We start from the raw sequence: 262,681 nt of genomic DNA on the forward strand, positions 1-262,681 counted from the left end.
ATTTGATACCAGCAAAGAAAGCAGTGCATTATTGTGGGCAACAATACACGTAGACAAAGTGATTGCCATGACCAAGCTACCAAAAAATCTAAAACAAAAAAGCATAAACCACAAAAAAGGATATTAGATAAAACAATAGCTAATGCTTGATCAGAAATATATCTCCACAGCCAAAATCTCATATTTTCTGGTGAAGAATTTGCAAGCCCCTCTGAAGAACTGAACAGAGTTGGCAACACATCCCCGCCAAAATTTTGGCATAGTTTATCAAATATCTGTCACAGTTTGAAGGATCAGTTAAAATAGATTTTCAATCCAAGCATTATAACGTTCAATTTCAATAAGCAAGCAATGTGCATCCAAATTGACATAATCACTTCATCTTCTGGCTGACCTCTAATACATTGTACACCACATAGAGCTTGGTTGTTCCTTGACCACGGATATTGTGATATATTTGGCTGATATCTGATAGAAGAAAATAAATATTGTAAAGAGAGTCTTCTTGTTCAAGTTACTCAATATAGAAACTCTCATGCTTCAAAGTTCCAGGCCAATGACCAACTGAATCATCATCATCATCCAAGGCACTGGTGGAACCGATAATGCCAGCCATAATGCTTCAAAGTTCCAGGTCAGTAATGCCAGCCATAATGCTGCAAATACACCATAGTCACAGCAAAAGGCACTGGTGGAACCGATAATGTTAAATGGCAGCGCCCTTAGTCCCTACAAGGAGTTAGTACTAAAGCAGACCTAGAGGGTTCATTACAGATATATCCATCTACATGTGAACTCAAAAAAAAAAAAAAAAAAAGTTAGGTTTCATTGCATGGAGTTGAGAAGAAATTTGGTTAGGTTTCAATTGGCAAAGTTGAGTGGGGAGGCCAACCACGGGATGAGAAGGAGCAAATAAAGATGGACAAGGGCCCATCACCATGGCTCCCCTGCCCCCCCCCCCATCTCCGTAGGACATGGTGATAAGGAGACAAATTTAAAATTGATATTTTTCTTTGAGTTGCTAAAGTTCTGATTTTATTGCTACAAACTTTTAGATTTCTTGATGTTTGTTTAAATATCAATATCTTATTGACATCCTAGGAAAAGGTAGACCTAAGACTGCACATTTAAGGAACATATTATTTTTCAGATAGGGGTATGAAGAATAAAGGAAGTGAGCTTGATCAAAACAGTCAGGATGGTGTTTTCATACACCCCTTTAGCATTTATATGTTTCTCATAAAAAGTTATAAAGAAAAATATACCCCTGCTGCTTAACAAGAGATAATAACAGTAAATAAAAAGCATAAAGAACATGAATATAAGATTGGAACCACACAAAAATAACTACTGTACTATGTTCATACAGAAACACTTACATGTTCAGATAAAGAAAAAAACAATGTTTGACACTGAATAAGAGGCTATGGGAATATCATATGTACATGCATATGAGCTCTGGCTTCATAATTCTATACCCTTAAAGATACAAACTTGTGGTATATTGATCAAATTGTTGGTTTGTATACCAAACAGAATAACTGATTTAGGATAGTATGTTCTTATATTGACAGATATAGGACAACCTACTTTGTGTCTCTGACACTACTATTTTAGAATCTGTGACTCTAGATCTGTTTTAGTCCTTTGATTTTTTTTTTTTTATAGTAGTCCTTTGAGAAGTGACTTACCTAGTAAATAACTTAAAGTTGTTGAAGGCTGTAATGGTGTAGAACCAATAGCTTTAAATTGGTCAATTTTGCTAAATACCCAACAGTCCTGTATTACCATGATGAAGATTGTATTCACAAGGTTTTGGAAGAAAACAAACAAGGGTAACAAAATCATTGGAAGCTCAAAAGTCCAATGTGGAAAACTTGAAAGTAACAATCTTCATCATATCCTCTTCCCAACAAAAGGGAGATAACATAATTCCTTAAATGGAACATAGATCACACCTTACTGCCTGTGGGTGCACTCTTTTTTGGGCGAAATGTCTTTTGGTTTCTGTTTACAAATCAATCAATTATTAAGGGTATCTAAAAAAGTTATGCAATATAAAGTTCATTATTTTTATTACTTTTTTTATCACTACAGGCATGGGGGGTATTATTAAGGCCACAGTCGCAGCCCAGGCCCATTTAAGTAGGCTTCCCTCCAAGACATTTTGGTTCCTGCACATCAGCAAGTTCTACAACCAGGAACCAAGATGCCAAGTGGCATATGGCAAGCGATTAGTTAAAATTACTGGGAGAGTGTCATTCACCTTGATGTATGCCTATATAAGGCAAGGGCACTTTAACTTAGGGTGAAGTAAGTTACCAATTTCTTCCCTCTCCTTTCTTCTTTTTTATCTTTCTATTTTGTGGAGGTTTGGAACCCTTGAAGTTCCCCCGAGGGTGAGCAGATCATTAAACTAATGTAGTGATGGAAGGTCACTCAAAGGTGACAATGAAAGGGTTAAGGAGCAACTGTCAAGGATTTGGCAATATCGATACGTTATGAGAAAATAAGAAGCTTGACAGGAGAACTGGATACATTCTCCAAGGTTCAAAAATCTGCAAACATTTTGGCTGATGGATTGGTCAAAGAGAGGGTGGATAGGAATTGTTTTGGGCTCAATTATGATGTAAATAGAAAATATGGTTTAGGTGGTTGTGTACCAGCCTAAACTTGGGTGCAGTTTATGTGCCTGTCTGTATGGTGATCTGTTCTGAACCAAGAGAAATAGTACTCATATTGGGTGACCATTCAGCCTGGCACATGCTATCTTACCAATGTACAGCAGTTTCACTCATAAGTAATAACAAACTGGCCAATCTAAAGCCCTCAACTAAAGAAACAAAGTGGTGCATTACAAAACACTGATTTTAGATAATATCTACAAAAAGAAAAGAAAATCACATTTCTGTAAGTATATATAGTGTCTGCACTCAACAGATACAGGTATAGCTGAAGAAAAATCATTTTTCATCTTTCTCAGCTACCTGTTGAAAGATGGATATAGAAATTAGATTCAGGATGCAAATAGCATGAATCTGACTGGTTTTTCCCTTGCTTCCGTAACTATTTTACATCTCGAAGGAAGCAAAATTTTAGAAGGTATGCTTCTCATATGGATAATCCAGTTAATTATTCAACCATATTTTGTATGCAGATTTTAAGAAAAAACAGAGCAGACTTGGTATTGCCAATGGATCAGGTTTGCTTCCGGTCTGCCGAACATGGTGCAGGTCAAGTTAGCTTGACCTGACCCAACCTGACACCTTATTGAGGCTGACTGAACCCCAGATCCAATAGGGTTAAGGCTGGTTTACCATTTAACCCAACCCATAGATAACCATATAGATTGTTTCAAAAATACTTTTGCCCAACTTGAAACAGTATAACTTACCAGCCAACCAGATTCATTCAATGAAGAGGGAGATGAATAGAAAGAAAAAAAAAAAAAAAAACATGCATCTATTTGAAGTTGGACATTCTGCACAGATATCTGCAAGCCAATATTGGGCTTATAGCCTAGTGAAGTCACTACCATAAGGAAAATTATTTAAAAACTACCCGTGTTTTATAGCAAAAATACTCAAACCTCCCCTGTATTTTCACCTCCACAAAAACCTACCTTTACAAGCATACCCCTTATATGAATTGTCTAGACAACACTGTTACAATTTAGAAATTCCATTTTTGTGCATGAAAAACTGTCTTGGGATGAGGTATGTTGGACAAAGAAAGCTGGAAGCTTGTGTGTGAGAAAGTTGAAGGAAGTAAATGTAGCATCAATGGGAAAGTGGTCTGGGAGATTCGGAAAGCAGAATGGGGAGCAGGGGAAGAAAGTAATTCAAGCCAAATACAGTATGAGGATATCAGGATGTGAGCCAGGTAAAGCCAAACACACTTTTGGATGTTCTATTTGGAAGGAGATTGAGAACAGCCACAGAGAGATCAGTAGAGGGGTAATGTATGCAGTAGGGAATGGACAAAGAGTAATTCTTTAGGACTGCTAGTGTGGTAACTGACATTTGAAATATGACTTCCCATCCTTGTATGGTCTAGCAACAAATATTGAGGCATAGGTAGTTGGGCACCTATCAGAAAACAATGGAGTCATGACATGGACACCACAGTTCAGGAGGTAATTAAATGATTGGGAAGTTGAACCTCTGATGGGCCTAATGCATTTGCTGTACAATGTCCAGATGGACATGGGTAGAGAAGATAGGAGGGTGGGGACCAGGGAGAATTCTGGTCAATTTTCGGTGAAGTGCTTTTATAATCATTTAATATCACAAGAGGATAATGGCTTTCCATCTCATGCTGTGTGGATCATGTGTGCCCTCAAAGGTGTCTTTGTGTGTTTGGACAGCTTATATGAATATGATTTAACAAGGGACAATCTGTTGAGGAGAGGAATGGTGGTGGACAGAGAAACTTGTTAGTTGTGCGAAGAGTATGATGAGTCGGTTAGGCACATGTTCATTCACTGCAGTTTTTCCAACAAAATTTGGTCCAAAGTGATGAAATTATTTGCCGTCAAGGGATGTTATCCTGCTTCAGTTAAGTATCTTTTGAAGGGATGGAGATTGGAAGGATTAGGCAAAAGAGAACACTGTCCCAACAGCAGCTTTATTGATGATCTGGGAAGAAAGAAACAACAGAGTTTTAGGGAAGAGGGTCTCTGCTGAGTCTATCTGTTTATAGAGTTTAGGAAAATTACACTTTTGGGTAGTAGTTCACAAAGAGTTTATAAGAATATACTGATAAAAAAAACAGAGTTTATAAGAATAGACCATAAATCATTTTTTCGTTTTGATATTCTCTTTTGTTAATAGTAAAGGAGTGGTGGTATAGAGATCAGAAGTGTATATAATGGAAACATTAAGATATACATGGATATGCCAAGGAAACTCAAATAAATCCCAGAGGTAAATCAGTACAATTAAATCTAGGTCTTGACTGCAAGTAATGTGCTTTCACATATAAAAATATATTTTATTAGTTTATGTAAAGTGTGAACTACCAAACTAGTTTATGAAAAGTCAATAAAAATAGCTTTTAGAGGAATCTCTCTTTTATTTGGGTTGTTTTTAGCAGCATTAGTTAATGGGACAATTCATATTGGAAATATTTGTAATGGTTGAGTACGGGTTTGTAACAGTTTGTACTAGCTAGGCATCAGTTTGTGAAGGTTAGTAATGGGATTGTAACAGTTGAATATGATTTATAATGGTTAAAGTACAGGTTTGTGACAGTTTTTATATGTTGAGTATTGGTTGTAATAATAAAGTATGGCTGTGTAATAGTTTGTACGAATTGTGTTATCAGTTTGTAATGTTTGAGTATACACTTGTAACAATCAAGTATGCTTTGTAACAGTCTGTATCAATTGAATATTATAAATGGTTGAGTATGGTTTGTAATAGTTAGGTATAGATTTTTAACAATTAAGTATCAATTTATAATGATATATTTAATAAAATTAAACAGTTAGCAATCATAGAAAAACAAAAGAAAATATCTTTTTTGTGCTCTTGATAGAAGAGTAATTGATATAAAAACTGATTTGATTTGGAATAGATTTCCATTATATTATTAAGACCATTTTAATATTAAGGAATTCATGTGGTTTATTTTCCGTGACAAGGTCCATATTGTTAATCAATTAAATGTCTTGGGATAGGTATTTGTTTTGAATTATTTTCTACTTTTGGAGGTTTGCAAGTAAGATGGCAGTTGGTTCTACTTTACTTTTTTTTGCTCCACTAATTTGTTCATTATTGTTACTACTTTATTGACCAGTGATTCTCTTATTCGTCTCAATTTATTACTGATTGGGAGTATGACAATGCGGGTATCACAGGTTCCCCGTCTTGTGTAGCCCCTTCGAATATTATAAAAAAAAAAATGTTTGTGTTTCATTGGAGGTTGCAAACAAGGTTCAAAGTATCTTTTACACTTGATTAGCCTAACACATGGCAATTATCTTTCACAGTTGGCCAAAAAGACTGAATGCTCAGTAATCTTTCATATCAAAAGTTGATCTAGGACCTCAAAATGGCCCCATTCATTTGAATTTCATTTTAGCTCTTTCCTCCAAAGGAGTGTGGCATACACTCAAACATATGGATTATGTCACTTAATTGTTTAGCTATTGTTATAACTTAGGAGATTTTTCATAATTTTTTCCTACATTGATGGGTTAATTAAAATCGAGACCCAAAACCCTTGCTAGCTGGTGATTAGAATAAAGGCCCTTTGGGGGAAAGGTTTGGTATTAAAATATTAAAACATGTAGACTGTTTTTGTTTTTGTTCGAGAGAAAAATAAGAGAGAAACAGAAAGAGATGGGAAATTTCTCAAGAAATTTCACAAAGTTTCTTGAGAACTTTGCCTCATTTATCTGTTACTCTCTTATTTTTTATCAAAGCCAAACATAGTCTTAGCATACAACTGGTGCAGTGGAAGGCTGATATAAGTTGTTGGGTTGAATGGCCACATTATGCTTCCATGTGTAGCAGAGATGAATTTCCCTTTTTGACCCAAACAGGGAGCCTCTTTTCTTGATTTTACTCAAAATCTCATCATCTAGGAAATTACCAATAGCCAAATGACTTAATTCTCTATGCAATGTCACTGTCTAGTTGAATTCTTATGAATCAACTTCTTGATATCCTTCTATTCAACAGCATTTTTTAGAAACAAATAAATCAATTGAGTTTAGAAGAACAGTGGGCTTTAGAATGCAAAGGCTGAGGTGGCTGAATTGAATAACTTATTGTGGGGGGTGTTAGCCAATGTGGTGTTCTTTTCTTTGTTGCAAGTTTCAAATATTATCATATATAGCAATCAACCCAATTTCAGATTCATAAAGAAGGAGCTCACAACCTACTTAATAACTTGTTCATTAAAAAAGCAACTACCCAGAGCTATATTTAGATAATCGGGATCAACATCAAATGGGTGTAATTTAACCTAAAACCACAAAGAAACAGAAATGTTGTTTTTTCCCTTTTACTTTTCAGTTTGAAGATCTACGAGGATCATCAATAGTCCCATGATTGTTCTTGAATCATGAGTTTGTTTTGAGATGCAAAAATAAGTTTGTTTTATTTCAAAAAAGAACTCATTTGTATTTTCTTGAAACCATCCAAATGATGGTTTTTAAAACAAAAACAAATTTTTGAGTACAGATATTGTATGATTTAGGAAAGATGATGAACTCATGAAAGATCATTAGATGAAAACGTGATTCTTAAACCAGAAATTCTTTAACACATTTTTATCTCTGTTTTGGTAACAAATATGTAAACTAGCAATACCATGTTTTCCGTGTTTTTTATTTTACAAACCAATTTGTCATGAAAATAGATGGTTTAATTTGTATTTGTAACTCACAACAAGAATAACAATTCACATGGAAGAACTCCCAGTGTCAATCTGTGCCTTGAAAATGATGTATCTTTAATTATTATTTATTTTCTAAAACGCAATGTGCTTGATAAACAAGATTTGAGTTGGATAAATCAGGCCAATTGGCCAACAAGGAGAAATCATTCTTCACTGTTCATAGTAAAATAACCACCACCAAATGCCTTTCACAACATATTGGCCACCGAGTCCGTGTCTAATTTTGTTTTCAAACTTGAAATTAATGTTATTGGAAATTTGTATCGATACTTCTTTTCTTGATGTTATTCAAGTTTTATTCAAGGTGATATTGAGATGCATCCTGAGCTTCTTTTAGTTGTGATTCAAACAAACTTTAATGGCATAACTAAATTGTTGGATGTTATGACTATTGGAGATTTGGAGCCTACGGATGATCTGTTTGTTGACATTGTTAATTCCGGGAAAGTTGCAAGTAAAACTCATACTGTCTTGATAGCACGACATTGAGGAAAGCCAAATTAGTCCACCTAAAAAAAGGGAAAAAAAAAGAAGATTCCAGTGCCTGGGGATAAAATAGTCTAGGAATGACATCATTTTGCAGATCTGTCTTGATAGCACGACTTCTTGGAGTCCATGTAGACCCATGGATATTGCTGTGTATTCTCTCTCTCTAATTTTTTTCCCAAGGAATGTGTTAGCATCTTCTTTGCTTTCTGGATGCAACATCTTGTGCATTTTGTTGTAGCTCTCTCTCTTTCTCTCTCTCTTTTCTTACCAAATCTGGTTAACAACAAACAAAAGAAGAAAAAATTACCTAAATAGAAATTTGAAAAGCATCATCATGGCGAGCATCTTTATCTCAAAGGAAAGAATGTAAGCATGAGCATGTACCTAATTACAACTTACAAGGAACAGGCAAAAGGCAGTGGCTCAGGCAGTGGGTGCAATGGTCAGGTAGGAGGAAATATTTGAGTGGGAGGTTTAGAGGCAGTGGCTCAGGCAGAGAGTGGGGAGTCTGAAGTTGTTGCTTTGATGAAGGGGATTCTTGTTTTCTTTTTGCTAGCTATGAAGGTGTGAGAGAGGTGGAGAGCCTGTTTCTTTGGAAGAGGTGTAATGGTCAGTGAGTGTTTGCTTTCTTGATTGGTGTTGTGTTTGAGTGAAGGTGTTGTCTTTGCACATTATAAGTGATAAAGATTTTTCTTTTGCTATCAAAACAAAAAAAATCATGGTAGGTGGCAACTTTAAGTTTCTATAATTGCAACCAACTTAGCATTTCATGGTCCAAATCAGTCCTTACTGGAAATCCCTACACCTTTTCTCTTAAGACCTTGAGAACACCGGTGCTATTCTGGAGACAAGTAGGCTCTATACAAGAACTTCTACTTCAGTTTTAAGTTTCAGAGAGAATGGTGCTAGTCTCATCTTCATCATCTAAGCCTTGTCCCAACTATATGGGTTCAGATACCTGAATCCTGTTTTGCCATTCTGTTCTGTTCAGTGCCATATCCATCATTCAATTGTGGAGAGAATGACACTTGACTATGACCAGCAATCAACATTGGGGCATTGCTCTGTCATGTTCCAATCCTACATACAAGCTGGAAAAGTTTATAGAATTAAAAAGGAAATATGGAAAGTTTTGGAAAGATAACAGATAGACCAAGACTGCCCTTTCAAGATAAATCAGAAGAACTATCAATTGGCTCCATGGCATGCAATTATAGCAGGACCCAGGACCATTTAGGATATTCATAGTTATTAACAAGTCTGAGCATCAGAAACACAGATCACATTCAATGGGTGGAAAGGCAGACAGTGGTAGTGGATCACCAATCCACCAAACAAGAACAAAGGTAGAACAAAAACTCACCATGGTACACCACACAGTGAATGTTGTCCTTGCTAAAGCGTTTAAACACATTGCTCTTAATCTCTGCAAAAGTATTTGATACCAGCAAAGAAAGCAGTGCATTATTGTGGGCAACAATACACGTAGACAAAGTGATTGCCATGACCAAGCAACCAAAAAATCTAAAACGAAAAAGCATAAACCACAAAAAAGGATATTAGATAACACAATAGCTAATGCTTAATCGGAAATATATCTCCACAGCCAAAATCTCATATTTTCTGGTGAAGAATTTGCAAGCCCCTCTGAAGAACTGAACAGAGTTGGCAACACATCCCCGCCAAAATTTTGGCATAGTTTATCAAATATCTGTCACAGTTTGAAGGATCAGTTAAAATAGATTTTCAATCCAAGCATTATAACGTTCAATTTCAATAAGCAAGCAATGTGCATCCAAATTGACATAATCACTTGATCTGCTGGTTGACCTCTAATACATTGTACACCACATAGAGCTTGATTGTTCCTTAACCACGGATCATGTGATATATTAGGCTGATATCTGATAGAAGAAAATAAATATTGTAAAGAGAGTCTTCTTGTTCAAGTTACTCAATATAGAAACTCTCATGCTTCAAAGTTCCAGGCCAATGACCAACTGAATAAAGAAGGAAATTGTAGGATTTTTTTTTTCCTCAAGGAACATTGGAGGGATATTATTAATGTGATCCAGAAGTTCCATTTACTCCACCTGTTTCTTGAAGAAGAATGACTCCAAGGGCCAACACAATTAAACATCCAAAATCAGATAGCTTTGCTGCATGTGGTCTCTTGAACTGCCTGCCCCAAGCATCGTTAGGTTATCTTATAAAGAATAACAATAGGATCCTGTGGAGCTCACTTGCTTGGAAAGGTACAACTGCTAGAACACCTTTCTGATCAAATCTAAACTCTCGTTCCGCTTCTTCCAGACGCTTAAAGAATTCAGGATTGTCAAGATAGTTCAATGCAATAAGGAACTCCTTTGGCTCGGCATCACCTGTTGTGAACACTGCAAAATGCCCCTCCTTCACATCTCCAATCTTGTCTTCCCGTCTGGATAGGGAAAGGACACCTCTCTGCAGCTTCTTCACTACGTGCTTGAGAAAATCAAATCTATCTATTGAACAAACAAACTAAATTGAGAAAATATAAAATCCATTGCAACTTGTCTTGGAAAATATGAAAAGCATGTAAAGCAAAATTAAACAAAAACTATATAAATAAGAAATTAAAAAAACTTTTTTCATCATTTAAATCCTCAACGTTGTACTAGTTTAAACTACAAACAAAAACATTTAACCGGTTAAAATAAATATCCTAACTATAACATAAAAACTCATTGAAAAAGCTATACTCAAATTTCTTTATCTTACATATTGAGATAGCCAAGGAATATTCGCCCCAACAGCTGTTCCAACTATTCTAACAGAGCCATATGGATGAACAAGTAGCTGTTCTGGCAATATTGGGACAATAACCATAACCTCATGCCATCCTTGACCAAGCATTTGGGGCCCTACAACTTTTGATGGATCTGAGCTAATGACTATTCCTTTTGCCACAAGAATTTTCTGGTTTTCAGTGAGGCTTAGTAAATCAACTTCAGAACCTTCCTGGAGTAGATCCAGTGCTGAAGCTGAATATCGTGCTATGGCCCATGTAGTAGCTGAAGGTATGTGAATAAAGAATCTGTTGAGTGAGTTGGGTTTCCCAATGGACAAACCTATGACTCTATTCTGTGATAACAAAGCAGCTATAAGCATTGCTGCCAATCCAGTGCCACATGATAGAACAAAACAAATCGAAGTTGACAAGCATTTTATTAGAGATAAAGTCATCACAGGCAAAGTATGTACTCCCTATGTCAGCTCTGATAACCAACTTGCAGACATCTTTACAAAATGGCTAAACCATTCTAGACATCCTGATCTCTGTGACAAGTTGGGCATGATTGATATCTATGCTCCAACTTGAGGGGGAGTGTTGACAGATATTGTTGTACACGGGTTTAGTACCACAAGGGTACTATTGTGATTTCCCCATATTTTAGGTTGTACGACCAGACTAGCATAAATAATAACTACTACACACGCCTGCAGTACTTTTTTGGGGCTTTCAGTCCTCTCGCCTATCCTCTCTTCTCTTCCTCTCTTCCTCCTCTCTTCTCTTGCTCTTGCTCAACACCATTCATCTAATTCCAAACATTGTTTTAGTCTATCACACAATCATAGTCAATTAGCTTGTCAAACCATACTTGCTACTTTTACAGAAAACATGAGACCTAGAATGCCATCCTCTCTGAGTAAAAGTCATTAACCAACTCATAAATACCTTTTGATAGGTGGGTGAATCTTGGATAATGTTCCCCTGAAAATAAGTTTCACTTGTTGGTCTAACCTTTGAATTTATAACCAAAACATGGATGACCAAAGAATGCAGCATTAACGGCAAGATAGAAGTTTCGGATACTGGAACTCTTTGACATGGTCAGACATTTTGAAGAGGTGGTTCATGATAATTTGGCTCACATGTGTACCACAAGAGAAAATTTTGCATAAAAGAGAAATTTTACCATTTGACCATATCCACCCATTTTCTGATATGCATGTATATGTTCACACATGTATAATATATCATGTCTGAATCATATTTGTGCAAGGCAAGGCCATATGCAATCTTCAGCTTTAGAACAGCTCCAATTATTATTATATAAATTGAATATAATTCCTTTTCTTTTCATTCATTACATTTGACCTCTCCAATTTTTTAGTTTTCATCTTTTTTTTTTTTTTACATTTTCGGGACTCATTTTGTATTGAATTTGAGTGTCTCACAACCTGAAGGAATTTGTGGGAGGGGTCATTACCATGTTTTCATAATCTATTTCCTCTCATTCCTTCAAGCAACACCTTTTATCCTTCACTTAATGAAAGAAGTTAGAAGGTGTCGAGTTGCCTGTGAGGTGCCGAGCTGACCAGGTGCCAACCTGTCTGTGAGGTGTCGGGCTGATCAGGTGCCGAGCTGGATTGATGAGCTTCGTTGCTCTTTAAAGACCTGCAAGGAATTAAATGTCAGAGGAACCGGGGTGGCTAACCCGGTGAGGTCGCTTCGAGACTTAAATCAGTACTCTCATAGTAGACTGCGAGCTAAAAATCACACAGTATGAGAGCTAGAATTTTCTTACTTGCTTATAGGGTTGGTGCCTTTATACAGGCATTGTTTGGCGTGGGCTTCACGCACCATATCCAAGATCTCTACGAGGTCGTCTAAGTGGTTTGAGATTCTTGGAGGTAACTGCCATGCATGTTGACCACCCTCCAGATCGCTCGACACGTAGGCCAACTTCCAAGGATCGTGGGAGTGTTTGGATATGCATGTCGAATTCGTTGGCGAGCGCGTCTTGCAAGTCGCCAATCGGCGCATGTGCCAAGTTGCCAGGTCACGCCTGTGCCAGGTTGCCAGGTCGCGCCTGGGCCAGGTTGCTAGGTCGGTACCTGTACCAGGCTGCGCGTAGGTCGCCGGGTGGGCGCCTTAGAGCTATGATTGCATTGCATCAGCCTCGTGGTGTCGGTCACCCACTCGCACGGGAGCCTTGGAAGGCTCGACCAGCAAGGGTGCCCATGTAGTCTGTTGGCCGCCAACTTCTGCGGAAGCCATGAAGAGCTCATCTTTGTAGAGAGGACCTCGCGAAGAGGACTGATGAGGTTTTATTTTCTGAGAGAAGAGGACTTAGCTTTTTGTAGGATGAGAACTTAGCTTTTGTAGAATGAGAACTTAGCTTTTGTAGAATGAGAACTTAGCTTTTTGTAGCGTATTCCCATAGACAACGCCAATTGATGTAACCATTTTCGGTCACGTATCATTTTTTTTGGGCTAAGTACCTCGTCATCCCGTCTGCTCCCAGGTGGCCGATGACTCAGAGGCTGAAGCGGAGCTCCCTGGTGTAGTGCAACCCGGTTGCTCCCTGTAAGAGATGATCTGCTCATCTTTGTAGACGGCGGGAACTGGTTGCTTGTAATAACTGAATCAGAGAACCCGGGGTGGCTTACCTGGCGGGGACACTCCGATGATTAAGTCAACACTTAATAGTGAGCTGAGAATGATATTAGAGAATGAGAGAGCTAGAGAGTAGGGGTTACCATTCTTTTTCCTCTCTTTTCCCCCCTTTTTTCCTCGGGGGGTGAGGTCTTTATATACTGGAGTCCTTGTGGGTTTGGTGGAGCAGTTCCTGGATTCCCGCTGTGATGGGACCTATTTTCGTGTTAGGTGGGGATAAAGCCACCAACTGGTAAAGTGGCCCATTTCCGCCTAAATCGGGGAGTGGGTGAGCTAATATACCCGTTACAAGTCACAATCCCGTAAAATGCGGGGTACGGTGTTGAGATCCTTGGAATTATCATGCGGTGGTCGGTTTGCCTGTGAAGTGCCGTGCTGTTTGGGTGGCGAGTTGCTTGTGGCGAGTTGCTTGTGACGAGCTGCCTTTAAGTGGCGAGCTGACGAACTGCCTGGTGTAGTTAGCACTTAGTTGGCATGAGGTGCCAGGTGTCATAATGTCATTGGAGGGCCAAATCCGCCCTCATCATCTACCACTTTGTCACAAATTGATTTCATCTACTGCACCATCAACATGCCAACTAAGTATTAATTTATATGTTTTGGACATTATATACATTTTGTATGTGGGGAAATGCTAATAACATTATTGTAATTAATTATATTATTTTTCAATATTTTGATATCTTTATATTAAATCTCCAAAAAGTTTAACATTTGCTTGAAAGGGAGGTGAATTATTAAAATATAACAATTATATTATTTTTCAATATTGTGATATAAAGTATATTTTACTGTTTTGTGTGCCATTTTATTGCCTTTATTTGTGTTGTTGGCTTGTTTTATAAGTTTACTCGTCCACTCAGGTGTCACATAAGGCATTCACTCTCTCTAATATCCTATGACCAAGATCGGCTTCTATCAAGGCAAATCTGTGCCCACGCCATTTTAACAGCATTTTTCAACCTTGCATCGGAAATATCTTACCATTAAATAAAACATACAAGTATGGTGATATTCTCAATGCAAGGCAATAAAAACTGCTCGTATGGGCTTTGCCTTGACTGAAGACGAACTCCCTATGACCACATCCCGCCACACTTTCACGTCTCACCTGTTTGGGGGGAGTTTGAGGCACCACCCAATTATTAAGATTTTTACTATAATATTAAGACTTACACTTCTTCCTCCCACCCCATGTTGTTGTAAACTTTAGGAATGTTTTTATAAATGTATTAAATATAGATAAACGTTTGTGTAGAGGTGGAGAGGGAAAAATAAATAAATGAATTAAAAATTTTGATGGGTGTCTAGATATGACGTGAAGGCAAGGTATTGGCATTATATAATAAAGATCAAAAGCTTCTTAGACATGTATTTAATTTAACTCAACCTCATTAAACCCATGGTATATTCATCGAATGTCCAAATCGATAATAAGGTACCGTATGACTCCAAACTGGGGTCATACAGTCTGGCAATACATTGTGACAAACAATAATCAATTATAGTAACACAATTATTTGTTATGTTTAGAGTTAACATGGGTTACTATTTACTAATTCAAACCCACCCCCTAAGAGGATAAATAATTAACCAAGCTGCACTCATATCTAGTGGTATGGAAACAACTCTCAATTTTGCTTTCTTTCACCAAAAATTTCATTTTGGCCCATAATCTAATTTCATCTCTCTCTCTCAGTCTCTCATTTGTTTCAAAATTTCAAACCTTTACAAGCATGGGTTGTACCAATAAGGACGGCAACGATGATGACAATTACTATGACAACGATTATGACACTTAAGTAGATTAATTAATTAATTTATAAATAATAATAATTTTATTTATATCATTTGCATCATATTATATTAATTTAAAATGGAGGAATAGGTGACATGGGTCTGGGTGTTAAGTGATTAGTAGTTAAGAGCAAAATTGGCTCACTCTTTGCTCCCATTTGGTGGCGGCCTACAACATGGTAAGGCCCATGGGGGTTCTCTTATGGGCCAAGCAAGCGTCTGGCAGCTCAACTTGTCCCTATTATAGGACTTTTAAGCAATTTGTTGCTTCGAAGCTTTTTCAGTGCAGGCAACTAGGCGCAAGGCACCCCCCCATAACTGTTAACAGCTCTCAAACAATAAAAAGTCTGGGACGCCTGGCACAGTATGGACATGACTCATATTTGGGCTTATTGCCCATTTTTTTTTGCACAAGGCATCATATATTAATCCGTCTGAGGTTAGAAGATCTCAATCCAAGGGTTGTAAAGGACCGCTTCACGGTCAATCAAGTGGGTGGATGAACATTTATAGACCGTCGATTTCGTTCATTAACTGTCTACTTGTGCTTGGAGGTTGCAAGCTAGAGAGAGAGAGAGAATACAGTAGAGAGTCTAGAGACAACAGGTCATCAGGGCACTAGAGAGGCTCGGGCACGAGGACGGTGCCGGGTGTCCGTTTCCTCGCAACGGTTTCCGGAAGCCGTAAAGTGGATGAATGCCAGTAAACAACGTGTGTGTATGCAACTCTTGCATTTCCTCGCCCTAAGATAAAGGCTGGTGGGACCCATTCACACATTTCCATTATCCAATTTTCATAGCTCCAACCATGTCTGTAGGGCGAAGATTACAAGAGTTGCATGCATTCGTTGCGAATTATAATTCCTCGAACGAGAGAGAGACAGGACCGATGACGGTTAGTTAACCTCAACCGTGGTTACTTTCACATATTTCTCTCTCGTTGAGACTCTCTTCTCTCTCTCTCTCTCTTTCTATTTGTGAAACGAGCAGCCGATCCCGACACTCTTCTTTCCACGCGGTCACTCTTAACCTGCGTATCCTGCGCACCCGCTGTTCTCGTTCCTGGGACTCTGCAATGAGGAGTTCTTCTGAGGTTCTTTTCTTGTTCATCGTATCTGTTCTCGTCTGCTTCGTGTATCTTCCTTCTCTATCGTTCTCTCTCCTCGAGACCAAGTCGGATCTCTCTGTAGAGATCAATGCCACTGAATCCAATGGTTCACGCCCGAGATCGAGAGAGGACAGCTTCGCTGATATTATCGATCGGGCTCTAGAGAAGGAATTCACGGAAAATGAACAGACCGAAGGTGTGTGGATCTGAGCTCTCTGTTCCTTCTTTTACATACTTAATTTTTTATTCGTTAAGCGTGGAGGATGAGCTAGGGTTTTGGTTAGAGATTTCCTTTATTCCAAATCAGTGTCGAATTTGGTGTTGTCAACTTGGTACGAATAGCAGATATTTTGAAGTTCGTATTTGCCGATCAGTTGGGTGTGGCCTGAGGACAAATGTGAGCGTGATCCAATAATGTGTTTTTTCATTTTTCTTTTTAGCTTTGCTCTTCAGTTTTATTTAGTTCATTTTCAGGAAAAGTGGTTCCTACTTCCTACCATTTTTGCTTTTTAATGTGCTCGGCTTAGAATCGAATTTCTATTATCGTTAGCATAATAGTGTTTTGCTCCTTGTATCTTTTTATTTATTTATTTATTTATTTTATCTCCTTTACCGTGTTTTAAATTGATGTATATATGAAAATCGTGTGTCCCCTGTGTGAGTTGAAATATTGCTCATCGTTTCCTGAAAGTAGTTCGTTTCTCTTCCTTCTGACCGAATTAATACGGGAGACGGATCAGTAAGCAAGTATCTTAATGAGGATGGAGATTTTCCAGTTTACCATAATAATGTGTTTGACATTTTCGTTTGGAGTAACTATAATGTTTCCGGCTTGAGTCATAATGTTCTGCTGGTAAATAACATAGCTACTACTTGATTTGGATTGACTTTAGTTTAATAGAGGCAGCACATAAATACTGTTAAAGAAAGTATGATATATGGATCTTCACGAATTGAACGCCCCTAGTAATAGTACACCACAGAGATTGAAGCCCTTAATTAAATAATTCTTATTTTTTATTTTCTTTTTTCCTCTATTCTTAAAGAATGTGGTACTCAAGTCTTGAGTTACCCTGGCTTTATGATTTATTTTTGCAGAAGCTGATGCTGGTAGCTTCAACAACAGTGTTGCTGGACAACAGGTTGGTAATTGTGTTCATCATAAATCATTCTTGACTCTTAAAGGATGATATGGGGTTATCTTGATGAACTAATGTGATCTTATGAATTCATAGACGCAGTACAAGCTTTTAAAGCTTCATTCGATTGTTGACCATCTTCTGTGTTGCATCCTTGCATGAATTGTAATCAAATTATGTTAGGTAAATGTAGTTCTAGTGACATTTAATTTCAGTTCAAGCAGTCAACAAATAATCACCTGATACTATTCTGTGCAAAAACTGTTTGACATGCTGTACTTCATGTATTCATTTTGTAATGCTTTCGTCTTGTGCAACAACTGGTTGGTTGGAATTCTTTCCCAACCAAGTCCAATCTGAGGTCTTAAGATGCCACACCAAACTGGTCTGTAGTTTGGAGTTTGGATTGGTACCCATGTTGCATACCCAATCAACATTCTCAAGCCAAACAACAAGAGCTTAATGGTCATTTTTTTTGTCAACCACATGTCTACAGATCAATGAACTTAGAAAATAGTCTGAGTGCAATGAGCATAGTTTTCTTATAAACTAGGTCAGATTGAGGTGGGATATGACCAAGTTATTTTCTTATAATTTGTTTCTATAATCTAAGTTGTTTTATGACTTTGAGAATTGAGATTGAATATTTATTTATCTGTATGTAAAGAGGCTCCTAATTGGGTGTAGATTTGATAGGATTGGATCATGAATCATATTGTAAGTCTTGACAATAATTCCAGTTTTGAGAAAGTTGTTGAAAAACTAAGCTATATATGAATATATGATATAATCAATATCAATTAATCCACATATAATGGCCACATCACCCAAGTTTAATAGGAAATAAAGCAAAAAAGGTTCCTATACAGATTTTGAATGACCTAAATACGTCTTTAGTCTAGTCAATGTTCTAAAACAAAATCCTTTTAAGGATTAATAAAGAAAAGGAAATGACATGGTATGGAATTGGGTCCTAGTCAATTTAATTTGAGTTTCACAAATATGTTAAGTCATAAAATTTATTAATTAGATCACATTATAATATTGGGTTAACATTCTGAAAATAGAATAGAGTGGTGAGATTTGATAGGAATCCTTTTGATTCACAATTGAATCATGAATCATATCATAAATAATCAGATATTGACCACTTAATGGTAAAAAAAGGAAATTCAAGAAGAAAAAAGATGAGGGAAAGATGCAAAAACAAGAATTAAATGCATTGGTGAGTGCATCTCTTTTTACTATTTAACACCCCCTAATACCCGACATTCTGTCTTTTGTTAATTCAGTGGAGGTCATTGATAGAATATAGATATAGTGTCAAAAAGGAAAAAAAATGTGTGGTGTGATCTTCTCACATGCTACTTATGTTGAATTGTTATAATGTGGAGTGGTGTTGGTAGTGGAGGGTCTAGAAAGATTAATAAGAATAATAGTAATAAGAAAATCATGACATTCTTTTCAACCACAAAAATCCACTCTAAAGATGCATTTATAACATTACACTGTGGTAATAGAACCCGGTGACCTTCATGACATCTGATGTAACCGGTTCTGGTCACGTAACAATTTTTTTATTTTTTGGCTAAGTACCTCGTCATTTGACCTGCTCCTAGGTGTCCTGTGACTTAGAGGATGGTGGCGCTCCCTGGTGGCGAACTGCCTGGGGGAGAGCTATGCTGAGCTCCCTGATGGCGAACTGCTTGGGGGAGAGCTATGCCGAGCTCCCTGATGGTGAACTGCCTGGGGGAGAGCTATGCCGAGCTCTCTGGTGGCGAACTACCTGGGGGACAGCTATGCCGAGCTCCCTGATGGCGAACTGCCTGGGGGATAGCTATGCCGAGCTCCCTGATGGCGAACTTCTTGGGGGAGAGCTATGCCGAGCTCCCTGATGGCGAACTGCCTTGGTGGACTCGTCACTTGACCTGCTCCTAGGCGGCTTGCGACTCAGAGGATGGTGGAGCTCCCTGGTGTAGCGCAACCCGTCTGCCCTCTGCATGAGGTGATCTTCCCTCCTTTGTAGGCGGCGGGAGCTGAGGGACCTGCGAGAACTTCATCTCTTCCTCCTCTTTGCAGGCGGCGGGAGCCGAGGGACCTGCGAGAACTCCATCTCTTCCTCCTCTTTGCAGGCGGCGGGAACTGAGGGACTTGCGAGAACTGAATCAGGGGACCCGGGGGTATTTGCCCGGCGGGGACTCTCCGATGCTTAAGTTAGCACTCTGATTGTAGAGAGCTTGAAGATGATATTAGAGAAATGAGAGAGCTAGAGAGCAGGGATTACCTCCATTTTCCTTCATTTTGTTGTCTTTGCTGGTCGGAGTCCTTATATAGTGGTGTCCTGTCAAATCAGGCGTAACAACTTCTGTCAAGTCAAGCATAACCACCTCTGTCTCTCTGTTGTAGCTGTTACTGCCAGAGCTGAGGTGGCGGGTGGAGGCAACTGTTGCAGAGTACGGCTCTGCCAGGCAAGGGACAACTCTCAGGGCTGGCAGGCACGACGCCGCCTGACAAGAGACGTGGGCACAGGTCTCCGGATCTGTTAGGTACGGTTGTCAGGCAGGAGATCTTCCTGCGATATGCCGAACTGCTCTTCTATACCGAGCTACCCTACAAGTGGCGAGCTGCCTGGGGGGGGAGCTATGCCGAGCTGCTTGTGACGAGCTCTGCCGAGCTGCCTCTGGCGAGCTCTGCCGAGCTTCCTGTGGCGAGCTATGCCGAGCTGCCCAGTTGTCAAGAGGCTGTACTTGGTTTGCATGAGGTGCTAGGTGTCACAATTTCACTGGAGGGCCAAATCCGCCCTCATCAACATCTAACCTACCATCACAAGGGTATCTGCTAGTGTTGTACTTTATTTTATTTTTTTTAATCAATACTAGGATGTATACCTATGCATTTACATGTTTAAATAATCACACCATGCCTGCCACTGGGATGGCTCCATATTTTTAATTGTTGCTGATGCCATCCCTTTTGGTTGGGTGGAATCTGGTCTTGGTTCTATTGTAGATTGTAATTCCTAGTAAATATGTTTGTTGGAGTTTTGCAATTCTGGCTCTAGTTTTGGTTGATTGCCCTATATTCATTCTCAGATTAAATCAAGTTACTTGTTTACTTCTTGGTCTTTCCTTTTCTTTTAATTGGTCAAGGCAAATTTGTTCAGAAACTATGTATGCATTGTATATGCTTGTTTATCTGAAATTGAAGTTTTTTGCATAAACTTGAAAATTGCAATTCATATGCTTATCAAGAAAGTTCATCATACTGTGGTAGAGGTTAATGCTATGTTAAATCTTGGTCTTATTTTACTTTTCTTACTTGGTTCTTTAGGATAATGGAACTTGGAATACTTTTTTGCTGAATATTTCTCTGTGTTTTTGTTTCCCAGGCGGTTCTGGAAACTGTAGCTAGAGTTAAGCCCAAGAAAAATGACACCAAGGAGGAGAAGTATATACTTCTATCATGTGAATAAATAAATGATTTTCATAATTTGTGGTCCATTAGGAAGTTTTCTTTATCAGTACAAGGAGAATATACACTCCATTAAACTTCTACCTTGCTATCTTAATTTCAATTTCTGCTCACCTTTTTGAATCTCTTGTTTTAGGTCATTTCAACTTCATGATGTATTCAATTTAGATAATGAGAATCGAGCTGAAGATACACCAACATTAATAGATCGACGGGTACATTTTGTATAAATAGAAAAATTTTCCAGGTTGGAACTTCTGTAGTCTGGGCGACATTGTTGGTCAACATATCCTGATATAATAATTGGAACTTTCAGGACAACGTCTTCATTATATCAAATCCCAAATCAAAATATCCTGTTCTACAATTGGACTTAAGGTGGGCTAACTTGTTTCTTTCCTGCCATGAAATCATGACTAAAGTTAGCCTGTACACTTTACCAAACTTTTGGATTTACCTTATTTGCAGGTTAATATCAGATTTGGTAGTTGTCATTGTATCTGCTACTTGTGGTGGAATTGCCTTTGCATGTGCTGGACAACCGGTCTGAAAACTATCTTTGCTCTAAGCTTTGTTTATAATTAACTGCAATTCTTGGTAAATTGTATGTTGTTGCACTTATGGCTTTGACACAATTTCTCTGGAATTTACTTCCAAAATCTCTATAATATCCTCTAAAGGTGTGCATTTTATCCACTTTGAATTTCTTGCAGGTTATTACTGGATATTTACTGGCTGGATCTGTTATTGGACCTGGAGGCTTCAGCTTCGTTAGTGAATTGGTGCAAGTATGTTGTTGTTATTTATTTTTTTTCAGTTATATCCCCTTTAATGTTGACTAGCGTTTTTAACTGTTGGTGAGACTAATGTTTTATATCACTATATGTTGATTTAAGATACGACAAATTTTGCTGCAATCTGTAATTTTGAATAAGGGAGAATCTCCATCCTATGCCATGGAACACTTCAGATTTGGGTTTCATGTCTCAGGCAGATGCGTGGTTTATTTGTCTTCAGTTTATTTTCATATCACTATTCATTTTCTGACCAATATTTCCATGTGTAGGTTGAGACAGTAGCACAGTTTGGTGTAATTTTCCTGCTTTTTGCTTTGGGCCTGGAATTCTCAGTAACAAAGGTTGGCTCACGTAAACCTTAATGCATGCTCTTTTCTCCTCTGGTTCTGATTCAGATCTCTTCTTTCATTCCTTCCTTACCATTGTTGTCTTTCCCTAACAATTTGCAGCTCCGTGTTGTTCGAGCAGTTGCTGTTCTAGGTGGTCTGCTCCAGATTTTCCTATTTATGTGCTTGTGTGGCATAACTGCCTCAGTATGTCTAATTGTTCTCTTGACTATTTTAAGGAACAATATTTAGTAATTTTGGACCATATTTCCTGCCATGGGTGTAGCTTTACAAAAGCCAAGATACCAGTAACCTGCAAGTGCTTTTCTAGGCATCAGCCCAACTAAAAATATGGCATATTGTCTTTTTCTGTAAACTTGCAGAACATTTTCACAATTTTAAACAAGAACTTTTTTTTTTTGATTGGTGAAACCAGAATTGATTTTGCCAGTTGACAGATGACAATCTGACAATTAAGTTCCTTGTGAGATTGCTCTAGCGCTCATTGAAATTGAAATCATGCTGTAAATTGTATAGATGGTTGAGTAAAATCAAGTTATGAATATATGTTTATTCTAAAGATTAAATAAATAACAAAATTATTTTTATTGCATTTTCTATTCACCTCCAGTGTATAAGTAATTATACAATAAATGTAAGATCATAAACACAAGTTTGACTATAATGAAACATAAACCGAAAAGGGTTCTTACATAACTCAAATATGCTAGTGTGTGGCCATTTATTGGGATGTTTGGTTGGAGGAATTGAGTTGCCAATTCAGATATTTTTTTTTTGAGAAGTAAACGTGGTTTTTTGTGTACTAGTGTATTCTTGAGGATACACAAGGGGGTAGCCCATCCCCATACCCTTAACTCCCCCAAACCCTGATGGCAATGGGATAGCGAATTCCGATTTTTAAATTTGCCACAGCAGCTGATTCCTCAAATCAGTGTGAAAAACTCATTTGGTAAGACTGATTCCTTAAAATCATTTAAGAAATTGGTTAGACCTGATTTCCATGATTTTGTGTGATGCTCTAATCTTTGGGGGTGATTTTTTCCATGACAGTGACATGTCTGTGCCAACAATGTGCAAAAACAATAATTTTGACCTAAACATGTCTTATTTTTGTAAGGGTTTTAACAAAAAGGCCAATTGGCAAAAGCTAAAAAGGCAAAAAAGTGACTGACCCAATGTTGGTCTCATCGACCTTGGATAAGTTTGGCTGTTTGGAAAAAACAGCCTGGGCTGTCTTGAAGCTTCATGTGCATGACATGTTAGCATGGGTGTCTGGTAAAAGAGTAACTGCAATCAATTTTTAATTAAAAAGACAAATAAAAGAGTAATTTCAATCAATTTTGTTTCAATCAATTTGGAAAAAACAGCCTGGGCTGTCTTGGGATTCATGATTTGAATTATGAATTTGTATTTCCCCATGATATGCGGTCCCATCTTATTTGGCTACAGTTTGTCCGTGCTGCATATAACCTGTTTTCATATTTCTATTGTTTGTTTCCCAAGAATGAAAACTTCATTTGAGAATCGCATTATTCAACTATTTCCATGTCCTGTTGTTCCACAGGGCATGCCCCAAATTTGGTTCAGTAGTCTAAAGGCTGTGATCCTGTATCTTTATCTCAGTCCTTATTTCATAAAATATTAAAATTTCCTCCTGCTTAATATATGAACATGATGCTGAACTTTGGCTTGCAGAAGAGTTTTTAGAAAATATAAACATCTGTATTGCACTATCTTCTTCTTCTCTCTTTCCTACAGTTCTGATATATGCAACTGCATGTTTCTACAGTTATGTGGCGGTAAAGCTTCAGAGGGGATCTTTGTGGGTGCATTCTTGTCAATGTCTTCAACAGCAGTGGTAACTCTCTGATACATGTTTTGTTTTACAGTGGAAATTTTGTGTACTATAATTGAATGGATTTACTTGTATATTGTGTTGCCTGTGGTTAATTACCTATTATCTTTCTTATGTATATTTTAAAGTCTTGCAGGCACTAGGCAGATATGTCTCCTAGTGCAAGATCAAATGGAGTTCTTTCTTTAATATACTGCTATTCTTGATTAGATCTACCTTTTCTTTCTTTATCTGATCTATGGTGGTGTGCGTTCTTAACTTCTTATGTGTTGTATTATCAATTTAAAAAGAAACTAAACAGAGGAGAACCAGAATATATCTGGTTTCAGGGGTAACCAGTATGATGTTCTTCTTTCCACTTCTTCTTGGACTCAAAAGTGTTACAGCTGCATTGCCCTCATATTTTAGGGCAATAAGATTTTGAAGCAGTCTCAGACACCTCTAATGGGTTTCGACACTAAATGGTGGCACATGGAGTACAAGTATTTATTTCCTCCATTAAAAGGGTCATTGTTTTTGAAGCAAGACACAAATAAAAAAAGGCTAAAAAATAAAAAAAATGTCAGAAAATTCAAAAAAAAAACGCCAAAAAATTAAACATAATATTAATAAAAAATATAAACTTAAATTTTAAAAGAAATGTTTTAAAAAAGTAAAAGCTCTATTATCTAAAATTAAAATACATAAACATAACATGTAAAGCATATTCAAATGAGAATTTAAAAATAAAATCAAACATATAAAACATTTTCAAGCATGTAAAACCCACAATCTCTTTTTTTCCTCAATTGCATTACTTCAAGTAGCTAATGTGATGTAAAACATATTACATTCCTGATTCTACGAGCCGCATTTGTGCCACGCCCCTGGCCTAGCTGCTAGGTTCAAAAAAAGCAAAAAAAGGTCAAATTTTCAAAAGGTGCATGCCTGGGCTGAGGCGCAAGGCGCATCAGATGCACCAGGTATGCGCCTTTTGAAAGGGCTGCGCCTATGACCTAGGCGAGGCGTGTACCTTAAAATGCGCCTCGTCTGTGCAGGCACGCCTTTAAATCACTGGTGATGCTTGGACTACATTAAAATCACAGGTGTATGACTCTTTCAAGATTAAAGATTAATGATCACCTACAACACCAGTAAAAAGATGTTGACTTGCAAGTTGAAGAGTTAAATGCTGGTTAAAGCAAAATGAAAAGACTCCCTGGCTCCATAGAAATGAAATTAAGAAGTTTAAATGCTTTTCCAAGGACATGCAGTTAATACAGTGGACTCCAAGAGCGGCAAATGGCTTTGCAGATCAGCTAGCAAAACAAGGGGTTAACAGGGAACATTGTTTCTGGGCTCAGTTGTAAGTCTGGATAATTAAAAGTCGATAGTTGGCAAACTCTAAATTCTAGTGGGGTAGCCGAGGCTACTCATTTCTGTAATCTTTCTAAATTTATAATGAAATTTCTCTTGCTGATAAAAAAAAAAGTTGAAGAGTTAGGGGCAGGGCAAAAAGAGCATGGATTGAAACAGCCTAGGAAATTTACTGGTTATTTTTTCAGGGTCTATTGGTTTCAATAACTCTTCAAGGTAGAACTGATGGCCATATTGGAGGGTTTGAGAAAATCCAAAAGTTTTGATTACAGAGATCTGGTGGTGGAAGTGGACTCAATGTACTTGTGGGATGTTAGCAATAACAACAATGGTTCTTGAAGATATGGGCTTACAGTAAGAGAAACTCTAAAGTTGGTTTGGGAATTGCAGGCAACATCCAAAGGTCAGGTAACAGCTTAACAGATGCATTAACTATGCAAGGGGTCAGCGGGTTTCTACTGGGGGGGGGGTGAGTGGGTGGGGGTTCATCCCCCATGAAAGTTATATGTAAGTTGAATGTATGAAATTGGGGTTAGGTTGCTGGGTGTATCCTATCTTCCAAGTAACTAGATGGCTGTTTGTATCTCAATAAAAATGGGAGGTTCCTTAAAATATATTTTGGCACTGCTGGAGGGTTGTTCTTAGAGCCTAGAGGTGTGGAGGTTTTACTATTTGATCTACGGAGGGTTGTTCTAAGAATCTAGAGGTATGAAGGTTTTACTAACTGATCTATTAGCCACAGGCAGGTTGGGAGACCAGAGATCGTGTGGGGGGCACCAACCTCAGGGGTGCAGCAGCTTTTGTTAATCCCCTATCGTGTTCTCTTTTTATTTGGGTTGGGATCCATATGGGACCTCCCTCCTGTAAAGAAAGGAAGAATAGGGGATGGATCACCCAGTCAACCCACTTAATTTTTTGGTTTATTGGCTGATTCAAGCAAGGGGTCCTACACTACATGACCACATAAACATGCATGAAAGAAGGGGTGATTAATTAACTTTTTAGATGTATCTTTCTCTTTGATGCCTAGACAGGCTCAGAATGGGTGCTAAGGTTCCATGCCTTAGTGAATTTTCTCTTAATCACATTATGTAGTCTATTCTTTTCCTATTCTCTTTGTAGTGTTTTTATCTTGTTGTTGGAATCCCTTTTACCAATATAAAAAAGGAAAGAAAATAAAAAGATATTGATACGTGTTTCAACTTGTCTGCACCCTAGGTTTTGAAGTTTTTGATGGAAAGAAATAGTATAAATGCTCTACATGGCCAGGTCACAATTGGGACCCTTATTCTCCAGGTATGGAACATCTTCTTATATTCCATTTATGAATGCCATTTTAATTAACTTTTAATACATATCATGAGCTGACTACTTACTGGGAATTCAACCACCGAACAAAAATATTTTTTTATTGCCACATTAGTCAATTTGAACATTTGTGTATTTTTTGAGAAAAAGTATTGTATTACTTTTTTAGAAGCTGTTACCATCTAAAGTGAGAAACTATACAAAAAATGTAGGTAGGCTCAAAACTTTCTAGCAAGTATCACAAAAAGAAAGTAGCAGACTCAAAAAAAAAAAATTGGTGGGAGATGTGCTTAAATAAATCTGTCACAGCTACCCATTAATGTACAGACCCAATTGTTCTCCTAGTGATTTCTTCCACAGAACTGCTTTTTTCTTTAAATATTCTCTGATTTCTTCATATAAGCAGACTCGTGGTTGAACTCTAAGTTTTCTTCATGTACCAGGATTGTGCTGTGGGTTTACTGTTTGCACTGCTTCCCGTTCTAGGTGGTACTTCTGGTGTTCTTCAAGGAGTAATATCCATGACTAAGTCGTAAGTAAAGAGCCTGCAAATTCCCTTCCCCTTTTTAGTGGTTCCTGTTCCTTTTACTTTTGATGAAATTATTAACTAGTATTGCAGATGGATAGAAATTCATTTCTATGTATGAAGTGATTGGATGGAAATAAAATGTATTGAAAGGAAAAACAAGAAAATGGGGGAATGGCCTTTACGTGATTCTTAATTTTTTCAAATAAAAATTGGTAACAGATCAAGCAGGCTTAATACTTCAAAAGTTAAGAGAAAGAATGTATAATACAATGGGAGAGAAAAAGTAGAAAAGCAAAGGGCATCATCCCTAGTCTGTTTCACACAGTGTTTCCATACTTACCTTCAGAGAATCATTTCCTTCTGATCAGCTATAGCAGCCTAATGCAACTCATTTTTTCTTATCCTTCTTCTTGCACTGCCCTCTGGTTGTCAGTATTTGGATGCACTTTTTTCAGCTATTTTGTAGAGTTTGAGTGATCCCCAGGAGTTTAGCAAAGCTAATCTCAGTTTGGTCTACCTTGGAGCTAATCAGGAAGGGTAACATCCTCTGGAAATTGTATCCTTTTTGTTGGTCTATTTGGGTGGAGAGGTAATGGCAGAATATTTGATAGGGAAATAAATCCAAGAGACAAAATCATAGCCAATGCTGAGAGACTCCTTATTCAATGGCCTTCTATTCTAAAAGGAATTGAGAGGCACATCCTACATTCAAGCTACAGACAATTGGGTGCAAATTGTATCCAACCTAAGCTATGTCAGTTGACTGTCTTATCCCTTTGTATTTATCTCTCTATAGAATATAGCTCCTTGTACAGTTTTGAGGAAACTTCTTCCTCTTTTATTTTATATAAATTCAAATACCATTTACCATTTATAAAAAAGGGGGTCATTACCTGATGTTCTTTGGGGAAAGAGGCAGGATTTCCTCAATAGCTTTCCATGGGTCCATCAATGTTACATTTGAAGCAAATCCCCAATTCCAACTCCCCAACATATGTACTGATATTTCTTTTTTTTTTAATGAATTGTATCCATAAGCTATGCTAGTTGACTGTCTTATCCCTTTTTATTTATCTCTCTATAGAATATAGTTCCTTGTACAGTTTTGAGGAAACCTCTTCCTCCTTAATTTTATATAAATTCCAATACCATTTACCATTTATAAAAAAGGGGGTCATTACCTGATGTTCTTTAGGGAAAGAGGCAGGATTTCCTCAATAGCTTTCCATGGGTACATCAATGTTAAATTTGAAGCAAATCCCCAATTCCAACTCCCCAACATATGTACTGATATTTCTTTTTTTTTTATGAATTGAATTAATAATTTGAATATATTATCTTTGTTCCAAGGTGATTATGAACTTCACTCTTGAGATATTCTTAATTGTGTTATTTTGTGTCGAACAATGGCTATTTGTTGATACTGAACTTTCCCTCTATCAGGTTGGTTCTGTTGATTTCATTTTTGGCAATTTTGTCAATACTGTCTCGTGCGTGTGTACCTTGGTTCCTTAAGCTGATGATAAGTCTATCATCGCAGGTGTGGCTTCTATTAAATGACAGAGCTACTAGAAAATGATTTCAGTCTTATATTCTATTATGCTGAAGTGCTTACATCTTATCATGATTTTGACTGGTCTTATCCGTGCAGACAAATGAACTTTATCAGCTGGCTTCAGTTGCGTTTTGTTTACTTGTTGCTTGGGTTTGTCTCTCTTCTCAGGACTTGGACTTGTTTGCATTTCTTGTGTTAGCTTTGATGTGTTTGTTTTATCTTCACTTTGTGATCATATTTTCTTTTTATTTGATTGGTAATAGATAACTGTAACTTTATTAATGAAAGGAAATTGTAGAAAACTACAATGAACCAATCAAAATAACCTATGATAAGTAGTGGTGGAAAAATACAAAGAACCACTTTGTAATCATAATTGTTGCAATAACCTCCATGGCTCCATAGCAGTTAAGACCTTAGAAAGTAGAAATTATTTGTACCCTCCACAGTCTTAAATCTTTAAAGATAACCTTAAGTCTTCATTTGGTAATTGTGCAGACAGTCTGTTACCATAAAATACATATGGTGCTTATTAGTGCATGGCCTTGGTTGCTCAGCCAGCCACAGTCTTAGGCCAGTTGGAGTTCTCAAACTCTCTCAAGAGCTTCCTCCTTTGCCAGTTTGCTGTTGTCCCATATGATCCATTTCCATTGATTAGAGAAGTGATAAACCCATTTGAAGGCTAAGAGGAGATACGGGTATTTATGTCCCTTGGGATCACCCAATACTTTCCAAGTAACTGTAAAAGTGTGTCCAACTGCTACAAGTAAACTGCAGTGAGCCAACATATGTGATACAGATACCTCCTCTTGACTACAAAGACAGCAAGGATGGAAATTCTTTGTTCTTTTCTTTTCCTTTGGAGCTTTTGAACTCACTGTGTTAGTTTTCTTCCTTCAAAATTGGTGTAGCTTTTTTACTTTCATTCTATTAATAGAAATGATAGATATACTATTAAAGGGTGATCACATTGTAGTAATTAGGGCACATTGTTAGCCTCTTGTAACATGGTTCTCACATTGGTCTTTGTCCCCTTTCTTTCTCTATGGTACCTGTACAACTTTGTTACTAGAATGCTTATATTTCATCTTCATGTTTTCTAACTCTCTTTTTTGTTCTTTTTTAATTTTACCATTTCAGTGTAGTGATAAGCTTGGTCTAAGCCTTGAATTAGGTTCCTTTGCTGCGGGTGTGATGATATCAACCACTGATCTTGCACAACATACACTTGAACAGGCAAGTCTGTTTTTTATTTTGTTCTCTCATTAGAGGTGCTTGAATTTAATGATTGATTTTCTGCCTGTAATTTTCAGCATTTTGAGTGGGGGCTTCTTGTATTCTTTAGATGATTTTATTTGTTTATTTTCTTATTTCATGAATGATAAGAAGTTTAATGTGACACTATACTATTTTCTTTCTTACAAACTAAGGAAGCGATTTGTGTTATATGCCTCAAACAAATGGAGCAAAATCTTCTGATAGGGATGACTAAAATGTAATTCACAACCAGGCAGTAGCTTGTAGATTTCTTAGCACGACTGCAGGTTTCAAGAGAATTTCTTTTATGGGGATCACCTAGGCAGGGGGGAACCTTGTAAAAGTATAACTAGGAAACTGGTATTGGTCTGCAATACACTGTTCCTGTACATTGCATTTCAAATTTCTGAATAACAGGAATCATTGAACTTTTCTTTATAATTACAAGTGAGTTGTGAACAATTGAAACATAATTTATGTAGAGGCAAGACATTTTCTTGACATTTTAATTATCAGGTTTTGGCATCTGTTCCAGGATTGTACTTATTTTCTTTACCTATTTTAGTTAGTTAAGTGGTTTCCTGGGATGGGCTAACCATTTTTCTGATGCTGTGGGTAAATTTATATGAATTTAATGGAGTTTGAATAAATTCTTAAGCATCAGGCCATATATAGTTGTATCAACACTTGGTGGCTTTAGCAGTTAAAGTGACTTGATGCATGGACTAATTCTTGGTTTGTTCTGTTTTGCCAGATATATAGTTGTATCAACACTTAGTGGCTTTAGCAGTTAAAGTGACTTGATGCATGGACTAATTCTTGGTTTGTTCTGTTTTGCAGGTTGAACCCATTCGCAACTTCTTTGCTGCTCTTTTTCTTGCCAGCATTGGAATGCTTATCCATGTCCATTTCCTTTGGAACCATGTTGATATTTTACTTGCAGCTGTTATTTTGGTGATCATTATAAAAACATTTGTGATAGCTACAGTCGTTAAGGGATTTGGCTACAACAACAAGACTTCAATTCTTGTAAGATTTTATTTGGCTTACATGGATATTTTGTGCCTTCTGAAATCAGATATTTTGTACCATTGAACCATGTATATTGCATTTGATGATGAAACTTGGGTTCTTTATTCGTAGGTTGGGATGTCTTTGGCACAAATTGGGGAATTTGCTTTTGTTCTCCTCAGTCGTGCATCAAATCTTCATTTGGTTGAGGTTGGTATTTTCCCTTTTTTTCATTACTTCTTTTCAGAGTGGTCTTATATCAGATTAATATCCCTTTGCTCGAGTTTAACAAGTGCACAATAAGAGTATTAAGCCTCCTCTTGCCAATTACTCCAAGTTTATTCATCTTTACAGGGAAAACTGTACCTGCTGCTTCTTGGCACAACAGCTCTTAGTCTGGTATGTGGTGTGGCTTTGGAATCATGTTGCAACTAATATTTGCATTTCAGTTCTTGGGAATCGAAGCACATGGGGATATACATTTTACATATAACCTAAACTAATCCAATTTAGAGACGAGTATTTGGATGACAAAGAAGGCACAGTAGTATGGCAAGGATCATCCAATCGGTTTTCTACATGATCTCTGCCATGAGCCAATTGAATGGCATGCCAGGATCATTGATTTTTCATATTGGCTTGATCTGTTTAATTGATTAGGAAATTACTGCAAAAGGTTCACAAGTTCTTTGTTCTGCATCATTGGTGGAACCATCACCTCAGAAGTCTCTTTGAGGGAGACTTAACCTCCTGAAAAAGAGAGAAATGGAGAGAGAGAGAGAGAGAGAGAGAGAGAGAGAGAGAGAGAGAGAGAGAGAGAGAGAGAGAGAGAGAGAGAGATTAGGAAGATAAGAGAAGGTAACAATCATTCATATTAATACGCTACCACTGAAACAGTTGCCAAGCAATTCTGGAATTAGAAAGGTAGCGGCAGTAAAACATATCACATCCACTATGGGGTAGGAATATGGTCATGGGATCACACATGCAGATTTTAATAAATCATATTTTTGCTAATGAGGTTGCTCTGCCAGATTAGAGTCACTAGACAATTTGGTGTAGGTTAGGTATGGGTTGAACGGACTTAGAATCCATGAAGCAATATATTTGCTTGGGCATGGTTTTTGTCTTTGCAAGAGCAATTTCTTCCTATAGTTAGTTTATTCTGACTTTAAGAGTTTGTGTGGATCACTTAGACTTCAGTAATGCAGGTGACCACTCCATTGCTTTTCAAGTTGATACCTGCCGTTGTACATCTTGGAGTGCTATTGCGGTGGTTCTCCCCCGATAGTGGTCAAAGTGAGGTAATTTTTCTGCCATGACATCTGTCACCTCTCATGGTTTGGTTGCAGTTTGGTGGTCTTATCCTTGTCATAGTATGTGATTTAAGATATGTATATATTTTTTTGATGAATAATGTGGTTTAAGATATTTTGAATATGATTTGGACGTCCAGATTGGGTTTAAAGCAGATGGACATCGTTCAGACAGTAGTAAACGTATTGCTCTGATGGTCCAAGGCTCCCGAAATTCATGATTTTAGAAAGAAAAGCAGAAATGAAATTTCATGTCTTACCTGGTTGGACTTGATGCTCTGGAGGACAGAGTGCAAATGGAGGTAGAGTGACCGAGTGAGTCACAAATTACTGTCTTATAAAAAGCTCTTCTTGATGTTCTCTATCACGTATCTGACCAAGTGAATCAAACCGAATCGGAGAAGTGGGAATATTAACAGGAAGTCCCAATGCCAAGTAACTTGGAGAGCGTCCAAACCTGGGACCTTGGTTCATTCGAGTCGTCGTCACACAGCCATTCCATGTGATCAATTTTGTGTAAAATATTTTCCACTGGTGTAATGTAATTCAATTGATTTTGTATTTCTTTTCCTAATTTGATGGGCTTGTTCAATATTGAAAAATGCCATCATCATTGAAAATGTGGAATGTAACAGTTGATGTTTTGGTTCCTTTGATAATAGGAAGTGCCGAAGTGGGTACTACCAATTGGTTAAGGGAACTGAAATGTTGAAAATGCCATCATCGTTGAAAATGTTGAATTCAAGTTCTTGTTTTGGTTTCTTTGGTACGTTGATGGGACACGGCGACAACTTCCAATTTCAACTCAAGACCTAATACAATGTTTTGGTGAGGGAACCGAGAATTTGTCAATATAGCTAAAGTGCTCAAGAGTTGACAGTTGACAGATATCAGCTCGACTTTGCCAGTAGTTCTTCAAAAAGGAAATGGGCTACAAAGATATGGTATAATAAACATATTCTTTCCATCAAAGTTCAAAATGTAACCACATATTGGTGCTTTTCGAGTGATATGTATCGTTTTGTGAATCCACCGAAACGTCAAATATTAGGGCTTACTGGTTACAAGGGAATGCCATTTTCAATTCCTAGAGATGGCCTGGTTCAAATCTCAAAACCTGAAACAATTTGTAACCATCAGTATTGTTTGAATTGATCGATATGCCGTGTATTTAATTATTTATGTATCCTGCGTGTTCATATTTTGAACCATGCTTTCTATTACTTGCAACTTATGAGTTATGACTTATGAAGCCTTGCCTTGCTGAAAATGGAACCTAAGGGGTTACTTGGTATGTGGTTCATTTGAAAATATTGTGCCTTAGTTCATTTCGATTCATGTCACAATGTAAAAAAAGCAATTGTTTAAGATGTAGTTCAGTTTGGATTAAATTGGGTCATCTTACAATTTATCCTCTACGTGGACCAATTTGCACCATAGTAGATGCAATTATTTTTCTAAGGTCTTGCAATAAATACCAATATATCTTATAAAAAAATATTTGTTTGACAAAAACATCGTTACTATCCACAGAACAAAATGTATTCAGAGGGTGTGGTATAATTGCTACGATGTGGATTCAAACACTCCACATTTCATTGAGCCACAGTACCAAACAAACCCTTTGAAGGCCCAAGTGTAGAAAACTTCTGACCTACTTCGCTTGGTGGGGCTGCAACAACTTCCGACCTACTTCGCTTCCTCCATCCACCTCAGGCGAAAGAGTCAAATATATACAACATGATTTTCTGTGCACATAAACGACAGAAATAAAAAAAAAAGAAAATGTTTTCAACCAAGGAATCTACAAGAATCTTGAATTCAACTACTCGAAACAATTCAATTAGCAAGAGAAGTTACAAAGAAACATTAAGAAATCATTCAATGAGGTTCTCCTGACGTGCTACTGCTACCTATGCTATACACATTCTGGGTAACGGGTAGTCCAAGTAAATTGGGTTTGGGGATTCCGAGGACATATTCAAATCGACAAAATTGGGAGACCGGATCTGCTCCTCACACATGGCTTCTCACACTGACCTCACAGGCACATCCTACCATGCCAAAATTGGGTCCCTCACATGTTAATTATAGATTAATGAATTCTTTCTCTCTTCTTCTTCTCTTTTTTTATTAGTTCGTGTTTGAATTTTCAAATGTGAACACCAGACCTTTATGGCTTTATCTCTGGGAAAGATACAAAACAGTGTTAAATGAGAACCGTCTCAGACAGAGACCAGGCAGTAAGTAAGTCGATGGTTTTTGAGTCAATGATGATAATAATATGGTCACTTGATCCTTTTATCTCTGTTCATACGACTACGGGGTCCATGTTTCCTAATATTTGTCTTTTACTAGACAAATTAATGGTGAGATTTGAAAATTTCCTTCTAAACCCTCCTTACCAGTTACCAGAAATAAATAAAATAAAGAACAAAACTCATAATTATTTCTCGATTTGCTCAACTTACAAATTAGAAAATGAGGAAGAAATGAAGTGATAGAAGAGACATTTTGTTTAAATGTTACAGCCATCCACATTTAGATCTGACTTCTGATCCTACCCTTAGCCAATTAAACGAGTATCTATTTTTTAGCCCAAAATTTATTCCAGGAAGAGGGGGTGACACCTTAAAATTTTATTAATCTATGTCAACAATAAGATTGAAATTTACAAACCCATTGAACAAAAGTCTCTCCCTGAATCTCTCTAACCTTTCACTTATCAAAAACATAAAATAAAGAGGAGTTAATTTACCCATTTTGCTCGATCCATGGCACTCTCATTTTGTCTTCTATGATGCACTTATAAATCTATGATGCACTTATAAATTCAGGGCAAATCCATGCTCACACCATCCTAACAGCCTCTTGTAACCTTAAATAAATAATATCTCTCAATGAAATAAAGCACATAAGTAGGGAAACATTCCCAATTCAAGGCTGTTGGGACGGGTGTTGCCTGAAGAACTCCAGCAAATGACCATCACTATCATCTCTAATGATGCCATGGTGATACCTCCCCCACCTACACTCCTGAAGAGTCACGTCCAAACTCCGAACACAAACTACATGTCCCACAAGGTGCTAATACATATCCATATAGGTCATATCAGGTGTAAATGTGAAATTTGGTATCTAACCATTTTCACGTATGTTAAAATAGGTAAATATTACTTGGTAGATGTTGGGTTTGCTCTAAAGTCTGGCTTCTTAACACCGTATCGGAGCACAAGATACCATTTGAGCGAATTTTTGGGGTGCACATCAACCTGAGAACCCTAAAGAGTTATTCAACCTCCGTCATGCTTCACTGCGAAATGCATTTGAGCGAATTTTTGGGGTTCTCAAGAAGTAGTTTTCACTATTGGTTTCTGATGTAACCGTTTTTGGTCACGTACCATTTTTTGTGATGTATAAATTTTTTGGCTAAGTACCTCGTTATTTGACCCGGTGGTGACGTGCCTTGGTGATGAGCTACTTGGTGGCGAACTCCCTGGGGGAGAACTACTTGGTGACGAACTGCTTGGTTGCGAACTGCCCGGTGGCGAGCTCCCTGGTGGAGAGCTACTTGGCGAACTGCCTGGTGGCGAACTACCTGGGGGCGAACTGCCTGGTGGCGAACTCCCTGGTGGCGAACTGCCTGGTGGCGAACTACCTGGGGGCGAACTGCCTGGTGGCGAACTCCCTGGTGGCGAACTACCTGGTGGCGAGCGGCCTGGTGGCGAGCTGCCTGGTGGCGAACTGCTTGGTGGCGAACTGCCTGGTGGTGAACTGCCTGGTGGCGAGCTGCCTGGTGGCGGGCTGCTTGGTGGCAAACTGCCTGGTGGCGAACTGCCTGGTGGCAAGCTCCCTGATGGCGAATTGCTTGGTGGCGAGCTGCCTGGTGGCGAACTGCCTGGTGGCGAGCTGCCTGGTGGCGAGCTGCCTGGTGGCGAACTGCCTGGTGGCGAGCTGCCTGGTGGAAAACTGCCTGGTGGCGATCTGCCTGGTGGCGAACTGCCTGGTGGCAAACTGCCTGGTGGCGAACTGCCTGGTGGCGAACTGCCTGGTGGCGAGCTCCCTGATGGCGAACTGCTAACTTGGACTCGTCACTTGACTTGCTCCTAGGTGGCCTGCAACTCAGAGGATGGTGGAGCTCCCTGGTGCAGCGCAACCCGACTACCCTCCGCGTGAGGTGACTTTCTCTCCTTTGTAGGCGGCGGGAGCTGAGGGACCTGTGAGAACTGAATCAAAGGACCCGGGGGTATTTTCCCGGCGGGGACTCTCCGATGCCTAAGTTAGCATTCTGATTACAGAGGGCTTGAAGAGAAATGAGAGAGCTAGAGAGCGGGGGTTACCATCCTTTTTTTCTCCCCTTTGGCTTTGGGGGTTGGAGTCCTTATATAGTGGTGCCCTCGCGGGTTAGGTGGGAGAAAAGCCTTCAAACGGTAAGACGTCATATCCCGTCAGAACCGGGGTACAGTGATGAACTCCTCGAGGTTGTCAGGCTGGCGCTTGTGTTAGTCGGCGGGTCGGTGTCCGGGCCAGCTTGCCAGGTCGGCGCCTGTGTCCGGGCCAGGTTGTCAGGTCGACGCCTGTGTCAGTCTGCGGGTCGGTGTCCGGGCCAGGTTGCCAGGTCGGCGCCTGTGGCAGGCTGATCCGGACAGGTCGCGCCAGGCCGCGTGTAGGCTGCCCGCAGGCCGCGTGCAGGCCGCCCGTAGGCCGCGTGCAAGTCGCGCCAGGCCAGCCAGACCGGTGCCCGGGGGGGGACACCAAGTTGGTAAGTTGTTGCCTGGGTGTTTGCCTAGTTGTCACGAGGTGCCACATGTCGCAATTTCACTGGAGGGCCAAATCTGCCCTTATCAATTCCCCCCCACTCCCGAGCTGAGAGTAACTCAGCGAAGGGAGTAGATTTCTTTTGGCCCGTAAGTCGACGAGCTAGTAAGTGTTGATCCAATTCCTTAGGCTTTGGGAGCTGCCTGTATGTGGCGAGTTGCCAGTAAGACGAGGGGGTCTCCGCCAGTTCAGTAGTGTAGCCCTTAGTCTCTGGGGCAACTTATAGTTCTCTTTTGTTGATTTTGTTCCTGCTGAGGAAGCGACTGGATATTTAGCAATAGTGTGGCCCGCAGGCTTTGGGAGTGACTCGTAGTCTACTCTTCTTTGACTTTTGCTCGTGCCGGAGAGGCGACCGGGCCTTAAGCAGTAATGTGGCCCGTAGGCTTTGGGAGTGACTCGTACTATACTCTTTTTTGACTTTCCCGTGCCAGAGAGGCGACCGGGTCTTAAGCAGTAATGTGGCCCGTAGGCTTTTGGGAGTGACTCGTAATCTACTCTTTTTTGACTTTGCCCGTGCCGGAGAGGCGACCGGGTCTTAAGTAGTAATGTGGCCCGTAGGCTTTTGGGAGTGACTCGTAGTCTACTCTTTTTTGACTTTGCCCGTGCCGGAGAGGCGACCGGGTCTTAAGCAGTAATGTGGCTCGTAGGCTTTTTGGGAGTGACTCGTAGTCTACTCTTTTTTGACTTTGCCCGTGCCGGAGAGGCGACCGGGTCTTAAGCAGTAATGTGGCCCGTAGGCTTTGCCTGTGAGGTGTCGAGCTATGATTGTGCTACATCAGCTTCGTAATGCCGGTCACCCACTCCTACAAGAAGCTACTAGGAGCTCGACCTTCGGGGGCAACACTACTAACTTTAGGTTGCCAGCTCACACGGGAGCCATGGAAGGCTCGACAGGTAAGGGCGCCTATGTAGTCTGTTGGCCATCAACTCCCGCGGAAGCCACAAAGAGCTCATCTTTGTAGGGGGGACCTTGCGGAGAGGACTGATGAGGCATTATCTAAATTGAAAGTAAGGTTGGTAGAGCTACTTAGTCTGTTAGCTCCCTGCATAGTTTTTGAGTTCATAAAAAATGTAAACTATAAAGTGATAGCTTCAAAAAAGTGAGGACTTAACTTTGGTAAGATGAGAAATTAGCTTTTGTAGGATGAGAACTTAGCTTTTCGTAGCGCGTTCCCATAGACGGCGCCAATTGATGTAACCGTTTTTGGTCACGTACCATTTTTTGTGATGTATAAATTTTTTGGCTAAGTACCTCGTTATTTGATCCGGTGGTGACGTGCCTTGGTGATGAGCTACTTGGTGGCGAACTCCCTGGGGGAGAACTGCTTGGTGACGAACTGCTTGGTTGCGAACTGCCCGGTGGCGAGCTCCCTGGTGGAGAGCTACTTGGTGACGAACTGCCTGATGGTGAACTGCCTGATGGCGAACTAACTGGTGGTGAACTGCCTGGTGGCGAACTGCCTGGGGGCGAACTGCCTGGTGGCGAACTCCCTAGTGGCGAACTGCCTGGTGGCGAGCTGCCTGGTGGCGAACTGCCTGGTGGCAAACTGCCTGGTGGCGAATTGCTTGGTGGCGAGCTGCCTGGTGGTGAACTGCCTGGTGGCGAACTGCCTGGTGGCGAGCTGCTTGGTGGCGAACTGCCTGGTGGCGAGCTGCTTGGTGGCGAACTGCCTGGTGGTGAACTGCCTGGTGGCAAGCTCCCTGATGGCGAACTGCTTGGTGGCGAGTTGCCTGGTGGCGAACTGCCTGGTGGCGGACTGCTTGGTGGCGAACTGCCTGGTGGTGAACTGCCTGGTGTCGAGCTGCCTGGTGGCGAACTGCTTGGTGGCGAGCTGCTTGGTGGCGAACTGCCTGGTGGCGAACTGCCTGGTGGCGAACTGCTTGGTGGCGAGCTCCCTGATGGCGAACTGCTAACTTGGACTCGTCACTTGACTTGCTCCTAGGCGCCCTGCAACTTAGAGGATGGTGGAGCTCCCTGGTGCAGCGCAACCCGACTTCCCTCCGCATGAGGTGACTTTCTCTCCTTTGTAGGCGGCGGGAGCTGAGGGACCTGCGAGAACTGAATTAGAGGACCCAGGGGTATTTTCCCGGCGGGGACTTTCCGATGCCTAAGTTAGCATTCTGATTACAGAGGGCTTGGAGAGAAATGAGAGAGCTAGAGAGCGGGGGTTACCATCCTTTTTTTCTCCCCTTTGGCTTTGGGGGTCGGAGTCCTTATATAGTGGTGCCCTCGCAGGTTAGGTGGGAGAAAGCCTTCAAACGGTAAGACGTCATATCCCGTCAGAACTGGGGTACGGTGATGAACTCCTCGAGGTTGTCAGGCTGGTGCTTGTGTTAGTCGGCGAGTCGGTGTCCGGGCCAGGTTGCCAGGTCGGCGCTTGTGTCTGCGCCAGGTTGCCAGGTCGGCGCTTGTGTCCGCGCCAGGTTGTCAGGTCGGCGCCTGTGTCAGTCGGCGGGTCGGTGTCCGGGCCAGGTTGCCAGGTCGGCGCCTGTGGCAGGCTGATCCGGACAGGTCGCGCAGGCCGTGCGCAGGTCGCGCATAGGCCGCACCAGGCCACGCGCAGTTCGCGCGTAGGCCGCGCACAGGTCGCGTGCAGGCTGCGCCAGGCCGCCCGTAGGCCGCGTGCTGGTCGCGCCAGGCCAGCCAGACCGGTGCTCGGGGGGGACACCAACTTGGTAAGTTGTTGCCTGGGTGTTTGCCTAGTTGTCACGAGGTGCCACGTGTCACAATTTCACTGGAGGGCCAAATCTGCCCACATCAGTTTCTGAGCAGCATTACCCATTCAAAACACAAATCAAGATTGTCTCTGCATGTTGCATACTACATAATCATGTCATGGGTGTGGATCTGTATGACTGAATCATGTCTGAATACGACCACGATGTTGCTGAAGGTGCAGAGATTGATGTAGATGATGGGGAAGTGGTAGATGATGTGGTTGATGATACTCAAGTATCTCAACCATCTCAACACATTAGTAGAAATGAGTCTGTCAGAGAAGGACACCGTCTTAAAAGGAGATAGCAGATCAAATGTGGGAGACTATCAGTTGGCTCGGTTCAAGCATCAACGTTAAATTTCTTTGATTAATCTTCACATGTATTTCTATGTTTGACTTCACAATGTACATGTACTCCTTATTTAACTATTAGCATTTTTTATTATCTTTCCTTTGACTGGTTTATGTTAAGAACACAACTATCTTGTGTTGGACATTATTGTTTTTAGTTGTACCATATGTGTGTGTGTGTTTTATTATTATGGATGATTGGAATGATGAAACTTGGTGTAAATTTGGTTGATACTGGTTGAAATACTGATATGAACTAGTTGGGGTGGCATGCTAGATGTATGAATTTTATTATGTTCACTGTGTAACTTGACTTATTGTTGCTTGGTTAGAGTTAGACATGGATACTCAGTCCAACGAAACCGATAGTAGATCTAATAAGGTGAACATGAGCTGGACAAGTGAGATGGATAACACACTGATTGAAACTCTGGTGGAGCAAGTCACCCTTGGACACAAGGTTGACAAGAGCTTTAAGGCTCTGGCATATATTGTAGTTGCAAGAGCCATAAGTCTGAAATATGAAGTGGAGTGCACACAGAACCACATTAGGAATCGAATGAAGACAATAAAGAAGAATTTCTCCACGATAACGAACATCATCAATTCTTGTGGTTTTTCCTGGAATGACATGACTAAAACCATCGATGCAGAGCCCCATATGTGGAATGAATACATCCAGGTAAACATCAATATGATATTCATCCTAAATATTACAATACACAAGTAAGATATGAACTTGTAGCAATTGATCCATTACAACTGAACAAGGACACCCAAAAGCAAAGCAAATTAGGGGAAAATCCATCCACAACTATGACCAACTGGCTATAGTATGTGGAAATGATCAAGTAACTAGCACTGGTGCATTCACTGCTGGGGAACTAAACAGGCGTGAGGCAGCATCAGTGAATGAAACCACTAGCATGCCGACAATGCAGGAGCCTGTATTTTATGAGGTTGAAGGAGACAATGTTGGTGACTCAACTCTTCAGGCTAGGCCACCTGAGGAGGGTAGCTCAACTGAGTGAAGGGGTCTTGGGAAGAGAAAGTCGTATGCAGCTGTAGTTGCTGAACAAGTACATGAGATCGCATCTAGCATTAAGTCATTGGCTTATGCAGTTGAGAAGGGAATCAGGTTGCTAAAGAAGGAAAATATTTATGATGATGTGCTGAGCTTAGGGGATCACAACCCCTCCTTCCTCATAAGGGCCATCGATTATCTGACTGAGTCTGAAAATTGGGCAATAGCATTTTATGCCTTGGCTCCGGAATTGAGGAAGGCATGGTTAGATTTGAAGTTGGACCCACTTAACTGAAGTTACTTTGGTAACACCCCTTTTTTGGAGACACTAATGAATATGGTTTACTAACACCCCACTTTTTTTGTTATGCTTTATGGGTTGTTTCTTGGCTACATATTTATGTTTTGGAAAACTTGAACATTACTTAGATTGACATATGACTCAAACATGTCTTGACTGGCTTTGTCTTGACCAGTCGATAGAAACAATCCTTTTTTGCGGAAGACTTGAACATTACCCAAGTGGATGATTAAATGAAGATACTAATGGTTGAATATTTAGTTTGAACATGTGTTAATCTATTTGTTAAATACAAGTCTTCACTCAATATATGGGATTCACAAGTTCCCATGGGAATGTTGATTTGGCATAATTGGGTTGATGAATTTATATAGGGTTTTCCAACTTAAGATGAATGTATATTCTGACTCTTTGATTGATAGGTTTTAACTCAATATATGGGATTTAGAGGTTCCCATGTAGATAATTGATTTCGTTGAATTGATGACATTAAAGAGGTTTATTACTTGAGTTTATGAACTTAAATAGGTTGCTCAACTATTTGATTGAATGATTACTCAAATAGGTTTTCTTCATTGAAATTAGTATGGATGGATCTCTTGAAATTAGTACAGATGGAACTTAAATATGTTTGATTTCATATTGGATTTGGTGGTTGATTTATTTGTAAGTTCAATTATAGGTTAATAATATAGGGTTTGATGGAATATGTGCTTACGTGGTTATAGGTCTAAAATGGAAAAATCATATGTTGTGTTCAAAGGGCGCCAACCAGGAATTTATTTCACATGGGCAGAGTGCAATGCCCAAGTACACAAATTTAGCGGAGCAATTTTTTGTTTGTATATCACATATGAAGAGGTCGTATATCAATTGCAGCGATACCAAAGTAATATGCATCCACCACCCAAACAACCTACAATTGGTAACACCTCTAGGACCTACGTAGAGGATACTGGCATGGAGGTGTTGGCATTGAAAGAACCCCATTCACAATCAATAGTCACTTTTGTTTTGATAACAAGTTTGGTGGTTATGACAGTTTTATATTTACTTAAATGATGCCATAGGTATTTGCTTGCTTTGAAATGATCTTGGGAGTTACTTTTGATAGTACGGGTATGCTATATTAAAAATACACATGTTTTTAATATATCCATGTCAACTTTCCACGTGGCAAGACACAAACAATATTAGGCCATGTCATCCCGTAAATAGGAAAGGACTGTGTTGTGAAATTGGATATCATTTTTGCTTAAATCAAACATCCTGCAAAATTTTTACATCAACCAAACACTGAAAAGCAAATTCTATGGGATAATAGGTCTCGGCAAACAAACACAGACACCCTAATTGAGAAAATCAAATTTTCTTTTCTCATCCCATCCCTTCTCGGCAACTAAACGAGTCATAAATAAAAAAAAGAAAAGAAAAAACCACTTGGATATGTCAAAAGCACTGAAGCAGAGATGACTTCCGAACAAATCCGAGGGGTCACCCTTTCTTTCGGTTAAATTCATTGGCTCCAACTTGTACAATGTAGCAGTAGAACCAACCAAGGCCGCCCCATCTTGTCTGGTTGTGGATGTGATCCTCCTTCCATGGTTGGTTTCAAAATTTAATCCTAATGAAACATGTGAATATGAAAATTTGGAATAATGGGAGGATTCGATAAGAAAGGATAATGGGATATGTGAAATTTGACACCTCAGTGACAGCCGACAGGTACGGGTAATAAAGAAGACATGCTTGGTAGTTCACACGTCGCTATTTTTTAAAAGTGATAATTGAATGTGACAAATTGGTGCCCATGAACCCATCAACCCATGAGAGAGAGAGAGAAACAAGTTATTTTTTCGTCTGTGAGTTACTTTGGAATTTTGATGCTTTATTTGTTTTTGTTTTTAGTCTTGCATAAAGAAGGATCTTTAATTAATCACTTCAAACCTGCACAAAGATGCTTCTTACCCTTCATTGGTTGTTAAAGTTAGTTACAAATTAAACCCAATAGTCAAAAATCAAAATCAAGTGGAAGAGGAAAAAGGGTATGTGCACTTTATGATTCCCCATCACCAAAAAAACAAAAAAGTTTTGTGCCCACCAAGAAATCCAATTAATAAGAGGTCCCCCCTCCTGAACTTCAATGGTTTCCTAAGCAAGTAAGAGAAAAAAGGAACAGAGTGACAATACTGGGCAGAAAAGGGCCCAAAATGTTATGGTGTATTCTCTTTGACAACTTGTGGACATAATTTCTTCTTTCCCTCTCCTTATCCACATGATATTTGTCACAAATGTTGGATCAGAGTGATGTGTGAGTGTCTTTCTCTCACTTTTCATTTTCATTTTATCATTTAAATTCATATAGAGAGTAGACTCCATTAGGTCTTCCTATTAAAGGCCAATGAAACATTGTTTTTGCCTTGTAATGACACATTGAATATTTGGTTATTAATTGTTCACTTATTTATTTATTTTTTGCTTCTGCAATTAAACCCAAAAGTAATTAGAAGGGAAAAAAAAGGTTCTAAGCCACTTTTACAAGCTTATGAGCTTTCCCATTTCCCCAATTTTCGCATGTCCTAGGTATATGTTCTATAAATGTTTTACTCTGAGGTTGAGGTTGGTTTCATGCCTCAAATGGGCTCCACCCGTGGTTCAATCTGTTAGCATGGTACATACACAGCCATGTTATCACTTGAACCAAGTTGGCAAGTTGTAGTTTGTTGTATTAAATATTAAAAAAAAAGGAACATAGAATCATTCAAAATTGAGGTAGACGTGCATTTATCAATATATACTTCTCTTTTCAGGTTCCTTTCCGTGAGTTGGGTGGTTTGGTCAAGTCCACGGGTATTGTTAAGCCAAGATGGAGCATTTCTTGAGCTTAATTTGTTGGGTTACCTCCTTCTCACCCAAATAATCAAGAGACGACTCTGCAAGTAGATTGAGAAATGGGCCCAATTACAGTTTGTAACCAACCCTTTTGCCATCCATGTACGTCTCTTCTGCTGCTGGTTTCATTAATTTGTAGCGGAAGGATGCCACCTTTCATAAGTAACAAATGCTAAATTGGACCCAGAAAATGCAGAAAAACCCAATCTTAATGGCTAGAAGGAAAATGGCCAGAAGAAAGGGCATACTCGTAGGAGGGTACAGAGTGCCGATGAAGATAGCAAGAAAAAGAGAGGATCAGAGGATCACCTCCGGAAGAATAAATGACATGCATATGGCTTCAAGCAACTACGATCGATCAAAACAAGCTCATTATTGAGACATGGCCAACCTCATACTGATCGGGGGTGTATTCTTTCTGGGGCAGGAAAACTTATTAGGTCAGAAGGTGAAGGATACTGTAGCAATAACCAAGGTGGCATCTTCAACTCTCAAAGGCCAGAACCATAAGGTGAATGAGATAGAAATCATTATTAATCCTGGTTCTTATGGTATGCAAACAAGATTATACCATACCCATATTTGTTTGATAAGATAAAAGCTACCTCCATTAATGGTGTCATAGACATTTCTGTTCATTCAGACAAGAAAACTATTTTCTTTTGGAGCATTCTCATAGTACAAACAGTTACGTCTTCTCACTTCTGAGTGCAATGACACTAAAATGTGTTAGGACCCAGTTGATCATCATCTCTTCCAGTCTTCCTCCGTCTGAATTCAGAAAAAAAAAGGGGGGTTAACAGTGGCAGTGACGATATATGGCTCCACTCTGGGTAGGGTAGTCGCTAGACCACACTAATGGGTCCAATTAGGATTGGAGCTGGAGATGATTTACTTTGATCCATTGGACTTTGGACAGCAAGTGTGAGCTCTAGATCGGGTGAAGCATTTTGAACACCGGCGTTCGTTACAGTGGCAGCTCTAGGCTCGGAATCAAGCGATTCATTTGGACCAACTGGCGTTAGATGAAAGCATGAAGGTAACTTGAAGAAATTGGTGTCTTCACCACCGACTTCTGTACGTTGTTCTAACGCATTAAGGTCTAACAGAGGCAGCGTGGCGTCCTGGTGATGAACTTCACTGTAAGAAGCAGTTGCAATGTTCAGAGCTGGTGATAGAACGGGCAACAGTCCACATGCAACCGATGGATCCCTGGACTTAAAACTGGTAGAGTTAACGTGTTGATCCGTTACGTTGCTGCTTCCGACCTGCCAAAGGAAGAAGCGGAAGAGAGACAGAGCAATTAAGCTGTCTGTTTCATCATTAATTTATGACAGAGGATTGGATTGAATGGTAAGAATGAAGAGGAGTGGGGGAATGGTGGATATATAGACCATGTCAAAAAGGCTGGAACGACGCTTCTTCTTATTGAGGTTTGCCTGCCGGAGGAAGTACTTCTGGGCGTGGCTGGCCACCTGGGTTGGAGTTCTTGTAGTCACGAAGTTCCTAGAGATTCCTCTCCAGTCACCCTTTCCAAGCTTCTCGAGCCCAGCTAGAAATGTCCTGTGCTCTTCCTCTGTCCATGGGACTCCTAACCATCCGCATACAGCTATAAACACTCACATCACATCTCATCTCACCCAAAATAACAAACAACTAAGGGAAAAAAATCGATAATTTAAAGACAACTCTGATTACTAATGTTAGCAGAAGCTAGCTAATTAAATTCGAACAATACGTCATAAAGATGAGAGATTCTGAGTAAGAACTTAAATACAATGAGAAAAGCCTGTAAAAATAAAAAAGGGAATTCTCAACTATTACTGAGGATCCATGAGCAATAATTATAGTTCTTGACGAATTCTAAAAACTTGTCTAAGAAACCATCATCACACCAGCAACACCATCACCAAAAGGCTGTTATGAGAGAAAAACTGAAAAGCAGGAAAACTGAATAGCGAGAAAAATTCACCAGTCCCATTTACAATTTACAGGAAATCCTGTGGGAAAAGACGAATGAAGCCCAAAATCAAAGCATGACCAGGAAAAAAACAGAAAAAAACTTGGAGGGAAAAATTTCAGGCAGGAAAATCAATTCATAATTGGGGGATGAAAAGCAAAAATATAGAGAAGAAACAGTAAAGGATCCTCCTACCAGAACCAAAACTACTTTAACTGAACAAAAATGTGAAACAGCGCCTAGATAGAATTATATAATAATGACAGATCGATATTAAAGGAACGAAGGAGAAAAGAAGAACAAAAATGTGCTCACCCTTCTTTCTCTCTTGGGTTCTACCAATGAGACCATCAGACAGATACCCATTGGAGATTTTATCTGAATTCTCATCTGCGACAACCCGAGACGAAGACGACAAGGAAGAAGAAGAAGAAGATGATGCTGATGAAGTCGATGGCAAGCAATCCATGCTAAAACTTTTCTTCAAGGCAAGAGAAGAAGATGAAGACAAGTCAAGTTGCACACCGAAGAGTTTCAGACCACCACCAACGGCACTTGCTCTGTAATTGGTGCAAGTTCTTGAATTGTGACCCATGTTTCCGCAATGTGAGCATTTTCTGCCCATTTCCGCTCAGACAGAATTCAACTTCAAAGACCAACCACCGACACACACACCCTCAAAACGCAAACTCCAAACACATACACGCATACATATATACAGTAGAGAGAAAGAGAGGTCTGCATTAATAATTAGTCAGTTACTGATGATATATATGATGGTGTGTGGGGTGGAGAACCAAGGAAGCAGTTTATTGGATGGACATAGTTTCTGTTGGATATTTTCCCATCTTGGCTTTTTGTAACTAAACGAATTACAACCTACCGTACTCTCTCTCTCTCTCTCTCTCTCTCTCTCTGTGTGTGTATGTGTATCAGTAGTTTATCCTATACGGGTTATCATAGATGGCTACTAAATGTTGCAGGTGGGGACCTTGTGAAGTTGTGATTTATGTTCATTGGTGAATCATGAGTATCAGACTATGTGCTTTGAGTGCTTTCCTTATTTAGATTTGGGAGTTATCTTTTAATCAAACAAGAGATGACCAATCAAATAGTTGGGTTTCCTAATTGATGAGCATTTCAAAGGTTTTATACCCTGAACAGAGAGAGGGAGAGAGAGTTGTTGGAGGAGAAGATCCACCAATAGCTTGGAAGTGAGAGAGTTGTTGGAAGAAGAGAAGATCCACCAATAGATTGGAAGTGGGTAGCTGAATGGCTTAGAAAGGGGGGAAAAGAAAACACATCTGGGATCTAGAAAGTTGACGCTGATCAACCAACACCACTTTAATAGGAAATGTTGTAATAATACGTCAATATTTGCAGGGCTGACATAAGAAAATTGTTAAAACAGTCCGACTAACTTATTAGTAATTTTGAATCGTCTAGTTGTCCAAGTTTGTAGATCATTATGCGACAAAGTCGTAAGCAAGTGATGAATTCTCATCTATGATTCTATTAACTTATTGAAGTTTCACAAAATTCCTATCGTCTCTTTCTTTCTTTAATCCAAACTGTCATAAGCCACCAACTACTACTATTACTACTTGCATGTACGATCCCAATATCCAAACCAATTAATTTAAGGTGAAAGTACTTATTGGTGCATCAATCACACTGCGCAACAAATTAAAAATGTAAACTTAGTGATGAAACGATAAATCACAGCCAAACATCTTTAATGTTGTTAAAGTCTTTGATGTCAAATATAATATACCTTGTGAAATGTGAAATCTAAACAATGATATTAGTGAATGCACAGTCGTTGGACCTTGGGGTGAAAACCGTGAAATGCTTGATTTTGACCAGTAGTTAGAGAAATCCCCAGTCTCCTTTTTGTTTGAAAGCTCTTAGGCTAAAATGGTCTAGCTTAGCTATGGAATCTCGATTTTTGAAAATTTTCATTGAAATATTGGTGCAGCTTGGGATCTAGCTAGGGCCCACCCGTGAATTGAGCATTCTAAAATGGTGGCATAATGGCTCATGGCTGACTATAACATCTACTAATTAATAAAGTAGGCTAATTAAAGCCTCATCACCTTATCCATCCTCCCCTCCATTTTTAATCTTGTGAAATGAGTGTGAGAAATAAGTTACATTTTGACGTTTCTTTTATTTCTCTTTATGTAAGCCAATGACCTTGGCTTACTTCCATGATCATTAATTAATACTGAGATAGAATAATTAGGGAGCATGAAAGGATATTGTCTTCCCATCAAAATAAGCTTTTATAATATAAACCAACAGACAGATGGTGATTGAAATACCCCAATACAATATAATATATATATATATATATATATATATATATATATATATATAACCCATCCAAGGAGGGCAGAAGATCTGTCTGAGACTTCTTTCCTTAGTCCTTCTGATTATTAAAAAAATTATATATTTATATAATAATATTTTTATAAATAAAAATTCCTTTTCAGATAGGTGTATCTTAATTTCCCTACTTGCTTTGGATTACTTAATGGTATCATTATACCTGCTGTCTCCACCTTGTTAAGTAATGTTAGTTTGTGATTTCCTAATTCAATGCATTTGAAAGACAAGTTGGGAATATTTTATCAACTGCCACTCACTATTTGTATTATAAAAAATAATATGAAAACACTGTTTGCCTACTGCATCATATACCTATTTGGTAATTTTATGGAGTGGAATCTGTCCTAAACAAAGAAAAAAAAGAAGGGATCATGGTATCTGAAGAGATCTTCTACACTTGTTTGACTTGATTTTTAATTACTTCATATGTAAGTGCCTTCTGCTACTTAAACAAGTTTTTTTTTGGTAGCAACCATTAACACAAGTTGGGGTTTCCCTTTTCAAGCCATGCAATCCTCTATCTTCAGGAACAAAATCAGAGAAAATATGGATTCTACCTAAATGGCCGTTTACTCTTCATGTTCATTATATTGAAGAGAATTATTTAAGAGATTATCCAATGACCCTTCACAGAATTAACTCAACAAAAGGCTTTTCTAAAGTTAATGAAACTTTTCCCATTTCCTACCCTCTGATTTGGGGCTTCAACTTTGATGGAAAAGCAAGGACCACTAGGGATTTTTCTTTTTCTTCCATTACATCAGTGCTCTTACAAGGAGGAAACTAATACTTTGAGGGATCCGGTTGATCCGAGGTCTCGTTCTAAGTTTTTTGAAGTACAACAACGACTTTGTACTAGTAAAGTATTGAGTAAAAGCATCTGCTATGCACATGTGCAATTTATTATTAGACACATATAACATGGTATTTGGATTTAACTTTTATTACAGGGATAGGGATAGAAATCAAGGCAAATATCCATCCACTTTATATAAGCCTCCATAAGGGGGTAATGGGACTGGAATCCCCATCTTTGGGGGAACAGGAATATATCAGCCGAGCTACCCCTTAATATCCACTTTATATAGTACTAGCGTAAATACATCTATGAAAAGTAAAAATGAAGGTTCTATGATACTAACTATGTGATTTAACACAATCAAAGCAAATATCCACTGGTATTTTGTATGGATGGAAGAAAATATTAACCATATATGAACCCATTATAGTTAGATGTTTCTGTTGCATAAAAGAGTTCTTTTATGGTGAATATCTCGAATCCTCTACAGTTCTACTCGTTATACAGGGGCATGGTGTATCATTACTGTTGGGTGCAGCATCCCTGTATACCCATGGTGTTGGCACTGCTTGTGAGTTGGGTAGGCCTAACCAGGCCAGGCTGCTGGGGCTTGGTGGCTTGCAGTTTTGCATACCAATTAAACAATCTGAACCCAGATGAGAGATGAAAGCATGCATCCATTCATTATTCACAAACATTTGGACAATCCAACTCAACACTCCATATGCCACGTGTAAAGCGTATACGTCACCAATAAATACTACTCTACCTAAACATTTTGATGGATCATCCATTCATCCTTCTAGCTAAAACCGACAATCTTACCAGGTACGTGCCTTAAACTGTTGAAAACCACCAATTCGTAGGCCAGGTGGAACCCACTATACAAAGCGTCCAAGTCTTCCATGGATTACACACACAAAGAGAGAGAGAGAATTACCAAATATTCACAATTACTTACACCAATATATAAGCCCATTTGATAGAGAGTTGGAACTGTGAAGGACAAGAGATTTTTTTTTTCTATGTATATATTAATATATAATATTGTCCTGTCCTCCACACAATAAATAATTAGTTTAATAATATTGAGGCAATGCAGCAAGAAATGATTCTGCAAACGCCAATAACATTCTCTTTCTTTCTGTTTTCTTGATTAAAAAAAAAAAAGAACGAAGGTGCTCCCCTCCAGAGTCCAGACAGTAGTACGTACTGAGACCCGTGAAAAGAAAGCATAGGACAAGGTTTTTTCAGGAGTCCCACCATGTCTGTGGAGCGAAGGAAACCCAAGAGTTGCATAAACTTTACCTAATTCCCCTCCCACCCGGCCGTTTAAGTGTGTTGTTTTTAATTTGCCAATTTCAAAGCCTGAATGCATCCACAGAAAAAGGCAGAAGATTGCAATCAGTATTAGCTAGTGAATTCCAAGTGTTTGTTGATCTCGTTTTCTTTATTCTATATATGAAGATGCCATTAATCATTAAAAAGTAGGGCTGAAGTCTGGACATGGTAGCAGAAACCCAATAGAAGTTTTGAGACTAAAGTAAAGTTGAGAATTGGCAGACAATTAAGTTCATACTTGCAAAGCCACAACCACAACCTCAACCACTAGTAAATTTGCACATTATTATGTCACCAGAGCTGAGTCAAAGCACACAAGTAGAGTTACATCATAACCTATTTTGTTACTTTGGTGGTAGAAGAATGTTGCAGATCATCTATTAAGGTATATGAAAATTGTTTTTTGTCTTTTATTTTAATGTTTTATTTATCTCTTTAATTTTGCCTCTCCTTTTGTGCAGCAGACAAGCAAAAGAGACCATAGTTTCTGTTTAACTTAGTTAAGACTGACTCACTCTCTCTCTCTCTCTCTCTCTCTCTCTCTCTTTATAGTATAGCCCCCATAGTGTCAACTCTATCAAGTATAGTCTATAGAACACTTCTCTTACTACAATTCTCTCAATGTAGTAAAACAAAGGGCCAAAACAGCTGAGGGGGAGAATGTAGATTGATTCCCTAATACTAAAAAATGTTGACTTGGAGACTTTGAGCTGTGGAATTTTCATGGGTACATCGAACTTCACAGTTAGAATATATAAATAAAGCCAATCTGTATCCGAATCATCTTGTCCACAGGAGTAGCTACAATATTATTGCTCTAGAGCTTCCTCAGTCCATCTTATCAAATCCTCATGATTATCAAGAGATTTCAATCCAAGGGTTTTAGAATAAGAGCCAGTATTTTGCTCCTAAGCTAGTGAATGAGACAATTTATGATTCTAACAAATAGGGAGGTGCATCCATCTTCTTGAGAAAGATGAAAAGCTGAATCTCATCCCACTACACAATTTGCAATAGTGTATTGCAGATACTGTGTTGTCAGCTTTAAGTCCCTTAATCACAAGGCACCCAATAACAGACAATAACAAAAGAAAGATAATTGGATGATTGTTGGATCGTTCTTCCAGAAGAAAAAACTAATAAAGATAATGGCTTCTTTATATGAAGCCATAAAAAAAGTATTTTTTTGTTGTCTGTTCCAATCAGAAGTTGCTAACACAATCAGCTAGTTCTGGTCAAATATGGTGACTCTTCTTAGAGCTTAGAAAATAGAGAGATTGCACTACTTCAGTAGTGGTTACAAAACAGATTTAAAAGATATAAATGAAGAGATATCCTAACCATATCTGATCAAGATAAGATCCCAATCTAAACTACTAATATAAATCCTAATCTAGTTGAGATAATATAATGCACCCAAGTACACTTTATTGAATTGATATCCTAACAACTCTAATATGCATCTATTGGGCAAGTAAAGGAATGTAGGTTATGAATGGAGTTTTCTGGGTTTGATGGGGTCAATCAAAACTTAGACAAATTCAGAAACAAAAGCTGGGAAGCTGTTTCCAGAGAAATTTTACTTAGCGATAAGAAGCTATACAGACCTAGTATTCACCCACATCCTATAGGGTGTGGGGGTAATAGGTCCAAAACCAACACCACTATTAATCAGTTCCAACTCGATAGGACCTCTGTTTGGATGAAATTTTCCTTTTGAGCTTTGGGCTGTGGAAAATTAAAAACGAACCAAAAGTGTTTTGACTTTTGAGTGTTTTGTAAGAATTTCTTTTAAAAACATAACAATTTAAAGTCAAAATATTTTTAAGCCCCCAAAACCTAAAATTGGGGCTTTAAAAAATAAAAAAGTACAAATCCTGAAATCCTAAAGCTAATCCAAATACAACCTAATATGATGAATTTCATACTAGTGAATGTTGAATGTTATATAAAACCCAATATATTATCCAAATTCTAGTTCGGGATGGGTTTGGTACTGACGCAATCGTTATTGGGTATCATAAATGGGACCCAGATTCAACCATCTGATTTAGAATCGCAGATCTGGGCTTATAATTCAAGGCGTAGGTCTTTATCAGGGCAGCCAGCCCACACCCCTGTACTAGGCCCACACATACGATGGAGGGTCCAAATCTGGGCTTCAAAATCTCAAGGCCTAGTAGACCAAGCCTGGTATGTATACATATGCAATATATTATATTATATTATACTAAAATATGTAACGTTAGATCTTAGGCTGCATTTGGCATTCCTTACTTTAAGGACTTGTCTCCTTTTTACTCTTAAAAGTTAAAATGCCCCTTTGAATACCAATGTCCCTATGATGGGCCAGCCCGGTTCATTGACTGGTGAACCTATGAAGATACTCAGGACATTGCCATTATACCGCATTCAAACACAGCCCGGCCCATGATGATCCCCGCATGTGATCCTATTCAACTGGGCCTGTGCATTCAACCTGTACTCTTGAGTGGATTTTAGATTGGGCGATTTCTTATAAGGGTTTTCTAAGGTCTCTCTCTCTCTCTCTCCAGTCTTACAGCAGTGTCCAGACTCCAGATCACTTGAAGTTGTATGGAACTAGAGATTGGTGAGCCACTCACCCAGATTCAGAAAACTTGGATGTGGTCATACAAGATCATTTCATGCTCCTAAGTCCTATCTCTGGAAGATCTGGGACAGTTTCCCATGTTGGGTTGGGAATATAAATTGTTCTAAGCACTTGATCAACTTAAGGCTCAGTTTGGAAGGAGTACAAATGCAAATATGTAGAATGCAAAACCTTATATTTTGTATTATTTCGTATGCATTTATACTCTTTCCAAAATGAGCCTAAATGGCTGTTAAGATTTTGGGGGTGGTCGACAACATGGTTGGTTTTGTTTTTGAAAACAAAAACAGCTGCTACATCGGCAAAATTATATTGTTTTTGTTGATATGGCAGTTGTTTTTTACTTTTTGTTTTTCAAAAATAAAACCATTCCACGTAGGTTCCCCACATCTTAATGGAAATATTTTTATTTCTACTCAGATACGTTGCTGTATCTTCTCTCTAGGACTCTGGGTGTTCTGTTCCTCGTTATCAGATCATCTCTCATCACACATCAATACTTTGGATACTTGTTATAATCATCCTGATGTCAACTAAAACGACCTTTTGAGGGGGTATTTGCCAACTGGAAATAAAAGGTCAGCAGAAAAAGAGTGATAATGGCATCCAGAGTGAATTTGATTTGCCAATTCCAAAAGGGGCAGAATATTCGCAATTTGGAGAAAGGATTTTTTGCTGATTTTGAATAATTCTGATCTTAGAAATCACTGAGATCCATGGTTGTTCATGTGGCGAACAGCCCCTAAAACTAAAAGACTGTTGCATTTTTATCTAGTTAATACCTTCACAAAGATTTAATGTAGTCTTTCAAAAAAAAAAAAAAACAAAAAAACAAAGATTTAATGTAGTTAAAATTTTCTTTTGATTTACAGGGAATATGAAACTATTGTAGAATGATTCCGTATCTCCTATTGTAGAAAGACGCCAACTAACCATCTGAAACTCCCCATCTCCTACCCACATGGTTTTATCACATTCCTACCCCCATGAATGAAACGAATTGTTCCCAATGCACGCTGTATTGTCTTGTAGGTAGGGATTTGGGAACAGTTGCTTGAAGCCCATCTGATCAATTCTTTATGCAGTACAGATATTGGGATCTTACGGTTGAGTTTGGTTTGTGAAATAATTCTTAATTGCCAGCATCATTAGTCAGAGCCCATTAGTCATGACTCATGACTCATGCTCAACTCAAATGGTTACTAAGAAAATTTTACATGTAACCTAAAGAATCCATCTATCCTTCGGAGATTTGTTCATCCAATCTACCTAATTGCTGGTCCTTGTGAAGATGAAGCCATGAAGAGATAAAAGAGATCAAGTGGCGCCTTTGTATGAACATGGGGCTCATTTGGTTCTCTTCCCCAGACTCCCAGTTTGTCTTATGTCGGTCCCCTATTCTAGCACAAAAAAAAAAAAAAAAAAAAAAAACTATCAGAACCCAGTCTCGACCATCTTTAATCGTTGATCTTGTACATTTTAGTTTTGGTTCAGCATCAGCAAAGGTTCAGATTCCTGTTTTGTTTATCTTTCCCCTCCCGGACTTTTATAAAAGAAAACGGAACTAGAATCTACTGGTAATATTGGGGGGATAAGATCGGCAACATCCCTCTAAAAACTGGCTCTTGATTCATTACATGACATCAACCTTAACCAACATTGGTTAAGATCGGAACTAGAATCTACTTGTGACAGTTCCCTTGATACCTCAAATGAATTACAAACTACAATTTCCCTACTACTATACAGGCATTGGATAAGGTAAAAAGCAGTAAGACCCAAAAAAAGGAAGATGAAAAACCAAAATACAAGCATTGTGCCTTATAGATCATCCTCGCATGAGGTTCTTGTCTTGTCCCTCTCCCAGTAAGCAGACCTTAGTGCATCGTAGGAGAATTTACCTGACACTTCTGATACATCATTCGACATTGGACCACTATAAGATTGGTGGAGTTGCTGCTGCTCCGTCCAAATTCTTCCACTCCGGCTTCCCACATCATACCCAGGTGTAGACATGTAATTGGAGTCCATGACCATGTCACCCTCCAAGATGCGAAGGACCTTTTTGAAGGACACACAAGAAAAATATAAGCTTTGGCTAAATTGCAGTTAATAGCAATATAAGAAATGGCATTAAGGCAGGTATGAGGATCTAGTATATCCATTGCAAATATCCCAAGGAAAAACCGCAAAATTGTTGGCTGCAACCTTTCTCCATGTGAAAATACATTCATTTTCGGAGGACGAGGTTTAATCTTTTCAACTTTAATAAACTAGCCAAGTTGGATGAGGTCTGGTTAATTAATATGGAGCAGAATGGGCATAATTATTGATGACACTGTTCTATGAAATTTGCAGCAAATACCAACTCATTGAAGGATGACATGACAGCCAGTTGCTCTTTTTTTACCTGAGACATACGGGGCCTTGAATGGGGATCCCGTCGGATGCACAAGGATGCGGCATGCAGCATGCACAAGACCTCCTGTTCTGAATAGCGGTTTCCCAAGCGTGGGTCCACCAACTCATCAATTGCATATTCTTCCAGTAAAGGTCGTGCCTGCTCCAAATTTTTAACATGAGCAGCAATAAAAAATCATCATTTGTATCAAGGGACAAGATGAAATGGGAGTTTTCTCTTATGTGAATTTTACTTGAGGCCATCCTAATTCTTAGTCCATCAATGTGCATGTTAAACTAGATGTATCTGCATCGTACCCATTCAGTAAGGCACTGCTGGCCCTTAGGCCGGTTGATATCAACTGCTTTCCGTCCTGTGACAAGCTCTATCAATACTACTCCAAAGGAATATACGTCAGCTTTTTCTGTAATTTGACCACTTTGAGCATATTCTGGAGCCAAATACCTAGACAGGCAAAATAGGTGACTCAGTTTCTCCATATGTCAACAGCAAAATTTAGAACTTGATCCCTCTTAAGTTACCCGAATGTTCCAATTACTCTTGTTTCCACACCCATGTCTCCATCAGGCTGCCATCTAGCCAGGCCAAAATCTCCAACCTGAACAAACAAAAGATTGTGTCACATCAAATCCTACTGTTACAGGTGTACAAGAAAAAACACCTCATGAACCAGCAAACATAGAAAAGAAAAACAATGTGTTCTAACATATGTAAATGTGGGAAAACATTGAGAATAAAATGTGCTTTGATATACCTCTATATGCTTTCATTCCCCTGCAAGTATTTATATTCAATGCTTCTGATATTTAGATCTTATTAACCAATCAAGTTGATCACCAAGAGAAATGGATCAAGTGCTATTTGGATGATTTTTCATTTACAATTTACCATCCAAGAGCATCCTACAAACTCATGTACCTCCAATTGATTAAGAGGATGAAACCTTGATCTTAGTCAATGGAGTATTAATGTGACTGTAAATAATTTATTGATAGATTGGGTTTAAGGGCATTTGTGGACCTTTTTGTACATTTCTATACACAACACAAGTTTATGCATTAGTAACTTATTCTGATTACTTCTCAAAAAAGTGAAGTGAGATCCATCCAATGATGGGTCCAGATTCTCTGAGTAAAGGCTTGTGGAAAGTTATGAGCAAGGATCAAAATATCAAAACACCTGATACCCAAAGTTGGGCATCGGTGTGTACAGATATGAATGAAACTCTCCATTTTTGTTACTGTTTTTTATTTTATAACAATTAGAGGGATGCCTTATATCATCCCAAGGTTTTAAAAGTTTTAAAATATGTTTGTACTGGTGTATCCATGTGTATCTGGGTGCACTGATACACACATTATACACCCGATACTTTGACAAATAATCAGAAAAAGCTACTAATGCTTGGGCTTATCATATTGATATGTTGATCCTTGGTTATGAAGGAGCAAATTAAGAAAGAGAGGGCGTCTTGCCCTCCTTTTGATCTGTGGGTAGTTTCAGGCTCTTTTTGTACATGAGTTCAGGGCGCCTTGCCCTCCTTTCGATCATTAATACAATACTTTTCACACTGCTTATCAAAAAAAGAAAGAAAGAAAGAAAGAAAGAAAAAGAAAGAGAGGGATGGGAATTTACAATGAAATACAATGAACTAGTCATTGAGTCCAGACCCTGCCAGCTTCTTGTCAAATAAGCTTCTTAAAGGAGGTGAGAAGGGGGAACCAATAAAAAAGAGTGGAGAGAAGGGTTTAGAAAGACTTATTTTCCACTTGATATCTTTCTGTTCCAAACTAGAAAAGTATGTCCTATACAGTCTAACATCCAGGGTAGTCTTCTAAAATTACAATAGCAAGTACATTTTTCAAAAGACAATGTGTTGGTTTAGAATGGGTGATAAAAGAATTGCAAGGAACACTCAAGCATTGAAATAAGTCAATGAAGAAGTTGTGTCATACCAGTGGCTCAAAATCATGGGTGATTAGGATATTGTTTGGCCGCATATCACGATGGACAATACAACCTACTCTACATTCTTCATGAAGGTATCGCAATCCTCTTGCAGCTCCCACAGCAATTTTTTGTCGTGCAGACCATTCTAATGGATCTCGATTACGTCCTGCAAATTTGCAAAAACTCTTGTTGATGACTTTCTAGAATACAGTAAAAAGCACAGCTTTTTAAATGCAAAAATATCCTTAATACATAAACATACTTACCAGGTTCTATGGGAAAGAGATTTGTAATTTTATATGTTTCAATTTTAAAGTTAAAGGATAGCAGAGAGGTTTGATCATCAAAATGGCAGCGCAGAATAGGACCAGCACTACATATACCACTACCTACATGGTTCAGATAGGGGCTGGATAATGATGTCAATGCCATAAATAACAACTTGAAGGAAGATGAAAGTAACAGAAGTCATTTTTGTTAATTCCCTGAATATTAAATATAGGAGACACTTTTTCTGGTAAGCAAATTAGGGGTCATTGTTTGCTGCGGTGATTAAACCTTGGGCTGTCAAGAATGAGAACATGGGTTTGAGTCTGAGAATACCCACTTTGTGCCAAAATGCCAAAGCTTAGGTTATGATAATGTTTTAAATATATCAAACTTCATATAAGAATGAAAATCTAAAGCACCTTGTCATCATCTGCTTTCTACCAAAGGAGTTAATTCTGCCAATTATGATATTTGTAGTTCCCCTAGATAATGGGCTCTGTTTGGAAGTAGAAGAAGAGGAAGCAAAATAGGTCCAATAGGAGTGTAAATAGATCAAATTCAAATCAAATCAAGCAATATTTGAATTCAAATTCAACTAAACATTCAAATAGTCAATTCGATTAGGTTATGTTGAATCTCAAATTCAAAGACCCATTGCAGATGTGCCTTAGTTTTAAAATATTTTAGAATGAAACACATGGGAATAATTACCATAAAGATGAGAATCCAAAGACCCATTGCAGATGTATTCATAGACCAGCAACCTTCTTCTGTCCTCAACACAGAACCCAATTAACATCACAACATTACGATGCTGTGCACAGCTAAGAACCTCTACTTCTGAGCAAAATTCAAGATCCCCCTGAGAACTAGCAAGTTTGTGTTGTTTGACTGCCACTGCCTGGCCATCTGGTAGAACCCCCCTGTGAACCGATCCAAACCCACCTTCAGCCAAGAAATTTGCCTGTGAAAATCCACCTGTAGCAAGTTCCAGCTCAGCATAGCTGAACCACCTCGGAGGTTTTCCAAATACTGGTGCTTTGTGCTGACATATTGAACACAATGGAGGTGGACCTGGAGGTGCGCTTCTGGGTAATGAAATGGCCTCTCTAACATTTCCACTGAAGTCCAATTCATGCCTATAATTCAGCATTCCAATTCCAGCTTCTCGATCAAGTTTAGAGAATTTCTCCAATAAGGCTTTGGATGTAGAAGACTGAGCTTTATCATTCAATCTTTGTGAGTTTTCCTCGCTATGTTTTGAGGACTGGCGCCCAGAAGTAAGAAGTACATCCATCCATGGATGGAAGCCTAAACTTGTTGAAGGAGAGCTTGGGTTTTCATTGTCTGTGTCAGAATTAGAGTCTTCTGGATTTCGGTGCTCCTTTGTAATTAAGGATTCTTCTTTTTTCAAATCACCATTTATTCCAGATATGAAAAATGGAGAAGTTCCTGGGTCTGAGCTTGACACAGAAGATGTTCCGGCTTCAGTTGCAGTAAATGGTGTCCCTAGCTCTGGACTACTAGTTGGAGTCACAACTGGGCCTCGGATGGAACTCAAAGGATCACTGTTGTTTTTTGGATGTTTTTTGGATGCCTCTTCTAACCCAGGGGGTAGCGTGGATGGCGCTTCAGTTTCTTTCTTAGGTGAGCCAACCAAATTCAATCGAAGAACTTTTGGCTGGGATCGTTTCATGACCACAATATTGCATTGCAGCTCTTCCATGCAGCGTTTCTCCTCAAGTTTCAGCTGTCTGCACATGGAAAGGTTGAATAAGAGGCAATAAAACCACATCATATCACATCATAAACCAATGTACCCAAACAAATAACACCGTTTTGTACTATGTTATTATTTATTACTTGTCCAGTACAACCCAGTTTGCTTGAACTCTCTTTGCTTCAGCAGCCACTGCCCCACATGGCGATCCAGAAACGATCTTTATCTTTACATTGATCTGGCAGAGGAAAGAAGGATAGAATCAAATCAACAGTCAAGAGAGAAGATGGAAAGCATAGAATGTAGGAGAACAAAGTTGGGTACTCACGTTGTTTGGATCATAAACATCGTGGAGCTGAAGCATCATTTGGGAGCAGGAATCAGTAATATCAGACTTCTGCTCTGAACTTGTCCCTGAGTGAGATTTCCGGTGACCATTGGCACAATCTCCAGAAAATCTTGGAAAACCCCATAGTCTTCTACCTGAAAAACAGAATATAAGCATACTATTGCCCATCCGTTTCATTTTCTGGAATATTAATAAAGTTGGGCACATAGAAGAAAAAGAAAGATAAAAATTTTAATAGAAAATCAGATATTGGCAAAAAAAAAGGCCCTCCTGAACAACTGATCTTTTTGAGTTCCATGATCCATTACGAGAAAGTCAGGATCTTGGACTTGGCACTCAAAATTCGGCCAGACGTGGTTGAGTTACCTTCTTGGCCGAGCCCAAGATTTCAAAATTACCCAAGACGACATCGTCATGCCTACACAGATGTGGCGTAGTATCAAGTGTTTGACATTCCCATAGTAAAGTCAATTTCAAAGTTGACCAAAAGAACTAAACTCCGAATCGCCAAGGCAGAAACAGAGCACAAACTCTGGAAATTTCTGTCATTACAGTTGTAAGTCCGTGGCTATTGATAAGAACAAAAGATGTTAATAAAACAACTCGTGGCAGATCAGCCAGTTCAAATACCCATTTTAGCAACGAGCCTTTACTTAACAAAATTGCTCAGTAGATGAATCCGGAGGAGAGATTGCGGGATGAAAGAACGATTCGAGAAAGAAGAAGAAAAAAACAAGAGATAAGGAATGGTACCCGAGCTATGACCAGGGCCGACCACCAGTAGCGTTATACAGTCTCCAGGTTGAACAACATGAGTCAAGGCCCAAACGAGCGCACCCCTTGGGATTTCCTTGGATGCCTTGACGGCAACGACAACCTTCTCAGCAACATCCGATCCCTTGTCTTGCTTCCCATGTTTCTGTTGTATACTCATCCTAAGTTGCAATTTCAATCCTTGTGTTCAGCAGATGCACTCCATCAGACCAATCTACAATGTCTTTTCCAATAATACCAATCACGGGTGACTAGAGGCTTTGAACTTAAGCAGATAAAATGGCAAGAAAAGCAACGACGAACGGCCCCTCAAGATGCTTTTACAGAAACGAGCTCTAAATTGAAAGACCTCCACCCTAGTCTTCCCTTTGATAACCCCTTTTGTGAAACCCTAAAAAGGTCAGCAGATTGAACTCTTTAAAGTTTAAACTTTAAATCAATCTTTATTTTCTTCTCTTCCCTTTCCCTTATTGATCCTCAGAAAATCTTGCATGCATATTCCAGATATGGAAACAACGATCTTAAGTGGATCTTCCCTTGAGGACCTTATAAAACCAAAGATTTTGAACAGAAAAACAAGAGAGTTGCAGCTAAACCACCCCTGCTCAACTTCAATGGAGTAAATAGCTCAGAAGCTCTACATGAAAAGACGTCAGAAGTAGAACAACTGTTTCTCATAAAATGTACCGTGTACTGGACGTGGAAACGACACCAGCTAAAGCAGATCTCACTGTCTACCACAGTAGCTACGTCTCATTCGAACCTTCAAATCACAGAGTCAACCCGTGAAACAAACAGAGCTTCAATAGCGTGGTAGAAGAAAAGAGCTGGTTTCCGATAGAAAAGAAAAATAAGGAAACGACGATCACAGTATTCATCTACAGGATTTCAACTTGGCATCATCATGTCTAATCAAGACGATAAAACCATCGAAACGACGCGGTAAATACTTTGCTCAACATGCTTACTTGTAAGCCGCGATTCTAATCGACAAAACCGCTCTGCACGCCTAACGTCTGAAGTGTCACGATTCACGACCAATTAACTATAAAACTAAACAACTCGTTTCAGTCCGAGAACCTTAAACAGATTCACTCGAGAACCTCCAAATTGAACATCACCATCTGGACAGAGCAAGAAGCTTGAACTGAGAATCTTATTTAGTTTACCATTCGAATCAGAACCACGAAAGACCTTCCAATTGGCAGAATGGAGAAATTTCCAACAGTGAAAGGACCCTGAAATCTCCGAATCTGAAACTCTAACAGCGCAGGAGCTCGATTCTCGCAATGAAAGCACCGCACCACGTCAGTTAAATCTATCCGCTACAACCATCGGAAAAATCAGATTAGTCGGAAGTAGACCACATTTCTCTGCAAGCATCTGAACTAGAAGCCTTGGATTTCAAGGCCTTGGAAGACAAGCGAAATTGATCCAAAAAAGAAATCAAAAGCCAGCTCAGTCCAGACTTGTTATGATCGAAATTTCTTCCTCGCTCCTTTCACATCAAACAGCACAAATACGCCAACAGATACGGAGATAAATGGAGGGAAAAAACGCGAGAGAGAGAGAGAGAGAGAGAGAGAGAGAGTTCAACTACCTCACCTATTGGTAAACTACTGGTAAATAGTAATACAACGAAATAATGAAAACAAAAATCAAAGAAAAGATTAAAACAAGTAAAAATCTCTTCCCTCCTCCACACTCAAAAAGGACTCTGCAACTGCGAAACTCATCTCAGTCATCTGCGTGCCTCAGCCTGAAACTTGAAGGATTTACTGCAAACAGGAAACAGCCATCGCGAGTATTCAAAACAACCTCACGTGTGGTTGATTCTGGTGAGTAGATACAGTCAGGTTGGAATTATTAAAGTGTGAGTAGATTCCAATCCAGTGGGTCTGGTTTCATATTATGGTATCTAGATTCCAGATGAGATGGAGGTCAGCATCGTAAATAAGAAGTAAATCCGAGGGCTAATATTCCCGTGGGTTCTGGCTCCCTGTTCGATTTTTGAACTGCCAGCCATAAAAATCGTGACATTAACCACCTGCTCAGGTTACCAGGGCCATTCAATTCAAAGTCCCCCCCCCAAGCCATGGACCGCAGTTACTGCTATCATCTCTCTCTCTCTTTCTCTCTCGTATTCCGCTATAGCCCCAGGGCCCAGGGCGGGGCCCTCTCGCCGTTATCGATCTCCGTCGAGTTAGCTGACCGGCTGACAACCACGGAAAGCAGCAGCCAGTGCCTAAGACGTAAGCGTAAGGGCCAAAGCTATCAGATATTCAGAGCCAGACGACAACGGACGTCTTCGGACAGTTCACTAACGGCGACGTCACCCTGAGACGGGCCTGAGCTGAGCAACTCCCTCCATGTGTAAAGTTACGTAAACATAATTAATTCACCTGATCCGAGCTGCGTGGGTCTGCCTCGGCGACGGTGACTCAACGGCGAAGCTTTGACGGCTGAGGTTTCCACTGTCCGGTTTTTGGCGCCATCCGCGGATCGTGTCCCCACTCCCAAAGAGTTCGAAGCTCCGAAAGAATTGATTATGTGTCTCGAGGCGCAATAAGATAGCGTGAGACACATTGTTTGTCTCTCTTTGAATTTACGTTAACGAGAAATCAAGACTATCAAGTCATCATCGATGACCTACTATCACGTATTAATTAATTAATTAATTAGTATGCAATATATGCACGCGGAAAAGGCTGTTTTGTCTGTTTCTTTGAATAAGTAATAGATTAATAATCCAACGACCCGGAATTTTATGGGTTAATTAATCAACATTAATGGTATGGACTATTGAATGAGGGTGGGCCCGATCGTTGAAGGGAGTGGCTGGGATTGCATTGCATGTGCAAACTCACTGGATGATGTTGATTGCATTTGCATGTGTAGGTAGTAGTATGTTGTGGGATGGATTTGATGAGTATGATGTGGAATTGGGAGTTTAGTGTTAATTTGGTTGTAGGAGTAATGATGGACCGGTCCAAAAGCATCTATGCATGTGGGTAACAGTAGGAACCGGCCAAAAGCATGATTATGTTGCAGAACCGGCCGAGAATTGTCCTTGTTCTTTACCCAAATTTCTCAGCGTAGGAAACTTTTTTTGTTCGAAGAGTAGCCATCAAAACAACTTGTTTGATAAAGGGTGGATGGAGATAAATCCAGAAGGATAATGATGACGATGATGATGTACCAAATCACATCAGAACGTCAAGCAAAGAAAGGGGAGAGGGGAGGAAAATTAACCCCAATTGATCCTAACTGCAGCACTGCATGGTATTAGCTAACTTTACTGAATTCTGATACCGTCCGACTGTCCGAGCCCTGCTCTAACTAGATCCTGCGTCGTGTGGCGCAGGCGCAGGCGCAGCAGCTCAGTCTCAGAACTCAGAACTCAGAGGCAACCTGATGTCATTCAGCAATAAAAAGACAATTTCCTAGGCCCTCCTCAAATTCCGTTGACATAAGTTGATCTTCAATTTAATGAAAAGAAAATCTCTCCCGGTCAATTTTTAATATAGAGAGATATTCTTTATGTATGGCTGCACGATGTGTTTTCAATATGTTTGCACACTACTGCTTTGTTTTTACTGTATGGCTCAGTTTGGAAAAAGTACAGATATGCAGAGTGTAAAACCTAACATTTTGTATTATTTTGGATATATTTGTATTTATATTTCTTTTAAATTAAGTATAAGGCTTAGTTTGAAGAAAGTACAAATTAAATGTAAATATAAATATATATATATATATATATAATATAAAGTTTTGCATTCTACATATTTACATTTACACTCCTTCCAAATGGAGCCTAAAACACATTGTTATAGTACTGTGTTAAAACAACAAAATCAAAGTTTTCTATATTGTTATGGCCCTACCTTTCAATTAAAAGTAATGTATTGGTGGGGTTATAGCAATATATCTAAGGTTATGATTCTCGGTTTTAGGCTTTTAGCCCTGTCCTAAGATATGTGTGAGAGCAAAAGTGAACTCTTGGCCAAGGGGTCCATTGCATGGCAAGAGAGCATCTCCTGGCAAAAGTGAGCAGTCCATCACGAGGGTGGAGGACACATGGATGGAAGGAATTGGGATCTCTTCCATCAAACATACCTCACAAGCATGTTTCAGTCACACATTGAGACTGTCTTTTATATTTATATATTATTATTCATGGAAGATGTTTTCAATACATGGTGGGGTGTAGCTGTGAAGTCCATGTAAAGAATACTCTGTGAGAGGCAGATAGGAGCAAATTAGGACTCAGATGGAAGATGGGCATTTATAACACTGTCTCCTTTTTTCTACAAACATCACGTCAGTGGAGAGTTTTGGTTAATTCTACCTACAAAGTCGCTTATTTGGAGCATAAGAAAAATCACGAGATAAAAGATCAAATCCAATATACCAAGTTAATGGGTCGAAGAAATACACTTTTTAGATGTTTTAGTATTAATAGATAAGCTTATTCTTATATTTACTATTTTAATTGGTAAATAGAAATGTAAAATCTTCGTGAAAAGGCACATATAATGTATTATTTTCATATTATATAATTAAATTTAACTTTTATAACCTAGGCATTATGGTTGTACATTAGCAATACAGAGTCTAAATTCTTGGTCTAATCTATTATTATCCATAAAAAAAAAAACTCTTGGTCTAATCTATATAGAGTGAAAGATGCTAGAAAATATTTTCCCTGACTGGCTATAGAATTTGGATCTGGTCTCAATACACGTTCCCAACAGCCAGTCATACATTCGCAACATCTCCCTTGTTCTTGATGGAGAGATATTTCTTATAGCTTCCGTTGTTGTTGGAACCTTGTTTTGGGACCAGATCTGGACTCTGGCCATAGGACTGCTATAGGCTAGTATTTGTCTATTTGGTATTTGGTATGTATATAAACCAAAATATTCTATTCTTACAACTGCTGCTTTAAAGCTTGTTTGAATCATACCAACCCACATTTAAATGTGTTTGAGCCGAAATTATAAGTATAAAAAATAAAGGAGGAAGGGCAAGCTAACATCCTTCTAAACCACTAGAGGATATATGGTTTTAGAAATTCAAGACTGGGTGGGGCCTTTCAAGCAATTAGGAATTAGACCTTTATACATGAATGCCTATACTTGTTAAATGAATGCAGTGGTCATAACAATATATACCCTTAAATTAGACCTTTATACATAATCTGTTAGGAATTTCTCAGGCTTTCTCATTTCACTGATCAACCTAAAAGCTTAAGTTGTTAGATAAGGTCCTTGAATAGATTGATATTCTATTACACACCTTTTCACACAAAAAATCCATTGGGTTTGAAGTGTGAGTAAACACAAGCTCACCCATACCTTGTGCTGAATAATTTAATAGGGTAATGAGGATTGAACTCTAGACCACTTGGTCAAAGTGGCTCTGATACCATCTCAAAGAACCATTCAACCTAAAAGTTTAAGCCATTAGATGAGGTTTTTGAATAGGTTGATATTCTCTGACATAGCCTAAAAGAGGGAATGGTCATTCCCCCCTCTCCTTCAAGAATGAAATCCCATTCTATCTGATTCTAATTCCCATTTGGATTCCTGTCTAAATCAAACAGACTATAAGAATATACCATTGTGATTCTTATTTCAAAAGATTTTGATTCCAATTCCGATTCCTCTCGCTCTAAATCAAACAGTTTTAACTTTTAAGTCTTATAAACTCGATAACTGACCTATAGGGAAAGAGCAAATCCTGGACACTGTCACAATCCATGTAGCATAATTTTGATTTTTGAAAGCCATCCTTTCATAAATAGGATACTTTGAATCATTGAAAGAGTCCGCTTTAAACTCTAAAGTAGAGAGAATATAACTAGTGAAAGTAAATAAAGCAAGGGCATTGCAAGTCTTGGAGTTCACATTCACAGACCGTCTCTGTAGTTTGTACACACAAATTAGAGGATGAGGACCCACCATTTCATAGAATCATCACAACCAAAACCCAACCAACTAGTTTGATCTTTATCACTTTTGGGGCTGTAAATGAAAGTCCAGTTCATGTGTTAAAGAAAGTCCCAGAACCAACTCACCATCATCTTCTTCTGATTGATAAATGCTTGTTTTGTGGGTCTCCATCAACCCCAATGGAACCCATTCTACAAATAGCACAGATTGTTCTCTCCAGGACATGTGTCTGCACAATTTTCTCATGTTGCCCTTTTTGGTAGAACTCAAATCAAAGTGAAGGCTGCCTGAGTGAGGAAGGTTTAGCTGAAAGATAAAATTTTATGTCAGTATTAAATATATGGGGTTTCTATCTTTTACAGTGGGGCTCGTAAATTAATAATACTGGTGTAAAACCTCGTCATTGTTCCACAGCTAAAGCATTAATCCTAATTCGATACAGAGGGCTGTAATTAGGGTGATGAATTTGATGGTGTCTGGATCTCCTATACATTGATCCCTGTGTAAATCAAATAAAAGGATGCCATGTCGGGACTGTAACATGGACGAACTTTGTATATGCGAGGTTCCAAACGTCCTCCCATTCCATTTTTTTTCTTACTAAAATTTACATTAAAATTTTCTCTTCCTCTTTTGCTGAAAGCTTTTTTCTCAACGAATGGACATGAGACAAATCAATGGAAAACAGCATGCCTGAACATCGCACACCATTGATCTAGAATGGAATGTTTGAGATATATGAAATATACACCAATAAACTTCTTTCATTCGAAGCTTTCTGTAAGGAACTTCCTTGAACATATCTGGAGCGAACCAATGGAAAAACTACATACTTGAGCATTGCGTACCACCGATGGAAGCGTGAAGAAAAAAATGCTGCGCTTAATATTTGTTCAAATGGTGAGACCCGTTATGGATACCATAGATAGAACCTCGTATGTCAATGTATCTTCAAAATCAATGGCCCCTTCAAAAACCCTAGCTGTGTGTGCCTGCAATCCAACCTCCCTTGTCTTCTATTGAATACATACGCTGATGTTGTTGAAATTTAGCAGCAACTCTTTAATTAAATGGACTTATAGAGAGAAACTAAATATACAATTCCGAATGTGTACATGATAAAGCTTAGGCTTCTTGTCCTTCCTCAACAAGTCCTTGTTCTTGTAAGACAAGTTTTTTTTGAGGAATTCAAGGGCCCTGCTCCGCTCCTCAAGTTCATGTTACCAAGATTTTCATCATTTTTCTTTCCAGATTTAACTTTTGACATTATAAACAATTTTCAAACCTTGAACAATAATCAAAATAGAAAAGTGTTCAACAATAATTGATTTATACTCGTTGGAACTCCCAATTTTTTGAGATATTACAAAACCTAAATTACTCCCCTTCATAACTTCCACATCCTGAATAGGAATAAAGGGAGTAGAATAAACTCAGTCTAAAGTCAAAGCCTTACAGTAATATTTTTGGTGTGATTTAGTTGGTCTTTCCCCGTTGACGGTGTTAAATATTCTCAAGAAGAAAAAAGCCTTTAAACCTTTATCTCCTGTTTTTATTTAATTTAAAATTTAATGTAAATTTTAATATATTAAAAATAGGATGAAAAGACTTTTTGAAACATCCATTACTGTTACTTCTGCATGCAAGTTTTGCCCATATTGAGGTGTTGATATGGCACTCTCCCATTTGATGTACAGGAAGATCTACAAGGTCAATGTGCAGGAGATCCGGATTCAACTTGATGAACAAGATTTGGCTGAACGCAATGGCTGTTCAGCATCCATGTATTTAAATATTGAAATTAAACCTCATCTTTAATTCCACAACCTAACCTGCTGAGCTGAATAGCCATCGACGTTGAGCTAATCTGAATTCTAATTTGATAACTGCCAAAAGTCTAAGCATGGATTCGCTGAACTTAATATCCCGATGGGATAGCCTTGGACTAAAACCTAAAATCATGACCTTTGGATGTATTTTGGGAATCCACTTTCGTCTTGATCCAATTCAAGGTAGGATCAAAGGGCTATGATTAACAGTTTTATCCCAAGGCTACGCCAACGGGCATAGCAGATATTTCTGGCTGTCAGCCATGTAGAGGGAGGGCAGGTGTGGGGCATAATCATTGATTACACAGCAGCCCCAGGCATAAGTTCAACTAATCCCGGCTCATGAGGAGAGACATAGTGTAAGAATTAGGAATTATGATGCTTTACAGCTTAAGTGGGTATGAGAAAACAGAAAAGAAGTTGAATTCAAGAAACTGGTAGTGATGGAGATGTAAAATATTGAATTGTTGGCAACAAAGTCATCCATTGTTGGCCGGAATCCAATGCCATGTTCTCTGATCGGGGGACACTACTTATTTTTGTTAAGTGTGTCAACTGTGAAGAGATTTCGCTACTAACTTAACATGGAAATTGGGATGCATTCCTGTAATGACTTCAATATAATCAATGGCACGGTGTGGACTACATGGAGCATTATTGCTGAATGGTGCACCCCACAAAGTCATGACTCATGAATCACCCAGCAAAGACTTTGTATGTTGGTACTAGCTGGGCCTTCTGGGCGAGGGCGACTGGGTGGTCTTCGTCTTCCCAAGGCTTAAAAAGAATCTCATAAAAGTGCGTGGTCTTTGTATTTTTATAGTTTGGGATGCAATCTAAATTCTAAAGTTTCAGTGCCCGGAATAGTGCCAATAAGACAATTTTGATATGATATGCTTGACAAAAGTTAGGATACAATGGAAAAGTTAAAACACCTGTGGATATCAGCAGGTGTAGGGATGGCAATGGCCGGATTTGGGAGGGTTTTCCAACTTTTAGACCCTATTCGTCTTTTTACAACTCTCAACCCTATCCTCCTCGGATTGGATTATACCCTCATGCATGAACTCCCTGCATTTTAGGTTGGCAGGTTGGGTATAGAACCTGCATTTCATTTTCTACTATTTCTTGGTTTATAAGGAAAATAACATGAATTAATATCATAATTTCGGATTAAAATATGTAGAAAACACATTCATATAAAATTTAAAATATTATTAAATTTAACATGCCTTCAAATAATATGCGGGTCAGGAGGGTCGGGTTTAGCCTAATAACTCTACCTGTACCTGTACGGTTGTAAAATCCCAAAACTCATACCTGCTGCCCCAAGATCTATTTTTTCAAGCAGGAAAAAAAAAAAAAAAACCTGCCCTGTTGTGGCTGGTATAGGGCTGGGTAGGATTGAAATCAATGTTTTCTAGTCACTGTTGACCCGGACGGCAGACCATTCGGACCAAAAACCGTCCGAGAAACCAATTCTGTTTTACCCCAAACCCAGTTATCGGCCAAAAACCGTTGAATTGATCAATGACCCATTGATCTGAGCAGTCAAACCTTCGACTCATTCAATAGTTTTTGTCTATTTTTTTATTTTATTTTAATTTTTTATTAAAATGGGTCATCCATTCAAACTGGACAATCAAACCGTCAATTCAAAAACTGGTGGCTAAAACGGTTTCTAGTCAATGTCAATTTTTAAAACATTGATTAAAATTCTCATCCCTATTATATAGTCTAGGTATCAGTTGACACTCCTCTCATTGAATATACATGTATTCAAAGCTCTAAGGGTCGATGATTCAATATACAGTTCTCCCATGGTATGGTCCGTGGGCCTCATGTGCACCCTGTAAATCCGTATTATTAATTTATCAGTCCAGAAAAGAAAAGGGAAATCATGTGAATTTTACTAATACAAGGTCAATTTTACACATTTTTGCAAGTATTGACATATAACTTTTATATCATATTCTAATATTTAAAATTTGAGATGATGTTTATTTTTAAATACATATTTACCATATCGGTCTGTATTCAATATGAAAGAAAATTGTAAAATGGGCCTAATGTTTTAAGAATCCAGTGGATCTACCGTGCCCCTCACTCCTCAGCCCAAAAGAGGGATTTTGAACGTTAGGTAAAACTGAAGGGAAAAAGAGAAACATGACTACGGTCCACGGACATCCAGGGTTGCACTTTAGGAGTGTCGTTTGGCTTATTTAGATGTAATAAGTAGATGGATTAAAAGGAAAAAGTTGACAGTTTCATCCCTTATATACAAAAGGATAAAAAAAACGAAAAAAGCAAAAAAGAAAGAGTTCACGAGGACCCAAACAACAGGCGCACATGGAGAAGGATTATTATTTAATGGATGACAATTATTGACCAGGCCCACCTCTTCCAGCCTGGTTCTCCAAGGTTAGGTTTTGATTTGTTGAAGCCTGATTTAACAAATAGTGTCAGGCAGTCAGGGCCCAGAGGGTTTGGACTTGGACAGACATGCTTTAACGTGGAACCCATCTGATCCATGACCATGAGATCCAACTTCACTGGTTTTCTAATTCCCTCTATTCCAGCCCACTTATTTACCAGGGTTGACCCTGAATCAGGGTAATGCCGTAATAGGAATTTCGTTCCATCTCAGTAAGTGCATTTATTTGGGTAGTAATTTTTTTAAAAAAATGAACGAATATAAATGCTATATCTGATTTACGGGGGAAGATTAAACTTATGTTGACTCCCATTCAGTATTCAAGTTGGGCTCAAGACAGAAAACTTTAGCTGGATTAGGGTCCACCCTGATCCAAAGTTGAACCCAACAATGAATAAGATCATGGAAGACTCTACTGAGACGTATCCTCCTTATAGGGGCAAGATGGCATTTAAGTTGGATTCGTTATAAAGGAACCCAACTATTCATGATAAAGACAAGCCCAGGTGCTTTGACTTTGCAATGAAATAAGGCCAAACAATTTCCCCCCCTAAAAGCTAAAATAAGGCCAAATAATAGAGACGCGAATCTGTGTTATGAGGTATGAGAGTAAATGAAGATGTTTTTTTATGGTCCGTTTGGTTTGCAGTTAAAATCTAAATTGGAATCACCTATTTATCTATTCCCCTTGTTTGGTTCAGAGTAAAATTGAAATCTGATTTCATAAAATATGCACGACTCCCAAGCAGGGTTGACATTAAATAAAGAGAAATATGGTTTAGGGGTTTTTTAGTCACTTGTTGTTGTAAGAGATTCTCATTCTAACTTTCTAAGGAAGAGGCTAGAATGCCATTCTGCCCTACCAAATGACTTGAATCAGAATGGGCCATTTCAATTCCAAATCCACACTTCTATTTGTACAAACCAAACGGGTCATTTCTTAAAAGTAGGGGTGGATTTGAGTTGAGCAGAGTCGAATAGCTATTTGAGCTCGGCTTGTCAAGGTAGTACAAGGTTTGAGCTAGAACCTTGAGCTCGTGTTCAGTTCGAGTCAAAAAGCTTGTAAGCTTGAGCTTGGCTTGGCTTGAGTTCGACTTAAGAAAAATGTTTTATAAAAAAAAAATTATATATAAAAAATATTTTTGATTTGATATTTAAAAGGTTAAGAATTTATAATAATTAGTTATTTATTATATATAAAAATATATAATATTTTTATTATATATATTATTTTCTATTATTTATTCATGTATGTAGTTATTTGAACTAGCTCGCGAGCCTCACGAGCCAAACTTTATTAAGCTCATGCTTGGCTTAAAGCTTAGTTAAAACCGAACCGAATCGAGCTTTTCACAAGCCGAGCTCAATTAGCTTATGAAGAACTTGGCTCATGGCCACCTCCGCTTAAAAAGAATCACCCAAACCCCAACTAGCTTGTATCTTGAAATTGTTTGGTGAGGTCCCACCTAACAGTAATAAGTATCAAAAGGGTTTAAGAAAAAGGGGTGGAAGAGGGTAGAGGGTGTTTTTTTTTAAAAAAAAAAAAAGAAAAAAATCATCAGTGATGACTACACGTTTTCTATTTGTTAAAAGTTAGCCCAACGAGAGAGCCCATATGTTTAATGTTTCTGATAAAGCGAACCCAATAAGGAACAGCCCAAATTGGCAACAAAAGGACTAGAATCCAGAATAGTGGAAGGGGGAGTTCACTTTTGATGCAACAACCAACAATCAGGGCCGTTGATATATAGGTGTGGCCCCACCATAACGTCACTTCATCTCAAAAGCAAGGAACTCTATTGACATGTTCATTAGGCTTAGTTTAGGAAGAGTACAAATATAAATATATACTGTGTAAATGCAAGATTTAGAAATACAATATACAATGGGGTTGTATTTGTATTTATAATATCATAGTTATAATATATATGATATAAAAGAAATTTATAAGCTATACTGCTATAGCCCTTATAACAAGTGAAAGCTTGGTCTGGGCCTGAACGGATTCTACCATATTTAGACCTCAACACAAGGGCCCATAAAGAATGTCGTTCCTATGATAAGAATTGTCACTTGTCAGGCCAATTTACAAAAGCATGATTAACCAACTTAGCTCTCTTAAAACCCTTCATAGGTTTGAGTTCGTCTTTGTCAAACCAGGTGGGAGTTTCATCTTCCAATAGAAATAGAAACCGATGTCGGTGACTGACCTGAGTCGTTGAAACTCGGCCAATTTTCAGACCAAACCTTTGTTAGTGATGGTCAAGCTCAAACCTGACCGACGTGCAATCAAACTGTGCAATACCCCCACACCCTGAATTATTATCAAATAATGGTGGTTCAGTTGTTAATTGGGCCTCTGGCTTGTTCTAGCAGAGACTTGGGATCTAATCTCGCTGCCACCAGGGTTGAGGGAGTTATGGATATGAGGGATGGGCTTTGTCCCATTGTGTAGCCCCATAAACCCAATAAACACGAAAAAAAAAGAAAAAAAAAACTGAAGTACTGTTTGTGTCATTTCTGACATTACAAATCTGTGTCCAAAAATTTTTGAAGGCACGTTCATGACTTTATATACATGTGCTCTTGTGAGAGTGGCAGCCATCTATATAAACATAAGCATCCTCCGTCCAATACAACATTGTCCCCACTGATGTAATCGTTTTTGGTTACGTACCTTTTTTTTGTGATGTATAAATTTTTTTGGCTAAGTACCTCGTTATTTGACCCGGTGGAGACGTGCTTTGGTGATGAGCTACTTAGTGGCGAACTCCCTGGTGGAGAATTGCCTAGTGGCGAGCTCCCTGGTGGAGAGTTACTTGGTGACGAACTGCTTGGTGGCGAACTCCATGGTGGAGAACTGCCTGGTGGCGAGCTCCCTGGTGGCGAACTGCTTAGTGGTGAACTCCCTGGTGGTGAACTGCCTGGTGGCGAGCTCCCTGGTAGAGAGCTACTTGGTGGTGAACTGCCTGGTGGCGAACTGCTTGGTGGCGAGCTCCCTGGTGGCGAACTGCCTGGTGGACTCGTCATTTGACCTGCTCCTAGGCGGCCTACAACTCAGAGGATGGTGGAGCTCCCTGGTGCAGCGCAATCCGACTACCCTCTGCATGAAGTGATTTCCTCTCCTTTGTAGGCGGCGGGAGCTGAGGGACATGCGAGAACTAAATCAGAGGACCTGGGGGTATTTTCCCGGCGGGGACTCTACGATGCCTAAGTTAGCATTCTGATTACAGAGAGCTTGGAGGGAAATGAGAGAGCTAGAGAGTAGGGGTTACCATCCTTTTTTCCCTCCTCTTGGCTTTGGGGGTCGGAGTCCTTATATAGTGGTGTCCTCGCGGGTTAGGTTGGTGAAAAGCCTTCAAACAGTAAGACTCGTCATATCCCGTCAGAACCGGGATACGGTGGTGAACTCCTCAAGGTTGTCAGGCTGGCGCTTGTGTCAGGCGGCCAGGTTGGCGCCTGGGCCAAGTTGTCAGGTCGGCAGGTCGGCGCTTGTGTCAGTCGGTGGGTCGGTGTCTGGGCCAGGTTGTCAGGCAGGAGATCTTCCTACGATACGCCAAACTACTCTTCTGTACCGAGCTACCCTACAAATGGCGAGCTGCCCGGGGGAGCTATGCTGAGCTGCTTGTGGCGAGCTTTGCCGAGCTGCCTGGCTCCTTGGTGGCGAGCTCCTTGGAGAGCTGCCTAGCTCCTTGTCGAGCTCTTTGGTGAGCTACCAAGCTCCTTGGCGAGTTCCTTGCTGAGCTACCGAGCTTGCGGGGTATGCCATTATGGTTCATCGGTGGGCGTCTTATGGGTTGTCAGGTCAGCCAGGTCGGATCATGTGCCAGGCTGATCCAGGTCGGCCAGGTCGCGCAGGCCGCGCCAAGCCGGCCAAATCGGCCAGGTCGATGCCCTAGTGGGACACCGACTTGGTAAGTTGTTGCCTGGGTATCGCCTAATTGTCACAAGGTGCCACGTGTCACAATTTCATTAAAGGGTCAAATCTGCTCTCATCACCCACCATTCAAAAATGAAAATAAAAGAATGAAATTGAGGAGAAAAGAGTAGAGTTGGAGAAAAGGACAAATATTGAATTAGCCTTTGGAAGATGGGGGCAAATCTCTCTCTCTCTCTTGTCATGAGCTAGAGGACATTTTTCCCTGATTCTTAGGAGGAATATTTGGAAGAGACTTTGAAGTTTGGACCTTTCTTTTGTATAGATTTTCATTACTACAATGGCATTACAAGGGCATTTCCAAATGAAGCTAGGGATCAACAGGAATGGACCAAGGGAATTCTCCAATATTAACTAGGGACAATAGCTCTCTATCCAGTATCCACTGCCCTTCCGAAAGCCAGTACCATGGATTTGGCAAATGTCGATTTTACATTCAGAGAAGAATCCCTTGGGAATTAGGATATCCAAACAAGAATATCATATCCTAGCTAGCTGTTTTTGGCAAGAGATCATCAATCATGGCTGAATTTCATCTTCATCTTCTGACTTGATTTGCCACCTCCTTAACCCATTTAGGCTCATGAGGGGGATGTGGGCTTGGGTCCATAACCTGGAACCCATCATGGATTCTTGCATCCATCCAAATGTCCACTTTGTCCCAACTGTCCACCCCAAGATTCATGTAGCCCACAGGTACCAATAATTTAGCTATGGTTATAGCACTAAATATAGAAGAATGGCGAAACATGATTCATGTAGCCCAGCGCATATAGTGGGGGATAAGGCTTATTACATGATGATGACTTTGGGTCATAGGTATTTTTATTGAATATAAACTGTCAAAGCTAACTAGGCCAAGTAGGGCACTATTGAAAGCATGTGTCTTTAAAACCCAAACCCCACCAAAACTGGTGTTGTAATTTTTTGCCAGCTCTTCATTTTGTTTGAGGTTCTGTCCAGAAAAAAGACTCAACATCGAGATCAGCTTCAGTCAGGGAAAGCCCGTATTCATACCGTCTCAACAGTCTCTTGCAATTTTATATCAAGAATATTTTCCCATAAAATAAAGTACATAAATATGGAAATATTCTTAATGTAAGACTGTAAAGACTGCTCGAATGAATGTTACCCTGACGGAAGCCGAACTCCTCAATATCCCCCATTTTCTAAGGTAGGCCCAAATAGACTGATGGAGAACTCACATGGTACAATTATTGATCTTTTTTAAAGCAATGGTGCACATTGGAAACAAAGCTTTTGACTGTTTTCGATCATGAGGTTGGAACCAAAGCTTTTAGGGTTATACTAGTATGTCGGAGCACTGTTCATCTCTCTCTCATTTCATAGGAGCTGCAATTACAAAATGAGACTTGGAGCTACAATTACAAAATGAGACTTGGAGTCATAGTTCATTCTCATATCATATAAGATGAAATTACTCCCACATGCTAGCATTTTCCTTTCATTTTTGAAAACAAATACAAATATGACATCATGCTACATCAGTAAAGATAATAGGCGTTAGGCGAAACCCCCCCGTAAGGAGAAAAAAATATGGCTATCTACATTCAACAGCTTGGGCTGTCAATATGATCCTTCCCTCCCACATGATATGTTGTATATTAGTTCACACAACTCTTTTTAACAGTATCGGACCTACCGGTGTTGGATGCAGGGAGGAGCCCTATTGACACTCCATGCTGTCCAATGTGGACAGCCAAAATATTTTCCATAATGGGTTGAGCCTCATATGATAATCTTCCCAAAATTGTGAAAGTATTCTTGCATTGGGTTTTATTAGGGTTTAAAACACCTCAAAGTTGTAAGAAAAAAAAACTGTATTTTCACCATCATTATTAGAAAGGGTTTCGACTATGACATCATAAAGATATGATATATGAAAAATCTCTAATCAATCAATTAATATCATAAATATGATAATTAATCATATATTATTTATCAAAATTTATGAATGAGTTTTAAGCTTTTGATTAATCAAAACCCATCTAATACCATGTCTTTCCCGCATCATAGATTTTTCTCATTGGAAAACTGTCTGATTTATGGTGAATGTTATAACCACCTCATCAAAACTTACAAAACTTTTTTCAGAAGGAAAGAGGCATGGCACATAATTAGCTACTACATTCCTCCGCATGTCAGGTCTGTCGGGTCGGACCCAACCCATTGAGCCCTACTTTCCATGTTATGGCCATTGAGCCTTAGTGCACCCTACTCTGTAATGTGCAATGTGTAGTACATAGTTTCATCCAAGCATTTTTCAAACTCAAATATAATAAATTTCAGTTTTACTTTCATTATACAAAATTAATTAACATTTTCACAGTCATAAAAATTTCAAAAAAAAAAAAAAAGAAAGGGAAAAAAACTGACATGGGCAGTGAAAGGATAGGTGGGGGTGAAGGCTGCCCCTTTTATAAACGTTTTTCCCTTCTTGAATCATCATCATCATTGTTTGAGTCCCTACCAAAATAATTTATCATCATTAGGGATGAACGAATGGGTTAATTCTACCCAAAATCGAATGGAACTATGTTGGTTCAAGGGCCTAGGTATAGGTGGTCTTGCCACTTGCCATCCGATAGGTATTCTGTACTTTTAGGCCGAATGTCAATTTAGTACCTAAACTTTAAAATGCATAATCTAGTATCCAAATTTTTATTTTGTGACAATCTAGTATCTGGTGTATTAAGTGTTATGGGAAAAGACACAAATGCCCCTTAATTTTCATCTAATTTTCTTTATCAAATGAATCCAAAACTTGGTGCTTCCAAAATGAGCGATCAATGTACTATATCAAAATCGATGGCCGGCTATAAGACTGCCTTTGCAAAGCTTGGCAGTTTTTCCTGCGGCCAGGAATGGATCAGGTGATCAACTGCTTGCTGGGCTTAAAGAACCCCATCGATGTTAACTACTTGAAAGAACAAGTCAAGAGCTCCATCATGATTCATGATACAACACCCAAGATTTTGCAGTTTGTTGGTGAGGGACAACCAGGGGAGGGAGCACTGGAGAAGAACCAAGGTGGAGATTGATAGGCACGTACTTGTTCCGTAACTCGGTGGCGAATTCGACGCTGGGGGTATTCCTGACTGAAGACGATGAGGAGATGGTGAACAGTTCCAGTCAATACGTCAAGGCTCCCCATCTTGATCATGGCGTTTCCAAAATCGGAAAAGAAAGCTGCAGACTTGGTGTTGTAAGCTCTAACTTGAGCGTCAGTCGAGCCACCACTGAAGAGCTCTTGGTCTGAGTGCAGCAGACCCTTGTTGTTCAACAAGTTGGTGAAATAAGCATTATCGAACGTTGTATCAGTTGTGTTGTCAAGATTTATGGAAGAAGTCAGCACCTTCCTTATCACAGGTGGATTTTAGGAATCCATAAAATGTGGAGTCTATATTGGCGTCGTTGTCAATACGACTTCTTAAGGTGGAGCACTTGGCCAGACCAACTGAATGAGCTCCTTCAAAAACAAAAAGAAGACAACAGTTAATCAGATCATCAAACATGTAGTTAGAAACAACGCCATTAATTCTGGTTCTGGAGCTCTAGCTACCTGATAGAGACACGAATTCAGTTTCAGTAAACCCCTTGTCTGTAAAGTTTTTTATGAGGGTACTGAGATCCGAGTCAAAAAACGGGAGGCCACCATTGTCAGCCAGAGCAAAATTTGCACTTGTGGAATCTCTTCTCCCTAACTGCACTGTCCATGAAGTGCCACCCAACTGGGATAATTACGTTGCAAAGAAAACAAAGTGTCAGAATCTATACTAAAGAAAACCGCCAAACATTGCTATAAATTAAAAGATATTCGAAGAATTTCTATGGTGAAATGAAGTTTTAATTGCAGCTTTTGCTTACAGCAACGACGGCGTCGCGAGCAGCTACTGCTAGAATGTCTGCACAAGAAACAACTCCCGGGCACTCAGTAGTTTCCAGTTTAGTTTTAATGGCGTCGATCACTTCAAATCCTCTCACAGAGTTATTGTTGGGAACAACGGTCTTCTCCCTTGGAAGCCAATAGTGGAATTGTCATCCAAAAGAAGAGATGCATCACAGCCCTGTTCAATACATAGAGTATTGTTTGTCAATTGTCATCATCAATGTTATATAATATATATTCTTCAAAGATGACAAGATCATTATTAAACACATGAAAAAAAAAACAGGTCTAAATATATAAATTGAAATGAAAGCTACATGCAAACTCTAGCTATGGCCAACTTCGTCTCATCTGTCAGCAAGCAATACAGAATTAGGCAAGCTAGCTTGGTGAATAGGAGTGATTACTTGCCGTAACAAAGCAGTCATGAAAAATGGAGACGGAGCAATGAGGCCCCCATCCGACGACGATAGCTGCCAGAGGCCATGCCCAGTGTAAGGACGAGCACATCCTTCGTGTCTGGAAAAATGGTGTAATTAAAGAGCTTGGCTTGCGCTCTGTTTCATTTTTTTGAGAAAGAAAGATGAACATTAACGGTAATTTTGGCTTGGTTTCATTTTTAAGGGTAATTTTGGCATTTTCAAAAGTCTTAAATCACACATGAGGTCACGTGATATACATAACTGACGGCCCATTGATGATAGGTACTAGATTGTCGCATTCTGAAAGTTTGGGTAATAGATTGTCGCATTTTAAAGTTCAAGTACTAAATTGGCAGTCGACCTAAAGTATAGGGTACCTATCAGGAATTTTCCCTTCATTTTATTATTGCATATATAAACAATTGTATACTTTCGAAATTCATATAAAATAAAATTTAAATATCTTTTCTAATTTTTATTTTTTTAATTTATGTTAAAAATTTCATTATTTTTTCAAAATTTTTAAAAAATATGGCTTGGCTCGATCCCCGATACAACACGGGCTTGGGCTATGGGCTGTGTCGGGCCAAGCCCCCAAAGTATCCCAAGGGAGGGAAGGACGGCCCGGTTCAGCCCGTGAGCCAGCACGACACAACCCGCACACGAGCCATACCGTGTCGGCCCAATACAACTCGATTTACACCTCTAGGCCTAGGGTATGTTGGAGAATTGGCCTTTGTTGACCTTGGTGGAACTAGACTTGCCTTAAAATAAAGGGAAAAGTATGGACAGGCCCATTGCAGAAACCTAAATCCTAGGCCAGCCCATACCTATAATAACAATCAAATTCAACTTTTGAAATTATAAGACAGATTCCCACGCCAACTCAGCATCATGTTTTTCCCTATCCTTTTCCTGTGATGTGGCAATCTAGCTTGGGTTCCATGTCATAATAACATTTATTTAATTTCAAAAGTTGAATTTGAATTTGATTGTTATTATAAACAGTAAAGTTTATAAAATTAAATTATAATAATAAGTTTTGAACTATTATAATTATTATTATTATTGAAAACGAAGTTTAAACAATTTATGGTTGTGATTTTTAATCAATCATGTATATTGATAGTGACATTATCAATGATATAATATACAATAACATTATTATAAATGTGAGGGGTGTCAATTGGACTGGATTTGGTCCAATCCGATCCAGTCCAATGTGAGTCCATTATAAATGGACCAGGTCCAATCCAATCCAGTGAATGTTTTGAATCAATTTGGACCGGTTCAATTCAATGTCTGGACCGTTCGATCTGTTCAAATTCATTTTGATTTAGATTGGTTTCAACTCAAACCTGATCCATTAACACATATATTCTTATCTTATATCAATGGATTAGATATTGGCTTAATCCAACCCAATCCAATATAAATTTGTTATGGACAGACCAGGTCCAATTCAATCTAATAAATATTTTGGACTGGATTGATCCAATCCAATATGTCTTGCTGGTCCATCCAACCCGTCCAAATTGATTTTGGACTGGACGGGGTCCAATCCAAACAAGAAAAAAGTAAAATGGGCTTATAACAATTTTAAATGCCATCTTCTCAAATTACTTCATTAGTGAATTGCAAGTTGGAAGAGATTCAGATTACAGAAAATGAAAAAAAAAAGGCTGCTTGATGGAGCCTCTGGCTTCTTAAATGGATCTACATCTATCACTTGAAATCACCAACATCCCAGAACTAATAAGGTTTAACTTCAGTATGTGTAGGGGTAGCCTATTCCAAAAGGAAAGATAGGAGACTTGAGACCTGTTATTTGGTTTCTACCTTTTCTATTAGTATTTTCTTCTAATATTTCCCCTCTTATTTTTAAAAATTTTGGAAGCTATTGGCCATTTCTGCCGTTTCCATCCCCTGTTTCCACTTTTGTTTTCAATATTACGTTTCATTAATGCTAAAATTTCCCAAATCCAATTCCCGTTCTGCTGAAAGTAATAATCCTACAGCTCATACTCTAGTAACAAGTGGGAAAACGGAACTACTATAAGTTTTAGACTTCAGAAGTCCTGTTCATACTAATGCCATTAGCTGCTTTGGGTGAAGGAAAACCAATAACAGATGGATTAAGTTCAAAATTTCAATGGTTCTGCTGATACTAATGTATGCTAGTTCAGACTTCAGATCAAAAGAAACCAGTATTCAATCAAGGATGGTTCCATTGGAGAGATTTCAAGGTGCAAATTTGTTTCTCTTTTGATATTGAAATTCATTATTATCTATTCTCTCCTTCTGAATTGCTAATGTACTGTATTCCATAATCAGGCAACAATAAAGGAGGGATGAGATCGAGAATTAGACGAGAACTCTCTGATGCTTAGGTCAATAAATGAGCAAAAGATCGTCGACCAAGCAGAAGAGGCTAACCGGCGAGGAAAGCAAAAGAAATGAGGTGGAGGGTGGAGGAGGGCTATATTATGCATACCTTTTCTTGGGAATGTTTCACTTAATGATTGATAAAGGAGGCGTTATGCTCGCCAAGGAATTCTCTACTTCTACTAGGAGATGGCTGTCAGGTTTGGTCCAACTGTTTTGTGGTTGTCATTAGCAAGGTCTAAGTGTGTTGAAGGTGTCCAGGTAAAATTGGTTGGACGGGTCAGTTGTCTAGGTTGGTCAAGGTCATTGGCAAGTTCCATGAGCGTTCCATACAGGAACACATGGCACCACGTGGATGAGCCTCATCAACAAGGATACCATGTAGTCAATTTTCCTTGTTTTCCTTATTTCTTAAGAAAAGGAGGTGACATTTGATATAACTAATCTTTAATATTTGAAAAGTTATTTTTATAAAATAGAAAATATGCTTTTTCTGTTTTTTAGAGCTTTTGTAATTTTAAAAGAAAGGAAGACATTTTAGTTAAAGTGCATACTAACGTATTCCATATAGAGGTCACCTCTTACGAAATCAAACTATATATGTACATACAGATTCGAAATTCATTTTCTAGCATCCAATCTGATTATTGGGAACCCACATCCAAATCCGATTTGAAATCTATCGGATTTAAAGACTCAAATTTGAATTCGGATTCTAATATACTCAGATCGGATTTGGATTTAATCCGATTCCATTTTAAAATTTCTAAAATACTAAGAAAATTAAAAATGCATTTTTTTTAATTTATATATAATAAATTAATATAAATATAACATACTAAATTTATTATATATATATTCATATATAATATAATATATAGAATACATTTTTATAATTTTAAATATATTATTATATAAAATTTATATATTAAAATTAATAAATATTACAATATAATCAGATTCAGATTCTAAGTGGATCAAATCCGAATCTGATCTGATTATTAATCAGATGTAGACTATAACACCCAAATCCAATCCAATTACGTAATTACATCATTTGAATCTAAGATAATTAAATTGGATGTTAGATCGGGCCTTGGATTTCAGGTATCATTGACAGACATATGTGGGATATGGTTAAGTTTAATGTCAACAGATAGGGGGTTGTATGTTGGACGCAATGGGCCTAGTGTCAAGAGAGAGATAGGGGGTTGTTTGTTGGATGCAATGGGCCTAGTGTCAAGGGAGAGATAGGGGGTTGAGTGGGGCATGGCAAGGCCCAATGTTAAGAGAGAGAGAGAGAGATAGAGAGGGTTGTATGGGACCCAATCTCATAAATGGGGTGGAAGAGAGGAGCCAGATTTCCTGCTAACTTTTCTTACCCACTCTCTACCCGCTATGAATTGCAGCCGCACATCTCTCAATTCATAATAGAGGTGTGTGGCTCCAATTCATCGTGGGTAGAGAGTAGGAAAAGTGAGTGGGAAGAGAGAGGGGGGTAGAGAGTGTGGGGAGAGAGGAACTGCCACTGCTATCTTGGCGATAACAGAAGTGGATGGAACCAAAGAAGAAGAAGAAGAAGAAGAAGAAGAAGAGTGGCAGAATAGGGAAGGAAAGAAGGGGAATGAGGGAGGGAGGGAGGGAGGGAGAGAGAGAGGGAAGAGTGTCAAGGAGTTGAAAAATATAATTGCCACCCTGAGTCCCGAACTAGACTCGACCCATCGAAGAAGATGAGAGCAAGAAAGAGTATTAGATTAAGCAGGGCGAAGAAGATGGGAGCAGGAACGAGGAAGAAGGCCCAAAGGAAGTTCAAGATTAGAAGCTATACCCTACAAATCGATGCCCTGGAAGAGATTCTCTTTTTCTTGAGCCATTTAGAAGATGCTGAAGACGAAGCCATCAACCTCCTCATCGATGAAATCAACAAATCTCACAAGTCACACTTACCCTCTTCCTCAAAACCTTTAATCTCTTCATTTTCTCTTCCTTTAAATGGTTTTCACTTGATTTCTTGAGTCTTGACCTTCGATATTTTATTGTTGTGAAAAATTTTAGTAGTTCAATCATCCATTCTAGACAAGGAGCCCATACAACGGGTTGTAAAAACCTTTTATTGCAAGTCGAACCCACATTAGAGAACCCCAGTTCTAGTAGTCTATCAGTACTTCGCATAATAGATGCTTTAGTTGTCTCCAAGTTTTTCTATGATCCCATCAAAAAGGTTTTCTATAAGTCCCTTAATTCAATGTATTTTAGCAGTAGAGTTGGCCAAAAATATGAATGTAGTGCTCAAGGAAACAAAAATGAGATAAAAATACAAACATGTTTTAGAATATTGTTACCAAAAGCTCATATGGGTTTTGGTTTTTAGTTATAAGGGCAACATTGCTCACACTGTTCGAACAACCTCTTCCAACCTTACATTGGGAATTTCTTCCCATGAAACAAAGCACATAATTATGGAGATTTTCCCAATGCAAGGCTATAAATATTGTTCAAATGGGCTTTAATTGCACTGACCGAAGCCAAACTCACATTTAAGTAATGAACTCATAAAATTACTAGAGAAGTACGGATATGCCCATTGTAGAAATCTGATTTCCACTGCACATCTATAACATTTCAAAAAGTCAATTACCCCCACCCTATGTACCAATGCCCGCCCATGAGTAAATTGGCATCAATTCTAAGCTTACACCTACCCCAACTGTACTTTGTGCCTATGAATTCTGACCCTCGGCTGAACCATCATTCTCCCTAAAATTATTTATTTGAGTTCTACTTTATCTTCTCATACCCTTGCCACACAGGGGCCTCGACTAGTATTAATGACATCATATGGTCTCTTTATTTTTCATTATTTCATGTTTCATATACTTACCAACATTCACCTCTAAAGTTATCATTGCCTCATTGGTCTACTTTTTTTTGTTGAACTTAAATCTGTTGACCATAAAGCATTGTATATGCACATCTGCAGCCACATATCCGAAATACCTCTTGTACTATTCAACATGATTCATGGGGATGATGTTCCCAATTCGTGGTTGTGGTGTTATGTGCAAATGAATGTGATTGTTGGAATGTTAACTTTATTTATTATGTTTGTATTCTGTTGAGTTAGGGTATGTTTGGACAAATTAAAGCAGTTTTTTATTTTGTTTTTTATGCTATAACTTAAGTAGGGGCATAAGGGTCCTTTCTCTTCTAAATATGGTCGCCCTATATATATTAATATAATCTGGCACCGCCAACACTGTAGCAGCACTGTAGCAAACTCCAAATCTCTCTCTTATCTTATCTTCTCTCCTCTCTTCTCTCTTCTCTCCTCTCTTCCTCTTCTCCTCTGTCTGGCTGTTAATATGGTATTAGAGCGGTTCTGCTAGGCCTATGAGCAGATCGAACAAGCTTTAACCTGCTGTCTTCTTCAACTGAGATAAAAAAAGTGCGGACCTACGATTGGTACAGATTTTTTTTAGTGTTTTTTCCCTTTTCCTTGGTCGTGTACCAAGAAGAAACTATATGACTCCAGATTGTTGAATGTTTTCTAAGAAGTTGTAAGGTTCGAACCTCTTTTTTTTATGGATCATGTGATCCCATGTTTGAGAATTAAGATCTGTAGGTCGTGGATGACTTGATCTTTTAACCCTTGTGGTGAAACCATACTGGTTTATGACCCCTCCTAGCAGTTGATGTGTTTGGGGTGTCTGGAAGTTGGCGGAGTGTGATTGCTAGGTCAAATCAGCTTTGAGATCACCCTAAAATCTTGCCTTTTTTGGACAATGTAGGCTGGTTTGTGGTTAGATTGTGTCCAAATTGTAATGTGTGCATGTGGGTTTCATCCTTAGTGTTTCTAGGACTGTTTGTTTGGTGATAGGAGGGATCATAAGGTGTGTGTAAGGTTTGAAAGGTGTTTGAATCATGTCCTCTGAGAATTCTACAAGTTCAGGAATTTCAAGAGGTCAAAATGGAATGAGTGGAGGGATGGATATGAGTTTCCCTACAGCTGTAATCCCCTTTGATGGACTAAACTATCTTGAATAGTCTAGAGGAATTAAACTTCATATTACTGCTAGAGGAAAAATTGGGTATATTAATGGTAAAATCAAGGAACCAAAAATTGGTAGTACTGAACATGATAGATGGGACCAAAAAAATAGCATGGTGATGTTATGGCTCTTGGTTTCCATGCTGCCGCAAGTACGGAAGACCTTTATGTGGGCTGAAACAGCTTGTGAAATATGGGATCAAGCAAAATCTACCTATTCAGAACAAAAACACTATGCAAAGATATATCAATTAAAAGCATAATCCTCCACTTGCAAGCAAGGGGAGAGGAGTCTCACGGTGTACTATTCAGACTTGACATCAATTTGGAAGGAACTAGATCATTATCAAAATGTGAATTAGAAGTGCGATGAGGATGCAAAGGCCTACAAATCACTTGTTTTCCAGCAACGGGTATTTGTCTTTCTTTTGGGGTTGAATCCTACATATGAATCCATGAGGGTACAAATCTTAGGAAGTAAGGACCTACCTTCAATAGAAGAAGTTTATGCCCTAGTTCCTAAAGAAAGCAGAAGAAGTGTGATGAATTGTACAGAAGGGGAACCAATTGCACTAGCTGTCCGAGGGGGTACAAGTTAAAATGTTGGAGGTTCTTTTAAAAAGGGAGATTCACAAAAGAGAGTGGATGACAAAGACAAACTTTGGTGCACTCACTGTCAAAAGTCCAGGCACACTAGAGACACATGTTGGGATATTCATGGCAAGCCGAAATGGGCTCAGGAATTGAGTAAGAAGTCTGATCCAAGTAAGAAACCAACCTAATAGAGTTAGAAGAAATATAACTCAGCAAATGTGGCATCTCAAGAGACTAGTCCCATGGTACCCCAAGAGCGACACTTTGATTCTGACCCCAAGGAAGAGATCATCAACTCCTTTCGTGACCACTTAGAATTATATAGTAGGATACTTCGCCAGGTGGATTGTGGCCCTACTCCTACCTCCTTTGCGTCTACATTAGGTAATACTTCCACTGCCTTCCATGTGTTATCTCTAGGAGAAATAAGGTGAGACTGGTTGATGGGTCTTATTCCACCATAGCCGGTCAAGGAACCATCTCCCTTCCTCTTGGTCTTACCCTCTCTAATGTGTTGCATGTTCCTAAATTACCTATCGATTTACTTTCCATTAGCAGTATTACTCATTCCTTAAATTGTTCGATGACCTTCTTTCCTTCTTTGTGTGTATTTCATGATTTGATCTTAGGGAAGATGATTGGTAGAGGAAGCATGGTAGATGGCCTCTACGTGTTAGAGAATAAAGCTGGTCTTATGGCTATAGAGTCTTTAAGTTCTTCTAGTGAGAGTCATGCCTACTTCTGGCATAATCGTCTTGGTCACCTTTCGTTTGAACCTTTAAAATTTATGTTTCTTGAGTTGTTTAAGTCTTTGTTAGTAAATTGCAGTGTCATACATGCCAATTGATCAAACATTGTTGAAATTCATTTCCTTTAAGAAATAAAAGATCTGAATTTCCTTTTCATATTGCCTATTCTGATGTTTGGGGCCCTATTTCTCTACCAACTGAGACTAGATATAAATATTTCATTACTTTGATCGATGACTACTCTAGATATACTTGGGTGTATCTTATGCGATTTAGAGATGAAGTGCCAAAGACTGTGAAAAACTTTCAACGAATGGTTTTCACTCAATTTCAAACTAAAATTCACATTTTTCCAGTCAGACAATGCAAAATAATACTTCCATAGTGATCTCATGGAGTTCTTTGCTTCATGTGAATCTCTTCATCGAAGCTCTTGTGCTAGGACACCTCAACAAAACGATGTTGCTGAAAGGAAAAATTGTCATCTACTTGAGGTAGCTCGTGGTTTATTACTTCATATGAATGTTCCGAAACGTTTTTATATGGATGTTGTTATGTGTGCTGCATATATCATCAACCGTATGCCATCTCGATTACTAGAGTATAAGGCCCCACATAAATTCTTGTTTCCTACAGCTCCGTTGTCCCCCATTCCAATGCGTGTCTTTGGGTGTTATTGCTTCGCTCGTGACTTGTTCCTATTCCAATGCGTTTCTTAGTTATCCGTTATGTCAAAAGGGTTACCGTTGCTATGATCATACTTTACGCAAGTACTATGTCTCCATGGATATATCATTCTTTGAGAGTCAACCCTTATTCTTGGTTTCTCCTTAGGGGGAGAGTAGGGTTGAGGAGAAATACACTCAGGTTCAACTACCTCCTCTTCCCGATCCTTCTCCATTTCAGGTCTTTCTTTGCCGTCATAAGAGCTAGCAAAGTTCAAGAGCCGTGGAACCTATAACTATGCAACCAATATCATCGGACTTTCCAGAGGTAGATCCTCCTCACCAGGAAGGTACACTTGTTCCCATTGATATGCCTGAATCTCTTAACATTGATCCTCCTGTTGTTAATGATCTTGATGTTCCTATTGCTAAGAGAAAGGGTGTTAGGTCTTGTACTACTAATCATCCTATCTCTCACTTTGTGTTCTATGATCATATTTCATCTTCATACTGTGCATTCCTTTCCTCTATTGACAGTGTCTTTGTTCCTAAGAATGTGGCAGAAGCTTTATCCAAACATGAATGGACAGATGCAACGAAGGAAGAAATTAATGCCTTACACAAAAATGACACCTGGGAGTTAGCGGATTTGGTATTCATAGTAAAACATAGAGCTAATGGTTCAGTAGAAAGATACGAAGCTAGATTGGTGGCCAAAGAGTTTATACAAGTGTATGGAGTAGACTATGCAAAGATCTTTGCTCTAGTAGCCAAGATGAATTCAATCAGAATCCTCCTCTCACTGGCAGCTAACCTTGATTGGGAACTTCATCAGTTGGATATCAAGAATGCATTCTTGAATGGTGACCTAGAGGAAGAGGTTTACATAACTAACATCCAGGTTTCTGTGCCAAATGTAGTGAGCAGAAGGTGTGCAAGTTAAAAAAAATCTTTATATGAGTTGAAACAATCACCTCAGGCCTGGTTTAGTAGGTTTCATTTAGCAGTGCAACAGATGGGATTCAAAAAGGGGCATCTTTATTTCCCAAAGAAAATATGTACTAGATCTATTAGAGGATACAGGCAAGTCGGCAGTGAAACCAATTGATTCACCCATTGAACCCAACCATCAGCTAGGAGACAGTTAGGGGGAGTGTTTGAAATATGTAAAGAAGTTCTAAAGACTTGTAGGGAGACTCTTATATTTGTCTATGACCAGACCTGATATTGCCTATGCAATGAGTGTTCTTAGTCAATTCATACATAATCCTAAGACAACTCACTTTGAAGCTGCAGAAAGAATCCTTAGATACCTCAAGAAGTTCCCAAGAGTTGGTTTGCTTTTCTAGAAACATGGGCATTTGAAAGTGGAGATGTATACAGATGCTGATTGGGCAAGGGCAATCAATGACAGAAAATCTACTAGTGGGTATTGTACCTTTGTGTGAGGAAACCTAGTCACCTGGAAAAGTAAGAAGCAAAGTGTGGTGGCTAGATCTAGTGCTGGGGCAAAATACAGAGCCATGTCTCATGGAATTGCTGAAATGATGTGGATAAAAAATTTATTAGGAGAGTTGGGTTGTATCGTTAACAAACCTATGTCACTCTTCTGTAACAACAAGGCTGCTATCAATATTGTTGCTAACAACATTGCTGCTATCAACATTGTGAGTAGAGAAGTGTGCACTCCTTATGTTAGTTCAGAGGAACAACTTGCAAACATCTTCACCAGGGCCTTCAACACATGCAGCATAATAATTTGTGTGACTAGTTGGGCATGATTGACATACATGTCCCAACTTGAGGGAGAGTGTTAAAATGTTAACCTTATTTATTATGTTTGTATTCTGCTGAGTTAGGGTTCATTTGGACGAATTAAAGTAGTTTTTTCTTTTGTTTTTTATGTTGTAACTTAAGTAGGGGCATAAGGGTCATTTCCCTTCTAATTATGATCGTCCTATATATATTAATATAAGATGGCACCGCCAACACTATAGCGGCACTATAGCAGACTCCAAATATCTCTCTTCTCTTCTCTCCTCTCTTCCTCTTCTTTTCTCCTACTTCTCTTCTCCTCTGTTCGGCTCTTAATAGTGACCAATGTTTGTTGCTCAGCAAAGCAACTCCATATTCATTTTTGCTCAACTGAAATGCAAATGGATGCCTCATCCTTGGATTTGACAATGCAATCAACATTCTAGAAGATATTATTAATGAAATGCAATAAGTGAAACGAGTTTGAAGGACACACCTCCTCAATTAAGGAGATCACATCTGAGCCCCACAGAGGATGGCTCACATGCACATCTCAGCATGCATTGAAAACATCTCCCAAAATTGTCAGTGGAAAATGTTCTCAATACATGATTGGAATATGTTGTGGATGTGAATTTTTTCTCAAGCCTGCCATTGACATGAATAAGAAGCGCTGCTACAAATTAACATCTTCAAGTTTGGAAGAAGATTCTGATTTCTATTCATTTTCATGATTGAAGGAAAACAAATCACACCTTGCTACGTGCAAAACAGAAAATCCAACAAACTACAGGAAATAACTTCAAGTAATACTTTTACAGTGAATGAAAAGAAAAAACGACACCATGGAAGGAAACTTACAAAATGAAAAAAAAAGGTAAGATGCAAATTTCTAAGATAACTGTAAAAAAAAAAAATTATTGAGTGATTGATTATTCAATGTACTCACAATGGTGATTATTCAATGTACCCAACTCCAATGAGGGTCTTTTACTCTTCTTTTTTCCTCTCTCTCTCCTTTTTCAATTTTACCACTGAAGCAACGCCCATAGGCTTAGGCAACATGTGGATCAGGAGGGGGGCTGTATGGGACATGATATAATAATTTGGAGAGAGAGAGAGAAGTGAAGCGAGGGACGTAGTGTACTGGTGTTGATGAAAAAAATCATGAAATTGACCGAAACTGAGAAACTGAACTAAAAAATTGATGATAGCCGAGGTGACTGGTATAATATGTGTGTCACACACTACTAGGTTTTAGCTAACCTATAAGAATAATCGGTTTTTAATCAAACCGCCTTGCCCCATTATTTTTGTCAAAATAAAAAAAAAAATTAAAAATTGAAATAAAAATATAAATTAAACAAAATAGTACATATATATTACATGACATTATATTGGGTTTTTAAAACTGATTTTTCTAAGCAAAAAACCAATGGGACCACTGTATTTGAGAGGGAGCGGGGGATTGTGTGTGACCTGGTGTCATAATAATGGAGAATGGTGGGACCCAGCTGAACCAGTTGCCATTCAAATTTACATTGACGTGCCCTCTGCTAGTTTATCATTAAACGTAAAGGGGTGTATTAAGAAAAAAGAAAATTCTTAAAACTATCCCTACCGTTTGGTTAATTGGCAAATAGTACCTTACTGTTTAACTATTGTCTTATAATATTCCTATCTGATATTTACTAGCTCTACCTCTACTGCTGTGACATTATGTGACTTTTAAAATTTTTAAAACCCAATATTACCCTCATTCCTTTCCTCTGTTCCATCCCTCATTCTCTTTCAAATTTGCCATCGTTATTTCAGGTTTTGCAAACCTGTTCTCCACGGTCTTTCTCATTTGCAGGTCCCAAATCTTCTATAGACGGGTGTGATTTTCTTTTTTTTAAAGTCGTCTGACCGTCGGGGGAGGAGAGGTGATGGTGCACAATCTGGCCGGTCTTAGCTATCGATGATCTTGCCTCTGAACTGAGTAACAAGGACCTTAAACGGAAGGAGAAGAGAAGCTCCGGGGAGAACCCGGCGTAAGGGCTCCGAAGCTCAAGTTAGAATCCTTCAAAGGCAAGATAAACCAGATAGCGCGAAAGTTAGCATACCTCGTTCCTAGGGGGTAGAAGCCTTTTATAACCACCTCGCGCACTCACTTCCAGGCCTCCGTCAGGTCGGTCATGATTACTTCTGAACTTCTGCCAGTTCGGATGTCATTTCCTCTGGCCGGACATAACCGCCACTGTTCCTTTTGTCGGAGCCGTCTCTGCGGCTAGTGACGACGGTTGCAGGTGGCGGTAGCAGGAAGCCGTTTGAAATGCGGCTGTCAGGCGTCAGATCCCAAATCAATCAGGTGCGTCGCCCTTGGATATGGACGTCCTTGGTGTCGGGTACGTTTGGTCGGCCTGGTGTTTCGGAAGTGAAGTGTTGGAGTGGCGAGCGAGGTGTCTTGAGTTCGGTTTGGAGTGTTCCGAGCTGCCTTGGGCCAGCTCGGGTCAGCTTTGTGAGGCTTGGGGCCCAGTATAGTTCGTGCTCCTTGCAAGGAGCTCGGGTTCTCAGTAGGGAGCTCGCTCTTAATAGGGAGCTCGGACTCCCAGTAGGGAGCTTGCTCTTAATAGGGAGCTCGGGTTCTCAGTAGGGAGCTCGCTCTTAATAGGGAGCTCGGACTCCCAGTAGGGAGCTTGCTCTTAATAGGGAGCTCGGGTTCTTGCTTAGTGAGCTCGGACCCTTAACAGGGAGCTCGGACTTTAGGGAGCTCGGGTTCTTACTTAGGGAGCTCGGGCCCTTAACAGGGAGCTCGCTCTTAACAGGGAGCTCGGGCTCCTAGTAGGGAGCTCGGGTTCTTACTTAGGGAGCTCGGACCCTTAACAGGGAGCTCGCTCTTAACAAGGAGCTCGGGTTCTTACTTAGGGAGCTCGGACCCTTAACAGGGAGCTCGGACTCAGTACAGCGGTCTGGAGTTCGGGCTCGGTAGTGAGCTTGGACTTGCTTCCGATGTTCGCTTCGGGCACTCTACTGTCCCGAGCTGCTTGCCTTTGCCACGTGTCGGGCGATCGCGAGGTCGGGCCAAATTTCCCTTCATCAATTGCCCCCCACTCCTTGCGACAACGGTCCCGTCTTGGCGCGGGGAGTTTGCAAGGTAGCAGGAGGGTTTTGGTTCGTGCCGAGCGCGCTTGCTCTAATTTGATTTTCAAAAAAGGGCGCGTGTTTGGGAGTCGTAACGGCAGTTGTTCGGGAGTTGCGCTGCAGACGCTTTTATTGCGAGGAGACGTGCGCCGACACCCCGTCAGTTTCGGGAAGACGCGTGCCGACACCTGTCCTCTGACAAGACGTGCGCAACGCTCCGTCAGTTTCGGAAAGACGTGCGCTGATTGGTCTTGGAAGACGTGCGGCTTAGCGTGGCTGTGGGCCGCTGGATTGGCTTCGATCTGGGCCATCGCTTTCCGGCCGCTGTGGATATAAATAGCGCGCGGGGGGGGGGGGGGGGGGGGGGGGGGCATCCTTGCTACTGTTGTACATCTTGAGCTCGCGCCTAAGTTTCAGCTCGCGTCCAGGCTTTTCAGCTCGCGTCCCAGGTTTCCTTGCTAGTTCGAGCTTTCATGGTCTGCTTCAGTCTTCTTCCCGGGTGAGTGCTTTTGGAATCCCGTTCTGTTTCCCGATGTCTGGTTTGGAGGGTTCAGACTGTTCAAGCGGGTCTGATGTAGGTTCTACGAACCAGTTTGCGTCCCCCGGTAGTTCAAGTGAGCCCGATGTAGGTCCTGAGGAAGGGGTCGGGCCTACAGCCCGAGGTGCTTCGGGTAGGTCGGCGTCCACCTCCCGTCGTGGCCGGGTTGTAGATCAGTTCGGCCCTTCGACTATGACGCCTGAGGAACTTCAAACCCTCGTAGACTACTATGACTTGCCCGGGGAGTACGGTTACTTTATCCCTACGGGCAGCTTCCCTTGGGAACACGGTCCTGATGAGATCGTGATTTTCCGGGAACAGCTCGCCGCGGGGCTGCGACTGCCCTTCCACCCTCTTCTTGTCGAGGTCATAAACCACTTCGGTGTGACGGTCCGCCAGCTTCACCCGAACTCTATTAGGAACTTAGTGGGAACGATCTCTTTATTTTGCGACGAGAACTTTCCTCTGGATCTGGAGATTTTCTCTTCCATTTTAATGCTGAAAAAGCAAGCGGGTCCCCTTCCTGGGCGTAGGCGGGCATACTACCTGTCCCCTCGCCCGGGCTTCAAGCTCTTACACGGACTCCCCAATAAGGTCCCGGCGTGGAAGCGGGACTATTTCGGGGTGAGAAGTGCGCTGGGGTGGCCGTTTCAGACCGGCTGGGGGATGGCCGCTCCTGATTCCGGCATCACACTTGATAAGGAGATGGCGAAGGGCCTCCGGCAATGGGCGCGGCTTGGGCTGGATTGTCAATGGTATCTGACGGAGGCCAAACTTATTGCTGCGGGCCTGAGTTGTTCGGGTAGGTTCTTTCCCTAGTGATCCTGTCTTGCTCTTCTTTTACGTGTCTTACTGATGCCGAACTCCTTTTCGTAGGTACGATGGACTCTCGAGGGACCCGAGGTGGGCACTTGTTCCAGGGCATGAAGAGGAGAAAGCGGGTGGCTAAGCGAGCTCGCGCCGAGCCATCTCAGGGTGCGGAGCCCGAGGTGCCGGATTATCCGGCAGAGGAGCCCGAGATGGTTCCTCCTATGCAGGAGCCGGCGGGGGCTCCTTATGCCGAAACCACACACACGGGGGCTCCCGCCTATTCCGAGTCTGCCCATATGCGAGCTGGGCCGTCGGGCTCGGAGGCCCCGGGGGACTTCAGGAGCGTGTTGTCGCCTGTTCATGCTCTTCAACGGAGTAAGGAGGCGATGTTTCCCGAGGAAGTTGCGGCGTGGACCGAGCTCCCTCTGCACCAAGTGGCCTGCCGTGCTGTTACTCATGCCATGGTGGTAAGTGCTCACTTCTTTAGAGTTCGGCTTTTATTCTTTTATTCGTTTCTTTGATCCCGTTTTCCTTTGATAGGTGAACTCTTCCATTCACGCCTTGGCGAACCAGGTGGAGAGATGCTCAAGGCAGGCGCGAGCTGCCGAGGAGGCTGCTCGGACTGCTGAGGAGAATGCTCGTGCTGCTGAGGCTGCTGCTCGCCTTGTGCGGTCTAGGCAGGCGAGGTCTCAGAGGGATGCTGAGGCCATGGGAGTGGTGGTGAAGCATATGGCGGAAATAAAGCTGGACCTAGAGCACCAGGTCGAGTATCTTCAGGAGGTTATCATGGAGAGGACTCAGATCTTCTCTCAAGGCATCGAAGACGCGAAGAAGAAGGCTGTCAGCGATTACATTGCTTTGCCGGATTTCGATGATCTGATGGTAGACTCCTACAGGAGGGGTTTCAAGCTAAGTCGGTGGATGATCCGGAATACGTACCCCAAGCTCGACACTAGCGCCATATCCACTTTGCGCATTACACAAGAAATGGCTAATGCTGCGGATGCCGAACCGGACTCCGAGGGGGAGGCAGGTCCTTCGGGTGTTGTTGAAGTGGCTTCTGATAACGATGAAGTAGCCCCTGGCTTGTGAAATGAAATGTACACTAATTTTTTTTTTGAATGTACACATCTATTCTGAAATGAAACGGCTTTTTGTTCATGTACTGGTTGTCCTGTCATTGAGCTATATTTTTTGCCGAACTGACCATTTCGGTCCTTCAGTTCGTTTTCTGTCATGAAATGGCTTCGGGGTACTTGGTGGCCTATAGGCAGTACCTTCTTAAGTTGGCAACATTCCATGCTCGGGGTACTTGTTTTCCTTCTAGGGTTCCGAGCTCGTATGCTCCCCCACTGAGTGCTTTCTTTACTCTGTAGGGGCCTTCCCAGTTCGGTCCAAGTTTCCCTACGCCGTGTTCGGGCACCATGACCTTACGGAGAACCAGGTCGCCGACGCGGAAGTTCCTCTTTTTTACTCGCGCGTTATAATACCGAGTTACCTTTTGTTGGTAGGCCGCAGTTCAGATGTGCGCGAAGTCTCTCACTTCGTCCAGTAGGTCGAGGTTGGTGCGTAACTCGCCCTCGTTTGTTTGTTCGTCGTACGCTTCTAGTCGCAACGTAGGTACTTCGATTTCTGCCGGGATTACTGCCTCGGTGCCGTATGTGAGGTTAAAGGGGGTCTCACCTGTGGCGGTTTTTTCCGTGGTTCGGTGTGCCCATAGAACACTTGGTAGTTCGTCTGCCCACAAACCTTTGGCTCGGTCCAATCGCGCTTTCAGTCTGCGGAGGATGGCTCTATTCATTACTTCTGTTTGGCCATTTGCCTATGGGTGTGCGACCGATGTGAAGTTCTGACCGCACAAGGCCACGTGCCGACTTCCACGGGCACCGTTATTTTTCCAAGGGGCTTGACTTCCTCCCCGCTGAAGCCCACCAGGGGAATGCTTGCAGGTTTTAGTTCGCTCCTTGGCAGCTGTAGCCGATCAAACGCCGACTTGAAGAGGATGTCCGTCGAGCTGCCTGAATCTACGAGCACGCGCCTAACCTCGAAGTCGCTGATCCTGAGTTTAATGACAAGTGCGTCGTCGTGAGGGTAGCGAACTCCCCGCGCGTCGTCTTCTGTGAAGAGGATCGGCTCCTCGGTCTTCAGCCTTTTCGGGGGGTTCCGCTCCTCGAGGACCGCTTCGCGAACTGAGGTCCGGGCTGCCGCTGATGTGCATCCCGCTACCACTGAACCTCCCACATTTACATGGATGGTTTCCCGAACTGGCCTTTCTGCCGGAGGCTGTCGCTGCATCGGTTCGGCAGGCCTACTGCTAGTTTCGGGGGCGTCCTTTAAGTGTTCGCCCAGCTGATCCGCTTTATTGCTATTATTGTTGTGCTGTACAAAGTTTCTTAAGTATCCGCGACAGATGAGCCCCTCTATCTCGTCTCGGAGGTTATTGCACTGCTCGGTACTGTGACCGTTTGGAAACTACAATACAAATTCTTGTTTCTTTCGTTCGGATTTCCCTTTAGGCGAGGTGGCCATTTCACGTATGGGGCGTCCTTGATCGTCATTAGGATCTCGGTCCGCCTCGTGTTCAGGGGCGTGTAATCCGTCCGAACTGGCAGGGGAGCTCGGAACGACTGGTTCGGTTTTGGGTCCCGGGCCGGGTTTCTTCAGTCGGCCGAGCTAGAGGGCTCGCCGTCCCTCTTTCTTTTCTCATTTCCGCCCTCGGTTCGCTGGTTGATTTCCTCCTCCGTTCTCATGAACTTGTCCGCGAGCTTGAGGAACTCGGCCACGATCGCGGGCTGGTTGGCTACCATGTGCCATTTGAACTCCTTGTGCGTCACCCCTCTTTTTGCTGCGGCGAGCTGCACCGCGGGGTCTAACCGCGGTATCTGTAAGCATGCCTCATTGAATCGCTTGATGTAGCTCCGTATGGGTTCTCCTTCCCTCTGGACTACCCCGAAGATGCTTTTCTCTGCTCAGGGGCACCGTTTGCTGGTGACAAAGTGTGCAGTGAAGACCTGCACGAACTGAGCCCAACACTTTATTGATCCGGGGGCCAGGTTCCTGTACCAAGTGCGGGCTACCCCCTTGAGGGTGGTGGTGAAGGCCACGCACATGCATGATTCGCTGGCTCTGGCGAGGTGCATTTGGGACTGGAAAGCGTCCACGTGGTCGTTGGGGTCGAAGGACCCGTCATACTTGTCTAGGGGCGGGAGCTTGAAATCTCTGGGCAAGGGGACTGCCAGTAGTTCTGAGGCGAGGGGGGAAGGAACTGAGAGAATTGGGGCGACTCCTACCTCGTCCGAGCTCGTCTCGCCTTTGCCTCTGAGCTCGGATAGGACGCGGGTGGCGGTTCGTCGACTTCGACGGCGCCTTCGCTGCTAAGTGGGCCTTGTGCTGGCGCTGCTGGCCTCCGTGTTGCCGAGCTCGATGGGCCCGGAGTGCTGGTAGTCCGCTGCTGCCAGTGCGCCGAATCGGTTTTCCACTAGTGGGGACTCCGGTTTGGAGCCCCGAGGTGCCGATCTCGCGGGCGAGGTTCCCGATCCGCCTGCGAGCCGCGAGGCGGGGATGACTTTTCTTTCTCTCCGGCCTGGGGACGAGGCCTGGCTGTTTGGGGGATTCTGGGGCCTAGAGGCCTTCCCTTGGTGGAGGCGCCCATCCTGCGGAGAGGCCTTGTCTGGCTTCGGGGCAGGGTGGCGAGGTGGAAGTAGTGGTTGGTTCGGTGTCAGTTGGGGGAACTGCTGTTGATAGAGGTATTGGGAGAGGTTGTGCAACACTTGGTGCTGGTGAAGCTGGTGTTGCTGGAACTGCTGCATCTGGGCTTGCATTGCCCGCATGCACTGCATTAAGTCGTCCAACCGATTTTGGCTAGCTGCCAGGGGGACGGCGGTTGGTTCGGTGAAGGTAGTCTCGATGGGAAGAGGGAGGGGGATGTTTGCGGCAGGTAGGCTTACAGGCGCCACTGTTTGTGGCGTAGTCAGATTGGGGATTCCATCCACCGAGAGGGGGATGGTGAACTGCCCAACACACACCACGGGAACTTGGGGCTGTTCTCCGGTGGTGTTTGTCTCTGTGCCGCGTCCGGCGTTGCTGGATGAGGCCATGAGTATTGAGTTTTTCAGAGAAGAAGAAAAGGGTATGAAAGTTTTGGAGGGAGGCCTTTAGAAGCGTTCCCACAGACGGCGCCAATTGATGGTGCACAATCTGGCCGGTCTTAGCTGTCGATGATCTTGCCTCCGAACTGAGTAACAGGGACCTAAAACGGAAGGAGAAGAGAAGCTCCGGGGAGAACCCGGCGTAAGGGCTCCGAAGCTCAAGTTAGAATCCTTCAAAGGCAAGATAAACCAGATAGCGCGAAAGTTAGCATACCTCGTTCCTGGGGGGTAGAAGCCTTTTATAACCACCTCGCACACTCACTTCCAGGCCTCCGTCAGGTCGGTCACGATTACTTCTGAACTCCTGCCAGTTCGGATGTCATTTCCTTTGGCCGGACAGAACCGCCACTGTTCCTTTTGTCGGAGCCGTCTCTGCGGCTAGTGACGACGGTTGCAGGTGGCGGTAGCAGGAAGCCGTTTGAAATGCGGCTGTCAGGCGTCAGATCCCAAATCAGTCAGGTGCGTCGCCCTTGGATACGGACGTCCTTGGTGTCGGGTACGTTTGGTCGGCCTGGTGTTTCGGAAGTGAAGTGTTGGAGTGGCGAGCGAGGTGTCTTGAGTTCGGTTTGGAGTGTTCCGAGCTGCCATGGGCCAGCTCAGGTCAGCTTTGTGAGGCTTGGGGCCCAGTATAGTTCGTGCTCCTTGCAGGGAGCTCGGATTCTCAGTAAGGAGCTCGCTCTTAATAGGGAGCTCGGACTCCCAGTAGGGAGCTTGCTCTTAATAGGGAGCTCGGACTTTAGGGAGCTCGGGTTCTTACTTAGGGAGCTCGGACCCTTAATAGGGAGCTCGCTCTTAACAGGGAGCTCGGACTTTAGGGAGCTCGGGTTCTTACTTAGGGAGCTCGGACCCTTAATAGGGAGCTCGCTCTTAACAGGGAGCTCGAGCTCCTAGTAGGGAGCTCGGACTTAGGGAGCTCGGGTTCTTACTTAGGGAGCTCGGACCCTTAACAGGGAGCTCGCTCTTAACAGGGAGCTCGGGCTCCTAGTAGGGAGCTCGGACTTAGGGAGCTTGGGTTCTTACTTAGGGAGCTCGGACCCTTAAAAGGGAGCTCGGACTCAGTACAGCGGTCTGGAGTTCGGGCTCGGTAGTGAGCTTGGACTTGCTTCCGATGTTCGCTTCGGGCGCTCTACTGTCTCGAGCTGCTTGCCTTTGCCACGTGTCGGGCGATCGTGAGGTCGGGCCAAATTTCCCTTCATCAAGAGGAAAAGAGGAGAAATCTTGTCAACGAAAAACTTAGAGAGTTATAGATCTATGAGGGGGACGGAGGAAGAAGAAAATAGGGAGAACGAAGAGGAGAGAGAGAAAGGGGCGTTACTGGAGAGGTCCGTCGCTGCTGCAACTTGCAACAGCGCTGCTGCAACTTGCAACAGCGGCGGTGATGAAACAGGGGCGAGAGGGAGAGAGAACGAACGGAGATAGATAGAGAGAGAAAGTGAACGGGACGAGGAGAGAGAGAGAGTTGCAGAGAAGTTCGGACTTTGAACGTGAACGAATGTTGAACGACTGAACGAAGTCTCAGAGAGAGAGATACAGAAGTCCGATTCCAAGAGGAATCTTCGAGTTGTAGAATCTAAACAATCTGCTGCTACTGTCGAACAATAGGCCAAATTCCACCCAAGATTGGGAAATGCACGTCGTTAATCCAATTCAAAGCCAATGGCAACAAGATTACCGGTCCTATTCCGCCAGAAATCGGGAAGCTGTGCAATTTGAGTTTCTTAGATCTCGGTTCGAATAGTTTGCGGGGTCATACCGTCGAAGATGATTGCCAAAACCTAACATTCCTCAACTTACATTCCAACTCTTTCACATGCAATTTGCCTACAGATTTCAACCAGGTCGTTTCACTTCAATATGTTGACGTCTCCGACAACTTGATAGAAGGAGAGTTGAATCCAAATCTTGGATCGCTAATGTCGCTCAGCAAACACATCCTTGGAAAGAACCAATTTTCAGGTTCAATCCCGTCACAACTCGACTCGTGTACAAAACTACAGTTCCTTGACTTGGGCAAAAACCAATTCATAGGAGAGATTTCACCGAGCCTGGGCAAAATTCTGGCACTAGAGATAACTTTAAATCTTAGTTGGAATGAGCTTTCTGGCAAGATCCTAGACAAGTTCTCTGGATTAGATCAGCTCGAAATCCTCAATCTCTCTCACAACGAACTTTGAACAAAGTCTTAGAAGGAAGTCTCAGAGAGAGAGATTAGATACATGGGAAGAAACGACTTTGAAAGAAGAATATGTCTGGATACCACCCCCTAAACATCTTGATGTTTGAGTTTCACTACCAATCAAAAACCAATTCCTGGGTTTTCATCCAAATAATCTAACAAACCCTGGATCTTCGTTCATTTTGTTTTCATGTTAGTTTTTAATATATAGGTTTGTTATTAAAATTATTGTATATAAATTTAATAAGTAGAATTTATTTGTGAGAAACAAGAATAACTCAAAGAAAAATTTAATGAGAGTGGATGAGAATTTATATACTAACAAAAGGCTCATTCATTTAATATACCTCATATATAAGATTTCATGAAAGAAGTGGAATTTAATACCCTAAAATAAAAGTAGTAATTCAGATGATTTTCTTTGTCCTTGTAATTAATAAAATGGGACCAAATTAAAAATATGATCATTTTAGTCAAGAAAAAGTTCAAAACATAAACATCATTCATATTTTTAATAGTAGATGAAAATTCTTTTATTAGATTTCTTCGTGCTTTTTTCCTTTTTGCTTTAAAACTATTTTCAATGCATTTATGATTAATGGAGTGGTAGGTAATTTGAAATCATCATCTAAGCCTCATCCCAACTATATGGGCCTCACTATATGAATATGAATACTGTTTTGCCACTCAATTACTTTTTCTTTTTTTTTTTTGGTAAATTTCTTAAACTACCCTTATGGTTTAGCTAATTAACTAACTCTACCCTTATTGTTTGAAAATTGACTAGGTGTACCCTTACTATTTCTGACAATTAACTAAGTGTACCCTTAACCCTTAAACATGGACGAAAAAGGTAAAATGCCCGTTATACCCCTATGTGAAATTACATTTTTATCCTTGTTTTTAACTTAACTCAATCCCTATTAGACACTCGCCTCATCTGTCGAAAGAGAAGAGAGGAGTGCCATCCATCGACGGCTCAACACTGCCATCGCCATCGCCACCAACAGCAGTCGCTACAAATACCGAACGATGAAGGTCCGACGGAGGTCGATGAGTTTTTAAAAATTTAAAAATAATTACAAAAATATATAATTATTTTACAAAACTTTTGGCACATCTCTAATATTATATATTTATCATATTAAACAAAAATAAGCATGCCAAAGAAGAAATATCAAATATCTTTATTAATGATGGAAATGAAATACAAAATTTAAAATCAATCTAGAAACAAAATTGTGGATCAAATAGGTTAATCCATGATGTCATAATTAAATAATAAAAATTAAAAAATAAGGATACATAAAATTATTAAAAAATATATAAGTTTTGTAAAAATCATTTGGGTACATTAATATTATATATTCATCATATTAAACCAAAATAGGAATTGCTGTCACTAATAATGGAAATAGAATAAAAAACTAAACTAACTAGAAAAGAAAATTGCTTTTCCATCTAAGTGGTGGTCAATGGTCCATGGGGGTGCAACTTGGACAGGTCTAACTTGAGCCCAAACCGATCTAACCTACAATTTCAGACAGGTTGTGCTTAGATTTTCTATGGTCTTTTTTTTTTTTTTGAGATGGACTTAGGCCTAGCTTTAGGTAGCCCAAGCCTGACCCAACTATATAGGCTTGATTTGGGGAAGTGCAAGTACAAGGTTTATATAAGGTTTTGCACTAAACATAGTTTTGCATATATACATGTATGCATACATGTACACATGTTAAATTTTAGTGTGGGATAATTGACCAACTCAAACTCGGCTTGGGCCTGAACACAACCCAAGTGTATCAAATTTCAATCTAGGCTTAGACCTGGCCTAGTGCATGCCTAACCTATACACCTAGCAATTCAACCATTTTGATAAAAATACAAAAAATAATTATAGAAAATGTTGTTATATCTTATAAATTTATCATATTAAATAAAGATGAGTATAATAAACCAGAATTATTTTCATAATTAACTATGGAAATGGAACAGAAAATCTTAAGCTGCCCAAAAGTGAAATCATTTTTTCTTTTAAGTCAAATGGGTCAAAAAGGTGTCATAATTATTTAATAAAAACTAAAAAATATGGAAATAAAAATTATAAAAAATGTCAAAAAAAATTGTGCACATTACTAATATTATATAATTATCAAATTAAATAAAAATAAATAAGATAACTCAAAAATATTTTTATTGATAATGAAAATGAAATGCAAAATTTAAATACATACATATATATAGTTATTGTCATGTGAAATTGTTGTTACACGTGCATATTTAGAAATTACCAGAGAAACAAAAACAACATGAAGGTTGCATCGACAAATGCCAGCGGATGACAACCAAACCAATGAAAGTGAAAGCAGAAAGCCAAAACATTGGAAAATTTTGAAAAGAAAAGAATTACTTATCAAGGTCAAGGGAAGCTAACATAAGTTTTGTGTTTCACATCAGATGTCCTATTTATACCGATTCCATTTACTGCCTTGGAGTAAAACTGGCCAGTAGCAGATGGACTAAGTCCAAATTTTCAAAGGTCCTGCTTATACTGACGTGCTAGTTCAGACTTCAGAGCAAAATAAGCCAGTATTCAATCAGAGATGGTTTCATTAGAGAGATTCCGAGGTGCACATTTGTTTCTCTTTGGATGTTGAAGCTCACTATTGTTTACTCTCTCCTTTTGAATTACTATGTTTATCTGATTCACTGTATTGGGTTCTCGAATCAATTTTTCTTTCCTTTTTGATGAGGTCGTGAACGGTGTTTGCTTTTTGGAAACTTCTCCATTTGACATGTATTACTATTACAATATGTTCTGTTTCGATATTCTTGTTTCCATGTATTTTTATTGCTTTCCACATATATTGATTAATCTCTGTTGTTGTTTGTATGGATATGCAGGGGAAGACTCTTGGTTTTGTGAGGGAGAAATTGTGTTAGGATCTTCGTGCATTCAAAGAAGAATAATAGATGTCTTGAATTTGCTATTTTTATTGGGTTTCTCTCTGCTTTTTATTGTAAGTTTTATTAGGAAACATAATATCAGTGGGCAGAGAAGAAGGGACTGGGTTTTCTTAGCTGTTTCAGTTTGTTGTGGTACTATTGGCATTGCATATTTTAGCTTTTGTTTATGGGATTTAGTGGACAGAAGTCATGAAATTAGGCATTTGAGATGGTTGGTTTACTTTGTGAGGGGGCTGGTTTCGATAGCTTTGACAGTTTCCTTGATTGTTCCATGGACCAAATTGATGCGAATTCTTATTTTAATCTGGTGGGTCTCCTTCCCTTTACTGGCCTCTGCACTGAATGTTCTAATGTTAGTGAACTCACAGAACATTCAAATCCTAGAACTAGTTTCATGGCCTTGCACATTGTTGCTTCTGGTTTGTGCTTTCAAAGTGTTGAGACAGAGAGTTTCTCCAAACACCCATCGCCAGAGTATGTCCGAACCTTTATTGGTCGGAAAAAGTGACAAACACCAAACAGGACTAAGCCAGACTAGTTTCATTAGCCAACTAACATTCTCTTGGCTTCAGCCCTTACTGAGTTTGGGTTACTCAAAACCACTAGTTCTTGATGATATCCCTGCTCTAGTTTCTGATGATGAAGCCCTCTTAGCTTACCAGTCATTTTCTCAATCATGGGATCATCTCTGCAGAGAGAACACCTCAACAGACACCAGTAACTTGGTTCTCCGAGCTTTGGTTAAACTTTATTTCAAAGAAATGCTAATAGTAGGATTTTATGCACTCCTTAGGACTGTTGCAGTTGTAGTTGCTCCATTATTAGTCTATTCCTTCCTTCAGTATTCTACCCATGAGGTCAAAACTGTGCATCATGGAATCTTTCTGGTAGGATGCCTAGTTGTGATCAAGTTTGTTGAGTCTTTGTCTCAGAGGCATTGGTTCTTTAATGCAAGGAGATATGGAATGAGGATGAGATCAGCATTAATGGCTGCCATATACCAAAAAGAGCTCAGACTTTCTAGTGTAGGTAGGAGCAGACACTCGACAGGGGAGATTGTGAATTACATAGGGGTTGATGCTTATCACATGGGTGAATTCCCATGGTGGTTTCATTCAACATGGACTTATTTTCTTCAGATGATTCTTTCTATGGGTGTACTCTTTGGGATTGTTGGTATAGGAGCTCTTCCTAGTTTGGTCCCCCTTTTCATCTGTGGTCTTCTAAATATTCCCTTTGCGAAGACCATTCAGAATTCTCAGCATCGATTCATGGAGGCGCAAGATGAGCGACTCAGGGCTACTTCTGAGGTCCTAAAAAACATGAAAATCATCAAGTTACAGTCATGGGAGGAAAAGTTCAAGAACTTAATCGAGTCGCTCCGCGATGTAGAACTCAAATGGTTAGGTGAATCTCAAATCATGAAGGCCTATGGCAGTATACTGTACTGGGTGTCTCCTAACTTAATCTCTTCAGTTTTGTTTATGGGGTGCGCCCTTTGGAAAAGTGCCCCTCTGAATGCCATGACTATCTTCACTGTCCTTGCAACACTGAGGAGCTTGTCAGAGCCTGTGAAAATGATTCCTGAGGCTCTTTCTGTGATGATTCATTCCAAGGTCTCACTGGACCGCCTTAATGTGTTTTTAATGGAAACTGAACTCAAGGATGAAGGTATGAGGAGGAACCAAACACAGAATTCAGTGACCAGTGTAAGAATACAGGATGGTTCTTTCAGTTGGGACCCAGACGCAGCTGTTCCAACACTGAGAGGTGTAGATTTGGAAGTAAGAAGGGGACAGAAAATTGCTGTATGCGGGCCAGTTGGAGCTGGGAAGTCCTCTCTCTTGTATGCCATACTTGGAGAAATACCCAAAATCTCAGGATCTGTGAGTAACAAAATGCTCTATTTCTAGAATACTTGTACATGTCCAAACATAACAGAGAAGATTGTTTCTTCTGATTAATAAGCCCTATTTCTGGTTACTTGCTTCTAGGTTGATGTATCTGGGACCATTGCCTATGTCTCTCAAACATCTTGGATTCAAAGTGGGACAGTTCGTGATAATGTGCTCTATGGAAAGCCAATGGACAAGACTAGATATGAGAAGGCCATAAAAGCATGTGCACTGGATAAGGACATCAATAGTTTTGACCATGGTGACCTTACAGAAATTGGTCAAAGAGGACTCAACATGAGTGGGGGACAGAAACAGAGGATTCAACTTGCTAGAGCAGTATACAATGATGCAGATATTTATCTACTTGATGATCCATTTAGTGCTGTTGATGCACATACAGCAGCCACCCTTTTCAATGTAAGAAACCCAAGGTCCATTTGGTTTGCGGTTGGAATTAGAATTAGAATTGAACTCCATTAACATATACATGACTCTAAGGGGGGTGTTCTTTTTTTGAATTTTGAGAGGAGGGAAAGTTGGTCAATGGGATTTTGGTTCCCATTGACCAAGAATCCCATGTTCATTCAGATTTATGTGGGCACCAAGGAAAGTTTATTTTCCTGGGTACCACTTACCCATCTCCTAAGTGGGTAAATAACATTCCCACCTAGGGGGAAAGTTGCTAATACTTAAATGGGACAAGAATACCCCTTTTAATAATGGATTTTTATGGCTAAAATGGTCATTACCTTATTTACCTAGGAAATAAAAGAACATGAGTAAACGCACTTACCCAGGTAAGTGTTTCACAGGAAAAACTCGCCCAGGTAATTGCATTTACCCGGATAAATAACTTACCGAAAAGCAAACCAGGGGCCTAAAGGAGAGTTGATGTTTCTAATAAAGAGAATTAGGGTTTCATGACTTTTTTTGTCACTTGTCTTTTTTTTTTTTTTTGACTGGCTGGAATGAGATTGATCATTCCCATGGGTTTTGGAGTTTTTTTTTTTTTGAAGTCACTTGTCTTTTTTATTTTGGCCGGCTGGAATGAGATCGGTCATTCCCATGGGGGAGGCTGGAATATAGGGGTGATCATTTCGGCCAAGCCAAGCCCAGCCTAGACTATAAATTCTGAGTTGGGTGTAGGTTTTGTATTCAGGCCCAGTCTGAGCCCCGTTCTGTATCTAACTCAGAAGTTTTAGCCGGGCCTGGGCCTAATAGTTAAAGCCCAGTCTAATATATATTATAATATGACACATAGAATATATAAAATAAAAATATATGCATATATGCCATTTAATATAAAATATTAAATGTATGTATGTAATATTTTTTATATAAAATACATGGCTGGGCTTGGGCTTGGGCTTGGGCCCGGCTCAGGCTCATCGCTCACCCCAACCAGTTGGAATGACAATACCCTCAAACTCCAAGCTCCAATAGGAGAACGCCATTTCACGAAGAATGGAAATCGAAATCCCATTCAGCCCAACCAAATGGGTAGAATGTAGAATGGGCGCCATTCCAATTCTGATTTCAGACCCCTGTTCCCGCCAGCCAAATCCCAAAATCCAAATGGACCTTGATTTTATTTCTTCAAAAATAGGAAATATCACGTTCACCAGTCACCACCCACGTTTGCATGGGCATGCACATGAGTGCATATTCTTCTGTTGTTACTGTATTTGAATGATGTAATTGCAGGATTGTGTCATGGCTGCACTGGAAAAGAAAACTGTCATTCTAGTGACTCATCAAGTTGAGTTTCTTGCGGATGCTGATCGGATTGTGGTAATGGAGGGCAGAGTTTATTTGAACTCCAAATCATCATCTAGCTTTTCCCTTTATGGAGTCTGTTTCTGGGCTTTCATGTTTCAACAACATGATTTGGTTCCTCTTCCTGCTTTTCCAGGTCATGGAAGGTGGGCAACTCACTCAATCAGGAACCTATGAGGAACTCCTCACAGCTGGGCAAGCATTTCAACAGCTCGTGAAAGCTCACAAGATTGCAATGTCATCGGTGGATCCTGCAAATAGTGGTCATTCGGGTGAATCTGAAAAGGTGGACACAATTCAACTTGATGATTCCTCTGGATCCCATACCAAGAAAGAGAGTGGCGAAGGGAAGATTTCTGCCAAGGGTCTGCCCGGAACCCAGCTAACAGAAGATGAGGAGAAAGAGATTGGAGATGTTGGATGGAAGCAGTTCTTGGATTACATAATTGTCTCAAAAGGATCATTTCTTCTTGGTTTATCTTTGTTTGGTCAGATTGCTTTTACCCTAGTTCAGGCTTCCTCAAACATTTGGCTAGCTATAGCTTCTGGAATTCCTCAAATCAACGATACCATCTTAATTGGAGTTTACGCTGGGATGTCAACCTTCAGCGCCACCTGTGCATATCTGAGGTCCTTTTTCTCAGCCCATCTAGGATTAAAGGCTTCAAAAGCCTTCTTTTCAGGTTTTACAAATTCAGTGTTCAAAGCTCCAATGTTCTTCTTTGACTCAACTCCCATTGGTAGAATTTTAACCCGGGTAAGCTTTCTTTGCTTTTTTTTTTATTCTGATCCACATGCCAAACTTTTCAACAGATTACTAGGTGGTTGAGCATATGTAATGTAGGACGTTAATGAATGATGGTTTCTGATGGAAACATATGGCTGTTGCAGACTGTAATGGTTTCTTGAAGGATTAAGAAAGAAATGGGGGGGGGGGGGGAGAGAGAGGGGGGGGGGGGGGGGAGCCTATGAATCACTACTAGGGTTCCTAGAATCACTCTAGGGCATGAGAATCATCATACCCAAATAAACTTTCATTGATTCTTCAGTAAAATGTCCATACAATATTTGTAGGAACTCAAATAGACTGTAGATGACTCAAAAACATAGAAGCTTACTAAATTACCACTGTGGCACTATCCTAGTCAATTCAAAGAAGACAAAATAACTCTTAAACTAATTAATGACTCTAAAATTACAAATATGAGTAGACAAACCAGACCCAATCATTAGACTCCACATGGAATTTTTAAATGACAAAAATACCCCTACTATCCAAAAAATACAGAAAGACATAATATTCAGAAAAATTCTTTTTTTTTTTTTTGAGAGAGAGAGAGAGAAAGATGAATAAGAAAGCAGAAATGTACATGAGAGCATGCACACTGGAAAAGAACAAAAAAAATGCCCATGCAGAAATCAGGGCAGTAAAGTATTGCTATACAAATCTTCCTTATGAGTCCCAACCACCCAGGGTCTTGGGAGGGATAGACTGTGTAAGGTCCTAACCTTTGGGATTTGTTTCACACAAATGGCATCCCTCAGATTTGAGCCCCCGTTCTCACACTTGTCAGCCCGAGAACTAAAATGCCCTTGTTGTATTTATACAAGTAAAATGCTGATTTCTTATGTAATACCCTTCTAGAGCTTTAAAACTTGCAGCATTTCAGGTTACTGGTTTTGTCACTAATTTTCCTTCCACTAATTAGAATAAGGTCTTAATTGGACTGAGATTAACAACATGCTTGCTCTTTAAATATTAAAAATATATATTACTTTGGAAATCTGCACTCCTCTTCTCAGTACTTATGGCAATGTTTATTTGGGCTTCATGGCCACTTAATTGGTTATCCATTGCAATGTCATCTTGTAGGCTTCATCAGATATGAGAGTTTTGGATTTTGACATAGCTTTCTCCATTGCCTTAACACTTTCGTGTGGAATTGACACTCTATCCATCATATGCATCATGGCCTCCATCACATGGCCAGTTCTATTTGTAGCAATTCCAGCCATGTTATCCACACACTACATTCAGGTAGATCTTATTTTCTTTATCTCTACTTCTTAATCTCTGTTTTACTTTCCCTAATCAGTAATCATTTATTCTTCCATTTTTTTTTCATTTTTCTTTCTTTTTGAATGAAGAGATACTACCTAGCCTCTGCAAGAGAGCTAATAAGAATTAATGGAACAACCAAAGCACCTGTTATGAATTATGCAGCTGAGACATCACTTGGTGTAGTCACAATAAGAGCTTTCGACATGAAAGATAGGTTCTTCCAAAAATACTTAAAGCTCATTGACACAGATGCAAGTCTCTTTTTTCATTGTAATGCTGCTTTGGAGTGGTTAGTGATAAGAGTGGAAGGACTCCAAATTCTGACCTTTATCACCTGTGCCCTTCTCCTTGTTTTTCTCCCTCAAGGAAATGCTTCTCCAGGTATTTTTCATTCCTGAGGGCTGCCTAGTAATAATCTATCTAGAATGTTCAATTCTGAATGAAACATTTCTGTGTTGTTTTCAGGATTTGTGGGCCTTTCTCTTTCTTATGCTCTCATACTTACTACCACGCAAGTCGTATTCACTAGATGGTACTGCAACTTAGCCAACTATATTGTTTCTGTTGAAAGAATAAAACAATTCATGTATATACCACCAGAACCTCCGGCAATTGTGGAGGATAAAAGACCACCTCTCTCATGGCCATCCAGGGGAAGGATAGATTTGCAGGATCTAAAGGTAATGGCAGTTAATCTGATTCATCTTTCAACGTATATTTTGTAAATATTATTCATAAAGATTTACCAACCTGTGTTTGGAAAACATGGGTACCAAGAAACCTTGATGGTGTCTGAGTATCTGCTGGTTTCAGATAAGATATCGTCCAAATGCACCACTTGTTCTCAAGGGAATTACTTGCACTTTCAAAGAAGGGACTAGAGTTGGAGTTGTTGGAAGAACTGGAAGTGGCAAGAGTACACTGATTACTGCTTTGTTCCGTTTAGTTGAACCAGAAAGCGGGAGAATTCTTATAGATGGACTAGACATTTGTTCCATTGGTCTGAGGGACCTGAGAATGAAACTCAGCATCATCCCTCAAGAGCCAACTCTTTTCAGGGGTAGCATTCGGACCAACTTGGATCCTCTAGGCCTCTACACTGACAATGAAATATGGGAGGTGAACCAACTGATTCTGATCTCAAAGCATCTGTTCTTCTGCAGATTTTTATTATTATAATTTTTTTTTATCTTATATTAGTCAAGTTCAAATGGATCAAGCGAGTAGTGACAATTGAGTTGAGGTTAAAAGCTTAAAATGCTTTAGTAATATACACAGAACCTTATGTGGTATTATTTATTGCAGGCTATAGAGAAGTGCCAACTAAAAGCCACCATATCTAGTCTTCCAAAACTTTTGGATTCATCTGGTGAGTTGCGATTTCAGTGGTTAGAAATCAGAAATCCAATCATTTTAATTAATTCCGCAGTGCTTCAGTTAAAGAACTCATGGTATTTGATCCCTTAATTCTGCAGTGAGTGACGAAGGTGAAAATTGGAGTGCTGGGCAGCGCCAACTTTTCTGCCTTGGACGAGTCCTTCTTAGGAGAAATAGAATCCTTGTTCTAGATGAAGCAACTGCATCCATCGACTCTGCAACTGATGCCATCCTACAGAGAGTAATCAGGCAAGAATTCTCCGGCTGTACAGTGATAACCGTAGCCCACAGAGTTCCCACAGTTACAGATAGTGACATGGTCATGGTCCTCTCTTATGGTACGCTGCTCCCTTGTACACATTTAGACCATCTCATAATTCATAGTCCCTTACAGTTTTGTTGGACTCGGACTGGACTGATCTGTTTGGACCATCAGAAGTGACCGGTTATGAACTTGATTTTACACATTTAGGAGCCCATAGTCCAACATTGGCCTGTTATGAGGTTGATTTTGCTCATCTTATCCATGTGCCATGGCTAATTGACTATGTGAAATAAGGTTTTATATAGACGTATTGGATCTTGGATCCTAGTCAATTTTATGCATGTCTATGGCTTACGTTTTGGTGATTTTGCAGGGAAACTCGTGGAGTATGATGAACCTTCAGTTCTCATGCAAGTTAACTCCTCCTTCTCTAAGCTTGTGGCTGAATACTGGTCCAGCTGCAGGAAGAATTCTATGCAGAGCCTCTAATTACTAATAAAATAAGAAGCTAGAGCTCCGGAGAGAGGCTCTATAACTATAATGCCTTCGGCATTTAAACCCATCAATACAGTGGCATTGGAATTGGAATTGAGTAGTATATATCGTTTATCCACTTTCTCTTAAAATTGAACATCATGTTCATCCAAAACTCCAAACTTGTATAAACAGATTCAGTATTAAATGTTAAGATCCACAAAGCGAATTTTAGTCCTTCAAGCTTTAATGATAAATTATTGAATTTAAAAGATTTCTAAATGAGGAGTTCAGAGTTTGATTGAGGTGATGATTAGTGAATTAGTCTTTGTTTTCTTTTTTAAATTACTGGTGTAAATGTATGGGAGTGCAAAGATGTCTAAATGCAAGCTTCTCTCTAAATTCTGCTCTAGTTTTGCTTCATCTTATTTATTTGTGAGAAGCAAAATACTAGGTAAAATGAAATGACCCCCACTTTAAGGCTGTGTTTGGTTTGAAAGAGAAGGCATGGAAAGGAAGGGAAACCTATATCCCTACCTTTTCTTTCAAACCAAATACAGCCTAACTGCAGGAGGATAGAGGTAGGGCGGTTAACTGTATAGAAGGTAACAAGCAATATTATATAGTCTCTATTTTTTATAAGAATTGAGGTAGGAGAAAGGTAATGCAAATTTTGCATCAGTTTTTAGAATAAAAAACTTGTACTGTCAGTGAGAGCAAAAGAGACAAAAAAGTAAAAAAAAAAATTGTATTAGGCAGGAATGAAAATCTTAATTAGAAACAAACAAAAGAAAATTTGATCTGGATACAAATTTTGCACCTGGTCAAGATTTGTATCCAGATCAATAAATAATAACATCTATGCCTCCCCCATGAAGTGGAGAGATGAGACAATGAGGCATGCTTAATTAAAATTTTGTTGAGCGTCAGGGAGGGGGTCATGTGAATTAATTTGTACGGATCAACAAGACATTGGATTGGACCAATGCGGTCCAAAACATTGATTAGATTGGATTGGACCTGATCCATCCGTATTAAATTTCTATTGGATAAAGCCAATATCCGGTCCATTGATATAAGATAAGAATATTGATGTCAATGGAACGAATTTTGGATGAAACCAATTTAAATTAAACTAAATTTGAATAGATTGGACAGTTCAGACATTGAATTGGACTGGTTCAAAATAGTCCAAAATATTTATTAGATTGGATTAGACCTGGCCCATTTGTAATGGATTCACATTGGACTGGATCAGATTAGACCAAATCCAGTCCAATTGACACCCCTACATGTATAATCCATCCCCCATACCCATCTGGGTGAAGGTGGGAATCGATCCCAAGTTTCCGCTACAACCAGCTAAAGACGTAATTAGTTGCCACCTTCGTTTATGAACCAGGTTAAGGAGTACTTTTTTTTTTGTCCCCCACCCTACTTCAACCAAAGTCTTAAATGCTTGAAATTGAATGCTAGAAAATGAATTTTAAGGAAAGTGGGATCGTTCCCTGCAGATTGTGAGTGAATCACCTGTGGTCCAATATATTCAAAGGATGGCCATGTTGCAGATCAGAACCATTGCCTTGAAAGCTGATACTTCAAATTAAGCTTCACCCTTCTAATTTTCAAGAAAATTCATTCATGTAAACCACCACTCATCTAACAATCTTTATCAGCTACAATAGGTGGCATATTTAGGGTTGTTCTACAATATCAATGTTTTTGTTTTCATTTATTTTGGGAATTTTCCACATCAACAGAAAAAATAAACAAACAAACAAAAACATGCATGTTCTTGCTTTTTTTTTTGTTTTAAAAGGCAAAAACAAGTTGGTTTCATTTCAAAAAACAATAATTAATAAGTGTTTTTAAAACCATCAAAACAATGTTTTCTGAAAAAAAAAACAAATGTTGTGATGTGGAAATTTTATAGTTTATGGAATATAATATTAAAAAACCAAATAAAAACATGTTCTTTAAACTAGAAATTCAAAAACATGTTTTTAATTAGTTTTGATTTTGAGAACAAAAAACACATATTTAACCAACAACACATACTTTTTATGATTTTGTTTTAAGATCTTTTTTTTTTCCAAATCAACGGGTTTTATTTATTTATTGAAACTTTGCAACAACCAAAAAAAACAATTCAGATCGAAAAACACCCTCTTAGAGTTCAGATCAACCACATAATTGTGATCATTATTTAAGATCACATCACCGGGTGATTCATCCACAGTAATCTAACAATGATCCTAATTAACTTGAAGTAATTAGAAGGTATGATATTTCTCTCTCTTTCTCTATGGCATTTTGGTTAGGAGCCCAAAGGGCCCCTCAAGGAGTAGGTCTCCTTGTCCTGGTTTCATGAGGCAAATTTCAAAAGAAAAAGCAGCCAACCATCCACAAAAGGCCCTCCTTTTGGCACCAAACAGCCAATATTAATTAGAGGAAATCACCAATACAAGACAAGTCACAAGACCGAATATTATTATAATATAATATCTTATATGTATTTCTAGTTTTTTATTATATATTTATTTATAATATATTATAAAAATAAAAAAATGAAAAAACAACAAATCAAGCCAATCAACTTCAATTTAATTTCAGTTACCGATTTTCCAAAAACCAGTATTACCAATTCAGTTTAAAAAATAGACCCTTAACCGAATCATGATCACCCCTGTCCTCACACCTCAAGGTGGAAAGACTAGGAGAGATCTAAGCCTTTAAAGTAATTAGTATCCTTAAAAGCATTTTTTTTTGTTATAAAAAAATGTTTTTCAATAACACTTATATTTCTTCCAAACCTCAATACAAATACAAATAAAATGTGTCTCTACACTTTTATTCATCAATACAAATACAAATGTGACTCCATGTCATACAATAATCATCCCAAAATTTTAGTCTAATTGAAACTTTAGAACTTCTTAAATGCAATGTGGAGTGCAGGACTGATGTAATGGGGAAAGGCATTACTGGATGGAGGGCTCTCCATCCAATATAAATATATAATGGTTTCTCCAGGTCTAAATCACCTACAGTTCTAAGTTCTAAGACTAATAATAGGCCAACCACAATCTATCCAGTATAATGGTTTCTCTGGGTCGAAATCACCTACAGTTCTACGCCCAACGCTAGGCCAACCACAAGGTCCACAACATACCATGTCAGCTCTGTACAAGTGTGGCCCAATATCAAGCTGACGTGACATATCATGATTAATCCACTACCTTCATGGAGTCTGTATTGTATATGTGATGGATCGGTGAGATCTCTTAGCTAAATGATGCTTAGTTGCTTACAAATTAAAAATTAACCATTGCAAGAAAAAAGAAAAGATGCTTAGCAATTAGTCTCTCTCTTATATATATTCTCTCTTTGTTATCTCTAGCATGTGTATTATTATTATTATTATTATTATTATTATTATTATTATTATTATTATTGCAATAACACATATTAGAATTAAACATTTTAGGGCATAAACAAAATGATCCAATCGATCACCCATTGATTTATCTGATAATCCTAGAAATGGTAGTTACTCACCATCAAGTAGTTGCCATGTTAAAGGAAAAGATGAGGCCCTCCTCAGATGATTAGGACCCATAAATTTATAAGGGTAAATTGTTGAAACCTTTCTTGAAGTTTGGTAGTTGTAACTATTTCTCCTGAAATTTTTGACAAAATTGTAAGTAGACTCCTTCGATTAGAATCCTCTAACAAGAGGTGCAAAAATGTTCAAAATACCCATGGAGTTGTTATTGGGACTGGTTTTTCCAAAAATAAAATAAATAAATAAAACACAAACTTTATGAACACCAAAAAAGGAGAGTTTAAAGTTGCAGATTTACCTACAAGCAAGGTTTTACATAGGTCAATACGTATCGTTCCGAGACCCTTCCAATACGCCCCTACAGTGGGTGTATCGGGGGTCTGACCGGTTCAGGGGATGGAGGGGTCCTAGACCGGCTCCCCTGAACCAGTTTTGAAAAAAAAAAAACAAGTATCAAAACGCCCAATACGCCCCTATCAGCATATCGATATTTTGAACCTTGACTACAAGTGATTGATATGAAGGGCAAATTTGAAAAATAAACAATTGATAGGAATAAAAATTTGAAAAATAAACATTATGGCAAAAGTAACTACATGGGTATTTTGGACATTTTTGTATCTCTTGGAAGAGGATTCTAACAGAGAGGGTCTAATTGCAACTATTAAAAAGTTTAAGTGAGGTGATTGTAATTACCAAACTTTAATGAAGGTTTTGACAATAATTAAAAAATTCAAGAAAGATTTTAGCAATTTACCCAATTTATAAACAATAAGTGGCCTTTCTTTTGAATGGGTGATACATTTATAAACAGCAAGTTAGACTTATTTATTTAAGGGTTTTGAATTTTGGCCCCTGAAATCATGAAAAGCTAAATTGGGAAGTGATTTCTCCAAGCTTCAGTTTGGGCTACGTACTTGAATTGTTGTTTTAAGCTAGTAAAAAATAGCAGCCTAATTCGCTTCTAATACGATATGGTTAGCATTGCATTAAAAATTTCATTAAACTTCAAGATTTAGTTTCAATTTCGTCAATGAAGAGATAAGATGAAAGCAGTAGAGAAAATTAAGGAAATGGAATAGATTTTTGAACAAAACAATAAAAAATTAATAACATTTTCCCAAATTTTGAAATTTACTTCAAAATTTATTCATTGAAATTTCAATTTCTAGCCAGGTCGAAATAGGCATAGGGAAAGAAAAAATCCATGGGTGTGAGTAGCAAGTCACATCTCTCTTTTCCGTGCGGGGATCCCGGGCAAACAAAAACTCTGCACACCCTTTGAAAGTAGAACATCTAATCGCACATTAAGAACATCTGTCTATGAATTTGACATATATAAAGACTCTGCACACGCTTTGAAAGTAGGAGCATCCAACCGCACATTAAGAACACCTATCTATGAATTTCACGTATATAAAAACTCTTGTGCAAGCAGGAGCATCTAATCGCATATTGAGAACATCTCTCTATGAATTTCACGTATATAAATGGGAGGTATTACTGATGTATGACCAGAAGCCATGCTCCCCTTTTGCTTTTGCTTGCCACTATTGCATCGTTCAATGAATCGTGTTCTCTGCCAATAAAACCTTTTCCCTCTCTCACTATCATTCTCCCCTTTTGTTATTAAAGCATATTTGTGCCAATGGCTGCGTTTGAAAAATGGTTCATATAAATTATAAAGTTGGGTTAGTTTTGCACTAACAAATTTATCTTCTTACCAAACAGACTTTTTTAGTTGTAATGGATGCGAATATAAATTTCAATAAAGCATATATTTGTTTTTATTAAAAGCCTGCTTGAATGCAAATTTACTTATTTTTTATTGATGTACTTTTATATCTTATTATCAATGTAAATATGCATTGGTCTGTCATTTGTTAATGCATAAATGTAATGTTGTCAAATACAGACCAAATGAACCAGCAAAGTACAAATTTACCTTGAACCGGGATTTATACTCCATTGCAACGTTTCCAAACACAGCCTTGTGAAGTAAATGATTGACCCCACAAATTTCAAAATGACAACTAACTCTGAGATAATTTTAAGTGGACGAAATAAATAAAGGAATCCCAGGTCATTTTCTAAAATGTAAAGGTGGGGTGGGGAAGTGAAAATGAAAAAAGGGATTCTTATCTTCTGTTTTGTTATTTGTTAATTAATATATAAAAATCATATGATTCAACGAGCGCGCTCTCATTCAGTGAACCACATGAGCTCTCTATCGTATCAGTCACTCATTGGCTTGAGTAATCAAACAACCAATGGATGACGAACACGTAAGATGCATCTAAGCGAGAGCAGACCCATTGGAGCAGCTAACTCCAGAATCATGCAAGAGTCTCTTTTTGGTTTTTTTCTTTCCCTTTTTCGATTCCATCACTGAAACAGTGAAAGGATGATGATGCTCCATGGACTCTTTTTTCTTGGTTTTCGTACTCGATCCGAGCGAGGGTGCAATCTTGTGTTGCAAATTTGTAGCAGGGAACAGCTCGAACAGCTCTATCTCGTACGTGGTTGTGGATAGAAGACACAATTGGTGTCAGTGAAGGTTTGTCCTTCGCATCACCAACTACTGAAAAGCAGAAATAGTTCAATTTTATCTCTAAATTATGGACTTATGGAGGGAGGGGGAGGAGGGGAATTTGCAATTGTGCAAAGAAAAGGAAGATTAGTCACGCGGCTGTGTTTGTTAGGCTTCTCACGTGATCCACGAATCTACAGCTTGCCTTTTCAAATTTCAAGGATGGAGACAACACAAGCCTTTGCTTAGGTTGCTTTGTCTTCATTCTACATTTACTCTCTCCTCCATCACCTTACTCTACTCTGGTTGGGCAAGGAAATTGTTAGACTTTCAATGGAACCAAACTCTTCTGGTTCAATGTAGTTGAAATTCTTCAAATTAGACAACCTGACTTACAACCCTAGGTCCATCCGGTGCATGGATTATTAAGACACGGCAGAATAATGTATAGCTTCTCTACCATATACCACATATATCCCACCCTATGAATATCAAATTTACTACCAATAGGGTTGTTGTTTAGTCATGGCATTGAAACTAATTTTAATATTGGCTTGACCAATTCAAGCAATAAGCCTACCACACTGGTACTTCAGATGGAATTTTAGGGTTAGGTAAGATAGGAGGGGTACTAATGATTAAAATTTTGTGACTCCCCTCCGCCCTCAAAAATTTTATGAGTTTGTATGTTCGGGAAAGTGACAAGTGTAGGAATTTATTACAATTCAATAGGGGGTACTATAGCATAGGTGGGATTTGAAACAATACATTCAAAAAAAAATTAATAATAATAATAAATTTTGAGGGAGAGCAAATCATAAATGTTACTATATCTATACTACTATTAAAGTGCGAACGAGTTTATGTAACTTTTTTTTTTGTCTAAAATATACTTATTTTTGAATTTAGTTCCTTTTTAATTGTAAGGATAGAAAATAAAATTTGAATTACTACTTTTCACTCCATTCAACTCCTTCTCATTAAATCTTATATTTAAGGTATCAATCATTAATTCCTATTTTCTCTCATTAAATCTTGTATTTAAGATATTTTTCTCACTAATAAGTTTTATTTATTATACTTACATCCAATAGTTTTGACAATACAAAACTCATATTTATTTAAAACTGACTCAAAAATGAAACCATTATTCAATTCAGGTGGTAAATAATTTATCCAACCATCCTAATCAAATGGTCAACCCATAAGAGAAAAACACATACAAAAAAAATGCATACATTTTGTTGAAAAATGTTTTATAACATCTCTAATATTATATATTTTTTATATTAAACAAAAATAGGTATAATAAATAAGGATTATTTGTATACACATAATTATAAAAGTTTAGACACATATTATTTTAAAATTATCATGTACAAAACAGATACATATTTGCTAGCACTGATTCGAGAGTGGAGGTGTGAGATTGGCACGCAGAAATGCTAACTGATATGCCTCGTACCCACCCTGCATTGTCCCCACCATTCCTAACATGCACACTACAGATTTGGCATATAGCACCTTCCCCCCAATATAGGGGCAAAGCCACATTATAGAATAATATATAAAATCATTGCCTAACCAAAGAGCTATTGCTTTTTATTGGAGTTAATTATACATTGCAACTTACTTGTTATTATTATTATTTTTTTTAACACAAATAATAGCCCCAGGTAGTTTATAATGGGCTTGACCTCAGTAAGCACATAATAATATTAAGTCTCTTATTAACATGAATTGATAGACATAAAGAGAAATAATTGGGATAAAGTCCACTGTCTCCTTATATTGTATTAATATAATTCAGACTGTCGATGGATCGGATATTGGTCCAATCCAATCCAATCTGGTCTAGTATGAATCCATTACAGATGGATCGACTAGGTTCAATCCAATGCAATAAATATTTTAGACTATTTTGGACTGGTCCAGTTCAATGTCTAGACCATTCAACTTGTTGGAATTGATTTTAATTTGGATAGGGTCCAACCCAAATCTGATCCTTTGACACCCATACTCTTATCTGATGTCAATAGACCAGATATTGATTCAATCTGATCCACCTAGACAATATAAATCCATCTATTACAAATAGACCAGGTTCAATCCAATCCAATAAATATTTTAGACCATTTTGGATTGGTCCAGTTCAATGTCTAGACCATTCAACTTGTTGGAATTGATTTTAATTTGGATAGGGTGCAACCCAAATCTGATCCTTTGACACCCATACTCTTATCTTATGTCAATAGACCAGATATTGATTCAATCTGACCCACCTAGACAATATAAATCCATCTATTACAAATAGACCAGGTCCAATCCAATTCAATTGATACTTTGGACCATTATATTATATCTTATTGATTTTAATATATCATATTCAAATCAATTCAATTTGATTTTAATTTGACTAATCCAATCTAATATACCTTATTGATCCTTCCAAACCATTTGTCACCATATTTTGGATGAAAGGTTTAGAACAGCGGGATCCAAAACTCCAAATCTCTTCTATCCACAACAAACACTAAAGCCACACATCGGGATTGTCATTCACGGGGAGATGTTCCCGATGTGTGGCTGCAGTGACTTGTGGGTGGCAGATGCGGATTTGGAAGCCTGTGATATGAGATAAAGTTGGTCAATCTTAAGGTGGAAGGACATGGTCGTCATCCTCTTGCCTTGAAACCTAACCCTACTTGATTGCTTAGACCCCATTGCATTCATTATCCCTAATTTATTTTTTTGATTACACCTTTCTGTAAAGCAGACAAACATCGCACTGAGATTTCGGTTATAAATTTAGAAAACGAAGGCATCTCGATCAGTCACTAAAGCCGGCCAGAACCAAAAACAAAAACAAGCTTTAGTTTGTGAATAAATCCCCCCGCGCGCCCCCTCCCTCCTCTCACAGTGTTCATCACAAAACAAAGCACCATCGTCTCTCATAACACAGACAGAAGCAACAGCCAAGACGAAGAGAGAGAAGTAGGAGGTAGCTAGGTAGCGTTGATGGAGGCAAACCGCCAGAACAAACCAAACGGTCTCACCCTAGAAGAATTTGCAGAGCTGGTGTCCCACATTCGCACATATCACACGTTTGAGAGTTCATCTAGGACATGCACATCCTTGATAACACAACGGGTCGATGCTCCCCTGGGCATAGTCTGGCCTCTGGTGCGAAGCTTCAGCAACCCTCAGAGGTACAAGCACTTCGTCAAGAGTTGTAAAATGAGTAGTGGTGATGGAGGTGTCGGGAGTATAAGAGAAGTCACTGTTATCTCTGGCCTTCCGGCTTCAACAAGCACAGAAAGGCTAGAGATTTTGGACGAAGAGAAGCATATCCTGAGCTTCTGTGTCCTAGGAGGCGAGCATAGGCTCCATAACTATCGGTCCGTCACTTCGGTGAACGAGTTCAGCAAGGAAGGCAAGGTTTACACGATTGTCTTGGAGTCGTATATTGTGGACATACCGGAGGGAAACACCGATGAGGATACCAAGATGTTCGTCAACACTGTTGTGAGGTTGAACTTGCAGAAGCTTGCTGATGTTGCCATGGCTTCTCTGCAGGAACATGTTGGCCCTAGAGAGATAGATGATGGCCAGACGACAATGACAACAACCGACCACAACCATGATGATATATACTGCAACTAGTAGTACTGATGGGCTGATATATGGCTTTGTTTTTGTGTTCCATCTTCAATTCTCTGCAGCTAGCAACGCTTACCGGTTATTGTTTTACAAGGGGAAAAGCAACGTAGTAGGGCTTAATTTGCCAGTTCCATATATTGATTGGGCTTGGCCGTATACTCGGCTTTGGTGGGTGGGGTTTGTTATGAGCCATAATCATCAAAGCAGTCTTGAATTCCATTAATTAGAACGATCAAAACCAATGCTGTAACACAACTTAATATCATGTGTATTCTCAATGGGGGAGGGGGGCTTAAGCTTCATCCATTAATATTGGGGGAAAGAAATTAATTAATGGTTGAAATTCCATCTTATCATCCATCCATTAATGGATATGCACACTCAATTTGTCTCTTATGCATAGGTTTAGTGAACAACCCACATTTCCCTCTCTCTCTCTAGATCTCTCTCATATAGTCATATGTTATGTTTGAACTTTTAACGGGCAAATTAATAGCTTACTGATGATGATGTGTATGTGGGCATGCGCATTTCCCACATATACGCTATCTGTGTATGTTGCCTTGTCAAATATCTCACACTGGCTATTTTCTTTTTGAATTAATGTTGTCTTCTTTCCTCTCGTGTTTCCTTCAAGGAGTGATGAGAGATCTGTGAGGCTTAATTACATTGAATTCAGTTCATACTTCAAAGAAAGTCTATTATGAACATGAGTTAGGCAGGGAGAGATTAAAAGGCAGTCAACTAATAAAAGGGTTGATGGTAGGTGACCGATTTTGTGTACCAGGCCCTCTTTTTTGTGCCTTCAATTGTCAAACCCTTATCAGAACGGCAAGAACAAAGATAAGAAAACCTTGAGAGACATGTGAGCAACATTTCAGACTTGTGACCAACAAGCTTCATCTAAATTTCTCTCACTGTACTCAATAATTCAATCTGTGAGGTCAGACTTGACTCCTCAGGCACCAAGAAGCAATCGGGGCTGGTGATTGATCATCTTCTCACTGTCTTGTTCTCTCTGTTACTTCTGATCCAGTTTGCTAACAACTACAAACCCATTAATGCAATTCCAATCACATCTCAACTCTCAAGTGTAATGTAATCCCCATGTACAATGGAATCCACAATTAATAAACATAAGCTCTTAGAAGGAAATAGATCCCTCTCTCGATCACTTGTTCTGCCATGTTAGCTAGCTTCTCCGCCATAGGGTGAGAGGAACATGAATTCATCTGAAATATGTCTGTCTGGCAGCATCTGAGCATGAGTTTCTGTCTCTCGGTATGGGTCCATAAGGACCATAACTCCACCCTTTATGAATTTTGACTGAAGAAGGTTATGAAATTGCAACAGTAGTACTACGGGTAATTACTACTACCTTTATGTGTGGGTTGAGATACTAAGATACCGCTACCTTGGTTTCAATATTTAACATTGCATCTAGCAGCTGCAGTCTCTCCAGCATATAGGTCATTCAAAGATTTTCTCTGGTCTTCAACTTGGTAACACTAAATTTTGCTGGGATAAATTGCATATAGATACCCTATACTTTGGGGTAGTCTAGGGCCTGAACTTTCAAATGTGTCATTTTAGTACCTCAATTTCTAAAACTAGACATCCAAGTCTGCCTTTGATGAGGGGTAAAATTATGAAAATGTCTATGTACCTCAACTTTCAAAATGTCTTCCCCAAGCAAACGCCAAGAGATGGACCTGATGACTGTAAAATTTTCAACTGGTTTACATCTGAAGTTCAAAGGTAGAAAAAGATGAACATTGAAAAAAATAGAATCAGAATATGGGCCTTTCCATAATTTTATCCTTCACCATGGTGAAAGTTTAGCGAAATAGGACTTAGATTTATATTTCTGAAAGTTAAGGTACTAAGGTGGCACATTTGAAAATTCTTGTTCTAGACTACCCCCCAAAGTACTGGATATATACCTTACATTCTGTAAAGGTGTCAATGGACCGGTTTTGGATTGGACCTCATTCAGTCAAAATCATTTTGGACGGACCAACCAGACATATTGGATTGGGCCAATCCGGTTTAAAATATTTATTAGATTGGATTGGACCTGGTCCGTCTGTAATAAATCTATATTAGATTGGGTTGGATTAAACCAATATCTGGTCTATTGATATAAGATAAGAATATAAGTGTCAATGGACCGGGTTTGTGTTGAAGCCAATCTTAATCAAAACAAATTTGAACAGATTGGATGGTACAGACATTGAATTGGACTGATCCAAAATGCATGGTCCAAAATATTCATTGGATTGGATTGGACCTGGTCCATTTATAATGGACTCACATTGGACCGGAACTGCTTTAGGTACCAGTTTTTGGATCCAATTCGAACAGATGGCCCATTTCAATTTAAAAAATAAAAAATTATAAAAATTAATTAAAATTATAAAAATGGCCAAATAACCATCCATTGTTCGAATCAAATAGATAAATAATTTGATCACTTGGATCCATGGATTGCTAACCAAAATCAACGGATTTTGGCCAAGGACTGGATTAATTAAGGGTAAAATAGAACTGATTGCCCCATATGGACGTGTTGATGGCTAGTGATCTGGGTTAGCTTAGCCGGGTTCTCAAGGCCTAAACGCCCGGTGGTGTGAATTAAGTTGGAGATTAATTCCGAGTATGATGAAAGGAAAAGATGAGCTAAGGTTGTCAAATTTAGCTAGGCCTCGGTAGCCAATAAATGTATTCACTGCTAATGCTAACATATGTACATTTAATTGGGACAGGTTGAGAGAAGCTATGGAGATCCAATACCAATAGTCCTAGACAAGGCTCAATGGCTCATAGGTGGGGTTGGCTGGTGAGCAGAGCTCTACCTCTACATGTTTGGTTCATCATCACCCAGACAAGTTGCAGCCTCGGATCAAAGTCTTCACTCTCCAGTCTCCACCATGGAGCAACAGAAAGTTCTTTAAGTTATAACGTACGACTTGAAAATTGAATGGTTCGTATTATGATTATCAGTTCGAAGCGTTTATTCACACAGCGAGGCGTGGGACTGTTCATGGACAAGTAATCGGAACAGATTTTTCAAGAGTCTCCAACCAATTGGCCCCTTCTTTTGGAAAAACGATTTAAGCAATCACAATTTAATAATGTATATGACATTAAACAGAAAAGAATGACAAACAGATTTCTTGTGGTCGATCCTTGTAGTTAATTTGTATACAACTGATCGTATATCTCTGACTTGTTGTAGGAGAGACCTGACATCAAATCCATATAAACCCCATATGTACAGAACGCTGGTATATTATTCATTCGTGATTGGTTAATAGCTCATTATACACAGCTGTTAGAGCAGCAAATCCAGAGTTTTTGTTCACCCACCGTATGAATACAATATGATGTACAATGCAGTGTTTTGACCTCAGTATGGATATTATTCAAACATGTTATGCGCACAAAATTAATTTTTAAATGCAAGGTGTTTGTTGCAGGTGATTTGGTTTGGTGCTAACTTAGGCCGGCCTATGTGTAGACTGGATATATTCTTGATATGGATTTGACTAGTAATTGATTTGATTATTTCCTACATCAACTGGACCATCCGGAGTCCGGAGTTCTTTTCTGTAGTGCGGCAGGTGTATAAAACACCTGATACTGATAGAGTGGTGTTTGATCATTCTGCTAGACTTTCTCACCTCAATCTGTTTTGTGGCTGCTTACGCCCAGAATCCAATGGCCGAATGGAGTAACCATGTTAGGGGTGATGATTGCACTCCGGCCTAGAAATTCCAGGCTTGTGCCTGGGTTTTGTGTTCAAACCGGGTTCGGGCCCGGGCCCGGGTCCATACCAGGTCTATAAATTTTAGAATCGGGTTTGGGCTTAATACTTCAAGCCCGGCCTGGCCCACATATTTTTAAACTTACTCATTTTGTGTATAATGTATACATGTTATTTTACATTATATTACATATTTTATATATAAATATTATAACATGACAGTATAATTTATATTATATAATGTATAAAATAAGTTTATATGCATGTTATGTTATTTAATATAAAATATTATAGATATAATGTTTTATATATGAGTGACGTTGGTTCGGAATCAGGCTCGGTCCGGCCTGGCCGAGCCGGTATAGACATGGGCTAAGGCTTATGTTTCAGGCCGGAACCCGAGGCCAAACTGGGCCTGGGCCTAAGCTATAGCCCTTATCATAAGTGCAAAGCCTAGCCCGGGCCCGGCCCATGATCACCCCTAAACCATGTCTCTCTCATGCCCATGTACTTTGATAGTTTGATTTCAATGCGGATTTTAACTTTTAAGTCCGCACAAATGGGTCCAGTGAGACCTTGAACCCAGCTTTCCTACTCACACTAAACTGCAGTCACACATCTCACAATATTGCAATTGCAAGATGGTGATGTATGGTTGCAATTCAAGGCATATAGAGTGTTGGTAGAGAGTTGTGAGCAGAAAATCGGGAGAGGTGAGATCTCTTATTGGGTGGTTCTCTGTTAGGCTATATTTGATTTGAAGGAAAAAGTAGAGAAAAGAAGGGAAAAATAAAAAAATCTATATAAGGTTTGTAAAAGTTTCTCTACTTTTTTTCCTTTGCCTATTTTTTTCCTTCAAACCAAAATACGGCCTTAATGTTTGATGGTGCATACACTTCCAGGAAAGGTGGCATAGGCGATGGGAAATTTATCATAGCAAGAGTAGTTACCGATTCTCCCTCTACAATAAGTCAATAACTGAAGCTGGAAGTTCAAGCATGTTTGGAAGGCCTGCATTATTCAAACAAATTAAAATCCTGTTTGGTTCAAACAAATCAAAGGTGTCATGACCTGGTACGCTCCTACGGGGTTGTATTGGGTCAGACTACGGTTCAGAGGGTAGCTGGGGTTTAAACTGATCCTCTAAACTGTTTTTAAAAAAATAAATAAACCATAAAAAAGATACCGGATACAGGCCAATACATCCTGTGTCAATACTTTGAACCTTGTATAGATTATACGAAAGTGATTTATAGAAGGAACATCAAAGACCCCCCCGTACTATGGGGTCTATGACAAAGACCCCCCTATACTTTGTTTTGTGGCAAAGACCCCCTTGTATTATGACTGTGAGACAAAGACCCCCTTCCCTTAATTTTCCTTAAAGTGCGTTGCAAATTTTTTAATCTCCATACTACCCTGGAAGAAAAACACTGTTCATCTTCCCCAACCGATTTCTCTTCTTCCCCTTTCTCTCCTCATTCATTAACGCCCAAGCTGCTTTTAACAACATCAACCAAGTGGAATACTTGAAACTACAATTGCTTCACAGAAACCGTTTGTTTCCCCAGCACAAGTCTCTCTTTGGACTCTGACCATCTCTCTGTTCTTTTCTCGGCCCAGTGCAGCCGTAGAACCTTCTCCTATTGTCTCCGGCGCATTGAAGGGCTTAAGCCAGTATTTCCTCGATTTCAGAATCGGAATCCCACCTCAGAGCCTCCTCCTTGTGGTGGATACAAGCAGCGATCTCGTCTGGGTCAAGTGCTCTGCTCGCTGGACGTACACGGGCGTAGGTACCCGATCGAAGGGGAGGAAAGAGGGGCGTAAGTACACGTAGAACCAGAAGCCTCAATGTCTTCTGGGGATCAAGAGATTGTCCAGCGTCGCCTGCTCCAGCTGCGACGCCATCTTCTTCTCCAAAGCAGCTCTACAATCGTCTGAGGCGTTTAAACAGGATTAGCACCAACATAGCTGCAGTTCAGACCATCCCATGCGTAACCCACTGGAGCACATGGATCACTTTGCAAAATTTTCTTCACATTGTATGTGTGCTTGATGTTCGTGATCGCAATTCACAAAACACAAAAACATATAACCATTATATTGTTCAACATTTAAGCCTGACAATGAGAAAGAATATAGAGAAACATCCTGTTGTTAGTTTATGATCGGGTCATCAACAGAGTAGACACAGTCCTCACTCCTAACCCAATAAGGAAACACACAAACCAGTCCCAACTCATGGATCGGATATTGGTCCAACCCAACTCGATCTAATATGAGTATATTACAGATGGATCAGGACTAATCCAATCCTATGAATATTTCGGTCTAATATTAAACGCTTCAGACAATTGTCGAGCTGCTTTGGAGAGGAAGATAGCGTCACAGTTGGTGCAGGCGACGCTGCTTGATCCCCAGAAGCCTCAAAGGCTTCTGGTTCTACGGGTACCTACGCCCCTCTCTCCTCCCGTTAGATCGGCTACCTACGCCCATGCACGTCCAACAAGCAGAGCACTTGACCCAGACGAGATCGCTGCCTGTATCCGCCACAAGGAGGAGGAGGCTCTGAGGTGGGTTTCCGATCCTGAAATCGACGAAATATTAGCCGGATCCCTTCGATGCGCCGGAGACAATGGGAGTCTTAAAGGTTCTACAGCTGCGCTGGGCTGAGAAAAGAACAGAGAGATGCTCAGAGTCCAGAGAGAGAGCTTGTGCTGGGGAAACAAACGGTTTCTGTGAAGCAATCATAGTTTCAAGTATTCCACTTAACTGCTGTTGTTGAAAGCAGGCTGGACGTTAATGAAAGAGGAGAAAAAGGGGAAGGGGAAGAAGAGAAATCGAGGTCGTGAGATTGGAAAATATGAACAGTATTTTTCTTCCAATTATGAGTAATATAAGGATTAAAAAATGTTACTAACAGGGGGAATCTTTATCTCACGATCATAATACAAGCGGATCTTTATCACAAAACAAAATACAGGGGAGTACTTGTCACAAACCCCATAATAAGGGGGTCTTTATAATTTACCCTAAACTTTAATCAATGTTAGCAGAAACATTAAATTCTTTACATACGTAGCTAATATTTATATTGTTATTTACAACCAATAAGCGAGCCAAAGAGTTTGATTATGGTTTATTGTGCAGCTATTTTGTCCCGTGTCACATTTACATATAATAAACAATATTAAACAACTTAATATCATATTTCGTGCCCATAACATTTTTTATCCTTTTTATCAACTACAAACACAACACTTGCAACACCCCAACATAGTCCGTCAAGAATGGTCTAAGCGTCTGTTTCGAACCGTTGCTCTTTTTCCAGAAAATGGTGTCATATCAGTGCAATATAAGAAAAAACGGTGTTTCAAGAAACAGTCATCGATTTGGAATCGTTTTTTCATAGAAAATTGTGTTCTAAGTCACACCTTGGAAATTGGGAAGGCATAGTTTGGAGTAACGTCAAATTTGGCATTTCCTGAAGTTGCAACTTATGCTGCCAACAAGGCAGTGATGTGGCAGTGGATAATGGGTAGAAGTGCAGAAAATATTTCCTGAAACATTAGTACCAAACAGAAAAAGTTGTTGTTGCTCCAGGAAATGTCCTACCTAGCAGCAACAATTCCAAACAAAAAAATGCATCGTTTTCTAAGAAAACAATGCTCCAAACCACACATCAGCAGCATCGCTTTCTGAAAAAACAGTGCTGCAACTACAATATCAATGCCAAACATATACTAAATGTTTCAAATGTGATTCACTCCTAGGGCTCATTTTGGAAGCAGTACAAATGCAAATATATACAGTATATATACATACAAAATAATACAAAATATAAGATTTTGTACTGTACATAACTCAGCCTAAGGCTTAGTTTGGAAAGACTATAAGTACAAATACATACAAAATACAATGTTTTGCATAGTAGATATTTATATTTACACTCTTTCCAAACTAAACCTAATTTGGAAGAAGTATAAATATAAACTTGTAGAGTGCAAAACCTTGGTGAACATATTTGTATTTTTACTCTTTGCAAAATGTGCCTAACACATTCAAAGACACAAGCATCAAGGTGTAAAACTCTTCTCAACTCCTTTGAGTCCTTTCATTCATGTCCTCTCTCATAAAGCATCACATTTTCTCAATTTTTGGAAACATTAATTATAACTTAAAACACCACACCACAACAGTGAATATATATATATAGACACACACACAAGTAGAAGGTGCCACGTAAGTGGCCTGAGCTATGTCTGTTACCTCAACGGAGAACTCTCAGCCCCTCTTTAAATCGTGATTTTCATTCAACCCAAAATCAGATTCTTAACGCATCTCACATTCTTTCTGTTCAAGTGAAACACCGACATTCTCTCTTTTCTCCAACTCATCAAACTATTCAATCAATATAACCCACCCTACAAGTAAGGCAAGAATTGTTTCTTCATTTTTCTGCTTCTAAGCCACGAAACAGGGTCTCTGCCCCATTGTGTTTCTAACCTATAGCTATAGTCTTCTCCTCAGCGGAGGGGCCCTACTTCGCAAGGGTTGGAATGGAATCGTCGATCCGTCGACCCGTTGATCCGGTTCTTGGAAAAAAATCGTTAAATCGGTCAATGACCCATTGACCTAAGCAGTCTCAATGGTTTTTGGCTGTTTTTTATTTTTTAATCAGCCATACAGGCAACCAGTTCCGTTTTATCCTAATCTCGGTCCGTAGCAAAAAATCATTGAATCGGTCAATGACCCATTGACCCAAGCAGTCAAACCGTTGACCCGTTTAATGTTTTTTGGTTGTTTCTTTTTTATTTTTTAATTTCTATTATCAAAACGACCCATCCGTTTGAACTGAACAGTCAAACCATTGACCCGTAAACTGGTGGCCAGAACGGTTCTGTTTTCAAGTAGTATACGTCACATGCTTAAATGACATAACACGTATGGCAATGCTTAATGGACCTCACACATTCAATTTTTTGCATGTAATTTTTGTTGTTAGAATGGGTCGTCCGTTTTTTTTTAATTGGAAACTATCCAAGCAACCAGTTCCGTTTTACCCCAATCATCGTCCTTGGCCGAAAACCATTGAATTGGTCAATGGCCCATTTACCTGAATGGTCGACCGTCAACCCATTGACATGTTTAATGGTTTTTGGCTTTTTTTTATTTTTTAATTTTTGTTGTCAGAACAGGTCATCCACCCGAATCGGACGGTCGAATCGTCGACCTGAAAACCGGTGGCCGGAACGGTTTCATTTTTGGGTCGTATGAGTCACACGCTCGAATGGCATAACATGTATGATACTGCTCAATGGACCTCACACACTCAATTTTTTGCTTGTAAGTTTTGTTGTTAGAACGAACTGTCCATTCGAACCGAACAATCAAACCACCGACCTAAAAACCGGTGGCCAAAACGGTTTCGTAAATTTTTGCTTATAATTTTTTGTTGTCAGAACGGGTCGTCTATTCGAACTTAACGGCGGAGCCATTGATCCAAAAATTGGTGGCCAAAACGGTTCCATTTTTGGGTTGTATGACATAACACATATGATACTACTTAATGGGCCTCACAAACTCAATTTTTTGCCTATAATTTTTGTTGTTAGAACAGACTATCCATTCAAATCGGATGATCGAACCGTTGACCCAAAAACCAGTGGCCAAAATGGTTTTGTAATTTTTCGCTTGTAATTTTTGTTGTCAGAATGGGCTCTCTGTTCGAACCGAATGGTCGAACCGTCGGTTGTCAGAACATTATTAACAACATTTATCAAATAGTAAGTAATTATACTATTTAATTAAATAATCATCAATGATAATTTTAATAATATTATTTAGTTATTTTTAATATAATAGTAATTATTAAATTTATGAATAGGATTTATTAACAATATTCATTAAATTAATAATTACCAAAATTAAATTAAATTAACAGTATTTTTTAGTAATAGACAGTAATTATAATATTTTATAAAATAATCAATAACAATACTTTTAATAACATTTTTAATTATTTTGAATATAACAATAATTACTATATTTATTAACAATATTTATAATTTTAATTTAAAGTAAAATTTAAGTAAATATCTATTTATTAAAAATATTTATAATAACAGTAATTGTTAATTATAATTACTAATTATATATTTATTAAATTACTGTAATAATCAGTAATTATTACTATTACAGTAATTAATTACTGTAATTAATTAATAATTATTACTATTACAGTAATTATATAATCACACTATTAATTATTGTAATTATATAGTAATTATTATTATTAATTAGTAATTACTATTATTAATTAATTATTACTGTAATTAATTTTTGGAAATGGGTGCATGTTATTACACTATTAATTACTGTAATTAATTAATAATTATTGTTATTAATTAATAATTAATTAATAATTATTGTTATTATTTAATAATTAATTAGTTATTAATTACTGGAAATGGGTGCTCGCACGTGAGATTTCATTTCCTGAGTGCAGAGAGTACCCATTCCGTAATAAGTATATATAGATACCAGTGGCACTACAAAGTCCAGCCCATTATGCTCTACCAGTGGCACTATAATAGTAAACTATTTCATTAAAAATATTAATTTATTTAATTAAAAATTTTACTATGTTGAAAGTAATTGTGTTTTCCATTCACTAATATTTTCAGTAGTTTTAAACTTTTAATAAATTTTAAAATAAAAGCCATATTTATTAATAGACTATGTTGAATATATTTTTTGAAAATTTCTAAAAACTATCAAAAATTAAAAAAAATCTGAAAATTACTAAAATTTAAGATAATTACTTAAAATTTATTTTGAAATTATAATAAAATAATTACAAAAAAATAAAATAAATACTGAAAATAATTGCTGAAATTTAAAATAGTTATTATGAAATCATTAGAGAATAATTACTGAAAATTTAAAATAAATACCATATGTATTCGTTATGGTATTTATTTAATTAATAGTAATTAATTAATTAATGATATTTATTTAATAAGTTAATTTATTTTAATTAATTAACAATCTTCTCTTTAAGCCCAAGTAATTAGATGTATAATATATATCATGATTTTAGGAATCCAACCCAATATAATAGGAAACCACTCCCTATATAGTAGGAAATCTTCCCACCTTTCAAACTCTCTCCTCTATCCGAATATAGTAGGAAATCTTTGCACATTTGAAACTCTACAGTCTATTCTCTCTATTTATCTTCTACTCAATACAGTAGAAGACGTGTCATAGATGATGCTACATTTGCATTATGTTCTTAGCATTCTGTCATCTTATTATTTTCTTCTTTGGAGCACAAGTTAGGATATGTTTTATTTTATTCTTTTAAAAGGTTTTCTGGCAAAGTTTTACAAAAGATTTGGGAGTTCTTGGGGTTAATTTTTCTCGGTGCCATTAGAAGATCAGTATTTTTTTTTTTTGTTCATGACCTTCTATTTTTTTAGGTAGGTCATGCTAGGATCAAAGAGAGGTTAGTTAAATTAAATTAACTTGAGTACCTTAACTAATTTACTTCATTAGCTTAGTTAAAATAAGTTAATTAGTTATAACTAATTAATTAGTAGTTAGTTAACTTTGTGTACGCCTAACCTGGGTTATTTAATAATTTACTTTTATTTGTTATTTTACTTTTATTAGTTAAAGTAGCAAATTATTAATTAAGCTTCTTCTAATTAATAATTTTTATTAATTTAATAAAAAGAAAGTAAACCCAATCTTATAATTGAATCGAAGAAAGTGAACCCACATTTAATAAAAAGAAAGTAAATTATTAATTAATATTTTTTATTAATTTAATAAAAAGAAAGTGAACCCACATTTAACAAAAATATTTTAATAATTTTTATTAATACAATATCTTTTATTTAAAAAGAAAGTAAATACAAATTAATAAATGTTTAATTTTAGTTTCAAAATTAAATCTTATAATTTGATAATGATACTACAATTATTTTATAAAAATTAAAAAGTAATTAAATTATTACATTCAACTATTAGTAATTTAAAATCCTTTAATCCATTTAAAATAATAAAAACTACTACTAAATAAAAATTTAGTAAAAGTTAGAACAATGTAATAAAAAATAAAAACTCTTTTTTGGGGTGCAACTTAGGTGGGTTGGGTCAAATTAAGGGTCAACCCAATCCTAAGTCTCAAACCTGGAGCTTAGGCTTGGCTCAAGTCAAGGTTAAGCTTGAGTTTACCAAACTAGGCGCAATTTCTACCGTACCCGATAGGTACCCACCCCAGGCCCAAACGAATTCCTAATTTCAATTAGGGAATCTCGGATTTTTGCTTGAAGGATGGGTTGTGGGGCAAGTTGGGTTTTGGGATTCTACAACCCGTACGTTATGAGTAGGGTATGGTACTAGGCTAAACCTATCCCTCCGATCCCCAACCCACATATTGTTGGAAAGCATATAAACTTTTGTAAACTAGGTGTTGAATTTAATAACATTTTGATTTTGATGTGAAGGATAATTGACAGTTTGTGTTTTTTTTTGTTTTTTTTACATCTTAATAAAATATTTGGAAACTTTGTTGTTTATTTATGTTACTTTAATATACTTATTTATTAGTTATATATAACAAGAAATAATAGGAAATTAGATGTGGGTTCTAAACCCTATCACCCCTATCCTTGACTGTGGGTACATGTTGTGAGGTTTAGGGAGGCAGGTAGAGTCTAAAATTTACGAAAACTTGAACCCACTTTGTTGCCATCCCTACTTGGGCTAGGCTTGGACTTCGGCATATTGATCTTTGTAGCTCAATTTCCATGTAAAATAGATTGATAATAAATAGAAATGTATAACACAAAGTGTTGAGCAGCTTAGATTGCATTGGATTACTTCCCAAGGCTTCAACCTAAGCCTACACAGAGTTTAGTTAGGCCTAAATTTTTTGACCCAAGCCCAGCATGAAGTTCAAGAACTCAAGTCCAACCTATGCAAAAGTTTTGGTTGAACAGGGTTGGGCTTGGATTGGGTCCACCCAATTTTAACCCTTAACTCCTTTTGCTTCAAATTATTTTAACAAAGCCCTTGCATCGCACGTGATTGATTTGTATAGGACAATCCAACGCACAAGGCTCCCACCAATGCGGGATCTAGGGAGGGATAGATGTATGCAACCTTATCCCTTCACATATAGAAGATGTTTTCTAAGATTTCAGCCTTGGCCACTTAGGTTGCTTAAATATTGAAATACTCGAGTAAGGAATGTAATACATAAATACACGTGTGATGTACATGTAATATATAGAAAACAATGAATTTTCGTATATGAATAGGGAATGATATATATAGCATATTAGCTATTCTTAATTTCTAAGGGGTTCTAATTTAAAAACACATCCAAAACTATTGCAATAATAGCGCCTTAGATCAGCTTTTATTAGGGCAAATCTATGCCTACACCATTTTAACAGTAATCTTGCATTAGGAATATTTCCTCATAAAATAAAGCATACAAGTATAAAGATATTCTCGATGCAAGACAGTAAAAGATATCCGAATGAGCTTTGCCCTAACTGAAGCAGAACTGACAAGCAAAAACTCTGCATACACTCTAAAAGTACGACCAACACCTAAACATTATTGATTTACCGCCGGATGCCACATTTTTAAAATGAGCCTTATTTTGTAGGTACATTTTACATTAAAAAATAAATAAACTTTGAAAAGTTTACATTTATTTTGAATATCAACAATAAAAGGTGGTGAGGCATATGGATTGGGGCCACGGATGAAACATTTGGCCAATACAGTGGGTCCTTTATTTGATGGACGGTTCGTGTAGGGATAGTGAAATTCACTAATTAAACAGTTGTCTAGTTGACCTAGAGTCATAACAAAAGTCCTTTAATTGAGTTGATTTTACTTGCATCCCAATGAGAAAGCATATAGAGTTCCACCATTTGATGACTTTACAATCTGAGGTGGTCTTCACCAACTTAATCAATTATCCATGGGTGCCTTTTTCATGTAATGTGGCCCACACTTGTACTAGAATCTGGCTATTCATGAAATTGAAATCATATGAAGTTTACTAGTTTTTTAATACAAACCAATTTTCATATTTCTCAGGTGGGTCTCACATATACATATTACATCAGTAAAACATCAACAAAGTAGACATATGATGAGACCCACAAAGATTGGACTTAGTTCTCACTTCTCAGTCTCAGGAAGTCTGAAGTTTTTAATTTCTGAATCAAGGGAATATTTCAACTTTGCAATGTCTTGGGTTCTATGGCAACTTCGAAACCCCAGGATTGGAATCAGGATTTTGAAAATTTTAACAAAAATCAAAATCAACCATGTTGGCACCCTAAAATGTGCTGAGCTTTAGTCCCATCTTCTAGTTTTTCTTCTTTATATTGGTCCTTTTTTTTTTCTTTTTAGGCAAAAGGGGCCAGACAAAGGAGGGCAATCCATCTCCCAATCCCCATATCCCTGATGAAGTGGGGTAGCCCATCCCAAAACCCTGCAACCCATATCAAGGCAGGACCGGATCCTAGGTCTTTCCTACAAGCAGTAAAAGACTTTGCCTCCTATCACTCTCCTTCACTTTCTTTTGTTCTTTTTATCTTTAATTATGTCTTCCACCTCTTTTTATCAACCCATGCTCCTTCTCTTTAATCTCTTTCTCAACCAAGGCACAAAGTATTGATACATTGCAATCAATTGGTCTTAGGTGATGTTTGGAATCAATGCTGATTTTTCCTTGCCAATTTTTCAAAAGTCACCAATTTTTAAAATCAGTGTTTTTTTTTTCAAAAATCGGTAAATTTTGTTATTCGATATCATTTCTATCATGTAAATCAATTTTTTGAAAAATCAGCTTTGAATCTATTTGGTACCAATTCTCAAAGGTAAATTATTTTTATATTAGAATTATTATTCAATGCTATATTGGATGTTATATCATTCTCAAAAGATCGGAATTAGCTAAAAATCAGGAAATCACCCAAAAAAAAATCATCCCTAAAAAGGGTTGATTTCAAGAATCAAATTTTGACCAAATTCCTGAAAATCATCAAAATCGACCAATCAAATAAAAATTTCAATGCCAATTCCTCTAACATGGAAATGATTTGCAAGAAATCATCATTTATACTAGACATCACCTTAATCCTACTTACCTTTAACATGGATCAAAACCCCAAAATACCCATATTTCAGTGACAATAAGATTCTAATATGATGCATTTTTAGGCAAATGCTTATTTACTCCTATTTATTATGGTGTATAAGCTCAGTTTGAAAGGAGTATAAATACAAATATATAAAGTTCAAAACTGAGCCATGGTTATATAGTTGAAAACAATGATTATACGAGAAATTAATACGATCATAAATAGGATTTTTTTTGAAAGTTACATTTTGCTGTGACAATACTTTCCTTCTCTCTCTCTCTGAAAAAGAAAAGCGATGGGCCGCTTTGTTGAATTGGGTTCGGGTCGAATGTGTGAAGCGACTCATCATCATGCTATACGAGCTCTCCTGGGCAACTACCTCAACCGTACAAAGCCAAAATAGGACTAAATATAAAACGAGATGGGGATTTAAAATCGCCCCAATAAATTCGCCAAAGATCTCCTCTCCAGATTTTTCTCAGCCATCTCTGGTGTTTGCTAACTTTGCTTACATCACCTCTCCCTCTGCATACTTGCCAAAAGTACAATACAACCATTGCTTCTCTGTCTGTCACTCCCTCTCTCTCTCTCTTTCCCTTTTCCTTTATCGCAACATTTGCTTGTTGTCTAATTAAAAGAGCTAAAAAAAGTATAGTCTTTCTCTGAAAAATGGAGCTGGAAACATCTGCCATGAACAGGAGTTTGAACAGAGAGATTCCAGATATTTTGGTTGTGATGATTGCAGAGAAGCAGAGGATGAGAGGCGGGGGAACGCAAGGAGAGAGGAGAGAGAGTGAAATGGGCCCTCTAAAGCCTGCAAGAGAAATGAGTAGCACTGCACCGGGAGTAATGTTTTCTCATCTCCTTGTTTTTACTCTTTCGTAGCTCTCCTTCTCTCCATCTTAATCAATGGGTCCATATATCCCAACCTGTCTGCCGAAGGCCTTTTGGCTTTTTTGACTATCTTCCTTCTTTCTACTGGTTTTTCTGCGTTGGATTTCTTTTGTCCCGAGGACCCATCTATGCATTGAACTTTAACATCTTGTTGCTAGAGTGAAAACTGGACAGAGAGAGAGAGAGAGAGAGAGAGAGAGAGCGCATAATTCTTGATGGGTTCTGAATCTCAGTCTCTTGGGCTTTGGGTTTCGGGAGCAGAACAAACTTTCTTTCTACGCAAAGATATTAGCCCACTTTTAATAGTTGCTTACTTGCTTTTGGTTATGTGGTTTGAAAATTTGCTTTTGGTTATGTGGTTTGAAAGAGCCAGCAGTTGATGCATGGGTTCCGTGTGCTTTTGAACCCCATTCTTTTGCCTTTAGGTTCTAAGAAAAAAGAGCCAATTTCCTGATCAATCAGAAAGAATGGTAAAGAAGTGTAAAAGAGTAGGCCATTTTCTTTGCTTTTGATTATACTAGTTCCAAACAAGGGAAACCAATGATTCATGGCGAACTTTTCGCTGCATGTTCTTGTCTTTGAGCTGTCTGAGAAACTTACTTTTGGAATTGTTCAGCGTGGGAAAAAAACCCCACTTTATCTTTCGAATGAGGAAAAAACTTTGACTTGTGATTAGTCAGGAAGGTGGGGAACCCATGAATTGATTAATCCTTATCTCCATTCTTCTTTTTTCTGGCCAGGTTTTGTGGAGGAAATTGCATCCTTTATTCCTGACTGGCTTTTCTTACTGCATATTCTTCTTTGAGTCCTCTGAGAAAGCTTAATTGCGGTGTTATTCATTGCGGAAAGAAACTATATCATCTTTCTAATGCAGAAGGGACTTTGAGTTGTGCTAGTCAGGAAGGTGGGGAACCTAGAAGTTGATGAGTCCTTTCTGTTTCTGGCCGGGTTCTGTGAAGGAAATGGATGGAAGGTTGGTTCTCTGAGGAACTTTTCTTACTGGCTTCGTAATTTCATAATTTTTGCTTATGTTCGGCCTTTTCTTCTTGAAAGTTGTTACTTCAAACTGCTAAACCGTTAATTGAAGTTGTGTACCAGAGTACTTAATGAAAGAAATATCTGTTTATGAACTGTCTGCAATCCATTCTGTCAAGTTGAGTTTGCTTACATGTGATGTCCTACTTTTGCTTCATGTGCAACCTATCAACTGCATGCTACGCTGTGCAGTTTGAAGTAAACTCAGCTTGACAGAATTGACATTCTAATCAGAATGTCATAGGCATGGGCATGCGACCATAAATGGAGTTACATACTAGTTGCTTCTGTTGTGTTCTTCAAAAGTTAGAATTGAAATTATGCATTTCTCTGTATTTGGAAGTCTGAGATTCAAATTTTGGTACTTTACATAAATAAATGATAAATCCCACCTTTTTTTGTAATCTCTCTTTGCTTTCATATGTAGTTGTTTGGAGAAGTGTTGTGTTTTGAAGACAAACTATCAAGCGCTTTTGCATCGTAGTTCAAAATCATATAATTTGATGGTCTTCTTTGTCCTTTTATATGTTGAATGTTTCCTCTTTTCTTTATATTTTCCTTTCCCATGCAGGCATGCAGTACTGGTTGTTTAGGAACCACTGTTCAGTTCCTTTCTAATTTTCCAAACATTTATGGTTCTCTTACTCCTCTTTCTTGTTTAATTCAATTTTAAAAGTTTTCGATCCATTATTGTTTTTTCTTGAGGATCTATAAAGTTAATATGAAATTAAAGCTGTTTCTTATGACTATTTTGATCACAAGTGTCTCCTGATGCTGTTACCTCATTCAGAAGGCCCAGCATTGTATGTTCTTTAGTCTAGAGGAGGATTCTTATAGACATCTAAAAAGCCACACTTCAGAAAAAAAGGGGGGGTTGTCACTTTGGTCAAGGAAAATTGATGATTATACCCTACAAGGTTGTCTCTTAGAAGCAAAGTTGTTCATAATTTGAATGAGAATTGGGATATTACTATAACTAACATGGAATTATCCTGATTTGTTTGCTGTAAAACTTAAAAAGACAAATAATTTTTGTTTATCTTCATTCCAAACCTGTACACACTACAGAATCAGGAATAGCATGGGGAAGGGAAACTGAAACCAACCAGTTTTTCATAGGTAAGGTCTAAATATGATTCTTGGCATCATTATGAAACATGAATAAGGTGCCAGTGAGATGTCAGTGAGGTCCATGCTCATGCAATTCCAACACTTATTCATGCATCAATTGAAAGGTGTGATCCTCATGAAAATATTATGTAGCTACAAGAAAAAATCATGTCTGTTTTTGTTAAACATGAAAAATCAACCAGTTGATAAGAAATCTAAAGTTCAACTAAGATTAAAGTAATGCAAGTTTATTTGTCAAATAGAAAGACACATTAAACATGGACACAAACAACAAACAGACAGAAAGTAATCCACACATGTATGCACGTCATGCATGTGCATTTGTGGACAGAGAGGCTTGCAACTATGGCTTATACCTCAACTCGGGGGGGTGTTTTCAATATGCATGATTTTATTTCTTAAACAAAAACAATTGCCACAGCAGTGATTTAAAAGGCACGCCTACATTCAGTCAATGCACATTTTAAGGTATGTGCCTCGCTTAGGCCCCAGGCACAGCACTTTCAAAAGGCATGTGCCTGGTGTGCCTTGCATTTCAGCCCAGGCGTGCACCTTTTTTTTATTTTTTGCGCCTTTTGTTCTTTTTTGAACCTAGTGGCTGGTACAAAGGTGCATTTGAATTATAAAACATCTTCTTAAAAGGAAATTAAAATTATAAAATCAAATTTTTTATGTAGTGATTAAGAATTTAAGACCCTAACATGGACTTGTTTGAACTTGCCTTGAGGGGCTTGGTACAAAGGTGGCTTGTAGAATCAGGAACGCAAGATGGTTTACACCATATCAGCTATTTGAAATAATTGAATTAAGGGAAAAAGAGATTGTGGGTTTTACATGCTTGAAAATGTTTTATATCTTTGATTTTATTTTTAAATCTCCATTTGAATATGCTTTACATGTTATGTTTATGTATTTTAATTTTAGGTAATAGGTTTTTTAAAACATTTATTTTAAAATTTAAGTTTATTTTTATTAATATTATGTTTAGTTTTTTTTTTTAATTTTGGCATTTTCTGAATTTTTTGGCATTTTTGAATTTTTCGGCAATTTTTGTATTTTTGTGCCTTGCTTCAAAAAGGCACATGCCTCACCTTACACCTCGGGCACAAATTGCCCCTTGTTTTTTTTTGTGCCTTGCGCTTTTCAAACACTGTGCCACAGCAGAAAAAAAAATTGTTTTTAATGATGTGACACTTGTTTTGGTTTTAAAGGAACAAATGCATATTGATAAACAACCCCTTAGTGTGCAAAATTGTATTATCATGAATTATCAATCAAATTACATTTATCATATGATTTCACTTAAACTTATATATGCAAAATGTCATATATAAGCTAACCTATATTATTGAAAGCTAGAACTATCCGTGCATACATATAAATGTCAAATAAAACTTACATAAATGTATAGTCATTAAGATTGATTGCAAAATACATATCTAATATCTTTTAACAATCAAATAAATGTCTATGTCCCTGGTGAAGTATTTTCTGCAGCCATACATTCTCATTTACCCCTTGCTCTTTTTTAAATAAAATTGTTACTTTTTCTCAAAAAAAAAGTATATGTATTTCTTTCACCGATGATCATATTGATACAATACAAAAGTCATGCAACTGAATTTGTCTGATACTTTGCCATTCCTTCTTGTTTTCTGGGCACAAATGTATTTATTGGTAGGAAATCTAATCTTTACTGATCATATACACAGGAAACAGTTTTTCTAATTGACTCAATTAGGGGGGAGTTGTATATTTTATGTATAAAATTTGCTCCATAAAAGGGCTTATTTTGAGAACATGGTCCTTAATAGCAGAAACCGTTGTCAGAGAGGTTCCCCATGGTTCCATTTTGGATTTTGAGTTTCTATGTAGATAAGTAGATGACACATATTGTAGATAACTGTCTATTTGATTATGGGTTTTTTTCTTTTAACGTTCTCTCAACCCAACACCAAAGGCACACATTGTTTATGGTTTCTTTTCTTTAGCATTCTTCAGTCAAGAGGGATTTTTTTTCTCAAGGTTCTCTAGCATGGTCCAGTCAATAAGAATATTTTATTTCTATAAACCTTGATTTTTGTTTTGTTTTGTTTTGTTTTGTCTCTCAGAAGATGGATCTCATTCCCATGCCATATATTTCTTCCAGATTAGGTGGTACATTTGCTTCCCATTCACTTTTATTGATTGTTTTCCAGGTCCATATTAGCCCAAGGGGATCAATAGATTGGACAGATGATGAAAAATAATTGAAGGAAGCAGTTTAACCCATAACCATTAAAAGTGAACTACTGTCTTATGATCTCTCTTGATTGTCAGAGGGAAAATTGATTGAAAAGTGTTTGAAGCTGCAGACGAAATATAGTTTTAGATTGGATTGGTGTTTAATTCTTTCAGAGCCTATATCCTTCTGAACATCTCGACTTACTTGGATCTTGGCACAACAGTTCTTTGGTTTCTAACTGTGCAATGGAGAACAGCATAGTCAACAACTCAGTAGATGTTAACTATCAAAATCCTATGGCTATAGATGGAATGCCTTCAAGTATGTTCCCTGGTATGGTTATTCACCAAGATTCATTGCTTGTTAACAGCCGAAACCAGATCATGGCAGGATATCCTTTGCTTTCAGCATTGCAAGGAGAACCCATAAATGTCAGAAATGATCTCCATGTGGCAAACCATGATGAAGTTAATAGTAATGCTTCAGTTTCTAGAAATTTGCCACTTGATGAACATGGCATTGGAGATTCTTCACCCATCATTTCACAGTCCATTGATAACAACGAGTTTCAGGGGCAGTTCATGGGAGGAGCATCCTTAACTGCCACATCACTTTTTAACTTTTTGGCAGCAAATGGTAGTCTGCAGGAAGATCTCAACAGGATTTCAATTTCTTCTAACTCATCCTTCCCATTGAAAGATTTGAGAAGTACTGTTTCAAATGGCTGCTGTGATACATCCAATTCTTCACTTACAGCCTCAGTGAATTGTGGATATACTGGAGAAAATGATTATGTACAGTGTATAGTTTCCAAGAAAGACACGGGTGTCACTGACCAACTGGATGGTAAATGGACTGTTCACAAGTTTCCGGGTCCTGAGGATATTGCGGGTAAAGCCTTGCCACATGGTTTTGTAGGAAGCTTGGACCCACATGTATGGATGTCATCTAACAAGTCCAGCATCAGTGCAGATGACACATATGGCTACTGTTTACCTAGTAATGAACTATCTCTAAGTCTGGCCACGTGCCAACCCTCTATTATCAGTGTACCAACCATAACAGATCAGTGCTCAGAAATAAGTAGCTCTGTTGTTACACAGCATTCATTGCATGAAGTTGGTATGGGAGTGGGATTTGGTTCAGAGCAGGCATCTAGAAAGAGCAATGAGCTTTCTTTGGGTTTTGGTTCATATGCGCCTGTCCAGTTCTCACAGATATTGTCTGAGTCAAAATATCTCAATGTAGCTCAGCAAATACTTTCTGAATTTGCAAGTTATTCTCTAAAAAACCTAGGTTGCCTGAGTTATTCAGCAGGTGAGATTGGAACTGGACAAAAAATACCACTTTCATCAAATTTCTCTGCTGAAAGAGAGATTCAAAAGATGAGGTCTGATGAATTTCCTCTTCATTCTGGAGAAACTGGATCCAATAGTCAAAAAAAGCTTCCATTGCAAAGACAGGAGGTTGAAGCCAGGAAAACTCAACTATTAGCTTTGCTACAAGTGGTATGACTGTGTGTGTGTGTGTGGAAAGTCTAGATGGTTGCGTAGTGAGCTTACTTAAATGAACCACCAAGAATCTTCCACGTGCCAAGTATTTTTTGGGTTCAAAGGGAGTCCCTAGTTTTTGCTCCTCATCCTAATTCATGGAAAATTTTTTCAGACCAACCAACCAAGAGACCTTTTAAATTTCTCTAGATAAGCTGTCTATTATGAGTCCAATTGCAGGATTAAAACATGGCCAATCCAGAGTGTCCTCTATTTGACGAGTCATTTGGGTTAGGCTGGTTAGCAGAAGATTCTTCCATGTGGATAAAATATACTAGGTCGTAAGGATCTCCCTATTTGACCTAAACTTGTCTATTTCACCATCTTGAGATTCAAACATGTTGACCAAGTGGATCAAAAGATCTGTTGAATCATATTCAAATCTTTTTTAACTTGAATTGTTTTTCAAAAATATGATTTCAAAAGTTAAACATAAAAGAAGATTGACATGATTGAGTCATATTCCTCACATTCTTTTTCTTGGCCAAAAACCACAGTTACCCGGTCAACCATGAAAATTTGGTCCTTGAATTGCCTTTCTCCTTAACTGACTTCCACACTTCTCCACCACCTAAAATATTGGTTACTTGGTGTATCCACCTAAATTCTTTGTTACTTAAAAATGCATCCTGATTATTCTTTTTTTAACTTAGGTTGACAGCAGATACAGCCAATGCTTGGATGAGATCCACACAGTCGTATCTGCATTCCATGCTGCAACTGAGATGGACCCTCGGATACATGCGTGTTTTGTTCTACAGACAATATCTTTTCTGTATAGCAATCTAAGGGAGAGAATTGCCAACCAAATCCTTGCATCCGGAGAACACCTCAGCATTAAATGTATGGTAGGGGAGAAATTCAAATCATCTTTCATTCAAAAGCAATGGGCTCTCCAGCAACTAAGGAGAAGAGATCATCAGTCATGGAGGCCACAAAGAGGCTTACCAGAAAGATCAGTCTCAGTTTTACGAGCATGGATGTTTCAGAACTTCCTCCACCCGTAAGTTCCTTTCCTAGAATGATTGTTGATAAGTGATAACGCATATACAGATATAGCAGCACATATTCACAAATACCAGAGCTTAGGAGAGGGTATCCATCAGAAAGAACTCTGACCATTGGATTGGAACTAACCAATCTCGGGATGCTCGGAATATCTGACCATCAGAAAGAACTTGCATTTTGTGCATTTTCAAGTTATTTTCACCTACAAAGACTTGCATCCAGCCAGAGCCACCTGACAATTCTGTTTTGAAATTCAGGCGTTACCAAAAAAGCCCCCTGACGACAGCATGAACTTTTCTGGTTGCAGGTTCCACATGTAACAGTTCAATGACATCAAGATGTGCTTTTTTAAAACCACACTATAACTTTGAACCACACAGAAGTGGTGTTTTCAATATCAATACAGAACAAAACATGTTTTGAAGCATAAAATTCGTGAGTTTTGTTTTTATATCATAAAGTTTGCTTGTTTTTTTTTTCGAATTATATGATTGAAATAAATTTTTAAATACCTCTTCTTTATAAGTAGATTATTATAGAAAAGCATTTTCATAATATATGAAACAAAACGTGTGCATCTGTGTATGTTTTTGGCTTTTTCCAGAGTACGGTGTCACACCTTTTTGCATCAATGAAAATGTTGAGAAATGACATACATCCAAAACTTGGTTGGGTTAGAGGTTGTTTAAGTCACAAAATTTATGGATTTTCAGGTATCCCAAGGACACAGAGAAACATCTACTTGCAATAAGAAGCGGGCTGACACGGAGCCAGGTATTTAATACTTTACCAAGCTTGTAATCAGTTCATCTTTTATCCGCTTAAAAAGTCACTGGGGAGTACCATTCTCTTGTTCTCTATTATTTGATGGGTTTATTCTTTGCATCATTTCTTATTTCTTTTGCCTTGATCATTGTGTTGTGGTGTTATCTTTAGGTATCCAATTGGTTCATAAATGCACGCGTTCGTCTCTGGAAACCTATGATAGAAGAAATGTACTCAGAAATGAACAATAGGAGGGGCCGTCGAACTGATGATGCAACAGAAAATGGTCATAGGACCCCATAAGCATTGACAATTGATAACCAGAGAATCTCAATGAACTGAAGCAGATGGAAGTAAATCTGCCTGCACCAGTATAGTGAGCACCAACTGATGGACTTCTTGGTAGGTAACTGAGGTAGAAAAAGATTCAGTCCCTCTGACAGTCATGGTCTTCTTCATGGAGTAGACTGCTTTCACTTGCTTGGGTCTTACTTTCCATGTGATGACAAGTGAGCAAGTAAAATGTGGATCAAGAAAAAAGATCATGCAGCTGGATGCTTCATGCATGGAGATGATTAATCTTGTATATAACAGTGTAATGTATTCAGTTGGATGATAAGGACTGGTAATCTGTTCTCTTGCATGAATAGTTAATCTCTGAAGTCTGAACATGTCTTAACTATGAGTTCAACTTTATAATACTACTACATTTTTCACGACTTTTTTTCCTGCATGCCCAGAAGAAAGAACTTCATTGGTATATTAGCATGTTAGTTGATGCTTAGGATTCAGTATCAGCAGGGTGTCATGGAAATTATGGCTCAGAAATTTAGCAGTTGGTCGTAAGCTCAGGACCATCAAAACTTGGGAGCCTGCGTCTTAGAAATGTTGACTTGGTCAAACTTGCTCCTTTGCATGTGCTAATAATATGTAATATATTCTCTAATTTATAATCCTATTTTGATGTAAAATAGGTTTAAAAGATGGGTCTCAGAACCATTTGCAATTTTTTATAGTTTTATTTGAATGAATTAAACAATTTAATCATTTGGTTGAATCGTTTGACCCGAGACCCAGACTTCGATTCAAGCGTGTTTGTGTTTGTATGAGTTGCAAGAGAGGTGATGAGACCAAATGCAGTATTACAATACTTGTTTCTTTAACGTTCTTGAGTTAGATAGATATACAATGGGCGCCCCATGTGTATGTGTGGAGCCTTTTTTATTTTGTAATATTTGGACTACTACCATGCTTACTTCAGCCATTGCGTTTTCAACTCTGAATTTCTATTTTATTTATTTTAGGCTTACGATATAGCATAGCTATATATGATTAGAAAGACAAAGGGTACCTTTCATTCATTTCACGTGCTTCAACTTGTACCCCATAACTTGCCCCGTGTCGATACAAATTTGGGCTGTTGAACATCACTGTTCAGTGGGTCCTACCATGAAGGGAAGTTTAGTTTCTTCGTTAGAGATCGGAGGGGGGTTGGGGGACTTGGTGTGCAACGTGCAAGTATTTCGATGGAGGGTGAAGAAAAGTTGAATTTGAGCTCCTTTGAAATATTCTCATGACAGTTTTTTTTTTTTTTTTTGGTTATCTACCTAGGTGGAACTCATCCAGTTGTGGCTCCCAATGCTATGCATATCAAACACGTGGCAAGATTATGAAAAAAGTTTTATACAAGGGTTACCAGCTTGCCAGTTGCCACGTGGGTATATAGCAGAATATCAGCAATGTAAACCACTTATTCCGCTGAAATAAATATTAGCCATTCAATATTTTTTCCAATTTTTAATATGATGAGTGGGTCTCGTACTCTCGTCGCCATTTAATATTCACAAGTTTTATTTTATTTATTTTATTTTTTGGGTGAAATAAAAGATTGACTTAAAGGTTCCAGACTGCTCTGCTTCAGGTAGATAGACTGCTCTGCTTCGGGTTTCCTCAGGGTGATTCGGACAATGCCTTGCTGGCTAAGTGGCTAGGGGCTAGGGAGAAAGCTAATCGGGTCGGATTTGATGCTGATATCCACCACTCGCCATTGTAAGTTTGTAACCTTGTGAGTTGTGAGTTCCGAAGGTCGAAATGGATTAGGTTGCCCCCATTGAACCCGAACCGAAGGTTCCTGTTGATGTCAGTGGTTGACCTCTACTCAACTGCTCGTCGGGAGATCCACCGAGTTTCTGAATAAAGAAGAGGATGAAGTTCTGCAGGGCCCCACCAACATTTCCTTATAACTCCCCCCATCGTCCATCGATCCACAGCACAGACTCGTCCAGGCCACACGCCACACACGAACCCCTTATCCCCTGCTACCTTCATACTCAAATCCAATTCTGCTACTCGCCGCCGAGCAAGATGCCAGCCGGCGAAATACGCTACCCGACGGCAGCCCCACCCCGCACTTCGTTCACCGGCTTCACCGACTCATGCGAAGACGAGGCATGGGTTTGGTCCCAGATTAAAGCCGAGGCTCGCCGGGATGCCGACGCGGAACCCGCCCTCGCCAGCTATCTCTATTCCACTATCCTCTCCCACTCCTCCCTGGCTCGCTCCATCTCCTTCCACCTCGGCAACAAGCTATGCTCTTCCACCCTCCTGTCCACCCTCCTATACGATCTCTTCCTGAGTTTCTTCTCCAAAGAACCCTCACTCCGTGCCGCCACGGTCGCCGACCTCCGTGCCGCCCGAATGCGTGACCCAGCCTGCGTCTCCTTCTCGCACTGCCTCCTCAACTACAAGGGATTCCTCGCCTGCCAGGCCCAGCGCGTGGCTCACAGGCTGTGGAACGAGTCGCGTCGCCCGCTCGCGCTCGCTCTCCAATCCCGAATCGCGGACGTATTCGCCATAGACATCCACCCGGCGGCGAAGATCGGGAAGGGGGTTCTCTTTGATCACGCCACGGGGTTGGTTGTTGGGGAGACGGCTGTAATCGGTAACAACGTGTCGATACTCCATCACGTAACGCTGGGCGGAACAGGGAAGGAGAGTGGAGATAGGCATCCGAAGGTCGGCGATGGGGTATTGATCGGAGCTGGCGCCACGATATTGGGGAACATAAAGATCGGGGAGGGAGCGAAGATTGGAGCGGGATCGCTGGTTCTGAAGGATGTACCGCCGAGGACCACCGCAGTTGGAAACCCGGCGAGGCTTGTAGGAGGGAAAGACCAGCCTGCAAAACACGAAGACATTCCTGGGGAATCGATGGATCATACATCCTTCATCTCGGAATGGTCAGATTACATAATTTAAATCTGAATGGCTTACTTACTTTGTTTCCGTGAGATTGGTAGTATTGTATAAGACGATTACTGATGCTTGCTGGTCTGTGACTGTGACATTTTTTGGTTTCGTTGATCCAATGAGTGCGCCACCATTGCGACCGAGACGTGTAAGTTATTAATTGGATGAGGATTAGAAAGAATTTAGACCTATTTTTGGTCGTCTGAACCTTGGAGCGATGGACACAATGCGCTTTCAGTTGGATTTTCTTTAGATTCCAATCCAACGTCTTAAATCTACGAGTATTGACTGTAAGCCAATAGAATAGAATGGAATTTGTAGATGCTCTCTTTGTTTCCGTCTACACTTGTTATCCAGTTTTGCGATCAATTGATACGTAGCAAAATCTATGGTGCATATATGAAAGTTGTCACATAATTCAAACAACAAATGAACCAAGAAACATTACAGTGACATTTGTAAGGTTGTTAAAAGAAGTATATCTTATTGTATAAGTAAATGAAAAATAAATAAATGATTGGTTGAAATTTTGATTTAGGTTTACTTTAGAAAGAGCATAAATACAAATACATTTCAATTTGGAAGGAGTATAAATAAAAGGGCAAATTTTTTAAACTATCCTTTTTTATTAAGCTCCCTTTTGCCTTTAGTCTCTTCCTCGTTTAACCTAATTTGAAAAAACAACTGTTCATTATCTCCTTCCTGTTTACGCATAGCAGAGAACCGAAAGAGATGGGCAGTGATCTGATCTAAATCCCCTTAGAGGATGATATCGAGATCAAACACACATCATCAGAACGAGGGGGAGAGAGAGATTATCTCCGCTTTTTCGTTCCAACTCTTCCGCATCTCCAACGATCCAACCCTACTTGCCCAAATGACAAAAGCTTCCCTATTTCGGTTGGAAACCTCTATTCTTGCGGGTAATAAAATGTCACTTATACCTGCAAACTCGTATCTTCGTCGATTTCAGTGACCTCGACACCAATTCTTTGTTTCTACGATATTTTCCCTCTCTCCAATAGAGGGTTTTTGAACAAAGAACAACAAACAAATCATCATCACATTTGGAAGCTTCCACGAGTCATTGTTTTCAAACCTTTAATTGACAAATTGGCTTTTGGTTTTGAAGAAAGATGAATTTCATTGTAACGCAGACCATTGGGTAGGAATGGCAACAGGGCAGGGTAGGGACGAGGAGCCTCTTCCCATCTCCGTCCCCGCAAAAATCTCCATCCCCGTCCCGTTAACGGGGACAAGGTTATCCCCATCCACACGGGGATCCCCACTCCCCGTGATTTTTTTATAATGTTAACCATTTTATTTTTTATTTTATTTAAAAAATAAAATTAAACTAATTAAAATTTACAATTCTATTAGAAAAGATTCAACCATATTTTTAAAAATATTAAGATATAGATGTATGTGTACATATATATACATAAATAATGTATGCATACATATATTAGTGGGGATCTCATGGGACTGGGAGTGCTCTCCCTGTCCCCGCTAACGGGGATGAAAATTTCTCCATCCTCGTCCACGTGGGGGAGAAATCATCCCCATCCTTGCCCCATTCAGGGCAGATCCCCACGGAGATTGGAGAAATGAGGAAAATTGCCATCCCTAGATTTGGCCCAGAGACTTGGGAATATTGTTAAAGAACTGATTATTGGAAAGATCCAATGTCTGAAACTTGGCAAGGTTTTTGAGTTCCTTCCTGTCACCTATCTGCTTGGAAAGATACAAACATTTGATACAACCAAATCTGGGGACCCCCAATATGCAAACACCCAAAAGCACTTTGGTTTGTGCAACTACATTTTGAAACATAGTCGCTTGCTCCGGTCTTTCTCCCTCCACAGCAACAATTCGACCACCAAATTTCTACCTCTCCCTCCTCTCTCACTCATTCCTTTCCAACTTGCATCCGACCATGTAAACAGACGGGCCAAGACTAGGGGTGGCAATTTTTAACCCAACCCGCCTATTTACTTAGCGGGTTGTGTGATCAATCCATCACCCAACCCATCCCATTTGGGTTGGGTTGTGGATAACCATTGGGTTAACCATTATAGACATATGTATTAATTCCTTAGCCTTTTTTTTATTTTCTTCATTTGAATTAAATAATTTATAATTAATGCATTAATTTTCTATTAATAATTGACTAAATTTAATTTTGTCTTGAATCAATATACTTCATCCAACATAAATCCAAATCAATTTGACCTGAGTCCGGACCAGTTCAACACAGTTTGACCCGATCCAGCATATATTGATCTGGGTCGACCCGAATCCGAAATAGACCCCGGGCGAGATGCTTTAGTGTCACTTGCTCTGTCCAATTTGGACCATTTGGCCCAACCAATATTCACACACCCCAACCCGACCCGGTACAAGTCAATCCGGTTTGACTCGAATCCGAAATGGTTTTGGGTGGGATGATTCGACCTCTGCGTGTTTTGCCCAATCTGGACCAACCAATATCCGCACGACTGACCCGATTTAGCTACATTGACCCTGTTCGGGTCAGCCGGTTCGGTCCCGACCCCGTGCACAAACTTGATATGGTCTGGTCTAAGTCAATCCACCATTGACTGAACTGGTCCAGTCCATTCCGATCCGACCGGATTGATCTAAATTTAAACGGTTCAGCCACCCTTGAACCTAAGTGGTTTAAGTTGGTCTGACCGGTTTAAACCTAAGTTGTTCGGTCAAACCCATAATCCGAACATAGTCAAATGGCTTCACCACTTGTGTAAAAATAACATGCATGTAATGTGATTTGAACCTTCACCATTTACGTAAATATCAATTACAATAACCACCAAGCTACAACCAACTTATTTGTTAAGAGAGAGAAAGCATTTTTTTTTTAAGTCCATAAATATAAGATTAATGGGTTTGGCCAGGTTGGATTAGGTTAAAGCAGGTTTGGGTTGAACCCAACCCATTTAATTTTATATAACCGAGTCATTAATGGGTTGGCAGGTTAGATGGGTTGGGTTGAAACTCAACCCAAACCAAACCCAACCCAACTCGCCCAATTGCCACCCCTAGCCAAGACCAACTCTCTCTCCTCTCTGCCATCCTCTCTCACTCATTCCTTTTCAGCTAAAACTTGACCATGTAAACAGACTGTTGCCACTACAACTCCACTCCAACCATGTAAGCAAACCATGGAAAGATTAAATCCAATGGGTTTGATTGGTCAATTACATGAGAAGTTGCACCTGCACACTTGTTTAGAAAATTAGCTTTTCTCTTACAAAACCCAATTTTGAACTTGTCCCACATTGGAAAATTATAAGTTTTGTTTTCAGTATTTTAATAGGAGCTGATTTACACTCCTTAGAAATAGTAGATGAGAGTATGGAGGTTTGATACCGCACAACGCGTGCACACGTGTGTGCGTGTGTGTGCGGCGCAATGAGGCGCTTTAGAGGTGTACTTTGCTCGCACTTCGCATGGCTCACGAAGGGCGGCTTTGGTTTTGGTGCGATGCTGACCCTTGATCACTGTTGATGAGATGAACGGTTACGATTCGATCGGGTGTGATCAAGAGGCACAATTCAAAGTTAACCGTCATTAACTGTTAACTACCTTTTAAACAGTCACAATTTCACAATGTTTGAAATTGTGACTATTGAAGGTGCCTTTTCTGAACCAACACCTACATTTTCTTCATACCTCTTCATAAACTATTTAAGGAGCATGACTCAGATTTCTCAAACACACATTTTTTGAAATTCACTTTCTCTCTCTCTCTCTCTCTCTTAGTCTGGTTTGCTACAGTCCCACAGAAAGTTTCTTCGGAGACTCTTCAACTTTGTTGGTTGCAGATTCTTGCCCAAGGCTCCATTGTATCCTGGGAACGGATTTACTTATAACCCAACAGCAAACTTAGTGAAACTAAGTGGAGGCAAATAACGTTCTAAAGACAATGTCTTCAAACATGTCTCAAAGCTTCTCCTCCGAAGTTTTCAATAGTCTATTTTATACCCTTCTAAAACACCTTTTTTAGGGTAAAATACAAAAATCTCCCTTGAAGGTTCTGACAATCATAAAATCCTTCCTTCAGGTTTTATTTTAACAAAAACCTCCCTCGAACTTTTGAAACACTCTACATATACCTCCCTTCTGTCACTTACCCAAACTGAAAACATTCAACCGATGGATTAAGTTTTACAAAATACCTATTCTACCCTTTGCATTTTAATTTGAAATAACCCATCTCTCGTCCTCTTTCTTTTTTCAATCTCCTACCGTGAAACTCCATTGAGTCACGAAGAGAGATAGCATTTGGCAACCATAGACTCTTTCTCCCCTAAAACTTCCTCCGTCAAGTACAAATAATCTTTCTATACCGAATATAGAGGATGCGAGCTCTATTCTTCCCATCAGAAAAACCCTTAATGTTGTTTTCGTTGATTTTTCTATACTAAATACAGAGGATGTGTGCTTTGTTCTTCCTATCAAAAAAGCCCTTAATCGTTGTTTCAGCTATAGACAACCAAATGGGGGTGGATGATTAGTAAATTTCGTAAAGACTTGCAAATCAACACAACTTATTCGAACCGTGATTCCTCCACGGCTGCAAATTTCATCCTTTCTCAAGCTAAAGCCCCCCTAGCCCTAGAATATTTATTTGGACCTTGCTTTCAATTCTCCTGAACTCACACACTAACGTTGCTCCCATTGAGCTTCGGAAATGGAACCACCTCCCTTTCAATGCCCACCTCGACCAAGCTGATGCTAGAGGAGGATTATAGGACGTGAAATGTGTTGGCATGCAGTAGCTTGAGGCCTTCCGCAGATTGAAGGATTATGGATTCCACCCGGTGAGGACCATTTACTTACCTTTTATCCCCGATGATTCTTACCAGGTGAATTTATTTTATTAAAGCAGATATGCCAAGTGAATTTTATTATTTTTCCTCTTCTTTGATTGATATTAATTTAAATATTCAATTGCACTAGTTATTGTCTCTTTGATTTTTTTTACGGGAGGTAAAATTTCGTGGCACCAATCATCATTATTGATCATCTTGATCTTGATGGGACCGGGTGAGCAATTCTTCCTCAACCAAAAATGAGTAATGGATTTTTACCAAAAACAAGAAAAGAAGAGAAGAGAAAAAGAAAATACAGAGCAGGACAACGCAAAAATCCACATAACCATCTTGCAGTTATCCTAACATAACCAAACATACCAAATAGGGGATTCTAACCATATGAAAGTTGAAGCATTCTGGTATAATAATTACAAATCAAAGAACTTCACTTGGGTTTATTCTATGGCTAATCTCTGCAAATGTCCTTCCAAAAGCTCCTCTATTATTCGCAGTGGTGACAGGAATGTCTCCAAGAAGTCACACCAATAGCACAATGGCACTAAAGATGAGGATGAAGACAGATATCGTAGGGAAAACATTGTTGACCACTCGCTCTCTAAATCTTGGCCAAAGTTGTGGAGAGATGCCAATAGAAACAAGAGCAGCTTTCAACCAGTAAGTCTTCCGTAGTAACGGGTATTTTATTTCAGTACCCGGAGGCATTTTTTATTTCAATTCCCATTTTATAAAAGGGTAAAATAGGTATTTTAAGAAAAAAAAATATGCATTGATTTAACATCTTTTTGTCTTAGTTAAGGCCTAACGGAGGTTTTTGTTAAATTTTTTAAAATTTCAGGGGAAGTTTTATAATGGATGGAATGAAAAGATGAAACCAGCATCATAAAAGTGCTGACCAATCTGGTGTTATTTATCAAAATTATTGTTGGTCAAACCATTTAATCTGGGAAACGATCATATCTCTGGATATGATTTTTAACTGAGTTATTTTTTGGAAAAAAAAAAAACATTGATTTAATCAGAAAACCATTAACCCAGGCAGTCAAACCAATAAACTATTCCATCCAAGCAGTGACGTATGATTTAATAAAAAATTATTTACTTTTTTAAGGGAGCATTAATAGAGGAGATCGAGAGATGGGAGAAGGATTGGAACAAGATCTCAGATCTGAGATCACTGAGTGAGTGAGAGAGAGAGAAAGAGAGAAAGATCAGATTCAGATCTGAGATCAGAGTGATGGAGGGATCCGAAATGGGTTGGGGCAAAAACACCACCGCTGCTGTCTGACACCGTCATTGCCACCACTGCACTGACTGCAGTCGTCATTATCACTGGTGAACATGGCCTCCTCTTTTCTTCCTTTCATTTCTTTCTTACCTTTTCCAGACCAACAGCCACCTACCTCTTTTTTCTCATAAATAGACGTGTAGCATCCTTTTTACCCTAATATTCCAATCTAAGGTCAAACATATCAAACTACCGGAACCGTTCGACCTGAACAGTTAAACCACTGACCTGGAAGCTAATGGTTCCATTTCAGGGTGGATTTTTAAAACCTTGATCAAAATTCACAAAGATTTTTTATTGGTCAGCCCTTTCCAGTTTCATATTTTCCAGGATAAGCAAAAGATTTTGATGGTAAAACTGTATTTATGATGCGAGAAAGACATGAAACTAGAAAAATTTATAACCAATCAATCAACCGGCATCATGAAACTGGTAACCAATCAAGTGGATTTACATTAATTCATTCATGGGGTTTTTGATTGGTCAATGTCTTTCCGGTATCATATCTCTACAACATCATAGATTTTTCTGGTAAAAGGGCATCCCAGTGCACAAGACACAACCTTACCCCCGGCACATACAGGGAGACCGTTATCAAGATTTGAACCCTGATCATCCCCAGTCGCGCGCCAAGGCCCACCCTCATTTTTCTTATCAATTTCAAAATATATATTTTAGAGGCAAAACTCATTCTAGAATTAAGGACAATGGCATTCGCATTCTCTTCTTTCCCTCGGTTCAGGTATTATATGCTCTTATGCGTTCAGGATTATCACCTACAACTCTCGCAACAAGAAAAGGCTTCTGAACATGACTAGGAAATTGCTGCTAAGCCAACAGTTCAGAAGCATAACACGGTGCAGTGCTGAAAAGTAAATGCCATTAGGCGTTGGGATATCATCCCACGTCTCAAGAAGCTATCAGGGTCGTAACAGCAAGTCAGCAAAAGCAAAAAAAGATGACCAAGGGTGGTAGTTGTGGGGAGAGGTGGTAAAAGCAAAAGCAATTTTGTTCTACCCTCTGCAAGACCATAATCATCAACGCAAAGAGAAACCAGGTTAGAAGTACAGATTTGATTGGAAACATGTAAATGTACACTATGCAATTATTTTGGACACAGAAAAGGGAGACTATGCTTGTTCAGTTTAGGAGCTACGGCTTAGTTTGGAAGGAGTACAAATGCAAATATGTAGAGTGCAAAACCTTATATTTTGCATTATTTTGTATGTATTTGCACAGTACATATTTTCATTTGTACTCTTTCCAAACTCAGCCGTAACAGAACCACTAGAGGGAAGATAAAATCTTCTAGTGATCCTAGCTCAGAAATGCAGTGCCAGGCTCACAGGAATTGACAGGAGCTATGAAAAACCTCATCAACAAATTATTTGGAAAGAATGGGATTTTTACGTGGTGGGAGGTTACAGAGTAAATTGGACCTACAAGAGTAGTCCAGATTACAAAGCAAACCTCATCAATGGCTATGGCCAAGAATAGGATAATTGTCAGGAGTGGAGAGACGAGTTATGGGCATTTCTTCCTTCTGTTACTAACCCAGTAGCAGTGTTATCTCGTGATGGAACTCTCAGCCATAACTTCATGCTATCATAGACAGTAAATCCAATTGCCACAGATGGTACTACCTGGTACAATGTAAAAGCACTTAAATACCTCATTCTGGTAGTAGTGTGGATGGGTCAAATACATTTTTCAATTAAAACACTGAGATTTTTATACCTTCAGGTAGTTGATACTTAACCCTGAAAACAATTGCTTCCAACCTTGATTCTGACCAATCATGATGAGAGTTTCCATTGTTCCCTTCACTTCTCCACTGTTAGATGCTGAGAGACGTTGTACCTGGAAATATGGTTGTTACTATTTTTTTTTTTTTTGAAGGAATTGCACATTTCATGTTAGAATCTAAACACTTACCTGCATTTGCCGTCTTACAACATCAAGAGGGTAAGTGAAGGTCTGACCCAATAAACCTGCAATGGATCCACATACAAGTTTGACCGTGACATCCTTTTTGTGTTCCTCAGGAACATGACTTTTGATCTCCTCATAGAAGTAGAATTTCAAACCAGAATAAGGGAAGATTCCGTAGAGTGAAGGAGCTGCCAAAAAATTCTCCATTATTGGTAAGAGTGAAAACATGAAAACATGCAATAACAGCAACAAGACAAAGGCTAACAGAATCTAAATCAGTACATACCTACACCACGATAGAGTCCGCGCAATCCACTTTCCCTATAGGTCTTCGAGAAACAATCTAAAATCCCTTTATAAAATTGTTCAGCATGATTTATACCCTTGATGCCTAACCTGGATGATTGAACAACCTGCACTATGAACAAGTGCCATTTATGTGAAGAGCATGACTAGAAACTAGCTCTTTGTTTTGTGAAAATCACAGCTATGAAGTAGAATTTAAGATGGTTTGGCCACATGCATAGAAGACTATCTACAGCACCCATTTGCAAACTGATGGGACTAGAAGGGCTAGGGGGCAGACCAAAAAGGGCATGGATTGAAGTACTAAGAAATGATTTAAGCACTCATAATTTAATTATGGATATGGCACTAAACAGAATGGAATGGTGAAACATGATTCATGTAGCTGACCCCAGTGGAACAAAAGCTTAGATGATAATGATGATAATGATGATAATGATGACAGCTGTGAAGTAGCACGTTGTTTGGATGACTCAATCTATAAAATTTATCTTATGAAAGAGACAATCATAAAATTTGAGAATATGATAAAAAAGAATCCAGTTCTAAGTTCTTCACCTGATAAGCCAGTTTGGTCCTCACTAAATCAAGAGGATAAGTAAAAAGCACAGCAGTTCCTCCAGACAACGACCCTGCTATAAGATCAAGAATGGAGCCTCTTCCAACACCAGGAAAAGTGAGTATAATCCAACGGCGGTATTGCTCATAAGCCATATAATGCAGAGCTGCATAAGGCACAATCCTAGCAACACTAGCTCCATTTCCTCTGAAAAAAGATCACAAGAAAACACTAAATAAATGTTTGAAGATGAAGACAAAACCATGTCAAACTAAAGATAAAGGAATGAATTTGGATGTTGAAGAATATTCTTGCAAAAACTCCTACCTGTAAAAGCCTAATATTCCTTCTGTCTTTATAATCTTTTCGAAGGACCCCAACAAGCCTATACTCTGGAATTCTGCCCTTCTGGTCTGCAAAACTGTGATTAGTTCCTCTTACAGCGATACTAAGGAGTTACATTTTCTAATTAGTTTCAATAGATAAAATCACTGATTAATGTTCCTTAGAAGTACAAACTACAAAGCCTTGTCATTGAACAAAATCTAATATAGTACCTAAAAACAAATGCCAGATATATGACAAGATCATTCTAAAATATACTTACTAGCATCTTGACACTAGAAGATTAAGCTAAAAGATAAACATAGCAAAATATTTCTTGAAGCTATCCTATCCAAGATTCTTTCTCTTTAAAAGTTCAACCATCAGTTTTTCATTTTGCAAAAGAATCATTCTTTATGAAGTTGCATTAAGAGTAAACCTAGGTATCACACTGCAGTAAAAATCTATCTGACTTGAAAGCAAGATCAACAAATAATTATCTATGGAATGAACTATGAAACTAAACACAGTTGCCAGATGACTAAGAACTTTGCCCATCAATTTGTCAATTTTTTCTAGAAGAACTCAATGTTCTAAAAAATATAATCATTTTACAAGCAAATAGCCCGTTTGTTTCTGAACTCTGTCACTACCCCAAGAAAATCAATTCAAAATTCAAGATGGGTTTCAAACAAAAGTCAGTTGTGTCGACTGTCAACAGAGTTTACCAAGTAATAAAGAAATTTTGGATACGGGGAAACCCATTTCTTGAAAATCTAAGAAACCTATCCGTTTCGCTTCCTCGGTCCAACCACACTAGCCCCTGCAACATCCGCTCAGCATAAGCAACCACTCCGTGATTGCAATTTCACCAGTAACTCCAGATGAAACCATTATTGGGAAATCCCAGAAAAACTTGAAGAGGCGTAAAGTACTCAGATACATCAAAAATAAATAAAAAATAAAATCTAGAGCCCATTGCAGGAACCAGGAAAAAAAGTAATAAGAAGTTGAATTCACAGAAGAAATCAATGTAATCGTCATAATTTTTAACAATAGTGTACGAATAGTTAATTGTGAAAAATGAAATAAAAGGGAAAAAAGAAAGACAAAATAAAAGGAAGATACAATTAAAACCCTTCCCAACATCAGACCATCAATAATTTTGTCTGCTAGTACTCAACCGATATTTCAGAATTAAGAACAATCATCCGCAACAAGAATCACCCACAACAATTTCTATAACAAACCTTCATAGATTACAGAAAATGACTAGTAAAAGAAACCCAAACAAGCATATCTCGAGAATTTTCTCTACGGAAATATATTCTGAAGAACGCCGATAATTAGAAGGTGTGGAGGTCCAACCATACCTGGAACAAAATCTTGACACGCTCAAGCGGGGCCACAGCCGTCTTTGCGAACCCACCAGCAACACCTCCAGCTACAAGTTCCTTTGCAAAGACGGGCATGGCGTCTATAACTCCGTCCAAGATCTGACCTCCTTCTCGCTCACCTCCTTCCATCGCCATGAGAGAAAGCTCAAGAGCGAGAGAGAAGGAGCTCTGAGAGCCCCTTCTTATGGATAGCTACAGAGAGCTTGCAGGAGGAGGGAAAAAAGAAGAAGAAGAAGTGAGAGGCAAGAATTGAAACGTTTGAGATGTTGTCTCTGCATCTACGTATACAAATTGTTCTCTCTCTGCTCTCCATCCTTACATGTTTTGTTTTTTTCTGTTCTAACTTTGAGGGAAATTGACATTTTGAGAAGAAAGTATTGACTGCAAGTTTTCGGGAGATTCTGATCTTTGGCGCAAGAGCAGGAGAGAAGAAAAAGATCGAAAAAATACGGACAAGTCCAATGCAAATCTTTCATTTTCACAACATATCTATAAACATTCAAAAGTTCAAAAACCTCTAATCTACACCCAATGCTTATCTAAAAACCCCATTTACATACCAAAATGGCTGCCCGTAAATTAACATTAATTCCGATCTGACACCAACCCAACTGTAGTTTGAGCTTAAAAATTTTGACCCTGGGCCTAAAAATTCTAACCCTGGGTCATTCTCTCAAAAAAGATTAGACCTTGAACAGGGATAACAACGACCTGTACTTTGGAGTCTCATACTTCAAATCCTCTACTTCCAAACTCGCCTCAAATTTCCGATGAGTTCATACTGTATTTCCCATTCATTCACTCTGGTCAGATAGAATCCAAAAAAAAGTACAATCAGCATGAAAGGGATTGTGTGGTCGTTTCCACCCAAGATTGAAAAAAACGATATAATTTTGTTGGTTGGTTTGTTAGTATAATAAATTTTCTTTTAATGGAAATTTATTATATTTTATTTTGTTTCTTTATATTTTATGGCATGTTTGATTACAAAATTTTTCATGATACTCAACCTCATGTGAAGAATATATTAAATAACATTGACAATGTTTTTTTTTTCGCTTCATGGGAATAGCATTGACAATGTTAGAGAATAAAAAATAAACATCACCTAAACAGTTTAGGCTTTTAGATTGAATGGTTTCTTGAAAGGGAGGTGAATGCAAAATCTCTAAGAGTCTATTTAGTTCACAGTTAGAATTAAAATCAGAATAAAAATTCTTTGAAAACGAAATAAGAATGATCTATTCCCATAGTCTATTTGATTCAAATAAGAATAGAATGAATATTGGAATCAGCTGTAATGGGATTTTATTCCCCGAGTGAGGGGGGAATGGCCATTCTCACAAATAGAAAAATATCATTCCACCTAAAATGAGAATGAGATTCCAATTCTATCCAACCAAATATTTAGAATCAGAACAGCCCATTTCAATTCCAATTCTAACCCCGTATTCCCACAAACCAAATGAGCCCTAAATAACTTCAAAGAGAGAGATTGGATCGTATAACAGCAAATGACCTTTCAGCTACATGATACCAGTTCAACCTTGAGTCAAAATGATTCGGCTTGGTGGAATCCTCTGGATTTGGGGTTGTTGAAGCTAATAATAGCAATGGAGGCTTTAGAGTTTAGACATGAAGGGCTACTTATCTTGACTTGGAAATTAATTATATGGTTTTGATTTCTTGCATTCTTTCTTTTTATATTTTTATTTTATTTTATTTTATTTTTGTGCTTTTGAGGGCGTTCCTCCTTGATGGCTAACTGGTTATCAAAGTATTTGGAAGATAATAGGACTGTTAGTAAGGTTGAGGTAGGTTAGTGTTGTGGTGTCTTTTTGTTTCTTGTCCTTGTCTTCAATGTATTCTTTTCCTTCTTTGAAAGAATCTTTTTCCAAAAAAAAAACAACTTTTGCTTGGTATCATCTCATCATCGTTTCATCTATTGCTATGGTAGAATAAATACAAATATGGTATAGTATAAATACGTACAAAATAACAAAAAATATAAGATTTTGCATTCTACATATTTATAACAAGTTAAGCAGGATGGGCTGGGTTTAAGGTCAACCCAGATCCAATCCTAAATATTGGACCTAAGGCCCAAGCCAAGCCCAAGCCCGAACCCAGACCTTAGCTTGGATTGGTCAATCAGGCTGAAACAGGCTTAGACTTTGCCAAGTCTAAAGTTGCATGAATTTCAATTTTCACTTCATCCAAATATGTCAAATTTCAGTTTGCGAGTGTAGAGTCAGGTTAGGGTCGAGCTTACTCCCGTGTAGAGTCAGGTTAGGGTTTAGATTCTTCACCCGAGTTGGGTTCGGGTCATGTTACCCTACCTCAGCGGGCCATGATAAATTTTGCATGCTTTATAAGTTCTAACCCCATGAACGCTGTGTTTGGTTGCAAGACAAATAAATTTGCACTGATCCAAAATTATGGTAATACAAATTATTTGAGTGTAAATTTCGATCTATTTTTATTTTAAATTTTAATTTATTTTATTTGATCACAGTACAAATGAAGTAAATCAAAACCTGAAGTAGAATAAAGCAAAACCCATAACAAAATTAAATAAGAATTTGTGTTTTTTTCATTTGCATTCCCATGCATTTGTACTAATACAAACAAGGGTTCGACTATGATATGGAAAAGATATGATAACTGAAAAACAACTGACCAATAACATAAAATCTTAAACGTGATTAGGAACATGGTGTGATTTATCAAAATTCATGGATGGATTTTGATTGGTCAAAACTTTTTCTATACCATATCTTTTCCATATCATAAATTTTCCCTACAAATAAAATTACATTGCAACCACACAGTCTTAGAATTTGTTTCATGTTTTTTTTTTGGAAAAATACAGACAGCCCATTGCAGATTTCCGAGTTTTATTACAAACTTATAAAGATTCAAAATGTTAAATATCCCCACCTTATAAATCAATACTTGCCCAAAAATTAGAATCAATTCAGTTATACTTTGAGCCTAAAAATTCTGACCCTAGGCTGAACCTGGACTGATTCAATGTTTGCTTCTTTTGTATAAAGTTGGAAGGCTAATACCCATTAGTAGTTTAGTACAGGGTCGGTGGGTGTAATTTACATCAGTACAAATTGTCAATTGATCAAACAAACGAGGGCAATAACTAGCACAAACTGTCGATAATGATAGTATGATACATCTATGATGTAAGGTTGGACCAAATCAAATGAAAGTGGAAACAGGGTTGAGATAGGAAAAAGAAAGGAATATACCCACTTTGATAGATTCGAATGCCAAGAAATATTATAACTATTCATGGTTAAAATTAAAAAAAAAAAAGGATATATGGATTATGGAAAGCACTACCACATGTGGGACAGGTAAATGCTACAACACATCGTTTAGTGAACTTCAATCATGCACCCATGGATCTCCACGTAACCAGAAAATTTAAGGAATGATAGATGGCAGAAACATCGTCCTAAGCAAACCTGTTCAAACTGTGTAGTCTTATCAGTGTTGTCTGTAGTTTTCTAGTGGTCAAATTACAAACTCTGTTTGCATGGTGCTGTCCCACAGAAAAAGAACTTAGTCTGCATGGATGGCCAGTAAAGGCTACAAAATTTGCAATGAAATACCTGTCTTTACGACGACGGATTCATCACCCACCGAAATATCCAAAACCCAGGAGAAAGAAACAAAGAAATTTTGCAGAGGAATAAGCACGAAGTTTCCAAAGAAACTGAAGTACAATCTGTATGCCCATTGCCTTTGCGTTTCATTGGCGTAGTACACATCAAAAACACATAGATTTACCGGTTGTTACCGGCCAAGGTTTCGGAAAGAAACAAGGGAAAATCAGAAGCCCAACATTTGATTAAGTTGTTGGGCAGCTACCATACTAATTAGGAACAGGGAGAGCTTTGGGGAGGGGTTCATGGGTAGAGATGGGAATCGTGTGGAACTTGTAATCCACAGGAATCATCTGAGCTTCTTCTTGGTCAAGGATATTGTTGATGAGTTGCAGTAAAACCCTTTCAAGATCCTCCCCATCACTCCATTCATGAATCTCTGCCTTGACTAGTAATGGGTTGCTAGAAATCAGCTCCCACAGTGGAAAGTTCTTCCTGGGCATCACATAGTCGCCTTCACGGAGCTTCAGGGTTGGGCAGAAATCACCCTTCCCATCTCCAAGGTAGATGAATCTTTTCTTCCCCTCAGCAGCTAGAGTTTCTTGTATCCTTTCAATCACCAGACCCTGATGGAATTGGAAATAACGTTAAGATTGTTTTAACCGAAATTACAGAAATCACCCAAATTTTGAGAATTTGAAGGGGGATAAAAGCTGGATGTGGGCCTGACAGAGTGGGCCAAGTGGGACCCTTGGCCCATACCAAAAAGTCAGTAGAATTTTTAAAACATGTTCCCGTATGTTTGGGTCTCACTACTCACTAGAGAGTCTAGAAACTCATGCCCATTAATTAAAAAAAAAAAAAAAACGTTTAAAAAAAGAATTACTTTGCACATGTTGGGAGGGCAAGAAGAATGAGGAGACGAGGTGAGATCATGGTAAGGGAAGATTCTGAGCTTTCCCTCTTCATCAACATAGCTTGGGTTGGTGTTAATCTCTGTGAAATAATCCATAAGCCCATGATGCTTCAAGATGGTCTCGATGAAGAATATATTTGCATCGCTCACAATCCTCAATTCACACCTGAAATTTTAAACATAAAAAACACAGGCTTCAGTATTTTTTTGAAAACATTTTAATGGGAAAAAGGAAGAAAAAGATGAAGAAAAAAGAAAGGGAGGGAAATAAGAATTTACCCCAGTGCATGGGCTGATTTAATGGCTGTGATGATCCGGGGATGCAATGGAGCCCGTTTCAGGCACTCTACGATGTCTTCGATTGTCTTCCCCCGTGAATGAAGCTCTCTCATCATCCTATCCTGCAAAGGTTCACAGACCAAGAACAATTTAATCTCTCTTGCTCTCAGTATCAAAATAACCAAAACCCCATCAGTCGTTCGACGAAAAGCTGAGAACAGGGGTAGTAAGAAAAGTCCAAAGAAAAAGACTAACTAACCATTAGAGGGTTCCAAGGCATGGTCGGCAAGAGTTCATCGAACAACTGGGTGGCACCCATCTCGTCAACCACCCAATTATCGCTATCGTAATCGATAATCGTCTTGTCGAAGTCGAAAATCACCACGATCCCTGCCATTTCCGAGACCCGAAACTCCTTTTCCGGCGTCGAGAAAGTGCTCGTCAGTGTGCCAAAGAAAGCAAAAGATGGTTCGAACTTCGAATTTTGGTTGCAGGCAACGAGAGAAGGAGGGATGGAGTTATTTATAGCACAAAAGGCATGTGTTCGAGAAGCAACAGCGGGTGAAAATGGCGGGACGGACCCAGGAGAGATCTTGGATGCCAAGGAATATTACGTGTTAGTGGGTAGTGGCTTCCCTTTTGGTTTCCAACCTAATCACGCTCTACCCACAAATTACCAAATTCTAGATTTTCAAGGAACCAGCCAAACACCGCCATAGTTTCTTTCAATGGAATCACGTAATCATATCCGTCGGATGTCGAGACCATTGACCTGATAGAGTGAGATAAAGTTCAGCTTTCTTTAATCTAACGGCTGACAGCTCCAAGTACAACTTCTACTAGGATCAGGACTGCTTTGGTATATCCTTCTCCGGTTCTCCTTCTTTGACAGAAACCCCGGAATACGAGGAATATTCGCTGAGAGAATAAGAATAATGGGTTGGGTCGGGTACCTTTTAACCCGCATTTGCTGGAATATCCAAAGCATGCGTGACTCTGATTTGACGTGAGATGCTGGAACGTAGTGATGTTCCTAAACTAAATCCTAATGTAATGGGTGTGTTGGTTGGTCCCCCATAAGATGGGCCAGCAGCTTATGGATTGGGGGCCCATCAATGCATGAGAACGACCAATTGGATGAGGGGGATATTCACGATGTTCTGTTGCAGTGGAGGAAGGGAATAAATATAAGAATAGGTGCGATTAATAAGTGCAAGAGGGAATTTGATCCAACGGTGAGGAGAGAGAGAGATGGTCATAGAATATTCGGAGAGTGTTCTGGTGATAGTGGATTCATGCATGGCGAATAGGCACTTAGGCAGGGATATTGGGGATTATTGGATTATAATAGGTGTTGGCGCTACTATTTATTTAATTAAGTAGTTAATCGATCCCTGAATGCTTTTCAAAGTCCGCTTCCACTTAGTTTAGGAATCTGATTGTCTGCTCAAACCAGTTTTGGGCCTGTAGGCCCAGTAGGCCACACGGAACTGCCAACCTTCTTTGAACCCAACAACAAGGAAAACCTGGACTACCGGACCGGACTTACTAATACAAGGAAACGTGGGCCCGTGGGCCGGAGATAAATGATGAACTGGATTCCTTGTTTCTTTAGGGCACACGTTAAGAGGAGATAAATGAGTGGTGTGGAGTGGGGACGGGGAGTATGACGACCACCGTAATATTCAACTTTTTTACGGTCCAATAATAATCGGTCTCTGCTCCATTGGACACTTGTCACGCTTATTTATTTTTTTTTTTGCATAAGCAGTATATATATGACTTGCCATCTGGACACTTACGGTCGAATAAAATTCTCAGTTTTGGAATCAGATATTCTTATTTTAAACGCCCTGCTGCTCTGATTGGACCGTCTCGTGACAGTATATATTAGCTACGTGGCACGTGGGAGAAGATATAGCAAAATAAAAGAAATAAAATTTTGGGGTATTGATGGTTTGAACGAGAAGCCACTATAGCGTGTCATTATTCGTCAAAGGGAATAAAAATTATTAAAGAAAACGATTGTCGTTGTAGTATAGTGGTGAGTATTCCCGCCTGTCACGCGTGTGACCCGGGTTCGATCCCCGGCAACGGCGCTATTATAATTTTTTAACCCTCGTAATACTTTTTTTTCCCGATGTAAGGAAGCCTACGCTTCACTGTCAACGATCTATTTATTTTGTTCGCTTTCCTTACATCATTTCATCGTCTACGTGTGTTTGAGAACAGTTTTGGGAATGTCACGTTACAATAGAGTGGGGTAAAATAGTAATTAGCCTTCTTAACCATAAACATAAATATGACCGTGAATTGGTGAACATGTTCATTGACATTAGCAAAAAGTTGACCCAACCTGTGAACTCGACCCAACCCAATCCGAAAAAACTGGGTTGGGTTGGGTCATGGGTCAACCTGCTGACCCGATTGTCAAGTCTAATTGAGATTATTTATGTATTGTTAGAAGTTTTCACTCTTTAATTTTTATTATTTTGTCTTTATTTTTTATTGTTTACTCTTTAAATTATTAAATGTTCAAGTTTTTATTTTATATTTAGAATTTTAAGGTTGACTCTTTTAATTTTGACATTTTTTATATAATTTTTCTTTATTTTTTTAAATTTAAATTATTTTTTGGATGACTCGAATTGACCCATGAGTCAACCCTAACCCAAACATTTAGGGTTAGGGTCTAGCATTTGACGACCCGACCTGAAATTAACCCGAAATACCTTAACCCAACCTAAACCCGACCCACCCAACCCGATTGCCAGGTCTACATGTTCAATCTAAAAATGCCCCCAACAGTCAAAAGTTAACTAGAGAATATATATAATTCTTCCGAATAAATTCTGGAGACGTTGATTTTAGGTCTCTTTATTCCTCAGAATCAGAATTGGAATGGAATCGTGTGTTTCTATAGTTTGTTTGGTTTAGAGAGGAATTAAAGTGGGAATTGAAATTAGTAAAAATGGAATTTTATTCTCAAGAACGGCCCAGATTTTGGAGATGTTCCTGTGTGCTCTTATCGGTTTAAAAATTGCAAAAGTTTTCATTCCGGGTTTTTTCCAAACTATACCCTTTTCATCGATGTTCTTTGCTTACAAATCCCCCACCAGGCTTATAGTTTTTCTAAAATAACAAAAATAGAAAATTTATTAAATAAATAATCAAAAGTTAGAGGGTATTATTGTCTTAAATGTTGGGGGAGGAATTTGTAGAGTTAAAATATTAAATTGTAGTTGGGCAACTCTGATCAGATGTCGTTGTAGTATAGTGGTGAGTATTCCCGCCTGTCACGCGGGTGACCCGGGTTCGATCCCCGGCAACGGCGAATAATGTTTTTAAAACTTAAACAAAAAAAAGCTCGTAAGCTCCTTTACGCTTTGTTTGGTTTGTAGAAAAAGGTAGAGAAACCCAATATAAGTTTTGTACCTTTTCTTTTCTTTCTCTACTTTTTTCTTCAAACCAAACACAGTTTTATAAAACTGCTGCACATCTGGCTCAGTTCGTATGTCAACTGGTTCCTACTTGTTGTCACGACTTCGTAAAAGAGTCCGATATCATAAAAGTGGTAACCATCCGAGGGTTTTGATTAATCAAACCATAAAAAAAAAAAAAAAAAAAAAAAAAGAAACAAAAACAAAAACAAACAAACAAAGAGCCTAAGAACATTGAGAGAAAAGAGGGAAAAAAAAAATAACAAAGAAAAGACACAACTACTACACTAAATAAGACTTTAAACTGGACAGGTCACAGCAAACTGAAGTCAAAAGATTTCCCCGACTCAGCAGCAAGTCACGATGACTATTAAAATCATTAGCAGTCACCTTTTCAATTAACACCTTACACTCCTGTTTCAAAAATAAGTAAATAACCGAATCCAGATTCAAGGAATTAGCTGTTTTTAGAGCATCTAATAGGGCTTTAGCTCCAGCAAATAAGGAAGAGGCTGCTTTCACTGGACCAGACTTGTCTAGAAGGCAGATTCCTTCATGATCTCTGAACACAAATCCAAAAGAAGCTTTATTCGAATTGATAAAACCACCATCCACATTTGCTTTAGTGCAGCCTATAGAGTTTTCTGATCTCAGGGACAAGGTCTGAGATCTCTCCACTATATATCTGCGAATGGAAGCAATCTTTCTCAAAAAACAAAAAAAAAAAAAAATCATTTTGATCCTTCCAGATTTCCCATAAACAGTTAGCACAATTGGCTAAAATATCTGCATTTTTTCCACCAAACTCCTTAACAAGAAACATAAACCAATTATCAAAACAATCAATATGGATGAGATGATTCAAATTAATACCAGATCCTACTCCTAACCATATGCACCTAACCTTATCACAGTAAACCAAAGCATGAAGAACGGATTCATTGCTAGAATCACATCTTTCACAGATGGGAGAGATATTTTTCTAATGAAAAGGTTTTCCCTCACTGCTATATTACTCAAACAGCACTTCCACAAGAAATTAAATATTTTTGGCTCCACTGGGATATGCCAGAGAACTTTCCATCCTTCATGAGGAACCTTGGTGCAGGCTTTGCATTATCAGTCTTCACTAGACTATCATACGTAACTTTATATGCTAATTTAACTGAAAAAAAAAAATGCCTTTTTCATTTTGGGTCCACACTACTCTATCTTCCCACACAAGTTTTTTGATGAATCTATTTCTTTGATTTTTTCAATTGTAGAAGGGGGGAAAGATTGAGTTGAGCTTCTCAACATCCCAACTCCATGGGTTCTGATTTAACAGTTCAGACACAAAAACAAGTCTACCAGGTTCTGGTCTCAATCCAACAGGTCTGAGGTCTTCTAAACTTGGGATCCAAGGGTCATCCAAACTAAGATATTATCACCCCTATTAATTTTCCAAACTAAACCTCTCAATCACTTTTCTCCCCTCCAAGACACACTTCCAACCCCAAGATTGCCCACTCCTCCTACTCTTGGCTTTTAAGAAATGTATACTTAGGAACTATTTGGCTTTCAAAGTTCTGACCATTAGGTGCCACCATGCTCCACATCAGCATAATAATAAAAAAACATCTAGCGGTTTGTGAAAGCTTTAAAAAATAACTTCCACAAAAGGGTGGCATGCATAAAAATTAAAGTTTACTTTTTTCAGAGAGAGAAAATACTGAAATGACACCTATGTGGCACCATCAATAAACGTTTACTGAATAAATGTATATAGAACAAAGCACCCTCGTTGCCAAATGCATGACACTTAAGGCTATATTTGGTTTAAAGGAGAATGAAGGAAAAGGTAGGAAAAGGAAGGGACCTTTTCCTACTTTTTCCTTCAAACCAAACACTGCCTAATGTGTTGTGAGAAAGTTGTTAGGACAAATTGTGTGGATTAAATTCAAAATTTTTTTGTCAACACGTGAAATCAAAGAGACCCTTTTGACCAAATCCATGAAATCACACACAATAACTAGTAATTATATACCACATAACGCAAGCTGCTTCTTGAGGCAACCACCGCAACATTTTCTTGAGAGCCAAAAGAGGCTAATTCCACCACATTTATTATAATTGCTCGTCAACATCATAATTCATAAATAATTTGTTTGTGAGGATTTACAGACAGAACAGCTCTGCTCAGTTCAAAATGGCTTATGACTAGTTACAAATGAATGAATTCAACTCCACTCTCTCTGTCTCTCACTATAAAAATAAAAAATAAATATGTATGTATTCCTTTTTTTTTCCCCCTTCCTTCTATCACTTCACTCGGCTATCTACAATCCCCCAACAATTCTTCCGCATGACTAATGATCCGCCACTACCACCAATGAATAGAAAATATACAACAGGGGTTTTCCTTTCTGCTGCTGCTCTCAAACTTGCAAAGAAACCCGTGTCTTTATCGGCTTTAGCTTCAAGCCCATGCTCTCTGGTGAAAGCAGCTCCGGAGAAATGCATGACGGGCTCAACGGGCTCCTCGGGCTGTTACTCAGATGGCATGGCCTGTACAACCCATATCCCATTAGAAAGTACTCCATGGGTATCAACATTGCGTGAGGCTGCTCCTCTGTCACCATCGATCCACAAACCTGAACCTGTTACCACCCCCCACAATGCAACCAGCTTCTTCATTAGGCAAAATATTGCATCTTTGCACGATCAAGCATTTCCTACCTATATGCTTTCATCTCTTGATTTGATTTCTAACCAACTAATGAATCACATTGCTCACATGATATAAAAGATGTAAATATATACCTCAACCAAGGCACTGTATCTCCTGTCAAGTTTTGAGCTCATGTGGATGGCTTCCAAGTAGAAAGGAGAGTTGTCACCAACAAATACTAGCGTCCGGCAATGTAGTTTCTTCAATCCTTCAGTGAGGTCATATCTCCTGCCATATGGAAATATCAGATACTTGTACAGCTCTTCAAGCAGCAGCTAATTCCAAAACAATCACATCATAATAAGAAACAGACTTTAAGGAGGAAGTTTTACCCACTAATGGCCTGAAGAAACCGTAAAACATTTGTGCTCTGCCTTTCATCCAGCAACTGTAGCAACAAAACACAAACTTACGAATCAAACAAACGCTCATCCCTTGACTACCCAAATATTAAAATAGCAGCAGCAGGGGCATATCCACACTAAAGAGTGGAAGAATAAAAAACAAGTGTTGGGTACCCACTCTTCTGCATGCCTGTACAATATCTGATTCCGGGACTTGTGCATCACCACGAACTTCCTGGTAAAACATTAGCAAATATATCAGCATACAGAAATGATGAACATGAATAAGGCATCAAATGTAATTACAAAGCACTAAATACCGGGCCAAAGTAACGCTGAAGCAAGATTTCCTTCAACATACCACACATCCCATAAAAATAGAGCAAATTTGACATCACCTGCAAGTAAGTAGCCATTTTAAATATAAGACTAGTCTCATAAACAGATCAGTTTAGTAATGTTTCACCACAAGGGCTGATGTGAGAGAGAAAGAGAGAGGGAACCTTATTATACAACCACTCAGTCCACGAAGGAGCTTTACATAGAGGAGAAACAAGTATCAAACCAATTACCCGCTCCCTGTATTTCATCTGTAACAGAAGTGGTAAAAACACCATATCAATAAAAACCCATAAATAATAAAGCTATCCAAAATACACACACAAGCTGCTCTACAAAGATTGCATACAGCAAATAGGGTAAGGATGTAAGCACCCGCTGTCACCCCCATACACATCACTGCACCAAGCCTGAAAAGAGAATTGCAGCCAAGTGATCAGAATTAACTCCTTGCTCTGTTTCACTTTTCCTTTTTCTTACTACATGCATGTATTAAACAGAATGTCTTAATCCTGATGTAAGACAAGTGACTATTGCCAAAGAATCATTGGTATGAATGAGACAACAGAGATCAATAAAAAAACTAGAGTAAATAGATAAACAGAGCAACTAGAGCACTGAGATTACCCAAAGTAGTCAAGAACCTCCGCAACCTGATCTGCTAGGTCATCAACAGAAGGCACAGGGATATCAGGAGAAATTGCAGCAGCTCCCAACTGCAAGAACTCTTGAGGAAAGCACAAGAGTAAAACCATGTAAATAATAGCATTCAAGAAGATATGCATCTTTTAGTCAAACTTAAAAGAAAAGAAAACAAGATAAAACAAAATCAACAATGAAAACAAGATCCTTTATCAAGTGCACCAAGTTACCGACCTCATGCCCGGGAGGACTAATATGATAAATGCAGAAGTTATGAAGTAGCAAAGAAGCAGCTTCTGGACAAAAGAACAATCCTTGGAAACAGGACATATCTGCCCAAACACATTAAAAGTAAGAGAAAATTAAATTAGCTAAGCATGTATAATATTTCACTAGAGAAGTTCAATCAACTTTAAACAGAAACACTTCAGATTATAAGTGGCTTCACTAGCACAGCAGAAAGTCCTCAAATTGGTGACAGAAACACTTTGTCAAATTCAAAGTCTTTGTCTAAAATGTCAACTTATTTCCGAATCAAGTTTCAAAATATTGACACCCACGACAGACATTTTTTGCATTTCATATGATTCAAATGGCCAGAACTCATTTTTTTAGCCTAGGTGGGGTTCTAATGTTTAACTATAAAGAAATCCCCTAACTCCCTGTATATGGTGTTTCGGTGGATTAAAAAACCAGTACATGCGATATTTGAACCTTGTTCCTATCTTTCCATTTCCATGGGTACCAACCAAAAAAATATTACTGAAATCAGTATATTCCCCAGTGAAAACTACTAGCACTATGTGGAGTACATGATGACCACCTTGAGCTAGCCTGAAATTCTATTTGAAATGATGCTAAATTTTAGCTTTTTGTTTGTTTAAATAGATTATTTTGTTGATCTGTTAGAATCATTTGAAACGATGCTAAACTTACTGTTATTATGTAGTTTAACTCTATAAGTCTAGAAGGCAACTCCGCAGCATATTGATAATCCAAAAAGGTGTACCTATACTTCCTTTTTCACATCACAAAATATCAGTATATATTTCCACCATGTCTATAACCTTACAAATCCATATAACATTTTTTACATTCCTGACACGTATTCTTGGATGACCATTATTTCCACTGACACTGAAATTTTAAACCCTCTTCAATGTATAAACCATTGAATTAAGGCAACAAAACAATTAGACATTCATTCTGTTTATGTTTCACCCATGAGGCCTACCTGTAAGTTTTTTTGTTATCTACTTTTGTATTTTCAGGAAGTAACTACTAATGTCCCAAGTTTATGGGAGGTCGTTTTGCATGGACAGATGACATGTCCGTGTTGGGCATGAGTCTGAGTCTGCCACTCCACAGGTTCTTAAGAACACTTCATAACAACCCCTTTTTATCTCCTGGATTATTTGGCATAAATGAACAGCTAATGTACAAGATGAATGTCATTTTCAGTAATCAAATGTTACTTGGTGAAAAAATCAACATCTTAGGTCCCTTTTTTGTTGGTATAGAATGTTAGGATTCTAAAGTTATGAACTATTTTAATAGATATGCTTTTACATCAACATGTCTATGAGTTCAAGTTTTCTCATCTTGCTGAGTCAAACTCTTGGACATGCATAGCCGCATAGGATTCCAACTGCCATGTCCATGTCCATGCAACACTGCTAGGAGGAGATAGCCAAAATTATTTAGGATGGAGATGATTCTAATACAGAACAGGATCTGTGTAAACTACAAGAACCACAACATTTAAAGTAAGCTCTTGTTAAACCTTTCCAAGGGGCCAAGGAGGTTCCTACAATGAAACAAGGATCATCTTAGCTCCATCTTAAACTATTGCACTTACGATTTAGAGCTAAATCAGGGTAAGTAACAAGTGCTGGCTTGTCCTGATCTCCAAACACAGCAACAGAAATGGAACCACGGCCAGTTTGTATAAGATGTTCCTGGAACAGATTATACAAAGCATAAATGTAAGTAAATAATATTTAATACTTCAAAGGTTTATTGTGTGTCTGTGCATCTGAGAGAGTGAAGAATGCATATCAATCTGCAAGCAAAATATTTTAGATTTATATGGAAAATTGTCAAAGATTTGTGACACATGGTAACTAATCCCCTTTAACATGAAGGTAAAACTGACTGAAAGGTTGAAGTGCCCTTTATTCCCTTAGGCATGGATACCTTATAAGCATACCTACTTTGCAGTGCCTATAACGGTAAATAAAAGTTTACTGATTCCGATCATTCTAATCATTCAGCAAGCTGTAAAGAGCAGTTTAAAAGGGAAACAACAAATATCCCATTATGAAGGAAAACAAACATTGACATGTATGCTGCTTGCCAGCATATTTCAAACTCCTTTCAAGAATCAATAAAAATTAAAATCAGATGAAAAAAGAATGGGGAAATAGTGGAGAAATAAGCAAAAGAATCAAAACAAAGGAAAGGAGATAATGATGGAATCACAATGGTGTTAGAGAATTAACAAAACACTGTTTACTCGATAAGAACTGATAGAAAAACTTTAATTCCCCTGACTCATAGGAATAGCGTGTTATTTAAGTAAGGAATCTGGATAGAAACAAGACAAGGAATTTAGGAAGAATCCCCTGGAGGAAGGAGTAAAACTCTAACAATTTAACAATTAAAAAGACAGTGACCTCTTCCAACCAATTGGGTGGGAGGGGACGAAAAGCAGTGAAGAATTATATAACCTAATCAGTTAGAAGACTTGGGGCCAACTCTCCCTCCATTCCAAATTACACATTCTAATAAAGAAGCAAACAAAAGAAGCCGCAAATATGTTATAGCCTCTGATACTGGCTCTAAAGTCCATGATGGTCATAGAATTGTAAAACAATGGCTTAAAGAAGAAATTTTGAGATTCACAGAAATCATTAATATAGATATTCATAGCATCAAAAACAATTAAAACTTGGAATATTTCCCCAACAATGCCAAAAGGCTTTAGACCATTGCGCTGGCAACGAGAAATAAAAGTTAAAAGGAATTAGAACAGCAATACTAAGATTCATAACCACCTCCATTACTTAGCAAAACCTTCCAAAGCCAAACCAGAATTGGCAAAAAACAAAAGATACAAAAACGAATAGAAAGACGAGTGCAAGGGCAAAATCCATTAAAGAATCCCTAAATAAAAAATTGTGATATATTCAAACCTCCATTCTCAAATAACGTATACACAATCTAAATTCATAAACCAAAAAAAAAAAAAGAAGAAGATGAAGAGGAAGAAGAAGAAGAGAAAACTTCTTTCTCCAAAAGAGAATCCAAAGCGCGAAGCTTGGATATTGAAAATTGGCAATAAATAATCAAACTAGAATAATAAAAAGCCGCAAGATCTGCTTTTTCGCCAACCGAAACTTGAATGCTTCCGCAAAAATCGAACCAAACGATTCAATAGAACGCGCATTAAAAAAATACATATCAAAACAAAAAAGAAATGAAGCTCTACATCTTTATCCCCCTCTCTGGTCAGGGAAGAACCTAACCTTTCCACCGAGAGAAATCATCTCCATATCAACGGAAACTGAACCGCTGGAATCTGCCATGGCCGCGGTTCTCTAATGTCTGAAAGCCGAAACCTTCTCTCTCCCTCTCTCTCAATGTTCTCTCCTCTCTCTTTCTCTTTCTCTCTCTTCCGCCGTGGCTTCAAGAATTCTGGATTTGGCATCGACTTCTTATAAATGAAGCGATTCTCGCTCTCGAATTTCTAACTGCGGCTTATTAACCACGGTTAACCCCCACCGACGCTTTCTCCTCAGCAGCTGCTCGAACGTCCGGTCCCGTACTAACAGGATATAACCTGAGACCCTGGTTATCTTAACCACGGTTAGCTAAACGGATTGGTATGAAATGCCACCGAATTTACCAAAATAACCTCAGTGTGATTAAGTTAGGTTTTTACGGTTAAGCCTTTTAGTTTTAACTAAACAAGGTAGTTGTTGGGTCATCCTGGTTGTCTTGTTTTGTGTCGCGGGTCCCATTTGATGATGCACGGCTGATGCTCACTTGAAAATACAGGTAAGCTGCTAAAAGGCTTACTGACATCCACGATTGGAATCCGATGGGTTGATTGATAACAATCGAACGGTTGGTAATCCGTCATTCGTGTCTTTAGCGTTTACCATGGACCGCATGTGACCGTAGATAGAGAAGTTTGGGGCCCAGCAAGCAGGCGCGCATCCCGCCGTCCCTTTAGTTCCAGATACTCTGTGGTCTGTGCTGTTATCGGTATCCTAAGAGTCCGAATCGTGTGGGGTTCGACTTCTAACTGGCCCAATGGTCCAACCGCGATACAGCACGTCGTTCCGTACATGTGGGGATCTAGAAGTCAGGCCGATGTGGCGAATCCGTAAAGAATTTCTTTTTTCCTTTTTCTTTTTTTGGTAACTAATCCGATATTGGATAATTCATAATTGCCACAAAAATGGAAGGAGGTAGCAAGCTGCAGGCATGCATTTCCATTTATAGCTTGCATTTGCACCAATGAAAAATAATTTAATAAAGGAATAAAAATAAAACCACGTTTTAATGATGAAAATGGTTTCCTTCTATTTGCCCATACACCCTTGACTCTAGTATGGTTTTAAATGTTTCCAAGATTATAAATACGTAAATTTGTTTTCTTTTTATACTGCCGGAAAAGACATGATATCAGAATAGCTTTGATTAATAAAGCCGAACTATTACTGTAACAGCCCATCGGTGGTTTAAAGGGCTAAGTTTTTTGGTGCTGATAGAAGTTGGTGGAGATATCTACCTGGTTGGTTAGAATGCTATATTTGTAATTTCTCTGTGTTATTTAATTTTTATCTTTTCAAAAAAAATAAAAATTTACCCGTGAATTTTTATAAATATTATTGAATGGTTATTTGCGGACTTACATAATTCATACATGATGATGATCATCATTAATTGGTTACCACTGGTACCGGTTGTCTTTTCAATATTACAGTTGAACCACAAATGTATAACATGTATTGGTTTTCATCGTCACCACTCACCAAAATGTTATACAATGGGAATTTAGCTAGCTTAAGATTAGTGTTTAAATAATAATACAAAAGCTGTTTGAACAGAGTATAAATACGAAACGCTTAATACAAATATGCAAATATGTCTCCTTCATAAGAATGCAAAGTTGGTATAGTTATGTAATGATAATTTAATTTGTACCTTGTCAAATGATTTTTAATTGTACTAGAAGTAAGTACGTGAAAATTTTTTCTTCATATTAATTAATTGAATTTTAGATACTTCGTAGTTAAGATATAAATTGAAAATTAACAAAAGTAACAATATGATTAAAACTAAACTTATTATTATAATAACACTTATTATTATTATTATTATTATTATTGTTGTTGTTGTTGTTGTTGTTGTTGTTGTTGTTGTTGTTGTTGTTGTTGTTGTTGTTGTTGTTCTTGTTGTTCTTGTTGTTGTTAACTTTTTGTATTCCATTTCTATCATAAATAAAAATAATTTTTATTTTAACAATTATTCTTATTTAATATGACGAATATAGAACATTGGAAATGTTTCCAAATGTTTTTAACAAAATTCTACACTTTTTCATTTTTTGTGTTCTATATTTTTTAAAATATTTATAATTCAATTACGACATCATGAGTTTCTTTAAAAAGTTAGACCATTGACCCACCATCTAAATAAGAAAATATCTTTGCTTTCAGATTAGTTTTATGTAATATATTCCATCTACATTATATAAATAATTTATACTTATCATACTTGATTTTTGTTTTACATAATTGATGAAGGTGGATTTGGCCCTCCAATGACATTATGACACATGGCACCTCATGACAACTAGGTGTAGCCCGGCACTTTACAAGCAGATCGCCACTAGGTAGCTCACCACTAAGCAACTCGGCACCTCACAGGCAGCTCACCACCAGGCTGCTCGCCACCTCACAGGCAGCTCGCCACCAAGCAGCCCTACACTTCACAGGCAGCTCGCCACCATGTAGCCTGACACCTTACGGGCAGCTCGCTTCCTAGTCAGACCGATCACCGTGTGGTATTTCCAAGGATCTCACCATCGTACCTCGTGTCTTACGGGATCGTACCTTATAACGGCTATATTAGCTCACCCACTCCCCGATTCAAGTGAAAATGGGCAACCTTACCAGTTGGTGGCGTTATCCCCAATTAACACGGAAACAGATCCCGTCACAGCGGAAATCCAGGAACTATTCCACCAAACCCACAAGGACTCCAGTATATAAAGGCCTCACTCCCCCCCTAGGGGCGAGGAGAAGGGAGGGGTATGCGTAATCTCTACTCTCTAGCTCTCTCATTCTCTAATATCATTTTCAGCTCACAACTAAGTGCTAATTAGCCATCGGAGTGATCTCGCCGGGTAAACACCCCCCGGGTTCTTTGATTCAATTATTGCAAATCAACCAGGTCCACCGTCTACAAAGATAGCCAGATCATCTCCTGTAGGGAGCAACTAGGTTGCGCTACACTAGGCAGCTCCACTTCGGCCTCTGAGTCATCGACCACTTGGGATCAGACCAAATGACGAGGTACTTAGCACAAAAAAGTTGATACATCACCAAAAAGTGATGCATCAATAATTAATATATAACTTTTTATATATTCTTTTGATTACTTGTACTTTTTTTATTTTTTTAAAGATTTACTATTTAGTTATTATATCATCGATTATCATTTGATCCAAACTACTAACCCATCACCCAAAAAGAAAAATAGTTTGATTTCTATGTTGACATTAAATTTTGTACTACATTTCCATCATTGATAAAATTATTTCTTATGTATAATACTTATTTTTGTTCAATATAATGAATGTATAATAATAGATATGTACCCAATATTTTATTTTTTTATAAATATATAACATTAGTTATATGCCCAAACGTTTCTTTATTTTTTTTACTTTTGTGATTCTTTGTATTTTTTATTTTTAAAAAATTTTCTATTTGACTATGCATGGCATCATTTCATTTCTAGGTTGATTTTAAATTTGGATTACATTTTCAACATTAATAAGAATACTTCTTACATTTCATACTTGTTTTTGTTTAGTATAATGAATATACAATATTAGAGATATGTTCAATTCTTTTTTATTTTTATTTGTATTATATATTTAATTATGATATTATGTATTAACCCATTTGACCCCATATGGTAAAATTGCTTACCCACCGAGAGGGAAGAAAATGATTTTGTTTTTAAATTCTTTTTTTTAATATTTATTTTTATATTATTAAAATTAATGTTATGGGTTTAATTAGTAGAATTTATTGATGAGAAAAATATATCTTAAATATAGGATTTAATGAGAGAATATACCTTAAATATGAGATTTAATGAGTGAAAATAGGAAAATAATTTTATTTCCAATTAGTTTTAAATTTTTCATTCCATTTCAATCATTAATAAAATCATTTTTTATTTATCATACATATTCTTATTTAATATGCCGAATATATAATGTTAAAAATTTTCCCATTTTTTTTAATTTTTATATTTTTTGTATTTTATCTATTTTTAAATTTTATTATTTAATTGTGACAACATAGATTGTCCCATTTGACCCAAAATGATTTAATTTCCTACCACCACCTAGATGAAAACACTTTTTTTTCAAGATATATTTTAAAAGTATAATTTTTTGTGTTATTGAAATTATTAATTTATTATATATGAATTTAATTAATAGAATTTAGGGTCCGTTTGGTTTGTAGGAAAATGGGTCTGGAATCAGAATTGGAATGGGCTATTCTGATCCCAACTGTTTGGTTGGGCGGAATCGGAATCCCATTCCCATTCCTGCTGGAATTGCCATTCTCTGCCCCTCCCTTGGGAATGAAATCACATTCTTGCTGATTTTAATTCCCATTCCCATTTCTATCTGAACCAAACAGACTATGGGAATGGACCATTTCAATTCTGATTCTAGAGGATTTCGATTCCGATTCAAATTCCAATTCCCATTCCGACTACGAACCAAATGGACCCTTAATGATGAGAAGAAACAAAAATGTCCTAAATAAATGATTCAATGAAGGTGAATGCAAGTTTTTTTTTTTTTTTGTAAGCAGATGAATATAAGTTAATAACTTAAATGTTGGATTTAATGAAAGGGAGTTGAATGCATTGAATATCTTAAAATTACTTATTTTTAAGTCATTTAATATCAATAACCAATTATCCTATTTGCCATCTTTTTTATCAATAAATTTAAATATAAAAGGATAAATTTTGTCCTAAAAAATTCCAAAAATATTATTAAGACTATTCCTATTTTTTAAAATAGTATAAATTAGATGTAAAAAAAATCATAGGACTAAAATCTACTTACACTCACTAACTTTTGCATTTTACTCTCATTTTGAATACAAATATGTATTAGAATCTAAATTTATTGTCATATTCAATACGTATCTCAATTCTCTGCTACATTCTACAACCATCACCTTGCCGCAAGTGTGCATTAATGGTGGTAAGATGCTCATTGATTTTTTTTTCCATATCAAAAGAAGGGCATTAATTGAAATAATAATTAAAGAAAAGAGTATATATACACTTACAAGGTTAGTCATGTCAGATTGAATTTTTAAGTATCGAGCATATTGATACATTGAACCATGATTGGTAGTGATAAATAAAATCTTTTTAATACAAATTCAATCACGATACAACGGTCAGTATTAGACTTTTTTAACAATGAAACAACAGTCAAGAATTTTCTTTTTAATATTTCCTGTGAAAGTGCAAGAAAATGGCGGGTTGTTTTTTATTTCTTTTGCCAGGTGGAAAGAGTCTTTTGGAGTGTAAATTGCTGATGCCATTAATTATAATAATAATAACAATGACGGTAAACATACATTTATACATATTGCATTTTTAACTTAATCCATTGACTCATTTTTAACTCATTCATTGGATTTCTACACCAACTTCATTGGATGATTTGGATCTTAGATATTTGTTTTTGTCAAAGCCAATATTCATTATCTATTCGCTGACAGTAACCAACGACCTTAAGCAACTACTCTTGTAGTTTACTAGAACTCCTATCATTTACTGGCCTTCGGGAGCTTTTCTCTCCACTTTAACACATCATCATAAGTTGCCATGTCCTCCATCATCAACCTAACGAGTAACAACCAAAGAATCCATTTCGGAATCAATGGAATAATCATCACCACCTTCCTCGTTGACAGCAACTTTGCGGCTCACCTCAAACCCTCCTAATGTTGTCGTCACATGAGCGTCCAAAATAATTAGGAACCGTTTGGGAGGGTTTAGGTTTGGTTCAAGTGTTCAACTGCTTTGAAGAAGTTATTTGGAAGAGGCCTGGCCTTTAAGTTCGGATTTCATCTTCTCAGTCATGGACTGAGTCAAGCTGGATTCAGGCCAGACTTTACTTCTATATTAACAAAACATGTTCAGGTCCAAGCTCTGAAGCTCGACCAAAAAGTTGGGCAAAAAGTTTTTTTTTTTTTTTTCAATACTAAGTATAATTTATTCATATTAAACCACTTTGAAACCCAAAAAGATACTAAAAGATCTTACAATGAATTGAAAAAAAAAAAAGAAACAAAGATTCTCTCTCTCTCTCTATCTATCTAGATATATATATATATATATATATATATATATATATATACACTAGTAGGGGCTTGTACGATGCACGGTATGGGGCACCCCTTTTTGTCGCTCGCCCCCGTAAGTCAAGACACTCTACTCCATCCCTACCCGACCCTAGCGGCAGGGCAGGTTTAGGGCGAGGCACCTATTCGAGGATGGGGAATCCCCAAAATTTCTCCACCTGAGGCAACCACCAAAAAAAAAATCTAATTTATGGATATTTTACAAATAAGATTATGGGAATTTAGGGGTATTTCAGGAATTGGATTATGACAATTTAAGGGTATTTTATAAATGAAATTATGGGATCCTAGGATTATAAGAATATGAGGAAAACGTAGAGATATTTTAAAAATCAATATTAAATCTATGAATATTTTACTAATTTATCATTAGGTTCGGGGAATTATATGCTAAACCCATCCCTAATTTGGGGCAAAAATATTTTCCCTATCCTCACCCTATCTCTGCCTCGTCCTCATTTAAGATTTGAGAAAACTTGCCTTGTTCGGGGCAAGGCAGGGTAGGGCCCTAGTTTTACAAGCAAAGTTGTCATCCCCACAATTCTAATAATTTTCTATAACTAATTAACTAATAGTAAATTAAATAACAATAAATTACAATGTTTTATGATAATTTCAAAAAAATTATTAAAATTGCTATTGATTAGTAGTAATGTATAGTAAATTAATTATTTATAATAACAATAAATTAATGTAAATTATTTACTTTTAAGCCTAAATTATTTATTATTAATCAAAGTAATTATAATTATAGTAAATTAATGCAATTATGGTAAATTACATTATTTTTAATTAAAAGTAAACCATTTGTTGTTAATTAATGTAAAACCAAGCATGATCGAAGTCAACCAAGTGGTTTAGATCAGTGTAGATAGACTTAATAATTTTCCTAAATTATTTATTGAAATAATAATAATGGTTTGTTATTTAAATAATTATGAAACAATTTTTGAGCATATTAATTTCCTAATTTAATTTTCCTAAATTTTTAATACTTATTTAGTTGAATAATAATAATGAATTATTATTTAAATAGTTTTGGAGAAATTTTTTTTCATAGATTAATTTCTTAATTTTTTAATTACTTATTTAAAAAATAATTATGGGTTATTAGTTAAATAGTTTCCCTAAATTATTTGATAATTGTTAACTATAATTATTGATTTTATAGAAATTAGTAAATTACACATATTAGTAATATCTTTTATCAATAAATTATTATTGTAAAATTTAGTGAAATTTTATTAAATTACAATGATTAATGTAAGTTATGCTAAATGTTGAAATTTTGAATATTTATTAATAACCAAAAATTATTAAATAATGGATTTTTTATTAATTTTTGGTAGATTATTAAATTATTTGGTATTTGTTAAATAATAAATATTTTTTGAAATAATTATTCCATAAGTTTTGGTAGAATATTTTTCAACAATTTTTGGTAATTTTTGTAACTAATTGATTATTTAAGGAAAAAAATATTTAACAATAATGGAAGATGCCATGAATATATAGAAAACATCGAATTCCCCTCTCTTTGCTTGAAATTACATCTATAGATATAAATATTGTCTGATTTGGAAATACAAATTATGGCCCTATTTTTATGGGAAAGTTGAGAGAATAAAGGAGAATTAAAGATAGAAGTGAAGGAGAGGATAAACATATATTGAGCTAATTAAAGAGAGAGATTAGGTTGTGATAGAAAGTGAGAGACATGAGTTGAGGGGGGAGAACCTAATGAAAAGGGAGAGGAATGAAGAGAGAGGGTGCTGAGACGGTAAAATAGGAGTGGTGAGAAGGTGGAGAGGATAGAAAGTCAAGAAGAATGCAGGGTTGGAGTAATGGAACAAGGAGAAGCAGGGTTGAACCGTCTTGCTATATATATATAATCCAAACCCAACCAAAATATAATTGGGCTTAATGTTTTGGGCCCGTATTCAAGCCTATGGGCCTAAAATCTTGACCATGAACAGGTCAGGCCGGGCCAGGCCATGCCATGCCATCAAGCTATATGGCCCATTAACGGTTTTACTTAGAATCCTCTTAACACCTATGGCACAGTTAAACATCTCTTATACGTGTATGTTTTCATTCATAAAGAAATATTTCCATTGCCTGATTGTAAATGCTGTGAGGTGTGTGTGAGGACGCGAAATCGGGATTCTTCACCTGCACAATTCGTATAGGGATTTATATATGGCCCATTAACGGTTTTACTTAGAATCCTCTTAACACCTATGGCACAGTTAAACATCTCTTATACGTGTATGTTTTCATTCATAAAGAAATATTTCCATTGCCTGATTGTAAATGCTGTGAGGTGTGTGTGAGGACGCGAAATCGGGATTCTTCACCTGCACAATTCGTATAGGGATTTATATATGGCCCATTAACGGTTTTACTTGGAATCCTCTTAACACCTATGGCACAGTTAAACATCTCTTATACGTGTATGTTTTCATTCATAAAGAAATATTTCCATTGCCTGATTGTAAATGCTGTGAGGTGTGTGTGAGGACGCGAAATCGGGATTCTTCACCTGCACAATTCGTATAGGGATTTAAGAATCCACCGCACGTATTAAAAAATTGTTGCACATGATGCTTCGGCAGAAATTCTTGGGACAGAGCAATTGTGACACTTGTCCAGTTGTCCCTTCCAACAAGGAAACAGTGTGTTTTATCGGGACAACGTGAAGGGGCAGGTTTAGATTCGATTTTATCGGGTTCCGATTACTAAAACACTGTGTTTCAATATTTGAAACCAGGTCGGTTCCTGATGCGCTGGGTAATGGGTTAAATTTATTCATGATTTCTGGATGGGTCCGATGGGATGAGTATGATTTTCAGGGCCAAAACAGAATCAGAAACATGAGCCTAACTCAGGCCCAAAAACAAGACTTTGGATCGTGGCATGAAACAGATCCTTTCGATTGTATCCCGTTCATGTTAGAACTCGGAGCTTTGTTGGAGTTCGTAGCAGAGCAAGGCAGTCCATTAATACATCAAGTCCCAATTGGGAAGATTGATAGAATTTTCTTAACACTGAATTTATTGAAAAATAAAAAAGGCAAATTTCTTAAATTATCTCTAAGGTTTAAGAAATTAATTAATTCTACCCCTATTGTTTTAGAATTGTCTTAAATTATTTCATAGTAGAGATAACAGTGGAAATAGCGTTAATCAATTTCCTAAACGTCAAGGCTAATTTAAAAATTTGCCAAAAAAAATGAAAGAATCAAACAAAGCTTTAATGGGCTTCCCAACCACCATACAACAGATCAGATTGTGTGAAAGAACAACAAATGTTTCAGATTTCCAATTTGGTCAACGTCTTTTAAATATTTCAGATTCCATCAGTAAATTAAGGCTTTTTTTAGGTGGTGCTTTTCCTCTTTGAGGCCGAAGGAGCTAAACGGCTTCATCCTTTTTGCCACATTCTACATTACGTATTCATAGAGTATCTTCACTCTCCGCTCTCCAGTGGAATTGGATGGAAATGAAGTGCTGATTTGCCAATTGGTCGTGTTCGAGTTCGATAGAGGTTTTCCTCAAACGGTCAAACCTAACCCAACCCGATCGAGTAACAGGTGGTTTCAGAACCCGCCCCAACCATTTGGGCTCAATCCAATAGCAACCTGACCTGACTCTGCAGCCTTTCGATTGTATTTTTCTGGTACATTTTAAAAGCTTAAAATTTATTAATTTAAATTGAAATTTGGTGTATGAGTTATAAGATGTTAATTTCTCCATTGTAAATGAAGAAAAAATTATAGAAAAATGCATGAAAAAAAATTTAAGCGGCTATGGAATTAGAAGTTATAAAAATTTAAGAATCCCTACAGGGGTATCATGAGTTCATGACTCGATAATAGGCCAATCGAACCTAAGCCCGATTCGGGTTAAACAATCAAAACCCTAAACCAATCATATGTTTAAATAAATTTGACCCCAACAAGAAGAGGATCCGTTGGTGATACTTCATCATCTAGATTCTGGCACCGCCACACAATTACTTCTTACCCCTAAAGTCGTGGACTACGTAGATACGATAGTCCATCTTTTAAAACTAACACCCACCGACAGCTCTCCATATCTACTCTCTACAATTGAGACTGTTTGCAATGTTTTCCAACCGCTGTTGATCTGGTAACCATTTATACAACCGGTATTTAAAGTTTAAAGTATCGATACGTATTAGTTGATATATATCGTTTCGGGACTTGTTTAATATGCTAGTGGATGTATCGGGGCCTGATCGGTTCAGGGGTGGAGAAGTCCTAAATTGGGCCCCCTGATTCGGTGCAAAATTTATATATCCAGTTCAGATTTACACTGTAAAGAAAATCATTGAACTCAATTTGGGAAGAGTGCATATACAGATCTGTCATCTGTTCAATGCAACATCTTGTATACAGTATTATTAATCTTGATATTTGTATTGTACATATTTGTATTAATTTGTAATTTTGTACTAATTTGGAAAGAATGCAATATATATACAATACAAATACATACAAAATACAAGGTTCTACGCTCTACAACCTTCCAAACTGAGTACAAATACAGAAATGTAGAGTTCAAAACCATGTTTTTCAAAACCGGACTGGATCGGAAAAACTGGAAACCAGTTAGGTGACCGGTTCCAATTTTCTCCAAAACCGGATTTTTCATAAAAACCGTTGATTTTGGTTAGCAAACCGCTGACCCGGGCAGTTAATTGTTCGAACCGTTCGAACGGTTTTGACTGGTTTTCATTTTTTTTTGTTTTTGTCAGAATGGGCCAACCATTCGACCCGGTAACCGGACTCCTAACAAGTTCAGTCTCCAGGTCGATTTTAAAAATCATGTTCAAAACCTTATATTTTGTATTATTTTGTGTATATTTGCACTGTACATTCTTTTTATTGCTTACCCCCATTCTCTATATCTATTTATATTACATAGAGGAAATAGGGAGGCCAATCTACTAACCTCACTACTCATACGAACTTCTACTCCTCTCCTTACTTTTAAATTATAGGTATACAAATCACAATAAAAAAAGAAGCTTCTAATGTTGATTCTCTCTAATGAAATCTATCATGAATTCATAATTTATTAAAAAATAAACTATAATCTCTGTTGGGATCCTATTTGAAGTTGTTTGTATACCATTAATTCCTGTGTTTTGTTTTAAAAAGGGAGAAAGACGGTTCAGCCCAGGGTCAGAATTTATAGGCACAGAGTACCGTTGGGGCAGGTGCCAGTTCGGAATTGATGCCAATTCACATCGGTGCATAAAGTGTGGGTTGTTGCCATTTTGAATGTTTATAGCTCTGCAGTGGAAATCAGAAATCTGCATTGGTCCTGTCCGTACTTTTCCGTTTTAAAAAAGCTCCCAAATTCATTCGGAAATCTATCTTTCTATCTATCTATATAGCAAGACAGTCCATGTTACTATGCATCTCCTTGCTCCAAACCCCCTTCCTAATTCCTACTTTTTTGAATTTTTATTTTTTTAATTTCACATAATAACCCATTAAACCAATAAGGAAATAGCATAGGCTTAACTATTTCTAACAACCATAAAGAATTAGGGATTTGCTTTTCTAATGTTTAGCTAAGTGGCACCACTTTCTTCTAAATTGTCTCTAATTCTTATTTATCTCCTGAATGATCTCTAATTTAGTAGAAAGATTTAGGGGTGAGCAAAAAAAACTAAAAAATCGGTTAACCGAATCAGTCGATTCGGTTTCAGTTCAATGTTTTGAAAAAAACAAAGGTACCTATTCAGTTTTGGTTAACCAATATAGAAAACCGACGATTAACCGAATTGATCGGTATACATATATTTCTATATATTTTATATATATTTATGTATATTATATATTTTTATATATTATAAATTAATAAATATGCATTATATATAAATATATATTTATAATATATTATATATTATATATTATTTAAAAATGTAATTTTATATATATTTATAATATATATTGTAAAAATAAAAAAACCGAAAATAGACAAACCGAACCCACGATTAACCGAACTAGTCAATCGGTTAATTGACTGGCTTCAGTTCGGTTTTGGTTACTGGTTTTTCGAAAACTGGTAGTACAGGTTCGTTTCTAAAAAATGTCCCATGGTTCGGTTAACCAAACCGTGAGCACCCCTAGAGAGATTCCCTCCTAAACTATCTTTAATTCCTATTTATCCTTTCCCCCACTTTTTATCTGCATCTATCTAAAGAAAGTTTCAATTAAAAAATTCAGAATTATTTAAATATTATAATGAAATTATATACTAACTTTAAAATATTTATTCAAAACACAAAAATTAATTATAATAGATTTAATTATATTCAAATTATTAATAATTCTATATTTTTACAAAATTCATCATGAAATTATGTAGTAGTAATATAAATTATAATTTTATGAATTATTCAATTTAAATGTTATTCAAATAATAAAAATTTAACATTAAAAAATAAAAATTTAACATAATATATTTATATACATGCTAAATTTAATATTTATTTTATTTTCATTAATTATTTATTGCATTTTTTATAAACATGTTTTCAATAATTATTTATAAATCTATTTTTTGTTTTGTTATTTAACAGTAAATTGTCAATAATTATTGGAGATTAAACAAGTATTATTTAATTTATTGTATTTATTATATTTTGGTTATAAATTTATTTTTATAATTTATTGATTAATATTTATTATAGATTAAACTATAATTTGAGATTACACTATTTATTTACTAATTTAACATATTTTTAGTATTTATTGTATTTTTAATAGATATCTATTGTATTTTCTTTATAAATTTATGTTTAAGAATTGTGTATTTTTGCTATAAAATTTCAATAATTATTGGAGATTAAACTATTGTTATTTATTAGAGATTAGACTATTAATTCAGCTGAAATTATGAGTGTTTAAGGATTGGTTAAGTTCGGTTGTAGGTTGTTTCACCAATCAAATCAACATGGTTAGGTTGAGAGTTTGTCACCCGAAACTGATTGATCATTAGTGAAAACCCACCATTGTTCAAAAGATTTAAACTTAAAAATTAAAATTAAATTTAATAATTATGATGGTATTATTAAAAAATAAATTAAAATATAAAACAATTATATACTCCTATATATTCCTATTATTTAACTTTCTCTTAACAAAGCCCATGCATCGCACGGGTCCCAACTAGTTAAATATAAAGAAGTATAGTTTATGGGGAATAGAACTCTTGACACTCCTTTAATATGGGTAAAAGTGTAAAGAGTTTTATTATAATGACCACTTTGATTCTTCCTCTTGCCATAAACTTGGAGTTGAATTCCTATCACTCCATGGAAGGAGGAGAAGGCCGGAAGATAGCTAAATAATCTCTTGTAAAATTTTGCGCAAGATTCAATAACTAGAAACAACCCAATAAGGTTGTCTACTAGATTATTACAAATAAGTGTTTTCTTATAAGCTTGTATTGTTGGGCATTAATGGGCCAATTGCAACTTATTTCAGTGGTTTGCAATCTCTTCCTTCCCCCATTAAATATCCCTTCCTATTGTCATTTTTTTTTTTTTTCTTTTGAAGGGCACACAACGGGGTAGCCCATCCCCCAACCTGGTGCAGGCGGGATTAGACCCCAAGTCTCTACTACCACTAGCAAGACATCTTACTAACCAGTTGTTGTCATTTTTTTTTTTGTAAAATGTTATATAAGGACTTAAACTTAGGTTTATTCGTCCCTTCCTATTGTCTTAAATCTCTTTAAATCCCTCGTAATCATCTATAGGGTAAATTACAAAGACTCTCCTGAACTTCAGCCATTAGACAAAAACCCCCTCCGTTAGTGTTCCGTCAGTTATCTTCAAAAAATATTTTTATTTAACTATTTTATTTTTTTAAATCTCCAAATTATCTTTTTGTCATTTATTTGAATGGTGAGAAAGATATCTCCGACCAAACTGCCGCCATGGATACCCATCACCACACTAAAGCCGTAAAACGTAAACGGGAAAAGAAAGAACCATTAGGAACCCGGTTCACAAACGTATTGAGAATCTAAAGAGAGGACAACATGTATCCCGTAGGATCCAAGAAGTGACTCTGCACTGATGCCTTTGACGAAATCAAAAATAATCATGCGCTCCTTGAAATTCTGCAACAAAAAATTTAGAAGTTAGTATTCACTACTACAGTACTACCGATATTGGACTTCTGGGCTTAAACTTATCATGAGTTGGCTTCCAGTTATGCTCTTGCCGCCCTTCAATAGTTCTGAAAAACACTAACTAGTAAATTTCAAAGATGCAAATGACCAGAAATCAACCAAAACACAGAAGCCACACGCATAATCTAAACTAGTAATACAAACATTTGGTAAATTCCTTTGTCAATACAACTCAAAATTATGCCCAAGAAACACGCATGCACATTGAGTTTATATCTTGGATGAATTTTTCCAAGTTGCAAGAAGAGGAACCTTCTTCGCTGACATTCCATTACAACAAAAATGGCATGGTTTCCCCTGAAATTCCATTGCAACTTCTTCACTCGAATGACCTTCTTCTTATCGATACAAATTGATAGCACCAGATGCTTCAACCCCTCTTCTTCGCTACATCTGATCAAAATGTCGTGAGACATCTCACTGTGGCAGAATTGCTCTTTGGTCGAATGCAGTGGGTTGCCTGAAAAATGTTCTATTTGTGATACTAGAGAGAATTGGGCAGCTGACAGAATACCCAATTTGAACTTATTGTTGATACAAGTGATTGGGTCGAAGGGATCAATGATACTAGAGGACGACAACCCTGCGTTGAAATACCTCTGCAAGAAGAGTCGTTCACTTTTATGGTGTATTTGCTGAAACAAGGAGCTATCTCTCATTACAGACAAGCACCCAAATGACGAAAATGAGAATTTGGAGATGGATTCTTCTTATACAAAAAGAACAATACCAGAGAAAGAGAGAGAAAGTATTGCTTCCTGTGCTACGGTGCTAGAGAATATGGAGAGATTGAAGATACATCATGGATTATCAAGTCTTAAAGTTAGATTTTTTTTCCTTTTCCGGTGATGATCAAAGGTGTTTTGGGTAATTAGGTTTTAAGAAAAAAGGGCAAAAAAGAAAATAGAAAAAGTTTAGTGAGGTATTTTGATAATTTAACACCTTCTGTCATCTGACTTAACGGCTAATAGGTATTTGTCACAAAGTAAAAGTTTTGGGGAGTCTTTGTTACAAATTAAAGTATAGGGGGTCTTTGTCACTGACCCCATAGTACAAGGGGGTCTTTATAATTTATCCAAAATTATATAATTTGAACGGATTGGGTCAACTTAACCCAACCCTATAACATGGATATCTGATCCAAATATATAACAAGCCCAAAGCCCAAGTTCGATAATCCAAAACCCATTATAGCTAAACCAAACGTACGTAGATTGGGATGGGCTTAGGTGGATTTAGTTGGGCTTTAGCAAGTAGTTCAAGTTTGGAAGTACTCTCAATTTCTGACTCGTCTTGCTCACCCAAACTTATGGGTATGACTAGTTCAGCCTAGTTAGTCACCACCTTACCTTCACTATCTTGAATGTTGGAGTGCTCTTACACAGTTACACGGGGAACCACCTCTGACTTTTGTGTGCACAAGTCATCAAACCAGCTCAATTAGTCCCTTTCAACAACAAATTCATTTGCTTCTCGTCCACCTCAGCTTGAACAACATCACCATCATTTATTTTACTTAATCTCATTATTACTTAAACATCATAAAACATCAAAAACCTTTATACATATATATTCAAAATCACTTGCCAAATTTCTACTCAACCCCATGCAATAATGCATTGAATGGGTTCACCTGCTGGGTAAGAGAGATTTGATGAAATACATAACAATTTAATTCCTACTATGAATTTTCCAACATGTAATCAGTGATATAATCAAGCATCCTCTTTATAATAATGCTAGTGCTTTAACAAATTGAGTAGTAGAACTAGAGTATATTGCATTAATTCAGTACTAAGTACAAACTGTTTACACCTCTTTTTTCTTTCTTTTTGTGATTGGATTCCTCCTAAATGTAGATTATAGAACAATAAAATATAAAGACCCCACGAGTTTAATCGTTGTCATCATCATCATCCAAGCCTTATCCCAACTATATGGGTCGACTACATGAATCATGTTTTGTTATCTTATTCTATTTAATGCCATATCTATCGTTAAATCATGGGTACTTAAAGTCATTCTTAACTAGTTTAGCCCAGGTCCTCTTTTGCCTACCCCTATCCCTTCTAGCCCCTTCAACTTTCTATTTACAGGTGATGTTGCCAGTATTCTATGTACATGACTAAACCGTCTTAGCCTATTTCTTATTTTATCACCTATGGGAACTACTTTTTAAGTACCTTTGAATAACTTCATTTTTTTACTATATCTTTTGTAATTTTTCTACTCATCCATCTTAGCATATACAGTTTTAGAACACATTATTTTGGAAATTGCCCAACATTTTTCTTTGCACAATATAGCTGACCTAACAATTGTTAAAATTTTCACTGTAATATAGGTGGTATTCACTTATCACACAAGACTTAGAATGCACCCTTCCATTTTGTCCATCATGCCCTAATTCTATGGGTAACACCCCTCCTTAATTTTTCCATTGTTATGAATTTACAATCTAACCAACGTATCAAAAATAAATAAATAAATAAATAAATAAAGCCACATTGCATTGTCTCCTAATCTCTAAACCTAAGTGTATCATCATTCGCACTCCTATTATCATTAAGTTTTACATATCATGTATTCTATTTTTGTCCTACTAAACCTCTTATTTTCAAAGTAGTTGTCCATAAACTTACTTAATTTTGCAATTTATATATCATTGTTAGTTTCATCAATAAAGGCAATACCACTAGCCATAATTCACAAGAACATTCTGTAGTCTTAGTAAGAGGAGGAAGGGTTAAGGATTTACCCGGTGTGAGATATCACATCGTTAACCTCTTTTTGAATATGTATAGTCAACTCATCTATGAACAATACAAATAAATAAGAGTCAAGTGTTGAACCTTCTCGAAAATCCATCATAACTATAAATTTTGATGTATTTCCTACATATGTTCTATCATTGGTTATACACCCCTATACATATCCTTAATTAGGTCTAAATTAACTAAAATCATTTAAAAAACCGATAACTAATAACTCTTGCAAAAAAAAAAAAAATCTTGTTCTATATCTTAGAAAAAAACATGTTATTTAAATTATCTCTCCAACTAAATTGAGTTTGAAAACTAAGCTAAGTTTTTTTTTTTTTTTTTTTTTTTTTTTTTTACAGTTGCTTAAAATGATGAATTTGTCATCATGAATGGATTTACCAAAGACTTGGCAATTGTAATAAATTATCCTTATTTTTTTTGGTGAAGAATTAATAAACTATCAAGTATCAATGGTCCTTTTGTTTAATTATCAATATTTTTCATTACCCAAAAAATGTTTTCAAATGGCAAATGTAACATAATTAATTGATTTATGGAAGTAGTTTTTTACATTAATTCAAATAACATTTTTTTTTAAATTATGTCTCGTGTTAATATAAAGCAAGCAAATAATAAGTTATTCATGATTTCACTCACTGAGTCCAGTTGGGAAGGGTGCAAATATCCAAGACCTTATGTAATATATACAATGTTTATAAACCTTATATTTCTGTACACATTGGCATTTATTTGCACTCTTCCCAATTTATATTTGTACTCCTTCCAAAATCCAAACTACGAGCACCTATTACCTTTGTTAACACGATACGCTGTAAAACTCGAGCCCGGATCTCCTGCAAGTAAAAGCCTGTGTACATAGCATCAGCCGTACATTTAGAATATCTCATGTACATGTACGTGAAATTCATGGGAAGAAGTTCTGAATGTGCGGCTGGATTCCCATGGTTCAGAGTCTGTGCAGAGTTTTTACTTGCTGGGAGCACCAGGCGCGTTCTACTCTTTCGTCGTGGTTTTGTGCCTCCCGGATCCCGCATGCCTGTTGTTGCCTTGTCCATCGACTAGTTTCAGAAGAGAAGATTGATTGGCTCCCATGAAACTTGACATCTTTATTCTGATCAATGCGTAGCCCGCCACCGAGTTTTCGTGGGCTCTCCTTATCCTTTCCTCCGGTATCAAATCATTCTTTTCGGTTCCTGAAAGGACCTCCCAGAATAATAACACCACTGTTTGATTCCATTCGACCTTGTTCGGTATCTTGTGCTGTCGGGATAGCTGATACAGACCCAACTAGCTATGTATCTTGTGAGGGTATTGGAGTTCGAACTCTTCCAACTCCCACTTGCTCGGTACTATCTCTGCATCTTCAGCTTGATGAAGAGACTCAAAACGGACCCAGAGGATTACGGGCTCCTACTCGACATGGTAAGATGACATCTAAAGTTCCTAAAATAGTTGAAACAGACTTGCCAATCGAACAGGGGAGGATGCTGTACAGGCTGGGTATGGGAGGAGTTGCAAATTCGGATTGTAAGGCGACGTTAAAGAGGTACTCCAAGCTGCTGAACGCTTGCGCTTCAAGTTGTTCTTTGAATGATGGAAAAGTGGTTCATGGGCAAGTAGTCAAGAATTGTTTGTACCCTGATTCCCATTTGTTGAATTCATTGGTAAATATGTACGTGAAATGTGGGGGCCTTCGATGTGGCCGTTCGGTGCTCGAGAGAATGCCCGAGCGAGACGTTGTTTCTTGGACTACACTGATTTCGGGATTTGTTGCAGAAGGGGACGGCAGTGAGGCTATTCGTTTGTTCTCAAAGATGCGGCAAGAAGGCATTTGGCCAAATGGTTTTACCTTCTGTTCAGTTTTGAAAGCTTGTTCAATTTTGTTGGCATTGGATTCCGGAAGGCAGGTGCATGGAGAAGTTATTAAAGTTGGAACCTTTTCAGACTTATTTGTTGGGTCTGCTCTTTCTGACCTTTATGCAAAGTGTGGAGAGATGGAACTTGCAGAAAGGGTGTTCTTCTCCATGCCCGAGAAGAATGATGTAGCATGGAATGTGTTTCTTAATGGACATGCACAGATGGGCGGTGAGAAAGAGGTCCTGAAACTGTTTCATAGAATGACAGAGTCTGAAGTGAGACTCAGCAGTTTTACTTTATCCAATGTCCTTAAGGCTTGTGGGAACTCAGGAAATGCAAAGGATGGCCAAGCAGTTCATTCTCTAGCAATTAAAATTGGCTCCGAAGTCGTTTACTGTCTGAATAGTAGTCTAGTTAATATGTACTTCAAGTGTGGACTGGTAAACGATGCTTACAAGGTCTTTATTAGTATTCGGGATCCTGATGTAGTGGCATGGAGTGAAATGATTGATCATCTCAATCAGCAGGGGTTTTACTCTGAAGCAGTAGAGCTGTTTGCTGAGATGATGCAAACAGGCCTGAGGCCAAATCAATATACACTCGCTAGTCTCATTAGTGCTGCCATTAATATTGGTAATACACGATATGGTGACAGCATCCATGCTTGTGTTTGGAAATTAGGATATGTATCAGATAATCCAATTGGAAATGCTTTAATCACAATGTATATGAGAAATGGGTATATTCAAGATGGCTTCAAAGTGTTTAAGGTCATGAAAAACAGAGATCCAATTTCATGGAATGCTGTTTTATCTGGAATCCAAGATGGAGAGTTTTGCAACCAAGGGCCTAGAATATTTAAGCAGATGTTCATGGAAGGTTTCAAGCCAAATATGTGCACTTTTGTTAGCATTCTAAGGTATTGCTCCAACCTATCCAATGTAGATTTTGGACAGCAAGTCCACACCCATATTACTAAGACTAGCCTTGGTGATGATAGTGTTGTGGGAACAGCTCTTGTCCACATGTATGCTAAATGTCAGTCCTTGGAGAATGCATGTCTAGTCTTTCATAGGATGAAGAAGAGAGATCTTTTATCTTGGACAACTATCATTTCTGGGTATGCACAGACTGATGAAGGGGAGAAAGCTATCAAGTTCTTCTGCCAGATGCAAAGAGAAGGTGTGTGCCCAAACGAATTTACTCTTGCCAGCTGTTTGAAAGGTTGTTCCAGCATAGCAGCTCTAGTAAATGGGCAGCAGCTTCATTCCTGGGCCATTAGGGCTGGCCACTTAGATGATATGTTTGTTTCTAGTGCACTGATTGATATGTATGGTAAATGTGGTTCTATAGAAGATGCAGAAGCTTTGTTTGGAGACTTGGTTTCACGAGACATAGTTTCCTGGAACACAATCATTTGTGGATATGCACAACATGGATATGGAGAAAAGGCTCTCAAGGCCTTTCATTGCATGCTAGATGAAGGTTTCAGCCCTGATAAAGTTACATTTATAGGTGTTCTCTCTGCATGTAGCCATGTTGGTTTAATAGAGGAAGGCAAACAGTATTTTGACTCTTTAAACGGAGTTTACAGGATTACTCCAACAATTGAGCATCATGCTTGCATGGTGGATATCCTTGGACGAGCAGGAAATTTTGACAAGATTCAAAATTTTATTCAGGAAATGGCTCTTTCCCATGATATCTTGATATGGCAAACAGTTCTTGGGGCTTGTAGAATGCATGGAAATGTAAAATTTGCAGAAAGAGCAGCAGAGAAACTTTTTGAGCTTGAACCCAAAGAGGATTCTACTTATATATTGTTATCAAACATTTATGCTGCCAAGGGAAGGTGGGATGATGTTGCTAAGGTTAGGGCATTGATGTCCAGTCAAGGTGTAAAAAAGCAACCTGGGTGTAGCTGGGTAGAGGTCGATGGTCAAGTTCATGTGTTTCTATCTAAAGATGGTTCACATCTAAAGTTCAAAGAGATCTGTCTAAAGTTGGAGGAACTATATCAGGAATTGACTTTAGCAGGATATATTCCAAACACAGAAAATGTACTTCAGAATGTTCCTGAGACGGAGAAAAAGGAAAACCTCCTTTATCATAGTGAAAGGTTGGCCCTGGCTTTTGCCCTTGTAACTAAGAGACCTGGCGAGCCTATCCGCATTTTCAAGAGCATCCGAATTTGTGGAGATTGTCATAATTTTATCAAGCTCATATCAGGCATCACAAATAGAGGAGTTGTTATTCGCGATAGCAGTCGCTTCCACCATTTCCAAAATGGTTCTTGCTCTTGTCAGGATTATTGGTGATTCCACTGCTGAGGTCTTAATGTAACACAAATGCCACCTATAACTAGGGGTGCAAGTTGGGTACCTGAAATGAAAAATTACACAGCATCTCAACCCAAGCCTACCCAAGTTGCAGCCCTACCTATAACAGTTGACTGTCACTCTCTAACAACGGTTATCTTCATCCTGAAACAGGTACTCTCTCTCTCTCTCACACACACACACACACACATGCAAACAATGACTCATTCTTCCACCATTTCTCATATTTATCTGCCAATACATATAATACATACCTCACCATAGAGAAGGAAAGGATATCTATGTACATGTTTGTGTGTAGAATGTATGCGACAATTTCACTATTTCAGTACCTACTTCTTTTGCTTCTTATATTTTCTTTCTAAGTTCAAAATTTTTATGGCAACGACAATGTCAGTCTTGACATGGTGGACTTGGATGATGTGCATGCTTAAAGGAAAATGTAAAAATTCTCTGTTGCATTGAAAAAGAAAACAAGTAAAATTTCATGTTTATGCATGCGTCTGTGTGACTGTACATGCTTTACCTTATTTTTTTTGTTTATTTTCCATGAACACCAAAAGAAGCAAGAAGTACTGGGAGTGGGGTGTGGGGGAAGAAGGGACTTGGTGGAGAAGAAGAAAAGGAAGAACAGGTGATTGTTTGACTTGCCTATTAATATCCCCTTAACTTGCTATAACCTGGATTACAAGCTGGGACACCTACAATAACTTGGAATGAGTGAATACAACCCCTTATATGGTGGTAGGTGAATTTCCCTTTCAGGGCAAAACCCTTATTTTGCAAGCAAGAAGTGTATACACAGAGCATCTGGTGGAATATCCCTCTGTGATATCCTATTTCTAGCCTTTTCCAAGTGGGGTACAAGAGTGGGCACTAGTGCTCTACAAAACTTGTAGGACGAACCATGTACAATCAGTTGTACAATGCGAACTGTACAAGCGGTTAAGAAAGAGGAGCAGAAAATAGCCTGGTCTGGCTCTATTGTAGAGAAATGAATGCTGAAGGAAACAACCAGGGCCAAAATAAACTGAAACTAAACTTCGATGGGAATTCCTTTGGAAACCCAGGAAGAGCAGGAGTAGGGGGAGTCTTTCGAGACCATAACTGAGTAGTGCTGGCCTTGTTCTCAGGACCAATCGGGTTTGTAGACTCGATTCAAGCTGAATCAGAGGCTCTATGGCAAGGACTGAAGCTTGCAAAACAGTTAGGGGCAAGAGAGCTGGAAATTGAAGGAGACTCGCTTCTGATTATAACATGGGCAAAGCAAATTGAGTCAGTACCTTGGAAGCTAAGATTAACTTTTAGACAGATCGGCAAACTTGCAAAGAGATTTAAGTTTTAACTCTACTTTTCGATTGGGTTAAAAGGGAAGCTAATGGGTTGGTGGATGTGTTAGCCAAGCAGGGAGCTAATAGACCATCCTAATTTTGGGCAGTATTGTAAACTACTTTGCTATAGAAAGTATTGTATCTTAATTTCAGATTTAAATCAATAAATGATTTTCTTTGCTGATCAAAAAAGGAAAAAAAGAATGCTAAATGTACAATCAGTAAAGAAAGAATCTAACTCTAACTGAGGCATGGGGAAAAAACTAGAAACAAATACCAAGATGACCATGCAAAACTATTTTAGTAAATCATGTCTTCCTATTGAAGTTACAGAAACTTGCTGAAGCATGGTTTTCCTGGAATTTCTGCTTAGGCATTGGAGGAAGAAAGAAAATGCTTTTTTTTTTTTTAAAATTTTTTAGCAACTTGGTTGCCAGATAACACCTTGAGTCCATATTTCAATCATCATACCAACAAGTCCCTGAATCTCAAAAAAAAAAAAAAAGTCCTTCCATCTCAAGCTGGTGTTAGTGGAATAATTCTAATCAGGGAATATTGCTCAACTGCCACTGCAATTTTGTTCTCAATGGCTAATGGTTTACTCCACTGCTTGCCAATCTTTTGTAGTACTTATTTCCTTGTAATACCTAGTTATCATTTGAATTCCAAATTTTCTCTCAGTATCTTGTTCTCAACTTGTAGATTATGAGAGATGGGGAGAACATAGAAATCTAGAGATAAGGAAAGGGAAACAGAGCAGTGTAGGGAAAAACTGCTTCAAACTAGTCAAGTGAGTATGTTGTGCTGCTATACTCTACTTTCTTAATATACTGTAAGATTCTCTTTAGCTACTGCCAGTATTTACTAGACTGTGTTTTTGGTTTGGCTTACTATTCGTGGTTTATATTGTATTCTGGATTTAAATTGATATTGTATTGTCTCCAGGAGCATACAAGTATCAACTTGGTACCATTATTTTGAGAAGTTTCTTGGGGTCATTCACCATTAGAAATAAATCCATAATATGCCGGTTGATGATGTGAAATACTGCATGAATAATTATACTTCCCAAAATTACAATCCTTAAATTAATAGAAGAAAAATAAGAAAGTGAAAGAAAGGTGACAGACAATTCTTTGAGAAAATAGTTGAAGGATTCATAGGAAATTGAGTAGGTGGTTTAGTTGGTAATTGGGTTTTCAACTATGCCATTGATAAACCTTCCTGTCTGAAGAAAAGAAAAAAGTATTGTCAAATAACACTTAGATTGAAGAGCATATAGGGAGAAAAGATTAAATAAAAAGAGTACCATATATCAACGAAAGATAAAGTAAAACTTGGAGCCATGTGTTATACTGTAGCCATTCAGAAGAACTTATAGTTATCTAGTCAAATGTATATATGATATTATATATAATAAGTCTTTTTTTTTGGTAGAATTCCTATTGCTCCTTGATTTTGTCTAATTCCCTCGGTTTGTTTTGAATCCTGATTGTCTAGTGGTGGCTGGGAAGAGTAAAGAGGATGTTCAAAAGCAACAGAGATGAGAATGCTAGAAGCGTTTTATCCTGGTCCTTATTGCCATTCCTCCAGCATGCAATTTCTTTCTTACCTTCAAAGTGCAAATTGTGAGAATGGTTAGTATTATTCAATTAGCGTGATTATTATTATTATTTTTCAATTAGCGTGATTATTATTATTATTTTTTTTTGAAAAAGGGCTCATGATTAGCAAGTCCAGATCATTTGGCATGTATACTTTTCAAACAAATTCTTTGCATAGATGTGAATTCTGTATTACATGAGAATATAGGAATTTTTCAATGAGTCTGCAGAAATATATGTTTTACGATCAGTAGTATTTCAGCTCTTGTAACTGCATTCTGCAGGATTATATACCATGCATCCATCAACTCAAGCAATGATGCTTTGTCGAATGGAAACTATGCTGCCAAGGTAAGAACCACTAGTGCTACTTTTTATTTTGAGTCTTTTGACAAATAAGGTAAAATTGTATTTAAGTATCAAATAATGGTGAACCTAAGTTACAGAATATCTCCTGGGTCTAGGACCTCAGAATCTATCAGTGCAGTCTGACACCCTTGTGTGGTTGGCTAAGTTTAGCCATCTGATTTATGCATGAACTCCAGTGCTTCAGAAGAGTTTTAATAGAAATTTTCTCAAAAATCCAAATACATAAGAAAAAAAAAACATAGTATTTTTTGAAAGGCAAAGTAAAGATTTTATTGATAGAAGAAAACCATAGTACAACAGGCTCCTGGTAGAAAAAAACAGTCTACCTAGGAGGAAAACAGGTTATTACTCCACACCAAATTATATCTTTAACTGAACAAGGCATAACCCAACATAAACCCACCACTTTGAGGAAATACTCCCAGATTTTGGATGAGATTGTGCAATGAATACAGGTGATCAACTGATTCCAGAGACTGCCCACATAGACCACAGTTCAGGTCTGGAAGTTGCATGGCTCTTCTGGCTAGTTTGTCTTTAGTCAAACATTTATCCAGCACCAACACCCAACCCAAGAAGTTAGATTTAGAGGGGCTGATGGGGCTCCAAATCTGAAGAGTGACCACTGCTACCACTTAACCTATTTGCCAGAGATTTAACAGAGAATATGCCATCCCCACTCCATTTCCACCTCCAGTTATTCCTCTTGGTTAACATTCACAGCCTGGTCCTTTTTTTTTATCAGCAAATAAATTTCATTTATTAATCTGAAATAAGATTACAAGTGTTTTAGCTATTGAGCTGCCCAATTTACAAAGGGAATCAAGAACTTTCAAACACCTGATCATTAAGAAGCTGAAGCAATTCCAGCATCTTATCCAACTTCTAGTCATGGAAATTCCTCCTAAGTTCTAAACTGTGGTCCCCAGGTTCAAAATATTGATACGCCGCCAATAGAGCATATCATGCAGTATTGATAGATTTTTTTTTTTTTTTTTTCTAAATCCAGTTTAAGGTCCATCAACCCCCTGAACCGGTTGAAATCCTGAAACACCCCCTGGAGGGGCGTATTGGGAAGCCCCCGATACGATACGTATCGAAATTTTGAACCTTGGGTAATATTATTTCCCACAATCTCAAAACTGTCAGCTACCATGGCTTCCTGGTTATCATCACACTGGTTATCATCAGCGCACCAAGGGTCTTTCCAAAAACTAAGCCTTTCTCCTCTGCCCACTTTGAAGCCCAAACCCCCAGAGAAAGAAGGAAGAATCTTCATGATCCCCTTCCAGATGGAGCAGCCCCAAGAAGGTAAGGAATCAGAAGGGAACCGGCCACCTCTATCAACTCCATGTTTTGAAGCAATCAGATTCCTCCACCAGGAATTTCTTTCTGTTCCAAATCTCCAGATCCATTTTCCTGCATAAAGCATTATTGAACACCTTAGTTTTCCTCACCCTCAAGCAACCTTTCTCAACAGGAGAGCACACCTGATTCCACCTGGCAAGCCAACACACCAGCCAAATCCTCCACATCCTCTGCCTGCCCAACTGGGATAACCAAACTTTTGCCCAGGTTGACTTTAAAACCGGATACCACCTCAAATCAACACAGAATGGCCAATATCACTTCCAACTGATCATGAGAAGCATCAGTAAAACACAAAGTATCCTCAGCAAACTGAAAAATTTGGACTTTTTAACCACCTGGAGAAATTTCGAACCCTTCCCACTGTCCAACATTTCCGGCCAGCTTGTTGAATTGGGAGAGACTTCCACAAGACAAATGAATAAAAGGGGGGGGGGGGGGGAGAGGGGGAGAGGGAATCTCGGATCTCCCTATCTAATACCTCTCGAGCTCTTAAAGAAGCTGGCTGATTGCCCATTAACAAGCACAGAGAACTTAGAAGAAGTGCAAACCTTGATCCGGTTCCTCCATTTTTGCCCCAAAATAATCTTTTCCAGCACAAAATAACTTAGAAGAAGTGCAAACCTTGATTCAGTTCCTCCATTTTTTGCTCAAAATCCATATTTTCTAGCACAAAATCGAGGTATCTCTAGTTCACATGATCCTAAGCTCTCTCAATGTCCAGTTTGCAAATCAAACCAGGTTTTCTTTCCCTTCTAGAGTCAATTAGTCCATTAGCCACCAAGGCATTATCCAGCATCTTCTGGCCTAGTATAAAAGCACACTACTCAAAATCACACCATTCAGCACTCCGTTCATTCTTTCAGCAAGAACTTTATGTTGATAATATTATGAAAGACATTCATTACATCTTGATGGATAACATCCCAACATTTTAAATAGAAAAGGTTTGTCAGTCCATCAGGCCCTGACAATTTGTCACTATCCAACTTGTTAATTACCGCCATTCTTCCTCAGTAAAAGGTCTTTCTAAGAAGATTTTCTACTCCTCACTAAGATGCTTAAAGGAATATCAGAGGGGAGAGGCCTTCTAGGCCATGATTCCTTGTACAAATTTCTGTAGAAGGTAGTTGCAATAGCTTTAAGTTCAGGAAAGTTTTCCTCTACCACACCATCATGTTCTAATTTGTGGATTGTGTTGACCCTGTTCCAGGCATTTTCCATTCTGTGTTCCTATCTCCCACTTTCAACCAATTAGCTTTTGCCCTGTGCCTCCATTTGAGCTCATCTCTATAATCCAGACTATCAAAAGTGGCCTTTGCCTGAGTTCTTTTCACTCTTTCTTCTTCTGAAATAGGCCTTTGCTCTTCAGCTCTGTCTATTTCCTTGGACATATTTTTTTTTCTCAGTTTCAGATCTAAGCCTATTTTCCAAGTTCTTCAAAACTTCTTTAACTGTTCTCAACTTTTTTGCAAGTATGAAAGAGCCTGTGCCTTCAGCCCTTCAGCCTCCACACCTGCCCAAATATCAGCTATAAGGGAAAGGAAGTCATCCTCTTCAAACCATGCATTCTCAAGCTTGAAAGGAGTCTTGCCTCTCTCTTGCCCACTGCAGACAAGCTGGAGAGGAATGTGGTCAGACACCGGCCTTGGGAGAGCCAGCTGCCTAGATACAGGAAACAGTTCATCCCAACTTGTTGAAATTAAACAATGGAGACGTTGTGGTCATTGCCCAAATATTGGTCTCATTCCTTTAAACAATGGAGATGTGGTGTTCATTACCCAAATAACATTTTACCAGTCTTGTGGCCCTTTGCTGGCACTGAAAGACTAGTAGAAATACAAAAATTACTCTTCGAATGTGTATTGGTCAGTCCCAACTCCATACAATATCATAGTAAATAACACACTTGAAGTCTTTCTATTGATGTGTAATAATGTATAATAATTATTATTCTCCACTTTCTCATATTTATATATTCTATCAGCATCCTTGAGTTCCATTTCTTTCTAACTGGCAAAGCAACTGCAAAAGTCAATACCTGCATACAATTTATCTCATATTTTTCTTCAAGAAGGCATTGCTTCCAAATGGACACCATATTGAATATTTTTCTTCTTATTGTTGAGAACATGCCAGAAGCATATATGAAACACATACACAAAAAGAAGATTGCATTTATAGTCACCATGGATTTCCAAATGAAAGAACAAGTGAAGACTGAATCCTTTCCCACATGGGGCATCACAGAAGAACTTGACTGAAAAAGCCTTTACCCTGTAGCAATAGCCCTCTATCATCTTCTTATGTGGCTGGGACCTGTGATCGTCCCAATAAATATCATTAAATCCATTTCCCAATCTGGGACACTTGCACAACATTCACCTGGATAAGACCCTATGGCATTCATCAAGTAATGCTCACTTGTTTGTTACAGTCTTTAGACAAGGAAAGTCTCAAAATAATGCCTTAAAAGTTATTAGTACGTGACCCTCACTGTTATAATTTTGATTAATATTGTTATTTGCTCTGAGTTGATTTTGTTGTCCTGTGTACTGTTGCAGAAAATACCAAATGCTGTTGTTACAGCTTTCTCATGATGACCTTCTTGCCAAGTGACAAACTCCTTGTTCAAGCGGTATGTATGTAAGGTATCAGAAGTAGCAAATCAATAATTATTTCTTTATTTTCTCAACCTAGATTTTTAATCTCTCTGCTTTGCCATGCTTGCAGGTTGCATGGACAAGGAATGGAGAAACAATTTCCAGAGTAGTGGATTGATTATCAAGCTAGCAACTGATCAATCATTAGAGAAAAGTATTTATTTCAATGTGCAGTATAGCTTTGCAAGTTTTATGCATAATGTACCCAGCTCTAGGAAATAAATATGGTTCTGGATAGCAGAAATTCTTCATACCGTACCAAGCCTGTCTATCAAACCTGGAGATAAACCAACAATTTCTGACTGACAGAGTGACAGATACTTTGGCATCTTCAAAGAATGGTAGATGCCTCTATTCGTGTCTCTCATCATTATAAGGCCTAGTTTGTTTGAAATGCAATTTCATTTGCACTGGGGCAAAAGCATGGGAATGCAAATTCTGATTTATTTTTGTTTCAAATTTTACTTTCTTTTGTTTATTGTTAATGCCAATGAAGTAAAATTAACCTAAAGCAAAGTAAAACCAGCAGCAAAAGTGAACCAGAGAACTTATACTCTTTTGGTTTGCACTCCTATGAATTGTAGTAGTGCAAATGAAATTGGATTGCAAACAAACAGGAGATTTTTGCATATTGTTCTGAGAATGTTCAATTGTTGAGACAAAAAGAAATATATACACCTAGGTCTCTCACAATGGAAATATACTCTGATATTGGGTGATGATATTAGCTTCTTATTGGTTACTGGCCCTGTGGGATTTTTCGAACTTGGAAGCATAATAAGACTTCATTTAATACAAGCCAATAAAAATAACAGTTCATTTAACAAAAAAAATGAGCTTTGCCATTCCTTTACTTCGAAAGCCAATTATACTGATTGGATACAGGTTAGATGAACAACATCAAATGAGTGTTTTCATAATAATTTGTGAAGCTCAAAAATAAGTATATTTTTCTACCAGGAAAAAAAACATCTTTTGTAGCACTACCCAATGGGCCAATACTGGTTCAGGCTATCCAGGATCTTGGGAGAGGTGGACTGGAATATGGGATCTAGCTTCCGGCATTTTTAGCATTTAGTGCACTGGATGTATTTTGTCCAATAAAAAAAAAAGTGGATATGCGACTTATGCCCTGCTACATGAATGGTCCTTGCTTTCTGTGTGTGGTTTTAATTGTAATGTGTGGATGCAGGGTAAGCAATGATGATGAGATACCTGAGCTCGTGCCAGAGACAGAATGCACCCCTGCTGGCCATACTTTAAAAGCAGAATTGTAATTCCTATTACTGATCAGAAAGTTCCATGCCTTCTATGTGGCAACAGTTTACAGTTGTAGTTTTGGTATCCTCTTTGCTAGATGGAAATGGATATCATCTTGTGGAGAGACAACCTGGACTGGAGTGATTATCCGTTCCTTTCCACTGGCACCAAAGAAATAGAGCAAATGGTTCAAAATGCCAGAGGATAACTTATTGGAGAAATGGGAGGAGACCAAAGGGCAGATTGATGGATAATCAATAACATCCTTAAAAGGGGTTACCCATATTTGAGAGAAATCCCTTCCTTTTCCCCCACTGCTTTCATGTTTGTTTTGTTTGTATTCTCTGTTGTTCATTTCTATCAGCTTGGTATTTCTCATGTTATGGTAATGATATTTAAATCTATTAATTAATGTTGATATTTAGATGTGTTCATCACATTTCACCTCTCCCCGAGAAGAAGAAAATAGGGTTGCTGGACGTCGGGATGGGCACCTTAACATGCAAAAGGATTTCTATAATTTTTCAGATTGTACATTGCACTGGGGAAATTTTGAATCCTCCCTAGAAAAGTTTTTTTCCAGAATTTCTTGTCAATCAAACGTAAACTTACTGAGCTCCATCGTTCTATTCGTACTGATATGTGAGGGGTTCCAAAACTTCAACTACTTCACCATCTTCCTTCATATGTAATTTTGCTTCCAAGCTCCAACGTTGCATGGGACCTGCTACCGCCATAACCAACGGCTTTATTGGTGGAAAGGAGAAATCATCTACAAACTACAAAGCCATGATGGCATGAATTTTGGGCGGAACCCTCATAGCTTTCCTGCGTAGGTGGAGTTACTGCTCTGCTGCCCCATCTTTCCTCGCAACCTTGCAATCAAATAACTGCGCATCTATGTTGTAATAAAGCATGGTTTTGAAAACCCGCCCGGACCAGATGGTCAGACCGGTTTGAAGAAACAAGGTTCTGGTGCTGTGGTGCATGAACCGAGTAGGGGCCCGTTTTGACAACGGCTAGCGGGCTAGGTGGAGCTTTTCCCATCGATCTTCTGATTCTGATTATACATGCAAGCACAAATTTGAAAAGCCCAAGACTGCACCAACTGGATTCTGATTCTTAATTGGATAATATATGCTCATGCAGTTGGTTCATGGCTGGGCCAGATGATTTTTTTATGCAGTTACCTAGGCCATGTTTGGTTCTAGCTTCATTTTTTTAATTCTTGCTCATTCTAGGTAAGAATGGACAAAAATGAATAACATTAGAGTGTTTGGTTACAAAATTCTTGCTATATGCCACATTCTTTTTAGAATGAAAAATCAGCCCCATAGCACAAAAATTCAGTAGCCTGTAGCATGAACAATCATGCCCCATCTTGCTCGTTTTCATTCTTTGAGAAAACCATGCCTACAAAACTGTTGTCATAGATGTTTACTTTTGCAAAAGCACTTTTACCAAAGCACATTCATGAAAACACTTTTATAAAAGCACTTTTGTAAAAAGTAAATTTATGAAAAGTACCTTTGCAAAAGTAAAGTAATTTGCGAAAGCACTTTTACATTAAAGCACTTTTACAAAGTACTTTTATAAAAGTATTTTTCTGAAATTGCTTTAATAAAAACACTTTGTGAATGCACTTTTACAAATGAACTTTACTAAATCACTTTTATGAAAGTACTTTTATAAAAGCACTTTTATGAAAGTACTTTTATAGAAACACTTTTATGAAAGTACTTTTATAAAAGCACTTTTGTGAAAGTAATTTTATAAAAACACTTTTAGAAAACATCTATGCCAACTAATAAACATTGATTGTTGGAGACCTAGGCCGGCAGTCTATGAATACCGACAAATTTTTTTTTTCGAAGAATAAAAATGCGCAACATAGGACACTTGTTAGTATGAAAAGAATTCATTTTTTGAAAAAAAAGAATTCATTTTTTGAAAAAAAAAGCATTTAGTTCATGACAATTTTTTCTCATTCTGCCTATTTTTACCCATTCTTATCCATTTTAGAATTTCCTCTTGGATAAGAATGAGAAAGAATGAGAATTGAACCAAACATTGACCCTAGTGTACGCCTAGTAATTGCCACAGTGCCGGATGGTGTATGCTCAGTGATCCATGCAGTTACTTAGGTATGGATTCTTGACTTGTTTACTCGAACCCATGCTCGGGAAACTATTCGATTTGAGTATTTTGTTAAAATAAACGTAATTTGTTGTCTTTTCAGTCTCCATTGCTGTAGAATTCTTTTAATTAGTTCTAGTTGTTCTACAACACAACCATGAGTTAAAACATTTTCCAATTCTCATTTTTAGTCTTTTTTAGAATCAGTAAACTTTATTCAGAGTAAAAAAAAAGAGTATCGAAAAGGTCCGGATCTGAAAAAAGGATTTAATGTCCAACCACCAGACCAGAAGACCTATACAAGAAGAACCAAGGTGGGTTATTGACTAAAGAATTAACAAAAAAAACAGAGTATTGATTAGTCTCAGGCTACAAAAAGAGGTATGGTATTGAATATATCAAATGGGACCTGCTCATTTTGCCCTACAACATGAAATTTAAAATCTCTTTTACATAAAGAAATGAAAGGAGATTTTATAAAAGTACTTTTACTAAAGCATATTTATGAAAACACTTTTATAAAAGCACTTTTGTAAAAAGTAAATTTATGAAAAGTACCTTTGCGAAAACACTTTTACAAAAGTTCTTTTACATTAAAGCACTTTTACAAAGTACTTTTATAAAAGTATTTTTCTGAAATTGCTTTAATAAAAACACTTTGTGAACGCACTTTTACAAATGAACTTTACTAAATCACTTTTATGAAAGTACTGTTATAAAAGCACTTTTATGAAAGTACTTTTATAGAAACACTTTTATGAAAGTACTTTTATAGAACACTTTTATGAAAGTACTTTTATAAAAGCACTTTTGTGAAAGTAATTTTATAAAAACACTTTTAGAAAACATCTATGCCAACTGGTAAACATTGATTGTTGGAGACCTAGGCCGGCAGTCTATGAATACCGACAATTTTTTTTTTTTGAAGAATAAAAATGCGCAACATAGGACACTTGTTAGTATGAAAAGAATTCATTTTTTGAAAAAAAGCATTTAGTTCATGACAATTTTTTCTCATTCTGCCTATTTTTATCCATTCTTATCCATTTTAGAATTTCCTCTTGGATAAGAATGAGAAAGAATGAGAATTGAACCAAACATTGACCCTAGTGTACACTTAGCAATTGCCACAGTGCCGGATGGTGTATGCTCAGTGATCCATGCAATTACTTAGGTATGGATGATTCTTGACTTGTTTACTCGTACCCATGCTCGGGAAACTATTCAATTTGAGTATTTTGTTAAAATAAACGTAATTTGTTGTCTTTTCAGTCTCCACTGCTGTAGAATTCTTTTAATTAGTTCTATTTGTTCTATAACACAACCATGAGTTAAACATTTTCCAATTCTCATTTTTAGTCTTTTTTAGAATCAGTAAACTTTATTCAGAGTAAAAAAAAAGAGTATCGAAAAGGTCCGGATCTGAAAAAAGGATTTAATGTCCAACCACCAGACCAGAAGACCTATACAAGAAGAACCAAGGTGGGTTATTGACTAAAGAATTAACAAAAAAAACAGAGTATTGATTAGTCTCAGGCTACAAAAAGAGGTATGGTATTGAATATATCAAATGGGACCTGCTCATTTTGCCCTACAACATGAAATTTAAAATCTCTTTTACATAAAGAAATGAAAGGAGATTTTATAAAAGTACTTTTACTAAAGCATATTTATGAAAACACTTTTATAAAAGCACTTTTGTAAAAAGTAAATTTATGAAAAGTACCTTTGCGAAAACACTTTTACAAAAGTTCTTTTACATTAAAGCACTTTTACAAAGTACTTTTATAAAAGTATTTTTCTGAAATTGCTTTAATAAAAACACTTTGTGAACGCACTTTTACAAATGAACTTTACTAAATCACTTTTATGAAAGTACTGTTATAAAAACACTTTTATGAAAGTACTTTTATAGAAACACTTTTATGAAAGTACTTTTATAAAAACACTTGTGTGAAAGTAATTTTATAAAAACACTTAGAAAACATCTATGCCAACTGGTAAACATTGATTGTTGGAGACCTAGGCCGGCAGTCTATGAAAAACGACAATTTTTTTTTTGAAGAATAAAAATGCGCAACATAAGACACTTGTTAGTATGAAAAAAATTCATTTTTTGAAAAAAAGCATTTAGTTCATGACAATTTTTTCTCATTCTGTCTATTTTTACCCATTCTTATCCATTTTAGAATTTCCTCTTGGATAAAAATGAAAAAGAATGAGAATTGAACCAAACATTGACCCTAGTGTACACCTAGCAATTGCCACGGTGCCGGATGGTGTATGCTCAGTGATCCATGCAGTTACTTAGGTATGGATTCTTGACTTGTTTACTCGAACCCATGCTCGGGAAACTATTCGATTTGAGTATTTTGTTAAAATAAACGTAATTTGTTGTCTTTTCAGTCTCCACTGCTGTAGAATTCTTTTAATTAGTTCTATTTGTTCTACAACACAACCATGAGTTAAACATTTTCCAATTCTCATTTTTAGTCTTTTTTAGAATCATCAGTAAACTTTATTCACAATAAAAAGAAAGAGTATCGAAAAGGTCCGGATCTGAAAAAAAGGATTTAATGTCCAACCACCAAACCAGAAGACCTATACAAGAAGAACCAGGGTGGGTTATTGACTGAAGAATTAACAAAAAAAACAGAGTATTGATTAGTCTCGGCTACAAAGAGAGGTACGGTATTGAATATATCAAATAGGACCTGCTCATTTTGCCCTACAACATGAAATTTAAAATCTCTTTTACATAAAGAAATGAAAAGAGAAGAAAATTTTAGCAAGATGCCTCTTCTTTGGTTGGTGTACTTGATCAGACAACAACCACATCAGAAAAGACTATAAAATCAGACTAATTGACAGATTTTGCAAACTGGCCTTGCAATTAGAAAATTTGGCAAAAGGCTAGCAGCAGCAGAACCTTCCATTGGCTCCACTCTGGCCACTTACTCTTGAAACTTCATCTGTGATCTGTCCAACTAGAACTGGTTCTTTGCTACTTGCTACAACATTTGGTGGTGTTCAGACAAAAAGGATCAGTCAGAACCTGATAGTTTTCTAAGCCAACCACCAGCAGATAGTTGTCCATGACATGCTTACTGAAGTTCTGCAATTTCCCCATCACATCTTTCTGCTTCACTAGAACTCTATTCTTCCATTTCAACATCTTCATCTGATTGTGGATCTTCCACTTCACTTGCACTACTTGGACTATCATAATCAGTAAAAGGTGAAGGCTTCTCTCTGATAGAATCATCATGAAGGTGGTACTTGACAAACTTAACCCTTGTCTCACCTTCAGTTTGCCTGCCTTCTTTGCGTTTTCTCCTCCTATCATTTTCAGTGAACTTCATTGTGTGAGCAGCAGCCAACAATGAAGCATCCATGGACTCGATCATCTCTTGATCACCCCCCGCCTTTTCTTCATCTTCTCCCTTTTTTTCTCCCTTGCTATCAATGTAAAAGAAGAGATCATCTTCCACCTTATCACTGCCTGGATTCCACAGCAGAGCTTCATTTTCCACTTTTGATATTTCAAGCCTCAACTTCATATGCATTTTTGAGATGTAATGATCAAATACTTTAGCCCCTTGATCATCAAGCTTTAGTAGCCACTCTAGAGAATGAAATCAGTTTATAGTTATACATTAAGAAAAGATCTGTCATGAACAAACTGATAATATCAAATAAATAATAAGATTGAACAAAAGAGAGGGAAAAGATACATACTGATAAGAGTTTGAGGTGTAGAAAAATCAGATCCACTCTTTTTTTCATCAATGCCAACTTGACCACTGACACATTTAACCAATTCAGAAGGCAGACGAGATCTAGTATAGGCATTTATATAAGAAATTGCTTTGGCATGATCTCCATTTTCCCTGGAAAAAGCAAATTGATTATTTAGATATGAAAGAATTCATGTAGCACAGTCCTATTCCATTTTATCCAACTCTTACCTGGCACCCTGAATGGCCTCATTGGCAACAAGCAACCTTGCAACAGCAAGAGTTTTCATACGGAAAGCAGGGAGATGGATCCCACTATCAGTATTGAGGAAAGAATACTCCACCAGTACTACAACATCATAAAGGACTCTCCGCAGAAAAGATTCATCTTCGGTACCCTGGTTTGTGGCAAAAATACACTCGGTGCACCAGTTAAAATGCAAACAAATCAGGAAAATTAGAAAACATATACCCGATTACCCCCTTGCAGCAAGAAAGTGGATATATTTAAGGTATATTGCATCTTCAACTAAATTGGTCAAGATCAACAAACAAACTCACAGTGGAATGTATGAATTCTGTGAGAAAATCGTTACCTGATCATTTTCACAATCTTTTTTTTTTTCAGTTGAAGAAATGCATAGGAAAAGTTGTATACAAATACAAACAACATTAGGCACATTACAGACTTATGCCACCTGTCCTCAACACATGGGAGTTTTAAGCAAATAATATGCAAAATTGCATTTCTTCATGTGCTGAGGGGCAGGTGGTACACAACTGTGGTGTGCCTACCATTGGTTTAGCAAATGCAGACTCCAATAAGCATTCATTTGAAGAAATACTCACCAAAATAGAGGTGACAGGCAAAGTTCGCTCTAGCAGCATCCTGACAAGGGTCTCTGACAGATGTCAATAGACAATTAGAGATTAGAAAGTAAGCACCCCAAAATTGACAAATGGACTATGGAGGCATTCATAGAATAAAAGAAAAACATTTGCGGCTGAAGTTGTTTTCAAAAGCATAGTTAAAAATATATTATGAGACCTATAAATGATAAACTCCTATCACCCTACCTTTGAAAAAAAAAAAAGAATTCTGTCAAACCCAATTTACCCTCAAAAAATAGAAAATGGAAATAAGAGTAAAAGAAAATTCATGTCCAACATAAAGTAGAAGGAAAAGGGAGAGGCACTATCCATATTATGAGATACTATCACCCACTGAATATTCATTTGGACGCCCACAGCCCACTGCCAACTGTACTTGATATAAAACTGAATGGGTCAAGTAAATAAAAATAGTGAAGATAAATTTACCTTTTGAAGAATATTCGTATATATATGCAACAAACATATAAAAAATACACGAAACTATGAAAGAGTCAGAGTAGCCACTTTGTACAAAAAATTGCCAAAGGTTAGATCCCTATCTAGTCAAACACCCTCAAGACACTGGATAGCTGGGACCACCATTGAGTAATGACCCTTTCGAACAGTTTAACCGATATATGAATCACTTGGATAAATATGCAGCAGACTCAGCTTGCCTAGACACCATTTATAGTTCTCAATCCTACACCATTTCCCAATTTTCTTCTTCATGAAACTAAGCTCCAGTATACAAACATGGACCTCAGATTCTTTATCTAGTCAATGGGTTACCACTGGATTCAAATTGTCGTCTGTTTCAATGCAGAGCTTCCAATCCTCAAGTCCAAGTATGCTTCCTAGAAGCCTAACAAAGGGTTTTAACATTACTGATCAAATTTCATTTTGAAAAAAAGGCACAAAGCTCCATTTGCCACAAATATGACAAATAAGGGAAAACCCATTCAAGCCTCAAGCAATAGCCCACTATCTTTTCAAGTAACTTTTTTCATAAACATCAACAAAGAAAACATTTACTACTTTCGTATCATCTCTGAAAGACTTGTCAGTGCACTGACCTCTTGCTGCACAAGGCTCATGTCTTAGGATTCTTGGACTCCCAAGAAACAACACCAACCTCTCTCCACCAGAAGGACCGATTTTCTCTTTGCTGGATTCTTTGACAGCCATTGACATTGACATGTTTTTCCCCATTATCATTCCCACAAGAGCCATCAATACTAACCATACTGAGATTGCTGAATAAATTACCACTAATATTCAGTTCTATGATGCGAATACCTGTTCTGCTTAAAAAGGATGTAGAGAACACTGATGTGGGCCCCACAGCTACGGTCCCACTGTGTTCGTAGGGTAGAAGGTGTTCTAGTCTTCCTAGGGTCAGCTGTTGGTCATTTAGTTGTTTCAGTTGTTATTTGTTTTAGTCTTATTTTGCTCTATTTGTTATGTAAAGACTAAGGGCAGATCTGTCCTTTCCATGTAATGAGCATAACCTATAAATATTAAATAAAGTGGCGGCGGCAGAACATTAAGCTTCTGTTCCTCCTTTCAACTCTTGTGTTCTACTTCTCTTCCTCCCTCTTTCTCCTCTCTTCTCTATACCCTTTTTCCTTATTTCCGAACCTGAAATCCGTTAGAGTTCAAGACTGACAACAGTCCTGAACGTCTACTTGGTATCAAAGCTAGGGTTTCTCATGTGAGTCTAGTCCAGCCGACCACATGAGAACCATCTAAGGCTGGAAGCTAAGAAAGCAGAGTTTGTTGACTGATTCTTGGAGATCTCCAGAGGGTTTAGCAGCTGTTTGAAGAATTGCCACAGTTGCAGCGTGTTGGTGATCAGGAAGAATCAGGGAAGGCTAGGGTTCGGGTAACCTTGGAAGGCAGCGAACAACATCCTCTTGTAAGTCTTTTATTTTCTAAGAGAAATACTATCACAGAAGATAGGTTGGACCTATCTAGAAAGGGCGGCTGAACCACTCTAGGGTTTTATCTTTCTATTCTCTAGGGTTTTGTCTTAACCCTGCGGCAAACCCTAATACTGGGCTGAACCTTGTGATCTAACACTACAGCAAACCCTAATAGTTCTCTCCCCCTCATTGATCAGTTTTAGGGTTCCATATTAACCCTACTACAAGCCTTATCCGTACGGTACTGTCTGGAGTATACGGCTGAGAATTTGCTTCTAGGACTGATTAAAACCCTAATCTGCTTCAGCATATCAAATTATTCTCCAAGCTGTTTTTTCAGTTTTTTGGGGTTTCGAACTCTTCTAAGGGGGTGAAAACTGTACGGACTGTTGCTGTTGTGTGTGGTAATTGGTTTCAGATCAATTTTATACCTGTTTCATGCACATCTACTGTGAGTACAAACTGGTTCTATACTGATTTTGTGATTGTGGTTGATAGTCCAAGTGCTGTTTTGACTGTAGTAACCCTAATTTTGAGACTATTGGTTCTTGACCGAAATGGAGTTTAAGAATTAGGCAGAAGGCAGTTTTGGAAACAGCAGTTATGGTGGTGGTTCTGAGACAGATTTTCAGATAACAACCGTAAGATTTAATGAATCAAACTATTTGGAATGGGCCCAATCAGCCATGATGGCTATTGGGGGAAGGGGCAAAGTAGGGTATCTCTTGGGAGATGTGACAGAGCCCTCCAAGGGAGACCCTATGTATACCAAGTGGGTCCAAGAAAACTACTTGGTTATGACATGGCTGTGTAATTCTATGCAACCTCATATTAGCCGAAATTACTTATGGGCAAAGATAACCAAGGAGATATGGGATGTGATGAAAGAAACTTACTCCCAACAACCCCTTAATGTTGCCAGAGCATATGAATTAAAATGTGAGGTGAATACCCTTAAACAAGGAGAAAAACCGGTTTCGGTCTACTTCTCTACCTTGAAGTCCCTGTGGCATGAGATTGATCACTTAGAGACTCTTGAGTGGGAGAGTCCCAAAGATGCTCAGATCCATAGAAATCGAGACAAACAGGGTGTTTGAGTTTCTAGCAGGACTGAATTCAGAATATGATATTGTGAGGCAGCAGATTTTGACCAGAGATAGTGTGACCCTCTCTCAGGCATACTCCTTAGTGCACAATGAAGAGACCAAGAGGAAAGTCATGATGCAACCTCAGCCACTTACACCTGCCTTGGTAGCTGTCAAACCCAAAACTGGGGGTGATTCAGAGAAGGACAGAAAGAAGGAAGATAAAAGGGATGTGGTATGTGAGCATTGTAAGAAACCTAAACACACAAAAGAAACGTGTTGGAAGTTGCATCCACATTTGGTCCTGGCAAAGTTGAGAAACAAGAAAGGTAATGCTCATGTGGTCATGACTATTGATTCAGCATCCTTGTCTGACACAAGAGGCACACCCTTAGAGACCTTAGTTGCAGTTCGGGTTGCTCTAATACAGTTGGAAAAGGAAGTTGGCAACTCAGCTTAGTCACCGCGGTCATCATCAGCCCCTGCCACATCAGCCTTTGCACATTCAAGTACTCGAGCCTCAGCCTACCATGCCTCAACTCCAGGTACTACTGAACCCTGTTGGATAATAGATTCAGGTGCATCCGACCATATGACTAGCTTGCCCTCATTGTTTACTACTTATCACTTTTCTGGTAGGGATAGAGTATCTATTGCTGATGGCTCTCTTGTCCCTATTTCTGGCAAGGGTGACATCAGACTGTCAGATACTATCTCCTTGTCTTTTGTCCCGAATGTTCCTAAACTTGATACTAACCTTCTTTCAGTTAGTAGTATTACCAAACATATGAACTGCTTAGTAACTTTCTTCCCTGACCGATGTGTTTTTCAGGACAAGGAGACGAAGAAGGTGATTGGGACTAGCCGTGAGACGAATGGGATCTATCTGCTCAGGGAGAGTTCTCGTCGGGAAGAGTCAGTGGATAAGAAGTTACTTGTTTCTTAGGTTGTGAGTCCAGTTATGCTTTGGCATAACCGATTGGGTCATTTGTCTTTTCGATCTTTAAAGAGTCTGTTCCCTACTTTGTTTGAGTCTGTTGAGTCGTCTCAGTTGAAATGTGAAAGTTGTGAGTTTGCTAAACATTGTAGAAACTCTTATTCATTGAGTAATAAAAGGAGTAATAGTTCTTTTGATATTGTGCATACTGATGTTTGGAGGCCATATCACATTCCTTCTATGGGTGGGTACAGATATTTTTTGTTATTTGTTGATGACCATACTCGGTTTTCTTGGGTTTATCTTGTGCATTCACGAGATGAGGTTCCCGCCCTGACCCAAAACTTCCACCAAATGATCCAAACCCAGTTTGCTACCAGGATCAAAGTTCTTAGATCTGATAATGCCAAGGAATACTTTGCTAAGCCATTGGCATTGTACCTTCTTAATCATGGGGTTATCCACCAGAGCACTTGCCCTCATACACCTCAGCAGAATAGGGTTGCAGAAAGGAAGACTAGGCACATCTTGGAGGTGGCTAGAAGTATTATGTTTACCTCCAATGTCCCTATTCGCTTCTGGGGTGATGCTATCTTCACGGTGGTATATCTTACTAATCGGGTTCCTTCCTGAGTTCTTGATATGAAACCTCCCGTTTCCCTTCTATACCCCAATGAGGAGTTGTTTACTAATCCCCTGAAAACATTTGGTTGTACCTTTTTTGTTCAACTTCTCGGTCCCCATCACTCCAAGTTCGAACCCAAGGCCTCCAAATGCATCTTTCTTGGTTATGCACAAACTCAAAAGGGTTATTGTTGCTATGATCCTGTCTCAGGGAAGAAGTTTGTTTCTATGGATGTCACTTTCTTTGAGGAGACACCCTACTATTCTCGGGTCTCTCCTCAGGGGGAGAGTAGTGAGAGTGGAGATTTGAGTCCTTTTCTTTAGGGGGAGTGCAGTGAGGGCAGGGTTAATACTTTTGGGGCTGTTCCTTTACCTATTCCATTGGGTGATGAGGGCTGCAGTAGCGAGGGTGGGCAGGGGGATCAGGAGTTGAGAGTCTATCACAGGCGATGCAGGCAGGTTGATCCCGGTCATCAGTAGTCCCAGCCAGCTCCAACCTCTTCTGCGGCTCCAAGTCCAGATATTACAGTCCCAGGGCTCACAAAGAGTCCTTCCATTGTTGCCACTTCACCCCCTATAGACGACATTGACCTTCCCATTGCCATCTGTAAAGGAAAACGGCATTGCACCACATCTACAGCCCACTGCATCTTTCAGTTCTTATCCTATGATCGCCTATCTCCCTCCTATAGGTCCTATTTCACTTCCATTGCTAATGTCCCTATTCCAAGAACAGTGCAAGAAGCCCTATCAGTCCCGGAGTGGAGAAGTGCAATGCAAGTTGAAATGGATGCCCTGTTGAAAAATAATACCTGGGAGCTAGTTGATTTGCCCAAAGGAAAGAAACCAGTTAGATGCAGATGGGTATTTGCTGTGAAGCACAATGCGGATGGTTCCATTGAGAGGTACAAAGCTCGGCTAGTTGCAAAAGGGTTCACTCAGACTTATGGTATAGATTACTTGGAGACATTTGCCCCGGTAGCCAAGATGACCACCATTCGAGTTCTATTATCTCTTGCAGCAAGCCACACTTGGCCTTTGTACCAAATGGACGTTAAAAATGCCTTTCTGAATGGTGACCTGCAGGAAGAGGTTTACATGCAGTTGCCTCCTAGATTTTATGATATAGAGGCAGGTAAGAAGGTTTGCTGGCTCAATAAGGCATTGTATGGTTTGAAGCAATCACCTAGAGCTTGGTTCGACAGATTCAGACTAGCCCTTGAGAAGTTCGGTTATGTACAAGCCCAGTCAGATCATACACTGTTCATCAAGAGGGTGGAGTCCTCTCTGACATTATTTGCAGTATATGTTGATGATAGTGTGGTGACAGGGAATGACAGCCATGAGATTGAGTCCCTCAAACGGCTCCTTCATCAAGAGTTTGAGGTGAAAGATCTGGGTGCACTACGATATTTTTTGGGTATTGAGGTTGCTAGATCTAAACAGGGGATCTTTGTCTCTCAGAGGAAATATGTTCTAGATCTGTTGGCGGAAACCGAAAAGCTAGGTGTCAAACCTGCGGATACACCCATTGAATAGAACCACAGGATTAGTGCAAAGAGTGGGGAGCCACTTGAAGACAATGTTATGTTTCAGCGATTAGTGAGAAAGCTCCTATATCTATGCCTCACTCGGCCAGATATCAGTTATGCAGTTAGTGTTGTCAGTCAGTACATGCATTCTCCTAAAACCATGCACCTTCTAGTAGCAGAAAGAATATTAGCATACTTGAAGAGATGCCCGAGTAGAGGTATACTGTTCAAGAACAATGGTCACATGAAGGTGGAGGTCTATACGGATGCCAATTAGGCTGGGAGTGTTGATGACAGAAGGTCTACCTCTGGATATTGTGCTCTTGTGGGAGGTGACTTGGTCTCTTGGAGGAGTAAGAAACAGAGTGTTGCCTCCCGAGTGCTGAAGCTGAATACAGGTTAATGGCTAATGGAGTGGCTGAAATTCTTTGGCTGAGATCACTACTTGAGGAGTTGGGTATTGAGTATGAGAAGCCCCTGATGTTGTATTTTGATAATCAAGTGGCTATTAATATAGCACACAATCAGGTACAGCATGACAGAACTAAACATATTCAAGTTGATCAACATTTTGTACGAGAGAGGGTCTCATCACAAGATGTGTGTCTCTCATACATCACCTCCAACATGCAGCTGACAGATATCCTCACCAAAGCTGTACCACGGAAGAAGCTAGAGGCGGATCTATCCAAGTTGGGAATGATAAACATTTATTCCCAACTTGAGGGGGAGTGTAGAGAACACAGATGTGGGCCCCACAGCTACGGTCCCACTGTGTTCGTAGGGTAGAAGGTGTTCTAGTCTTCCTAGGGTCAGCTGTTGGTCATTTAGTTGTTTCAGTTGTTATTTGTTTTAGTCTTATTTTGCTCTATTTGTTATGTAAAGACTAAGGGCAGATCTGTCCTTTCCATGTAATGAGCATAACCTATAAATATTAAATAAAGTGGTGGCGGTAGAACATTAAGCTTCTGTTCCTCCTTTTAACTCTTGTGTTCTACTTCTCTTCCTCCCTCTTTCTCCTCTCTTCTCTATACCTTTTTTCCTTATTTCCAAACCTGAAATCCATTAGAGTTCAAGACTGATAACAGTCCTGAACGTCTACTAAGGACAAAAAGGTATTACTTTTCTCCAATGCACACCAACACCACCCATTCTCTTGAAGAGAAGATCAACTTAAACCAAGCAAAGAATATTCCCCAACTAAAGAACAATGGTCAAACAAGTCATTCCTTGGCTTCCTAGCCACACAGTACATAGTAACAATTCCCCAAACGATGTAAGAACCAAATATAATAAAAAGCATTTTTTTGAAGATAAATAAAAAATAAACTTTATTAGAGAAAAGGAAAAGGATATTACAGCAGGGTGATAAGGAATCACCTAGCAAGAACAGACCCAAAATACGACAGATCCACCCTAACAAAAACCCATAAAAAACAGAGAATTAACCCTGCAGACATACCAAAGCACCTTAAGAAACAAACCATATCCAATTACAAATATCACAACAAAAATCACAAAGGGCCCTACCACCAACTCCTAAAACAAACTAAAACAAGCAAGAGACTGAATCCCAGAACCTCCAAATTCTGCCAGAAAACATATGAAAAAAGCATCCTGAAACCCAAAAAATCCAACTGATGAAATGCTCAACTTAAACTTTATCCATTTCCTCATCATGCCCACTGTCTAATATAGAAATCTCTTGTCTCATCTGGGTAGCTTTTTTTATCTTTCTCCCTTGCTTTTTTAATCCCGCTCCATATACTCCCATCTTCAGTCTTGCAAAAACATTTGAAACTTGTCTCTTTTGATTGGTTTTCTGTCTTCTAAATCTTCTTACTGCATTAGGGCATTTCTCACCCTTGTAGATCCCTCCCTTTGAGCATTAATTCTTTCTAACTCAAATATGGCATTCTTCTCAAACAATTGATCTGCACTCAGGTCTTCTCTACCCTTCCCCTCCTCTACATCTCCAACTATATTTACACTTCCAAATTCTTTAGTTGTCCCTGAACCAGAATCAGCCACCCCCTTATTCTTCTCTTTCGTCTGGACTCTAGTATTTTCCACCTCCCTAAAAGCTTCCTTTGCAAAATCCTCTCCCCCCAAGAAGAATAAACCCAACAATTTACTGACCCTCACCCCTGTGTTCAGCACCCTTTCCCATATCCACAGATTTCTCAACTCCATGAGTCTCATCTATGACTACTTCTTCCTCCTCTGTACCTGTTGCTCCATCCTCTTTACCTACTCCTGCATTCTCTTCAAAGGCCTGGTTCTGGATTTTTGTTTCCTTATGTAGACTCTTGAAAGAGACTTTTTCTTTTCCTCATCCTCTTCATCAATGGTCTCTACTTCTTCCCTAGAGACATGGAGGTCACCATTTTCCATCTCAAGCCCTGTTTGAACTTCGTCCCTCTCTCCCCCTTGTCCATGTTCATTCTCTCCAAAACTGTTGTCCCTCCCACCCTCTTTTTTTTTTCAAATCCGGCTCTTCCAATATCTTTAAGTCATCTTCTACCGCATTGTCATCTTCTTTTGGGAAAATCTCTCCCGACTGAATCCACTCCATGATCTCGGATTCTGATCTTCCAACGCAGCAGTTCCTTTCTGACACCTCCCTTGCATGCCCTATTATCTGTTTAAGACTTGTTATAAACAATGAGACATTGAACAAAAACAGACATTTTTTATTTTTTCTCATAAAATTCTCAAGTGTTAATGTTGTATACATAGCCAGCATTCAGCATTTTTGTTATGCATAACTACCAGGTAGAAAACTTTTTTATCTTGCTAAAATAAGTATAATTTATTGTTCATTGTTATCCCCTTATCTTGGAAACAGTGGGTCTTGGCACAACGGTTGGGTGACTCTATTGCAACCTTGGCAACCAGGGTTCAAATCTTGGTAACAACCTCTCTGTATGTGCAGGGGTAAGGCTGTGTACATCTGTCCCTCCCCCAGTAGGGAGGGAGGAAAACCATTGGAACAGTTATGTTATAAAACACAAAGAATCCAACTTACAAACTGGAGATTTGGGAAGTGAATTAAACTTATAGATCAAAACAGAATGGAAACATATGGAAGAGGAAAGTAATGCATACCAAAGAAGTAACAGTTACGAAACCCAGTAACCGAACCGACTGCCCAAGACTTCAACTCGTTCTGCAACTCAGCTCTTGAAATTCCAGTACGAAATTTCAATGACAATCTCAGTAAGAAAGCCTCTGCGATAACAACTCCAGCGAGGTTACCGACCATACATCCTCCATCACCAAGCTCTTGGCGAATCTCTTGACTGGATAGCGGGAAAAACAGCCTCAAAATCTCCCGCGAATCACGGTTCCCCTCCGGTTGGTCAGTCATCCAAACACGAATCAAGTCTGTAAAACAAGGAAGCAGACTAACCGAAGCATCTTCTTCATCTGAATCCTTACTACAGCATATGCTGATATAGCCAACAATTCCTTCGATCAGACAATCAATCTCCCTCGTGAGTTTCTTCTCGGTCTTCAACGACTGCTTTTTCTCAGAGGAACCAACGATTACTTGGTGCAACTCAAACAGGACTGGAGCTAGTACGGCAACACTCTTCAAACCATTACACGAAGCCGAACAAGCGGTAAGCAGCTGAAACAGGTCCTTCACCATTAAAACCCGACTTAGAGGGTCTAGTCCGTCTAGATTACCACCACGAAAGCTAACCGCGGAGTAGAACCAGATAACTTCGATAGGAGGATCAACCCTAGCTTGCAGTAGTCGAAAGAAAACCGAACCAAAACCAGAAACATCAGAAATGCCTTTCCGACATTCATCTAAGAACCGATCTACCGACTCTTTTAACATTATTTCATAATTATGGCCGATTAGAGGACCGAAATCCGGCGATTTCCCACCGCTAAAAGACTCCACGGCGACTACATCCATGTCGAAATTTACAATAATTCAGGAGAAATTAAAAAAAAAAGGATTGAAAAGCTCCGGAGGTGATTTAGATTAGATGATTTTCAAACAGGTCAAGAACAGCTACGCGCGCAAACCCCTAGTGTTCTGGTCCGAATGGAGAGAGAGTGGAAAGGAGAGGGAGGGTTTGCAAATGCCGAGTTTTTTTTAGGGTTTTAGACTAAGTAACGGACTTCCTTTCGAATTCAGACTGGCGTTCGTTACTAGCATGTACCTGGGTGACACTACGCCCTCGAATTCGAATTTTGAAAGGTGTCTGTTGATGACGTTGCCTCTCACATAGTCACATAAGTGGACGCTCACGCTAGACATTGACTTTCATTAACGGACTTCGTTGACTTACACAGGGCAAACTGATGCGGTGTATCTCTTCGACAGAGCTCAATACCTTATAGCCATCTGATCATTTATCATCTCGAACGAATTTTGAAACTAACCGTCCAAGTGAACAATGGGCCCCCAGTAAACAAGCCCACTTATTTCTGGGCCTAGTAGCCCATTAACGGACCTGGACTCCAACTCCATAGCTCTAAGTCTCCAACTCTATACAATCTGGGCCAAGCTCGATTCGACTTGGACTGTGGACTCCACTCTGTGAGGTAAGACACGCCGCTTCTCATTGGCTGCAAACAATGGGCCCCCAGTAAACTTTTCTTACGTGTAGCCAATCGGAGACGCCCAACACGTAATTCATAGAGAACTTCACTCTGCGAGGCGATGCGGCGGATCCCTCAAGCGTATTGTTTCCATGACCCAACGAAGACACTGCACTGATATAGTGATTGCTTCAGTTCTGCATTTGTATGAATCTCGTATTTTTCGAAATCGAGGGGGCATATTGTAGAGCTGTAGAGCTTTGATACAGAGATTAATGGCGAAGACGGAATCCATCTTCGTCTTTTTAGTAGTAGCTTTGCTAATGTCGTCATGGGTACCCATCTCTCACTCTGCTAAGAAACCAGTTTCAGTCGCTAAGAAGAAAGATATACCGTACATTAAATGTCAAGTTTGCGAGAAGATAGCTCATCAGCTATACCACCAAGTCAAGAACAAAGAAGCCCGGATCGCTCCCAAGAAGGTCCTTTTTTTAAAGTTAGCGGATTTAGCCATATTTACTCGTTTAAATTAAATGGATCCACTGTTGAAACCAAAAAAAAAAAAAAGATTCACGGTTAACTGTGTTAGAAGAGGTGTGTTCATTTGATTTAATTCTTCCTTTTTAGGTCTCAGAGTTCCAGATCATCGAAATATCAGAGAACGTTTGCAATTTGAAGAAGCAGGAAGCTGATTGGATTCTACGAATAGACATCGTAGAGAAGGGGGATAAATTGGAGGTAAGAATAATCTTCTGCGTCACAATCTTGTTTGGGAAAAAAAATTGTCTTTTGCGTAGTTTGTAACTTTTTGTTGATGAAACAGTAACAAGGGTTCACGATACATATTTGGCCCAGTAACCAAATCACGTATTGATTCTTAATTTTTCTCAAGCTTGAGGATTCTTCTATGCGTTCGTTATCTTCTGGATATCATATTAATAGATAGCATATATCTTTACTGTAAAAGTATAATATTTGTTTTCTAGTTTAGTTTGTTACCGTGGTTTCTCATATTAATATCCTTCATCTTCCAGCTTGTTGAACAAGACTCTGAAGGGCAATGCAATTCAGAATGTAAGACCATCGAACGAGCTTGCCAAGAGGTGAAACTTTGTTCGTTTGCTGTTACCAAATTTTGTGATTGATAAATCAAATTTATCTGCGTTACCCACTGAAAGAGAGCTTCTCTTTTCAAGGAAACCAATGATTTTCTGTCTCAAGGAGCAACAATTTGGACAAAAACGTTTGAATGATTTTACTCATCTCCAATATTCGTGAACCCAAAATTAAATCATTCCTTGAAATACTTTAGCACAGTGTAATTTCGTATTGCTGCATTTTTTTGGTACTTAGGCTCCATTTAATGACCTTAACTTCAGCTCTTGATGTTATCAAATATTATGAATCAATCCAGTGCCACATTTCTTATGACGTATGTGGACTTTTACATTAATTCTTTCCAGGTTATGGGTTATTCTGACACTGATGTTGCAGAATATCTGTTCCGATCCAAGCCTCAAATTGATGTGTTGGTAAAGTTTCTTTGCAATGATCTTACAAAAACATGTGCTGTTGAGCCACCTCCTGTTCCAAAGGTAACTATAATTTAAACAGTTCAAGTGACAAGAAACTAGCATCAATTAAATATTATGAATGACATCTAACTTAAGGGTCAACTGCATCTATCATTACTATCCACTTTTATCAATTCGACTCTTGATGTTCTTATCCATTTTGTACAATCTTTGAAACAAATCAGAAAAATTACCTGCACATTTTTGGGATATTTTTTTTTTCTATATTATCCAACTGTCAGCTACTATTACTTTTGTTCCAAGTAGCATAGGTGTGATAATGTGTAGGAATGTCCCAATAGTCTTGGCCATTAGTAGGTCTGTAGGAGTCTACTGCCAAGATTTTAGACCTGATAGATCCTTTCTAGAAAGGTTGTAGATGCAACCTTCCTCTATAATGTCAATGGTTCATTGATGGCCTTGTTTGGTTATCCAAGTAAAATTCCTTCTAAACTACATTTTTCTTGGTTGCAACATTCATATGTCATTAATATTAGAAGAAACTTAGAATAGAGTCTGGGGGCCAGGACTCCCATACAATAGGATCAGATAAAAGTGGATTATGTGTTAGTACAAAGTCATTGGTTTTATCAGCTTCTTTTCCATGTGGTCATGCAGGACAGGGTTGGCCATTTATTATGTCTCAATGTTACATACTTGATCAATACGCCAAGAGCCTTAACACTGTTGGAATGTGTCAATCCAATTTGTTTAACTTTAGGACCATAACATACTACCACACTTCCACGTTAACGTCTTGGTGGCCCTCACTTTGGTGGCAAGTAGCCCTTTCCCCAGCCAGCTCTCACTCTGTCAGTAGGTAGCCCTTTCCACAATGGCTCTCATTTTGGTGGTTGCTAGCCCTTTCCATGGTGGTTCTCACTTTGGCAGTTCATCACCCTTTCCTTATGGAAGCTCTCACCCTACTCCAAGTAGCCATTTCTAATGATGACTTTCACTCTACCCTAAATAGCCCTTCCTATGACGGCTCTCACTCTGCTCCAAGTACTTTTTCCATGATTTGAACTTGAGATGTGGTGGTAGGCTCTAATAGCAATGGTTACATACTTGACCAATATGTCAAAATCTTCGTGACTATTGGAACACATCAAACCAAGCTGTATAACCTTTAGGGTCATAACAGTCAACCATATTCTTTACAATTACTAAAAGGGAATATTCTAAAAAGTAGTCAAGTAAAAACAGAAGAATACTTTGCCTACATGCTTCCATGTTTGAGAGTTCTACCTGAACTGAATAATCAATCAGACTACAAGTGTTGGCAATATTGTATCATTAATTTATTATACCTAAAGTCATTGGCATGAATGCCCAGGTGTTGATCATTTTTAAGTGTTAATGTCCATAGTCCATACAATTCTTTCCTTTTTCTGACCTTGATTGGCTAATAATCATGTCATCCAACCTATCTAGACGCACACCCTCTCATACTTGATATTATATTAATGATTCTATCCATTGTGTAATATTGTATACCATCCAACTTTATTCCCCTAAATGCACATAGTTTATGCCTTGTATTTAGTAACCATCCATTTCCATATTGTACAATATCATTCACAAGTCAACCCTCAGTTCACCAGGAGAAAAAACAAAAATAGAAACACTAGTTATCTATTATTCATCTTCATCCAGTAGATGTGTCAGAAAACCTCGTGTAGAATTGATGCATCTTTGTACCTTCTGCCAATGTAAACACTTATTCATGCTATTAAGGTACAATTTACTTGCACAAAGGAACCTTTCGGAAATCCTTATATCTTCTCCAAATGGGAACACTGTTTGGATCTTCAATGGACCTATTGGAGATGTGACCTCAAATAAAACTGAGGTGCTTGCCCTCCATACCAACTTACAAATACTAAGAGGTTCGGGCCTCCTCTCACCATCAAGGGAGATTCAGCAGATGTTATTAAATGGAGCTATAGGGTTGAATAAGGGGCCTTGGTAGCTGAGTCAGCTGATCCATTTCTTGAATGAAATGTTAGAGATTACTTCACACTCTTTTTTGTCAATAAATATATTGCCACCTTTCTCTCAAAAGAAAAAGTGCAATTTATGCAGATCTTGTCATAAGAGAAAAAATCTATTCATTGTCAAAACTAACACTCTATTTTCCTCAATACTGTGCTATTTCCTTTTCCTATTTTGTTCTGGATCACCTTCAAACTCCAAATTCCTTTTGTGCACTGCCTTCACAATGCCCTCAGAAGAGAAAGAATGCCTTGGATGTGTTCACACAGCCTAAAGGCTTGAGTAACACCTAAATGATGCTGTGTGTCCTTGAGAACTCAATGTTGATTAACAAGCAGCCACTAAAATCATTCTAAGGCATAGAGCTTGCTTATGTCGTTAATCTTGGAAGTTAGAAGTATCAATTTGATATCTTGAAAGCTAACTAGCTTGACATAAAGCTGGGAAACTTCCAATTTTCCTTCAAAACAAAAGAGGAGAGGGGTTCCATTTAATATTGCTCACACTTACTGCATTAGTAAGTTCTAAAACCTTATTACATAATCTTGATATGCAGTTGAATGCTCAAAGTCATCTTGATTCATCCATGCCTTTGCATGAAGAACAGCATTGCTCTGTATTGAAAACATAAGGTACTTCCCTTTTCTGTTCAGGGTCAACCAAAAAATTATATGAAAATATAATGGTAAGAACACAAGAGCCCCAATAAAAAATTGCAAATAAGATTTTAGAAGAAAAAAAATCAGGGACCACTCTATATCCTCAAACAGGGGCCATGTACCAAAAGATGTATGCCAGAGATATTTTTGATCTGGAAACCCAATGTAACAGGGAGTTCACTTCTGATGTCAGAGATCATTCCTGCAGTTAGTTTTAATCCTTTCTCCTCTCTAAATATTATAAGGAGATGGCAGGTAGTATATCAATAAACTTCAGCTAAAGTTACTTGTTTATCAAAAGAGGGGGCGATGGGCTGATGACAGGTAGTAGTGAGCTCAAGTAAAAACTGTCAAAGGGTTGCAATGGACTCCTCTGGATTCTAGAGCCATCAAACTCAATTTTGATGGATGCGGCATGGGCAATGCTGGCCCATCCAGGGTAGCGGAGTCATTGGAGATACTTCAGGTGCTTTCATTGTGGTATACTCTGGACCATTGGGAGTGGGGGATCCAATTAATGCAGAATTACAAGCTGTCCTTCAAGGCCTAAAATTCTGCAAGCATTCCCCTCTCCCCTCTGCAATCTGTCCTACGAATCTCCCTCAATCCTGTAGACACCTAAAGTCTGACACTGTATAAGCTCTGTTGTCCTAGAGCCTCCTAACTTTGCTGGCCCCGAAAATGCTAGAAACAGTAACACTACTATAGTACTATCTCACAATGTTTCTCAAATCCCTGCTGAACCGAATTACCTAGAGAGCATCTGTCAAAAATTAGATTGGTGAAGCTCTTCAATATAGAGTTACAGAAAATGGCTATCCATACCTTACGATGAGGAGATGATCTAATAACTAAGGACCATCGACTAATTAGCAAGCCCACCAGGACAACACTGAGAAACTCAACTATATGGATCCAATGGATTTCCTTTTATTTCTTGTTTGCTTTCTTATGTGCAACAGAGTGTAGCAAGTGGTAAGCAGTCCTTAGGAGGTTCTGAACTCCCAACCTGACCTAGTCAACCCTAATCCTGACCCAACCTAAAATCCTGCAACCCTAACCCACCATGACCCAACCCGAAGTTGACTTCAGATTGGGTTGGACTCAGGTTGGAGCCAACCCAACCTTTCTCCTATCCTCTTAAAATCTCTGAAATTCTTTTAAGCTTTGGCTAAGAAACTTAAACTGAATTTTTATGTCCGTATACTGACCATATTTTTATTGGTATTTACTTGTTTGATTTTTTTATTATTTTTTATTGCAAAAGTGGAAAGAATGAATGTTTCAAATGATTAGAGTCTATTTCGAATTAGGATAGATCTCCTATTGTGGAATGAAAATCATAATGACAACCTATCATTAGGGTTAGGGCTTAAGAGTTAAGACAAAGGGATATGATGATATGTAGTGGGATTAGAATACTTATTACAACAGCCATAGTAGAGTTGGGTTCAGGTTGGGTCGGATTGCCTAAGGGATCAACCCTAACCCAACCCAAAGTGAAGTAAGGTTAGAAAGCGTCAACCTTAACCCAGTTGTCAACCTGACCCAACCCAACTCAACTTTTTCAGGTTTTGGTCTCGGCTAACCCAGCCCAAGTTGCACCTGTAATAAGCACATATCCATATCCCTTCAATGGTGGCTACCGGATTTACATATCAACCCCCAAGTAAATCTTTCACATTCTCATGTCAGAGAACTGGATAATAAAAATATCTGAAAGTTTTGAAATTCAAGAGGAAAAAAGGGTACTTAGAGTTTGAAATATGATTCTTAAGGCACAATAGTAAAGTACAAAACAATAAGGTCTAAAAGCCCTAAACTCATGCATCAAGATGTAATTCCCGTTAAAGTGTTATCTGTCCCTGGATGCTAATCTTGTCCTGTAGATCTTATTAATGTTGTAGAATGTAATTCAGAAAGTAGTAGGATTCCCTAGTATGAACCAAAAGAACCAAGGGTTGCCAAATGAAAGCACTTAAGATTCCATCCTATATTACATATTTCATTTTGCAGGACTTTTTTTTTGAAAAGTTTAAGTATTGTATTATTATAAGGTGTATACAAAGTGCCTTTGTACAGTGAGATTCTGTACTTGGACATCCCATTGACAAATTCTTAGCAAATTCTTGTCTATGCAAATTATGTTCTTTGTTCAAATTTATCTATTCCAGATATACGTGGTCCATGCATAACAAGCACTAAGATTTTTAGGTTCAAGATTAGTAAGCCTGAGAAACCTAATTACATGGGTCAGTTCTGGTTTAGATGGAAAGCCATGTCTTCGCAATTTCTATAACATGAAGTGATAGGATATTTTTATTTTTAGGCTCACGAATATCTGTTTTCTTGTGACTCAGGATAGGAATCCAGGAGAACCTTTTATTCCAAAGTCGTCTAAAGAGGCAGAAATGGAAAAAATATTGAGATCCATGGAAGTAATTCTCCATTGACTTCAGCATGTGCATGGTTTATAAAGCAATTCCACTTTCTTTGCCATATTATTGGTACTTATTTTTCAGAAGTTTCTTTACAGGGTATGCCAGGAGCACCCAGTATGAAAATGTACTCAAGGGAGGATCTAATGAACATGCAGAATTTTGGGGATGAAGATAATGATGACGATGACGATGATGATGATGATGAAGAAGATTTCCCTTCTAAATTGGTATTGACCAAAAATATCAAGAAAATCATAGTTTTATTTATTATTTTCAGTTATGGAGTATCTACATATTGCTCTGCCTTTTGCCAAAAGAAGCACTGAGAGCACTTGATATATGATATGGTGCATCTGTATTATGGTTTATTTGTTTATTTTTTCTTATAAATTTTATTTAACAAATTTTGATCTATTAATGGTGTGGCTATTTCTTTGATTGGCCTGCAGGGAAAAGTTCTTAGGACTATAGAAACCACAAAATCAGATTGGAAACAGAGGATCATGAAAGGAATTACAGATACTGGGGCAGCACTTAGGTGGCATGCAAACAAGGTGGCATTCCGAATAAGGCGATGGTGGCAAGGGAAGAAAACACAAGTTGCCAAACAACCTTCAAAAGCAAAGGCTGAGCTTTAGGACTGTATGGGTCAGTTCATTTCGTGAAGAGAAGAGTCTTTGGATCTTTATTTTTTTTCACTTTCTTTCTTCTGTTTTCCGGTTACTTGCTGCATTTTATACTATTGTAACTGTTGCAGACGATTTAGAGTTCAATTGAGAATACCTATTCAAATGTAAAACTAATTCAACCTACAGAAATTAAACCAAAAAAAATAATAAAAAAATCCATAACAGGGACTGCTTTGCAATGTTGGGATTTGTCATGAACAGTATGACTCTAGCACAATGTCCTGGAGGTATTCGTAAGTCATAACTCATAACTACAGCAGTTAAACCAGTTTTCCCGACTTAAAGGAAGAAATTTTAATATACATGTAATATTCTAGTAGTCTTATAAAGTATGCTCGCTTGCTAACACCGTCAGAGTTAGATCCATTAATAGAATAATAGAGCCATTGTTGAGCTTCTATTGCTTCAATGGGGAGAATAATGATGCCACCAGTAGAATAAAGAAATAGAAATTAGAGTGACATTTGAAAATGAAAAGCAAACACAAAACCAATACACAGCCACGCCAATGGTTATTGCTTCATCGGTCCGCAGTCCTATCTCGTAGATAGATCCTGTGACAGAAGTTCTAAGGACAGGGCTGCAATAATATCCTTTTGTCCAAATTCAGATTGGTGGATAAAGAAGTGGAGGTGAGTAGAATCCTGGGTTTGTTCTTAGGGGGTGAGGAATTTGCAATAAGAACCTTTAGTCTGTGTTTGGTTTGAAGAAAAAAGTGGGGAAAGGAAAGGAAAGGCGGGGAAACCTTTACAAACCTGGTATAGATTTCCCTACTTTTTTCCTTCAAACCCAACATAGCCTTAGAGAAATGGAAGAAAACTCATCTTTGCAAAGGAATATTAAGAAAGGCATTCAGGTAGTTGGGGAGAATGGAGAAGAGGACTCCCTATGTAAGTAGTGCTGATGATAATGAGAGAAGGTTTTTATTCAAGAATCCCAACAATGGCAAAAAGTTGCACTCCGTATGGAATTAATTTTTTTTAAATTCTGGTACTGTTAGCATTTTATAGATATTCTAAACAAGGTTCAAAATATCGATATGCCCAATACGCCGGTAGGGGCGTATCGGGCGAATCCATACACATTTTGCTCCTTTTTTTTCATTTTTTTTCACAACCGGTTCAGGGGGGCCAGTTTAGGTCTCCTCTACCCCCTGAACAGGTCCGACCTCCGATACACCCACTGTAGGGGCGTATCAGAAGGGTCTCGAAACGATACATATCGGCCGATACGGGCCGATACGTGTCAATACTTTGAACCTTGATTCTAAATTCTTCAAACTCCTTAAGGTGGAGATGATAGTGACGAAGATGATAGATATTGTTTGTATCCAATCAGGCGCATCTTGTAATGTTGAGTTCTTGAGACCTTGCAATGCTGACGTTTCAATGAATACTTGAGCATTATATCAACATCACCAGTATTTTTTTTTTTTTTTGTTAGGTCAGTACCATAGTCATGCTCCCAACCAATGTTTCCCCTTCGCATATGGTTAATACATCCTCCAAGTAGAGGTCTGCTTGCTTCCAATGTGTAGCCCACTAGCCCCTGCATAGGCTATCGAGAAAAATGAATCTATTATGTTGGAACTGCTAGGGTTTGGGTCGGGCCCCTGCGGTTCTAGCATTGAAGGAGCATATTCGAATTCAGGACCCCTCAGTTATCTTTCTCGCAGAAACTAAAATCCACTCCAGTCATCTTCAACGCACTCTTAATAATCATGGGTTTATGGATTTAGTCATGGTGGAGCTGGTTGGCACTTCCGAGTGCCGGAGGTTTGATTATTGGTTGGACAAATGAGGTTAAAATACATGTTATCTCCACCTTGAACCATATTATAGATGCCATTATTTCTAATTATAGTTGGAGCTGTCCGTGAAGGATCACCTTTGTCTATGGGGCACCGATTCGCAGTAGGAGATTGGCAGTTTGGCAAGAACTCAGTACCTTAGCCCAATCAGTTAATCACCCTTGGATCTTGATGGGAGATTTCAATGTGATTTCCAATCTAGATTAAAAAGAAGGAAGCTCCCAAAGTTAACAGGTTTATCGACGACTGCCAATTGGTTGACCTTGGAAGTGTGGGGCAGCGCTTTACATGGTGCAATAATCATCATAACTCATGTTTAATTTGCGAAAGATTGGATCATTGCTTAGAATCGAGCACTTGGTGAGATATGTTAAAGCGTGGGTCTTTAATGAGATGGTAGTGGGTTCAGACTTCAGATCATGGGCCTATTATTCTTCACTGCCATAAAAAAACTTTGGAGGGGTTTTCAGCCTTTTCATTTTGAAGGAATGTGGGTCTCTCACCCGAATTGTCAAGGAGTAATTTTGGAGGCATGGGAGATGGGAAAATCCAAATAGCCGATCCTCCTTGGGTTCCATGTTGAGTAGATGTAGACAAGCTTTAAAAATATGGAAAAAGAACTCTTTTGATCACATCCGCTACCGCATTAACTCAATAAAACGCCAATTAGAAGTGGATCGAGACAATGTTGTGGACAGTGCATATCTTCAACAAGTAGCCCATCTCCGAAGCCAACTAGATATTGAATTACAAAGAGAATAGGTGAGGTGGAAACAAAAGTTGAGGATTTTGTGGCTCCAAGAAAGTGATTGTAATTCCAAATTCTTTTACAGAGCGACCATCATCCGAAGACAAAGAAATCGAATTCACTACATCAAAAACAAGGAATGACAGATGGTTACTGTTGAATCTGAAAATTGAGGAGGTAACTTGAAGTTACTTTAGTGATCTCTTTACATCCTCAAGTCCAACTTTAAATAGTGGTTTTTTTTGGAGAAAATTAACCCTGTTCTCTCTAGAGATGAGCTCTAGTTTGTGTGAGCCCTTAAGTACATATGAAATTTATAAAGCAACCTTCTCTTCTCTATGGGGGCAATGAAGGCCCAGCAGGCCCGGATGGGTTTTTGGCTTTTTTTTTTTTCAAAAAATTTGGAACATTATTGGAGTTAATCTCATTATAGCTTTACAAAATTGGTTTGAAAAAGGAGTAGTTCTGGATAGCTTTAACTTCACAAGCATCTCCCTCATTCCAAAGCGCCGGTGCCCCCGGGATATGAGCCAATTCCGCCCGATTAGTTTAACAAATGTTTCATACAGAATCTTCGCCAAGTGTTTGGTAAACCGTCTTCAACAAGTCTTACCCCTTCTAGTGGATGATTCTTAGTGTGCTTTTATGAAAAATAGGATGCTCTCTCATAACATTAGTGATGAGGGCAGATTTGGCCCTCCAGTGAAATTGCGACACATGGCACCTCGTGACAACTAGGCAAGCCCCCAGGCAACAACTTATCAAGTTGGTCCCCCCCCGGGCACCGGTCTGGCTGGCCTGCGCGCGACCTGCGCGGCCTGCGTGTGACCTGGCGCGCGACCTGGCGCGGCCTACGCGTGACCTACGCGACCTGGCCGGATCAGCCTACCACATGCGCCGACCTGGCAACCTGGCCCGGACACAGGCGCCGACCTGGCAATCTGGCCCGGACACAGGCGCCAACCTGACGACCTCACCCGGACACAGGCGCCAACCTGACGACCTGGCCCGGACACCGACCCGCCGACTGACACAGGCGCCGACCTGGCAACCTGGCTCGGACACCGACCCGCCGACAGACACAGGCGCCGGCTTGGCAACCTGGCCCGGACACCGAACCGTCGACTGACAGGCACCGACCTGACAACTTGGCCGCCTGGCACAAATGCCAGCCTGACAACCTCGAGGAGTTCATCACCGTACCCCGGTTCTGACGGGATATGACGTCTTACCATTTGAAGGCTTTTCACCCACCTAACCCGCGAGGGCACCACTATATAAGGACTCCGACCCCCAAAGCCACAAGAGGGGAAAAGGGTATGGTAACCCCCGCTCTCTAACTCTCTCATTTTCTCTCCAAGCCCTCTGTAATCAGAATGCTAACTTAGGCATCGGAGAGTCTCCGCTGGGAAAATACCCCCGGGTCCTTTGATTCAGTTCCCGCAGGTCCCTTAGCTCCCGCCGTCTACAAAGGAGAGAGAATCACCTCACGCGGAGGGTAGTCGGGTTGCGCTGCACCAGGGAGCTCCACCATCCTCTGAGTTGCAGACCGCCTAGGAGCAAGTCAAGTGACGAGTTCGCCATCAGGCAGTTCGCCACCAGGCAGTTCGCCACCAGGGAGCACTGCCGGGCAGTTCGCCACCAGGCAGTTTGCCACCAGGGAGCACTGCCGGGCAGTTCGCCACCAGGGAGCACTACCAGGCAGTTCGCCACCGGGCAATTCGCCCCTAGGCAGTTCGCCACTAGGCAGTTCGCCACCAGGGAGCATCACCAGGCAGTTCGTCACCAAGTAGTTCTCCCCGAGGGAGTTCGCCACCAAGTAGCTCATCACCAAGGCACATCACCACCAGGTCAAACACGAGGTACTTAGCCAAAAAAAATTTATACATCACAAAAAATGGTACGTGACCAAAAATGGTTACATCAATTAGGATAGCCCATGAGGCTTTCGATTTTCTTAAGAAGCATACTAAGGGCAAAAACTTCTATATGGTCATTAAAATTGATCTCAATAAAGCATATGATCGTCTAGAATGTAAATGGAATGCAAAGAGGAAGATTGAAGCCTTCGTGGGGAATTCAGTAAGGGGACCCCCTGTCTCCATATATTTTCATTCTAGCGGTGTAAGCTTTATCTCTCATGATCAAGGATTCAATTGCAGATGGAAGACTTCACCCAATGAAGATCAAAAGATCCGCTAAACACTAGTCCCACCTTTTCTATGCAAATGATTGCCTCCTTTTCCTAAAAGCTGGTATTCAGAATACCTTACAAATTAAAAAAATTATCCAGGAATACTCTGATGCGTTGGGGCAACTAATTAATTTGCACAAGTCTGATGTGAGCTTTAGCAAGAACATCCCAATTAAATTCAGGAGAATAATCACTGGGATTCTGGGTATCAAGGAGGGCAGAAGGCAGCCAAGATATTTGGGCCTCCCTAGTTCCATTGGGGCTAATAAATCAAAAGTGTTTACGGAAATGGTGAACAAAACACAATCAAAAGTGCAAGGTTGAAGGGAAGGATACCTTGGTTAAAGCGGTTGCCACCCCCAACGCCTATTCATTACATGAGCCATTTTAAAATTCCCGAAGGTATTTGCCGTAAGTTAAATGGGCTTTTAGCTAAATTTATTTGGGGTCGGAAGAGTGATGAGAACATGATTATTTGGGTGGCTTGGAAAAGGCTGTGTAATAGCAAAAGGCATGGAGGACTGGGTTTTTGAGACCTTAATTGCTTTAACTTGGCTCTTTTAGCCAAGGCGGCTTGGAGACTATTGCAGAACCCAAATGCTTTATGGTGTAGGCTTTTAAAGCAATTTTACTTTCCTCGAACAGATTTTCTTGATGCATCTCTAGGCCCAAATCCATATTGGGCTTGGCGAAGCTTGATTCTAGGTAGGAATTTGCTTATGAAAGGAATTGATCTGGTGGGTTGGCAATTGTAAGGAGATAGACATCTGGAACAATAATTGGATCCCAAACTTTCTCCAAGGAAAAGTGATTCTAACAAATCCAATGGAATATTACAGCCCTTCATCACCTCTTCTCGCCTGAAGAAATTATTGCCATAAAGAAAATTCCTCTAGGTTAGCATGATCAAGAAGACAATCTCATTTGGAAATTCTCAAAAAATGGAGAATACTCTGTAAGAAGTGGCTACTATGTTGCAAAAAATTCAAATCAAATGTCTTCCCACGCGGAATCTTCCTATAGGCATAGTAATCACCCTTACATTCCGACCCCAACCTAGAAAACGGTTTGGGCTATTCCCACTCCACCGAAGCTCAAGAATTTTCTCTGGTGGGCTATATCTCAAATGTGCTGGTAGTTATGTTGGAGATGTGGAAAGGATGAAGAATCAATAACTCATGCCTTGCTTAAATGGGTCCGGATGTAGTAGACACGTTAGGTAAGCACAATGAGTGAACACGTAATAGCTATGTGACACATGTCCCAACTAATGTGTCTTTCATCCAAACATTTTTGTTCTGTTAGACAGAAATTATCCATTATTTTATTATCTTTGTCAAAATAATTAAAAATAAAAATAATGAAAAAGTAAAACCTAAATGTATTGGGAATTGGGACTCATTTATGTTTTCCTTTTTCATTGTATTTATTTTTAATTATTTTGACAAAGATAATAAAATAACGAATAATTTTTATCTAATGGAACAAAAATGTTTGGATGAAAAGCACATTAGCAGGGACATGTGTCACACAGCTATTACGTGCTCACTGATTGTGCTTACCTAACATGCCTACTACATCCTGACCCTGCTTAAATGCAATTTTGCTCGGGGCATCTGGCTGGTTAGTGATCTAGCATTAAGAATAGGGGAAATCTCACATACTTCATTTGCTGATTGGTTCACTGATTTGCTAGCTCCAGGTCATGGAATGAGTAACCCTTGGGAATGGTTTGGTTTCTAATGGTTCAGTCACCTCCCGAGAGCAAGTAATTACCACAAGTCTAAACTTCATTTTAGAATTAAAAGTGGCTATGTGGATTCCTAGCCTGACCATCGTACTCACACCTCCCTGCCTCCTTTGGCTCTCACAGGAGTAACTTTGTTGCGACTGCCTGCATTATAAGAGACTCAATTGGCTTTATCTTGATGGGAAGAGTTTTGAAATGTAGCTGTGCATCAGTGAAGATGGCAAAAGCGTTGCACTTCGGCTGGGGTGCTTAGAGGCTTCCTGTTTTGGCCAGGTAAATGCATTGTTTGAATCAGACTCATTGGAGGTGATAAAGGAGTTGAAGACTTCTATTGAATCCCCTAATTTGACATGTTTCTCCCCTCTGAGTGTAATCTGGGAGGACATTAAAAGTCTAATATCTCCATTGGAGGCTTACCGTTTTATCCATGTTCCAAGACAACGTAACTCATTGGCTAACCTTTTAGCTATGCGTGCGATGAGGGAGTCAGGTAGTGACTCCTCTTATCTCGTGTTCTTGTTTATTAGTTTCAACAAAAGCTTTATCTGATTACAAAAAAAAAAAAAAATCAAGCCTTCAAGAAGCTACCACATAAATAAATTACATGCATAAAACAGATACAAGGGGAAAAATAACACATACCTAATGCGGGTCCCAGCTAGCATTTGGGTCTCAAAATGGGTGGAGTGGATATGGACCTAACCCCGGGTTAACTTTGGCTGTTGGGGCCCACCAGCATAGGCTTTTGAGGCAGTTTCTGGGCTGGGCACATTTTGGGCAGTTCACTCATTCACGCCCATGCTTTGGTTTTTAGTAAAAATAAATTAATATATAATTACTAATTTACCCATTCTTATGGTAATATGGCATTCCCAGAAATTCTCTCAACAGCATAGGATATTGCCCCCCTCCCCTATTTTGCATGAATGATTACTCTCATATTCAAATTAGATCTATTCATGGGTTGGGTAGCCTGTCGGCCCATTTTAATTCAGGCTTGGACATGATTTTAGGCTTGCGGGCTTAGGCTCAGGCTTAAAGCATTTGACCATACTTTTTTTGGGTTGGGGTCGAGCTTTCTCAAAAAAAGCCTGGACTAAGCCCAACCCTGAGCTCGACTTGATAATATATATTTTATATAATAACAAATATATATACAATATTTTTTTGTTAACCTTCTCTTTTTTCAAGTAATAGTGAGATTTTTTTTATTACTTTTGAGTTTTGAGGACTTTTAATATAAATAAAACACTATTTTATTGAATAAAAAAATATGTTTTTAAATTTCTGGTCAAACTTAGGCCTGAGCTTCAGGCTTTATATGAGGGCCGGTCTTGGGCTCAAGACCTAGGCCCGATGGTCAGGCTTGAGCCTGAATGTTTTTTTATTGACACATAGACAAAGCTCAACCCATGAATAGGTCTAGGGGGTGTTAGTTTTTGGGATTTTTAGAGGAGGGAAATTGATCAAAAAACCCATGTTCTTTTTTCTGATTTATGTGGGAACCAAGGAGGGTTTATTTTCCTAGGTACCATTTATCCGGATAAGTGATACCCTTCTCCTAGGTGGGCAAATTAATTTTTTCATCTTTGGAAAATTGCCAACATTTGGATGGGACAAAAATGCCCCTTTTGATAGTGGAACTTTTATGGCTAAAATTGTCAATCATTTTTATTTACTTAAAAAATAAAAGAACATGGGTAAATGTTTTCCATGAAACACTTACCTGGGTAAGTGCATTTACTTGGATAAGTAACTTACCAAAAAGCAAATGGGCCCTAATTCAAACCTACATTCTTAAAGCTTAACAGCCAGATATCTTACCATTGCTCTAAGCAACAACCCCTCAAATATCCTATCATATACATGTATAGTATGATTCATATCCTGATATATCCCCTCTAAAACTAGGTAGGGATATGAGATGCAGTTTCTAGCCCTGCTATCAGCTCTCACCACCTTTGAGAATAGTTATTAATGTTGCTAGAAAAGTGTTATACTATGCCAAGAAAAATTTATGGCCCAATGGGCCAAAGGCAAGTAATCAATACAAAAGAAGTAGGCACGATACTCAAATTTGCATTTAAATACATTAATTAACATCATTATTATCATTTGTCTTATTTTAGAAAAAGTACAAATACAAATACATATAATGCAAATACATAAAGAATACTAGGTTTTGCACTCTACATATTTGTATTTGTACTCATTCCAAACTGAACCTAAAAATATCAACTAACCTTGTTTTAAAGTATTTCATGTGTTGGTGACCCTTAAAATACTTTGAACCTAGTTAAGACATACAGATTAATTGTCTTTGCTTTTTGGACAAAACTTCTCATGACAGCCGAAAATAAATTCACATAAAAAAATAAAAATGTGTAGTGTCATAGGTTGAAACAGTCCAGTTCCTTTCTCAAATGATCTCCAATTAGGTATTACAACTTTGATTTTGAAGTAGAGCATTATTCCCAAACAACACTTGGCCATCTTAAAGTGCCAAACCTACATCTGGTTGAATGACATCATCCCATTAGATATATTGGAGTTGGTTCTTCCTTGGTTCAAATGATAGATATTTCTAGTGAGCATCTCACCATCAATTCATTTATTTCTACACTTCTCTCTTAGCTTCAACTCTTCCATTGTCCAAGCTCTTCTTGCCTCACAAGGTCAAGGTCCATTGTTGAGCCACAACCCACAAATCCGCCCATAGGTCCAACCTCTTCTTGCTGGAGCGATCAATGCATCGAATAGTGCCAACCTCCATCTCAGTCAAGACTTGGACACAAGTGGCATGGAGCCCCATACTCTATTACCCACACATGCATGTTGTAAACATTTCCCTGTGAATAACAACACACAAGTATAGCATTCTACTGGGTAGCAAATCTGAGCAATGTTAAAAAGCAACAAGGTAGTCTTAGATCCTCTTGAACCATAATTAACTACGTAAGAAGTTACCATAAACATAACAAGAGAGGAAATGGGATTCATGTGCGCTATTTTTATCATGGCTTTCGAACCGCCAATGATTTGAACGATTAGGCCATTCGGCTCGGGAATTATTCAGGCAACTGATTTCATTTTGCCCAAACTTAGGCATTGGCAAAAAATCGTTGAATCGATTAATGACCCGTTAACTCAGGTAATCGAACTGTCAACCCACTCAACAATTTTTTGCCGTTTTTTTTTATTTTTTTAATTTTTTTGTGAGAACAAGCCATCCATGAATAATTGAACCATTGACCCAAAAATCAATGGTCAGAATGATTTCATTTCTAAATCGTTTTTTTTTAAACCATGATTTTTATTACTTATTCTACAGAAATAAGGGATAAGGGAGCTCAAGTACAATCACATCTGAAAGGGAATCAAGCAATGGATTGATTAGCTAAATTAGCATATCAATCAAAGCTAGGTAGTTTTGATGCAAGTTATTTTGGCTGAATTATATGTGATATTCTCATAGTTGGGAATGCCTACTCCCATTTTGTGTAGCCCTTCCTTTTCCTATGTTACTAGCACCCGATAAATCCAAAAGAAAACATGTTTATTTCTCTCAATAATATCAACCTGTAAACCAAGGAAATCTCGAGGCTGTGTTTGGTTCGACAAAAGTTTTATATAATTTCCTTAAGAATTTTCTGCCTTTTTTTCTATGAAAGCAGACATAGGATATGTGCTATCTCCTACTTTGTAGGTAGTGCAAATAACAAAGCTGCTCTCACATCATTGTCCGTGCGCTCAAATCAATCCACGTCCTTTCTCATCCTAAGGAGGAGGTGATATTATAGACTCCGTGCTAAAACTCGTTAGATCGGAATATTTCGTTTCAATCGCTTCCCCTAAAATGATTCCAATTCCGTATCTTTCCACGTGTGCACTGTCTAAGCTGTGAGCACTGAACGTACTCATCATCGCAAAACCCACACAGAATAATCACAGAATTACAGTCACATCGGTACTCTTTATACCAGTCATCGTTATTGACTACGGTGCACGAATTGACGAAAATACCCACGAAACTGGCGCCCCTCGACTCTCCCTTTGTAGTTTATTTTCTAATTGGTCGAGTTAGCGCCATTCGAGTTCTCTGCTCACAAGTGTTTGTATATCCTTGATCAATCGGGTAATGCTAATCGAGTTTCGGTAGCAATCTTATAAAGAGAAAAAAAGAACAGGGGTATTTTGGAGATTTCAATAAACTAACATTACGTTCCCTTCATATACCAAAGAGAGTTATTAGTAAGGGAAGAGTGCTTCATTCCGAAAGGTAGAAGGGACGCATTTCCTGCTCCGTTATTTTCTTCCAATCTCATTTTTTTTTTTAATCTGATAACAAAAAAGAAAAAAAAAAGGGAAAAGAAGGGAGAAAGAGGGAGAGAGAGAGAGAGAGAACACCAGTCGTTATTCAAACCCTCCATTTATTCTATCCGTGAGGGAGATGCAAGAATCGGAAACGGGAAACCTGCATTCTTATGGATTTCTGGACGGACTTGGAGCTAGGATCGTATCAGAGGGTCAAGTAAAAGAGCGATCGTTGATGCCGTGAGGTCGTTTGGAGTGGATACTTTGGTCGATTTGGCCGAATATTCCTTTGGAGAATGAACGGCGGGGGAGACGCAGAAGTTGCTTCTCCGGCGGGGCCGCCGCAGTCGCTTGAGTGGAAATTCTCTCAGGTTTTTGGGGAACGGACGGCTGGGGAAGAAGTTCAGGAAGGTATGGCCCTTTCTGGATCCGTAGTACTATAGGGTGTTTTCTGGTATTTGGTGCCCCTAGTTTGGATTAGGGTTTGGTTGGCGTGTGTCGATCTATCTTTGGATCTTCGATTGCTTGGTTCGTCTTATATGCTTTTGTTATAATGGATTTTAATGGGATTTTTGGCTAAAAATATGAAATTTTGTTGTGGAGTTGGTGGGGAATGCTGCTTGTGGACGAATGGTTGCTGCGGAAGTGGCTAATGAATTGATCCATAGTGCCTGTAACGTGCACGAAGAATGTAAATATCACGAGTGAACTAGTTTATTAAACGGGAAAAAAGATAACAGTGTGCAATTGAGCTAGATAGGGGTTTGCAGTTGGATTTTAGGGGGAGTTTTGTTTTTCTGCCGTCGAGAACATCCTTTATGTGTAAATTGATGTATGAGTTGATCCGAGTGCATTTAACATGCACAGGGGATCATTTAATGATGCCAAATAATTTCTTCTTTGAATAGCATGATCCACAGCATGCAGCTAAACTCATTAGACCTGGTATAGTCTGATCTTAGTGAGTCAAAATTTCTGTTTTTATTTCCAACGAGCATATCTTATATTTATGACACTTCTTTTTGGTGTCAGACCTAGGCCTTTTCTTGTCGAAACCATAAGAATACATGGATTTCATGTTACTTTCTGGATTCTCAGTTATTTAGTATTTTATTGCATTAGTTGTACTTTACTTTGGTTGCACTCACTGAATGTCTAGGTCATAGTTTTTCAGTTTTCATTTCATAGATGATACTTTGATTTTTTTTAAGCTTGTCTTGGTTATGGGTTTATGTGCCCTAAACTTCATTCTCAACTGAGACATGTAAGGACTGACTTGGTTTATTGAATGAAGTGAACAACCTGAACTACAGCACATGGACTGGGTATATATTGCATGATTTTGAAGTTTAATTTTATGATCCTCATTTTTAATGTTCACTAAAGGTATTCATTGTTCAAATGTTGTATAAGACCCCCAAGATTTTATTAATGCCACACTTGCCAAAGTAAGATATTATTAAATTCATAAAAAATACACCAAGTTGGAACCAAAGTTGTACATCGAGTCCTTATTGGAAGCCTTTGGCATATGGTGGGGGGCTATATAGGACCCTCTAGAAACACCAAGGGCATTACATTCAACAAATAATGGCGCATAGTTCCTCACCCCTTCAGCCCCTAAACAGAGTCGGACCCATAAAAAATTCCCAGACAGATGTGTTCTTCTACCTGTGAAAGCTTCCCAAGAACCAATGCTACCCACTACCCTACTCATGAGTCAAGACATGAAAATATTGATGCCTTATCTATCCTGAAGGGTGATTGTATGTGCCTTGGCTTACAGTGATAACTCTACACATATGACTGGGTGCTGATAATATATTGTTCATTAGGTATCTACTTGGTAGAGTCCTAGGCTAACTTAATTTGTTATATATCAAGTGGACTCGGTCATTGGTGGTTCACAGGACAAGCTTGCTAATAATATCCTTGTTTTCCTCATCATATTGGCAGAACAAATATAGGGTTAGTATTAGATCTTGGAGATGACATTGAGAGCCCTAGTTCCTTTATTTCGATAGCTTCACCAGGATGCCAATTTATTCAATTCATTAATTGAATGCAGCATGGATAAAGTTCAGAGTAGTCACAGGCTGTGCTTGAGGAGTTGAGTGATGAGAATTTGATCTGTTTACAACTTAACATGGTCAGTTGGAGGAGATCTATACCCTTAGTGAAAGAAGCATGTTAAGTTGGAATTCAGAATTTAAATATGCCTTGTGTTTTTGGCACATAAAGGATAATTGCATTGAAAATGATGAAGATAGGGAGAGAGCTGAAGAAGACTAGGTTATCCAAAATCTTTTCCTTTGATCATAACACTGCCAGTCCATCTTGTGGAAGAATCCACCACTTATAATACAAATCATTTTCTCCCCTATGATTAGTTATGGTATTATATGAAAGTGAAACTATTTAACTATAGCTTCATGATAAACCCTACCTGGATGCCTTTTTAATGTGTTGATCATCTTGTCTTTCCATTATTTTTAGAGCGAGGCCTTCTCATCCTTTTTATAGGAAAGAAAGAAAGTGATTTATTTGGTGAAGGTAAATTTTGAGAACCTTATTGTTAAGCAAGCATATGACATTAATTAGAACGAAATGGAAAAACAGGATTCATGTACCTGACCCCATGTGGTTGTGAGGCAAGCATATCGGTTCAATTAGAAGCAGTGTTACATTGATATGGACATGGGCATCAGAATTTGATGTGTGTTGTGGTGTAATGAAACAAGAACTAGCGGACACATCTATAAAAAGTCTAAACTATTAAAGTAAAATAGTTAATACTTTGCTGAGGGAGTGGAGGAGTGGCCCCTGGAGGCTAGCCATCTTTTGGATGAAGACAGAGACATCCTAGTGTCCATTCAGTATACCCTAAGATGGATTCCTAGGGAGCTTAACAGATTGGTGGATGAGTTAGCAAAAGTGGGTGTTCATAGTGATTTTCTTGTATAGCAGTAATACTTTACCCACTTAATTTTTGTGCTGGAGCGGGTTGTTTTGTTTCATGTACATCCCTTCGTGTACATTTTGTCTCTTTTCGAATGAATACAGTTTCTTCTAAAAAAATAAACATATAGAAAAAGGTCCAAAAGATGTTCTTTCTTATTTAATAACATTTTCTAGAAAAAAAATCATTGTGTTATGTTAAAAAAGCAAGGATAAAAAGAAAAAGGTCACATAGCGGTTTCCTTCAAGAATCAGTGGAGTATTATAGTCCAAAGTGTGTCCAAAATGGACACTTACATCCAGTTAGGAGAGTCCATGCAAAGCTGGTTACAAATCAAAAGTGGGTTTTAATTCCAGATGTATGCAACAACTTTGTCATACATACTAGCTTAGCAAACTGACAAATTGTCTTAGATATTTTTGTGAAAAATGTTAGCAGAGAATAGAGATGCTTTGGTTTTTAAGCAGGTTGACTATATTGGAAGGGAGGTAGTTTGGAGCCCAACTTTCAGGTGACAACTTAATGATTGGGAGATTTCAGATCTGACGGGTCTACTAAAACGACTCCTTAGCCATCAGCCTTCCCTGGACAGGCAAGATGAAAGAGTGTTGAGATGGTCCAGAGATGGTAAATTCTCTGTCAAATCATTTTATGATAACTCAGCTCCTTCCCTTTCTCAGGGTTTCCCTTGGAAGGAGGTATGGATTTCACATACCCCATCTAAGATCAATTTCTTTATGTGGTCAGCTGTAAAAGATAAATGCCTTTTGAAGATTCAGTTAGAGAGGAGGGGAATGTTGTTGGATTCTCTGGTTTGTGTTATGTGTGGACAGAAAGAAGAATTGATTGGTCATCTTCTTGTACATTGCAAATTAGTCAGTTGCTTATTTAATCATTTTTGTGGGCTGTTGAATGTTAGCTGGCGTCATCCGAGGAGTTTGTGGGAGCTATTGCAGTCCTGGAAATTGCAGGGGTTACATCAGAAAGGGAAGTTATTGTGGAGTACAATACCCCATTCAGTTTGTTGGGTGGTGTGGAAGGAAAGGAATAGGAGGGTCTTTGAAGGAAAGAGTGGAGATAAAGATAGTTTGATTCAGCAGGCAATGACATCTATACATTCCTGGTTCTTGGCTAAAGACTTTTTTTTTTTTTTAAATTTTTATCAGTATCGGCTAAAGACCTTTTCAGCAGAATCCCTCATAATGAGTATTTTTTAGTTTTCAAGTTTAGTTTTTATCACAGTAATCTTTTTTGGCTAGCCAGATAAATCATCAGAAATTCCTGGCTTTCAAGTTTAGTTTTTAGTCCTTGGAAGTTTTTGTTGAAGATTTCCATTGAGACTTGATGTATAGTTTCTGGTTGTACATGTTGCATACAAGGTTCAAAATTTCGATATGATACGCCCTGTATCAGGCATATCTTATCGTATCTTTGGGGGTCTGATACACCTGTTTACAGGTGTTTTGGGACCCCACTCTTTTTCAATAAAAAATATTTTAAATATCTTCCCAAAAGCCAAATTTTGAAAAAAAAACTAGTATTTCCGCGTGTATCTAAGTACCGATACGCCTCTGCCGATACACAGAGGCGTATCGATACTTTGAACCATGGTTGCATATATGTTTCACACTGTAATCTTATTTTGTGGTATACTGATAATACAATATTACCTTATCTTTTTCTCAAAAAAAGGGGAAAATGTTAGTCAGATTTCCATTGGTTGTGAAATTATTAGATGTATTTGCACATGGCACTAAAGAGAATGAAGCTCATGAAATTGGGTTACCTCTTTACTGCCTATAGTTAAGGAGGTTGTCTCTGTTTTTAGTTTTTTATTTAATGAGTTGAGAAGATCTCTCACGTGATGGCCTTTTTTGGTGTTTGAGTAGAGAATAGCAGATATGCAATAGAGGCAAAAGGGTCTTTCCTTCCCAGAAGACCAGAAACAGAAACCGAAAAACAGAGCAATAGAAAACCAGAGTGAACCCCTTTGTTTCTCATCCCAAGTTTGTAACTTCATATGATTCTTACCTTTGACATTTACACTATCCTGGAGGTCATGATACCCTGCAAAATTCGTGCCTATTTGTTCCTTAGCAAGATAGAGTATTTGCAGATCTTAGCACCCTGCTAAATGAAGCATACAAGCACCAAGCCAAAGACTTAGCTTTCCTTATTTAGTATGGTGCTTGAAAATTTCCATAGTGTCCAAGTCAATACATTATGTTCTTGTTGCAAAGTAGGTGCACTCTATTCCACAGAATCATCAGGAGGTACAAATCCTTCTATAATAGAGTGCATCTAAATATCTAATCTATAACCCTGTTAAATGAAACATACATGCACCATATCAGAGACTTAGCTTTCCTTATTTGTATGGTCCTTGAAAATTTCCATGGTGTCCAAGTCAATTCACGATGTTCTTGTTGCAAAGTAGGTGCACTCTATTCCATGAGAACCATCAGGAGGTGCAAATCCTTCTATGATAGAGTGCACCTAGTTTATATAGTCGTCACCCTGTATTAACTGCCCATTGAGGTGTCAATAAGCTCTGTCCCTTTATTTTTTTCTCCCAGTTAACTGGGGATGGTGATCCTTTTGATACAATCCTGCAGGTGGTAGGGGAAAAACCTTACTGGGGTAAATTGTAGGCTTTGAAAAGATAAAAAAAGGTGCTGCCAAGTTTGGTTCTAGTGTTTCATTGTATTAAAAAAGAGGCAGACATGACCTTTTTTCTTGCTTTGTGGTGGTTTCGTACTCACCTTTTAATGTGTTTCACACATCTAACTGTATTTTATGGGTTGTATCATTCTTAAACTTGGTACAGACACTAATGTTTGAGATTGAGTATATGCTCATCCGAGTAAATTTTTGTTCTCTCTCCAATATATTGGTAGGGATTAACAATTGGCTTCCTATTTTTCTTTTTCACTGGCTGATATGCTGATTATCCCACTATCCTTTTGCAGTTGATATTATTTCAGCAATTGAGTTTGATAAAACAGGAGATCATCTTGCTACTGGTGATCGAGGGGGCCGAGTTGTCTTATTTGAACGGACTGACACACGGCATGTAAGTTTCTTGGCCATTTGCACATTTCTTTTTAATTATGTGATGTGTGAATTTTTTGATAGTTTTTATGTGACATATGATTACCAATCAATTTACTTGTTTTGGTACTTATTGTTTCTTGTAAAGTGATCATATATGTTCTGTTATGATGTTGTACAGCATGGATTTCGAAGGGATCTTGAGAGGATGGATAATCCAATTAGTAGGCATCCAGAGTTTCGGTACAAAACAGAATTTCAAAGCCATGAACCTGAGGTATATCTTGGGTCATCTCTGATTGAAACTTGTATAGATCCATTCTTTTTTTTTTGTGTACTTTGGGGTGTTAATCAATTGTGCATGTAAATTCAGTTTGACTATCTTAAGAGCTTGGAAATAGAGGAGAAAATCAACAAGATCAGATGGTGCCAGACAGCCAACAGTGCCCTGTTTCTTCTCTCCACTAATGACAAAACAATTAAGTTTTGGAAGGTAGTGTGGCAAAATTTCTGGATTTTTCTTCCTACCATGAGGGTGAAAATGAAAGTGCACTATTTCCCTGGTCATAGTTATTGTATAATCTTTTCAGCTATCATATTACCATGTAGGGCCATATCTCTGGCATGAAACATCGTTTTGAACTTTGTTTTTATTAGAAGATATCCTTTGTACTGGGATGCGTAGAATTATAATGATTTTATTTGTTGTCTTGGTTGGTAAATTGATAAATCTTGTATCTTCTGGGGAAGTTTCTTCTTTGAAAACATTTCTTGGTGCATTCTATTTGCTAGATGCCTTGACATTGAAGAAAGGAAGCCATATCTTAGAATTCACATGTTAACCTCTGGAGATTGAAGAAAGGAAGCCATAAACAAATACCAAATTATATAGAGTAAAAAGAAATATTTTCTAATCATTTAGAGAACTAAAGTGCCATGCCTAGTAAAAGCTAGCATCACTTCTGGTTTAGCTTGAAGAATCATTAGCATGTTAAAAGAAATGCCACGCCTAGTAAGAATTATCATGGATCTCTTAAATTTGCCACATCAAAGGAGCTTTTGTTAAAGATTAATGGATAACTGATCAAACTGTTATAGCCAATAGATATGTTCAAGAGATGATAGGAACTGGAAATAAAGGATTTATGTGCAAACTGGATTCATAAAAGATTTCCGTACTCAAATTGCCATCAGCAGGAGCCTCACAAGACCCAAACTCTTTCAGCAGAATCGTGCTGTTAGAAGAATCTTCTGCAAGCAATATTCCGTACCCAAATTGTCATCCCCCATCATCCTACAAGCCTTAGTCGAGTCTAGGCTTTCTTTACTCAAAGGTTGGTTAACTTCTTCATCCCCTTCAAGCTGTCTTCCCGGTTGCTATCTGTGTCTGAATACTCATTATCTTCTCTGTTAAACTTCGAATTTGGTCTTTCAGGGGGGTGGAATTCTCAACTGCAATCAGCCTCCAAGCTAGATTACTTGCTGTCTATCCAACTGAACCCCGGGGAATGTCAACAGTCCTCTGGGCAAGCTTTGTTGCCGCACCTATCATCTCTTGGGTGTAAGAAACAGTTGAGGGGGGTGGCAAAAGACCTAATTCTCATTCCCTGTCAACCCTAAGGAATAAGGCACGTGACTCATTAAAGATTCATGAGCCTTACAAAAAAACACTTGAGCCCACCCCATTTATGAAACCGAGTTGGGATGGCTCAACCTGCACCTCATACTGTTTGTCCACTCGCCTCTCAACACCTTCAAAATTTGAAAGCACTGCCTGTCCAAAGGACTTGTTGGACACGACACCCCTTTATGACATAATCTGTGCATAGGTCCTCTTGGCCGTCCAATCTTGGGTATAAGAAATCCCCTTCAAATTAATTAGAGAAGCCTGCTGGTCTCCTTTCTTTGCAAGAAACGGTTGCGTTTATTCTTTGAGGGACCTGTTTTGCTTTCCCTTTGATCCACCCTCTTCCACTTTGCGCCTATCACTTTTCACTTCACCGCCGCATGTCTCCCAACCTTCCACATCACCATCTTCTTCTTCCTTCCTGCACCCACCCCAGAGTGATGCATTGGCTCCCAAAACAAACCAAACTTTGTAGCAGAGGCCCTCAGTTTGTAGATTCAGAGTCCTTGGCACCATTTTTGGTTTAACTCCGATGACCCTGATCTTGTCAGCACTCAAATCCTTTGTATCAAAGGCCTCTCAGTGATCACAGTGTTGAAGCAATTCTGTGAAAAGTGACTTCCTGCAACAAATGTATTGGTATGCCGTAGATTTTGAGAGTAAAAGCCCCATCAGTATTCAATACGTCATTGGACAGGGGGCACCATCGGTTTATCAACAGTACTCCCTCACTGGTCTCCACTGTTGAAGTTTCCAGTTCCTTATTTCCACATCCGGCAATGCCTTACCACTTTCGAAAGGCCTTATGAAAGCCATATGTTTATGTTCAACTTCTTCATCACTTTTTTTTTTGAGCAAAAAAACATTGGGTCTAGAATTACACTTCTTTGATTCTCTTCCAGTCAGGGGTCTCTTTCTTCATTATTACTACATATCTCCTTTCTCAATTTTCCTTGATACCCTCCAGAGACAGTTTATGCTCTGCAGATGAGAACCACACTGAGTCAACAAGGTCTGTACCACTCAACTCCTTCTGTACCCCTGTAGCAGAATCTGAGTTGCAAGCCTCTGCCTTGTTCTCTTCCAAGTTCTTTTCTAATACTTCTTCACTTACCCCGGGCCTTTCATTTGTGTTCCTCAGTTCACCTGTTAAAGACAGGAAGTGCTGTAAGGCCTCTGCTACCTGTTTCCAACCCACACTTTGTTTACCTTCTGGGAAGCAGACCAGACTTTTCTTTCCAGGATTGAAGAACTTAGCCAGCATCACATAAGCTCCACATATATTCTCCATTATCTCCACCCAGTAAGTGGTATTTCCTTCCCTGTAAGAGACACTCCAGTTTACCTGCCTTTGTGAGTGGATGGCTCCCTCTAGAAAACCTTTGAACCACAATGTAGCTTTCCCATTCAACACTACTGTTGCCTTTGAGAGTTCATTGATTTTCAATAGAATCCCTCTTCTGGTTTTAACCTCCTCTAGAATTAAGGTCTTGGCCTCAACTCTACATTTCATTCTCCATCTGTTAGCACGAATGAAGCTCCTCTTTCTCCATTGTGATTTCTTCGCCTTGATTGATCAGCAGAGATTTCAATGCCATTTGAAGGAAATAGGTAGACCTGCTTAGATTTAGTCAATTAACAATCAATACAGTGAACCCACATAGTACTAGCTAAACGGAAAGCAATGGATTCTATAATCTTATTCAAAGAATGAGTCAGTCTCCGAGGGCTGCTTCCTGAATTCTTGCTCTGGCTTATGGTGTTCAGGTCTTCATCTTTTGTTGTGTACTGTTGCTTTGGTTTAAGAGGAAATTCTTGGAAAACTTGGGTTATCTGGATACTAAGAGGTCTCTATAGATTACAGTATTGTAGGCATAGATCCTCAACTGCAGAGAGAAAGGGGATTGATTTAGTCATATCCAATTTTTGATAGATCAGGCAAGCTCCTAGTGGAAAGACACTGGAACTCCTATTTATAATGAGAAAAATCATATCACAGGGGATGTTTTTGTAATTTAGAAGAATAGAAGATGTATTTTTTGACTAATTAGGTGTATGCCCCTTTTTAAAAGATGGGATGTGTCCAGATCACTTCCCCTGGGGAAAAGAGAAAGAAAAAGAGAAAAACCTGTTGCAAGAGATTATCATTTGTACTACTTTTGCTGCTTATTTTGGGCTTGCCTTTCTCAGAATTGTCCTCATGGTTTCGCTCAATAGGAATTTATTTTTACTTAATTTTATGGTTGTAATTATTAATTTTTTTTTTTTATCTTGTCCATTGTTCACAACTTTACATATGTGATCAACATTCACCCATTTGATGCGTGCATAAGTTAGCTATGGGCTTAGGAGAATGGTTACTTGAGATTTGCATTTTTACCTTCTCTCAAAAGAAAATTTGCATTTTTTACCTCTGTAGGCAGTGAACTCTCTCCGACACTATTACTGTTTACACTTGCTTGGAGTTTTCTGATTCATGGGTAGTGGCTTCTTAAGCTTGCTGTTGTGTGGTATTTCTGTTTGAATTTTGGCAGGTTCAAGAAAAGAAGGTGAAGAAAATATGTGAGATGAATGTGGACCCCTCGAGGGTGGGAAATGGTAATGTTGCCAGTTCAAGTGTAACAGCTGGTGTGAAACCATATCTTGCAAATGGAGTATGTCCAGAGAGATCGTACAATTATTTGAGCAATGACTTTGCATTTTCACCGGGAGGCATTCCGTCATTACATTTACCTGTGGTAGTTGTATCCAGCCTAGCCTATTGATCTTCTGGAATAATTGTGGTTAATTTCAGTAACATTAGGACATTTGCTATTATTTTATTTGCTGTGCAGAAGTAACACACATTTTTATTTTTTGTATTTAGGTAGCAAGCCATGAGACAAGCCTTGTGGCTAAATGTCGAAGAATATATGCTCATGCTCATGACTATCACATAAATTCCATTTCAAATAACAGGTGCATCTGATTTTTTTTATTGAATATGCTTTTTCTTTTTCATTTGTAGGCTTGTAGTATGTTTCTTCAACTTTCTTCTGGTTGTGTGTGCCTGTCAATTTAACATTTATGCTCTTAGCTTGGGGATATTTTCTCTTTTATTAGAATTAGGCTATTAGCTCAAAAGCTCAGCAAATATCTTTTTTCAATAGTAAAATTCAAGAGAAATTCTTGAAATGATAATAGAGATGATCTACAATTAGGTATAGGTGTAGAAAGAAAACCTTTAAAGAGAACTTTAGGTGTCTCTTGAAGCAAGGCTATATCAAGGATAATTTGGGCAAGAGAGTGGGTCTTGGCAATGTCAAATGAAGTTAAGCTCAACTTTAATGGATGTAGCCTTGGAAAACCAGGTCCATTGTGCATAGTAGGTATTCTAAGGGATAGATCAGGTTACTTTGTAGTCCTCTTTTCATGCTCTTTAGCGAAGGGAGACTCTACATGAGCTGAATTGCTTGCTGGTCTTCAACGACTAAAGATCTGTTAGTGTTAAAGGCCGAACATGCATAACATGGAGGTAGAAGGTGATAGTAGAACAACAGTCAAATTGTTGAATATCCATAAAAAATGGTGGGATATCTGAAAAAATAGTACTCAAGACCCTGGCTGTATAGGCACATTTTGAGATAATTTATCCAACTAACAAGGGAGATAGGAGTGAAACAGAAATGGACCCCCAGAGCACCAAATGGGGTGGCTGATACTCTAGCAAGGCTAGGGTTTACAGAGAACAAATGTATTTGGGGATAATATTTTTAATCCATGGTTGAATCGTCCGGTCAGTCTGCTCAACCTGTCACCTATCCTCCTGGGTCCATTTACCCCCCGATTTGTTTAGTTGCACACAATTGACTTGGTAAACACTAAACAACCTAATGACCTGGCTGGTTGAACTGCCAAATCGTTTGACCTGGTCAGCAAGTTACAGGATGAACTTTGAAGTGAGCTTTGATGGCTAATAGTAAAGGTAATTCATGACCTTCTGGCATTGGAGGAGCCTTTAGGGACTCCCCCAGGAACATACTGGCAACATTTTCAAGATCCATTGCTCAAGGTGATGCCATACTAGTGGAAGTAACAGCTGTTGTGCAAGGATTCCATGTGGCTAAAGCTTGCAATTTGCAAATCTTATAATAGAAAGGGGATTCTAAGGTGGTGGTGCACTGTCTGAAGAATCAAGATCCATAGTTGTATGGGAACATAATGTTGAGAACCTTTTTCCTACACTGGAGATGCCTGGCATCTTTGTAAATGGAAAGGTGATTGCCCAATGTTGGTTACAGCTATTTGGGGTCTGGGGTCTGTTATCCATCTTTGTAGTCTGTGTATACTTGTTCTTTTATATATTCCTATCAAATAGAATATATAATACGAGGGACATGTCCACTCTTTTTTAAATGCAACTTTTGTGTATTTTATTAAAAAAATTATGATGTCACAGGTTTATGACCTGTTTGATCTGGATGGTAAACCGCTGAGGTGCCACCTGGAGGGAAAAGCAGTTCTATTTCTGGGTTGTTTTCTAAAACATTGGTTTAAACTTGTATGGACAATTTGGGGTTTGGTAGCTAGATCTAGCCTAACAATGCAGTTCTCTTTCCACACATAAATATTATTCTTTCTCCACAATTAATGAAATTCTCATTGTTATAAAAGGCCATTACCCAATGTTGGTCTCAGATATTTGGGGTCTTGGGAGGAGTAGAATGGATAATATGGTCCTAACACTTGCAATGCCTTGAGGCTTATGCCTCACCTTTTTGGGCTATTACACCTCAACTATGCCTTGAGCCTTTTAAAACCTTGTTATCAACCCCTTCAAACTTGGCCAAGACCAGTCCAAGATGAGAGATTTAATGCTGACAAGTAATATCTTAGTTCAGGGGCTATTACTTGTGGTGTGTTGAAATCTTGGGCTAACAAGCATGAGAAGTGAATTTTGGACTGAGAATGGCCTCTTTGTGTGAAAAAATCTCAATAGTTAGGTCCACTATCAGTCCACCCCTCCCAAGTCCCTGGATAACCAGGACCAACTAGGGCTGGGTTGAAGTTCAGGTTAGGGTTAGGGTTGAAAAGTATGAACTCAACTTAACTTTGGGTTGGGTTAGGGTTGAGACCATGACCAACCTGAATGCGATTTAACTTAATATTTGCACTTATAAATATTATAGAAATATGAATTTTATGCATGTAAGTACTTATACATATGTGTGTTCACTGTTCATGCATGTCTTCACATGCAGCTATACATTTATAAATGTATATATCTATGCATTTTTTCATTGCAAGTATTTATGTATTAATGTATATGTTGTATACGTATTTATCTATCTATACTTTGTATCCATGTATATTGCATAGTTTTCAAGGCGCCATGTCGATGCTAGGTGATAGGGGGGCGTCTAGTCACCTAGGCGGGTGCCTAGGCATCGCCTGGGCAATGGATTTTTTTATGTAGAAAACATAGATCTTAGGGTAGTTCCCTAGGTACCATAACCATATTTCCTTAATAATTATTCATAATTTTCATAAGAAAAGTAAAGCAATGTTTTAAAACGCGGAGGCATGACGCGAGGCGTTCCACTACCTAGAGGCGTGAGGCGTAGTTCAGAACGCAAGAGGCATAAGCCTCCCGAACACAAGAGGCGTAAGCCTCCTTAAGAGGAGGGGGGTTAGGAGGATGAAGAGGAAGGGGGGATCTCATTTTCTTTATTTTTAATAAAAATATTTTATATTAAGAAGAATAAAGATGCATAACATTAGTTCAAAGGGGGGGGGTCTTGTCGAAGCGAAGCCCCCTAGCCGAAAGGGCAAGGGGCAAACCACTTTCTTTCCCCTCATCTTTTCTTTCCTTTTCTTCCCTTCCCTTCCCTTTCCTTTTCTCTTTTTTTTTTCTTCTCTTTCTTTTTCTTTCCTTTTTTTCTGTCTTTTCATATCAGATGTGCATGAGGCGTACGCCTCTAGCATGCCTCATGAAAAAAGCGCGAGAGGCGTAAGCCTCTTGCACCTGAGGCATACGCCTCAAAGGTGTCAACGCTTCTGGCATACGCCCTAGGGCATTTTGGGAGCACCTCGCCTGGAGGCGTGCCTCCAGGTGTACGCCTCCCACGCCTTTTAAAACACTGAAGTATAGAAAATCAACATATTAATGAGAAGAAGAAAAAGAAGGAAAAGAACATTAAAAAAATATAAGGGCTGAACCCTTATTTTTGTTATAGGAAAATAATTTTAAGTTTAAAGGAAATGCTTTTCGAAAACATGATAACTTTGTTCTTTTACACATAATAATGCTAATATCAAATTAACATGAACCCTTAGAGTCTAGGAACTAAGCACGTTTGGCCAAAGGAAGTAGAGAAGTCAGTCCAACCCGAGATCACCTGAACCCAACTCGTTATGGTTAGGGTTGGGGCTTCAACAAATCGGATTGGGTTAGGGCTGACCTAACCTGACTCGAATTGCATCCCTAGGATCAACACTGTGGTCCCACATAATATCCTCACTTTTGTAATATTGCTTGCCATTGAAAATTCTTTAACCCTCACCCCTCCATATCTCCCAAAAACAACAAAAAGGATAAAACTCCAGAACACCTTTTCCTTGAGTAACTATCAAACAAGGGGTATTACAAAAAGTGACATTACTATTGGGGCGGTGCTTTTTTTCAGATCTTCAGCTAGTCTTATCAATCCTGCAGATCTAGGCATATTTTCTAATACCTATTTTTTACATAATTGCTAAAGCAGTGTTATGTTGTTGCCAATGTTTAAAATGTTCATGTCGGGGTGTCGATGGAAATGTTGGTTGTCCAAATATAGGATGCATATCAGAAATCTTGGAAATTATCATATGGAAATATTGTAAATGCCATGGCAGTTTCTTTGGCAAAAGAAGGGGTCTCAAGGGTTGAGTTATTTTCTGCCACTCTATGATTGTATTATGTTAAGTTTGTTTTATGCTCTCACCTCTAAGGGGAGGTAACATCTCGTGCTTCCTCTTTGGGTGAATATAGACTCCGTTTCTTATTAATTAAAGCATTTTTCACTTATAAAAAAAAATATTGTAAAAATTAATAGACATATGGTAGAAAATTGTAAGATATGCAAAAATATACAATGGTGTTTTATGAAATGATAAAAGAAGCATGGAAACACCTTTTAAAATCATTAAACAAAACTAAGAAACTAAGGTTATAGACAAAATAATGTGTTGTGAAGTTGTTCTGTAAACCTTGAGATTCAAAATTAAGTTATAGAACAAGTTCAAGCACTGCAAACAAACCAGGCCTGAAGATGGTAAGCGACAAACTGGTTCTTTTATGCATACCAAAATTCATTAAGGAATGTTTCATGCCTTTACTGGATCCTTATTAGAATGGATATGTGAAGAATGTTATTGTCTAGGCTAAGAAATTATTTATTCTTTAAGCAATATTTCATCATCTAAGCCTTGTCCCAACTATATGGGATCGGCTACATGAATCCTGTTTTGCCATTCGGTTCTGTTAGGTGCCATATCCATTGTTGCTGGTATTATTGTAAAAATATTTTAATGTACTCAATGCTCAACTTAGTGGTTTATCCCAAGTGAATTTTACAATTGTCAGTTTGTATTTTGTAATTTACATTTCAGAATCCATTCTTTAGTCTTAACTTGTAACTCATTATATAGTATGAATTTCCAACAAAGTGGGAGGTGCCAAGGTGCTTTCCTTGTGTATTTGTTTTGCACATATAGTCATCTAATTGCTCTGATATGCATGTCTTTTTTTTTCTATTCTCTCTCTCTGTGTGACTTGAAATTTGACATTCTCTTATTCCTCCCCTTTTTCCAGTGATGGTGAGACTTTCATATCTGCTGATGATCTGCGAATAAATCTTTGGAACTTGGAAATAAGCAACCAAAGTTTCAATATTGTTGATGTGAAGCCTGCAAACATGGAGGATCTAACTGGTTGGTTCTTTAAATATTTTGAGTAGTTGAACATTTGAACTGATTCTAATTATATGGACTGAGTAGCATTGGTTGGGTGTTTGGGTTTTAAGTTTGATGTCTTTTTTCTATGCTATGCATTTTCTATAAATGGTCCTTAGATTAGAATAGCAAGGGTTATTGATTTCATGTTATAACTGTTTACTTACCATGGGATGTTTGGTGTTGACTGTTGAGTCAAGTGATGTACTCTTCGAAAGTAATTTTAACAGTTTTTATTTGATATTACAAGTTTGAACTTAAAATTTTTTGCTGCAATTGCAGAGGTTATAACATCAGCTGAGTTCCACCCAACACATTGTAATATGTTAGCATACAGTAGCTCAAAGGGTTCAATCCGTCTTATTGATTTGCGGCAATCCGCTTTATGTGATAATCATACAAAATTGTAAGTTTTTGAGTTTTACTTACAATTATCATTTTGGCAGATTAGCAACTCAATTTTGAGTGGTGATAGGGCACATCTCATTTTGATAAACAGGGCAAATCCCTAGTGATGCCAAATGGTATTTCTTTAAAATGACAGGCACCCTATGTACTAAATTTTAATAGGGGTACCTTTTGTATTTTCACAAGGAATATGCCCCGTTTATCAACAATGAGACCTGCCTGCTCCCAGGAAAAGAAAAGATAGAAGTATTAAAGATTTTGGAACAGTGGGGAGGTAAAAAAAAGGATTTTTACTGCTCTGGATATACTTGAAACAAAATTGCTTTTATGTCCCATAGTTAATGGTCTCCTGCATACAGGTTTGAGGAGCAGGAGGCACCTGGTTCAAGATCCTTCTTCACAGAGATCATTGCCTCAATCTCAGATATTAAATTTGGAAAGAATGGCAGATACATACTTAGCCGTGATTACATGACTCTTAAGGTTGATATGTGTCTATAAATATACATTATTTTCTACTAATTGGATTCTGGTTTTGGGGAATTTGCATGTGTGCAATAATATGCATGAAGTTTTAAAATGTTGGTTATATTTGATATTATTAAGCATGCTCAAAATATGTTTTTGCAGGGTTTATCTGTTCTTATAAATGACTGCTTTCATGGATACTTGATACATTATTTTCTACTAATCTGATTCTGGTTTTGGGGAATTTGCACTTGTGCAGTAAATATGCATGAAGTTGTAAAATGTTGGTTATATTTTGATATATTAGGCATGCTCAAAAAATGTTTTTGCAGGGTTTATCTGTTATTATAAACGACTGCTTTCATGGATACTTGATGCAGTGTAAAATTTTCGTGTAAGCAATGCATACTATATTTGTTTCTTACCCCTTGAAATTGTATGTGGAATCTGTGATGGATCATGCTGCTAGAATTGATCCTCCCATCTTAACTTGAGAAAATAACCAAAGATTCACAAGGCAAGGGTGACTAATCAATGTGCTTCATATTGTAATAAATTGAATGTGATTTTTTATTAGTATCTGATGCATAACTGCCAGAAACAATGCTTCTGCTGAACCAACCATCTTAAGGGTAAAGTTTCATGAGGGGATCTGAAGATATAGCTTATATTTATCAAAAAAAGATCTGAAGATATAGCTTATCATCAAGTTTTCCTGAGTAATTATGTGAAGACCTGGGCATTTATCCTATGTCTGATTCTGCTTTTGCTTCTTCCTTCTTTCAGTCCTTTGAAGTGTTACGTAGGTTGATCTGTACCTGTTTGCCCTATTAATTTTGGTAGCCTTTATGAACATTCAAGGAGGATTTAGAGTGTATGTGAAATGAAATAATCTTTTGCTCATAGTTAATGGTGCTTCCTAACTGCCTATTAAACTTCCAGCTTCTACATTCCCTATTATTTTGAGTGACGGGTGATATTCCTTGCTTATCTTACCGTTCCTGACATATTGATATTATTGTTTGTAAATATCAAAGCATACTTTTGTGAATCTATAAGCTTTGTGGTGATCTCTGTCTTGTCATTAAAAATGGATTTCACCAGATCTGGTCTTTCTTCTCACTGAAAACTGTTTTACTTGGCTGCAGCTATGGGACATAAATATGGATGCCGGTCCAGTTGCAACTTTCCAGGTTCATGAATATTTAAGGCCTAAGGTGATATTTTCTTTTTTTTATATATATTTTTTTTCTACTTCAAAGTCCAGACAATGAGATGCATGGATCTGATGCAACATTATTGAATGTTTGGTTGCTGATTACCGATCATATTGCTCTGATCTTTGTCAGCTATGTGATTTATATGAAAATGATTCAATATTTGATAAGTTTGAGTGTTGTCTGAGTGGAGATGGTCTTCGAGTTGCAACTGGCTCATACAGGTATGCATTTCTATCCTTTTAATGTTCTAATGAATAAAGTTACTGAAACTTTAAGCCATGATATCGCATGAACGAGTAATTCTAATACTGTTTCTGTGATCCCAGCAATCTATTTCGTGTATTTGGTGTTATGTCGGGTAGCACCGAGGCATCAACTTTGGAAGCTAGCAAAAATCCCATGAGGTATTAATGATCAGAAAAAAACCAAAGCTGTAGATAAAGTTGTACTTTTGTAGTAGTACTTGGATTTGATATTAGCATCATTGGATAGACTAAATGCAATAAGGCTGATCTTCTGCAATTTTTAGAACCATTGTTTCTTAAATTCATTCTGTTTGCTAATCCATCTTTCTCTTTAATTTTGTTCAGGAGACAAGTACAGACCCCTTCACGGCCTTCTAGATCCCTGAGCAGTCTTACACGTGTAGTCAGGAGAGGTTAGTTTTTTTCTTGTTCCATGGTAACTTTTTCTGGGAGGACTTCATTGTTGGACCGTTATGTGTCTTTTAACCGACAGTAACTTGGGTTGATGTTTTGAATCTGTAATAGGTGCAGATAGTCCTGGAGTTGATACAAATGGAAATGCTTTTGATTTCACGACAAAACTACTCCATCTAGCATGGCATCCAACAGAAAATTCTATTGCCTGTGCTGCTGCAAACAGCCTGTACATGTATTATGCGTAAAGATGATCTAAGAAGACGAGCGTTGTTTTCTGGCAATCTCTTTTGGGTTGCTGTTGTTGAAGGTCAGTTGATCTTCTCCACCAGCCAGTGAGACAAGCAGCATCATCCAACACATCTTCAACATCCCTTAAGTTGTAGAATGCGATCGCATATTGGGGACCAGAAGTGGCTGTTGCAGAATCCACGAGGATGTTAACTGTCATTTGTTGCCAGGCGGGCTGCTTGTCTCTGAGGCTCTGATTATTTTCTTTCCTTTTTCTAAGAGAAGATGCAGTTCCGTTCTTATTTTGTTGGGTTTAGATCAAAGAAAATGTGATTGTAGCTCTCCTACAACCAAAACAAGGCTGTTCAATACTGCCACTAGGTTTGAGATCAAATTTGATGAAACATAATTGTTCCATTACACCGATCTCATTGTCACCTGGGGCTTGGGGCTTGTATTGTTGAACCTGCATTTTGGGGACTTTGAAATTTTATCATGATGATTGTAGTCTTCTACTTATAACTTCCATGCTAATTATCCTTCGTCTCCGTTTGGAACGTGGGAGTCACCAATCTGTTAATCTGCGTTTCTGATAGCCGCAGATTCATCGTCTCCAGAGGTGGAGTTGATATCCTCGTACTGGTTCATCTTCGCTTGGGCGGGTCGAGGCCTTGAGGGTTCTCTGTTCTGATTGTTAGAACATTTGTAAATTTATGAGGTGGTGTTTTGAATAAGACTGCTTGTTTGTTTGAGTCCTTTTTTTTTCTCAACCGCTCTTGCCGTGTATTTTGTGGATTGGATTAATTTATCTTTTACCAACCTAATCACAATAATTAAGTACACAAAACATGCAATTCCTTGGACCAAACGACTTGCAACTTTTAACTGCTTGGATGCCATCTCGAGTCTTGAACAGTTGCCGGATGCGATTGGCAGCAAATAGTTTGAAACGTTGAATGTGATACAAGTTCACCATTTAATGGTCTCATCAGTCCTATTCAGAATTGGACCAATTGGTAGTTGTGATCTCTCACCTTGGGCCTCCTTTTTGTGGCTGCCAAAAGCCTGGGTCTACCGTCTATTGCTACAGAGAGGTGGTTTGCATATTGCTTAGCAAAACTTGCAGATAAGCGAGAAATGAATTTGCGCCATTACCACTTGTTTTAATCACTTTTATTGCTTACCCAAAACAACGTTCTACCTTCCCTGTTTTGGACATGGATTGCAGTGGGGAAACAAGCCCTTGTTGGTATCAGAAGCTTACCAGATATTGAGCTTGGCTTCTATTTCCATATGGAATTTGGGGAGCGTCTTTTTTTTCGGATTTTGAGAGGGGAGAAAGTTGGTCAATGAGATTTTGGTTTCCATTGATCAAGAATCCCATGTTCTTTTTTCAGATTTATGTGGGGAGTAGGGAAAGTTTATTTTCCTGGGTGATACTTATTTCTTAGGTGAATAAATAACTTTTCATCTAGAGGGAAAGTTGTCAACACTTGAATGGGACAAAATACCTTTTTTAATTATAATTTTTTATGGCTAAAATGGTCATTGCCTTATTTACATGAAAAAAGAATATGAATAAATGCACTTACCCGTACAAGTATTTCTTAGAAAAAAATTATCCAAATAACTGTACTTACCCAAATTAATAACTTACCAAAAAGCAAACGGGTCTTGATGTTTTTTGATCGATAAAATGGGGTACTCATGAATCATGATTGGATACATAACCAGTTATACACAGTGGGGGATAATAGCATACCCTGAGTGGTGCAAATGGGTTACGCAACCTGTTTTACGTGTATGTGTTCGCAGCAGATCCCCACTGCGTCCCTAGACCCCCAACCTTGAAGGAAGATTCATTCCCAAGTCTATCCTACAGTGGTAATTATTACTCATATGCTGTCAGCATACATATTGCATTTGCGCTCACCACCTACAAGAATGCCGTTCAATTCAATGTCTTGTGAGGGTCTCTTGTCAGAGCTCGGATCTCATACCCACATTACACTATCAATATAGCCGTACATTGAGAACATCCTCTATAACAGCGATAGTATCATGTGTAGGTGTGGACAGGGGATCTGGATTGTTCTTGTGAATAGATGTGGGTAGTGTTTTTATCGCAAGCAACACTTAACATTCTATTAAGGAATCCGGATTTCCTGCACTTGGGGCCTGCATAACTTCCTGCACTCCCAATTGCAGGGTGCCATGTCAGCACTGCATTGTATGTAAATTTCCGTGCGAATAAATTTAACCAATGTTACAAACATTTTTATCTTATTTTTAATTTATGAAAAATTATAATTTAATTTAGACGAAATAAAAATAGAGAAATTCCTGAGATTTTTTAAAATAGGTTTTCTTCCTTTTTTTTCCCTCAAAGCTTTTTACCACTTAATTGAGGATGCCTAAGCACCAACAGAAACACATTTGAGACGAACAATAAAGTTTTATTCTGTCTGGCCTTTTATCTTGATTTCGTTAAACAAATAAGCAATGAGAATCTTAGAATATAAAGCTGCCTTTTGTCTTGAATTTCTCATATAGAAGGTGAGGCATATGAGAGTTAGGGTTGGATTCTGGATACGGATGCCAGGCATGTGTTGTCTTGTCAAACCAAGATGCAACAACGATAGAGTTCAACTAAATGCATTGTTTGGGTGCCATAGAAATCTGCATTAATTGTTTAAATCTGTATATTTTGTACATCAAATGTATAAATCTATGACTGATCATAGGTCCCCCCTATTCTGAGATTTTTTTTGTTAATCTAGTTAATGAAATTCAAAGAAAAGTCAAAGTGAGTTCCTGTATTTATTGTCTCAGGTGTGCAGTTCTCTGTCCATGGTCAGCCGGTGCTCAGGCATGGAATTCTCCATCCATAATCCATCAATGCTCAAGCGTGTTGTTCGGTGGAGAAAAGCCTTGAGCAAGTAGTGTTGAAGAAAGTTAGAACCCCTTCTTTTTTTGGTAGGCGTAGAAACCCCCTTCTCTTATCCCTATTTTTTATTTCATTTAAAATTTAATGTAATTTTGAAATAAAGTCACAGACGTTAAAAACGTCTGTTAAGTCTACTCGCACATGAAAAATATGCATGTGATGCCAATGCTGACATGGCCCCCTACGATTGGGAGTGCAGGAAACTGTGTAGGACGCCATGTGCAGGAGATTTAGACTCTCTATTAAGTGCCTATTTGGAGAACTGGGATCTACTCCTCAAAGAGTGCCTCACATTGATCTCAGAGACACATCCCACCCTGAATTGAAAGTATCTCCCCCTAGATAATAAATACAAGTATGAGAGATGTTCCTGATATGCAGCCAGGACATGTTGTGAGGTCAGTGTATGGCATTCTTTGTGAGGAACAAGATTTGGGCTCCCATTTAGAGGGTGTCTTGTGAGAGTAGGGATTTCCTGCACTCAATGTTTGTATATGCTGAGGTGCACTTCCAATCAAAATAGAGCACGCCAGAGTTCGCATGACATCACACATCATAAGTGCAAGACATTTGAACAGCTGGTTTGCCATGTTAAATTTTTAATATCTTTCTTTTTTCCAAACTAAAAAAAATAAAGGGTAAAATATAGAAACCTACCCTGAAGTTTATGACAATCATAAAAACCTTCCCTATAGTTTAATTTTAGCTAAATCTTCTTTTCTATTTTCAAAAAAATCGACAAAAGCCTTCCTTCCATCAATGACCTAGACAAAAAACGTTAAATTGATGATTTTTTTTCAAAATACCTATTTTACCCTTTTACGAATTAATGTGCATCTGTTTTACTAAAATAGCTCTGTCACTCAAACATTGTTCATCTTCTTATTCACAAGTAAAGCGGTAGAATGGCACTACACTCCATAATAATCCGCTTGAGCACTGCTCATCTTCTTCAACTGCTTCGCCATTAAAGCATTCATGGAGTATCGCACGAGAAATCTGTAGGTCCTTCCTCTCCCTCTAGATCTAAAGCAAAATTCACCCGTTCAGCTACAGAAACAAAAATATAACACTTATGGGTTTTTGCTCTGGCTGCAAGATGCAGTGCTTTCTCCTCCACTTATCTCCTCTCCCCTTTACTCCTCTGGGGTTTAGCTTGTTTAACAGTGGCTCTTCTTTACTGGGCTTACCCAGGTGGACCAGAGCAGTAAGTATAAAGATTGACCTTAGCAGCCAAACAAAGCCCTGGCTTTTCACTTCAGTTTTGGTTGGATACAGACATGCCAAATCTTTGCATAAACCAAGATTGCCCAAGAAGCTACCCCTGTTTGAA

At 38.4% G+C, this 262,681-nt stretch overlaps 12 protein-coding genes, 1 long non-coding RNA gene, 2 other non-coding genes and 3 pseudogenes across 28 annotated transcripts; 10 read left to right on the forward strand and 8 right to left on the reverse strand.

The window, feature by feature from the left end:
- Nucleotides 1–7,811: 7,811 nt before the first annotated feature.
- LOC148790571 (uncharacterized) lies at nucleotides 7,812–10,790 on the reverse strand. Of its 2 annotated transcripts, XR_016077784.1 has the most exons (4): nucleotides 10,654–10,790; nucleotides 9,260–10,397; nucleotides 8,855–8,987; nucleotides 7,812–8,169 (listed from the first exon to the last, which is right to left on the reverse strand). It is a non-coding gene; the product is annotated as an uncharacterized LOC148790571 (long non-coding RNA). The 2 variants fall into 2 exon arrangements; XR_016077783.1 differs by lacking the exon at nucleotides 10,654–10,790 and having other exon boundaries at nucleotides 9,260–10,641.
- Nucleotides 10,791–16,070: 5,280 nt separating this feature from the next.
- Nucleotides 16,071–32,950, forward strand: LOC104604395 (K(+) efflux antiporter 4-like). Of its 2 annotated transcripts, XM_088890415.1 has the most exons (20): nucleotides 16,071–16,436; nucleotides 17,339–17,382; nucleotides 20,768–20,826; nucleotides 20,987–21,065; nucleotides 21,167–21,228; nucleotides 21,319–21,394; nucleotides 21,564–21,638; nucleotides 21,917–21,988; nucleotides 22,097–22,180; nucleotides 23,784–23,852; nucleotides 26,424–26,501; nucleotides 26,957–27,045; nucleotides 28,486–28,582; nucleotides 28,694–28,747; nucleotides 29,738–29,833; nucleotides 30,695–30,883; nucleotides 30,998–31,075; nucleotides 31,220–31,264; nucleotides 32,077–32,169; nucleotides 32,322–32,950. In XM_088890415.1, the coding sequence occupies exons 1-20, from the start codon at nucleotides 16,208–16,210 to the stop codon at nucleotides 32,400–32,402; spliced, it is 1,749 nt and encodes a 582-aa protein (XP_088746541.1). In that variant the 5' UTR covers nucleotides 16,071–16,207; the 3' UTR covers nucleotides 32,403–32,950. The 2 variants fall into 2 exon arrangements, with proteins under 2 accessions (XP_088746541.1, XP_088746542.1); XM_088890416.1 differs by lacking the exon at nucleotides 22,097–22,180.
- An 11,918-nt stretch (nucleotides 32,951–44,868) lies between these two features.
- On the reverse strand, nucleotides 44,869–46,995 carry LOC104604397 (transcription factor MYBS3-like). Of its 2 annotated transcripts, none has more exons than XM_010268697.3 (3): nucleotides 46,563–46,995; nucleotides 45,682–45,896; nucleotides 44,869–45,555 (listed from the first exon to the last, which is right to left on the reverse strand). In XM_010268697.3, the coding sequence occupies exons 1-3, from the start codon at nucleotides 46,870–46,872 to the stop codon at nucleotides 45,133–45,135; spliced, it is 948 nt and encodes a 315-aa protein (XP_010266999.1). In that variant the 5' UTR covers nucleotides 46,873–46,995; the 3' UTR covers nucleotides 44,869–45,132. The 2 variants fall into 2 exon arrangements, with proteins under 2 accessions (XP_010266999.1, XP_010267000.1); XM_010268698.3 differs by having other exon boundaries at nucleotides 45,682–45,878; nucleotides 46,563–46,994.
- An 8,021-nt stretch (nucleotides 46,996–55,016) lies between these two features.
- LOC104604398 (inactive protein kinase SELMODRAFT_444075-like) lies at nucleotides 55,017–62,726 on the reverse strand. Its single transcript, XM_010268699.3, has 9 exons — nucleotides 60,875–62,726; nucleotides 60,101–60,255; nucleotides 59,916–60,010; nucleotides 58,764–59,806; nucleotides 57,788–57,948; nucleotides 56,354–56,430; nucleotides 56,129–56,276; nucleotides 55,821–55,970; nucleotides 55,017–55,471 (listed from the first exon to the last, which is right to left on the reverse strand). The coding sequence occupies exons 1-9, from the start codon at nucleotides 61,053–61,055 to the stop codon at nucleotides 55,232–55,234; spliced, it is 2,250 nt and encodes a 749-aa protein (XP_010267001.1). The 5' UTR covers nucleotides 61,056–62,726; the 3' UTR covers nucleotides 55,017–55,231.
- A 14,903-nt stretch (nucleotides 62,727–77,629) lies between these two features.
- On the reverse strand, nucleotides 77,630–79,472 carry LOC104604399 (cationic peroxidase 1-like; annotated as a pseudogene). The gene is made up of 4 exons (XR_736400.2): nucleotides 79,374–79,472; nucleotides 78,941–79,140; nucleotides 78,636–78,804; nucleotides 77,630–78,542 (listed from the first exon to the last, which is right to left on the reverse strand). The product of XR_736400.2 is annotated as a cationic peroxidase 1-like (transcript).
- A 23,294-nt stretch (nucleotides 79,473–102,766) lies between these two features.
- LOC104604400 (ABC transporter C family member 8-like) lies at nucleotides 102,767–111,428 on the forward strand. The gene is made up of 12 exons (XM_088889360.1): nucleotides 102,767–103,000; nucleotides 103,277–105,225; nucleotides 105,334–105,654; nucleotides 106,942–107,028; nucleotides 107,150–107,770; nucleotides 108,887–109,051; nucleotides 109,162–109,456; nucleotides 109,541–109,755; nucleotides 109,889–110,194; nucleotides 110,381–110,444; nucleotides 110,551–110,790; nucleotides 111,091–111,428. Exons 1-12 carry the CDS (start codon nucleotides 102,976–102,978, stop codon nucleotides 111,204–111,206), a joined length of 4,404 nt encoding a protein of 1,467 aa, XP_088745486.1. The 5' UTR covers nucleotides 102,767–102,975; the 3' UTR covers nucleotides 111,207–111,428.
- An 8,598-nt stretch (nucleotides 111,429–120,026) lies between these two features.
- LOC104604401 (abscisic acid receptor PYL2 pseudogene) lies at nucleotides 120,027–121,428 on the forward strand (annotated as a pseudogene).
- A 15,160-nt stretch (nucleotides 121,429–136,588) lies between these two features.
- LOC104604402 (uncharacterized) lies at nucleotides 136,589–145,215 on the forward strand. Of its 2 annotated transcripts, none has more exons than XM_010268706.3 (6): nucleotides 136,589–136,738; nucleotides 137,527–137,759; nucleotides 141,151–142,684; nucleotides 143,380–143,729; nucleotides 144,448–144,508; nucleotides 144,671–145,215. In XM_010268706.3, exons 3-6 carry the CDS (start codon nucleotides 141,422–141,424, stop codon nucleotides 144,800–144,802), a joined length of 1,806 nt encoding a protein of 601 aa, XP_010267008.1. In that variant the 5' UTR covers nucleotides 136,589–136,738; nucleotides 137,527–137,759; nucleotides 141,151–141,421; the 3' UTR covers nucleotides 144,803–145,215. The 2 variants fall into 2 exon arrangements, with proteins under 2 accessions (XP_010267008.1, XP_010267007.1); XM_010268705.2 differs by lacking the exon at nucleotides 136,589–136,738 and adding an exon at nucleotides 136,955–137,256.
- A 1,361-nt stretch (nucleotides 145,216–146,576) lies between these two features.
- LOC104604403 (serine acetyltransferase 5-like) lies at nucleotides 146,577–148,091 on the forward strand. The gene has a single exon (XM_010268707.3). It carries the CDS (start codon nucleotides 146,705–146,707, stop codon nucleotides 147,755–147,757), a length of 1,053 nt encoding a protein of 350 aa, XP_010267009.2. The 5' UTR covers nucleotides 146,577–146,704; the 3' UTR covers nucleotides 147,758–148,091.
- Nucleotides 148,092–154,883: 6,792 nt separating this feature from the next.
- Nucleotides 154,884–158,929, reverse strand: LOC104604404 (Mitochondrial substrate carrier family protein). Of its 2 annotated transcripts, none has more exons than XM_010268708.3 (7): nucleotides 158,387–158,929; nucleotides 157,017–157,102; nucleotides 156,689–156,896; nucleotides 156,111–156,237; nucleotides 155,828–156,012; nucleotides 155,630–155,752; nucleotides 154,884–155,535 (listed from the first exon to the last, which is right to left on the reverse strand). In XM_010268708.3, the coding sequence occupies exons 1-7, from the start codon at nucleotides 158,543–158,545 to the stop codon at nucleotides 155,398–155,400; spliced, it is 1,026 nt and encodes a 341-aa protein (XP_010267010.1). In that variant the 5' UTR covers nucleotides 158,546–158,929; the 3' UTR covers nucleotides 154,884–155,397. The 2 variants fall into 2 exon arrangements, with proteins under 2 accessions (XP_010267010.1, XP_088745843.1); XM_088889717.1 differs by having other exon boundaries at nucleotides 155,246–155,554.
- Nucleotides 158,930–162,131: 3,202 nt separating this feature from the next.
- On the reverse strand, nucleotides 162,132–163,793 carry LOC104604406 (inorganic pyrophosphatase 1-like). The gene is made up of 4 exons (XM_010268710.3): nucleotides 163,488–163,793; nucleotides 163,229–163,350; nucleotides 162,920–163,115; nucleotides 162,132–162,659 (listed from the first exon to the last, which is right to left on the reverse strand). Exons 1-4 carry the CDS (start codon nucleotides 163,623–163,625, stop codon nucleotides 162,303–162,305), a joined length of 813 nt encoding a protein of 270 aa, XP_010267012.1. The 5' UTR covers nucleotides 163,626–163,793; the 3' UTR covers nucleotides 162,132–162,302.
- A 1,462-nt stretch (nucleotides 163,794–165,255) lies between these two features.
- Nucleotides 165,256–165,327, forward strand: TRNAD-GUC (transfer RNA aspartic acid (anticodon GUC)). The gene has a single exon. It is a non-coding gene; the product is annotated as a tRNA-Asp (tRNA).
- Nucleotides 165,328–166,490: 1,163 nt separating this feature from the next.
- On the forward strand, nucleotides 166,491–166,562 carry TRNAD-GUC (transfer RNA aspartic acid (anticodon GUC)). Its single transcript has one exon. It is a non-coding gene; the product is annotated as a tRNA-Asp (tRNA).
- A 2,172-nt stretch (nucleotides 166,563–168,734) lies between these two features.
- On the reverse strand, nucleotides 168,735–174,513 carry LOC104604407 (protein NDL1). 2 transcript variants are annotated; one of them, XM_010268711.3, is made up of 11 exons: nucleotides 174,231–174,513; nucleotides 172,562–172,661; nucleotides 170,938–171,035; nucleotides 170,689–170,777; nucleotides 170,411–170,471; nucleotides 170,226–170,312; nucleotides 170,043–170,120; nucleotides 169,901–169,957; nucleotides 169,711–169,766; nucleotides 169,471–169,606; nucleotides 168,735–169,307 (listed from the first exon to the last, which is right to left on the reverse strand). In XM_010268711.3, the coding sequence occupies exons 1-11, from the start codon at nucleotides 174,288–174,290 to the stop codon at nucleotides 169,086–169,088; spliced, it is 1,044 nt and encodes a 347-aa protein (XP_010267013.1). In that variant the 5' UTR covers nucleotides 174,291–174,513; the 3' UTR covers nucleotides 168,735–169,085. The 2 variants fall into 2 exon arrangements, with proteins under 2 accessions (XP_010267013.1, XP_088745782.1); XM_088889656.1 differs by lacking the exon at nucleotides 172,562–172,661 and having other exon boundaries at nucleotides 174,231–174,432.
- Nucleotides 174,514–192,219: 17,706 nt separating this feature from the next.
- On the forward strand, nucleotides 192,220–198,912 carry LOC104604408 (pentatricopeptide repeat-containing protein At2g03880, mitochondrial pseudogene; annotated as a pseudogene). Of its 3 annotated transcripts, none has more exons than XR_016077121.1 (4): nucleotides 192,220–195,779; nucleotides 197,660–197,751; nucleotides 198,458–198,594; nucleotides 198,846–198,912. The product of XR_016077121.1 is annotated as a pentatricopeptide repeat-containing protein At2g03880, mitochondrial pseudogene, transcript variant X2 (transcript). The 3 variants fall into 3 exon arrangements; XR_016077120.1 differs by having other exon boundaries at nucleotides 197,660–197,747; XR_016077122.1 differs by lacking the exon at nucleotides 197,660–197,751.
- A 10,049-nt stretch (nucleotides 198,913–208,961) lies between these two features.
- Nucleotides 208,962–221,175, reverse strand: LOC104604409 (SNF2 domain protein). The gene is made up of 5 exons (XM_010268718.3): nucleotides 220,179–221,175; nucleotides 210,944–210,996; nucleotides 210,326–210,492; nucleotides 210,096–210,247; nucleotides 208,962–209,982 (listed from the first exon to the last, which is right to left on the reverse strand). Exons 1-5 carry the CDS (start codon nucleotides 220,999–221,001, stop codon nucleotides 209,513–209,515), a joined length of 1,665 nt encoding a protein of 554 aa, XP_010267020.1. The 5' UTR covers nucleotides 221,002–221,175; the 3' UTR covers nucleotides 208,962–209,512.
- Nucleotides 221,176–221,757: 582 nt separating this feature from the next.
- Nucleotides 221,758–229,101, forward strand: LOC104604410 (uncharacterized). The gene is made up of 7 exons (XM_010268719.3): nucleotides 221,758–222,115; nucleotides 222,261–222,371; nucleotides 222,668–222,736; nucleotides 223,097–223,228; nucleotides 228,222–228,299; nucleotides 228,398–228,529; nucleotides 228,752–229,101. Exons 1-7 carry the CDS (start codon nucleotides 221,909–221,911, stop codon nucleotides 228,938–228,940), a joined length of 918 nt encoding a protein of 305 aa, XP_010267021.1. The 5' UTR covers nucleotides 221,758–221,908; the 3' UTR covers nucleotides 228,941–229,101.
- A 10,642-nt stretch (nucleotides 229,102–239,743) lies between these two features.
- LOC104604411 (serine/threonine protein phosphatase 2A 55 kDa regulatory subunit B beta isoform-like) lies at nucleotides 239,744–259,171 on the forward strand. Of its 4 annotated transcripts, none has more exons than XM_010268720.3 (14): nucleotides 239,744–240,218; nucleotides 245,736–245,839; nucleotides 245,999–246,094; nucleotides 246,191–246,310; nucleotides 249,979–250,185; nucleotides 250,311–250,402; nucleotides 255,276–255,394; nucleotides 255,698–255,821; nucleotides 256,183–256,306; nucleotides 257,440–257,508; nucleotides 257,641–257,732; nucleotides 257,838–257,915; nucleotides 258,102–258,169; nucleotides 258,282–259,171. In XM_010268720.3, the coding sequence occupies exons 1-14, from the start codon at nucleotides 240,104–240,106 to the stop codon at nucleotides 258,416–258,418; spliced, it is 1,545 nt and encodes a 514-aa protein (XP_010267022.1). In that variant the 5' UTR covers nucleotides 239,744–240,103; the 3' UTR covers nucleotides 258,419–259,171. The 4 variants fall into 4 exon arrangements, with proteins under 4 accessions (XP_010267022.1, XP_010267024.1, XP_010267023.1 ...); XM_010268722.3 differs by having other exon boundaries at nucleotides 258,288–259,171; XM_010268721.3 differs by having other exon boundaries at nucleotides 239,749–240,218; nucleotides 249,979–250,182.
- The last annotated feature ends 3,510 nt before the right edge of the window (nucleotides 259,172–262,681 follow it).

This window comes from Nelumbo nucifera, chromosome 6, assembly GCF_055504915.1.
Source record: "Nelumbo nucifera cultivar China Antique chromosome 6, China Antique-T2T, whole genome shotgun sequence".
NCBI classification, from domain to species: Eukaryota; Viridiplantae; Streptophyta; class Magnoliopsida; order Proteales; family Nelumbonaceae; genus Nelumbo; species Nelumbo nucifera.

Coding starts and splice junctions, on each gene's coding strand:
- LOC104604395 (XM_088890415.1), top strand. CDS start 16,208: ATGAGGAGTTCTTCTGAGGTTCTTTTCTTGTTCATCGTATCTGTTCTC. Junction 23,853..26,423: donor CAATGTCTTCAACAGCAGTG/GTAACTCTCTGA, acceptor TCTGCACCCTAG/GTTTTGAAGTTTTTGATGGA. Junction 28,748..29,737: donor TTTGTTTACTTGTTGCTTGG/GTTTGTCTCTCT, acceptor TTACCATTTCAG/TGTAGTGATAAGCTTGGTCT.
- LOC104604397 (XM_010268697.3), bottom strand. CDS start 46,872: ATGGGCAGAAAATGCTCACATTGCGGAAACATGGGTCACAATTCAAGA. Junction 45,897..46,562: donor AACCCAAGAGAGAAAGAAGG/GTGAGCACATTT, acceptor GAGTGTTTATAG/CTGTATGCGGATGGTTAGGA. Junction 45,556..45,681: donor GTTCCAGCCTTTTTGACATG/GTCTATATATCC, acceptor TTCCTTTGGCAG/GTCGGAAGCAGCAACGTAAC.
- LOC104604398 (XM_010268699.3), bottom strand. CDS start 61,055: ATGAGTATACAACAGAAACATGGGAAGCAAGACAAGGGATCGGATGTT. Junction 60,256..60,874: donor CGGCCCTGGTCATAGCTCGG/GTACCATTCCTT, acceptor TCTGTTTTTCAG/GTAGAAGACTATGGGGTTTT. Junction 59,807..59,915: donor AACTGGGTTGTACTGGACAA/GTAATAAATAAT, acceptor TTCCATGTGCAG/ACAGCTGAAACTTGAGGAGA.
- LOC104604400 (XM_088889360.1), top strand. CDS start 102,976: ATGGTTTCATTAGAGAGATTCCGAG. Junction 105,226..105,333: donor TACCCAAAATCTCAGGATCT/GTGAGTAACAAA, acceptor ACTTGCTTCTAG/GTTGATGTATCTGGGACCAT. Junction 107,771..108,886: donor TTGGTAGAATTTTAACCCGG/GTAAGCTTTCTT, acceptor GTCATCTTGTAG/GCTTCATCAGATATGAGAGT.
- LOC104604402 (XM_010268706.3), top strand. CDS start 141,422: ATGGAGAACAGCATAGTCAACAACTCAGTAGATGTTAACTATCAAAAT. Junction 143,730..144,447: donor TTTCAGAACTTCCTCCACCC/GTAAGTTCCTTT, acceptor ATGGATTTTCAG/GTATCCCAAGGACACAGAGA. Junction 144,509..144,670: donor GCGGGCTGACACGGAGCCAG/GTATTTAATACT, acceptor TGTTATCTTTAG/GTATCCAATTGGTTCATAAA.
- LOC104604403 (XM_010268707.3), top strand. CDS start 146,705: ATGAAGTTCTGCAGGGCCCCACCAACATTTCCTTATAACTCCCCCCAT.
- LOC104604404 (XM_010268708.3), bottom strand. CDS start 158,545: ATGGCGATGGAAGGAGGTGAGCGAGAAGGAGGTCAGATCTTGGACGGA. Junction 157,103..158,386: donor GTGTCAAGATTTTGTTCCAG/GTATGGTTGGAC, acceptor ACAGTTTTGCAG/ACCAGAAGGGCAGAATTCCA. Junction 156,238..156,688: donor GGACCAAACTGGCTTATCAG/GTGAAGAACTTA, acceptor TTCATAGTGCAG/GTTGTTCAATCATCCAGGTT.
- LOC104604406 (XM_010268710.3), bottom strand. CDS start 163,625: ATGGCAGGGATCGTGGTGATTTTCGACTTCGACAAGACGATTATCGAT. Junction 163,351..163,487: donor TGCCTTGGAACCCTCTAATG/GTTAGTTAGTCT, acceptor GAACCTTTGCAG/GATAGGATGATGAGAGAGCT. Junction 163,116..163,228: donor AAATCAGCCCATGCACTGGG/GTAAATTCTTAT, acceptor TTAAAATTTCAG/GTGTGAATTGAGGATTGTGA.
- LOC104604407 (XM_010268711.3), bottom strand. CDS start 174,290: ATGGCAGATTCCAGCGGTTCAGTTTCCGTTGATATGGAGATGATTTCT. Junction 170,313..170,410: donor ACATCCTTACCCTATTTGCT/GTATGCAATCTT, acceptor CTTCTGTTACAG/ATGAAATACAGGGAGCGGGT. Junction 169,958..170,042: donor TTCAGCGTTACTTTGGCCCG/GTATTTAGTGCT, acceptor ATGTTTTACCAG/GAAGTTCGTGGTGATGCACA.
- LOC104604409 (XM_010268718.3), bottom strand. CDS start 221,001: ATGGATGTAGTCGCCGTGGAGTCTTTTAGCGGTGGGAAATCGCCGGAT. Junction 210,493..210,943: donor TGCCTGTCACCTCTATTTTG/GTGAGTATTTCT, acceptor GCCACAAACCAG/GGTACCGAAGATGAATCTTT. Junction 209,983..210,095: donor TACACCTCAAACTCTTATCA/GTATGTATCTTT, acceptor TTCATTCTCTAG/AGTGGCTACTAAAGCTTGAT.
- LOC104604410 (XM_010268719.3), top strand. CDS start 221,909: ATGGCGAAGACGGAATCCATCTTCGTCTTTTTAGTAGTAGCTTTGCTA. Junction 222,116..222,260: donor CCCGGATCGCTCCCAAGAAG/GTCCTTTTTTTA, acceptor CTTCCTTTTTAG/GTCTCAGAGTTCCAGATCAT. Junction 228,530..228,751: donor AAGATTTCCCTTCTAAATTG/GTATTGACCAAA, acceptor ATTGGCCTGCAG/GGAAAAGTTCTTAGGACTAT.
- LOC104604411 (XM_010268720.3), top strand. CDS start 240,104: ATGAACGGCGGGGGAGACGCAGAAGTTGCTTCTCCGGCGGGGCCGCCG. Junction 256,307..257,439: donor GTGATTACATGACTCTTAAG/GTTGATATGTGT, acceptor ACTTGGCTGCAG/CTATGGGACATAAATATGGA. Junction 257,509..257,640: donor ATGAATATTTAAGGCCTAAG/GTGATATTTTCT, acceptor GATCTTTGTCAG/CTATGTGATTTATATGAAAA.